A 288,358-nucleotide genomic window follows, 5' to 3' on the forward strand; every position below is an offset into this window, starting at 1 on the left:
GACCAGCAGGTCGAGGGGAGTTATCCTGCCCCTCTGCTCTGCCCTGCTGAGGCCGCATCTGGAATATTGGGTCCAGTTCTGGGCTCCACAGTTTAAGAAGGACAAGGAATCACTGGAGGCAGCCCAGCAATGTGCTGTGAAGATGATTAGGGGTCTGGAGCATCTTTCATATGAGGAGAGACTGAGAGAGCTGGGACTGTTCAGGCTGGAGAAGAGAAGGCTGAGAGGGGATCTCATGAATGTTTATAAATATCTCAAGGGTGGGTGTCAAGAGGATGGGACCAGACACCTTTCAGTGGTGCCCAACGATAGGATGAGGGGCAACAGGCACAGACTGAAGCAGAGGAGGTTCCATCTAAACATGAGGAGAAACTTCTGTACTTTGAGGGTGCCAGAGCCCTGGAACAGGCTGCCCAGAGAGAGAGTGGAGTCTCCTTCTCTGGGGACATTCGAAACCCACCTGGACACATTCCTGTGCCATCTGCTCTGGGTGAACCTGCTTTAGCAGGTGGGTTGGACCAGATGATCTCCAGAGATCCCTTCTAACCCCAACCATTCAGTGACAGGAACCAGTCCCCAGGCACAGCCGGGCCCCAGTGGACGTGGCCGTGAGGAGCCCAGGGACGTTCTGGGCGTTCCCCGAGTGGTGTTAAACCTGGGAGTGTGGGCTAACTCACACCTACACGTGAGGGTTTGGGCCCAGTTTTAAGTAGTGGCCTCAGGGCCACCTCAGCAAGCAGCATGTCACACAGCCTGGCCTGGGGCTCCAGCACTGCCCACCCTCAGGCTGGCTCCCTCATCCCCTGTGTCCTCAGATGCTGGGGAAGAAGGTTTGAGCAAATCCTGGCAGAAAGGGACTTGCTTTTTGCCGTGGCAGTTTGCACTAATCCAGAAATCACCTTTGAATTTGAGAAGTTGCACTTCTCCACTGCAGCGTGGAGTTTCCACCAGAATGAGGATCCCGAGTCTTGAAGAACTTGGGGTTTCTTTGGCCAGCTCTTCCTTGCCCACGAGTTTTAGTGGGATGTTGAGCCATTTCAGGCAACGCAATTGGAAATCTCTCTGACACACAAACACTCATGTTGGGGGCATTGAAATTAAGCATCTCCCAGGTACAAATCTAACAACAGATTGACTCTAAAACTGCTCTGGCCGAGTAGCACTTGGCTTCTAGTTTTGATAGTCACCCCCCAGTTATCCTTCTTTAATACCTACACGTAGCTATGCCTGTGCTGCTTATAACTGTGCTGCTTGGGGACCTGCAACGAGCTTGGTTTGTTTTACCATTTCTGCAACCACAGTTGCAGAAATAATGTGCTGTAAGTCCAGCATTACTATTATTATTGTTACCAGTATCTTGTGGCAAGCACTTTCACAACAGAAGTCTTTGAGGCATCTTGAATTTTACTGAACATCCAAGATTCATTTAAAAAAAAAAAATGAAACCCAACATTCATAGCACTAGAAATCTTCACAACTGATTGTTTTGGGCATCTTGGACCCAGGCAATAATTCAGGCCTACCGATTTAAAAGTCTCACCCCTCCTATATAGCCACCACTCCCCTATCACTAACACACTGAGTAATACAGCCTCATGCTTCTTTGCAAGTGCATTGTGGGGGCATTTATACTCTACAGACTTGGGTGGGTGTTTTTTTAATCATTCGTGACAATTTCCATCTGTTCAAATAATAACATCCCTCTACCAATTAGGACCCTCTTCCTTCTGTAGCATGGGCCAAATTAGCGCAGCCTAAGTGAGCAGTGGAATCAAAAATCCAACAGCTGCCTTACATCAGCTTCCTACGCAGAGACACGTTTGCCACCGTGCAAGTGCTTTTCTGTAGTTTAGTCCGAGCACCAAGAGACAGCAAGCCCATTTAGAACGAGCAGCTCAGCTGAAGCTGCAGCTATAAATAGAGCTGCAAGAAACTGCTTGCCAGAAATATAAACTAAGCTAGGCAAGAGCTCTGAAGTCAGATATGAAAGGTTTCTCTCCAGTTTTCTTTCTGCTGTTCACATGTAGTTCACTTTGATTAACATTTAAGATGGTATTAATTGAATTGCACGATCTGCATGCAATACAGATTGTCAAAAATACTGCCGAATGCTCTTTAGACAGTTGTCCTAAACCTTCCATTTGAAAGAATTTAAAATGATGCTTTTTCGGTTCATTTTTCCTGCCCAATGAACCTATATAAAACCCTTTAGAATTGTTAGAATTTTACAAAGGCATTTTCTTCCTGGTCACCTTTTGCAGGCTCTCCAGAAGCAGGATATGAATGCCCAAGGGTTTTTATTCTAGTTACAACCAGACAGATCATATGCTACTACAATGCTACTGTTAAGTGTATGTTCCTGCTATAGAATCTCACAGGAGGTCTGTCTGTTTCCTTAGTAACTTAATTATGAACATGTAAACAATTGTGAGAGGGCAATGGAGCAATTTTAATCTATATGGCCATAACTTTGCATTCAAAAGCAGCTGAGATCAGAGACCAAAGTGTTAAAAGTTGCTTTGAATTCTGTGTCTTAAGGAGGAGAAATACAATTGCCTACTTTTTTAGGGAATAGCCATGTCCCCCTCAGGTTCCACTGCTAAGGTTCCTGAATTTTGAATATGTTGATATGTCATAAAGGTGTCTCATGGCCAAGGTGACTGTTCAGAAATGTCTAACTGGACATTTCTAAAAGAAACTTAGGAAGCAAATGGTAATGGGTGGGGACATATAGGGACAGAGATGACAATGACAGGGGGACAGGGATGGTACGGACACAAGAGGACAGAAGACTTGTAACTGGACAGGTCATTGATGAGCAGAAAACCCACAGTATATGTTTTCTCACTACAAACTGATGCACCTGTTTCAAACTCGTCACTTAGAGCTGAGATCACAGAATCACAGAATGGTTGGGGTTGGAAGGGACCTCTGGAGATCATCTAGTCCAACCCATCTGCTAAAGCAGGTTCACCAGAGCAGATCACACAGGAATGTGTCCGGGCGGGTTTTGAATGTGTCCAGAGAAGGAGACTCCACACCTCTCTGGGCAGCCTGTTCCAGTGCTCTGGCACCCTCAAAGTAAAGAAGTTTCTCCTCATGTTTAGATGGAACCTCCTGTGCTTCAGTCTGTGCCCGTTGCCCCTCATCCTGTCATTGGGCACCACTGAAAGGAGTCTGGTCCCATCCTCTTGACACCCACCCTTCAGATATTTACAAGAGATGGCTGGCCTGCTGTCAAATTAAGGCTTAGCAATTCGCCTCCTGTCCTTGCTGTTTCACCTCAGCAGATACCAGATTGCCACATGTTCCTGATTCTCAGCTAAGCCACGAAGGAGAGACAGTCTTTGCCACAAATATTCCATTCAATGGACCTTGAAAAAGAGGCTGAAACAAAAATGGCTCAAAAACTCTGTCCCCTTTCCCCTACCACAGTTTTGGTCCAAGCCAGTTGTTTCACATGAGGGCTTGTTTCTTCTAGATCCCAATTAGTGACAGACTGCCCATCTCAAACAGGAAGGCTCTTCAGAAGTTTTCTGAAGGAGAGGGAGACAACTGTACATCATCTACAGAAGTCAGCACACCTTTTGCAGTCTTCAGGGTTTTTTGGTTTTGTGTTTGATTGGTTGGTTTGGTTTTGGTGGGGTTTTTTTTGGTGTGTGGTTTTTTTTTTTTCATGAGCTATTCAGGAAATTTTTTAACTTTTCTTGAATATATCTGTTGTTTCAAGTAATTCTTTACACAATTGCTATGACTGAGCCTCAGTCTGCAGATTACAAACATTTCCTCGTTGGCTTGTGACTAAAATTTCAACTACTTGAATGGAGAATTAGGCTTTTCAAATAATTATTTTTATTTTAATGAATTATAAAACGATTATAAAATGATAACTGATTAACTGATATAATTTAGAATGATCATGTCTATGCTGATTGATATCTGCTGAATGGATGCTCCAATTCAGATGAATATTCTGTTCAATCATCCTCTTGGCAAGTAATGTATAACTTTCTACATGAGGTGACACTACTTTCATAACAATTGTTATTTGTAACATTGTTTTGAAATGCAAACATGAAAATTTCTAGTCCAGGAATGTCAATCTTTCAAAATACCTCATGTACAATTTTTCATGTCAAAACTGAGATTTTCATGGCTACAAATATATTTGAAATATACTCCATCAAAAAAATTCAAACAATTCTTGGCAGAATCTTTGTTTTGAACACTGGCATCCTACAACATGAAGGGGATCAGATCTTCATAGTTGCAAAGAGGATCAAAATGTCCTTAATCTTGCATTTTGACATATTCAAAACTACATTGACCTAAATAATTCCTTTTCCTAAATTTGAAAACATGTAAAATTAATATGTAGCAAACTTCAGGGTGAACTGATTTATACACCAGTTTTGGCAAATCAACACAAATTTGAAGTACTTCAAGGAACAAATATACTCTCTTAATTGCATGTTTTATTTAAGGCACATATATCTCATTCTACATTTGTTTCTGCCCCAGAGTCACTCCACTCTTTTAGACAAGAAAGGAAGAATAAAACTGAAAATGTCTAATTTCAAAATTGTTTGGAGTCAATCTGTAAAAATGTTGAAGGGTAGTATGTAGGTCAGGTGAATGAGAATCTGCTATCTGAAAAATTAAAATATCTTCACACAGAAGTACAACTAAAAGGAAAACTACATATCAAAGGACAAGGTAATCATTGCTTTAATTGCAGTAAATCTGTTGCTCTATAAAGGATCCTGACAACACCGCTAATTATTTGTCCTGATATGAAGTTCTGAAAACAAAACAGGACAGTCTTTCAGCAGCTCTACCTTCAGGTGTGCACAGCTGTTGCTTTAGAAACAAGCAGACTGACTTCTGCCTGTGCCTCAGCAGAAAAAGGGAAGGTCTATAGATATTTTACAAAATAGAGAGCTCATAAAGGAATATAAAGAGAATGAAAAATGCTTTTAACGCAGCATAAGTAAGATGCTAATGTCTCTCTTTAGAAACGGGTAATCCAAACTACTTTTGTAGTTAACAGAAATATCTGCAGGTCTAATCTTCCTGTCCTTCTGTAGCCCTCCATAAGCTGGAGCAAAGCACTGACTTTGAAAAAGAAATCTAGCAGGCTTTCCAGGTGCTCCCATTTGGATATCATTTTCCCAGACCACAGTGAATCACTCTTACATTGATCTTCTGGCTGCTTCCTCATGGTGTGAAATACATTTGCCTTGTACTTCTGGAAATCATACTCCTTGTGGTTCGCTAGTGACATGTGAACTATGGCACCTACATGGAAGTTGTAGAACTTGAACCTTACTGTGATGTAGAATCTATGGCATGTCGAGTACAGGTTTGTATGGTTATCATGAAGCTTTCCAAGTTACACACTGATACGTGAGCAGTGCTATACCCAGCTACGGAGGCAGATGAAATTGCTGCAGGAGAGGAAGAAAGAGGATACAAGGACTCTGGGTCAATCTAGACAGGGGAAAAATAAAACAGTATGAACAGCAGATATAAAATGCATTGGAAGACAAAAAGTATTTATTGGATACAAATGGTTTCTCAGCACTAGAAAGATAATAATAATAATAGTCAGTAACTGAAGGCTGGAGAGAGGATGGTGTGCACCTTTCTTTGTCTGGGCATCACACTGCAAATGTAATCATCTTTTGCCCACTTTCTTGTTCTTTAGTGGGATTTGGCTGCAAGAATCTGAATGCAACTGCAAAATGAGAGAACACCAGAGAAATATGAGTTCTCCGAACAAGGGCATTTTCAACATGCTGTTGGAGGGCACATATATATCTTTATATATCATTGGACCAGTCAACTCACGGCCATTCGAATGTTGTAACATTTCATGGCTTACAGAAATACAATATTGTTTAACCTCTATAAAAATAATAGAAACGAGGCTATCAAGTTAGGTACAAGGTTTGCTACTGATGCATAAAGTGTGCAAGAATACAAATGAAAAGCAAAATCCTGAATGTACAGGTTATACCTGGAAGCTGCACATAGATACAACAGTACAATATAATCAACTTTACATAAAGAGTTTCCATCCACAGTAAGAAATGATTGTTTTCACCTGTGATAATACCAGAATGATTTTAAGGGCCCAGAGTACATTCAAAGTCTAAGAGATTTTACATTTTTTTTTAATTGTTCCTAGGACAACTTTATAGTAAGTGGAGAGGAGGGATTTAGGAGAAGTCTTAAGCATAGGTGAGTGATAGCTTGTTTTGGGCAATGACTGGCATATTGTTTCTGCTGCCATGTGAGCTATTTGGAAACCCTTTTGTTCCACTGGAAAATATTTATCTTATTAATTAAAAGGAAGAAATCATAAAGGCAATAAAACCTTTTAAAAGAGATTTTATTAGACTGACCACCTGTTTTGAGATTTACTGATCAAAAGTCCGCAGCTCTGGGTGAAACATCAAGTGTGTTATGTTGGACATCACTGAAATAACTTGCATTTTGCTTTTAGACTAACTTCAAGGGATCAAAATTCAGATTGTGTATTTTACTGCAAATGTAGGCATTTGAAATCTACTGCCATTCCAACTTGCTAGTGAGCAGATGGCTGCTGTGAGTAAACATGCCATGCTCAGTGAGACTGTGGCCTGATGCCATTTATTTGTGACCCACACTTTTGAGAACTCCTTCTGAAAGGACAACAAGGCAATACAAATGCCAATATATGTTTCATTAACGAGAAATCTGAACACTTTTTACATTTCAATAACATGCCAGAGGTAATAGTGCATAAGTTGACTTCTATATTCATACCATAGCAGTCAGAAAAAAACCTTGTAATTATATGCTATTTTTTAAATAGAAGGATTTTATTAATTTTGGTCTTGTTAGGCTGTTATGACTAAAAGAATATGTTAATTTCAAGTACTGATTATAGCAAAGCAAAAATTAATGTTTACTATCTATGCTTCAAAGGAGCATAGATAGTACAATCACCTGCTTTTTCAGTCTTTCACTTGGCTCATCTATGAAACTCTGCAAGTGTGATACTTTTTAATGCACTGGGATTTAAATTAATCTTGAATATCCACAAAATAGCATTTTTTGGTATCTTCTGCTCATATTCATGTCCTGATAAATTATTTTAAATACTCTGTGAAATTCAGCATTGTACAAGTGAAGTGACAGGCTCGCAAGAGCAAAAGAAGTTGCTTAAGTGCAAGACAAACAAAACATTTTTTCTCTGGTACAGCTTCTCCTAGTTATTGTTTAAGCATTGCGGGCCGGTTGCGAAGTAGCGACACTACTACTGTCTCCAGTATCTCCCGCTTTGCTTGTGTTTCTGGATTTGAGGTAAGTCTTCTGTATCACCTAGGGACTAAATGGCTGCCAAGTGCCCAGGATGCCACCCAAGACTGAAGACGATAGAGGTGATACAACTTCTGAAAGGCAACAGCAAGTCTAGCAGATATTATTGACAAAGGCTGTTGAGATAGCTGGACACAGCCTGTCCCAACATCTAACTGCTGAATAAAAAGCAGCAGCAGCAGAGGACATGCAGGTTTAGAGTGACAGAAGCAATGGAAGGAAGCAAAACTAAGAGGCAGCAACAGTAAGACAAAGTACATATAAACTTTTAATGAATTAACCTTACAAAAGACAATAGCTTCAAAACATTTGACACGTTTGTACAAAACTATTCCAGCATTGTTAGTCCTCTCTTCAGAAAGAATGCCAGCAAGGCACCCAACGTGTCCCTGGCTATGAGATGCAACTGGTGATCACATCCAAATCATGTGTGGACAGAGTAAAGTTATTTACAAATACCGTATACTTTAATACCAGATTAGTGGATGCTATTGGGGAGCGACTGTATTTTCCAGAAAACACCATGCATCAGAAAATAGTATGCACCCCTAGCTTTATTGCCTTTTTCCCCTGCATTTGTCACTAACATCTCTTTTTAGTCCTTTCAGGATGAATTATCTCCTTTAATTCCTATTCCTTCTTTTCTTGTCTTTGAATAACTGTGCAAGTTGCAGTACAATCTTCCAGTCCTATAGCGTACATCGCAACTGTCCTTGAACATAGGAATATCAAGGTGCAAAATGATGGCTCATGGGACTATTCTGCAGCCATATTAAAATAAGTGCCACATACCAGAAAATAGCACGCATGTTAAGGGCCAAAATGTAGTTAAAAAGTGCGTGATACTTTCCTGAAAATATGGTATTGATGACACGTACAAGCAATCTTCAAGATGCCACATTCCCTTGTGAAAGGGATCTTGTCATTTCAGTATGTACAAAGTATGTCTTCAGTTCTCCTTTTCCTTTTACATTTATTATTCCTCTGCAAGTGCTCATGTACCCCAATGTTTGCAAGACATTGTTCGTCTCCTCTGTAACCTGCAACATACAGTAGTAGAACCATTGTTGATAACAGAGCAAAGCAAAATCTTCTTCCAGTGTGTGAAGAGAATGTTCTGAGCAATTATGAGGGTTTTGCTATAATGCTTATAAGGCCTTTAAGGGTCTCAAGTGAGGTTTGAGCACCTGAGCTTTCAAATAGGCTGTTGCTGGATGCCCATTATGATTGCTTACATCAAGTATCGAATTGGGTATAACCATTTCCATACCTAGGCTTGAAAACAGAGGGCTTGTAGATACACAAGTGGCACTAGGGACAACACACTTCCTCAGAGAGCATTTTTCTCAACTTCAGGAGCTGTTTTTTTATTTCAGTAGACCCAAGCTTCCCCATCTTTTTGCAAATACTAAGGCTGTGTGAATGAAGTGGTAGTAAGACATTAGCATCATCTGTCAGAGCTGCTGTTGCCAGTTTCTGACATAACTGGCAGTAAACCAAATTTTAGGCAGTTCTGCCATTTGAGGTGAAAGCCCAGTAGGACAGAGGTCGTTTAACAGCATCAGTTGTTTCAGGCTGTCTGTGCTTCTTTGTGAAACAAGCAACCATTTGTAGATGTCATCGCTTTGACATCCCTGCTGTTTTCAGTTTTGACCAACAGATGGTAACTTTACTTTTCCATTATTTAGTTCTGAATAGTCTCAATCATAGATTTGGAGTGCTTTCAATCACATGGTGGGATCCCAAAGTGCTAGGCAGCATACTAGGCAGATACTGAAAATGTGATGCCTGACTATGGAATCACTGGAAAGTTAGTAAATTGAAGGTCTTTTCTATACATGTCTATCTATAATCTATACAGATAATAATCTATAAAGATTATTAATCAGCATGGTTCATTAAAAGGGAAGTTTCATGATTGCTTTATGGATTTAACTTGATCTACAGCAGTTATGGTAATTTCCTTTATTTAGAAATAATAAACATCAGGAATGCCCTTCAGAGATAAGACAGCTAGTATTTTACCAGTTTAGAAATTCACAGAATAGAAATGTGATTTCCCTCAAATCCTCTCTTAATCTAGGAATGCATTTCCAGGAAACCCATGACTTCTTCCACTGTAGGGTCAAGACAAAGTTTTGATTCTGCTTCCATTTTCCCTATAATTTTCAATTAGTTATTTACTTTCCTGCCCAATGTCTAATTATTTTGAAATTTTTAGGTACCACTGGTAGGTAATTTTTTTTCTGTAGGCATTCTTAGCTCCAAAACACAGACCTCTTTAATGTGCAAATATATGATGTTTTTTAAGCACCAAACTCAAAGGATTAAGATAAATACTAGCACAAAACCAAAACTTACCTGTATTTTATCTAAGACACCAGTGCTGTCCATCCTGCTGGCCACATTTACTGTATTGCCCCAGATATCATATTGTGGTTTTTGAGCTCCAATTACTCCAGCTATTACAGGTCCATGGTTGATACCTGGAAAACATCAGAACTTAACATTAAAAAAGAAGATCTGCCAAACAAGGACGCACAGTGCACCTGGTAACATATGAAGTCACTGAACATGGTATTTGGCCCATGCCGAATAATACAGCAATCAATAGCTTGTTCACAACTGTTTTATCCACCATTTACAGCAGGAGGATGTTAGTTATAAAAATGCAAAAGTTAATTAATCTAATTTTAGTTTTACAGCTCCCTCCAATCCTGAATAAATGTGATATTTTCAGCTATCAGCATCCTAATAATCTGCTACTGCCCTTATTACACAGCATGAGGAACACACTGTGGGAGAGAAGCAGCTTCTGGGAAAACAGATATAAAATAAATATTTAATTTATTATTTTCTCCTCTCTGCAATAGTTGATGGCCAAATCAAATTACTTTTACAGTATTCTTTGCTTCTTAAATGTAGAATAAACTAATATGAATGAGCTGGATGGATTTAGAGCCTTGTTCTGAAGGCTGGATTGCCCACAGAATGATCCAAAGAACTGCAATATAAATATGTGTTCAAAGAATTTGATTATGCATGGAGTAACAGTTACAAATTGCTAGCTCTGAAATGCACACTGTAAGAGTGAAGAACAATGTAGTACAGTCCCTCATTAGACTCTGACCATTTTTTATCTTGCAGTCAGTTTGTATCCTATGTTACGTTTGTCAAGGGAGTAAGTTGTACTCTGCTAGTAGGGAAGAAAATCAGGAGGCAAAATCAAAAGCACTATCATTAAGCAGCATCAAATATACTATAATTGTAACCTTACATACTGATGAGCAGGAAAGCCAAGTTATACCTAGTGAGAAATAAACCCTGAAAAAGTGAATAGTTTAGATTTCTAAACTTACCTCCACATCAGTGGATCATAACTGACTTCTATTAATTCCTTGACAGAAAGCATCACTAGGGATACATCTATGCAGCAAAATGAAAGTGTGATTGTAGCACAGAGAGGCATCTCAGTGCTGGCTCATCTAGTATGGATCATGGCAACATGGGCTAGCAACCACACTGTAACCCCACTTGGAAACCCTGGAAAAAGTGACTGTAGCAGTGAAATTTAGAATATTGGGGAAATATGCAAACTCTAAAGGATACCGGATAGAACCTTATAAATACTTGTCTAAGCATTTGGGATTAAATGCACAAAGGGACTTAGGCCTTGCAACACTTATGCATTAACAACCAAGCCATCTGTGCGCCTTTCTGCGTGATGACATCCAAAGCACTAGGGACCCAAGACTGGAATCCACAGAAGCCAACTGCTGACTAGCCCAAGCTGCTCATAGGAATACTGAGGAGATGTGTGTGGCATACGCTCTGCCATGGTCCAGAAATTAGGGGGGTGCAATGGGACTTTCCTACCAAATATAAGGGGCAGGAGGTGACTTTTATATTTTTACCTCCTTCCTGAATCACCACTGCTGATGGTTTGAATAATACCTCAGGGGCTGGAAAGCCAGATTCAGATCCCTCCTCCTTTGAGAAGACTTCTACCCGTATCTCTTAGGAATTATGTTTTTGATGACCCGGGCATTCTGAGATGTGCTGCTCTATGTCATTCCTGCTTGTGCAGGTCTTCTTCTCATGATACACGTGAATATTTGTTGGGGCAAGGCTGGAAGAGTCGTACTCTCAGTCCAAGTGACTGTTCTGACAGAGGGTGATACCATCTGTCTCTTTCCCTCACATCCAAAGCAACATTTAATTATTCCATGAAAAGGCAAATACTGTTCAGCAGGACAGAAAGAGAATATCTCATCCCAACGTATCCCACAGCCTGGCCTCATAGCATCCTCCAGGGAACAGGGATCCCCGTGCTTGAGCAGCCTCAGCCAAAAGCAGGAACCAAATTAAGTTCTCCTGCAACACAGACAAACATCCTAACCATGAATTTATATGGAAAATAACATCAGCTTCTACTCTGTTCTGAAAAATAGCAGTACCTGTGCAAAATTTGCTGCAAAAGCATATCTGAGCTTGTCTAATAAATCAAGCACCTTAGCTAACAGAAGGGGAGGAACGCCTGCAATACAATCTGGGTGCTTCCCCCCCTTACCTGACAATGTCAGAGTGGGCTGTGTACCTCCTAAGGTACAACTGGCATTTCAGGCACTCACAGAAAATGAAGGTTGAAAGCTGAGACCTCTAGTGAGTTGCAGTAATTCTGGGGTTAGGCGCTGGGTGAGGAAGGCTTTTACAAATGGCAGTTTGTGCTTAAAGCGTGGGTTATGTCAGAAGTAGACGCTCAAATGTTTCTGTGGCTCTAATTGCTATGGATATCAAATGCTTCCATGGTCAGGTGGTGGTGGGAAGTGGAAAAGAAGTAAAGATCTCAGTGGTGCCTATATTGGATTAAGGTGGCAAAAGTGCCAGTTTGGGGCCTGTGTCCCTTTGTAGATTGAATCATTCCTCATTTCATGAAGCAAGAGTCTGACTCCTCTGGAATCTATAGCTGCCTGGGTATTGGTGGCCCATACGGGGAAAAAGAGAAACCCTGACAATAGCAAACACTGTAAAAATCACAAGCAGGAATATTTTTTTTTCCCGTAGAAAGTTTGCTTCATGATCCTCATTTTAAAGGAGTCAGTATTGCTTTAGTCAGTTTGTGGATTTAGCCCCGACACTCAGCAGCTCTTTATCCGTACTGACGGAAATATGACGGAAATATGTTTGCAAGTATGTGGCATGTGTCATCTATGGCAAGAAGAGAACTTCTATTCTGTACAGATATATGGTATCTCTACACTATTTTTTCTGTCACACTTTGAGAAGGAAGCATACTTCAGATTTGCTTTGTCATTTTTTTAACTCTAGCAAGGAATACAAAACATACTGGCAAAGGAGCGCTTTCAGGAATACATATTTCAAGTCGGAAATAGCAAGTTTTGCCAGTGGGTGGCACTGTGAAATAAAGATGAGAGGAGCAGTCGAAAGGAAAAGCAAGCAGCACAGCAAGAAAAGACAAGAAAGGAGAATAACTGTTGGAAATCAAATGTTTCTGACATGTTTACAGGATTTATGTGTTTCCAATATTTATTTACTGCTTTCATTTCACACTTTCCAAGTTACATATTGCATTGTAAAACTGCAGTGTACTGCTATCAAGAAATAAATATTTTAGAACATATGGTTCTTGACCAGCTCTGAATTAATTTATTTCATCATCCTTTCCATGGCTTACTGCAGCTGCCTATTCTTTTTTTAAAATACCATGCTCCACAAGTAGAAGCAATTAGAAGCTGAAATGTAACAGATACCTCTTTCAAATATCAACAACCAGTCATCTTTGCTCTTATTTGTCAATAACCACAGAACAACAAAGAAGAGAAATATCCTCCTTTGTCTAACACAGGGAAGGATGGGGTGCATTTCTATATGCTTGCTTGACTTTAGTACATCTGAAATATATCAAACTCCAGCCTCACTGGCCCTTTATAGCTCTTGTCCTCCAAAGCCATTTATATGGTTTTATAAAGTCCTGTCTAGAGTCTTCTCATGTCCTTTGGTATTGAAAAGCTTAAAAAATTTATTCGGTTAAGAACCTCTAGAATAATTACTATAGAGTTACCATAAAACCATTCAGAGCCATGGGAATATATTTTTTGACCATTCTTTACTTAGGAATACTGCCCTTTCCTGAGTCCTGCCTTGGAACACTCCTGGCCGCAACAGCGGCTACAGTTAATGGGCAATACCATGTAGGCAGCCTTTAAACAAGGTAAAGATGGTGCTATTTACTTTCATGGTGCTTTTGGTCAGGTCTACTAACACTTTAAACAGCTGGTACTTCACATTGAATTGTCCCCCTCCTGCATGATATTCTCATAAAAATCCTGTGATACATACCTACTCGCAATTTGAAGTCATTGAATGAATGCTTGTTTATGACATCCAGTTTTGCCACCAAGGCAAACGCAAACTCCACCATGGTTCCTATGTGCATATACTGTCGTTCAGGTTCCTGAATTTAAACAGCCAAACAAACAGAATAAAATAATTTTCCTTAGCCTTAGTTGCTGTGAGAATACAACCAAAGTATGATGAACACTTTAAAGCACATAAACCCTTAAGGATGTCCTAATGCCAGCAGGCAGCAGAAGAAAACTAATGTAGAAGATGGTGCCCTGTACAGCATCAGTTAGATCAAACAATGGCCAATAGACCAGGATGCATTTTACTTACACAATCAGGCAGTCTAGAGATGATAGATCCAAAACATGTCTAATCTAATTTTTTGATTACCAAATAACTGATTAGCTGCTACCTGATCCCACAGGCACTCAATGTCTATGTGTGCCTAGGATTTGTTCATTAATTTTCTCTAAGTGTCTGCTTCTATTTTATGCCCTTTAATAATAAATAATGCTCATGGACAGCCCCACAGAGATACCTCTCTCTCACTGTTGCACAGCTCAGCACCCCAGTTAATGCTTAAGCTCCACTGAAATTCACACTTTTAAGAGATCCTCCACTAATCTGTTAGATAAGCACACACCTCTGAGAACATCTAAGAGACCTGAAAATGAATAAAATACAAGAGGAAGAGAGGAAGAAGGCAACCCATCCTCTGTCCCTCAATTTACTGTCTCAGAGCTTATCCACTTCTACAGGCTATAGACTTAACATCTGCTCGTACATCAACAGTGTAGCCTGATTTCTAAGTACTGGTTTGCATCCCCTCAGGCAGAGGAGAAAATTGATTTTCAGGCTCCCACAGCCTGGGGTAGGACCCTGACAAGAGAATGATTTCATAAGAGATGGACTCACTGATCTCTATGAGAAATGACTGAATCTTCCTCATTTCTTGATATAAAGTGACAGAAGATATGGACAGATGACAGCTTCAGGAGATGATTCATAGGGTAGATGCATCAGCCTAGGTGGGACAGTAGTGGTGCTTCCCAGAGCAGTTGTTTAGACAAATGAAGTCTGTTTCCTTTAGAGTTCATTCCTAGCTAAGACAGATGTTTTCCTGTTCAGTTGATGTATTCAGACCCCCTCCTCAGGCACTTAGTCTTTCTTGGGTGCTTGTTTGAGCTGGGGGCTGTTCCCAGCAGTGTGCCTACCAGTCAGTCACTGACACACTAGGTACCGCAGTATCTGTGGATCCTTGGGCATCTGGATTGAAGGCTGCTGAGCTTTGGTGGATTTCCTTTGAAAATGTGTGCTCAGTTACCGAAGGAACATTAAACCTTGGATCTCTTAATTCACAGTTTGTGTACATAATTCAAACGATAAATTTCTTCCTGTGCATACACTAGTTTTAGTTCTGAATGAGAGCTCCTCTATGTCTTCTCATCTACAGTTCTGCATTTTCTCCATCCCCTTCACCTCCCTGTATTAAATGTCAGAGCTAATTTTTTTTTTTTTTTTCTGTCATCAGGATCCGTAAGGTCTATAGTTCAGGTGTTAATTGCTTCTGTCCAGAAGGAACATGAGTTTGGCAAGAACACATTAATCCTTAGCAGAGAATGTGTTGATTCATAATTGCTGTCTCTCTGTTGCTAGCCTATAGTACCCTAAAGATCATGGCAAAAGCAAGGTTTTTGCTTCAAAGTTATGAATTGCTTCTCTGAACTTCGTGTCTACTGACTGCAGTCCTATCCTATTAAGTAAACTGGAAACAAAGAAGCATGTTCTCAATGCTGAGCCTGAGGGTTCCGTAAGTGTATGGTTAATACAGCTACTCAGCCCTCCCAGATTACAATGGAAAATACTCATTCTTGCAGTCTTTTGTACACACTATAAATCCAGTTCTGCTGCAGCATGTAGCAATAGAATGCTGTATTGTATTTAGAGTAGAAGGCCTGGTTTAGACTTAGGAAATACAGAGGTGGCATTTTCAAACCTCAATGTGAAGAACAATAATTCACAGAAACTACTAAACAAAAGTGTACAATTGTTCAGTACAGTACAACCTACGTTAATAAGAAAAAAAGTAGGCCACACCATTATACATAACCTGCATTTTAATGAACAGAATTTTAGCCGTCATTTGAACATGCTTTTTATTAAGCAGGAAGCTTTTCCTGTACCTGACACTGTTCTTGGTTGGGTGTAGCGCTCAGTCCTGTTGCTGCCATGTAAGTGCTTCCAATGGTCTTTATCTTTTCAACTCCACTGAACTTTGGCTTTGACAATAACTGTAAAACAAGGATGGTTATTAATTATTCAGATCAGTAGCATTGTTACTCTAACAGCATTGTTATTCTAACAGCATTCAGAGCATCAATTCTTAGAACAGTCTCTTAATGGACTACAAATTGCTTCACAAATATATACAGGATGAAGGACTTAAAGATGGATAAAACAATGGTTACAGCATCTAAGCAAAGGGAATTTCTGTCTGTTAAAATACATTTTTATTATAAAGGGACTAAACTTATAGTAATGAGAATAAATTCCACCTTATTGTACATCCAGCTCTTAAAAGTCAGTAGACTTTGCACTCATTTGCTATTGGAATTGAGTCACCATGCAAGACAACAGTTAAGCTTTAAGCAGTTTTCTGAAAGTAAGCATCTCTTCCATGCCAATGGGACAGTCCGTGCCAATGAAACTAAAAATCCAAGGATTTTAGTTCATATCCCAGGTTGATTTGGACATTCCAATGTTCTCCAAATGGGTTTGCTGCTAAAATACCCTCAACAGCTGCAGATCCACAAATCCAGACTGTGCTCTCTGATTCATGACGCAGTCTTAACACCTTTTTTCTGGTATTTTCATCACTAATAACTTTCTTTAAGACAAATACTGTTCTCAGTGAGACCTTTATAGCTGCCTTTTCACAATCCATCTGCAGTCATACTCTGTACTTGCTTGTAACTTCAGAGAATGGAATATTAAAACTTATAGAATCCTTTGAGTCACTTAAGTAGCAACTGATCAGCACTCTGTATAACGAGACCAACATGGATCAGATATAACACAAAGCTGTATCATTTTAGGGGACATAGATTCACATACCTGACTATAGGCACTAGTATTTAGAAACTGTAGTTCATGTATGGCATGTAATATGACTGCCTCATGAACTGCAGCTAAAGGGCAAAAATTTCTCCATCAGATATACACATAGAATTCTCATTATAGTGAATCAAAAGCAATTGAGTATGGTGTGAGATCAATATCTGATTTATTCCACATAAATCTCTTTTTCCTATAGTACTCCCTGTAACTCATTTCCACATGACTAGGCACAGAAAAGTTATTTTCTGAAGGCTCTTCCACTCTCCCTTTCAAGTGTGTTTGCTTACTGTTGTATACCCTGAGTTATTAAGATTGAAACCATACATTGATTATTGTCAGGAGTACATACATCATCGAAGTCAGCAATGATCTCATTTAGCAGCCTGAGACATTCCAAGCCTTCCTTATTTACATCAGATTCTGTGTAAAATTCCTTGAAATCTGGCACAGAAGCAAACATAACACAGACGCAGTCATATGACTGATGATATAGATCCTGTCCAAAAGAAAGCAGAACAGAGAAAAAACGCTGTCATACCCTGCTCTAAATAGAAGTTTCCTTATTAATATTCAGTGTCCTGGTTCTGAAAAGGGAGGCATTGCAGTGGTTGGAATGCCTTAAGATGGTAGTTGGGTATATTTTTGCATTTAGTTGCATTTATTAATTTTAAATGGTATGTAAACCTCTTTGTTAAAGAGACTCAACGTATGCAGCTGAAAATATGTTAGTGCTTAAAAGGTACCTTTTTTTCCTCCCAAACATTAATTCTGTGAACATAAAATGTTCACTAATTGGTTAGAATGGGCCTGTTTCTGAGGGTTCTCAAGAAGAGAATTCTGCCTGGCTTTCATGGCTGAAACTATATTTTGCAAAACAATATATCATTTATTAATAGCTGTTTGTGTTATTGTAGTAACTAGAAAACTGAACCAAAATCACAAACCCAATGCACTATAAATGCATAATGCAACACAATCCTGGTAGTTCCTAACCTAAAATGACAAGATGCCTAATAGGAAAAAATAATTGTCATTATTTTTCCATAACAAGGAGCTGAGTCAAAGGGAAAGAAGTCACCTGAACTAAAACTTATTTATATCGGATTCTTCACTGCCTTCTGTGACCAGTGAAATGAGAGCACCACTGATCCACAGGAAGATTCTCGTGCTAACATTGAGCACACTACACCACCCCCCACTTCGATTTCCTCTCCACTGCCCTTAAACAGAATATCTCTTCTATCAGGATAAATTCACATCCTAAAAAGCAGAAAGAAAAAATATTTGTTAAACTGATACTTTACACAAAGGTAACCACAGCAATAAAAGATGCTGTGAACTACTATAAAGTCGAATTCTGTTCAAGTTATTATTTGACTAAAACGAGGATTTCAATACTCATGTGAATAAGGTGAACAGAATTTGTTCTGTAATTTCAAGAAGCATCAGAATTTTTTTTTCCTTTTCAGTTAGCGAAGTTTTGTGGTTTTTTTTTTTCCACAGTTTCAGTGGCAGTACAGCTCTTTCTGGAGGAATGTGGTGTGTCTGTACACGTGTACAACCATAGTGAGTCTCTGTTGCTGGTGTATAACTGAAAAATAGCAGAACTGTGGGAAAACTGTTGACTCACACAGAACAGGTGTGAGGGAAGTTTCTGGGCAAACATGAAAATAATGTTGGACAGGGAGAAACACAGGCATCTGGAGGAGGTAGAAGATGTATTACTAGATATTTCCGCTCCTTTATTTTCTAATGATTTCATAACCAGAGCATCACTGACGCCCCACCATGCCTCTGTGCAGTGGGGGTGGGATATACCATTGCAATTCACCATTATTATTTATATTCTTAAAGCTGAGATTGTTAAAATTGCCAATCTGTACCTGACATCCAGCTTACAGCCATATATACAAAATCAGTATCACTTTAATGTGATCTGATTGTGCAAATCAAAAGCAACTAAAGGAAACATCCAAGCTGATGAGTTCACTGTCAGATCGCTACTAAACTTCAAAGGAGTCCTGGATCTCCTGTGTCCTCTTGCCAAGGGAGTTTCTCATGAAGAATCAATAATGTGATAATATTTTTCTGCTATCTATTTTATCCATCTCCATAACCGCCTGGTTAATAAATCTAATCCATGTAATAAAGTAATCAAACAGTGGGGAGAGGGAATCCCTCTGGCTGGATGTCGTCAACTGATTTTAGGCAATCTAAGCACCTGACTTGAAGTATTTAATTTGAGAGCACAGTCATCCTATGTGTCCTACATTGCCAGTGCAGCGGACGTACCTATCTGGAAGGTCATTTTAATGCCAGGTGGGCAGAATCACCTCAGATAGTTTCTCTCACTCAGTCATGGAAAAAAGGCTAAAGAGGTAATTTTTCCTAAGGTAGGCGCTCAGAAGGAGTGCCGGCAACTATACAGGATGGCTCCAACTCTCAGAAATTCAGCAGCTCAGGCCCCAAATGACCTCTCTTTGCTCCAGTCTTTCACACTTAAAACCAAGTCCACTCTGCAATCTGCAGTGACATACACTGGTGGCTGTCTTGAGTAGGTATGCACCCAGACTTGGTGCAGATATACTAAAATTAGCTTGAAATTAGTTAAGTGGAGTAGTAGAGGGAGATTAACAGGCTTACTCCTCAAATGTTTAGCTTTTGCCGTCTGCATTTTGCTTCCCCTCTATGTACTTCAAATTTACCTCAGGCATATCTACAGTGAAGCTACAGTAACACTTACATATAAATATACTAAAAAGTTAAGATCTGATGCACTGAGTGCTTTTCATAGGCAAGTTAGCACAATGGGTACAGAGATTACATTCTGTGGTTAACTCAGCTTTCCTTCTATTTCCTGAGTTCATCTCCCCTGTAACTTGATTTCAATTTTTGGTGAATCCGAGGGCCATGCACATGGTGCTTTTAATAACATTGAAAGAGGACTGCATCACAAATATAGGCCTTGGAAATACAGAAGAGGAAACCCACAGTGTTATATAAAAAACTGGAGGGCAACAGAAGAGATAGCAGAATGATAATTAATTTATAGCAGAGTGATAATTAATACTCAAAACATAGATTATTAAACAAACTTTTGAAACTTGATCTGGCAAAGTAAACAAGTTGTATAAAACTGTTACAAATATATATTTAAAAAATTCCTAATTTTACCAGATTGAAAAATCCAGTAAATTAAATCTAGCCAAATTAATAGTACAGTTATAATTAATATTAATACACAATTCTATTGCCCTAGAGATTCTATTAATTAGTAAAAAACCAAAAAAACCCTTGGTTTAATTTACCAGATAAACATTAGATAGCAGCTGTTTATTTGCTTTATTGAATCTTGCTGATTTTGCATCCTGAGAATGTAAAACATGCCAGAATTACAGTACTGATGAGATACTGGTTGCAAAGTTTGTGAAACAGATAAAATCTAGGCACAGAGGTCATACTAGGACAGTGCCATATCTGAAATAAAACATGGAAACTAACATCATGTAAAAGTTTTTTTGAGAATATTACTTCAAGTCATAAGAATACAGGTCTGTTAGGAGCTACAACTGAACCCTTACAGGAAAATGGGACCAACTGTGCAGTGCTGCAGGCATATGATATTACTGAGTAATATGAAGCAGAGATGGTAGAAAATGGTTTCATCTTACTACTTCGTAATTCAGGAACCAGAATATAAATAGGACACTTACAAGTAGAATAAGGAAAATTATTTTGCACAAGAGATATATAAATTGCTATTCAACAACATGAAAGACCAGAGCTTAGAGGGTTAAAAATTTGAATGCTTATATGAATACCAGAAAAATCGCATAACTAGGACGTGTATAAAAAGCATCTGCAGAAGCAAAAGATGCCCTTACATTTACACGTAAATCAGAAGGGTGAATAATACATTAATCTTCAGCTGTTCTTCGAACTTTTGCTGAAGTATCTAACACTTGATACTGCCCGGGCCCAGCAGTTGACTGGACTGCTGATGGGTGTCAACTCCTGTCTTGCTCTGATTGCCACTGAAAACAAATCTGTCTTACGGATGTTGAACGTGGAGCCCTAATTAGCTACTAGGAAGTGTCTCTGCTGTCTTCCCTGAAAGCAAAAGTGTTGCCCAGAATAAACCATAGCAACTTGCACAATGCACATTCATCAGGAAGAGAAATGTGACTGAGCAAAAGAGAGGAGCAAGGATTCAAATAAAAGTGCTGTTGTGGCACAGGAAGGTCAGTGTGCGTCATACTGTTGGCTGTGCACCCAGTATGGGGACAACCAACCTGTAAGAGAGGGTTGCATGCCTGACTGTTACAACTACAGACACGAATCTTCTTTTTCTATAACTGGAGTTATTACTCCTTTCTCTCTTCCACCTCGAAAAAAACCCCAAAAACCCCACATGGTCTGTGAGCGCTTGCCATATGCTGAAGCTCAGCAACAGTGTCCCATTTCCTTCCTCTCTAACACTGGGGCAATATCCATCCCTACTAATGCTCTACAGCATAGTACCAGCATGGAAACCACAACAAATGGCACTGTTTATAACCAGATGAGTAAGTAATTGTGGTTGTCACAATAAATGTCAGAGAATTTTAAGGAGGCATTCCCAGCTACTTTATTTTGATCATTCATAATAATAAAGGCTGTGGCAATTGGGTGTCTTAATTTTCCTATGAGCATTTCTCTTGAAATAGTACTCTCCAAACTGCTTAATCAGAAAATTAAATGCAACATAATTCCAGGAAGGAATGGCTCCACTTCTTTCAACAAAAATAAAATCATCCCGTCTTCTGCAGTCAATCTCTCTTTTTTTTTTTTTTTCTTTCCCCTTTCATAACATCTGAAATTTCTGCTGGTTGGCTTTCCTTACTGCCCCCTCTTTTTCTCCAGTGCCTGCAGACCTTCTCGGGATGGAGGAGGCAAAGTGGTCCCATGCTACCTCTTGTAAGGATATGGCAGTCAGCTTCTCTGGGGCAGAATTTGTGCTTTAAGTAGGTGCTGGCTCCATCCTGCAGCTAATGAAACAGGATTCCTCTTGCACAGTAATGTGCTTGCCAGCCAGCTCACAGCACAAAACCTTCTGAGCACTTTTTACTAATAGGGGATCTGGATGCTAACGGCATAAAGGAAAAGGCTGCACAAGCCAGGTGCAGATATATTTAATCCTGGCCCCATTTCCTGCTTTTCATTTTATATTTTATATCTTTCTCTCAACTGGAAAGTACCCTGTTTGGTATCCAGCTTGCAGGCTATAAGCAGAAACCTGGTTCCGGAGATTCTGGTAAAGCAAACAAACCTTTATTACAGTTTGCTTTGAAGTAACTTTGCTTTTACCATAGCAGCACTAGTCAATGTGCATCCTGTTACGAAAAGGCCTTTGTTGGTCATCTAAAAGTACAGTCCCACTACTCCTAGTTAGCATTCATCCACTATTTTTTTCCCCTTCCTTTGCTGCTGCCTGTCCCTCAGCAGCACACTTTGCATTCCCTTTTCTCCATACATCTTCATGCATAAAATTCTAAGAGAAGTAGTATTCTGAAACAGACTACTCATCCATTAGATTAATTTTCATCTCAAAATCTGGTTTAAACAGAAAAGAATATACATAAACCATATTAACATTAATGTCTGCAACTAAAGAAAACACAGAAAAATTTAAATTCAGTGTCTGTTGACCTAAATATCCACACAAAGAAAACAAAGGCTTGATCTGTCCTAACATATTCTTAGGTGTATACACATACACACATGCAGAATGTCCTTTAAGCATCAACACATCTGTGCTGACATTGAAACAAATCTGAAGACATGACAGATTATTATATTTCTGAACATTTCCAGAGATTTAAAAGGTTCTTCCCTCTTTGAAAACTGTATCTACAGATAAACAAAACAGGAAAAATCTCAAGTTTTTTTTTTTTTTTTAAATAAATGCCACTAAAATAATATCAAATCATTTTTACTTCAGCTGACATGATAGACTGGAGAGCTCAGCACATTACAATTTCTGTTCTTCGCTAAATTTACTGAAGCTTATTCCAACCTAAGAATCTTGAGGGGTGACAATATAAATCCAGTTGCTAATACAAAGGTGAGCAGATGGCGTTGCTCTGCTGGGGAGCTGAGATGGAATAGCACATAAATGAGAAAGCAATCTCATGATGGTTTGCTGTGTTTAATGCCCGAAATGAGCACTGGAGCTGAGCCAACTTGGCTTCCAGCCAGTGTCCTCACTGGATTCAAAGGAACCCCACGGCAGTTTTCATTAGCTACCAAATGAATATTTGCAGGTAGTACTAAAGTACTGCTATAAAGTACTGATTAGTACTGCCTAATGCAAACCACAGTGAAAGGGGAGACATTGTCCTTTTTGACTCAGGAGATCAAAAATGAATGCCTAGAGATGCCTCTCCCCTCTTTTGTCAGTTTTGGAACTATTGTTTGGTGTGCACAAGTAATTAAAACTATTGCATTGAAGATCCCTAGAACTGCTGCTCTCTAAATGTTTTGATTTTTTCATCCCTCTTTTTTTCACTTTATTCAAACTGTAAAGCAATATTAGAAGCAGATCTAATTTCCACCAAAGTCAACAGGGGTCTTTTGGTTGACTTCACTAGTGCTTGGGTTAGGTCCATAAGCAGTGAGTAAACAGGTAATTCAGTGTTCAGAACCTCTTTCCAGAATTAACATAATCACTGTTTCAGGGGACAGGTTAATTTTCACTCCACTAAGCAAGGCCTCCAGTCACCAGGAGAAAATTCAGAACCTGGATGCAGCTCTACTCTGATCACAAAGGAAAAAGTATCTGAATGCATATGATATAAATATAAATCCATGTTGATTCAACCATTCCCTTCTTCCTCCTCAATATTTTTTACCCTCCTTCGAAAGGCAAAGTGCATTGCCACTTAAGATAACTTCACATTTTTTACCTCAAGGTACTAAGCTGCATTCAGTGCTGTAAAGCAAGCCTTTTAGGTAGGTAAGGGGGAATGAATGTGACTGTGAATCTATAATCTCGCTGTATGGACCTACTGTTCAAATCAGCATTAAGTGGTATTTTTCAGGATATTCTCCTTTCTTACAGAGCAGAGGATTTACAGAGATGTCTGACCTCATTCTTCAGGTTTCTCGCCAAGAAGTGTTCAGCTACGTGGGCTGGAAGCACATTCTCCAGAAGCACCCGGTTCAGGTTCTCCATGGTTTCAATCTCCTCCCGCTCTTTTTTGAACTTGTTCTTCCACAGGAAGTCTAACCTACAGTAATATTCATTCTGTTACAAGAGGACACAGAGGTAAAGAAACAATAGGCATCTTGTCCTGCTGGAGTACAGGTTTAAGAGACAAAATAAGCACAGTACACCACCCCTACAAGGCTATTATTTGGCCACTTAAGTACAATTCCAGATCCTACAGAAATCAAACCCCAAGTACACAGTATATGATATACATTTCATCAAACTTACAAGGCCTCTCCAAAAAAAAAGGCCCATAAAAAGGTCCATGAAAAATTAAAGTTGCAAGGTGCATTAAACAATGGAAGATTTATTTAGTTGCTCTCAGACTTTAGTAGAAATTCATTCCAGAAATTAAACACTGTTATGGAAACAATTTACAGTTTTGCAACTTAATATGATGTCTTATTTATCTGAAGTGTAGAATTTCACAGAGATCATCAAAAATGGCCCGGTCAGTTGGACCAACTAAGTCTTGATTTTGTTGGGGTGTTGGTTTTTTTTATTTGTTTGCTTTTTACACTGCTTTGTATAATATTTTATAATTTTTTTTTCTTTTTGTCCCAGACCTTTCATAATTGCTTTTAACATCCCCAATGATAACTGGAAATATATGGAAATGTGTAACATCTTGGAATATCAGTATTTTTGGAGAACCAATTTCATTAAAAATATGTTGAAAAATGAATAAAAATGCTTTTTTGTGGAGTTCTCTACATCTTTTCAATATTGTAAATGTCATTTATTGTCATAAATTCTATGGCATTATTTCTACAGTAAAGCCTCCACTGGCCTGACTTTCTCATTTGACTTGATTTAGATCAAGAGCTATTTCAATGTAGTCCAATGGTTTAATGCTATCATGCAGCTTCAATGAAGACTATGTTAGTAACCAGAAAAACGTGATTATGATGACAATCTTATTACAGAAAAAACTAAAAATGCTAGCTAGTATTATTAGCATTGAATAAGCGTTCACATCAAAATGAGGGTAGTCTTTCTGATTGGACAGTGGCTGTCACAGATCAAAATTATTCATAGATACTTTGTTGAGATCACAGCCAAAGACAGAGTAAAAAGTTGAAATAAGATGGTATTAAAATGATTTGGCAAGCTTTTAAATATGTATATTATACATTTATAAATCTAAGTTCTCCACATAGATAACAAATTCAAATGCTGCCAACTGTATTCATGCAGAAAAAATCCAATTAAAACCTGAGATGTCAGTATTATTTACATAAATTGACAAATGTAAACTGGATGCCTGGCATAAAGCTGAAATTATGTATCCATACATTTTTCCAACTTTGTATTGGAAAGAAAAGGTGCTAGATAAGCTGAAGTCTTTAAGAGATAATATTAAATAGATAATGTAGTTACTGCTTTATTATTTATTGAATGAAATTTAAGCTGCCACAAAAAATGGCAAAGAGAACTGAGAAATCAGAAAAAAATAAAGCAGAATGTATTCTACAATTTTCTTTTAAATTAAAGAAGTCAGCATATCATATTTCAAAATGCCCATTCAGACTTCTAAAAACAAAAAAACTACTACCTTACCAAAACGTACTTTAAATTGTGGGGTTTTTTGTTTGCATGATCTAACCAATTTTGTATACATGCCATTAAAGATCCTGTTCAATATTTGCAGCCTTGCAGTCATATTCCTGCTTTACATGTTGCATCTAGCATCTCTTCAACGTATCAGAATGAAAATATCTCAGAGTGGCCCTTATACATCTGCAGGCACAATATCCTTGAGATACAAAATTTTCCTTCTTCACCTAATGCTGATGTACTTGACAGCATTTCCCAGTGGATGAGCATAGTGGAAAGCCGAGGGAGGCAGGAAAGACACTCCGTTCCTCCAGGCACCACGGAGCAATTGGTTTCCTCCAGGACAAGAGACTACCATGCATCCGTGCAAGGCAACGCAATGCAACCCCAGAGGTTCAAATCAGTGGTAACTTCTTGGGCAAAAGTAGTTAAGTGCAACAAGAACTGATTCATGTCTCATTGATTGCACAGAGGTGGGTTTATCTATATTTTTAAATTATAATGGGACACTCACAGAATCACAGAACGGTTTGGGTTGGAAGGGTCCTCTGGAGATCATCTAGTCCAACCCACCTGCTAAAGCAGGTTCACCCAGAGCAGATCACACAGGAATGTGTCCAGGAGGGTCTTGAATGTCTCCAGTGAAGGAGACTCCACTCTCTCTCTGGGCAGCCTGTTCCAGTGCTCTGGCACCCTCAAAGAAAAGCAGTTTCTCCTCATATTCAGATGGAACCTCCTGTGCTTCAGTCTGTGCCCATTGCCCCTCATCCTATCGTTGGGCACCACTGAAAAGAGTCTGGTCCCATCCTCTTGACATCCACCCTTGAGATATTTATAAACATTCATGAGATCCCCTCTCAGCCTTCTCTTCTCCACGCTGAACAGACCCAGCTCTCTCAGTCTCTCCTCATTAAAAAATATGCTCCAGGCCCCTCAACGTCACTCTGTGTCTATTTGCAATATTTGCCTGAGTGAGGCAATGAACTAATTCTCCTCACTGAGAGAATGTCACACAGAAAGTCAAGATAAGCAGCTCGAGAGTAGCTGTCTATGCCACAGATGTCTGCAGTCAAGAGAGATGAATGCTATCACCTTCAGCAAAGGAGCAGCAAAGGCAACACTAAAGCAGATAAGATCACTAGAAATTAAACGTGGGTTTTCATTCAGGCGAGGGAACTAAGGAGATTCCACCTCACAGCCATTACTTACAAACAGCAAATCTGAGAAACTGTCTCAATAGGGAATGTCAGCAGAAGATGTCTTAGAACACATTAATAAGTTGATCAACAAGAAGTCATCAGCTCTAAAGTAACCAAAATGAAAAGCTGCTGGTCTGAAACTTGTGGTAGACAGCCTGATCATCTGAAACAGCCACGGTGTCAGAGAACTGAGAAATGGTAAGGATATAATGAAAATCTTTGGAAAAGAACTGGGGTAACCCCAGGAACAATAGAGAAACAAACTTTTTTGAGAAAAAAAAAGCCAACATGGTGACAAAAATAGCTATTTAGACACATTAACTAAAGCTGATACAATGAGGAGGGGTCGACACCTCTTCTGTAAAGATGCCTCCTTCTGTTACAAAGAAGTGAATGGGCATGTGAATAGGAGTGAAGACCGAAATAAGTTTTCATTAAATGCTTTCAGAAGAGGCTCTTGAAAGACTACATTATCTGAGAAGGATCCTCTCACAGAATAAAAACTCACTAAAAACAGAACAGAGGCTACAAATAAACAGTTTTCCTGGCTGAGGAAAGTTGCCATAAATGTCTGGGCAGTAAAACAGCCAATGAAGTTCAGTGTGGACAAACATAATACAATCAATCATGGGAGAACAAAACTATTCACCTGTCCTACAGAGGAACAGGGTATGTTCAATTTTATGTACTGATGAGAAAGGAGTTCACAGGCTATGTCAATACTTGTAATTCAAACTAGGCCATAAGAGAGATTTAATGCTCAATAGTGTTTAAATGTGAGCACACTCCTTACACAGTCTGGCCCATACCAGTCTGCATTCTCCTGGGCAATGCCAGAGCTGGGTGCAAGAGTCGCCATTCTCAACTTATCATCTGCCTGCTGCCAGCCTGGTTTCAAATAACTCCAATGGTGTGCATACAGAATGAAATGTGCCACTTGACCTCAGTGTCAAGCAATGGTTGCAGCTTACACTGGCATGACCATCAAAAAAAAGCAGTTCTATTTTCTCCACCTCACTTCTGGCTGCTCACTCCTATCCTGTGCTCAATCTGTTGGCACAAGCATTGCTGCAGCCACACCATAAAACCACATCAGGAAGCAGATCTAGCTGAAAACCAACAATTTTTCCAGGGTTAATTTTTAAGCCAGACCATTTCTCTATTTTGGGCCACTATACAGCTCCACAGGCAGCTGTGCCAGTACAAATAGGGAGATACGAGGATAAGAATGAGCACCTGAGGGAAGACCTCCTTCTTTCTGTAGGGATGCTGGTTGTGCAGCTAAAAGTGTTAGCTGAACCTGAGAATTAAGTTGGGTCATGAGACGCGTAATGATATACTAGCTCTCCCTCTCTTCATCCCCATTCACCCAGAGACACACATTCCCACTCCTGCTTTTACATCAGGACAGGCATCTGTCTGACCAGTGGTGAGCAGGTTCACAGAGGTAAGCTTGTAGGAAATCATTCACTTTTTGTTTAGATGAACTTTCTCATTTCTCACTCTGGGGACAGAGAAGCACCAATGCCAGCCTAGGGAAATGGAGGAACCACCCTTTTCATCAGTGGCTATTATCTTTTTCATTGTTAACATAATCAGATATTACGAGAAAAGACATATGCAAAGTAGAAAAATGCAATAGCAGAGAAATTGTGTATTACTCTCTGTAGAAGAATGGTAAGGAAGAATTTTAATTTGCCTACACTTCTAAGGTGACTCAACTGTGTTCTGCAAGTGTCACTCAATCAAAGTAGTAAGCAGAAAGTTTAAAAACAAGCAGACAGATACTATCACATAACTTTTTATCATATTGTGGAATTCATTATCAGACAGTGTTGGGAAGATTAGGAAGTTAACATGGGTTAAAAAGAGATCAGGCAGTGCAAGAGAAAACAGATCAGCCAATAGCTATTAAACGTTGCCACAGAAATGCCAACTGGCAGAAGATGGGAAGCCTGCGTTCCTGGAAGGGTCACTCTACACGGGTTCATTTCCTCCCCTGTTCTTTTTGTAAGCATTTGCTATCAGTCAGTATCACTAACAGTAACTTAAAATGGTAGGTCTTACACCAAGTATGTATGAAAATTAGTTCATTACATTTTCTAGTTAACATTGCTAACATAGACTTTGCTTGAAAGTGTCCAAAAACATAGAGGGTTTTTTCTCCTTCTTCTTTAAGGGAGAATAAATTAGCAGAAAAATCAAAGACAACATACTGAAGAGCCACAAACAAGTGGTATCATGACAAGGATCCTGGACATGTCTGAAAACAGACCTTTTCCATTACAGGATCATTTTTCAGTTGGTGTGGCAGGGAACAACACACACACACTGTTATTGTATGCAAAACAAACTTTCTTGTTCACGTGACTGAACTCACAAAGAAATACTCTTTTTGCCCAATGAAGATGACGTTCCATCTCTCCTTTGCTCTTGGTGTTGCACCCACCACCTAAATATGATACTGTGGTTGACAGGGACTCAAGGTTCTCAAGGGGTGTGATGAAATATTTATCCCTCTTTCCCAGTGGAAGTAGCTGTGCTCCAGCCCCACTCTCTGCTACTGTCATCAAATAAGCAAACTCTAATACAGTGCTGGCAGCAAGGCAGATGAAGAATGTTATTTCTAACTCAGGAAGGATGTTCCCCACTACAGCAAATACTGGGGAGTCTGTCAGAGAAGAATTTTTTTGTCTAGTAACCTGCAAGGCCTGCTTGGCAATTTAAATGCCGGTCATTATGTTTCAGGGAATTGTAATGTAATTGAGTGATTTAAGTCTGGGGTAAGATCCCTCCCAGGCTGCAGGCTATGGGGGTAGGGGCTGTTCATGAGACCTCACATGGTTTGCCTGTTCCAGCCCAGAGCACTCTCTTGCACACTGCATCATTCTTGGCACACAGAGTCACAATCACAGAATCACAGAATGGTTAGGGCTTGAAGAGGCCTCTGGAGATCACCTAACGGCCTGGAATTGCAGCTTTTAGCCATGGATCATGGACAGACCCAAGCACTTAGAGAAAGAACTGCCCTTGCACCTGCCCTCAACTTTGTAGAGGGTAAGACCATTGACATCACACTTGTACTGAAAAAGCACAACTGGGTAATGAAAAGAGTGGTTTCCTGTTGGGTCATAGTTTTAGTGCAACTGTGGCCTTGGCATGTGGTACGCTTCTGTGTGTGTGCTACATTGTTTCTGTGTCTGCATCAAATAGTAATAACTGTGAAGAAAATAGCTTGTAATTAAGCAACCAGGGAGCCAGCAGATGGATGCAGACAGATGGGAGCACGCTAGGAAGCTATGAGACAATATTGGTCAGCATGACAAGCAATAGTCACAGCACACTATCAGTATAATGTCTACAGTCTCAATGACAGTTATTGGTGAGTTTTAGGGGCATATTGGAAAGTAATACAGAAAAATAGCTTTTTAGATGCTTCTGACACTCCTTTGCAAGGGTGTGGTGTAGAACGGAATAAAGGTGTTCACCAGAAAATCTAAAAAATGTTTGGGAAGGTGGCAGGCTGCATTGTGCCCACTGATAAAGTGTGCATCTTACCTGTCTACCCAAAACCAGTAATGTGACGAAGAATATAAACAAAGAAATTGAGCCCATTGTCTTCAGGTCTTTCAGTATTCCTGGCCTATAAAATAAAAACATAAGTAAAGCAGGCTGCTGAAAGTTAGAACAAAATTACTTTAGCACAAGAATAAGATTACAATTTATCTTTCTTTCTAGTATGTAAACTAAGACCATTTAAATATGATATGTTTTAATATTTGATGAAATATTATTATTTTCATTATGTAGCTTTAATTACTTCTACTACATTCTGTGCAAATGTGCCTACATTTTGAAGTCCAGTAATAAGATGAGGATTTAGGAAAAATAATACCCATGTTTGCTTTCAAATGGAGAGCATTTGGTGCTTATTCTACACAGGCAGATTAAAAAGAGATTAATAACACTACTTCCGTAATGGAGATCTTGCCTGTATCCAAGGAATGTGAAGAAACAGAAACTACTGCACCTAACTCCCAAAATGCCTTTTCACCTCAAAATCACAGGAGGCACAAACTAGATCTTGTACAGAGTTTATTAAAAACTCTGCTTTGGGAAAAGACACTAGAGGTAATGGGAAATAGTTCACACCAGCAATCTCCTACTGATGCCACTGAAAGAAGAACCTTGAGATTTAGGAAGGAGAACACCAACAGGCACACAACTTGACTGGCAAAATCAAGGCTGCCAGAAGCACATGCTCAATCTAACCTGTCCCATGGTTTTCCATCACACAGATATCCTTTCCACTAATGCAAAGGAAACAAAGACCTGTGTTTCTTCATTTAATCCTTAGATTTAAGTGCAAAGGAAGCATACGCTTTTTTTTTTTTTTTAATTTGGATCCTCTTGTACGTTTGTCTCTGTGTCCTAACAATATTAAGTAGTTTACAGTACAGGAATAATGATACTGAAACACTACTCTGTTCAGTTTTTCTGTTGTGGCATATACACTGCACACTCAGCTGACATAGAAGAGAATTGCCTCTTTGTTTTGAAAAGGAGGTGAAAATTCCAAGTGTCCAAAAATTGTTTTACACAGCAATACTAAGAGTCATAATTTTGGCCTCATATATTATCACCTATAACAAAGATTTCAGCAGTGTCACTGAAAATTTAATATACAAGTTTGCAAGCACAGCAAAAAAATTTCCAAACTGCTTCTCTCCTGATTTTTTAAATACCTAGGAATGCATTTATGAAGTTTAAAGACAATATACTAGTTCTGAAGAAGCTGATTTTCTTTGGCTTCCAGCAATTATGCTTCAGCAGCCTTAATTATGTTCAGCCTTAGGCCTTAACAAGCTTAATTATGACTTCTTCTTAATATTGTTTATTATAAAAATGCAAATTGAACCATATTCTATTTTCCATAGTATGTGATTTAAACACCTTGCCCAACCTTGTTTATTTTATTCTAATGCTCTGAGCTGTGACATTAAATCATATAACTGCAACATGACAATGATTTTAAGTTGTGACTTGTAGTTCATATAGCCAAAGACATAGAAAAAAAAAATCTGTTCCATGACGTAAGAACTGCCAAAGGTAGTATTTAATTTCTATTAATTTCAGAAGGACTGGAGTTATCCACCTACCTTCTAAGAGGTGCCATTGCATACATAAATTTGCTGTAGTCATCCAGCATGAGCCCATGGGTGTGCAGAAGAATAACATTGTAGCCCACCAATGCAATCAACATTATCACCATTTTCAACTCATAATTTATCCTCAGGAAAACAGAACAGGAAATGAGCCCTAATATGCAGCTGTATATAAAATACTGGCAAAGAAAAATCAAATAGAAAATATTTAGAATTTGGCTCTTGAGTAGGAAATCATACATAATAAAATGCTCAGGCTAGTTTAAAAAACAAATTGTTGACTGACCACTTAAGCATGGAATATATCACAACCTGGGACATTATGGTTTACAGATAGTCAATAACAACCAGATGTTTGTATTTCATAAAATAGAACATTTTTTTTACTAGGCTCCCATTCACTTTAAACTCAGTACAATCGAGATTATGCTCCTAATTTTTGCTTCCTAATATTCAACCTTTTTAACTTTTGATTTACTCATCTGCAGTAGGAAGGAGTACCTATTCATGGGACACCACTGTTGGTGTTGAAGTGTAATGCAAGAGCCTAGTGCCAGCAGACTGACAAAGATTTATTCCAGTGCCCCTGGACTGTTTTCACTCATGAGTTCAATAACTACCTTGTATGTATTATTGGAATAAGTGTCAAGGTAAAATGTCTAAGGATCTGGAAACAACGATTTCATTGCGTATATTTGCAGTATTCATAAATTGAGGCAATAAACAGTTGTTACAAACCTCATAGATAAGCAATTTTACAAATTCTAGAAATACAGCTAAGATATGAAAAATACAAAATTATTAACATGGTCTTTGCTTAATATAAATATAAAAAAATCCTTCTGTCAAATCTTCTTGAGTTATGACTATACAAGAACACACTCAATGTTAACAAACCCCTCTTCTTCTCTGTGTCATATATAACAACAAAAATACGTATGGTTGAAGTTAAATTCCTGGAAAAATATTTTCTCTGGATACTTTCTGGAAGTGGACTAGGGCATCAAAACCAATGCTAAAACAGGAACAATACATTCTCAGTAGAATCATTATCTTAGTCCGTAACATACAGCACCTTTGTGAAAGACGCTTCCTGAAAATTACAGTCCTGCACCTGGTAAGAAAGTTATCTTTTCTGAAACTACAAAGCATTCTATTTCTAGATATGCTATTTTCAGACTACTGTTGACTTGTTGATGGCAGTACTTTTGACAGAACCTGAATCACTGTATACTAAGCTTGGAGGATCACTAAGAAGAATAATTTTCACAGCACCCATCAGACAGAATTGATCTGCCATCTCAGTGTCTGCTGTTACTGTAATTTTCTTGCAGATCTACTTGAAATAAGAAATAGAAAGAACTACTGTTCAGAATCTCCAAAAATAAAACTTCTGATGGCTGCATTCCACAGGAGGTCACACTCCAGTGTTACATAAAAGCAGCATCCCTTTTTTACTCCACAAGGCATTCTACTTGTGAAATCAGTTTTCCAAAAAGAAACAAGCAAATAAAAGGAAGTCTTGAATCCACAACTGGATGCAGTTTGACAAAGACCAAGAAACTTTGAAGTGGAATAGACCGTTTCTGTTAGCGTTCCATAGGAATATGTAGACTAGATTGAAAATTTCAGCTAAAATTTCAGATATGGGTTGATGGATTAGAGAAGAGGGGCACAGCCACACATTTAAGAATGCAGACTCCAATACTGTGTATTGCAATGCCAGATTCCGTTAATCAACAAGCAGATCTGGAAATGAGTCTGTAAGCAATGCTGCTTGAACAGCCACACCAGGTTATGAAGTTTTTTCTTTTGAAAATGCCACCTTAAATAAACCTTTTTCCAACTGTAACTTCATGGCTATTCAAGGTTGTTGTTTCTGAGTGCTCAACACTGCAAATGAATTTTTCAATTCGTGTCAAAGGAACTGACATTTCAGCCTTTTAATAAAAGAATTAGTAAATTTTAGTATACACTTCAAGTGTTGTAGCTTAAACCTTCTCTTACTCTTTCACCTTTTCACACTAATCCAAAAGGGCTTTGAAAAAAAATCAGAGGAAGAACTTCAAGACAAAATGCTTCAAAAGATACACTGTAGAGGAATAAAGGTAACTGGCATTCTAGCTAGTGTCTCAGAAGGATGCATGCAGCTACAAAGCAGGCAAGACACTGGAAAAAAAGTAACAATCTGGTGAACAATAGTCAAAGTAGCCATACGGAAAATCAGGACTGGTGGAATTACTGCCACATGTATAGCATGAGAGCTCTGGTCTTTGTCAAAGCACAAATATTGCAAGCTGTCAGACAAATGGCAGCCTGCCTCCTGGGCCTAGCGGTCTGCTCTCAGTTCACCAAATGAACATGGACTTTCCTATAGAGGAAAAAATGCCCAGCTGGGAAAAATCACAGCTTTTGTGTGCAGGTATACTGGACTTGTTTTTTAGTAAAGACCCCTTTCAGGTTTGTTCATTCTACACCTCTGTACAACCTACTGAAGAATAAGAAGAGCTCAGACTACACAGGTACGGAGGCTTTTTCCAAGGCAGAGAGTTGCAGAGATACCAATCCTTTGTAGTGACCTTGATTGTGCCACTGTACTTCATGCTGGTGAGGCCCCACCTTGAATCCTGTGTTCAGTTTTGGGCGCCTCATCATAAGAAGGACATCGAGGTGCTGGAGAGAGTGCAGAGGAGGGTGATGAAGCTGGTGAGGGGCCTGGAGCACAAGTCTGATGAGGAGCAGCTGAGGGAGCTGGGGCTGTTTAGCCTGGAGAAAAGGAGGCTGAGGGGAGACCTTATCGCTGTCTACAGCTGCCTGAAAGGAGGTTGTAGCATGGAGGGTGTTGGTCTCTTCTCCCAAGTAGCAAGTTGCACCAGGGGAGGTTTAGATTGGATATTAGGACAAAATTCTTCACAGAAAGGGTTGTCGGGCATTGGAACAGGCTGCCCAGGGAAGTGGTGGAGTCACCATCCCTGGAGATGTTTAAAAGGCGTTTAGAAGCGGTTCTTAGGGACGTGGTTTAGTGCTAGAGTTGGGTTATGGTTGGACTCAATGATCCTGAGGGTCTTTTCCAACTGAAGTGATTCTATGATTCTGTGATCGAAATATCACGGCACACTGATGGGTTAGCAACCCACACGGCAGTGAAGCCAAGCAGCCGCAGGCCCGTGCTGTGCTCGGCGTGCCCCTTGGCTGTGAGACACCCTCAGCCAGCTCTGCCAGCCTCCTGCAACCGAGCAGCCTGCAGGCAGCTCCCGCTCGGCAGCACTGGTTTTGCCACGTGTGTGGCCCTGACTTCATCTAACGGTGCAGCAACAAGCTCTCATGGACACCGCTTTTGTCTGGCAGCAGAAACAATGAATAGGAATGTTTCTTTTTCAGAAAATCCTGTAAGGGCTCAAAAGAGGGAAATGCTGGCTAAGCTCTCCACAGATGCGATCTGCACCACGTGCTGTCCCTGACTGAAGGGCCACCCGATGCTGGATGATTCAGAGTTCCCAGCATCTGAAGGGATGTATGTAACTCCATCTACCCTCTTTTTTTCTTCCTGTGCTTGCTCTAATAAATGGTATTTTAAACGATACTTTACAGAGTCTGAGTGCCTCTCCTACAGGGATCATAGGCCCAGTGCCTTGCACCAGTGCACTAGACCCTTAGTATCTTATCTCCAGCCTGGTGCATTTGGTTGCTGCTCTTAACATTTAAGACTGACAGCTCTGTGGTTATACAGACCTTTACTAAAGTAAAAAGGGATTCTACTCCAACATGTCTATGGAGAAAAACTTGAGAAGAAAGTAATTTTGGAATTCCCTAGTCAAATAAAGTCTATTCCAAAACTGCATCTTTTACAAGTCTGTATTATGACTTTTATTTATTTAACATGTGGGGATGGCTGCACTGATACCACACTGTATTTTATCACAGGAAGAGGTATGCACGACTTGAAATCTCCCAGGCCTAATTTCTATTACAAAGAAACTACAGAAGCGTAATAGCAAAACTAAACAAATAAACACAAGCGAAGTCCTCAAAATTTACTGTGTAATCTTTCCTAAGTCTTTAAAAAGAGCAAGAAAGCAAGCAATACAACTCAGAAAAGTTATTTTTTGAGATGGAGGAGGGAGAGAATCAATCAGTATGCTTCAAAATGAACTAAATTCTCTTGAGGCTGAAATAATTCAAAAATCTCTTATTCATTCATTTTAGATGACATAGTCAATAGATATGTCAGGTCCACTATCACAAATCACAGGGAGTTTACCTATATTAATAAAGCTTAAAGCTAACACACAGATTCAAAAGACTGGATTTTTAATTTAAGAAAACAAAGATTTGTCAGTTTAAGTATTCAGTATCTCATTCAATAAAAAGAGAATAATTTTATTTGCAGATTAAAAAAAAAAACAAACCAAAAGTAGTAACTCAAAAGGGATTTGTAGCTTTTTCTAGCTAGAAGTTACACAGTGCCTGAGGATGAAAATGATGTGCATCTGAGAGCTGTTTAATAAAAAAATTAGGGAAAAAGTGTTTCAACACTTTAGCCAACCTGACCTTTTAATTTATTATTAGCAGAGGTGACATTTTACCATAATTCTTGTGCCAATTTATCAAAGTTTCTCTGATGAAAGAATGCATTTTAAAAGTTCAAAATCTCTAAACCGCTAACTGTTAGAAATGTACCAATCACATCAAGCGCTGACAAACATCTTAGTTATACACGGGAAAACAAAGGAAAACCCACACTTTTTCTTTTTTAAGAACAGCAGATTGAATCTTAGTAAGTATAATTTATGAAAGTTGTATCCTTCAGATGCTGGTTAGAGAGCTTACTGGTAAAAAGGAAAACAAAAAAACTTTTCAAGAAGTTCAAAACTATAACAAGAATTATGTTTTAAAAGATGACTAGAAAACCTGCTAACTAAAAGAGCAAACAAATATAAATAAGTATCGGAACAATTTATTTCTATGTGCTTGCGAGTGTGAAGATATGCAGAGCCTGGGAGAAGGACTGCATCACTTCTTTGACAGTGAGGATAACTTGATGTCAGATCCAAAAGAAGACATAGGCACCTGTCCATGACTGCTGGCATTTAGTCAGCTAAATTCAAAAATGAGAAACAGAAACCCATGCTCTGTTGTGACTTTTTCAGAGAGATGCTGAAAGTTCATAATTGCTGCAGCTACTGCAGCGTTGTTTTTTTTTTTTCCAGGAGACTTATATACATGATTAACATCTTGCTTTTGTGTGTGCCTAGGATTGTTTAGCTTGACATAGTGAATAGCTGTTTCATGTAAAACATATTGTGTGGAAATCAGCACACACTGTTTTGGTACTGCTCTCATCAATTCTGCATAGAGATAAAATAATCTCCCTTCTCCTCTCACTTCCTCCTGCTTATTCATCCAAAGACTATTTACCTATTTTGGCATAATATACAGCTTGTTATGTTCAACTGCAGTTCTTTTGTAGTCCCTTTAAGAATCACTCCTCTCTAGGATACAGATTCCCTTTTTGCAGGAATGTCCTTCCCACTCTTCTTGCATGTACCGCTGTGCTTTTGTTCACACTAAGACATCTTCAAATCACTTCAGATCTTTTAAACAGTTTCTACAGTGGAACACAAGTGTTGTATTTCCCCTCCCTCACCCCACCTCTTAAGCAAACATGTAATGACAGCAGTGTGAGAACCACAGTTTTCACATTTGCTGCCAGGTCAGTGATGGAAGTGGTGAATATTTTCAGGTCCACCACTGGTCCTTGTGAAACCCATCTGCAGACCAACCTGCATTTTTCACTGACAGTGATGTGCAGCTTTCAGTCCACAGTTTGCTTTGTAGTTGCTGTGTGTTCTCCTGATATCTCATAACACCAATTTGTTGGCATGGGAGAGCTAGGCTTCTTAGTTATCAGTCTGTTTCCTGCTTTTTAATCTGACATTCATTAAAATCTCTATTTTCAGAAGTACTAACCTCCTCTAACTTCCCACTTCCTTCAAATGCACTTGCAGGTGACTGGAAAAAAAAATCAAGCTTTTGCTGTAGTCTTAAAAAACTGGTGGGTGTTTAACTTTAAGCAGATCCAGCAACAGTCAATTTAGTGTAATTATTGAAAACAAACGAAGAAATGTAAAATGAACTTACCGGTAGGAAAAAACAGTTGTTTTGTATACACCACCGTGTCTGATTACTTGAATTAGGAAAACTTGCATTTGATGAATTAAGAACTGAGGGAAAAGGTTTCACAGCATTATCCAGGAAAAACTAGAGAAAAACAACATATAATCCATTAGCTTGTCAGATGTTTCAAGTCAAAATAGAGAAAAGGAATTGGAGAAGCAGAGAAAGCCTTGCCAGTAATAATTTAACTTCGGTATTTCACTGCAAATTGAAATAGAAGAGGGGAAATGACATCACTTGATTGCTTGTTCCTGCATGCTCAGACAAAACCAACTTTGTTAACCTCCATCTGACACTTTCCATTTGAATAAAAGAATAATGTCTCTTTGTTATGTTACTTTCATATATCAAAAGCTCACACACACAAGAGACAATGACGAAATAAATTCAATACGAATAATTCCTGGGTTTACCTCAACTGAACCTCCTATTTAAACACAGGAATAATTAAAGAAAGAATAAGAAGTCTTTACTGAAGTTGATTTACACAGATGTAATCCTTCTCATAATAGTAATGATGATAACATTGGTACTAATGTTATTGAAACAGAAGAGCGCAACCTGTATCTCCTGGGTCACCAAATTCAGCCAGTTGATGTCACGGGTAACCACCACCATACACTACCGTTTGCCATATTGATCTAGTGCTTTCTCAATGAGTTAGATTTGACTACATTAATTCCACTGCTTTGAATCTCACCACTTAAATTGTTTCTACGTTTAACCAGTATTCATGGCCAGTTCCCATGTATTTTTTTTTTTTAATTCTTGTGCTAATCTCTTTCTCTAGCTTTCAGATAGCTCCTTTCTCTCCCTAGTATTTACATTGCCAATATGTAATGCTATCTCAGCCTTCACTATGCTCAGCAATCTATGTTTTTCTAGTTTCTCCCCAGAAGCAGCTTTTCTTTCCCCTAATCATTCTAGTAGTCACCCTCTGTACATACTTTTTTCAGTTCAATCTTCTGGGTGACCAAAACTGAAACCATACTTCCCAGATTTTACCAGAGTTTTGCAATAGCATTAATATTAATTCTGCAGAAAATATGTTCTCATACATCCTGGAATGACAGCTCCCTTGCTCGCAGCTACAAAACCATACCTCATCGGACCTCATGCAAGTGGGGCTCAGGCAGATCAGGGAGTTATAGCAGCTCAACACGTTGCTGAACATTGACATAATCCCAACCACTAACATCATGCTCAGCAAACGTGAGGTAGTTTTCCTTCTTTGGGGCTCACTTAGCTAAATGTGGTTTATACCTACACTGTGAATTAAGAGCAGTCACATGGATGATTATTGTGATTCAGCTGAGTTGTCATTAAACCACATAAGTAATCAAAAACCTGAACTCATCTCATCTTTACCTGATGAGCTTCCAACTTGTATCAGAATTTCTTGTCACTGGTCTGTCAGACTAACCATAATCTTGCACTCTGTACTAAATTTGGGGATTGTACTAAATGGGGGATTGGACTAGATGATCTTTCGAGGTCCCTTCCAATCCCTAACATTCTGTGATTCTGTGAAATTTCATCCTAGTTCTTTCACTCAAATCCTCAGTTGACTTCTTCCTTTCTAAAATCCCAAGCCTTCCTTCACAGACATTGCCTGTCACCTTAATTTCATCAGCAAATTTCACAGTACCTCTCATACACAGGTTGCCTCTCTCTCACCTGCTCTTCTCTGCACCTAGCCAGTTTGTAACCCATCTCTAAATTATTTCCCCGTCCCCATCTTTACCTACTGCCCTAGAGGAAAACTGCTCAGTTCACTCAGACTAACCAAATCTGGTCTGGTCAGCCATAGCTCTGTGTAGCCAAGTGCTGAAAACTTCCCAGGGTGGGATCCCACAACATGTCCCAGTGCTGTACTATCTGCATAGTGACTCTTTTTTTTCTTTAAGACTATCCAACCTGCCAAGCTACCACTCGTGGCCATTGCCCCTTGATATGTTTTGTGGCTCTGCTGAGAACAGTTTGAAACTGTTATCAATGTAACACCCTTTCAGCAGAAGCAGGACTGGTTATGCACTTGTGAAGGGGATCGATACGCCATCTGTTAGCAAGACTGTTTCAAAAGAAGTTGGCACAGCCTCTGGAATAACATGCAGAATGGGCTCACCTTTGTTTGTACAGTTGCATTTTCAGGTTGTTTTCCTTTACAAACAGGCTTCTCTGACTCTTTATGTGCAACTACACATAATTAACCCACAATCAGTGAACGATACATTCAGGATCCGAATCAGTAATACGACATAAATCACAATACCAGACTCTACAAAATGTCAATAAAGACCTACACATTTCGAAACAACCTTCTGTAACTGATCCCAAAGAGCTCTAATGATGCACAGAGTTATACGCACATCCGTCCCTTCTCACAGGATGTGTGGGTTAAATACACACACTCTTTTGTAATTTTTTCCCCACACTATTGCCTTCTTTGCTTCAAATTCCCTTTGAAGTGCCTTGGTTTCTGTTTAACCCAGCTGATGCTGGACATCCTCTTTAACAGGAAGAGTTTGGGGAAAATGCCCTCCAGACAGCCCGAAGTATTTAATCTCCCTTCTCCTCAACTATTTACACTGACATTATCATGTTAACAGATGTTGTTAACCAGGTCATTTGCCAAGGGGTGAGCAAAGAGACTCCCGCATCTCACTAAGAGTGCATATACTTTTTTGCAAATATGAAATAACTGTATTTAGTTTCAGAATCCCATCCCACGCATGTCCACAGAGCAAAAGATTATATACCACGAAGAACTCAAACACAATTATATTATATATAGATACATGTGTATAGATATTTATATATGTTCATTTCTATTAAAGAATTTTAGGTTTGTTTTTGAGGTTTTATAGGGCATTTCTGACCTATAAATGTTGCCTGTATACACAGAATGCTATACGAAATGTGGCATACCTATGAATACATAAATAAACATAGAAAGAAAAAAAAAAGGGATATGGAAATGTTGTCATCTCCCATGAGCCAAACAACACTTACTTCTGAATGATGTGTTTGTACTTGTCTTTCTTGCCTCTCATCAGTTATCTACATCTGCTATCACGCTTTGAAGATATATATTGTTCTTCAACATAGTATTTTTTTGTAAGAGACAGCTCAGTCCTACTAAGCAGTCACACCTACTCAAATGACTCAAATGAAAGCAATATTTTTTATGAATACCCATGTTTGCCAGGGAACATCTGAGCACACTACCATTAAATTCTCATTTTAACTTCATATATTCGAACAGCTTTTTCTTCTCTTCTGTTCCTATAATCTGCAATCTTCAGTTGTGAGTTTTTTGCCTCACATGATGAAAATACCTGCTGTGCTGCTATAGGAACCATGTGGTGACAGACCCTCCCTCCAAAACATGGGATAAGCAAGTTAGTGCATCTCTCTTCTTATCTGGCCAAGAATTAGGACAAGACTACCTAATACACTGGTTTAGATTTTACTGAAAACAAAGCCAACTTTCTCACTGAGGTCCTTTCAACCCGTCTCTACAATCCACAAGGCACCAATTAACACGTTCCGATAGCCTGTAAATGCGGCCAAGTCAAATGGGTTGTGTCTCACTTTACTAAGCAAGTGGGCTTGCTGATTTCCATGTTAATGTGCATAAAATACCATCCTACTAAGAAGTAAAGGTGGCAGAATTTAATATTAAATGCAGTAATCAAATGCATACTGAATTAAACAATTATGGAATAAACAATAAAATTTAAGTAGTTATTATGTGAATGGGTTGACCCTGTGAAAGGTGGGCAGGAGGGAGAGAGCTGGGAAATACCCCTCCATTGAACTACTGAATGACAGAGCAAAAAGTAAAATTAATTGATTCAAGTGCCACAGATGGTTCAACTGTGGCCATCAACCCGTGGTAGCAGGAAGTCATGCAGTAGCCATCTGCAAAGACAAATGCTACTGTCACTTTCTGCGCAAAAAGGTGTAGGCTACCCTCAGAGCACTAACAAGTGTGCTTTCACATGCCAGCAAGAAATCTTGCAGCCCAGAGGAAAGCTCTTTAGGAAGTAGGTGCTCCAGGATCAGCAGTTCCAGAGCAGAGCTGTGCTTAATCAATGGAAATACACAAACAGCAAACCCAAAGGTCTGGCATGCTACCAATAAAAGCGGCACAACTCAATTTACAGCATACGTTTAATTTGATCCCATCACTGTTTTCCTTATTACAAAAAATTACACTGGAAATGGACATGTGAAGACTATCAAGAAAAGTATAAAAACCATCTTTGCCACCATCCCTCTCTCTCTCCACTACCTCCTTGCCTCATATGAACACACAATTATACTTGAAATTCATTTTCTGCCATTCAAGAAGAGCTATGCAATCTCCTCAAGTTACAATGCTCTACAGTTTTTATAGTGCTGTTGTAAACAAAGTTGTTTGTGCTCTACTCTTCTGTTCAGCAAAACATAGAAGGAGAAGAGTATACTTTTAAGTATGGCAAAAGCATGCAAGCCTGGTATCATTGGTTGAACCACAGAATTTACATTTTTCTTAACACAAAAAAAATGAAGCAATGATGCTTTTGTTCAGTATTGCTCTTTGGTTTGAACCTCTAAGGTAAACACACAGGACTCCTTTTTGAACAAAATTTTAAAAAAAATCTACCAACTCTTCATATATCCATGTGGCTTAGGAGAACTTTCTTCTCAAAATGCATATCACCACTTCCTTTGAAAAATGCCAGATGGTCTGGCAGCCAAGTCAGGAAATTATCCTCAGATCCCCACATGAATACCTCAAGAATAATATGGAGAATCCCAAATTCTGGTATAATTCCTCATCTTCACAAGCTCATAAACAGAAGTTTATGAGAGCTTGGAATGCAAAGTACCTAACCAGGCTGTTAAGCATTTTTGAGTAAACAAGAGGTGATGTTGAGACATTGGTAAGTTGGCAAATGAGGATGACGATCCAGAGCATACTGCACTGCATTGAATAGGATTTTAGAGCATTTTGTCTATGGGTTTGTACAAGACTTCTTAGCTTTGAAGTGCTCATGCATCTGTGTTATTAATATTTGCTGTCCTGTGGTGTGTCTCTTGTTAATAGTCAAACTTACCAAATTCAAGATGCTCAATAATTTAATTTCCTTTTTTATAAAAGTTTGTGTGCCAAATGAAAATGCATAACCATGTATCTGTCCTCATGTATCCAAGTCACAGCCTCCTTATAGAGGCAATGTGAAATGGCAGGCAACTGCCTTGTTCAAAGCTCCCATGACATGAGTGGACCTGTGCATTCCCCTTCCAATTCCTAGGCCAGGTCAAGCTCTAGGCAACGTCCATTTATAGTTCTCAAAAGAAATGTATTGGGCACTCTCCAAAATAGGGTCTTAGTGTGCTAGGCACTGCGGAGACAAATAATTCGATCATATCTGCCAAAGAGCTTGTCTATTAAAAATACAGCACTGAACAAGGTCAACAGCTGTATCAACACAGCTACACCAGAAGGAAGGTATACTAAAGAAACCAACTTTGTACTATGAGAATGGAAGTAGATTTGCTTAATTATTTGTCATTATTAAAATACAGGATATCAGCCATGACTAAAGGGAGAAAAATATGGGGCCAATACTTGCATAATTCAGTGTAGCTCATGCTCACAAATGTACATTAAGCAATGAAGCAAAAATATTCAAACCTGTCAGTCCTCACATTTCTAAGGACATGTGTTTCAAAGGAAATAGTCCAGTTGTTCAAAATTCACTGGATGAAAGACAGGAAAGCAAGTAACAACCTGATTCTGCAAGCTGGTAGTCAGGGCACGTTCCTGGGACAGTATAGCCCTGAGATCCTGTTGCTGTGCCAAGAACGATTCATGCATTTAATGCAGAAGTCACTGAAACAAGGAGCTCTTCCAAGGCTCTTTCATCATGCCATGTTCCCTGGGATGACATGAATCCCAGAGGGTGGTGAGACACAATCATTTACCGTATCATATACAATCATTCCTTCAGCTTCCAAGAGTCGACCCTTTGCAGTCATGCAGTCCTGCTGTCTATCTGAGATGTCTGGGTTGTTCCCTGCAAGATGCTTTCCCATGTTTGGCTTAATGCAGCTCGGCTTCACAAAAACATTTTTCCTCCGCCATGGATTGATGCCCTGCTCTACATATGGCACTAGACCTAATGCTCGATGGAAGGAGCATTAGTCACCCTGTCCTGTCAACTAAGTAGTATTTGATACTTATGTCACATTAGCTGTTTTTTAATTTCCCTCCACTGATCATGACTGTATACACGTCTCAAACATCAAGACCAGATTCAGATGTCTGCTGAAACAGCTAATTTGAAGTAAAATCGCACCCCCCACCCTTTTTTAATGTCCCTTGACCATAAAGACTGAGTTTTATTTGACATTGTGGTCTTAATTATGATTTATTAGGTGTGGGATGGTTAGACACTTTTTATCTCCATTAAATCTTAATGGCTACATTTTGCCTTTTTCTACTGAAAGAGTTCATGGAAATAAATGCAGTTAATGGACTCTGCTATTAAGTACATGTTGCTTGGAGATATAATAATGATACTTCAGAGTCTCTCCCACAATTTGCTATTAATATTAAGGAAATGTAAATTTCACAATCACATTTAAAGTCATTTTTGCTAGTCAAACTATTAAGGTTTAGTTTCAAGGTGGGAATTGTACTTAAAATTATCATCTCATGAATATCATGGAACATGATTATTTGTATTACTGCAGTCATTACTGATAAAGCAAAAAAACTACAAATACAGCCTGTTAATTCAGTCCACAAAAAAAATGGACTTGAACAAATAAAATTTAAAACTTTTTTCTAAAAATGATGTACTGAACAACTCATTTTTTGCTAAAATGTCTTTTAGTAGTTGAAGGCCAAATTTGAAGTGAGCTGTACACAGTAGTAGAACTTCAGTTTAAGGAAAAAACAATTGCTTACCATATCTTCTTTTGCACTGTTTAATTTAATATATAAGTATATGGTTGCACGACCTCTAACTCAAAGTATACTTTAAACCCAAGTAGGTTATTTGATTTCTTTTTATATACTTATAGAGTTAAGAGAAAGTCTAATTTGACCTACATTTTACAAGCGACTCCACCTCAGGGTTTTGTTCTGTAGTATGCCAAATAACTTTTGCTTGGCTAAAGTTTATCTTTCATAAAGGCATATAGTCTCTAGCTGAGGACAAAAAGTGATGGAGAATCCACAGCTTTTGAGAATAATTTGTTCCTTTTGCTACCTGCCTTCACCATTAAAAAGTGAACTTATTTTCTCATTTTCCAGTCACTGCTTCTTTGAGTTTTTCCTCTGCCAGCATTAAACATCAAACTGAATTAGCCGAATTTTAAATTCTTGAACATGAAATTAGTTTTGAGTCTATCCTTTCTCCTTAAAAAAAAAAAAAAATCTACTTTCCTGGAAAGAAAACAAACAAAAATACATGACTAGGATCATTTAATAGAAAAAATGGAGGGAAGGTTCTACCAGAAATGTCAAGTGTTCACAGTTAAAAGCCCACATTACACCATTACATCATTCTGACAAGTTTAGTACTTACTGTAACAAATGATTGACTAAGGGTCCCCTGAAATGTTGTGGGAAAACAAAATAAAACAGTGTGGGTCTTATCAATCCTTAAGCCCTTTATAAATCTCAAGCAACAAAAGTATCAGTAACTTGAGGAAGCACTAGAGTTGCAAATTCAAAAGCGCTGAGGTGAAAATCTCACTCATTTGAAATGTGACTAATATCTATGCATTAATGTAATGAAAACATTACCTAAACATTACAGTTCCCATGTTGCTGGTGCAGAACTGAGCTGGACCACTTTCACAGGTTTATAAATCAAGCTCAGCCCACGAGGAAAGAAGAAGCAAGGTTTTTGATCCCAAAGATTGCACATTCCATAAGAAAACATATATTTCAGAATAAACGAGGACATTAAGATTCAGGCTTTATGCAGACTAATGACAGATCTGCTCTATATTTGCTATAGTTACAAAAAGAATACTAGAATCACTTAGATTTTCCCTATTATGAGAGCAAAGAAGAGGCTGGAGAGCCTAAAGTAGAGGTAAACCCTCTGTAGTTCAGTACTTTTGAAGTAACTTTGAATTTTTTTTCTTTTTCAAAAAAAAAAAAGACAAGCAAATGAAATTCAATAACATATAAATTATGATCATTTTGTCATCAGCAGAGGAGTGTCAAAAATCTGAATAAAGTTTAGTGTGTTTTGCATAAAGTCTTCCACACACTGTGTGAAGAGGTACTTCATTGTTTGAGCAATACTCTCGTTTTCTAAGCAATTAATAAATGAGTAAGGGAATTAAACAATTCAAACATGGGATTTAACTATCTCCTGTTGCTTATAAATTACATTTTTCTTTAATAAACTTAGCCAGGATCTGAGCTGTTGTTGAGCATCCTGTTTGCAGAGGTCCCCATAATGCTTCAAGTTTTCTGTTGCTCTGCTTTATGTTTCTGTCTGGCAATCATTATCATGTAATCATTATCATGGCAACCATTATCATGTTCCTGGCATAGTCATGGGCCATAAATTCAACATCTAAGCAAATACTGAACAACAACAAAATCTCAAAAGAACAAAAAACAAGAAAAAATACCCTTTTCCTCCTTACCATGTTGAATACAGCCATAGTTAATATTATAGCAGTGGTTGTCAATGTGAGAGTGATCCGTGGCCAAGGACGGTTTGCAATTATTCCAGATGATTTCAGGATCCACAACAATGAAGCTGATGCTTTCTTGCTACATTGCTAAGTGCAAAGAGTTTAAAAAGGAAAAAAATGAAAACAGTTTTAGTATATATAATTACAATTAACAATGGTAGAATTAAGAAGGCTTAAGACTGAGGGCAGCATTAATCTTGAAATATTGTATAGAAGTATTCAACTATTATATTCTCATAAGAGTTACAGATCATGATTATACATGAAGCTAAATGCAAATTTAGTTACAATACCTGCCGTAATATCAATTCTGTTAAATAATCTTAATTCACATCTACCTTATTAAACATTGAATATATGTTACTAATAATAGCAAATACAGAGTTGACAGCAGCGTCATTACCTCTAATATCAGTAAATAACAAGCAAACAAACTGACCTCCTCCACCACAATTGAAAGACCAATATTTAGTAGGCTCTGGAAACTTCAAAATGTAAATAATGACTCTTCAAAGTCTTTGACAGAGAGACAGAGATCTCCTCACACAGGACAAAGGCTGTATAAATATATATATATATATATATCTCCCTGCCTGTCTACAAAATAACAGGGTTTCTGTGCTTTTCTTTCATTTGGAGACTGATAATTCATTTTAAGTGAAAGGTAACTCAGCGAAGAAAATCAACCTACCCTAAACCAATCTAGAAAACAAAAAGGCATCTCATACAAGAATTGGACTTACAATTTGACACAGAGTATCTAGTGAACAGAAAATATTGCTTATATATTGGCAAAAATTAACAATAAAAAACTCTGACTCACTGAACGTGCTTCCAAGAACACATTGCAATAGCCTCCATTCATACACATATAGTTCCTAGAGGCACAAGATGCTCACACAGAATAAACAACAATTTGTGGCACATCCAATCAATACTAATTTTCCCAAAACTTTAGCAATGAGTAGATAATGCTGCCTAGAAGCATCTTGTGCCCTTTCCAAAAGTCAAATCCAGCTATACTGAAACCTCTGTAAAAAAGGCAATGAAAAGTTAAGGAACATGACAATCCCACAAATGTATTCACTTTTTATCAGCTCATTTTCTCTATTTACTAAAATTGTTCAGAGATCACTTTACACATTTTTTCACACCAGCCACAGCAATCAGCAGACACACAAGCGCAGGAAGTCTCTGAAGCGAGAACTCAAGCACTAAAAACTACCAAATATAGGACTTAATTTACAGCACTTATCTATTAGTTCAGGTTCAATAACTACTGCACATTATGCTAAATTATACTATTACCCAACATATGCAATGTGGTTTAGATGAAGGTCTTTGTCTTGCTGCACATAACTATTTCTCTCCCAATTACACACCATTTGGACAAGTCCACTGTATATCTAATACTCTTTTTATGTATTGCTTCCTCTTATGACAGAAAATTTTGCGTACTGTATTGGACAGATTCTGAGTGAATGAAGTCAGTTTGAGGAAGGTCAAAAAAATATCAAAATCTCAAGGATGGACAAAGGAAAAAACCAGAGAATTTATATACACATTACTCCTCCGTCACATAATAAAAACCCACATAAACCCATTTTTGAGCAAGAGACTCCTGCTCAAATGCCTTTTTGAAATTCCAAACCTTGTTCTGGACCCCTAAGTACAAAGCAAATTTTAAGATAATTTGAACCCATGTGTAGATTTTAGAAATTTTTTGTCATCCTTCCTACTTCAATAAAGTAAAAAGAACTAAGCCTAGATTGCTGCTGTTGCTCCAGAAGGGGAGTGTTCAACTGGATGCAGGGAAGGGATCTGTGTGAAAATGAATCACTCAGTTATCTGTCTAGTCTGCCTAAAACCTCATGAGTCAGGGAGCATGGATTTATGGCAAATTAAAACAGTCATGAAACCATGCCTTAAATTACACTTTGCCTTTGTTACAGCACGCCTGGAGCTCTACTACAACTTCACCTACATTATTCTGTAATTTTCATGGAAGTTTAGAGGAGCTGGAATAGTTTAAGTTGCATTAGGGACAAAAGTAGGCAGGAACTCTGAGAACGTATGAGGAATTTAAAATGGATAAAAAATTATACTGATAAACCAATACAGTATGTTCTCCTTTCTGAATTATGTTACAGGGAGCTAGACTGTCCAAGCAGAGCCTTTAGGATGAGAAATTCCAAGACGAGAAGCTAATGATGAAAATAAATTATCTGGCCTAAAGCAGATACATTTTATTATGATTTTTACTGGTTTCAGGTTATCTGACTAAAGGCTAATCAAACACAAAGACTTAGTGATGATCGAAAGGACAATGATAGATGGTGGAACGAAAGTAACTTAATCAGTGAAGAACAGAAGCCACTGAATCTGCTTCTCCTAAGACTCTTGAAGGAGAATGCTTCAGACTTGGTTTCTGATGGGAAACCTACCAAGAAGCCTCAAAAAAATGAAGTCCCTTTCCAGGATGCCCTGCAGACTAAGGGCAATTGCTACCTAAAAGGATAGTATGCTGGCACAGGGCAGAAAATTTTGCAATAAGAGAAACTTCGGGATTTTGCAGAAAGAAACTTGGGATTTTGTAAAACATTGTGGGTATGTGGAAAACTTACATGATGTTTAGGGGATGTGACACAGGAGAGGGATTAATGCGGATCAGGGAGGAGCAAGCATAAGTAAATGGAGAACAGAGTGGATGAAAGGAAATGGATGCATGTAAACACTTTCTTAAATAAGTCTATTGCATATTCTTATTAAATCCTCACTCTAACTGCCCTCTCTGTAAGTACAGTCCTTATACTGAGCCTGTATGTGTGCAAATGCTAGCAAACTTCATGCTGGGCTAGATGGCAAGTAGCACAGGATGGGTGCAAGCCACTAGAGAGAACTGAGGCAACTGAGGGCCTGGGGGCCAGCAACTGAAGTGTCTCAGACCAGTCCCTGGAGAGACCCATGGGGTGTGTGGGGGAGCGTGTGTGGCCAGGAAGGCCAATGGCATCCTGGGGTGTATTAGAAGGGGGGTGGTTAGTAGGTCGAGAGAGGTTCTCCTCCCCCTCTACTCTGCCCTGGTGAGACCTCATCTGGAATATTGTGTCCAGTTCTGGGCCCCTCAGTTCAAGAAGGACAGGTGGAGAGAGTCCAGCGCAGGGCAACGAAGATGATTAAGGGAGTGGAGCATCTCCCTTATGAGGAAAGGCTGAGGGAGCTGGGTCTCTAGCTTGGAGAAGAGGAGACTGAGGGGTGACCCCATTCATGTTTATAAATACATGAAGAGTGAGTGTCACAAGGATGGACCCAGGCTCTTCTCGGTGATAACCAATGATAGGACAAGGGGCAATGGGTGCAAACTGGAATACAGGAGGTTCCACTTAAATATGAGAAGAAACTTCTTCACAGTGAGGGTGCCAGAGCACTGGAACGGGCTGCCCAGGGTGGTTGTGGAGTCTCCTTCTCTGGAGACATTCAAAACCCGCCTGGACGCCTCCCTGTGTAGCCTCATCTAGGTGTTCCTGCTCCGGCAGGGGGATTGGACTAGATGGTCTTTCGAGGTGCCTTCAATCCCTAACATTCTGTGATTCTGTGAAACTTCAGGTTGGACTGTCTGGTAAGTAGGAGATGTGCATTTGGAGAGACCCAAGGTTTGAGCCGGTCACTCCGTAAGGGGGGCAAAGTCTGGGCAAGGATGTTGTATTGACTTAAAGTCCACGCTGAGCAACCCACAAACGCGAGCGTGCCTGTGGATGATGGCAGTCAGGCTGTGTGTGAACTCCACCAGCAAACTGCAGTCCTGGTCAGCCACAAAGGAGGATCTAGACCATCAGTGTTGATCACACTGACGTTGACTGCTGCTTGTTGTCATGTGGGTGCTGCAAGAGAGCTGCTCTCTCTGTGGATCTGTGTGGGGTGTCCTCTGTGTACGGTATCTGCCTGTGGGCCTATTGGGAATACACACTCAGCCTCACTCCTGGTTGTACCTGGGACATGGTACTGACAGCCTCTCATTGATTGGAGTGGGACAGGATGATCCCTTTGTTTTTTAATTCTATCAAATTGGGCTCTAGTGGACCAAGAAGGAGCATCCCCCTGGCTCCTCTACTCCACTGGAGCCAACATGCTCTAGCAGCTCTTATTTTCAATCTCAAAACTTTAAAAAACATGGCTCAGTAACATATGCAAAACAGCATCATAAAAACGATGGTGTCATGTTTTTGTAGTGCTAAGTGATGTAAATTGATGTTTTTCTCTGCACAAAGAGCTTGTGTTATGTTAATTCTGAAGATAAAATTAAGTTTCACCCAGAAAATCTCCATTGAATCTCAAAATCTAGATGCATGAATGTCGATGTCAAATGATGGAGACTTCTTGGACTTTTCTGCTTTAACATCATTGCTTCCAGTTGTTCAATGTGAGCTTTCTTCACATTTTTAAAGTAAAGATTGAAAAAATTACAGTACAAAATTGCAGAAGTTACTTAACAATGTCCATGCTGAGAATTGCATTTATTGCTGGGGACTGCTTTATTGCTTTCCAAGTACAATTTGAACAGACTTCTGTAACTTCTGTACCAAAATTCCCTGCAATAATTACAAATTTCCTTTGTTTACAAGATTTTTGATCAATGTCACCTGACTTTGCTAATGTATTTTAGCAAGGAGCAACTAATTGGGCTGATTTTCTACATTTCTTTAAAAAGCTGTTTTTCTGCTTCCATTAAAAAATTATTTTCTCTGGGCAAGTTTATCACTAAGAAAAGTTCTGAAGAATAAAATGAATTTCAGGAAACAATATAGCATACAGCCAGTGTGATTCATCAGTAAAGAGATTCCATTATTCCAGCTGCTATTGCCAAAATTACAGATATTGCCAGCTCTGACCTGAAGAAAAACGTGAGTGTTAGACTGCAACTTCAAAAACTAAGTTGTAAATAGTTATTTCCAGTCATAAAACAGAAACCAACCAGAACTCTGTGATGCATTTCTTGAGAGGCTGTTTAATGCAGAGCTCTGAGCTCTGGAGGGGACGGACCACTGTTTATTTGGTACATTCATCATGCCTACCTGGTTTGTTAAATAGCTGACAGGTCTCTCTGATAGCAGAGAGAGCAGCCTACATAGGTTAAGCCAATGAGGCTCCTGAAAGGAAAATTTGTGACAAAACCCTGATTCACTCTAAAAGACTTGAAGCCATTGAGTAGAAATTCCTTTGAAAACATGGAAAATACACTGTTGATCAGTAATTCTCCATGTGAATTAACGTATCTGCTGAACTTCATTTCATCCAGTCCATATCTAGTGCAACGGCAGCAGTTCAGTACTGCTGAAAATTTAGGGAACTCCTGGACGCAGAACTGGAGTGGTGGGGTGACCATTAAATTCAGACTCCTAATGGCACTGGTAGAACTGTGCAGGTTTATTTTGCCGATTCTTTAGCTTACGTCAGACACTTTTTCCTGGAAATGTTATGTCTCATTTGCAATTTTCTTAAGAAAATGGAGAATGAGATGAAAGGAAGAAAGTAATAATTTCTAGAAAGCATGCAAGAAGGGTAAGACATCAGATGTCAGTAGCTTTAGCTTCTCTGTTAATTCTAAGTGGAGCTGGAAGAATATGGTTCAGTGTTTATCGTTTACCAACTAGAAATAAAAGGCATTTGTAGTTTGAAAGGTGACTAATGTATTACCTTTTCATCTGAACATGTTAAATCTGATATGACAGCTCAGCATGATAGTGAGTAATAAATTATTTTGAATATTCAGGTTATTAAAATGTATCCTGTGTTGTCTTTCCACACACAAAACCCTACTTCAGCATTTAACAAAACGAATGCTGTCTTTCTGAGTGAGATCGAGGAACTGGTGCGAGAATTAATTGTGACAGCTGTGTTGTAGATGAAAGACAGTGTCGCAAGAGCTGTCACACTTCTCCTTCACATGCTAGCAGAGGTTTGAACAACTTGACTGAAGACCTCTTATTTACAGAAAGCCAGTGAATCACATTTTCTACAGTTCTATTATTCTTTTCATTTTGCATTCAAATACAACTTAATATTTTACTAATACTGATGCTTCAAAGAAAGAAATCAAGATTTTAAAAAAGCCGCAAAATTTATATTTTTTTTCTCATGCTCGTTTTCACTCAGACTTGAAGATGACATCAAAATTCAAATCCAAAGAACTGGTAGACTGGCTGACAGAGGTTATGTTGACCTAACCTTGGAGAAAGGTGTTTTGTATAGAGACACAAGCTTATACTTTAAATACTTTGTAATGTTCCTATTGTTGATAAAAAGGACCAAAGTACTTCTAAAATGAACACTGTAACACCAAGTTTTTGAACTCCATGGTAGCATCTGTAAATCTAATCCAGGGATTTTGAATCATGCAAAATGCATCCAGATGAAGAGTCTACTCAACTTATATTAGATACAACTGGTTTGACAAAAGCTAGAATAAAGAAATAACAGTAAAAACTAAAGTCAGTATCACATTTTTAATTTTGCCGCAATTTACAGTGTTTTTTATCCTTCACAATGGTCATGTGAAAATGGCGATGTGCTTCACTTCAACTCTCATTCAAAGGAAAGAACATGGCAGTGAGATACATAAATATGCCCTTAGACACTCAGAGTTCAGTCCTAGTGCTTTCCCCATTCGAGAAAAAAGCACAATCATTGTGTTATATGCTGTTTTAAGGGAAGACATCCCAGTCCCTCTCATCAAAATTTTCCTATTTCACACTGAATATTTAAAGACCCACTGGTTTTGAGAAAGAGTAAACCTGAATGACTTTTTAAGGTAGTGCTCAGGGCACTGAACTAGAGGAAGGAATTCTAAATGCTATGCTCTGTGTTGACCAAGTCTTGGTCTCCATGTAAGAAGTTACCACCCAAAAACTGCCTCACACAACAGGAGCCTTCATCTGTGACCATATTGTGGTACTTACATGTCAAGGATATCACCTCTCAGGCTATACATGTAAAAGAACCTCCAAAACAATCTGGATACTCTCTGCTTTCATCCTTCGTATTAATTAACTGTAGGGAAATTTATTTGCATACCAGACTGTTGGTATTAGGAAGCACACATGGATATCTCTTTACTTGGAGGTAACTTTCAATCTCATCTTGGGCAAAGACACTAAAAGGCAGGATTGGCACATTTTAAAAAAATCAAGATAGTCTCACTTATCAAAAAATATTAAAAGAGAAGTTATTGGCACAACAGACAGAAGAAACTTGTGTTTTTCACCAGGCTAGGCAACTTGTTCAGTTGGTCACAATCACAGAGCGTCATACACATATAATTCAAGAGGAGTAAGGAGTAGGATTTTTGTTCCTGAAATCAGTACATTTCTAACAGTTCCTGAAATCTGAATATAGTACCTAACTTAGTGATGATGGATTTGCCATTGCAGTGCCTGTGCTAGAGACTCATTCGAATGACTTTTAGGTTTGGTGAACTTCCCTCATGGATCCTGCTGTAAGCGCCGAAGTGCCTCTCTGGGTTCTTCCTTTTCCGATCCTTGTTTTAATCTGAATTTACAAGCAAAGCCTTACGGTTGAAGAAACTGAAGGGCCTCAATCTTTCATTCTTATCAGCATTAAGAGAGACGCTCATATCAGAGGTAAGATTCCAGGTCAAAAATAATTTCCAAGTAGTGCTGGTGCTGATATTCCTGTTCTTATGGAACTTCAAAGTATCTTAATTGTACAAAGTCTTTCTGATTGTTAAGTACCAATACCAATTGCTGTAGAGTAAGATACAAATCCTTGCAAACAAAGGTAAAGATTGTGTCTCACTCTTCATACAGTGGGGTGGTGTAATGCAACTAATACACTAATAATATGCATTCTTCTAGCAGGGACAGGACTGCTCATGTAGTGGCTGCACTTTGTTAGGTGGTCTGATGACCTCAAATCAGAACATCTTTCTCAACTATGGAGACAATTATTTTCTGATGCTTGTTTTTTTGGCATTGTGTTCTGCTAATTCTATGGTTCAATTGGGTATTTAAGAGAGACTATAAACATGTTCAGATGAGATGATAGGAAAGAAATGTTATTACTTCTAATCTTCCTTGTTAGCTGAAGTAGCTAAATAGGTTTACAAGGTATAAACATATGCAACAAAAAAAATTTCATATTAATGGAAAATAATTGGCACAAAGAGTAAGTTGTATCAATTAAGTGCACACATGTCCCGGGTAACGGAAGGAAATTTTTGAGACAGTATTTGAATCAGTGCACCAGGAACATCTGCTTGAGACTAATACTTCTTTGGCAAGCTACCTCAGCTACCACAGGGATCTTTCCTTTACGTGCTTACTGTGGGTTTTTTTCCTATTGATTGCATTACATTTTCCAATGTATCATTTAGGTAACCAGATCTCTGCTTCCTTGCATTCATATCAGGAGGTAAAATACATCTAACAGTTGCCAGGTCTGAGGCATTTCACACTTGTTCTATGAACTCATGTATACTTCAGTAAGATAAAAATATATGAGCTAAAGGACAATCACTGTCCTCTTATCTGAATGTAATTTGGGAAAGAAACCTCTCAAGGAAAATTTAAAGAAAATATTCAAAATTAATAAAAAAGAACAGCTAACATGTAAAATATGAAAATATAAGCCAAAAAGGATCTTTAAGACCAAAAATACTCATAATCTTAAGATATAAGTCTGAATACTGTGACTATCTAAAAAAAAAAAAAAGCATGGGCACAAGGAAATAATTAGAATAGGAAAGATATAAATCCATTTCAAGTTTCACGACATACGCTGATTTTAGTTAGGACTGATGAAGGTTTAACGCCTACAGGCAAATGACTGTTTCTCTTGGAGCTGTCAGCCCTCCCTGCCCTCGGCCTGTCTGCCCAAGGCCGGCAGGGGATCACAGGCCGCAAAGGCAGATTCGAGAATTCTGTAACCTCATTATTTGTGCTACTGCTCTGATGCATCATTTGATGGAAACATTCCTGTTCTTATTTAATGGCTGATATTATCACTCCACAACAGATTGAGTTGGACCACGCTGTGGGGCTGCTGCACAGTAAGATCAACTAATAATAACTTCAGAGTGAAAGAGTGAGCATAAATCTCTTCTTACAATATTGTAATTAAATTCCATAAGCACTGGTAATATTAGCATTGCAGTCTGGATTTTTTTTTTTTTTTTCATTTACCAAGGAAATGAAAATCATACAGAGAAACTTGTTCAAAGTTGGTTTTTGTGTGACTTAGTCTGCAGTGGTGACAGCCATTTATAATCAGTGGACACTGAGCGGGCCAAGTCTCAAGGTATTGAGAAAAGCACATAATGCAGTGACAGCTGAGCCTCTCAGCCATGGGCAGGCACCTTGGGGAAAGCCTGGGGAAGAAAGGGCAGAAAATGTTGGGCAGAGAGAGAAGCGAGGAACAAAAAGAGTGAGAAACAGCAGGGGTGGTACTCCATGCTGGAGCAGATGTCCACACTGCAGTGCATGGAGGACTTGTGCCGGAGCAGGTGGATGTTCCTGAAGGAACTGCAGCCTGTGGAGACCCCACGCTGGAGCAGTGGGAAAGTGTGAAGGGAAGAAGGAGCAGCACAGAGAAATGTCTATGTACTGAGCACCCTCCACCCTTGTGCTGCCTGGAGGGAGGTAGAGGAGTCTAGAGAGAAGGTGTAAAGCTGAGTTTGGGAGAGCGGAGAGGAATTGCATGGCTTTAATGTTTGTTTTTGTTTCTTGCTACCCAAGTCTATTTAAATTGGCAATAAATTAAATTAATTGTCACAGAATCACAGAATGTTAGGGATTGGAAGGGACCTCCAAAGATCATCTAGTCCAATCCCCCTGCCGGAGCAGGAACACCCAGATGAGGTTACACAGGAAGGTGTCCAGGCGGGTTTTGAATGTCTCCAGAGAAGGAGACTCCACAACCTCCCTGGGCAGCCTGTTCCAGTGTTCTGTCACTCTCAAGTGATGCCTGCTTTGTCAATGACAGTAATTAGTGAGCGATCTCCTTGCCTTTATCTCAACCCACAAGCTTCCTCCTGTTTTCCTCCCCCATCCCTCCGAGGAGGCAGTGAGTGAGCAGCTGGGTGGGTGTCTGGCCCATAACTGAGGTTGACCCACCACAGTTCATCTGTCAGGGTCAGTCAGGCCCCAACACTTCTCTTTTTTTTTAAGTGCATTTTTAGAAGAGAGGTATTTGGTGATTTTAAACTCTGTAAATACGTGCCGGTGTGTGTACACAAGCACAGTCCAAAATGTACCCTTAAGAAAAAGAGATGGGAAAAACCCACACTGGCCAAAAATACCCCAAACTCAAGCGGGATTAGGACAATAAAGCTTGATTTCTGTTAACATTGACACTACAGTGAAAAAACCTGGATATTGATAATTATTTGCTTGAGAATTTGAGGCTTTTTCTTCTAGAAAGAAATCATGTAGAGTTATGGGTCACATACTGCAATGGACATGCTTCTGAAATATAACATAGGATGTCAATGTGGTTAAAGCTGCAAAACAATACTTGGACTTTGACGTGAAGGAAGAAATATTAGGCAGAGGACAGGGGAAAGATAAACCTATTGCCTCTTTCGGTAGCTGCCTCTCATCTATCACCTTATAGAACTATGTCCATGCTTGTGAAGGAAAGATGGCGCTGCATCAACTGTGGTCAACTTACTTGCTGAAAGGCTCATTAGCAGCATAGCTTCTGCATTAGAGCAGCTGAACTCATAAAGACATAGATATAAATAGCTCCTCTTCAAGCTATTTAGGTTAAAACATGACATCTTGCAAGTCAACAGAAATGCAATCATAGGTCTCTATTTCTGGGAAGTATTTACAGTACATACAAGACACAGGAAAAATGGCATTGAAAGTAGGTGCTAGAAATTACTCAAGTGGCATGACTCCTCAACTCTGACTTGAGATTTTTGCTTAAGCATTGTTTTAAGTGCAGAATAATGTTTGTATTCCTCCTGAAAATGAAAACCCCAGGAGAGTGCATGTCTCAGCACTTTCTGCTACTATTTCATTGGCACCTCTTTTTCCTATAGGAAGAAGTCTAGCTTTTCCTTGAAGATTTTTTTAAAAAATTTCCTTATTCAACAGCAGCATTCTGACTCCATCATTTTACTCCTATGTCAATAACAAACAGTAATCAAGTATGACATGATAGAAGAACTAATTTTTGCTGTCAAGTAATAGGAATACCTCTACGACCTCACTTCAAGGATTTAAAATATTCTAAAATACTGTTGCATTATATCTCAGATTAATTTCTGAGCAGTGGCAGCATCCCTGACTTATCTGAAAGACAACTGAAGTGTACATTCATCACATTTTCTTAAATACGTCCTGGTTAATTACAAGCCTCACAAGGGAAGAGAGAGAAATTATAAAAACCTGCTTCCTCTATTTCTTGCTTTAACTACCAGGCCACCTTTCCTTACAGTTTTACTGCATAGTAATGTAATTGTCTTTCCCATGTGCATGTTTTGCTTTTTTTTTTAAAGATCTTTCAGCTTTCTCCATGGGAGCCTGTGGAAAGATGTAAAGATAGAAAAGGAGAAGTGGGGCTTAAGTGACAAGTATACAGATAGTTTTACTCCTGATTACCTGCCAAAGTCAAATTCCATTCACTTTTTTACAAACCCTGAAATGTCTTGCTGAAGACAGAGTTATATGTTGGATGTATTTCAGAATAACTGCAAGACAATAATTCTTGTAAATTATACTGTTAAATATTGAAGAGTTTACCCAAATCTTCGTGAAATTCTCAAATTCAGCATAGTATTAGGTACACTAATAGGCATTACAATAACACTCGGACCACTCAATGGCAAAATTAGAATTTTACTATAAAATTTGTATATATCAAATTAAATTCTAACTGTGAAATATTCTCTAAACTCAGAAAATGGTCTTATACAATACTTAAACAAATACATAGTCCCCCAAATTAAAGGACTCATAAGATAAATCACCTCTTGTAAGCACAATAGCAAAAATTTTCGAAAAGACAACCTATCAAACAATAATGCAAACCTCTCAGAGGATCCAGCTTCACAAGGGGAAGAAAATATCAGTGTAGGTACAGACAGTCACTCCACTGGCATTTTCTGTTTTTCAGATAAATGAGGACATTTTACACTACGTTAAGAAGGACAAAACAATGTCCTCAGAAGCCTGAGTGTGCCAGCTTTTCTCATTTAACTGGTACTCTGCAAAGGCAGAGTGACTTGGCAAAATAAGAACATGTTATTTAAAAGAAACTGTTAACTACTGGATTACATTTCCTTGAATACCTACCAAAAGCTGTCCAGCAAAGCAGATAAACAAAATGAAGGAAAGCAAGAGAAACGCAGCCCCAAATGAAATTCCAAGAATAGATGTTCTACAAGAAAAGAAAAATGTGTTAATTTCTCTGTTACACATTTGTAGCATGACCTTTCTTTGTGTACAGTACTGATGACAGGAAAAATTACTGCGTGCAAGTTGCAATTTCCAAACATCAACACCATGGAAAAACAATTCCAATCCTTACCAGAAATACAGGTCTTTTCCCAGCCATTTTCTCAACTCAGGAATGCTTAAATTTGCTTTACCTCCCACTTTGCAAAACTATGACCATGAGAAGGTAATAACTTCCACACAAATAATTTAAATGAAAGAGTGCATTAACAGCAGCAATGCTTTGTTTTGTTTTGTTATTACTTCAGAAAACCTGTTTTAAAGATCCTTCTAATTTTATTTTTATGCTGTTGATTATATCATAATTTAAGAGTCTATTACACTTGCAAAATAAATTGGTTGGTAGTGTACATTCCTCCCAAGTTAGGAAAAGCAATAGCATTGGACAACGATGTCCAGTTTTCAGTGTCTAACGTCTAGAACCTGTGTATCTGTGGTGCTCCAGTCTCTCAGTCAGCAAAAGCCCTAATATAGTGACTGCTATTTCATGAATGGAAAGGGAGTCTATACATCTGAAAACTCCATTGTGTACCAAATTTGACTGGACAGCCAGAAGTCTGAAGTATCAGAGGACAGGAGAGGGACGGAAGCTAAACACCATGAAGAAAAGAAAAAACAACAACAGTCTTTAAACGAAAAAATTGAGTAATCTATACTCTTCCTGAAATCATCCTTACTCAGTGTTCTCGCTCATCTGTTTCTCGTGTGTTATAAATAGGAAAGTCTGGCAAAAATAGCATCACCAGATACTCAGTAAACAGAAACAGGGATGCAGAAGAAATCTGTGCATGCATTTGTTCTGCAAATGTGGAAATCTCTCTATGTGAACACCACAGTAGAGCATAATTGCTCCATCAGGCACCATACAAGAGCTACTTAACAAGGCTGCCCAGGGAAAGATGCAATGAGACCTAATTACATTTAATGAATACCAAGAGGAGATCAGAAGCTCTGGACCAACTTGAATTGTTTAAGCAAGGGAACTAGATGTCATCATGAATTATGATTCACTCACCTGAGTGTCTGCTTTCAGTTTTCACCACAGATTTGACGTTTTTACAGAATTAAAAAATATCTCTCAAATCCTTTGAGCACCAGCAAATATTTTATAAAATCTTATATCCTAGAAATATTGCCATATTATGCTAGAAATAAGTTTTATATCCCTTGTTTTTTCCACAAAACTGTAATAAATGTTCCATTTTAAGTTAGCTCCTCCATAAACCGATTCAGAATTAAAATACATTATTAATAAAAGCATACATCTCTGTTCTTCCGAGATGCCATGTGTATTCAAATATATGCATTTTAGAAACTAGAATACTAAAAATATAGGAGTAGAACTCTATGGATCAATTTCCTTAGATTATGTACAAATATTGCAAAACATTTTGATCTGTTTTAACAACAGTGTTATAGAAGCTATTTTCAGGAAAGAACAAAAAAGCATTAACTTCACAAACCAATTTGATGCCGTATAGCTGCCATTAAAAGCATTTTGGAGAGTAATTTATGAGCTTCCCTGTCAATCATTCACAAAACCTCTTATGCTAAAAGTTCATCAGATTTTGGGTTGATGTGAAAAGCTGATGAAAACCAAACAACTGGCAATTCACAACGTGCATTAATGTTATAATAATACTTCTTTTAGAAGTTATTTGAAAATCATTATTGCTTACGAATACATGTTCTCCAAGAATTTCTCATCGAGACCGAGACAGTAAGCTGTATATCATAATATGTAAAACTACAGTCTCTACTCTTAGGAATTTAAAATCTAGTAAGCAACAGAAGAGATGAAAGAAAAGGAATATAATTAGCAGACTTATTTTCTGTATATGCATAAACACTTCCAATCATGTACGTCCTTCGACACTATTCAAGTAACCATTTCTGTGTTTCAAACTATTGTTATCCTTTTTCTGATACAAAAGATAGAGAAAAGGAGCCTGCACACCTTAAGAAATGATTCAACAGAAGAATAGCCTTACAAGTCAAGTTTGGAGTGCATCCTTATAGAAGAAGAAATTAAGATGTTTGTGAGAGAAACTGGAGAGCAAAGGAAATAAAGTTAACATGGCATAAGGAGAGCGTATGCAAAGAGTCCTTAATTACGTGGGCAACAGGCAAGAACAAAAGGGCTTTGTTGCCCATGATCAATGATGTTATTGAGGCAACACAAGAAGAAGAATTACATAGCAAGGAGAACAAGATTCTGATTATCAGGACAATGAGAAAAGGACTGAGGATAAGCAAAAGGAAAAGTCATCTCTTAGAGTCCCCTTTTGAGTGGTATACACAGAGAAAAGTTGCAAGGTCTTTGCTCCACACACCCACTTCTTTCCTGGGAACAGCACGACTTCTGTTTCAGTTAGGCTAAGCCAAAACAGTTTGCTGCTGCTCCTAGAAGGAAAGAAGTGGGCTGAAAATGCTATATTGGGAAGCAAAATACTAAAAATTGCCACCATAAACAAACCTCATTTGGGGCAATGACCACTGGAAAGCCATAACATGCATTTATTTTTTTTTATCACTGGAACATTACGAAACAGTACAGGTCTTTATACTAAACTAACCTCGCCTTTATTGTGTAGAGTCACGCATTGCACAAGTCACCAAATTCATGGCATTGACAGATTCGGGCAAACCATTTTGTCAAAAGAGCACCTGGCATCCCATAATCCAGCCAAATTTTTACTTGCCTCTTCCTATGCTTCAAGGAACGATCTCATTTCTGAAAGCTCTGCTCCCTGCTACGGTGCCCCACCAGGAACCCTGACAGGACAACCCTTGACAATAACCTACAGAGGGACAGAGTTTAAAATTGAGGAAGCAATATGAGAACTTCTCTGGCTTCAGATAGTTCCAGGTCTAAATAATTTATGATCTTGGCTATCCTTCTCATATTTTTCTTGTTTCATCAGTAAATATCTGTTTTGAATAATTCATTTTCATCAGGTGGTAAGAGATTGGGGAAAAAAAAAAAGTATTTATATACACTTATGTCTTGTTGGTAATATTTTAACAGAAAAATTAAAATTATTACAAAGATGAAGAGACCGAAAAGGGGAGAAGAGAACATATTCTTTCTACATTTTTGTAGCTTTTAGGAAAATGTGTGACTTATGGCACATGCCCCTTAATGGGACACAGAGAATTTCCTTAGCTTGCCAGGTAATTAACATTCATGTTTGAACTATTTGTTTGCAAATTCTCTTGAGGTGATAAAATCATCATGAAGCAATTACAAATGATAATTATACAAGGCAATACTGAATTCAGACTTTTTTGGTATCTAATAGTAGCTATTGCTTTCTTAATTCAACTGATGCTTTCACCAAGCCATCAATGGATTCAATGGCTGTGTAGACTAATTGTATGACAGTTTTAGTGTAAGGAAAAATCATTTCAGTATTCTAACTTGAGTTTTCTTTTCTTTTTTTCTTCTTTTTTTCCTTTTTTTTTTAATCAGATACAGCAAAAAATAGCTAGAAATGATGGTTTTCTTTTGTTTATACTTATATTTTACACACCTGCTTTCAGACTAAATTTTTAAGTACTAGCATTTCTATGAAGAAATCCAGCTGTGCCTGACTGAAAATACTATGTTAAGGCCTCCTAACCACCTTTCATGGGTAGAACAAGACGATTGTTAATTTGGCATGACTCAGGACAAAAGGACACAACTTCTTGAACATAGCAGCCTCAGAAAGTGAAGACTTGGGAAGAATCTTAAACGTAGCCCCAAACAACTACCTCATTTGAATAGCACAAGAAGTAACTCCTGTTCAGTAGGAATATACTCTCATCAGTTCACCAGTTTGCATTTCAAAAAACAACACTACCGATTCCATGTCAGTTGACTGTTTCCCCAAATGAAGAATGTAGGGTGTTGTGAATTACTAGAGATAGTTCTGGCACTTGGTAAAACAAGAATGACAGAGAGCCAGTGAAGGCCTCTTCCGAAGAAATGTATTGATCAAGCTTCCCTGTCATTTTAATGTCACAACACTTTTCATGATAAATTTCATGCCAATATTTTGCTTAAGTGATTAAATTTATATTTACCACTTTGTGTAAAGTTTATTGTGAAAACATCACATCCGTTTATTGATGCCGGAGAAAATTAAAACATTAATAAATTATTTCAGCCTTGAAATAAATGTCTCATGATCTTGGAGATAGTACTTATTGCTTGCAACTTGCTGGATGTTACTCACCATCAAATATCTCCAAACCTACTTTAAAGCAGCAGGTGTGTGCCTGCACAGAAATCGATGATATTACACTGCTGCAAAACCAGATTAATGGAATAGTGAATCAATAAAACCCAATGACAGATATAGTTTATCTCCTTGTCTTCATTAGATCACCATTTAAAAATCCTGTATAACATATGGAAGAAAACAAAAAGGCTAGACAGAATTTTATACTAAACTATGAGTATTTATTTATCCATCTTCTGGAAGGAAATAACAGTTGAAGCACTGGAGTATGTTCATTTTAACCTACACTTGTGATATATAGGTGATTTTTTATCTTTTAACTTTTTTTTTTTTTTTTTTAATTTGCAGTGCTCCCAGTTTTCTAGCAAAGATGCAGATGCCTGTATAATACCTTGCCTTTCTGTCTTCCATTTTTGCATTTCTTAAGTTAATCCACACACCCCTTGAAGCTGAATAGCATTCGTGTTGGCAATACTTGATTTTACACTATTGCTTTTTCAATTTAATACGCAGCCTTATAAAAGGACAAAAAGATAATTTACATTTTGGTAATGAAAATGATAAATCATATGTATCTTTTGCTCTGATATTAGAAAAAGACCATGTAATATCAGCATGTGCTTTTACAAGTGGGAGGACACTTTCCTAGTTGAATACAGATCCCCAGGATTTCACTGATGTCACGTATCTGATATATTTGAATGAACTACACAATTGGTTTAAGAGACATAATAAGGACAGAGCAAAATGAGCATCTTACTACATGCATGACAGGTGATAAATCTAGATTCATTTTTATGACTGAAATCAAAACATAAAACCAGATTCATAAATCATACTGCTGGAAGGGACTAGTTAGATCTAAGTTTGGTTTTTGGTGTTTCACAAACCACGAATTTCCCAGAATTAATTCCTGTACTATTCAAAATACAGTATGAGCTTGTAAAATATACTCATTATGCAAAATGACAAATAAAATTAGTCATGAGTCTTAGCTATATATTTTGCAATAGTAATGCCTCATGTGCAGGATCCCACTGAACTCTTGGAAAAGTGTCCCTTGGCAGCTTGTGTCTCCATGTTAGAAGCTAGCTGGAAAACCCTTTGTAAAGAAAATGCTGTAACATCTGAATAGAACTCCATAAAACTTTATACATGTTATAAAACAAATCTGCCATAAGGAAAGTCAATTTATAATGACCTAAACATTCCTTCTGGCTTTGAATTAAAATGTAAGTACTACAGCACAAGACTGATCAATCAACAGAGTTTACAAATACCACTGAAAGCGCTGCACAGGAGAAAAGACAATAAGTAAAGAAATACTGTATCACAGGGAGTATACAGTGTTGGCTTTGGAAACAATTGCTATAAAATAAATATCAGCTTTTCACTATGTAAACGATCAACAGTGAAATTCCATTTTAAGAATTCTAGTAAAATAGTCTTTACTGGAACTGTCTTCCAGTTTTCTCAACCTTTTTAGAATATACACAGATAGAAAGAGAGCTGATTTATATGCACAAATATAAATTAGCTCACAATATAAAAATTCTGATAAAAATAATTATTCCAGCAACTGATTATAATATTATAAAATTAGTTTTAAAAAGAGACATTTTATGAACAGTAATGCTTTATCTGCAAGTTGATAAAGCAGTATTATCACAGTAATATGTTAAATACATTTATCTAATCACAGTCCCAATTCAGCAATCCATTTAATCTCACTTCAACATCCAATTGTCACACTTACTTCACGGGTAATTTCAGTTGCACAAACCTATAGCTTGTATTACTTTTTTCTACACATATTAATTTCATTCCTGTCATCATAACACATTTTTAAATGCAAAGAGAAAAACTAAAATGAATGAAGGATTGATACTAATGCTTGGCACCATGTTATTGACAGCTTTTAAAATTAGAAACAAGCTTGAAAATGGGCTGAAACCCACAATCTTCGCAGTTCAGTTTCATTTCCACGAATTTACCTCTGTGAGGATTCAGAGATTTTTTTTTACTTATACATTTTTATTTTTCACATTAATGGGCAAATGTACATAGGAATGAGTACATCTTAAAAACCACTTACTTTGGCAATACCAGGATCTGCACAACAAAAATGCAGAAGAATATGAGACAGGCACAAGTCACATAATACTTAAATGCAGGCAGAGTAGTTGCTCGATACTAGAAGGAAAAAAAACCAACAAATATTAAAAACAGAATTTCCAAAGCAGATAAATATCACCCAACTGAAATTTCAGCTTAAAGATGCACATATATATATATAGGCAGTATTTAGCAAAAGTAAATTTCTTGTTGTTCGATATGTTCCACATCCACTCAGTTAGGGCTAGGGCATGTCAGACATAGTATTGAATCTTTTTACTTATTGAAAAACAGCTTAATCAGCCATGTCAAATGGTTTTGTCTTGTTCTTCCACAGAACAGGACTATCTCAAATTCACTGCAAATAGTTTAATTAAAAAAAAAAAAGGTGAAATAATATTTTAAAATATCTTTAGGAACCAACCATTCTTAGCCATTTCCAAGTTTCTTAGTCATTAATTCCTCAAACTGATTTTCAATTATTAATAAATACTGAGTGGGCTCAAAAAGTTATAAAAAAATGTAACAGTCATTTGGATAGGAAACTTCGGAGCGCACAAAGCAGAAAAGTGTAAACTGTGCCACAGATGTGTATAAGCATTCTATTTCCAACAGCATAGCTAGCCATCACACTGATATTTACCGGGACTATATTATTACTTCAATTAAAATATTTTTTGTCTGTGTTAAAAGGTCTCATATGTCCACTGATACTACTAAACACTTGATATTCTTAGGAGATAGTCAATTTGATCTGTTCTGTCATTAAAAAAATCTATTTATGAATCTCTAAGTAGCCTGTCTAGAGACATAAGAATTAAGTAATGAAATATTTATCAGAGTTGTTCTGCTATTTGAGATAGATATGTCTTGATTGAAACCAATTAAGTACTCAAAGGGAAATGAACTAAGCATTGGGTCTATTAAAGTTACTTACACTATCAAAGTTTTTTTCAAAGGGCAAGAGTTTAAGATTTGATTATGAAAAGAAAATGTACCAAAGATTATTTTCTCAAAGTGCTCAGAGTGCCAACTTCGTAAAATAGAAAGCGCTTGAGCTGTGCTTTCTCGCTGCAGGCACGCAGCTGTGTCTTTGTGCTTAGTGCCACATTCTGCCCTTGAAACTGGTGCGCCAAACTTTACATGAACACATAGAAATTGAATTTAGCAAACCAACAGTGTTTTTTCACGTTTGAATTATATGACAAATTAAAAGCAATCCTTGTCACATATCTAACTGAATTTTGAGGTACAAATATGACTTTGCTTGATGGGTACAATTGCAGTAAGTTTTGTTTTTCCATCTGTTGAATGTTTGTTGTTTCTTAATGGTCTTATCCAACAAATTTGGACCTTGAGCCGATGTTAAAATCTCAAAAAATTCCAACCAACTTGTAAATTCATTTCAGTGTTTCATACTTCCCCAGACACTTCCCAGTAAGGTCAGGCAACTCAGTCTTTAGATTAAGTAATTATTTTGCTTTATTACCTTGCTGTAATTCCAGGTCTTGAAAAGCTCCTGTTTAAATCAAAAGCAGGCGTCTGACTGAGTTCTTTAAAGTCAAGACTGGACTGGTGACTCATTAAAAGGCGGTGAAGAAAGATATTAAAAAGTCGATCCAGAAAGAACAATTTGTTCTTTGCCATTCCTTAGCATTCTGTAGTCTAAAAGAGATTAGACTCCTACACGGAACATCTACACAGCTGAATAACTTAGCGTTCTGATTTTCTCACAAGTGCTGATGCCCCGATGGTCCAAAGTACACATATGATGGTTTTCTCACAAGTTTTCTTTCAGAATTTATCTGTTAGCACCACCCACACTAAAGGTACACCTTTGATCCACCCAGTGTACCCTTTAAACACCATGAATGAGACCACACCAGGTCTAGCTTCTTCTCTCTTACGCCATCTTCTACACAGTGTCAACGAGCCTTGAAAGTTTTTGCACCCTAATGTATTGCCAAGGGCCTACAACACATGCCTTTGGCAGACGGCCATCAGAACACTATTCTGCTGAGCTGTGAAAGAATCTGAGAATTATTTCAGGTGCTTTGAACTGAAAGATATCTACAAAAATAACGAAATATGTATTCGACAACCACATGGGACCCAGAGGACACTTGGATCTATGCTGTACAGTGTGAACGCAGTATGGTAATACTTTCTGTACCCCCTTCTCATCAGGTTTGCTCATTTATGCAGCCAGTTGTGGTCAATCCTACCTCTTACTTCCCCGAAGGACAGTGTAACTGTTCAGCTCTCAGCTGCTCTAGGCTTAGGAGAGAGCAGAAAGAGGCAACTCTCCAACCTTTCTGCTGAGGCTATGTCAGTATGTAGAAATACAATCAAGCTCTACAAGGCCACAAATAAAGAAAAGGCCTGACTTTCTAGGCTAGTGGTCATGATAGTCACATAAGGGGAAGAATCTTTCATTCTGATCGTTATTCTAGAAACTAGACTAGACTAGAAACAATATCATTTACTCCATTTGCACATACATGTCTCAAACAAGTTTTATCACACATATCTAGTTGAAGATGTCCCTGCTCATTGCAGAGGAGTTGGACTAGATGACTTTTTAAGGTCCCTTCCAACCCAAACTATTCTGTGATTCTATGATATTAGTCAGAAGAAATTTGAGTGTGTTGAATCCAATACAGCTAGGCATTTTTCTTGAAATACATTTATAGTATTGTTTCCCCGGAATGATTGTGAGCATCAAGTGCATATGGAGAAAACTAATGAGCAACCGATATCATTACAAGGCAATCATTACTACAGGTGGAGTCTTTGAGACATGACAAAGAAAAAAAAAATTAAAACATTGGAGTTTGATAAATGCCTTTTGAGGATGTAGGTGATGCAACTTAGGAGTTCTTTGCTCCAGTTACATCAAATTTGAGCTATCAAACCTCCTCGCACTTCTGCGAGACCATGAAAATTTTAAGAAATTCAAGTGAACTGCAGAGCCCTACAAAGAAGAAGGTAGTCTCGGACATCATATTCGTAACATTTAATTGATAAATGAGCTAAAACATTATTGTAAGGTTTGAGCACTTCTCCCTGCAGGAGAGGTGCTGTGGCCATGGCTCCATGTTACAAAATCAAGGGATACAAGTTTCACTTAGGATGAGGCAAAGACGGAATCACCCATGACTCTGAAGTGAAAATAACTTACTTCTTTTTCCAGAGTCTTATTGTAGAAAAGAAGTGATATTCTTTGAATGTCTTCAGATTTAAGCCACTGCCTAGAAGAGAAAAGGAACATTATAATTGACATAAGAATAAAGTAGTCCTGTAGCAGAAACTACAAATCCCCTCTCCCTTTTGACTTCTATTGCTAACATACACATGAAACAAAAGCTTCATTCCTAAAGATAATAAAAGGAGAGATTTTATGTGATGTAATTCTGACACTGATATTCCACTCATGTTCAAAATAACGGAGTATATCCACTGCACAGAAGAGAACCCAAGATAAAAAAAGTCCTTCACAAGGTACCTTTAAGAAGTACACTGTTACAATATGCAACAGTGGCAGGTAAATTACACTTTACAAACTCCTATTCCAAACAAAAATGTAAAAAAACATTATTAAAAGAGGAGGTTGTCCTTGAGCTGTATTCCTCTCTTGACCATGACTCTGTACTCCAGAGGTAGAATTTGATCTTTTTACTGATTATAAAAAAATATTCCCTGCTTAAAGATGAGCAATACAAAATAGATTAAGTACTTGCACTGAAATGACAAATCTATTTTAAAAGAAGTGAATCTTGACAAAAGCTTGACAGAACTTCTACAAAATGAAATGCTCTAATATGAAAGTCCATATTTATTTTAATGGACACTTGAAAAGAAACAGAATATTTACATTTCAAGAGGGTTAGGTTGCTTGCAAGGGGATTTGACAAATTTGAAAAAAATATTTAAGCAGATTGCTTCTGTGAACATGAAGTATTTGAGCTTGAACAATAATAGCAGGGCTCAAGATTTTTTTGCAACCTTCCCAGCAATAACTTTAAATGAGGCTTTAAGTTAGTAGTGTAGCTACTGCTTTCCAAATAAAAGGGAATGTCTGAACTGACAGGCTGCAAAGGCAAATAACTAGCAGCAATGAACCACAGTGGAATATGTCCTGAATTAAGGTCCTGGGAGAACAGGAGTGAACAGAGTGGAGTATAAGCTATTAACTCTGATTTGTGAAATTTAAAATATTTGTTTCCTTGCCTGGGAGACTGTCCTTGTTCCTGTGCAATGTTTCACTATAAAAAGAGGCTGAAAACATACTCAGTTCTAGGTATGCTTAATGCAAAAATATATATATTCAGTTTGTGGAACATTTTTGGTAAACAGTGAAAATTAAGTGCAAGTTTTCTTCCACCTAGTTATAAAAATCAAACAAAAAGTAACCCTCTTCTCTGAGTTGATAACTAACTTCCCTTTTTTTTCCTTATGGTATCTGACAGGTGGATTGATTTAATTACCGTTACTACACAGATAAAAAGCTCCGTTTGTAGATCTACTCCCAAAGGCCTAATTTGGTCTGTACACACTTGATCACATGTGAAGTCAGTAGTGCCATTTAGAGCAAATGCCACCTCACACTCCACATTATGACCTCATATTTTCAGGAGCTTTTAGTTCTACTTTAAAGCTGAGAAAAAACTGTACTGGTTTTAGATAGCAGGTGCTGAGGGACCTGAGGTGAGGGAAACAGGATAACACACACAAACGGAAGTGGAGAGTAAGTACAAAAGAGGGAGCGCAAAATCACATATATTTGGCACAGAGATAAGGACTGAAAAATTCTGCCTACAGACTGACTCCCCGATGAGCCTAAAAATTAGCAAAGTATCTGCAAGTACGTGGGGATACGCCTCCTGGGAAGCTAGGTACCTAATTTCTGTTTAAATTCTTTTGCAATTCAAGGAATAACACAGACAGACAGTGAATTGTGCCTGTATCTGCAGAGGTGTGTGGTTTGATAGGGCTTGTACCGATTGACAATGTACAGCAAGGAATTACACACAGAACATAGCAGCCACCATCATGACTTAAAGAAAAAACAGAGGAAGGAGAGTGTGTCTCATTAACATAGTAACCTACTTATCAAAGAGCAAATAACATCATTTTAGGTCCCTCTGTAGGTATGTATTTAGTTAGTAGATTGCTATCGATCCATCACATGTCGTACAGAAGGCCCATAAACACCAAGGTTCAGGGTGGAATAGCTGGGGCTACTCATCCCCATCCTGTGCAGGATGAGTGTTTTGACTCCTTACTATAGCAAAGACATTGAGGTACTAGAGAGAGTGCAGAGAAGGGCAACAATGCTGGTGAGGGGCCTGGAGCACAAGTCTGATGAGGAGCGGCTGAGGGAGCTGGGGCTGTTTAGCCTGGAGAAAAGGAGGCTGAGGGGAGACCTGATCGCTGTCTACAACTACCTGAAAGGAGGTTGTAGCTTGGAGGGTGTTGGTCTGTTCTCCCAAGTAGCAAGTGATAGGATGAGAGCAAATGGCCTCAAGTTGCGCCAGGGAAGGTTCAGATGGGATATTAGGAAAATCTTCCCTGAAAGGGCTGTCAAGCATTTGAACAGGCTGTCCAAGGATGTGTTTGAGTCACCATCCCTGGAGCTGTTTAAAAGATGCATAGATGAGATGCTTGCGGGCATGGTTTAGTGGTGGACTTGGCAGTGTTAGTTTAATGGTTGGACTCAATGATCTTAAAGGCCTTTTCCAACCAAAATGATTCTATGAACACTCTGTTAAAGGTACGGGCAAAAGAAACATGTAGAGAATGTATGATGTTACACCCTAATGGCTAAGGCACTCAGCTGAGAGACAGAAGCTCTCTGTTCCTCACTCACTCTTTTAAATCTGTATTTTACGTATCTTTAATGCAGTGCTCTAACAGAATAATAATGAATAAACAAATCATAACTTCCCTCATGCAACTTTGCAAAGATCACTGCCAACTAAATCTACTCTGAATCATGCTATAAGGCCAGGGAGGTGCTTTTTAGATGCTACAGTTTCACTCACATTCCAGCAGACAGAATTGAACCCAGATGCCCTGAGTTACTGACAGGGTGTTCATGTGGCACTTTGCAGTTTTGTGGAAAGACAGCAAGTTTGTGAACGAGCAGGAGAGCAGTGAGGGAGGGAGGCCAGAGAAAATGCTGCACCACTTTAAAAACCTGAGGTACCATTTCAATATGTACCACGCTATTTCACACTGTGTAAAAACAGTGATTCAATTGGACTGCAGCTTTGTCTTGGCCTAAGAAGATCAAGACTCTACATTCCTTTATTTTCCAGTTACAAGCTGTTAAACACCTGGGCATGTAATGTCAAAGACCCACATATTATGACTGCTTGCAAGCAGTTACTTTTTTCATAGAATGACACGTGGCAAAGAACCATGATGTGGATGAAAAAGTCAGACTGTACTGACAGCTCAGAGTAGAAGAAACAATAGCTCTGTACAATGAATGTTCACTTTTGAATTATTTTCATGCAATTTCCTAACTAAAAAGGCTAAAATAATGGTAATTTTGATACTACATTTTATATGCAATAATGTTTTTTTTAAATTTTCTTCATTCAGTCATAGTCCTATTCTCTATACAATCCAAACTACACTTAAAAACATTTAGAAATACCACTTTTCCCATAGATTTTCTTAAAAGTTTTCTTCTTGATTCACAAAAGAAAAAGATTTAGCTTCACGACCACTCCATGGGATTAGTTGATAGTGTTATTTTCATTTTATGGCCAAAAAACTGAGGCACAAAACCCCCACACAATTATAAGAAAAATGTGATTAGCTTTGTGTCCTAAATGTAGGAAATCTTTCATCTCTTTTTTCTGAGTGACCATCCACTTAGTTAAAACCTTGTTGCATTAACTTGCCATTTGGGGAATCAGCACTTTTGACAACTTATTCTCAGGTACCCAATTGAATAATATTAAGTAACTCATTCAGCAAACCAACACAGGAATACGTAGAGAATCTAGATTTGGAAGGTGGCATTCAGCCTCTCTGATACACAAGATCATTTCTTACCTTTCTGCAATTCCCCATGTAATTCAAAAAATGTACTGAAACTTTTTCAGAAACCTATTTTATCACACAACGTTTTTATCCCCAAGCTTCTCTGAATTTTATGCACTTATAAGATAAGACAGGGATTCTCTGAGTTAAAGCAACGTGCAGTATTATCATACCAATGCTTCCATGCATTTATACAGGTGCTTTACTTTTGACATCAAGCCATCATTTGTACAATCCACTTATCAGAACAGTAAACTTGAAGACATATAAAAACTCCTCAAATTTATATACCTGTTTCAGGCAAGTCTAGTATCATCAAAAGACTTTGCCTATCATGACCTACCCACTTTCACTGTATTCTTTGTATGACCTATAACTATCAACAATCTTTTCTATAAATAATAACAGAAAAAATATTTTCCTAAAGCCAAGTACCTTTTAATAGGACTATTAGATGCAAAAAAACCAAATGTGACATATGAACATTTAATAATTAGGTGTAATACTCAGCTGATTAAGATTCTGAGTAACAGAAGTAGGGGGGGAAACATGTAATTTATCACAATTACTGTCCACATTTTTGAAGGGCAATTCTCTTATTTCATCAGATAAATTTAAGAAACCTGAACGCTTACTTTGGACTTGTAATGATTTTTCACTCGGTCTTATCTATTCAACAGCAAATGGAGAACATCAATACTGCCTCCAGCTCTTGCTAAGACACAGAAAAAATACATGCACATTGCTTCCCTCAATAATTTCAATATGCCATCAAGCTTAGCCTTCTCTAAGAATCAAAACACCAGTTGAAACAAAGAGATATTAAACCATGATTTTAAGGAAAGTTTCTAATTTTGAGGAGATGTTTCTGTGACAATTGTGAAGCATCAATCTTCACATCATTCTGATTCCCGAGCCAGCTATTACTTGTGTCTTACTTCTCTCCTCTCAGATAAGATAATTCTGATAGTTACAGCTGTGAATGTACAGACATGAACAGTTACAGAGCAAAAATCCTTCTGCCATGAAGATCAAGACAAGCCAAAACCTCTGTCACACCATGATTCACAGGCACTGTCTTATCCCATATAGCTGTAAACGTTACTATACTTCACAATGTGCAGAGCTTCCTATGCCAGTATTAGTGACACCTTTACTGTTTTCAGACTTCTGGGTACCTGTGGGAAAGTGAAAGAGTAAACACTACCCTCTGTTGCAGTTTTACATCAAAGTTGAAGGAAGGAGACAACAGAAGATAAAAACATACTTTTGAGCATTGATTCCATCAATGGCCTGGATCATCCTCTCATTCAGTTCCTCCTCAAACCTCCTTTTCTGTGATTTTGTTCTGGAACGAAAAATGTGGGAAGTTACTTTGGAAAATCATTACATTGTTAATAAACATTAACTTTAAGCAATGGGGTGATAGATGGCATAAACTTGTGAGGATAATAACAATTCTTTACCATTTATGATTCAATAGCAGCTATAGGCTTCAGGCACGCTGAGCCTCATAATAAACTCTTAACAAAACCAGCATAAGCTACAGAGTCTGACACACACACAAATCTAGAGCTTAGCTATTAGGGAGCACTTAAAAAACAAACACAAGAGGACATTTAATAAAAACAAACAAACAAATAAAAACACCAAGAAAGTTCAAGAAATTCTGGCTGAAGGAAGGTCTTCCACAGTTTTATGAATTCATGAAAAAGAAAGGCAATATGCTCAAATTCACAAAGCATTCCTGTTTCTTGTAATTATTTTTAAAAATCCATGTCAGAATTGTATGATGAGCAAGAATGTGCTAGTGCACTGAGGCATAAGTATTACCTACCGAAAGCCTGCTAACTCTTCTTTTCTTGGAAATATTTGATTATTTCTGATCAGAAAACTGAGCATTAAGTCTGAAATTAGTTTCAAACCTATGTCATGTTTCTTTATTTATAACTTTTAACACAACTGCAATGGAAAAAAGAAAGGATCTTTTCATTGGGCTCAGCATGAACCCAACAGAGGATCATCAGAATGGGTTTGTCTTCACTAACATGTTATTGCAAACATCATCAGTTCTTTCTGCAGTTGCACTCTCCTTAAGAATGAAATATTTCAAATATTGCCAGATTATGTCTCTGCCTCTTGAAAACTTAAATCCAAGGTGTCTTAATGGCAGTGTTTTGTAAGAAGTCAACAGTCAGATCTGAAAATTTACTATTTGCTTGCAAAAATTTTGTTAACCTACAAATTGAACCCTGCCGAAGGTAACATGGATTTTCTTTGACATCATGGTTGTGGGTTATTTCCCCCAAACTGATAACCTGTTGCAGGATTCAAATTCATTCAGAAATTATATTAGTGTACTTACACTAACTTTAAACAACTGAACTGATTTCATGCCTATTCAATGCAACAGAATTTAGGTAAGAAAGTATTTACACCTTATTTTTCACAGACAAAATAATCTGCCCAGGAGAAATAACTAGACAGATGGGGAGAGACACTATCTAATCACACTTAATCCTCTTGGCAGATCTCTAACAACGTAAGACTATCATGTAACTAGATACGAGCTAACACTGCCACAAACAGAAGCCTACGGTCAGGCTTCAAATCCCACATTTTCATATTCTAATAAAATACTGATTTTCAAAGTGCTTACTATCATTTCAGCTCTGTCCTGTGGGAATGACTGACTAGCTTACCTAGAATCCTAGTTATATGCCTCACTATGGACATCAGACTCCACCAAGGGTTTCCAGAAACTCCTTCCATAAGATGGTATCAAGACACAGGGTAAGATTTGTACCTTTTGGATCTATTTTAGAGAGAAATTTGGAAACACATAGGCAAGAACATCTCAGAATCTTACAGAACTGCATTATTTGCAAATACCACAGTCCAATGATCTTTCTTTTTCCCATATGTCTGATAGAAGTCCTTTTGACATACTGTCCAAACGTAAATGCTCAGTTTTAAAATCAGGTACTGTTTTTATTAATACCATGCATATTCAGTCAAAGCTTGTTCATCTTCTGGAATTTAGCTATATTTTAGGTAATTACATAGCTCTCCAGTAGCCTGTGATTTGTTGAGGAGACATTTACCAAGCAGAGAGATGGAGAAGGAACAGAGAGATGACATGTTTGCATAACCGAAGACAATAAAAATACAAATTTTAAACAGTTCTTTCAAGCTATTTTATGGTATTGGTGATGTTACTTATAATTTTGAAAGAAATAAATTATCTTAAGTGTTATCAGGTCATTAAAATAAAAATTAACCAATCCAGGTTTCTGACAGTCCTAAGCTTGTTTTTTAAACAGATGTCTTTATTTCCTTGATTTACAAATTCCTGGTGTTTTTAAAGAAGTGATCAGTTGAACCCTGTTTCCATTTCTCACCATCTTGCCCAGTCATTGAAGTACCAAGCAGCAGAACAAAAACTTAAAGCTATTCCGATTTTGCAAACATTTTATGTAGCGCGAGCTTTGTGGAAGACTACAAAATACATTTTGAATGTTTACTACTGCAAACATACTACAGACTTTGAAATAATAAAACACAATGCAAATTAAAAGCAATTAATAAAATATATAAAAAGTCTCTTTTAGTACGTATTATTAGTGGTTGTAACACAAATTATTAACAGCCCTTATCATTTTTCCTTTTCCTAACCCTCTGTGCCTCTTCTCAGTTTTCATGTCTATAATTTTCTCCCCACTGACAGAGTAATTAGGTTGTTAGGAGAAATGAATAGTAGCCCATCAACACACTTATACTAATTCAGAATAATGCTGTTTGTTAGCAGGAAGTGTATTCGCAATTCATAAGTGACATGTCTGTGAAGTCTGTTTCACAGAACCATAGAATCATTTTGGTTGAAAGAGACCCTCTGGATCAAGTCCAACTGTTAACCAAACACTGGCACTAAACCATGTCCTTAAGAACCTCATCTATGCATCTTTAACACCTTCAGGGATGGTGACTCAACCACTTCCCTGGCCAGCCTCTTCCAGTGCCTGACAATCCTTTCTGGGAAGATTTTCCTAATATCCAATCTAAACCTCCCCTGGCACAACTTGAGGCCATTTTCTCTTGTCCTATCACTTGCTACTTGGGAGAAGAGACCAACACTCTCCATGCTACAACCTCCTTTCAGGTAGTTGTAGACAGCAATAAGGTCTCCTCTCAGCCTCCTTTTCTCCAGGCTAAACAGCCTTCTCTATGTAAGAAGATTGGGTGAGAAATGGCCCTCAGTATTTTGAAAGCATGCCTTACATATCTATGTATATATAAGAATGCATATAAATGTGTATGTATTTATGTGGACTTTATATGAATAAGTGATTTTTAAAAATTATTTTACCTCTCTCTGCAACGCTGAAAATGATACTGCCCCATGGGAACATCCTAAAAAACAAAAGAAAATACCTATGAACTATAATAGGCTTTTACAACATTAAGTTGCTTTAAAAATAGTACTGTAAACAGAGCCAAGTAAGAAGAAAAGTTTCCAATACAAATGCTTTTAGCATTAGATTAAAACTGTCTAAAAGAAAAATACAGCCAAGAGGGAAGATGGAGTAACCTAGAGACAAACTGATCTATCATTATAAACACTAAATAACTAATACAACAGTCTGAATCCAAGAATGTTTTGCTCTACTATAAAGTCAATGCTTCAAAGTCACCACTGTTTTAATGTTGCCCAAAGTCCTGCCAGCTTGATAAAAAACAGTATTAAGTGTTTTTGAAAAAACAGACTTGAGTGGGCAAATACAGGCAATGGTCATTATTTTTTATTGATAAGCAACAACAGCCATCACAACCACATTTATTTTGCGATGAATAGTGATGGCTGGGTACTTTCTGTAATGAACACATCACAATCCACATTCTGATGCACTGCGTTTATTGAACAAGATGGGTCAGGTGCCTCAATCCTATGTTCTCATATACAACAGGAACAAAATGAATGCCAGTGTTGAAAACTATTAGAATTTACCTTCGTGTTTTCACTTTTCAGAAGTAGAAGCTAATGCAATGTACAAGCTGTGGACTGATAGCATCTGACAGCAGTAAAATAGTGTTAGCAAAATTAAAAAGAAATCTTTTCTGTTCAGTGTAAGAGATGTAACATTGCACTATAGCATTGGGAAACTCAGGGAATCAGCCATAGCAGATGACTGGTTAACGCAGCTTCAAAAGCTAAATGTTACATGAGTATGGGTTTGGTTCCCAGAGAACTCTTCTAATGAAGTCTACTCCGGATACCACAGGGATATCCTAACTTCACAGCCTTTGCTCCCTGTTTCACCATGTTCCAAATGGACAATGTGGCTAAATAGCCAATAAGTCTCAGGGAATGTCTCTGTATCAAAGCTGTGCCTTCCCAAAGGTGCTGCAGTCTGGCTTTATGTTCAAAATATTTTTCCACAAGGTGAACAGAAGACACTCCACGTGCTCTGCCTGGGGCTCAGGTTCAGAGGGTCAAATTGTGTATTTTAGTGAGTATGTTGGACTCCTTATAATTTAGAGATAAACGTATAGCAAGACATGGCTCCTTAGAGTCTAATCCAAAGATCATATGCAAATGGAAAAGCTCCCAGCAACTTCACTAGCTTTATGTACAAATACATGTATATCCTTCCGTCAGAAATAACCAGGTATTTAGCAGTGAGCACCTTTTTCCTTTCAAATATTGACAAATTGTATGAAATGACATAAGTAGGCCCCTACTGTTGTGCTAATCTTGCCGTTTTCAGTGGTCATGCTGTCCCTGTGGTGCAAATGTGCAAACGGCTTGGCTGCTCCCCAAGATTCCAGGTACCGGGTCATGCGGACAGAAGCTCTCATTTTGGCTCCATCAAGAGTATGTCGAGGTCTAATATGGTGCTGAGGGCTTCGCTTCTCTCCCTGGTTGATAGAGAAAAAAAGGTGGTATCAGCCTTGGTGTTCACAAACCTTTTGAAGCAGTAATGCATCATCTGGTACCGCATACCTGTGTGCTTAGGAACTTAAAAATGGAGAGATGCTAAGAACCTGAAATTCTTAATGATACTGCTGGGAAATATCAGAGGCTTATTTCTGAAGAGCGGGAAATATTTGCAATGCTAACATTATGTATTTGTAGGCATCAGTAATAACTCTGATCAATACCTTATGGTAGTGAATTATTCACTAAAGAGATTAGTGCTCCTGCTCAAAAATAACTGTGACTGGCCACAAAATAAAAGTACTACTAACCTTAGGATTGATTACAAAGTAAGTCTTAACATTATGCTCTTTCAGATATGGGTCTCTCACATCTCCATCCCCATCTTCCACTTTGTAAGCTCCATTCAAATGTGCCAAGGTGACTGAGGTGATGTGAACACGGCTGAAATTATATTTTAGAAAATGACAGAATCACAAATACTGATCAAAAGCATACTTTGAATCTGATCAACCTTTTCTACTAGCTTTTGGATATACTTTTCATACACTGATCACTTCATTTACATACCCTCTAGTCTCACTTTAGAAGTTCTAACGGACATAAATCTAAGGTTTTCCATTCACAAAAAAAAATGCTCCTTAAATCACAGGAAATACCAAGTGCCCATGTTCTTTTTTTTTTTCTAAAGACAGCACTAAGAATTAATTCAGGCTTCTCCATGAAGGCAGATGGCTGAAGACACAGTACCAATGCATTTCTCCACGATACAAAAATCCACATGTCCGAAGGTTAACAGAGAAGCCTCTTACCCCGGGACTCCTCCAGCTTCCATGTGGTTTGCCAGAGTAACATCATGCGACCACACATCGTACTGCCACTTCTGCAGCCCAATAACACCACAAAGCACGTTCCCAGAGTGCACTCCTACGCGCATGTTGATATCAACCCCAGTTGCATCTCTCACTTTCCTGCAGTTGAGAAGAAAACCTGTGTTGGTATACTTAACAAGGCTTTTGTTTTCTTTTAATTGACCAGTCAAATTATTAGTAACAACAGTGACAACATTTATTTCTTTTTAACATTGCCTCCATTCTTTTAATGCCAAGACTATTTTCATATATTACCTTTCCTATTATCTATATTTGCAACTTTGTAGTAAATATTACTTCTCAAGTCCATTTATGAGTTCTCATTTTTTACTCATCTGAAACTATTTGGGAGGGCTGAACTAAGAAGAAGAAATGTTCAGTCTCATGGTAGAACCTAGGGACTCTTAGTTCTGTGGGCAGCCTTTGATACGGCTTTTAATGCAGCAACAGTCCAACAAACATATTTTGGAGGTGTGGAACTAGTTACATGCCCTTCTGTCTGAAGAGCCTATTATCTATGTTTGAGATCTTCACATATCTGGCTTCTGTCAGGTCCCATCACTCTTGCACGCCTGTTCGCAAATGGTTCTGCTCTGAGTGGAAGGACGAAAAGCACAGCACCTCAGAATATTCTACAGGCTGGTGGCTTGTACACTTTTTGGGGTTATGGGCTCAGTGCCATTCAAGCTGTGGAGAAAACAAGCTCAACAGCCTTCCACATGGTTGGTGAATGCTGTACCTACTAGATCATTACACAAGAATGAGAGGCCACCCTCACTTTCCAGACCACATCTAAACCTTTATCCTTTCCAGTGACTTAAGCCAGAGTTGAAGTATCTGTTCACCTCAACCCAAATCTCAGAAAAGCCCTACACATACGATAGGCATTAATCTTTCCAGAAGAGGCTGTTCTGAATCACGGGTGGGTGACTAAAGTCAAACAACCAGAACATTTCCAGATGTATGTCATATGGGTACCTAATGACATATGTAAAGAGTTATAAAATGAATTCAGATGTCTACAGGTTTACGCAGTTCTAAGAGATGGGAAGATCATAACTGGACATATGTATTTAAGCCCCAACTCATGTGGACCAAAACCTAATCAGTAATACGGAACATGTACATACATTTTTCTTGGAGGAATTCAGGATATTAATGGAAGGAACAACTACAGAAAATAAGAAACCTAAATGGCTCCTGTCTGTGAGTCAGGTTCATAATTCTAGCAAAATCTTCAGTCTCAATGATGAGAATTATCAGCTTTGTACCTTCTGAATTACAGAATTAAACTGTCCTGTTTCTCCTTTTTGTTGTTGTTGTTGTTCTGTTTTGTTTTTTTTTTTAAAGGGGACATAGAGCTTAACAGGCTCAATTTGATATGCTAAATCCTACATTTAATGAAATGAAAATAACAGAAGCATGACTGAAAGTAATTTGTTAAACTGTGTTTTGAAGTTAGCAAAAAGAACAGAGAAGTTTTTTAATTCCTTTAGTCTCTATCAAGTGTTCATCGGTATGTCTTTTCACTCTGACATTTTACACTGCTCTTATGTAGCTGACACACTTGAAAATGAACTGCTTGCAAATGGTCTTTGTAAGCAGTTGGCAAATGACAAACACCACTTTGGTCTGCACAAGGAATATGACACGAGTTTAATAATTTGGAAAATAGAAGTGTTTTACAAAACTGGTTCAAAGTGGAAGAGGAACATCTGTCCTCTAGAAGTGCTTGTCGAAAGGCTGCCCTGCCATATTCTGCAGAGCAAGCCATAAATACTCCTTTATAATAAGCTCTCAGGAGTTAAGTGGAGAGCAAGTAGAATATGTGCCAGAACTGAATCTTCTCTTCTGTCTCACAAATTAAAGAAATCACAGAAGATTTTAAATTAGAAGTGTTACTCTGGACCAAATTAGGGTTTACTACTTCTCTCCTGTGTTCCCTGACCACTGATGATGCAGGCAATGAATGCGTCTAAGAACATAGTCACTCACATGCCCATAGGACACTTGCCGTGCCTACTCAAGGGTATCTGAAACTTCCCACAATTATTTCATTTTCTGCTCCCACAGTCTCTCCAGTTTCCCTCAGCACACCACAGTGTGTGTGCCCATCCTGGCTGGGCAGTCAAAATACTCATCAAGACTGCATTTTTCCTATTGCAGCCTGGATTTTGGGTTTATAAGGATTCTGTTTTTCGCAGGCATGGTTAGCTTGCAGGTAGTTGTAGCAACTTTACTCCAAGCAAGCAAGAGTTCAGGTCATTAGGAAAGCATCTACTCTGTTTACCACAGCTTTATTCATTGGTTATTCTGGGCTAATGTATCTAAGACTCACCTAGACCTGTCTTACTCACTTTAACACATTCAGTTAGCCTTGAGCATTTAGTTCCCTGAAAATTCCCAGCTTTAAAAGCATAGTTCCATTTTGGTTCAGACCTACAGAAATTAAATAATACCTAAAAATATATATATTTTTTATTTTGTATCTAGCTTTCAAATTGGTACAACCATCTCATCCAACAGTTTCTTTCACTTTCCTCTGAAACGGAACTCATTTCATGCTACAAATCAAAGACAGCCTTTGAGAATGTGTGGCTCAGAAACATGTAAATTAGGAAATCACCAGACAGAAAAGGGTTTTTTTCCTTAACAGATAAGCTCTAGCCTTAAAGCACCCAGTTAAGGTGGCCAGCTCTCAACCTCACAGGCAGCAGTGGCATCTATGGCTTGATAAGGTGAGCATTCTACTCCTGGTCCAGCAGGCTGCAGACTATAAGAAACATTGGATTTGTTCTGACATAGAGCAGAGAAGCAAAGCAATTAATCAATGGGACTACTAACATGTTTAAATGGAAACAATCCATAGTGTAGGGAGGCTCAATTGCTCAAAATGAAGCTACACATCATCAGGAAACAACACTGAATGAGGCTTTGTACTACAGATCTCCTGGCAATTTGGTAGAATTCCCCCTTTTTTCTTCAAAGAGAACTGGAACTGAAACCATATTCAGGTGGTAAAATCTATACAGAAGCATTAATTTAAACAGCAAACCGCTTTATTCCAGTACCTTATGCACTGAGGGGTCAGTTTGCACCTCAGTGACTGAATATAACAAAAACTTATATATGACAAAAAAAGATATTTTAGACAGAGCGAGTCAAACTTATATTGAGTGACACATGTCCAAAAGCAAAAGTATTACTACTTCCGGTTATAAAGGCCACGGAAGTATTTCAGGAGATGTTTCCACAAAAAGATGCAGCAATCACACAAGAAAATATGGCGTTGATTAATGATCAGCATTTTTTATTCACTTGCAGGCTGCAACACTTGACATAATACTTTGAAAGCATTTGAAAACACAGGGTACAGATTTCTCACTTCTTATAGAGATGTAAACAGGTTGTGACAATCAGGCATCTGTCTACAGAAGTGCTGTGGATTCTGACTACAGTAAGTCAGATCAGAATGTGCTGCACAATTAAAAGATAATTTTCTAGTCTATAAGGCTGCTCTTACCAAGGATGATCTTATCATCCAGCATTAACAATGAATATACTTCATAGCAGCTTGAGAAGAAAGTTATTTCAAAGAACATTGAGAAATTCTGAAGTATGAGGAACTACAGATTGCTCTCTGAGCTCAAGTAAAGCATTGCAATGTGATGTGTAAAATTAGACTTTAAGTTCTTCATGAAGGGCAATTTATGGCTTGAGCTTAGCATTGTTTTTCCACCAGCCTATGACCTTCTATACTTTTTTCTCTTAAGTAAAAAAGCAACAGGTCCACCAAAAACTCTGTGCAAATGCTTTTAACTCACATTTATCATACAGCACACAGATCTCTAGAAATGTCAACCAGAAAGCTCTTGTTCTCACTGAAAGGCTGTGGAAAAAATTCAACATTTTTAAGCCAACCAAGGTGGGGAGTCAGGACTTAGGGACAGACATTGTTTCACCTACTGCTCTACCAAAGGGATGTTAGCTTTAGCTCCTAACCTGCTAGAGAAGAAATTGGTTTGATTACTGTCATGTTCTAGTATATCTAAAAGAAAAAGAGAAAGCATCCAGTGAAAGCAACTGAGGAAATAAGCAAATCTGTAAATTTTAATGCTTGGCAAGGAGAAGTACTCTAAGAACCATTTAAGAAATAGATTTATTTGGACACATTGTAAGGTACAACCATATCTGGATGAAGCAAAAACATTTTAGAAAATGCAGGAACCTGATTACTTCACCGAGTTCAGTTCTACTAAAGAACCCTAAAGCAAGGAGATCAAAATCCTAGTTTCCACAAATATTACACCTTTTCCATGAATACCTCAAAAGGAAAGGTGCAAATTTGCATTTATCAGTATACCCATATACTAATTATCCAGGATCGCATCACAAGACCAAGCAAGTGAAAGCCAAAACCCTCCTATGACAACAGTTACACACATATGAGGGTACTATTTAAGGATTTGAGGAATCACTTTTGTATGCCTGTTTAGTTAATCATTGAAACAATGTGACTGTTCAACATAACTATCCATTTCATTATAAGGTTCACGCCACACATATACCTCACAAGATTGAGGTAATTTCTTACTTTGCTACCTGGACAGTGGTAAATGTGATTCAGGCAAAAACATCAAACTTGGAACTGAAACTTGCAGAAGAAAGAGCATACCAAGGTTTAAAACCAAAGTCCAATTAAAAAAAAAAAACCACACAGGTGACTACCAAATATCCAGACCTGCACATGATATATACTTTTGAAAAATATAGCTCACCTTGATGTATGCAATTTTACTCAAAGGAAACTTAGCTTTTCTATGGAAAAGATATTTGTCCCATTAACAGTAACTGCTATAAGTAACCATTTACAGTATTTTAACTCTTAAAAGCTAAAAAGAACTTCAGGTATGAATTACAGATAATGAATTATCTGGCTTTGGTTAAAAAAAAAAAAAAGTGGAAGTTTTTTTAATTGACTTTCCTTACAAAATGTTTTCTAAATAAGCTAACAGAATCAGACCCTTGCTTTACAAATAAACTGCAATACTGAGCTGAAATTTCTCAATACGCAGGTTTAAGACCCTTCAGCATTACGTGCAGACATCCAAACTAGGTTTAAGTATCCTCATACTGAAATATGTCCAGCTTTAGTGGCAGAACTCATTCGGGGCAGGTACCTTATAGAAGAGTTACTTCTATTCTTCACTGAGAGTTCAGACAGCAGTCAGGTGAAGAGATGAGACAGAGTAAAGCCGCCCTTTCGCAAGACTTCTTTGAAGCCCCATCATCTTCAGAACTGCTCAAGTTGCCTATAATCTGTTTCCAATCTACTCTTCAGTAATAAGCTAGAGGATTCCTCAAGTATGTCCATAGTTGTATGCTCAGGTGCCTACAAGTATTAATCCATCAGATACAACCATCTTTTTCCTCCTTCACAATCATATCAAGTCTCCTGTTATTACGTGAGTTACTTGAAATAAGTTACAACTGCTATTTCAAAAGCAATCCCATTAGGATTCTCAAATACCTTGTTCAGTTTTCTGCCTCAAAGACAGCACAAGCACAATGATTATGGGAAAGAAATAAGGGACAAATACAGTAACCCACAAATCCAAAATACTGCTGTTAAGCACAGAATTCTGAATAATGCCTTAATGTGTTAACTGACAAAACTTTTCAGAAAGTCCTGACCTAAAAAATTAATTACATAAAAGTTGAAACTAAACCTAAATCTGGGGTCTAGTAAGAGAGGCATATTTAATTACTTATTTAACAACATGGGAAGTAGGCCTCTCAGCCTCATGATCTATAAGTCATTAGAAATGTCTTTGGTAGACAGGCTCAGTATCAGGGCCTGAGGCATCTTAATTGTGGAGGAGCAGCTGTTTCTGACCACAATTGAACTCCAAACCCAGCAGGAGCCAGGAGCTCCAGCCTCTCACAGAGCCATTTGACTAACAAGTGGGTGGCAGCATCATGACTCTGCAAAAAGCAAAGCTTCCAAGACCTAAGTAGTATCTGTTGGAATAGTCACCTCATAATCACAGATTCACAGAATAGTTGAGGTCAGAAGGGATACCTGGAGACTGTCTAGTCCAACTCCTGCTCAAAACAGGGCCGGCAGGTTGCCTATGGCCATACCAATTGGATTTTGAGTATCTCCAAGGCTGATAACTCCACAATCTCTCTGGACAACCTGTGCCAGTGCTCAGTCACCCTCACAGTGAAAAGTGTTTCATGATGTTCAGAGGGAACCTCCTGTATTTGAGTTTGTACCTATCATCTCTTGTCCTATCACTGGGCACCACCAAAGAGACTGGCTCCATTTTCTTTTCACTCTCCCTTCAGGTATTTAAATGCATTGATGAGATTTTTTCCCATCAGCTTTCTCTTATCCAAGTTGAACAGTCCCAGCTCTCTCAGCCTTTTCTCAATTGAGCAATGCTCCAGGTCCTTAATCATCTTTATGATGTAGGGATGAGATAGACTGGAAAAGTCAACATCTTAAAATATTTCTTTGCTGAGTCTGAGATTAAGATTACCATGCTCGACCTTGTAGTGAAACACACCAACTACTGCAGGTCTGAATGTTTCAACCAGTAGCACAGCTACAGACAGAAAAGAGGCAGAATTTGTATTGTTCAATATTTAACAAAAAGTTCGGCACTTACTTAATGGCTTCACACATGTCCAGTCCCATTTTTACACAATTCTTGGCATGATTTTGAAGAGAAATAGGTAGTCCAGAAACGCAGTAATAGCAGTCACCTAGGATTTTAATTCTCATACATTCATTTTCCTGGAAGAAAAAGCAAGGTGAGATGGTCATGTTTGACTTAAATTACATAAAAGAAGATTAATGTTACAAAGACTGACTTAAATGATATTAGCAAAATCATTCTACTTAAGGTTATTTCAGCAGAGGAGGATTTTGCTTGCTAAAAAAGAAGTGCTGTCAGAGAGCTTTGTTCAGATGATTCCTCCATCTGTTATGGTCCTTAATGGGCAAAACTCGGAAGTAAGTTCACTGCAAAACATCCGCAGTGTTGCTCACACCTTAGATTAAAGAAATGAGCCCAAGTATCAGGTACTCAATCTAAATAAAGTACTTTTGTTTGAAATATGAAATCAAAATTCCACATTCACATCTTTGAAGAGGTACTATGCAATACTTCATGAAACAAGCAATCATAATCTTATTTCTGTCTTTTGTACTCTAAGGCAATCTAAAGTTTTGGGGTTTTTTAACCGATACTGGACAATAGTTTTTGAACTCATAAAAAACACAGAAAATTTTTATCTGTTTTAGTGTTTCTATTTCACCTTTACATACAGTATGAAGTTTGATGTAATTTTTATAAAAATGACATCTAAATCTGACTGTATTTCAATCTTTTCTTGAGTAATCAAGAGACTCTGGTCAGTAATTAAAATTGCTTTGATCAATATTGCCTCTCTTGTCCTCCAGTCTCTTAAATGCTTTTTCATAGATCAGATAACTGACTGCCTCAGTGTTCTATCTTGAGTTTCTTAATCCTTGTTATTGTAAAAAATCTATTTAAAGAGCTGTTCATCTGCCATTAAGCTTTATCGGGCTCCATAAACTGTCTCTATTGGTCCTATTACAATGAGCTATCTTGGTTTTCACAGATTTTAACACTGGCAGAAACACACTGTTGCACTCAGACCAGAGCCAGATTTTTTTCTTCACACATTTCAAGTCTAATCTTCTTGCCAAAGCCTCAGAAATGCTGCCTGGAGGTAGAAGAGTCCTCAAGAAGAAATAGTATTTTAAAGATGACTTACTTATTTAAATTCACAGTAGCAGCCCAGTAGAAACCCACCTTTGCAATCTGATCAAACTTGCCAAACAGCTCATTTAGCATGTGCACCAGTTCCCCTGGTGAGCAGTCACTGGCCAGGCGAGTGAATCCCACGATATCGGCATACAAGATGCTACAACAAGAATGAACAGTTGCCTTCTGCAGAACTCAGATTTATCAGTCAACAGTAAAACCTGAAAGTAAGCACTCTGGACTTCACAGAGGTGTGCCTGTACCCAAATCCGCCACTGCTAAATATAGAGCAACAAATTTAACTATACTTATAGGTAAACCTACATTTATCTTTGTAAGCATTACCTTTCTAGCTAATATATACCCATATTTACCTTTATAGGTATTACCTTCACAGGTATTACCTTTTTAGGTATACCTATATTTATAGGTATTTATAGGCATTCTACACCTATATTTGTTATAGTGTATTCAAAAAATAGAAATATTTTTTCTACTCACAAATTGGCAATAATGGGAATTATTTCAATAAACATGTTTATTATCAGAAATTGTTTAATAATTTTTTATCATTGTAGGTATTTTCTGTCTGGATTTACCTGTCAGTGATACGCAGCATGGAAGTATTTGTTCAATTGTTACTCAGACTATTAAATTCAAGTTTAGTTGCTAAGATATTCAAGCCATACACTATGTTTCTATTCACCACGACAACTTGACCAACTGATAGAATCAGGCTAAGGGAAGAGTATTTGTGTTCGCGAGTGAAAATGAACTTCCTCAAAAGTCCTGCAATACTTGCTTAAAAATAATAATTTCTAAGAATGTAATTCAAATTAACTTGTCCAATCAGAAAAACAGGCAAAGCAACTGGTAAAGATGAAAGAATATTTGAAATAAATAATGAATTATTTTTCAAACTTCCAGAAATTTATAATTAATAAATAATTAGATTTGTCAGCAGAATATTTTATCTCAGGTACTGTGTAAATATGTATGTGATACAGCTGCCTCTACTTACATTATATAAAGCCCAAGAAATTTCTCCAGTTAAGAAAATTACAAATTCAAAATAATATAACTGACACGAATTACAATTTTGACTAGTATACATGAAAGCAGGATTTGGTACTTGAACCTGAAAAATTAAGACATTATGAAGAAAGCCTGTTAATGCATGGCTTTTTCTAAACAACAAATTTTCACCTTTGTTGCTCTTCTAGAACAAGGAATTTTTAGCATTTGGTCAAATTAATGGATAATAAACATTACATTGTTAAAAAGCATATTAAAAAAAATTCTTAATTGCTCTCTTAATACTTTCTTTTCAAAATTTTTCTGAATGTTGTTCATACATTTTATTACAGTGCAATACCTGACATTGGTGTGCCTTTTGACATACAGATTGTGGAAGTTGTTGGTGTTTTCCAGCTGGCCTGCCTTGGGACCTTGCAACCTCTGAATGATCTCTGCTTTCATTTCCATGGCAATGTGAGCAGGCAGTAAAGAAAGTAGAAGACGCTCCTAAAATGTGAAATGAGATGTCCACAATTTCTTTAAGAAGAAAAAAATTAGCATGGAAGCAAGGCATATGCTACTGTCTATTCCCTAGAACATTTCAATAAGACTCGCACTCAGGCATTTGCCTGGTATGGCCTCCAAAATTAATGAGTTCCTCGAAGAACTTGGCAAAGATATACATACATGTCCAAGTAATATCTAACTTCCTCAAGGTTTTGTGTATATTAGAAAAAGCTTAAGCTAAACTTAACATCTGAAAAAGTTAGGTACAGTAATCTATTCAATATCTGAGTATGATGCAGGAAATACAGATTAGCAAATAAAGCAAGAGCTGCAAGGACTGTTCAGAGGATTTCAAGGAAATGCAGTCCAACTCAGGCAAGAATAGGCTGAATCATTTTTAAATGTATTTTAAATGGTTAGTGATAATGTTAGCAGTTGTGGGACTGCAAATGAAAAGATAAAATCAAGACACAGAATATATTGAAAATGTTGGACTTCTGCAGACTATTTTGATATGTACTCTCCTCTTACTTTAATATGGCATTTGACAAACTAAAGTTTTTTGAAAATATTAACCTAAAAGCAAATGGAACTTTTTTTAAACCCTATATATTTTTCCTTATCTTTTGTTCATATTATAATCATGGTCTTCTCCTTGTGAAGCTCTCTTACATCGGTAAATTTTAATTTTGCAATTCCACCTGTGTCAGCTTTTCATTTTGTTCCTACTTCTCTGGAAAACTGGATCTACAAGGGAATAGGTAGAACTCTGCAAAAAAACCCTTCCTGCTTTGATCATACTCCACCTCAAAACTGAACAGGAATTTTCTTGTAGACAGAGCAGAGACGATAATCCTGGCTGAGCACAAAACCCAGAACCCTGAATCAGAGAGGAGGGGAAAGACAACTGTAAAAGCCCACGATGGAGTCAGAGATAGAAACAGCTATGCCAGAAAAGATGACAACCTCAAAATGTGCACGGTCTGCAGGTGTTACTCACAGTGATGCATTTTCTTTGCTTCACAATGTGTGTATTTGCAGAGTTTGCTGTTCTGTTCATGAAGGTACCAGAAGTGTAACTACTATTCCAATGCTCTGCCTGGGATAATTATTCCTGTTGAGCTCTAATAACCTTGAGCAGAGCACGGCAATAACAGCGCTATGGACTCTCTGATACTTGCAGCTACCTCAGTTACCTACCTCTGTCACATATCATGAAGACTTCCCATTCCTTACAGCATTTGTGTACCTTTAAGTATAGAATTAACTTGCATGAGGCCCTGTGAAACTGATCCTGCACACTTTGTAAAAAAACTCTATTTCAGTGAATCAAGACAGAATCTTGCTTTGTTGCTAAGTAATACTGAACTAATAATGTTCATTCTTTCTTTTTTCTTTCCTTTTTTTTCACTTTGGTGAGATCTAAAAATAATTTTGATTCACATATGCATGGACTGCTCTTTATCTTGCATACAAAGGCATAAAACATAAACAGTAAGACAAGTTGTGAAGTAAATGTTAAAGGCAAAGCATACCTGTCTCCAGCCTGACTAAAGGAGGCAAGAACAAAAAAGATGTATTGTTTTCCTACTGCTAGGATCTCACATTTGACACATTGTAACTGGGAAGAATATATACAACTGACTTTTCCCCAAAATGTTAGTGTGGCTTTATTTCTTAAATATAAAATTAATTTAGTATGTTTAGGCATTTTAGCAAGTACACATCCAAGAGGACGATGTATTTTCATTTCTAATGTAGTCCACTCACCCTTGGTGGAGGTATTTTGCTAACTTATAAAGAATGCCTGCAAAACCAATGGATTTTTTTTCTATAATGAAAGCTTACTCTTGCAAGTTGCTCTTTATCCAACAGAAAGTCACTGTTTTGTGATGTACAGACCAGTCAACTTTTTTTAAAAAAATATCATTAAATAGATAACAAAGAGGTGAGTTCTCTTAGCTCCAATTTTACGTTACTGTGCTCCCAGAAACCCAGAGAGACTGGGAAAAGATCAAAGAGAAAAGGAACAAAAGTTTTCAAGAAAGCGGCAGAAAAAGGAATAGAAAGCATTTTCATAGGAAGCAGCATGAAGTCAACTACAAGCTAAAGAATCATAAGAAGAAAGGGAAAAGAGAATGTCCTCATTTTGTAGGTGCTTTTTGTCATAAGGCCAGACCACTATTCCATTCTGCCTAAACATCCTGGTAAAGCTTTTCACCACACCAGAACCTCCCTCCAAATGTTTTCCTTCCTCCATTTCCACTGTGCAGAAGAGAAGGTTACAAGCAGAGGTGGCTTTAGAGAACCGCAATTGGTGAAGCACACTGACAAACATCCTCCTGTGCCCAGCTCCACCTAAATAACTCAGCCACCCTCTCCATCACACAGGCTGCGAGTGCTCACCCTTCAATCCCGAAGTGACCACTTGTGTGATAACGCGTCATCAAGTCACATATTACATTTCACACAGATTGTTAATTTTAGTTTCTTTCACTAAAAGACAACTGTGAAAGAAGCAGAGTCTCAACTGTTATTTATGAACACCATGGCTCTGCTGGTCATGTCAGCTAAATACAAGATGGTGACTAATACACTGTTCCCTTTCTTTCTGCTAAAGATCCTAAGAAACGCAAAGCATTTAAGAATACCTCTTTCTTCATGTTTTGTCATCTCTGGTGGCTAAAAAGAGCGTAGTGGAAGGAACAAAATCAATTACTAATCAGATTGTAGTGCCTGATGATGTGCACTGAAATTTCTGCAGACTGGAGCAGTGTGAGGAACAAAGCAAATCAAGCCTGCTGCTTATGGTGGCTTTTTATTTGAGAATATATTCTGTACTATTCTCTCAAAAAGACATCAAATCTACACATCAAAACCTAGATGAACTGACATACAAGGCATGGACTTTGAGACAAAACACTTGTCTATCTGTAGCAGGCAGAGAAGCAACTCTACAAGAACAGTCTATAAAGAAAAAAAGCCAAAGAAATTCTGAACGCAGGTCAAGTTGCAGCATTTAAAAGTCTTCAGACTAAAAATAACAGTACCCGCTTCTAGTAAAAGTGAAACTGCTGTGCTGTGGAAATAACGAAAATCACCTGAGAAATGTCTTTCATTGAATATCACCAACATGAGCTCACAGCCAGTATGTGTGATTCATGCACATGCACACCAGACTGCTTCCTGACCATCCTGACTGTTCTCTGGGGCTGTGCTTTCCCCTCACCACTCAGATCACTTGTAGCTGAGACCTTTATGTCCTGGGGCTAAAAGACAGAGCACACAATCCACACTGAATACAATATTATAGTGTCTTTCAATACTGTAGTTTAAGCACTCATTTCTTCTCAGAAGTTGTCCATCTGGATCCCAGTATAGGTCTAGCAAGTAGTCATCCTCCTTGGATTCTCTGAGGATTTTCAGTGGTGTCTGTCAAACTGTTACCCAAGTTTCTGCTCTCTCAAACTCTCACATCCACGTTGATTTCCTTGTCAGAAGTTTTTCTGAATTCCACAGATGACCTTAGCAGTCATACCCAGTTACTCAGCACTCCCCTTAAAGCTTGATAAACTCTAGATGTTTGTTTAGCTAGGGTAAGTTAGCATATCTCAGTTAAAGATCATATCATTGCGCCAGTTTTTGCAAGGTGGCAATTGCATTTGCAGTATCTTGCACAGTGGAGGTCATGCTGTTGTTATGCAGCAAGCAAGCAAAATACCTTGAAATGCTTGGTACAGTACATTTTCTTAAGTACATATTTCACAAATCAAAGTCTTCTGGGCCTGAGGCAATAATGCTTTATTTATTTGCTCATTCCTGTTTTGTTATGTAAACTACCAATTGTGATTCACTCATTTGTACAAGACTACATGACTATCAACTCTTTTCTTTACCAAAGCATAAATAATGCAAATAATTTATAGATCTAAAGGCCAAATATTCCTCCATCTAGTCTGATCACTTGAATAATACAGACAACAGAATGTCACCATGAAGAAACAAAGGTATTCTGGTAGGGCTCACTACATTAAAATTCGTTTAGTGCCTTACTCTCAATGGAGAAAAGCTGTCCTTTGAGGCAATTCGTAGAATCTGATACTGAATTACTATAGGGGGCAAGTCTCCCTCTTTTTCTCTCCCTCTTCCCCCCTACACCTCCCACTTTGTCTATGGAGAGAAATGCAGGTCCAGATTTTGGTCTTACTGGAAGAGACGTCTGTCTTCCTTGTTGAGCTTCTGACACTGAAGAAGTCCCTTATAATGTCATTTAGGGCACTGAATAATGAATTCTACTTTTCTGTGGTTGGTTTTGTTTTCAGATTGCTGTGGCATATATTTAATCAACTATTTAGCAAGTTTGACAAATCAGGTTAATAAGTCAGCAGTAAGAGCTCTAGAAGCAATTAGCCTATACACACATCCACCTTAACAATGAAGTTTACAAATAAACATGGATAAAATAAAATTTTCAGCTCCCCTTGAAATGTATCAAGAAATAACCTACAAGAAAGAAATCTTAGGATTCCTGATCACGCAATGATGACTCAGCCATGTGGCTGACAGAGATGGTGATCAACAGGGTACTTGCTTTGCAAATTATGGTACTGTTTACCCAGATCTCGAGTATATTCTCTTAAATACACCTACGAGGATAAGCAGCTGTAGACTGTTTTTTCTTAAAGCTAACTTGGACGCCTTACTGGGAGGGGAGATGATTTTTAACAATTAAGCACTATTATCCCCTTAATTTTAGCCTACGTTAGTATTCTCCACCAACCTGATTACTTGTACTGAGACTAATAATTTGCATTTTACTCATACACACCAAGAAAGGTATTTAGTCTTGATTACAGAGACATCAAGAGATGGAGAATTCATCAACTCCTAAGCTGTTTGTTCTAGTGGTTAATCAGATGAACTGTTAAAAACTGTTAAAAATGTATTCTGTATTTCTTACTTGAAGTCTTGGTTCTATTATATCTTTCTCAGCACAAGATTAATGCCCACACTCTTTTCCCTGTAAAGTTAAATACCGATCAGATAACTTAATTTTCTTTTCCATCAGGTAAACAGACTTAGCTCCATAAATTTCCTGCAGCCAAGTATTTTCTACACTCTCTTCTCTAAACCCTCAACAACCTTCAATCATTTTTTCAACATTCATTTGACACAGATCTTGACACCGTGCTCCGGTACGCAAAGACACACATAGCTTCCTGCTCTGTTCACCTCAATACGCTGTTGCAGTGTCTCCGGAGTTCCCTGTCTGCTATTCCTCCAAAATATTTTTCAAAGTTGCAGCCTTCCAATGTTCTAGCTATGACCCTTACTCTTTGCTTTCAGAATTACGACTTTCCAGACAGTTATTATAAAGGCGCACCTTGATGAATATAGTTTATCAAGCATTCTGTGTTTCTGTATTTACTATCAGACTATTATTTGGCTTTTCTGCAAAAATGATTGTCTGTAATTATCTTCATGTATCTCCTAGATCATTACTAAAGAACACACGACACCATAAAGAATGAGAACTGGTTCTTGCAGAATATGACACACATGTCATTTCATCGAACATCCCCACTGACAATTTGCAGATACCTTACTCAAAATCCATCACACTGTGCTATTTTGATGGGGAACAGTGTCAGTATTTTAATGAGGATGTCCAGCAACATTGCACCAAATATCATACTGTAATCTACCGCTTTTGGAAAATTACTTAACCTAAACCTGTTCCCTGATAGAAACTGAAAAAAAAAATTATATGACTTGATTGCTTAAAAAGTTGTTGAGTACATCACTCTATTTCTTTTCAAATACAAAACCACCATTGCAGCATCTTTTATTTCATATTGATTGTTTATACTCTTTCTATGTGGTGGCAGCCCTTTCCTTTGTTAGGAAGCATTTTTCCTGGACTACTTCCAAAATGCTTCCATCAGCCTTGACAAAAAAATGGATAAGGATTCTTTCTGACATTTAGAAGTCTCCTACATATCACCACTTTTGTAATTTTTTTACATATCTTACCGCTGCTTTTGCTTTCACTTGTGGCTAGTACAGGCTTTAAGCCACAGCTGAGATCTTTTCTCATCTTGCCTGTTCATTAACAGCCTCCTAAAGGGCTCCCTGTTGCTAGCAACGTTCATCTAGGCCTTTTTTTTTTCCTTGCAGAAATTTTTTTTTTTTTCAAATCCCCAAGCACAGCACCATAAGGCTTTTTATCTTCATGATCCTATAGGTGAAATTTCAAGGCTGGTGATACCAGAATCAAAACCAGAAAAACCAAACCACCCAAGTGGAATGAGAGCACCATCCACTCAGTCCCTGCTGCTTCACCAGCCACGGGACACGAACTCCCTCATTAAGATGTTTTACAGAAGACAAGCTGTAGGTGTCAGAGAGCTGCTCCAGCAAGAAAGGGACCCTCAGGTTGGGGTTGCCAGCAGGGCAGGGCCCATCCCCGTGGCCAGGCAAGCAGGGCAGGCCTGGGGTGGCCATCAAGGGCCCAGGTCACCAGCCCAGCCCATGGTGCTGAGACATGTCCATGAGGGAGCTGGGCCAGGGCCAGGGCCAGGGTGAGGCCCAGGGAGGCCTGAGACGCCAGGCGAAGGTGAAAGGCTGAGGCCAGGTCAGACCATGGGCCCACGGCCAGGCACAGCCATGGCGGCTGTTTCACAGGAGCTGTAGCCATCAGCGTACCCAGCTCATTTGCTGGTAAATATGCATACGAACAGTTAATGTCCAGCTGATCACCTTCATCTCCAAATAACACTAAAGCTACCTATTAATAAAAGCACAGCTTTGCTCCAATGGTTTCAGTGCATGGTTCTGAAGCCTCATTTAAATGCACAGGCTCATCACGTATTTGGCAAAGACAAATTCCTTCAAGGAACTTAGGAGGTGCTTAATGTTTATGCATAGATTACAGTTTGCATATGCAGGCTGTCTATGACTAATTTTGTAAATGAGGTTCACTACACCTTCAGAATGCGTGCCTATCTTGCAGCTGCTCAAGAGACTAGTCATCAAATAGAAAAACAATAGAGTAAAAGCAGAACATAACGACATACACAGCCAGAGCTGCTTAATTAATTGACACAATTTTAAGGTTTGTTTCTGTCTGATCCTGTTAACTCTTGCTTTAAGTTTTATATATCTCAAGATCACCACTGAATAAACACAAGCACCATTTTGCAAAGAATCTATTTGATTAGATTAACGCGGTTATTACTAGATCAGCCTTTAATAATGGTGAAGTATTACAATGCTGGCATTTGCTCAATACAGTTCTTTTAAACAATAAACCCTTTAGCTTCAGTATGTCTCATTTCACATTTTGCTGAGAAGAGTTTTATGTTATTTTTTCACTAGAAGTGAACAAAACCACATGCAGCTCTCTCTTCACGTCTTTTCCTTCTTCCAAACCATCCATGGGACATGTCGGAAGATATTCAAGAGTACCACTTGAAAGGTATCTATGCAGCCTTTTCCCCAAAGACAGAGTTTCCCTATTCAGCTGCCCAGTTTAGAGTCAAACTTTGTGGTTGAAAGCATCAAATGGAAAGCAAAGCCAAAAGTATTTCTAAGGCACAGCGTCGTACTTAAGTTAGAGGATCATGTTTGAAGGACACTGACATCATAGCTCCTCCGTGCTCTTCTAGTTAATGTGAAACTGGTTGGTTTTACTTCAGACATTGCCTACTGATGTTTTAGCCATCTGCTTACAGAATACCAGCTCAGTATACAAGAATGGATTTCTTTCTGTATTTCGCTTGTAATTCTCCAATATTTTATCGGCTACCATACAGATACCACACATTTGTGTGATCAACTACTAGTCACAAAACCAAGGGTCAGCCACCCAGCTACACCTGTCAGAAGCTCAAAAACACTGTAAAGTGGGTCAGACAGAGTGGTCAGAAGCAGTGCCAGACAGGAATAAAAATGAATCAAAACTCTCAGTCTCTGTTAGATTAGTCAGGAGTAGAGGTAGATAACCATCAGCTTGGCCCATACAACAGCCTACTAAAATGGAGGGAGAAATTTATTCAAGCAGAAGCTAATTCGAGAAATTTATTTCATTCAAATACAAATGAAAAGTAAATGTACAGTAAGAATCTGTCCTACTTCCTGTGAAACAGCAATGATAAATTTTAGTGACGCAAGTTATATATTTTAACACCTTTTTTCTGAGCAGCAGTAAGCATCACCATTCATTCAACAGCTCACTTCCTAGCCTTGGAGACAGAGGAAGCTGACTCACCCAAGGTAGAAATCAAAGAACAGGCAGATGTCTGGAAGGTATACACTGTTACCACATTCATAAAGCAGACCTGTTTTTTCCTTACAATGTTCTATAATAAACAAAAGGGAACGAGAATGATTTGCGTTATATATCTGTCTCAGGAATGAAAGTTTCTTTTGCTTATTCACAGAAAATGTATCTTGCAGAAATCTCCCAACTGCTCTTTAATGATTATATTCACTAGCTACTAAATATAGAAAGTTTTAAACTAAAAACTTTGCTCCCACAGAAAAATGAACAAGAAAAAAAATGTTTTGAAAACCATTTATCTTTATTTTGAGGAACCAGATCAGGAAAAAAACCCACTAACTTACTGTACAGCAGATACACGCTAAACTATTCATGAACACTTATTGGTAGGCCTAATGGCAAAAAAAAAATAGCAGAAATCATTGCATGGGTTAAAGCTTTCAGAATTATCTTGGTTTTATTTTCTAAAACTCATAAACAATATTTTCCATGTTACTGTGTTTATGATTTCGGAATTGTTTTCTATAGTTGGTTCCAGAGGTACTCAGGCTTAATCCACAGAAAGACTGAGATGGTAAACACCGGTCTTTCAAGTGCCTTGTCACCTAGGGAAAGCCAGTCCCAAGAGGACAGGCACTAAGTCAGAGAAAATCAGAATCCTAAAAATGTGACTGAGAAAAATTAGAGCTGAAATGGAAGGCCACATAAGTAGAAAATGCCCAGAAAAGGGTGATGCTTAGCTCTGGACTGCAAGGCAACAATCTTACTTGCCTGGGATTCTGTTGTGGGCAAAATAGTCTACAGTAAAGCAATTTTAATTGACATAATTTATTGCAAACAAAACTAAACCTCTTGTTGCTGATTGCGGTTTTGGAAAAGAAAAAATAAAGAAGAAAATAAATATTCAGAAAAAAGCACACAACCGTCTATCCTCTGCATTTTCTGGTCCCAATTTTCCTTTTTTTTTTTTTTGTGCATCACACTCAGTCCATCAAAATTCCTGTGATGAGGTGACAGGCAGTACAGGAAGTTGAGGTGGCTTCTGTGACAGTTTCTTTCCGCTACTGTGTATTTAACCACTTCTGCTTCTCTATGCTTAATGGTTTCTGCTGCCCTGTTCCTCAGTGTCCCTGCTCCTGCCTGGGACATTGATGGGCTGCAGTGCCCTCAGGTGTGTCCCTGCTCCAGCATGGGTTGTAGGTACCCTCTTTTGATGCAGACAGAGACTCCTCTACACAACAACTTATCTTCAGCCTCCAGCAGCTGCCTGTTTCTTTCTGAACTGTGTTTGGACAAGGGCACTGTGGCCCTATGATTAGGTAAAATTTTGGTGCTCAGGGGGCAAGTTTTTGTACACAAAGAGTTTTTTTCCATGGTCGTTTCCATGCACCCCATGGTAGGCCAGAGGCAGCTTTGACTGGCATGTGGCAATTCACAACCCCCTCCTCACAGCTCATCACTGCAGCCTCCTGCAACCCGCAGCCTCTAACACAGGCTCAGTTCCAAGCCATAGATACCAGTGCCACAGAAACAGGGGGTCAGCTCCAGAAGTTTTCATGTTTTAACAGGAGATCCAGGGGTTAGACAATGTGGTCCATGAACAACCCATGTTCAAAACAGTCCTCTGACAAAAGAGACCTCCTCTCCCTGTCCCCAAGGAAAAAAGCTTATCAGTCAGCATGAGGATATTTTGGAGGTGGAGCCCTAGCAGCCTTTTCAGGTGAAGCTAATCTGCTCCAAAATGAAATGATTTAAAAATCACTGAAGCATGTACTAGATTTTCTGTCTCCGCAGCGCTCCGGGTGAATTCCCTAATCCCCAGGGCTCCTGCGCAAGGGCTGCTGCACTCTCTCTTTCTCTCTCATGGGAGTACAACCCTGTGCAGACGTTTGGCAAATGTCCTTCAGCATGGGGAAAGCTGGGTCCCAGCTTGTCCTCTTGTGGGATCAGGTCCAGACTCACAGCTATCTAAAAGTCTCACATGTTAGGGGTTTTAAATGGGTCTAATTCTTACCATTCTACATTTTATGTCTATTGTTTTGGAATCCTAGTTTACGCACGGATGCCAGCACATTTGTACATGTGAATATTAATTAAATACACTATAAAAATACCAAAGCTGCAGGTGATTGATTTTGGCAGCATTATTTCTAATGGAAAATATGACATGGATGAACTAAATCTATTCTGTGATTACTGCACTTAAATATCTTCCAAGCTTTTGAGAAATTTGGAAATGGTTTGTGACTTGTTTATCTAAAATCCTTTTTGATGATTTCCAGCATGCATTGTCAATATACTCCATGCCTTTATTCAATTTTATGCATTTTGAAACTCCACATTTTAAACAGGGATTAACACATCTATCCATCAGAAAAACATCTTGACAATGAAGATTGTATTGTTGTTTGAGCAGATAAAATTAAGGGAAACCAGAAGGTAATTTTGAAGACATACCCTTTTCTGAGTATATATAATAACTTATACAATTCCACCATGTAATTCACAGATCATGATTTATTATTTATCACTGAGACATCAGCAATACAGGCACATAATGCTGACTATTTAGCATACAGGAACCCTAATTCCCAGAAAGGGAAGCAGAACTTAAAATTTACATCTTTAGTGTAACAGGATTCTTATTTTCATATTTGGCTCCTGCTCCAGTCCTCTTGATGAAATTTTTTTTACTGCTTAAAAACTCTTTCTGCATTATGTTAGCAGAAATTACAGAATATGTGCCTCTTTTCCAGGCTAGTATTGCTGTTCCCACCAGTTACACTACATAACTTTGAAGAAAATGGAAAAATTGACTCTCCATGTTTTCAGCCACTTGTAATACGAAATGCTATAAAATGTAATTTTGGATTTTTAAAGCACACTATTGTTATTAATAAGCCAAAGGGAGCCAATTTCCTTTTGAATCCTGGTTTGGTAAAGCCTCAAGGGCACACCTTAAAATTGGTTGTTCTCTCCGCGACAGTCTCATAGTTGTATTCAGCAGCACTTGCATTGCCACATCCAGCACAGCTTAGCAACATGCAAATGCTAAAACCTGCCAAGAATCCACAGAACACGTGCTAAGTACACAGTTGTGCTCTGATGAAACAGTGCCTTCCTACAGAAAAGCGCCCTATATATTCAGTTTGGGTCATCGCAGAACTTGCTTGTTTGCAGTTTACAAACTCAGGTGTTTGTTTGTTTGTTTCCAAGGAGTGTGACTGGAAGGGAAGAAAGGAAAACTAAAAGTTATTCTCCAAATGCTGCGCTCTGAGCCAAGTGGATCCATCTAAACAAGAAAGATCCATCCAAACAACTGAGAGGTGCAGCAGAAGGAACCTTTCAGAAGATGGAATGGAGCAAGCAGGGAGAGAGCACGAAGAAATGGGACATTGCTGCAGTGCAACTGACTTCTGTGGACAGAGGAGACTGTCGACCAAGCGTGAAGGTGACAGGAAGATTTCCTAGAGGCACAGAAGGGCTTGCTGAGGTTGTTTCAATGCTGGAAGCCACTGGAAACTGTTGAACTAGAAGGGTTTTCCAGAAGAAGGCTGGAAGAAAGTCTGCCCTGCAAGGGCTCAATGAAAGATTTCTTTTCAGGTCTTGGTATTTCCTCTGTTTCATCAGCAATTCCGAGTTCTCCTTGGTTGAAGAGTTAAGTTATTCTAAATAAGTTAACTGTGCAGTAAATAAAATTCAATTTATTTCAAGACTGGCAGCTATTCCACCCAAGGACCCATATGAGTCATGCTCCATCATACCAAGTGTGGTTTAGAGTTTGAATAAACTCTCTCAGTGATCCAGCAAGGTTAAGTCTTTGCAGCTACGCCTACTCCTGTATGGATTGCAGGCCATGTAATGAGTAAATTCTATAAATTATTTGGGGCAAAAGGTTGTTTCATATTCGGCCAAGTCAAAAGAAACTTCCGTTGCAAAAGCTCATCCCTTAGCCTATAACAGCTACTGTTCAAAGGACACTGCATATACACAAGGCAATTCTTAGTTAATGCTTGGCAGATAAACGTCTGTATCTTATCTGTGTGGTGTGATACCAGTTCCTCTGCTATTCCCTCATATCCTTTTCCTTATGTAATCTCCCAAGAAACTAGTGCATTGGTCTGAGACTGTATGCTGAAATACTGACAGCTGTTTCAGTGCAACCGTCCCATCTTTCTTTGGAAAACCTACAGCTCTTCCAGCATGGCAAAGTTCATTGCATTCAGGAAAGTAACAGCCACTCAGACCAGTCACCTCACATATTCCATAGAATCACAGAATCATTTCGGATGGGAGAGACCTCAGCATCACCAAGTCCAGCCATAACCTAACCTAACTCTAGCAGTAAACCATGTCCCTAAGCACCACATCTACATGTCTTTTAAACACCTCCAGGGATGGTGACTCAACCACTTCCCTGGTCAGCCTGTTCCAATGCCTGACAACCCTTTCTATGAAGAATTTTTTCCTAATATCCCATCTAAACCTCCCCTGGCACAACTTGAGGCCATTTCCTCTTGTCCTCTCACTTGCTACTTGGGAGAAGAGACCAACACCCTCCATGCTACAATCTCCTTTCAGGTAGTTGTAGACAGCAATAAGGTCTCCCCAGAACAACTTCTTCAAAGTTTGTTTTTCTCGTAACACTAAGGGGAAGGTGACATGTTGATAACAACTTCCCCTGCTGGTGTCAGCTAACTTCCCCCGTCTATAGGTTCACATTTTTGTTCTTCAGATGTTTGTTTCTAGTATCTAACATCAGCACATTGAAAGGATGATTCTCCAGGTGTACTTTTTCCATTCAAGCGGTACAGAAATCCAGCAGTGTATTCAACATGGTATTTTCACATTTCTGCTTCCAGTGCAGAAGAAGGGAATAAACAAAAAGGAAGAAAATATGTCCCAGAAGGAACTGAAAGACCAACAAGAAATCATGTTTCTTCAGTGTGATATAGGAGACAGAAAGGAAAAATGGCTGTGCCAGCTGAACAGATTTAAAATACCTTCAATCACTGAAATCTGGTGGGTTTGCTTTTTTTTTTTTTTTTTCTTTCAAAAAAGCTCAACAAGAAAGCTGGGACCCAAGCTACGTTACCGGATGTGGCAGTAAACATAATTGCTCTTTTCAAACATTAGCCAGAAACATTTTTATGAAGAAGCAAGGAAAATGCCTGCTGTTAATTTTACAGTAACAATTGGCCCTACTCTCAATATCTATGTTATTTCATAAACAAATATATCTGGCTGCAGTACAGTGAGGAAAAAAAAAAACCAGCAAACCTGCACTTTACGAATTCCAGTAAAATTATGCTTTCAGTATTCTTTTCATCTTCTAGCAATGTATATAAACTACCTTCTGTATACTTGCATACTCGGGCTTTATTCTATACATAAATAGAGATCTAAAAATATGTTCCATAACAAATCAAATTTATTTACAGATTTACTTTTGGTAGCATAAAGCTCATCATGAAAGCTTACAGATCTCCACATTATGCTATACTATACAACACTAAAGCACTTCTGTGAATAACACTCTGCAGACTGGTGGAACATGGTCTGACAACAAATAATTATTTCTGGGACTTGTGCATATTTTATGGTTGAGAAGCAACTTTCACTCAAATCTTTACTTTTTGGAGCAATGCAGAAAGCTACTTTAAAACTAAACTAAGCATAAAAGAAAATTAAAGGGATGTAAGAAGGATTTTTTAAAAAAAATTCTCAATGGGGAAAACTAATCAAATTAAAATTATTTGATCAGGTAAAGACATTTGTCTTGTCCCATGACTGCTTACTTTCTTCAAGACCCTTTTGTGATGGATCTTGCCTGCCAGAAATCCAGGCAGTCCATATCAAGTGGATCATTCTCGCCCACAGGATCACTGAAACCTTCAGAGAATTCTTAGTTTTTTCTCTACAAAAGCTATCTTGACTCTTCTTGCATACCTCACCCTCACCCAAATGTACACTGATCTTCCAATTCTACCTCCACGAATATGCCCAAAGCAGAAATGGGGTTTCTAAGTCTGTAGTCCCCTGGTCACTACTGGGGCTCTGCCAAAATTTCCATCACAGTTGCCTCCCTCCTGTCCCGCAGCACCAGCACAACTCTCGGTACGAGACTGCACACGAGAGGCAGCAGCAGCATTTCAGCTGTTTCATTCTTGAGTTTATGTAGATCTTGCTGCTGAATACACAGATATGAGGATTTAATACTGCTTATCTTATTTGGTCTATCTATTCCTTGACCTCTCCTCCTCATGCTTCACCTTGGGATAAATGCTGTAATGAGCATCAACGTGGGAAACTCCTTTCTTCTGCAATGACTGCAGAAGCATTTTAAAAAAAAAAAAAAAAAAGATTTACCAGATTTACTATAGGGAATCACATGGCATAGTTCCTGAATATTAACTTACTCTGAAAAAGACAAATCAGTTCATTTCTATACAGTTAAAAAAAATTATTCTTGCTTCTTTCTAATAATTGTTAAACTTACAGTAACATTTCTCTTTTCAATGCTAATTTAATTTGCAAAAAGATATATTTTTTAATTTTTTACTTTTTTCAGTATCTCCTTTCATCTAAGCAAACTTTCAGATGCTCTTGCAGCTATTTAAAATTACTCTATTACCAATTTGCTTTCATGATAACAAAGTATTAAACATTAAAAATGGATTAAACTGAATGCCTTTCTATTACTTTCTTTTTTCCTTTTTTTTTCTTGTGATTGAGAACAACAAGCTGGTCTATAATCAACTAAATTAATATTTTACTTTCATTTGTGAAAGTAGCTTTCTTATGACTGATTTTTAATATTTTAATAGACTTCCACGAAGACAAAGCAGGCAAGCTACACAACACAGCCTAGTCCTTTAAAACTTTTACTATTTCTTTTTATACGCACTTATGTTCTTTATCAACAGGCATTTGAATTCACCCAATAGAACTTACAAGAGTGGGTAACTTAAGTGCGTTTAAGGCATGACTAGAGATACCTTTCTGAACAAGTGCCTAACTTCATTCTATTTGCGATTTACAAAATTAAGTATTGTATACCAGCTGACAAGTTCAAAGGGCACAGATACGACAAAATGCCTTACATTTGTATTTTTCAAACTTCTTAACACTGAGACTTGCATCATGAAATTAAAACTAAATCAAAACACAAATTAAAGAAACCCTACCATGCCATCTTCTTATTCTGCTGTAATTCATTGCAACGATACTCATATATAAAATCCTTTCACTTCAATAATACAGGGTATTGAACAATGGATGCTACATAACATTCAAATATAAGTTATCCTACCTCATGTCTAGTCCCTCTGAAAAAAGCAATTAACCAAACACCACAGCTCTACAGTTGAAAGGCTAAAATCATCCTTTTCTGAATGAAGAAAACTTACGAGCATATTCTCCTGCAGAAGTTCCGCTCTGCATAGAGGTATCAGGCATAAGACAGATGGGAACTCATGGCAAGGGGGACAGAATGGCAACACTGCACCAGTTAGAGTTACCACAAAGCAATGGGTACGGTGGGGTTACAGAAGCCCTTGCAGTGCCGTTTGTTATTTTATTTGCTCAGCAGAGTATCTTTCATTGAGCAGTAAACAACCCCGAGTCTGTGTTGACACAGGCAGTGACTCAGAAGTAGCTGTCGCTGCACTCACCCTGCAGCTGATGCCAGAATGTTCCCAATGCCAAATCTACCTCATGAAATAAAACCTCTTCAGAGGGCATTTTTTTTTTTAATATGTGGGCTTTTTAGATTAAGAAACTGATTCATTCATTACGACTAGGCTAAGCACCTGACCAACTCAAGCACACATTTCCATGGAATGAAAACCTCGCATCATACCATACTAGTAATTTTATTTTCTTTCCTATTCCTTAAAAATGTCTTATTACCTACCCATATTAACAGGTTGAAATTCCAGCATTATTTAAGATGAGCCACTGTACTGCAGAACTGCAAGTGACTTTGAGCATTTCAGAAATAATAAAGTTGACTTGTCAACTAATGTTGGATTTTGGTAGTTACACTACCCACTGTTTCTTCCTCTCAGTGAAAATGTGTCTCATTGCAGATAAATGACACTTGTGATATTTTTGGGGAAAGAGTTTAATTTATGAAGGAAAGTTTCAGATATTACATCTGGAAAGGGAGGAAGGCAGTGGGTCACTTAAAAGACAACAATGGTATGTAGAAGTCTATGCTTATGCTCAAGAAGAGACAGAAGAATTTTGGCAACGGTTCTCTCTTTGAATCCAGCAGCAATGCAACTCTTCTCTAACTGTAAGAAATGTGATATACTAGTCAAAGACAGTGACTGAATCATATGCTGATCTCGTATCGGATTTTTGATGAGTGTTAAAGAAACCAAACTTGCTTGAAAATAACTGTTCTGTGGTAAATCTCTTAATGAACTGAGCTCCCAGAGGAGGAAGTGGAAGAACACCCCTTGAAGTGGGGATATGAGGACAGAGAAGCCACACAAGCTGTCAGGAGGAGGATGCAGAAATGAGTACCAGTAGCTAGTTAGGAGAAATCTGGTCAAATATTTTCATGGACTAAATGGTCGTCACTCCCCACACACACCAAAGGTAGCCAGGCTATACCAGCAACAGCACCTCCAGATCTGAAACCACAGCATAAGTAAGGAGGTTTTGAAGTCTGCTGTGTGCACACCTCGTCTTTTTCCACTATGCCCCTGCACCACAGCAATTTATTGTGATTTAAAGAGAGTTTTCTAAATGTCTCAATAATTTTCAGTAAGCATTTAATATATTAACATGTTTTTAAATCTGAGAAGTACCACTGAACTAGTTCAATTCATGATCAGCTTGAAGCTTTCCGAAACAAGGTTTGAGGGATCCCCTATAATGTGCTGTCAGGATCAGTCACTTTCAGGTGGTGGTACCTATAGAGGATATAAATCCTTTGGTGCATGCTGTTAGGGCTTTCTTGATTTTAACAGTGATGTCAATGAACGGAACCACATTTTAATACGATTTTTGGGGTTAAATGGGTATTTTGAAAATTTTCAATTTACATTCAGTAGTGGCACACATTGAAGCCACTCCTTCAGCTCCCTCTGTCCCTTAAAAATTCACCCCGTCTCTCACGGCTCTCCATAGTCCATAGCTTAATTGTCTAATTGTCCTGCCTCATTGCTTATGTAAGGTCCCAAAACGTTTGAAGTCTAGAGTGCTGGATTTTTTTATCTTGTCACTGAGACTCTGATCACTTAGTTTACTCATCCTAGTATGGAAAACAATAGCATGCCTTTTCTAGAAAACTCTGTAAATCACCACTAGGATTAACAGATACTTATCACATGGCTTCTACGTTTTTATCATAATCTAGAAAAGTCAATCTCTTCCTCAAAATGGATGGCTGTTTTCCTGCACATATTCATAACATACAAGCATCAAGCTGACTTGGTTCCTTTTTTAAGTATGTCCCTGACAGTGTATAATAAATTTTGCAGATCTTGCAACCGCCTGCATTTTAAGGCACACCAAATATGTGCAGTTCTATTTAGCTGTCATCAGAGTTTCTTGAAATTCACCTACTGCATCCGTATCTGCATTCCAGATGTGCTACACTATGGCACTGCCACTTCCTTTTCTCTTATGTGCATCTTCATTCATACTTTTCACATCTGTCAACCAATTCACCTTCAGCCAGTCATATCTTTAAAATGCTAATGTATGCTATGCTATGCAACAATGTACTTATGTCTTTGACAGGCTGGATAACGGTTTTCACTGACTGAAAAAATTTAGGAAGAAACTGTGCTACAATGATTTATGTGAGTAAGTTATAGTACGTCTATTTATAGCACTACACAGCCTTTTAATGATAGTCTGTTGGAATTATTGAGAATCCTTGCACAGAGTTTGGACAAAAACACTGACAACAACAATAATATTTAATTGCATTTCATATGCAAAAATTAATGGGGCATCAGCTAATAGCAATATGTTATTCATATGCTACTGATTCTAAATTGGGTTATGACATATTTGTTCCTCAAACTCATTGAGGATGCATGCATTAATTTACAAGAACTCTAGAAAATGCATATGGGGAAGAAAAATTAGCTCTACAGTTTACATAAAATGAGGAAAATGCAGAGAAAGTTTATCACAGGACACCCACAAGTTAACCAGTCAGCTCTCATTAGAAAGGCATGCATTAATAGAGCAACAAAAGATTACATATAAAAGAATGATTTAACATAAAAAGCTGGTATAAAAAGAAAAACAAAAGCTTGTGATTTTGTTTAAATTATCTTTTTAGAGCAATAAAAAAACCCCAGATGTCCTCGGACATATTTGCAGAGTATTTGCATGTCACAATTAGAGTCCCAGGCACATTAACACTTCCATCTACTATTTTTATAACTACTATCACAAGCTGAACAGGTTTTTTTCTCTATGGTACCAGAAAACAAATGTACATTCATAACATATGGTGACCATGAAGGGTGCATTTTAAAATAACCTGGAAGAATATCTTAAAACGAAGGAAGACTACTGGTAGCAATATTGCTTGTAAATATGGAGAGAAAATTGAGTTGTTATTTCTTTGACATTCCATTCTTCACAGACAGATTTCATCCAGCAACCTCTACATTGCAAAATGAGAGATGAGGAGTTACTCGTCTGGAGTTAACCTCTTTAATGTAATTGTGCTTTTAAGGAGTGTTGTCAGTGTGGATTGTATTACAGCTGCACATAATCCCTATGAGCACCAGGCCTTTTTTAAAATTAATTAAAAAAAGAAATGTAGCCCCAGTTGTTGCCGCATATCAGCCCTGGGCTGCCTGAGGGTTCCCTTCAATGCTGTAAAGGGCATTATTAAAGGTACCTATGACGGACTGACTCATGCACAAAACCAGATGTGACCTATAAAGCAAAGGGAATTTAGCAAAGCCAAGTTACAGCCTAATTTTCCCTCAGTCCTCTCGCGTTTGAATGATCACAGCAGCCAATATAGCCTGGAGTTAGGATGGGAGGCAGGTGTCAGGATCTACTCTGGCTAGAGCATTTCCAAATGATCACACATGCGACTGGAGAAAGGCAGCCTTCCAAAACTGACATTCTTTCCAAACATAAGAAATAGAGAAGAGCATAAAATCATTAAAAGGCATGCAAAAAAGTTCTGGAGAAGCAACTTTCTCTGAGCAATAGAAATAAAGTATTTTTGTTATCAGGGAGTTCAACCAGAATTGGTGGGGCCAAAGGAAGATTAAGAAGCACTGCAGAAAGGCTGCCAAAAGGCCAGGTAACTTCTTCCATTTGTACCAACAAGAGGAGACTGGGAAGATGCAAAGCTATTAATGAATCAAAGAGGGTATGAAACAAAGAAGTTGATACAAATTAGTGTCGCAGTAGAACAGGTTTTAGAGCACAGTGAAAAAATGAACAGGAACAATTATCAGGGCCATTTATTTTTTCTGATGATACAAAGTTATTCATAATAACTAGGTGAAATACGGACCGTGAAAAGTGGTAGAAAGGTCTCAGAACACCGAGGCCATGGTTTCACAGGACCCACTGGCTGTCACCGAGAGCTCCCCTCCAGCCTCCCCCACCACTGTCCGTCATTACAGTCCTCACCTCTCTTCCGCGATCCCAGTGTTGGCATTGGGCATGGGTGGCAGCGTTTTGACAGCAGAGGAGCTGCAGGGGTGGCCTCTGTGGGAAGAGGTCAGTGGTTCTACAACAGACCTACTGCAGAACACAGCTGAGCCCATCAGCAAAGCTGGTGGTGTCTCTGGGAACATATGTGTAAGGGAGGGAAGGAAATTCCAGACAGAGAACAGGGAACGAAAAGAGTGAGAAACAGCAGAGAGAACACCACTAGCCAAAGCTACATTAGTTGGCAAGATGTTAAATTAATTTTCCCAAAGTTGAGTCTGTTTTGCCCACAAAGGTACTGGTAAGTGATTTCCCTGTCTTGTATCTTGATGCATGAGCTTCCTCGTCCCTGTTTTTTTTCTTATTTTCTTTTTCCCTGCTGGGGTTGGGGGAAGTGAGTGAGTAGCTGGGTGGGAGTCTGGCTGTGGGCCATGACTAATCCACCACAACATTACACTGTTTTCTAAATACTACAGGAATCTTCCTTTTCAATGCTGCAAGAATGACTGGGCTTGTCAGCCATCATTAAAGCCTGAAAATTCATTATCCTGTGTAAAGTCATCAGCAGAGTAATTTTCCACTATCTGCTAAAAGCAGAAAATTTAAAAATGCTACACAGATTTGGTACTGTCTTACTGCTTGAGCAGTCACATCTGATGACCTATAATGAGAAAGGTGGTAACTACTTAATTTGAAAAATCCAATGACAGTAGCAAGGAAGAAGAAACTTTAAAATAGGCACACAGAAATCTGGGCTTTAGACTATTTGAGACTGACTTAAGTTGGCATCAAATAAAACGATGCAGGCAATGACTAAAACAAAGAAAATGCAGTTGAGCTGAAAAAGTGTGCAACAATACTTGTGGATGTCAAAAATTTACAATGTCTCAAAAAAACGTAGATAAATTCACAGGTGGAAAATTTGTCAAGTATTTTTAAACACAACAACATCAATTTTAGTTCATTAAGTAACCGAGACAGATTATCTTTTCCACTTTTTCATGGGCATAAGCTACTGGCTAGCAACAAGATTGAGAACAAGATGGTCATTTCCTTTGTCTCAGAGTGTCTGTTCTTATGAGCTTTACTGATAGCAATCTTTTTTACTCTGCTTTTCAACAACTTTTCTCTTTTTGTCTATTTAGTATATTTTAAATAAATATACTTTATCCTCTGAGCCTCTCGTGTGGTGGTTTAAATAGCCTTCATGTCTCCTTCCTGCCTTTTCAGATTTCAAGTTATCTCCTAAATTCTGTTTTCAATCAGTTCCCTGATTTGTGTAGTCCCCTCCGACATTACTTTGTTCTTTTGTTTTGGTTCGTTTTGTGTGTGTGTGTTTTGTTTGCTTGTTTGTTTATTTTCTGGTTGGTTGGTTGGGTTTGGTTTGGTTTTTTTTTCCTTTCAACCATGCAGGGATGCTCACATACAATTTTTAGTACTAAATCAAGGCTTACTTCCCTTATAAGATTTCTCTGATTAGCTTAGTTGAAGAACTGAGAAGGAACTTGGCTTAGCAAACTTATGTCTGCACACCTATTTGTGCTGTATCATAGGCCACAACAGACCATGGCCCACGACACTTACCCAGCCCATATGGAAGTGACTGAAGCCTCCTGCTGCTGTTGTGTTTGCCACAGGCAAAGATATTCTCATCTCCCCAAGCAGTTCCTTGGCCTCAGTGAGAGGCTGAGAATAAAGAGTAGCTGGGACCTGACTAGCTTTTGCAGTTCAGTGTTTACCCTTCTTTGCACAGACTATTTAGGGGAGAGTAGCAGGCAGGTTGGTTTACATTTTGAGGTTTTTACTGAATGGCCATTAATGGCCATCTAAAAAAAATGGGAAGTGGGGATAAGGAAGGTGAATAAAGTTTGAATAGGACCAGCGTATCAGACGCTCACAAATATTTACAAGTACTAATCTGACCAATCACAGAAAAGGAATACAGTACTTAGGTGTTAAACTAATACGTTCCCAAAGAGTAAACCGGTTCTGGTTTTTGTAGAGTGGAAGATCTCACTGAAAGATTGTACAGAAATTTAAAAAAAAAAAAAAAAGTACTTTAAAAGAAGAAAGATATATATGAGGAATGTAAGAGATGTCCCAAGAGATGAAAAGAGAATACACCAGTTCATTGGCAGAGAGAGACATGAAAGAAGGAAATTGAATGCTATTTAAGAGTAGAAAATGCATTTAGAGATTTTTTTTAACAAAAGTACCTGACAAAGACTAAGGATGTCACAAATGCAAATGACAGAGGAAAAGGAATGCTGCTTGATGAAGTTATTTACAGGATGGTTGTGGGTATTCAAAGTGGTGAATCTGGGAAAAATCAGCTGCAAATCTTTGCTCCGTCAGATTTCATTACTTCATTAGTAATAAGGAAATCCAAAGCACTGGATATAAATAACAGCATGGAAGAGAGGCAACAGTTTATTAAAATATGGAGCAGCCACAAATGCATGTTAGCTGGAAGCAGAAGATTCTTACACAGTCGAAAGAATAAGACTATGGAAAAGCCTTCAAATACAAGCAGTTGCAACAAGAGCCCTACCTGGTGTTAAGAGAGAGGCATCTGAAGTTACAAAAAGGCTGAGATAATATATGTCCTTGCATTTCCAGGGTACAAGATTTCAGGGATCTTGCAGACTTCCCAGTAGCTGACTAAAGGACATCAGTGTTGCAATATTTTTTTTTTCTTAGAAGAGGGTAAAATCCTACACAGGCACCCAAATTGTATTAAAAATATTTAGAACATGAAAGCATTTTAAATTACAGTAAAGTCCCAGAGGTGATTTTCTCACTTTAGGAAGAAAACCATAAATACTACACATTTCGATTAGACTGGTTACAGCAAACAAGCAAAAATGACTTATTCTTGAATGATGTATTTCAGTTAAGTGCATGGTGGTTTATGTAGCTACATTCTGAAAGCAGGAAAACTACTGTGTAGAATGGAGTGGAAAGAAATCATTTAAACAGCGAAGACAGTCCCAGTCCAGCACTGGTACACAGAATGGATTTAATTGCTGATTCTACCTGACCTCCAGTAATTTGTTTTTTAAACTCACTTTGGGAAATGCAAAGGTGAAAGGACAATAGCACATTATATTCCAAGGTCCTCTGAAATGTTAAATTGAACTTAACAGGAAACATAATGCTGCCAAAGCGCTGTAACATTACAGAAAACCACCTCGACCAACTGGACAAAGTATAACACAAAATATGACAGGTCAGGAAAAAATGGCCTACAAGCCACAATGGAAGAAACTGGGCTTGTTTCCCTATTAAAGGGATAACTGAGGTGAGAGAGGGCAATAGTCTTCAGGTGCACAGAAGGCATAAACGTTATTTACAAAGGAATAAACCTTATTTACAACCACTGTGAATTGCATTCACAAGACTAGATGGCATTGTGGGATATTTAAGTTGGGCAAGAGGGAACATATTCCCCAAAGATAAAAACTGAGTGGAACAGATCATCTGGAAAAGGTGTAAAAGCTCCATATTTTGAAGAGCTGGTTACACAGACATCTATTGAGGGGGGTTCAAGTATACTCGGCCCTGCCACTGAGCAATGAGAAGGATTAAATAACCTCTTCACATTTGAGACTTCTTTTTCTACATTCTGAAGTAGGAATAAAGGCTTCTGCAAATTACGTTTTGAAAACAGGTCTAGTAGGGTCTACTCTACAATTCTACTTCTGCTAAAGAAAATTGGTTGGACATCTTGGTTATACATAAATCCCTCTTTTTAAAAGGAACAAACTAAGTTCACAAGATGGGTTTCAGTAGATATATGAGAGGTGAATGTAAAAGTGGTAAGCAGTTACATTTGTGGACATTTTCTTTCTCTCACACTTCTCTTTTTTTCTCCTTATCCCTTTTTGAATCTCTGTCATCAGAAAACACATTAAAACTGGAGGAGGCCAGAAATAATTCATTAGGGGCTCTGGTAAGGGTTTAGAAGCAAAGTGTCAGGTTTCAGTGAAATAAGGAAATACAGAGAGAGGAAGTTCAAGGAGGGTGTTTATTTTCACCAATACAGTATTTTAAAAAGGTTAAGCAGATTTTTATCAAGATGTAAAATTTAAGTTCAGCCATGATCATACACAAAGCTCCATTTCGACCAGAGCTACCTCAAGAACTAAAGCAGCTGTAGTTTTTGTTTCCTTTACTACTACATTCAGATCTTTTTTTTTTTTTGTAATGACAAGACATTTGTTGTCAATAAGGACAGCTGTTCATGTGATAGTTTAGATTTATACAAACATACAGTTTAGTGTTATTCAACATTCTGCTTTAAAAATTAGTAGAGTACCACAGATTGAATGGCTTGCAATTCAATTTCCTGGCAGATTTTAAAGTACAATTTACTGAGAAACATGTATTTATGTTGAGCATTTTGAGTAGCATGTCTGAGACACCAGAGGTTTCCTTAAAGCTAGTTGATCATCTGGAAGAATAAAGAAATTTAATACTTTTAACAAAAACCTATTTGCCTCAATGTTCACATACTTTGAAAGTTGTTGTACATAACCGTGCTGTAGGTACATATATACCCAAGCATCTGAGGTTGGACATGCACCTTTTAGCTCTAACAGTAACAGTATCGGCATGCCCATATCACCTCCTTTTCTTCCCCATATAAATTTAGTACATTCCTCTCAATCTGAAAGGATATTAAAAAAACCGAAACCAAACCAAACAAAAAACAAACCCAACAACAACAAAAAAACACAAAACAAAACCAAACACAAACAAACAAAAAACCCCCAATGAAACAAACAAAAAACCATGGCGCTCAGAATCAGCAAGGCACACAGGCTGTGAACATCTTTCAGGGCAAACTAGTTCACAGAACCTCTACTTAGCAGTAAGTATTTTTTCTTTCTCATTTCAGCAAGCATCCACATGCACAGTTCTTACGAATATCTCAAATATAATGTGGTTGCCTGGAGAGAAGCCCAGTGACCTATGGGAAAAGACTGTCATATTCCTAATACTCTCTTTGAGTACAAACTGCTGAAACCAGTGAATACTCCAAAAGGAAGGAAAGGGATTTTCTTTAGAAAGGAAAACCCAAGAGATCTTTCTGAGAAATCTCACTGTATTTCAGAAGACAAAGACATTTCGATACCCACGATGAAGAGCTGCCTCTGCTGAAGATGAATGCCATCTGTAAAATAAAACCAACTAAGAATGGAACACTAGGCAAAACTTCAGCTGTGCTCAGTGTCTGACCCTGCCCTGAAATCCTAGTGTAATTGGGACTGGTTATGCCAACATCCACCTCTTCTATACTTTCAGTTGAGTCATCACTAAAAGCACAGCTTCATTAAAAGGTAGAGGAAACAAGAAGCTATTGCTCAAATTATTTTCCTTTTTATGCTAATCAAATCCAAGTTCAGCTGCCACCACAAATATCAGATTTTTGCCCAGTAGAAAAACTCAAATGAGTGAGCTAAGAAAACATCCTGCAGGCAGATGAGAAAAATCTGAACTCCATAGTTTTTGCAAGTGTAAGCTCAAAATAACTGTAAATGAAGTTTTCCTGATTAAAGAAAGAATGAATATCTTAATTATCAAAGATATTTTGGAATCAAAAGCACAGGGACTTCCTCAAGAATTACTGAATAGTTAACACGTCAATCCAAAAACAGAAACTTCATGGACTCTTGTTCTTCTAGCCACGAGGATCTTCTTCATTCACAACATTTATAACCCCAAAACTGTCAGGTTCAAGATGATGAGAAGCAGAGTTTCCTCCAGTTCTTTCAAAAGCAGATCTAGCCAAATGCCAAGTTTCAGAACAGTGTGCAGAAACAGACGAAGAAAGTCCTGAAATCAGTTGCCTTGTCTGTGCTAGGACAATTAAAATTATCTTAGAAGTGTCTTGCACAATACCCTTGGGGTGAGAGCATAAGCAAAAAAGTAAATATCAGATAGTCCATCAGGATTGGCTTTGGAGCAAAGAACAACCAGGAGATGTGAGTTGTGTGTCCAGCATGACAACATTATCCTGTAGATCTACGATAGCCACGGTTTGATAGGTATTAAGGTATTTTCATGTCTCCCCCTGTCTTTGGCTTTCCTTCAGTGACCTGTGACCAGCCCAAGTTGGAGTAGACTCTCCAAAGCTAGGAGGGAGCCCTTTGTGGCTGGAATTTGGCAAGGCCAAGAGGAGTGAATAGTGATGGAGGAACACCTTCTCTGTTAATTTCACAGGAGACTGAACCCTTGCCTGACATCCACAAAACAGTTTTGAAGATGTTTGTTTCTTCTGTCTAGAAGATGGGTTTAGATAAAACATCCAAGAAACAGTCAAAGTACAATTCATTAGAAGATGAGCTGAAGAAGCACCCTAAAAGAAACATTAGTCTCCCTAACTGTCACTGAGCAGCAAGGGCAGACTGTTCCGCAAAGGAGGGCAAGTTGGGGGCCAAGAGTCACAGGACTCCCCAAGAGTTGGGAGCCAAGAGGCAGGACTCAAGATCCCACCAACAAAGAAGTATGAAATAATTTCAGCAAGTCAGGGTGAGGATCATCTCTGGAGATGGTTACAAGGATAAGCTACAGCCTGGTCATCTCCAGTCAAGTACATTGTCACATGCAGGTCTGAGGTCAAGCCATAAAGTCAAGTCCGTGGGTCAGGGTCCAGATGAACAAATTAGATGGCACAGGCGTGACTGCAGTTCAGCTGCAGTGTAGCGCAGGTAGGGACCAAGGGTGACAGCCTCAGCAGAAAAGCAGCTCCGAAGGGAAGGAGTGAGAAGACCGTACTATATCTTCTTACAGCTTTCTCCATAACAGCTCTTATTAGCAAGCTGCCCTTGCACACAACCAGCTCAGCTCCTAGATGGTAGCGGAGTGGGCTTCTAAACTTGGCATCTACCATTCGGTATGGGCTTTTTGTTGAAAGCACCTGGGAATAGTGTATTTTTCAGAGTTACCTTTTTTTTTCCTGGGAGTCTTTGCTGCAGTCTGAAGCCCTTAAGATTCAGGGAGCTGCTAAATGGAGGTAAGGGTTTGGAGGGAAGAGGAAGGAAAGAGAACATTACAGGAAGAGAAAGATAACTGATTTACAGTGTGAAAAGTGTTAGAAGTGATATCTAGCTAGGCCATTGACAAGGATATGAACTTCCAAAAAAGTCCAAATTTAGCCAGATTGCTGAGAAGACCTTCAAATAGTGAGCACATCTCTCCCCTTATAACCTGTGCTCAACAGAGCACAGAGGAAGAATACAGTGGCACATCAGGTTAAAATGTCCCCAACTTAAGTTGTTTAGCGTATGTGCACTGCCAGTATAAATGTTCACACAGACAATCTTTTGAAGAACCCAAAATACTACAAGTGACATAAAGAAGATATTTAGAAGTGACAGGATTATTAACAATGCTAGAAAAATAAAGAACTATTTGTGAGAAGCAATATAGAAGATATTTAAAATACCCAAAGGAAATTAATTCAGAATTGAAACACCTATTTACAATATGGAAGTATGTATGTTGGAATAACTCTGGAAATAATATAGAGTTCATGGGTAGTTAACCCAATGAGCAAGATCTCCCAGCATGATGCTGCTGCTAACAAGGTCAATGTGACTTCTATATTTGTAAAAAGACTTTTTAATGGATCTTTACGTCTTTATAGGATATTCACTGTGAACATTATTGACAACAGTGTGTTCAGATATGCTTGTTATAAAAATGAAATCATGAATGAGTTCAGTAAATGGGCACAAGAATGATCAGATGCCTGGAAAATCCTCATTACAGAGAATCATTTAAGATGTTCAAGCTATTTACAATATTATGAGGATGTTTATGATGTGACTGAGCAATTTTGTATGTAAAAAAAAAAGAGATTGGAAGAGGCCTCTGGGTCATCAAAATCTATGTGTAGATTCTGTAGCCACAAAATCCTGTAATCCCTTCTTGTAGAGAATATTTTGAATGTAGACAGCTGAAAAAGGCATAGCAATGATAGTAAGGACAAGGGGAGCTAGTTGGATTTAAATAATTTTTAACTGAAAATAAAACTGAAATTTAAAAGCAAGGCAATTAATTCTGGGAATAATTAACAAGTGAAAACTTTGGACTTGCTGTCAAAAGACATTAACTTTCTAAAAAGAACTACTTTTTCGCTATTAATTTTAGGTTTTTTTGATGTGGCTGACAAAATTGCAGGTGGCATAACAAAAATTAACATTTGTCTGCCAGCTATATATTTCATCAGAATTATCAGGATATCTGTGAAAACGCGGCAATTAGTATCTCCTTAAAGTACATATTTTGCTCTTAAAACAGCATGACTCATTGGTTTATCTGAGAATGTTAGGTGTAATAAATTACTGCAGATCAACACACAGAGAAGTAGCTGAAATCTCATCTGGCTTGCTGCAAAACGGTAAATGACCTGTTCTGTCTATGAAGTCCTGAGGCAGGAAAAGACATTACATGCAAGAACTGCCGTGTTTCTATTGATCCGTGCAGTAGGTACTTGCACAAGGCATTTGCTAAGGCACTCATTTCAAAACAGTGGACAATATAAGTGTCTTCATGTAGATAATTAGACTTCTAATAATGGTATCTTTCCCACTAACAATGAAATATACATTCCCTGGGGTGAAAGGCATAGTTTATAACATTTTCAAACATGACAAGCCTTATTTCTACACAAGGGGTACGTCATAGCTCCTAACAAACAATTTAGCAGAGCAAAAATTGGAAAATAGCTTAAGAAAAGTAGCCTTATGTCATTAGTGTTTCTCTACATATTTCAAGGTTATTCCTCAGATCCTTGGAAAAGCACTGAAAGGGGGTATCTAATGGACCTCTGGAGTGTTCCAAAGGGGTGAAATGAAAAGCTGCATATGACGGGGTTAACCATCCACCTTTCTTCACTACTCCATCTCCACAGGGCAGAAACTCCTAAACAACTTTTGAAATAGTGAAGTCTGATGAAAGAATACCTCCAGAACTTTAAACAAGATGCAGGTTGCTAATGTAGTACATGACCCATTTGCAGGCAAGGAACTGAATATCTTTTCTCCCGTACAAAAGCTCTGGTCAGTCAGCAAGGCATATACAAAGGCTCTGTACCTCCCGTCACTACCCTTGCTACTGTTTCTTAATCCACAGGCCTTGGTCATGACATAAAAGTAAAACACAGTAACTGACTTGGATAATAAAATCCTGGAGTATCCGCTCTGTCAACATGTGCTATGCAAAGAATGTTCCACAGTCACTTTTTGAGGCTCACAAGTCACAGGGAGCAGGAAATTGTTTTGCCAGTAGCTATTACATTTTTTGGCTAGTCATTTGTCTCAGACCTTTTTTCAGAAAACACAGTGGTGTGTTTAGCACTATGAAAGCATCAACTGAACCAATGAGCAGCACGAAAAGGAATTAAGAGAAGAAAAACACGCAATTGCAGCTACGCAAACTGAAAACTGCCTATGAGTTTATTGAAATGTTTGCAGCACTAAAAAAGAAGGTCCAAGAATTATAATCCAATGTGGATGTAGAAAAAGTTAAAATGCAAACATCTAGGAAATATATTTTTATGGTATATACAAAGTAATCATAGAATCACAGAATGTCCTGAGTTGAAAGGGACCCATAAGGATCATCAAGTCCAACTCCAATTTCTATGAAATATCAGAAATACATTTATAGCACATGTAATGATGCTACTAAGAGAACTGGACTGTTTAAAGAAGGGGAAGAATATTTGGGGTAATCCAGTAGTGAGTGCAGGATGATATCACTAGGAATGATAGTTAAAGTTTCGCTTGTTTTACTAATATTGCTGGGAAAGCCCTAATTATTCTCTATGATATTCAAAGATTAAACATATGGTTCCAGAGAGTGGAAAGAAACTGTTCCATTGTAGCTACCACTTTTATGACAAACTAATCCTTAAGAATATATTTAGATAACACAAAAATTTGCTATAAAGAGATGAACAACAGATAGTCTAGCCTTGGTGAACTAGGCTTTGTAAATATACTTCTAGTAGGAAAATGGTGGTGAACTGGGACAAGCCCACAATTCCATTCTGAATACAACACATTATCAGAACTTGTCCAATTAACAGCAGCTTCTTCTGAAAAAAAAGTTTCAAAGACCATTCTTGTTAAGAATCATGAAGGTATAGACATCTTAGTAGAAGAGGCAGCAGAATACCACATCCCAACATCAGTGCAAAAAGCTAAATACATTAGTGAGAGTGAACAAAGACTATGAGCACAGATACTGAAACCCCTTTGTTTTACTAGCCTCTGAAGTGTTAATATATGAGGCCAAAAATAACGGTCTTTGAACCACCAACATTGATAGAACAATATAGAAAGAATAATTATGATTTTAAAATTATTCACCTGAGGAGCTGTTATGTACTTATCCATTTTTATGATAAAGTAAAGGTGTACGTGACACGGTGATTTTTGAATGAAATCTTTTAAAAACACTCTTCCACATTGGATTAGAAAAAAATAATAGAGAAGCATACAACTGAAAGTATTCCACTAAAAGCTATTATTCCTAGTTCTTCTTCTGCTAAACCAGGCTTCCTACTTTGTTATAGAATGCTAATGCTAAATTTCTTATGTATTTTACCACTTTCACACATACTATTACCACATAATCACCAGTAATGCTCATTGAAAACATTATAAGGGGTCATAAATAGACGTAACAGTACTAAGCAGCTACTGTATGATGAGAAGGATAAACTAGACTGAAAAAGCAGAAAGGTATCATAAATATTATATTGTCTATTTTCACCAGTAAATGACTGATGTATGATGTAAAATTATTATGTTATTAGCCATGTGAAATTTATCAGTGAAATGTCCTTTCTAAAATATGACATAGCTCAAACCATAAACTAAGACAGCTGGTCTATCAAACATTAGTGCCTAAAGCAGGTTCTTAAATTCACATTTTGGATTCTTAACAAGTAGCCTACTTTTTGTCAACAGTCTACACTAAATGCTTCTGTATCCAGAAGATTTTTGTACAATACCGTTAGTTTTAAATCTACCGATATGTACCTATTTGCTATTTAAAAATATCATTTATGTGAAATGACTCAGAATGGAAATAATAAAGAAGCAATTCTAAAATGTATGATCAAGAGAAGTACTTGTAAGCCTCCAGGTAGGAACCAGGAACATATTTAGTTGTTACTTGAAATCAAAGTTTCAGATTTTTATTGAAATATTGAACTTTGGGGGAAAATCAATTGCAGACTTTTAAACAGATATCAGAAAATATTCTTCTTATTGTAGTATTATCACGCTTATGTAATCCATTTCGACTTTGTCAATGACTGGGCAACCTGAACATAATGAATCAACAATGGGTACCCACATGATTTTCAACTTCTGATAAAAAATACACACTCGCATTGCAAAATTACTATTATTCTCATCAATAAGTTGGAGCAAAAATGGCTGCGTTGTTTCTGGTGTTACATTTCTGTAAACAAAGAGTCAGTATTAGAAACTTGGAAGAATTTCAGTAGTACTGATAGGATTTTTTTGTTGATATAAAACACATTCATTTGCCATTACAGGATATGATTAAAGGGGACACATACCTTTTCATTTCTCTCTATCTGAAATCACAGTATTTCTGTATTTCACAGCACTCTGCTATAGGAAATACATTAAAGAAAACTGCAAACTCACTGAAATATTCAGGTTGGAAGGGACCTCTGGAGATCTATAGTCCAATATCTTGTTCCAAACAGGGCTGACTTCAAAACTAGATGAAGTCGCTCGGGGCCTTTCTAGCTCAGAAAATATGATTTTTACTGTAACACCACAAGCTCTATATTCAACACAGGATGTCCAGACTTCTCTGAGCTTGCACTGGCCTGATTTTTAGCCGGGGCAGCAATGGCCTGGTGGCCACGTGTCTGTGCCCTCCCTGTGCTGGTTCCTCTCTGGGAGCGCCCAGGGCAGGGGGCTGGCACCCCTACGTAGTCTCTGTGGGACAAACAGCCTCTTTGGGGTAACTGGGCTGGGTGAGGACAGCCTGCAGCTGCCAGGCTTTGCCTGGGGAGCAGGGAGAAGGTAGGCTGTGACGGAAAAACGTATTAATATAGTCTCAAGTGGAATAAATGTCAGTCATCGAGGGGAGCTGCTGCGGAGCCGATCAGATCCAATCTGCAGCCAAACCAGAGCGGGACGAGGCAGTTTGCGTGGCAGTGGAGGCTCACCAAGCTACTTTCAATTATTTATCAGCAGTCTTCACAAACAGGGAGGTCCAAGTTGACTGGAAGCTGGCAAATGTGACACCCATCTACAAGAAGGGACAAGAAGGAGGATCTGGGGAATTACAGGCTTCTCATCCTGACCTCCGTGGCAACGAAAGTCATGGAACAGATCATCCTGAGTCCCATCATGTGGCAGATTCAAGACAACCAAGCAATCAGGCCCAGTCAGCATGGGTTTACAAAAGGCAGGTCCCACTTGACTAACCTGACCTCCATCTATGACAAGGTGACCGACTTAGTGGATGAGTGAAAGGCTGTGGATGTTGTGTACTTAAACTTCAGTAAAGCCTTTGACACTGTTTCCCACAGCATTCTCCTGGAGAAACTGGCAGCTCATGGCCTGGATGGGTGTACTCTGTGATGGACAAAGAATTGGCTAGAGGGCTGGGCCCAAGGAGTTGTGGTGAACAAGACAAATCCAGTTGGTGGCTGGTTACAAGTGGTGTTCCCCAGGGCTCAGTATTGGGGCCAGTTCTGTTTCATCTCTTTATCAATGATCTGGATGAGGGAATTCACAGAATCACAGAACGTTAGGGATTGGAAGGGACCTCAAAAGATCATCTAGTCCAATCCCCTTGCCAGGGCAGGAACATATAGATGAAGCTACACAGGAAGGCATCCAGGTGGGTTTTGAATGTCTCCAGAGAAGGAGAATCCACAACCTCCCTGGGCAGCCTGTTCCAGTGTTCCGTTACCCTCACTGAGAAGAAGTTTCCTCTCAAATTTAAGTGCAACCACTTGTGTTCCAGTTTGAACCCATTACCCCTTGTCCTATCATTGGTTGTCACCGAGGAGAGCTTGGCTCCATCCTCGTGACACTCACCCTTCATATATTTAGAAACATTAATGAGGTCACCCCTCAGTCTCCTCTTCCCCAAACCAAGGAGACCCAGCTCCCTCAGCCTTTCCTCATAAGGGAGATGCTCTGCTCCCTTAATCATCTTTGTGGCCCTGCACTGGACTCTCTCCAGCAGTTCCCTGTCCTTCTTGAACTGAGGGGCCCAGAACTGGACACAATATTCCAGATGAGGTCTCACCAGGGCAGAGTAGAGGGGAAGGAGAACCTCTCTCGACCTACTAACCACCTCCCTTCTAATACACCCCAGGATGCCATTGGCCTTCTTGGCCACAAGGGCACAGTGCTGGCTCATGGTCATCCTGCTGTCCACCAGGACCCCCAGGTCCCTTTCCCCTACACTGCTCTCTAATAGGTCATTCCCCAACCTATACTGGAACCTGGGGTTGTTTCTGCCCAGATGCAAGACTCTACATTTTCCCTTGTTATATTTCATTAAAATTTTCCCTGCCCAACTCTCCAGCCTGTCCAGGTCTCGCTGGATGGCAGCACAGCCTTCTGGCGTGTCAGCCACTCCTCCCAGCTTGGTGTCATTAGCAAACTTGCTGATAGTACACTCAGTTCCCTCATCCAAGTCATTGATGAATATATTGAACAATACTGGCCCCAGTACTGACTCTTGAGGGACTCCACTAGATACAGGCCTCCAAACAGACTCCGCCCCATTGACCATGACTCTCTGGCTTCTTTCCTTCAGCCAGTTTGCAGTCCACCTCACTACCTGATCGTCCAGACCACAGTTCCTCAGTTTAGCTGTGAGGATGCTGTGGGAGACTGTGTCAAATACTTTACTGAAGTCAAGGTAGACCACATCCACCGCTCTGCCTTCATCTATCCATCTCGTTATGTCCTCATAAAAGTCTATGAGGTTGGTCAAGGACGACTTCCCCCTGGTGAAGCCATGTTGACTGCCCCTAATGACCCTCTTATCCTTGATATGCCTTGAGATGGCACCAAGGATAAGGTGTTCCATCACTTTCCCAGGGATGGAGGTGAGGCTGACTGGTCTATAGTTGCCCAGGTCCTCCTTCTCGCCCTTTTTGAAGACTGGAGTGACATTTGCTTTCCTCCAGTCCTCAGACACCTCTCTCATTTCCCAAGACTTGGCAAAGATCATGGAGAGTGGTCCAGCAATGACTTCAGCCAGCTCCCTCAGCACCCACGGGTGCATCCCATCTGGACCCATGGATTTATGGATGTCCAGATTGCTTAATTGCTCCCTAACCCAATCCTCATCAACTAAGGCAAACTCCTCCATTGTCCTGACTTCCTCTGGGGCCTCAGGGGTACGGGGCTCCTCAGGACAGCCTCCGGCAGAGTACACAGAGACAAAGAAGGCATTCAGTAACTCTACCTTCTCTGTATCTTCTGTCACCAGGGCACCCACTCCATTCATCAGTGGGCCTACATTGCCTCTGGTGTTAGTTTTATCTGCCAATGAATTGAATTGAGTGCACCCTTAGTAAGTTTGCAGATGACACCAAATTGGGTGGGAGTGTTGATCTGCTGGAGGGTAGGAAGGTCATACAGAGGCATCTGGACCAGCTGGGTCGTTGGGCTGAGGCCAATTGTATGAGGTTTAACAAGGCCAAATGCCGGGTCCTGCACTTGGGTCACAACAACCCCGGGCAGCACTACAGGCTCAGGGAAGAGTGGCTGGAAAGCTGCCTGGCAGAGAGGGATCTGGGAGTGCTGATTGAAAGTGGCTGAATATGAGCCAGCAGTGTGCCCAGGTGGCCAAAAAGGCCAACAGCATCCTGGCTTGTATCAGGAATAGTGTGGCCAGCAGGACTAGGGAAGTGATTGTGCCACTGTACTCAGCACTGGTGAGGCCCCATCTTGAATCCTGTGTTCAGTTTTGGGCGTCTCACCACAGGAAAGACATGGAGGTGCTGGAGAGAGGGCAGAGAAGGGCAATGAAGCTGGTGAGGGGTCTGGAGCACAAGTCTGATGACGAGCGGTTGAGGGAACTGGGGCTATTTAGCCTGGAGAAAAGGCTACACATACACTTCCTAGTTTTTAACCCTTTTTCTGGTAAAAGGCTCATGGTTTAACTGTTTGTGTGAGTCCTAAGGTTAATAGCTTCAGCCTGGCAGTAGTGCTCAGAGAGGCTTTCAGCACGTCATCAGCATCTGGAGGAGGAGTATGATGCTGATGTTGATGATGATGGCTACTTCTTCCTCAATCTAGGATCTCCTTGGGGTAACTTTTATATATATGATAACATACATTTATCTTGCTCCTTCTTTGTTGGTTTGCAAGTTCATGCTATATCCAAATTTAATATATATGGTGTTTTATATCTGTTAGAACTTGTTCTTTGTTCCCCTGAAAAAGCACTTTTGCCCAGGTCCAGGTCTGCATTTCTTTAACTGATCAGTGGTGACTAGTGGTGACCTGAGGTCTCCACTGCCAAGCCTGTGTCCCATCTCTAATTATCACATGCCTGTATTCCTCCGCACTGCATTCTGTATGTCCACTTCTTAAGGCTTCCACTATTATGCCAGGTCTGTATTTTTCCACATTATGTAATAGTTGTAAATATCTCATTCTTCACAGAATAGTTTTTCACTAATATTATCTAAATAATAACTACGGTTGTACCATGCCACGAGAAAAGTAAAATTATTTAGCTATAGCCACCTCGTTATTAGAAAAATTGTTCTTAAAGACAAATCAAGTGAAAACAAAGCTCCAGGAAGGTTTAAAAAAAAAAAAAGTAGACAGCCTTAACCTGAGGCCTTGCAAACTCAGTACAAAGCACATGGCAATGGCAGAACTGTATTGTGGGGCTACGTGATAACAGAACACTGATGATAATACCAGAGAAAAAGGGGATATACTAGATTTTCTGCATAACAGTTTTAGCTGTGTTTACAGTTTTCTGTGCTAATTAGATAATGTAGACTGTGACTGTTATTATTATTGTAACTGAAATATTACTAATAATTGTTTGTTGTATTTTTATTATTGTTCAGACTTTAATTAGACAAACAATAGATTCTGAGCCCTGTATTTATCGTGTGTTCCCTTTTGCCCACAACCAGAGTTGAAGCATAACAATTTCTCCAGCTAAGTCTTGAAAATCTCCCCGCACACAGATTCCACCACCTCTCCAGGCAGCATTTCCCAGTGCTTAAACCCTCTCATGGAAAATAACTGCTTACTTCCTTCCAGCCAGGATTTGCCCTGCCGCAGCTCATGCCTATTGCCCCTCATACTTTCACTGTCTGCCTTTAAGAAAAATCTGACCACATCTTCTCTGCAAGCTCCTTCAGGCAGCAGGTAGATATTAGTTATTCCTCCTGCAGCCTTTTCTTCTGCAGACTAAACATCCAAAGTCCCCTAAGTCTCACCATCTGTCATGAGCTCCAGTTCCCTAATTATCCCTGCAGCCCTTTGGTGGACTATTTCCAGGTTCTACTTGCATACTCTATCCATCTTGCATGCCATCTACTATGCTGAACTTGGGATTTAAGTTTTTCCTCAGAACAGGCTTTAATTCTGGTAATGACATGTAGATTAATATAAAGGATCGGCACCTCAGCCATGTATATGTGTACAAACACACCTGGAGTAGAAAATGGCTTCAAAAATTAAAGAAACAAGGTTTGTTTTTCATGCTTACTAGCCTTGAAGCTATGTGGGGGGTAAAAAAAAAAAAAGAAAAAAAATTAATTTCCATGAAAATATTAGTAGCTGATATTTTAAAATGCATTAATTGAACTTACAGGAATCCACATTTTATATATTAGCTCCAAATAATACATTTCAAATGTTTCTGTTCTTTACCAACAGCCTTGAGTCTCAGAAATGTATGAGGTTTCTCTGTTTTCAATTAATTTAAAAACAATTTTGAAATCTTTCAGTTCCTGTAATGAATGGTATTGCTTCACCACATTTCGGTGAAAAAATTAAAATCCCACTCAATGATGTGAAACCTCATTCATTTTCATCTGCTACCTGAGTGTTGTTTCTAAAACCATCATTATACTGCCTCCTTTTCAAAGACAGCATTTGAGAGAACCCACTGAACACCAACACCTTACAAACACCTCCCTGTGATGTTGTAAGAACTTCTCAGTGTATATTCCTGTGTCTCATGATGCAAAGCACCAGAAGAGAGAGAGAAGAGCAATTATCCTAACTGCTTGTCAGCATTAAGATCTTGCACTGTGTGTTAGTGAGTCATTACCCCTACAAACTGTCAGCCAGGCTGCATCAGTGAGACAAATAATGTTATGAGAGACTATTTTAAATGTAGAATCATAGAACCATTTCGGTTGAAAGAGACCCTCAGGACCATCAAGTCCAACCATAATCTAACTCTAGCACTAAACCACATCCCTAAGAACTTCGTCTAAACACCTTTTGAACACCTCCAGGGATGGTGACTCAACCACTTCCCTGGGCAGCCTGTTCCAATGCTTCACAACCCCTTCTGTGAAGAATTTTTTCCTAATATCAAATCTAAACCTCCTCTGGCACAACTTGAGGCCATTTCCTCTTGTCCTATCACTTGTTATTTGGGAGAAGAGACCATATATATATATCTTGAAATAAGGCTGCAAATTAATAGATGTCAGAATAGTTTCACGCTTCTTTTTTGTATACACTGAAAAGATAGAAAAGTTGTGTGAGAAACACCAAAGTGGGCCTTGAAAATACTGCCTTTTACTACGGGAGTTTAAAAAAGTGACTCTCACAACAAAGTATACTAATGGAAATAAAATCCAGAGTGTCCACTGTTATCAAGCACAGACCTATGAAACCACAGTTCACAAGAGCGTGGTTTGTAATACGCATAAACTTCTACACATCTACAACTGCAGGCAAACACACATTATATTGTGCAAACCCAAGCCAAGCCTAAGTATGATTCCTGTGCACTGCCCTGGGGGCACTAACTGGCCTTACTGGCCCTGACCAACCTCACCTGGGCCTCCACCCTCAGCCTCTGCCCAGAGCTTAGGGGCCCCATTTCAGGCTTTCCATCCCTTTGGAAGCCTTTGCTGTGCCCCCCCAAAAATAGACAGTGGTGTGGGTACAATATGTCTCATCTGTATCTCGGTATATATATGTTAATCCCTGTTTCACCAGATACTGATGTATGCTGGTCTCACTTGAAAACAAATAATTTGGTGTTTCTCTTGAGTTCTTTGGCATAACTGTTGAGTGGTAATTCAATACACTTATCTATTGATACAATCAAAATGGTATTCTCAAAAAGGCTATTCAAAGACACACAAAAAAACCCAACCAAAAATAATAGTTGGCTACTTCTGTATGAGCCTACTCTCAAACAAAATAAAAGGAAATCCATGGAACAATTTGGAGTATAAATTGTACATCTTTCAAAAACAATTATAAAAGACACAATGTCCATGATCTGGACAAATTTTCAAATTTGATCTGGAGCCCTAAGCATTTAGGAGCACAACGTGTGCTCTGCACTTGTATAAAATGAGTTTGTGTTACTTCTCACTGACGTAAATTAAACTTTTCTTGTTGAAGAGACACAGAGTAAAGGGTCATGCTACAGTCTTTCAAAGGCTAATGAAGGCTTTGATCGAACTCATGGTTTTTAAAATGCACCTGCTTCTACTTTTTCAGTGTATCTCAATCCTCTAAAAATAGTCAGCAATATGATTGACTTGCTCCCTGAATACTAACAATGTGGATGATCTTCTATACCTGCTTGGCAAAACAAGCAGCATCAAAAGACTAACATATATCTGCTTCTGGACTAAAGTTTGAAGACAAAGAAGTCTGCAAAATGGAAGAAAGAAAAAATAAAAACAAACACCTTATCAAATTAATTCTTATTTACCTTTTCATGTTTAAATATCTGGCATTCCTAGGTGTGATAGTAAGGATGTGTAGCTCCTTGTCTTTTTGTTTGGAAAAAAGTGTGACAGGAGATAAAGAACATATTATGGGGTTGAGAGCATAAAGGCTAAAGAAATCTTTATAAGAAGATCTGATGATTTAATGGTCCATCAGAGGTCAAAATATCATTAATATTTACAAAATACTTCACTTACTTTAGTTTAATGTCATTGATCCATCTATTAATAATCCAGACCTGCAATACACTACATAGAGGTGTCTTAAATAATTCTATATATGTCTATCAAAACACAAATATGATGACACATACTTTTATATTTATATATAACAAATTACATACAATGTCCTTCATTATTCTATAACAATAGTAAAATTTATCCATGAAAGATGGCTGTTGCTGCTTTACATCTTGCTGTGCTCCAGCATATTAGAAACACAACTCCTACCAACCATAAAGAGGAAGAAGCATCTGCACAGAATTCTAGATATTTTTGCTCCTCTCCATTGTCAAGTTCTCAATGATTTTTGCAAGACCGTCAGAGGTGCTAGGAAACCAAAACTATTTACATATGTTTTCCCATAGATAATTAGTAGTGTCCAGCAAATAGTACACATTCACAGAAGCCACCAGCTAGCACTATGTCTGTTCTAACTACTGGCTTCTACAAGCATCATCCTTACCCCTTTGAGTTCACCTGGTGAGTGTGTCCAGTAACATACCCTCCTGATTCTGGCAGATACGCCAATGCATTTCCTATGCCTGTAGGAAAAAACAACCAATAATAGAAACCTGAGCCCTTACAACTGTGCTCAGGAAGCTAAGAGCTCAGGTCTCCCCTGAGTAAGAGAGACCTTGATGACTGCTATAAATTATGCTGTTTAATTATGGTCTGCATGTGTCCTTCTGGCAGCTGAGGCCTGAGCAGAGGGAACAGTGTTAACCATCTTCTACAATGTCACCATGAGCCTAGAAGCTATCACGTCGACCTCATGTCACTGGAGAGTCCTCAATCTGGAGTGGTATCGCTTCCAGATACCTGGCATTGGTTGCCCTGTGCTTACAAGCTGTCTCACTGGAACTAATTTGGAGATACTCTGGCCTATATTCACAAGAAATAGTAAAATATGCATTGTGTACTATAAATTATAAAGCCTACTGATCCACTGAATACAGCTCATGGAGGCAGAGGTGGAAACTTACAAATGACTGCTTTTACACAATCTCTCCTGCAATAGTACCTTATGCAGATTTCGCATCTAATCATCAAAGCCTGCCTTTACTGTAAAGTCTTCTCCTTAAGACTACCTTAAATGTTTTGCAGTGACTGCAGCCAGTATGCAACCCAAGTGCCCAGCAGAATAAAGGTAGTCCTCTGAACACACACACACACACACACACACACACACACACACAAAAACACACACCACCTCTTTAAGTCTTAGTATGGACTCTCCATTTGCTTTTGCTGCAAAAAAGTGCTGGTGATGAATATTGAAAACATTCATTTAAAATGGCTACAGGTATTTGTGAGACAGATATGACAGTTAAGGTCAGCTGGGACATACAAGGTGAATATCCGCACTTTTGTGAAAACAGAAATGTGTCAATGAAGGCTCTATTCCCTGACCCTCAACAGTTCATAGAAGCTTAAGTCTGGTGACCTTCAAAGCAAAACACACCTATCTTCTTTACTACTTGATGAACTAATTTGTATTTCAAATTCTCTTAAATGAAGCACCTATCTGTCAGGATGATAGGCACTGTACAGAACTTGCAAAGAGAAAAAGAACTATATAAAGCAATCAGAGAAGCCTTTTATTCAGCTGCTACAATAAATGACAGATAGTCTCATTATGCAATTCCCCTAGCTCCTCTTAACATACCTGACCCCTAGAACTATATCACATGATTCATCAGTATTGTAGTTTCAAATATTTTTCAAAAACAGTGCAGTAATATCTTCTCGCACTGATTTTGCAGTATTAGTATTGGTCTTGGGCATAAAGAACTGAAGATTTCCAAAACAGACACAGCTCATTCAATGAGGACAACAAAAGCGATAGTGTGCAAACAGAATCTATATAGCATCTCCAACTTTCGTTAATATAAAATAGTTTCATAGAACAAATGAAAGAAAACATGTATTTGACAACACAAATAAATATAATACCTTCTTATATTCAGATGGAAATTGAGCACAACCCTATTCAAAAGATTTTGCATATTTTGTTAAGTAACTTTAAGTAATGCATTAAGTGTTCTTGCATTAGCGAACTGAATTGTATAGTGATGAATGGAGGGATAGTGTGAAATGAGCAAAACAGATCCAGACATGGCTGTGACTTTACCTGTTGCCTCTTCTCAAATTCTAACTTGATACGGGACTTGATGCAGTTGCACGTGTCCTGATACGTCTGCTGCAGTGCAAGTTCCATGAGGTGTTTGTGGTATGCTCCTGCCAAGTTTCCGCAGATAAAAATGATTACATTTGCCAGTATCTAGGGAGGTTAAATAAAAAAAAAAGAAGTGTCAGAGTATTTATATTCATTAAGAGAATATAATCCTAACCTGCAATGAAAGATTGTTGCAGTTATGTATTTTGGTTTTGTTTGATTTCTAGCAAAGGTTCACTTTTCCAAAAGCCTTCACAATTAGTGGAAATACCCCAAGCAATAATACCGTTTTAATTCAGGACTAAATAAGAACGATAATGAACATGTCTGCCCACTCAATGAGGTATACATTTTCTGAAAAAGAAATTCAGCTCATGTTCTACATTCACTACTGAGTTTCAAAGAGGTGGGATCATGATCGACTGATGTAAAACAATAGCTATGTCTTCTAGAAACAACATCGAAAGCCATGTTATTGCCACACTCTTTTGGCAAGAGATTTTCTTTGCAGTGCCATACGGTTAAGGGGTGAAAACATTCTCCTACATCAACAGCCTGCTCTTCATTTTACCCTAGTCTGACCCACTACTATCTGTCAGTTGCTATAAATATTAACCTCGGTTAACAGCAAGTAGTGTTTCAGTAGTGAGATCTGACATTTCTCTATGAGAATATACTTTTCACCACTACCAGCAAACTGCATTTGCCTAAAATACAAAACTTACAAGATTTAGGGTCAAACTTACAGCGTTAGATGCTTAGTGTACACAACAACACATGAACACAAGAAATAAGTTCACTTAAAGAACTCCGTTTTATTTATTAATTGTCTGGCATATTTCAGAGAAAGTGAAGAGAGAAGAAAGGCAGGTCTTTCCTGTGCTTAAACTTTGAAAAGGACAGAATACTGTGTGGTGATGCTAGCACTTTCAGCTGTTCCCAATTTAGTGCTGTAAGAAAAAGAGACACTTTTACCTGCCCCAGCTCCTTCAGAGCAGAAGAAACACGGGAATGAAACCAAGTCTTAATTCAATAAAAAAAGATAATATAAAAAGGGAACTGAAGTTGAAATATAGCTGGCATCTGGTCAGGTGGGGTCTCTATCTATAAGGCCCGAGTGTATCACATCGCCTGGATTACGCGTGCTACATGGTGCCATAGTACTCTCGGTCTGGAAGGGAAGGAGGAAGAAAAGGGACTAAAATTTCATTAATTTTCCACAGTTAATCCAATCATGAGGTTTATGATAGATTTCCCCAGTGATCAGTCATTGGTTGGTTTTGGTGTACCTATGTACCAGGCAATCTTTTGTGAACTGCTACTAGTGGAAGAACCAGAGATGTCAGAAAAGAAGTCGAACAGTATGCTACAGTGGTTCAGAGAAATGAGATTAATTGTCCTGTTAACAGAAATCCTTCCCCTTGAGGAATACATTTTATTCACAAAAAATGCATGAAGTTTTAATGTTCCTTTTATAAATACGAACTTTAAAATGAAAATTTTAAAGAAATGCTTTTATTTTCCTCACAAATTATAACATCACTACAGGCAATACCTGTTCCTCCCTCTGTGACATGTGTGACATCTCACCTCTCATGGTTCCACAAAGCTACAAGTGGGAACTATACACCTTTGCCACAAAAAGGATTGATGTTTTCAATTTGATAACTTTTTTATTTCTTTCCCTAGAACTTTATAATGTTTCTAAAAGCAACCTCTGAGTTCTCAAAATTTTCTAAAATAAATAAATGTAAAAGCAAGGAGAAAAATATACATAACTCGCTTTCTCCAAAGAACCTCTGTTAGGAAGTAGAGGGATAAGAAACAGTTTAAATTAAACATTTCACAACAGCCAATGTGCTGTCATAATCTCTGTGTATGGATCATTGTTGAAAAGCCAGACACAAACTTACTAAACATATTGTCCAGGTTCATAAAGCTTTAGATTATTTAAAGCAAAACTTCAGGAATACAACCAATCAAAATTTAAAAAAAATGTTGTGATGGGTAGATGAAGGACTAAATTATGAGTATCATCTTCACAGACAGAGAAAAACAGATTACAGTTTTATGACTGAACTAGCTGAAGTGAGAAAATAGATGGAAACAAGTGACTGACAGGCAAGGAAGCTAATTAGCCAGGCTTTTCAGATTCTCAATGGGGTAATTCAGCCCACATGAAGCTTTGCACTGGCTTACAGTACCTGAATCAGGCTGCTCAAAGATAACTAAGATACCACAGCCACATAAGTGTATAAGTGAATATGTAGATAGAAACTGTGTTCAAAACATCGATAATTCTTTTGGCTAGTATGGAATTCATTCAGAAATGTGTCACTGGGGTCTTAACTTAGAAAACAAAATCCAAGAAATGGATGAACTGGTTTCTAACTCAGACCAACAGAATTTTTTGCCTGTATGCAGTCTGGCTTGTGTGAATATTTCTGTATTTGTCACTGAGAGTTATTAAGTGAAATACATATTGTCAAGAGACTGTTCAATGGAAAATGCAATTAACATTACTAAACAAAATAAACAACATATATATTTCTTGTTGAGTATCTTCTCCTATGTTTTGCATTTTGTTTTGAATTGCAGTCTAGTTTCAAAGTATGAGCTGGAGAAGAGATTCATCCCAGGTTTTCTTTAAAGTCTCATAGGCATTCTCCCAGATGGAACAGGTTCAAAGTTTTCCTCAGTCCAAAAAAATTAACTGAGTTCTCCACTTCCTAAGCAAGTATTCTAATCAGTATGAAACTGTAGAAAAAGCTCTCCCTGTTCAGGCACCTGCTCTGAGAAGACTCCATGCTGTGACTGCCACCTGGACTAACACACTTGGAATGAAATCCTGAGTGGCGCCAGTCTTCTACCTTGTCATTTCTCTAGGCTAGGACTCTGCAGCTCTTTCTCTTTTCCTCTTTTTTTTTTTTTAATTTAATTTAATTTTTTTATTTCTCTTCATCCCTGCCTCCCTCCCCTCTAGATAAATACTGGATAATAAGAGAAGATGTGGTGGATCTTCTGGTAAGAAACTGCATCTTGCTGTGAGAGCGCTCATCAACTGTGTGAACGAAACTGTAGCAAAGAACCTCCGTAAGAGAATTAAGGAGCATCTGAATGGACCACACAACATGGTTCAGGCTTCTGTCAAGGAGGACAAGCCTGAGCTGTGGGGAAAGGTCTAACTAACGATGGTAACTCAACAGCAGAAAAAGAGCAGGGTGACCTCAAAGAGAGCATTGCATGATCCTAGTTCATCTCCTTTACAAACAGACATCGAATGAAAAAAAAAACCAAACCCACCACAATATACATAAATTCTAGTAAGCTCCCACTCAATTCACCTTATGGAAAAACTGAGTCATGCAGCAGAAGTCCTGATCTCTCTGTACCGTCAGTGGAGAGGCAAGTCCATCTCCTAGGACATCTGCATCCTTTCAGATATATCCATTAAGTGTACACTGTGGTGAAGTTTCTGCTTAATCAATGAATAAATTCTATGTCTACAGAAGACGATCTAAATATGAGTCAAAAATTAATGCAAGAAGGAGCAGGATACCACCAGGAAGTATCTATAGGTACTCCACCTACCAGCTTGTACCTCTAATCACTTAAGGAACATTACCATGCCTGATCTCCCTCCCATCTCTTTCAACCTACAGAAAACTATATGTGCTTCCAGGCAATGGGGTGTTTTCTAAACTGTATTTTTACATTCAAGCACATGTGTTTTTCAGTATCAGTGAATATAAAGCAACCTGATTTCTAGTGCTTAACTACCAAAATAGACTATTTAAAAGCAAATGAAGACAAAGTTAAGAAGCTATGACTAATTTCTCAAGAGAGTACTAAAGTTCACTGAGTTGCTGAAAAAAATGCAGTGCATTATACAGAAGTTCAACTGATGAAATCTGCCTACAAAAAACTGTCCTTTTCTTGTATTTGTCTTAGGGAGATCACTAAGTTGGGGGTCTTTATCATGAAAGCTTCTGTCTTTCATAAAGGAATGTAGCAATCTTTGGGATTTCTATTTTTGTTTCCTAGCTGATGGTAAAAGTTAATGAATTAAAGTTATTTGGGTACAGGACATGACAGGTTGAAGGACAGACAGAGTATGGACAACCACAGACTTACTTCCTCAGGAATTAAGAGTAAAAATCAATTTCTTTAATGACTGCAACATTATATTTAATACTCTGAAAGGTAAAAGGTATTTAAATCCTTAAATACTCATGAAGGCCACAGTGAGAACACACTACAGATAAAAAGAAGACACAGGAGGCTCCAGGATCCTCAGACCCTTTGTCTATATCAAGGAGAATCTCAAGTGTTTTTCAGAAATATAAGTAGAAAAACAAATTGCAATTTTGCAAGAAACAACACAATTAAAAAAAAAAGAAAATAAAATGCCAACAAAATCCCAATCACCTAAGATTTCTAAAAATAACTGAGAACCAACAGAAAAATAACAGTTTTATTTACTCATTATTCCAGATATCAGCAAACTGTTCCATATTTTCAGTGCTAAAATAAACTTGGTCAAAAGTCCCTTTGTGGAAGAGGAATTGGTGTCATTTACAATCCAGGAAGTTGTGACGCTGTCTTCTAATTTGTGTGTATAATTCTCTTTGCAGCTTTTGCAATCAGAGCATTGTGGACACCAGCAGGATATTCCTTTTCTGTAATATCTATGTTATTTGATGTGATTTTCTTTTTATCATTAATACAGATTGAAGTTTCTCGTAGCTTCAGGCTGTTCTGTGGAATGACTGGATTTATTTTGTTCAGCTCTGTGCATACACAGAGCCTCTCTATGTGCTACTGCAGATGAAAACACATCATAAACTGTAAGCTCTTGAATCAAAACCAGGAAAAATAAACTAGAAGCAAGAATTAGTTATGGTCGCTCTAGATCAATTCTGTATAATACACGTAATCAATATCATTGTCTCTAATTAATGACTCTTCATATTTTGAATCTAATTTTTCTTTTTTTTCCAGAGGGGAACTTATACCCTGTTCATTCAGAAGGAACCAGCCAGATACTGCACTCTCCTTTCCACCTGCAGAGGTCTTTTTGTGTTTATATGCACTTCTGGGGTCATTTTACCTCTTTACTAGCAAAATTGCTCAAACACATCTGAATACACAATTAATTGAAACAAACAAACAAAAATTCAAACCTATTCAGATACATATTTAGGTAAAACTAACAGGAATTTGGGGTTTGGCTTGAATTTTGGAAGCAAAATCTGTAAACAACTAATACTCTCATCCATCTTAAAAACTCAAATGTTATCCCAGACAGAGATTCATTTTTAGATCCTGGATCTGATATAGGAATGAGTACTAGTGTGCTATATAAAAAATGACATTTAATACCATAAAATTTAAACAGTTTACTTAAAAAAAAGATTTATGAGGTAATACATCAATCTTTGATATATTATAGAGACAAAGTCCCATGTCTGATTTTTGAGATACCCTCAGTCTTTTCCAATATATTAATCTGCTTCACTCTTAAAAAAAATCTGTAATATAAATATGTTTACTTACAGGACCAGGGATACGCTGCCAAGTTAAACGTGTAACAGTAGATTTCCCCTTCTTTCCCTCAGTAGGAGTATTACTAAGCTATCTCTCCTGTACTATCTACCAATCTTCATAAAGTTTATTTTATATTATTATCTACCCAGTCTTTCTGAAATTTATTTATTACATAAATATATATTTTAGAGAATATATACATGAGATATGTATGTATATCTAGATATCTCCCCTTCTGGCAAGTTTTACAGAAATTAATCAATAGGTTCAAAAGCTACCCAGGAGAGCTCAGGACAGACAGAAAAATGAACTGATAATCACACACATGCTCTTTATTAATGTAATAACTTCTGGCATGCCTAACTGGAAATGAGATTACCCTCAAAACCATAATGATGATTTCAGTTTTCTTCCCCAATCACTGTAGTTTATATTGTGTGTAACTGCATTGCATATTACATATGCTACTTACTCTCAGTTATCAATATATAATGAAATCCAAATCAATAGACAGCTTAGTATTACATTAATAAATTACAGTAAGAACATATACTCAATTTTTCTATTGCATTGCAAACTGCTGGCAATTAATGTGTTTTAATCTAATTGATAGACAACAGTAATTAGACTTTTTGAAATAGTATTTTTTATGATCTCTAATTAAATGAAATTATGATTTATGTAAGAATATTTTCCTTAGGTGATATTTTTCTCTCAGTATTCATCATGAAGTGGATAAGCTTTTTAATAGGAAATATTCCTCAAGTATTTGTTCTGCTTGTCTGATGACTATGACAAACTTTTGTCAAGTTCACTTTTTATAATTGGGCAGCCTGTGCTAGGAAACAGTGGTCTTTGACTATGTACTTAGCAAAGAATGATATGGAGCAGAAGGGAGAATAATGATAGTGGTGTATAACTGAGGAAAGTGATGACCTACAGAACTGGATTAAACTGATTCCAGAATGTCCTGAGAGCTAAATTTTTCAGTGATGACACTCTTACATGTGTTTGTAATGTTTTTAAGACCTTGGTTACCATTTTGAAATATATTGAGTTCTCCAATCAGCATTTGGGTTAATTCTTAATTGGACAGCATCTAACAGGAAAATATTTCTCAGAAAACCTTAAAGTTCAATTTTCTGGTCTCAGGCAAATGCTATCAAGAGTCAGAAAGTCAGGACAAAGAAAGCACTTAATTTGGTTTACATTCAGGAAGAAATGAAGTAAATATTTAAACTTCTTCATGCTGCTGCTTTATTTTATATTATCTTTACACAAATACGTCATTTTCTCTCCATGCCTCAAAACTACCAAGATGTCATTAGTCAGGTCAGGCTTCCTATTACAATGCCTTAGTATGAGGCACTTTGGACACCCTGAAACAGTTTTTTTCTAAATCACATCATTTATGAGGCTACATTCTGGCTAACACCTCAAAAGTTAGCACAGTACTTCACATTCATGCCAGTATTCGTGACAAGCCTTATATAGCAGCATGTGGTTATAGAATGCAATATAGACACCCAAAACAATAAACAGCATTATTAGGAATAGGCTCTTCCTCTTAAACTAGCTGAGTGCAGTGATTAAACAAATAGAGGTACTTGTCCAGGGAAGAGACATTTTCCATGCTTTCACACTTGTTCTGTTCTTTAAGTCTGAATGTAAGAACCTACTATTCACTCCTACCTTCTGTTCCTCGTCTTTTAAAGAACTATTTTTCCATGCATGGATCTTCCCTCCCAGCTACTCAGTTCCTGAAAAGGCTTGGGCAAAGGACTATTTCAAAGGCCTTCTGGAAATCCAAGTAGAGCTATCAATTAAACCGGATGCATCCATGTGTTTGTCGATGCCTTCAGACAACTTCAAGACATTTTTAAGGAAAGGCTTCCCTTTAGTTCTTTCAAAATAGGATGTGTTTATGGTACTTTATATTCCTACAGCTTCAGTTTTCGTCTCATGAACACATTGATTTTATAGATCTACAGTTTCCCTGACCCATTATAGAACCTTTTTTTAAAACGTTTATTTTCACATTTGCTACCTTATGGTCTTCAGGAGCAAATATCTATTTCAGACCAATCTATATATGCCCTGAAGCATCCACATGTTGAGAAGTAATGTGCTATCTCAGGGAAGCAGTTCTCAGGACCAATTACAAAGGCAGGTTTAGTTTGCTTTTCAGTTATGTAAGTCAATCTTTTAAATACAGTTTCCCAAACCTGTACATCCACATACACATTGTTAATTTTTCCTTCCCTATTTTTTCTCACTGAACATTTATCTCAGATGAATTTAGGTGTATGGACACTAGCTATGCTCACCACTGGGGCTGGAGAACAGTCCCTGCTCTGTTTTACTCACCAGTTAAACATATTCACACAAGTGTTTTTCTCAGCTCTCTACAATGAGCACTCATTATCTCTACTTGGAAAATCCCAGTCTGATCAGAAAACTGTGCTGACTCATTATTCACCACCTTCTGCAGAAAAAGGTTTTCAATCTGCTCTCCTCTTTGAGGAAACAGCAAAATCACAGCTAGGAACCAGCAGTTATCCAGTGGCTCTAAAAGCGCACACAGACTGACTCCTTTCCTTCAGCGCTCCCATTGAATATGCTTGTTAGACATATCTACAAGCTGCAGGATGCTCACAGACTAACCTAAGCTCTTCCATCTCTCCCAAACTCATCCCAGTATAAGTTTTTCAGTCTGCACAGAACTTCTCCCCAAGCAGCTTTCTGAGGCAGTCTGGAAATAAACGCAGTTCAGATATCCATGCACAAAGTTGAAGAACTTAGTATTTAGGTAGTGGTGTCATAGAAGGCTGGTGCAGTGGCTAATTCACTGCATTATGTCTTGCCAGATCCTAACAAAAACTGGCATGCTTTCTCCCTTTTATGCTACACATGAATTCTATTATGATATTTCAAGACTGTGTTGAGACTCCAAAGAACAAACTTCATGGCAAATAACTATTGATGCCATAACAGAAGACTTCAAAATGACCAGGCAGGATTTACTAGGTAAACTACAGAAGTAATCTCCGAATGGCTAGCTAGATGGGTAACACCAGTAGGTTTGGTTTTTGCAAGACCACAAAGACAGGTCTGGCACCCACTGTCACCACATTCTTGAAGTAAAAGGATGAGAAAGAATATGAGCAGCAGCTCACAGGAGAGCTCTCAAAATGCTGGCCCCCAGCCACCATGGGGGGCCTCATGTAAGGGTCACACAATAGAAAATACCCCAACACTTTATTGCTTAAAATGCTAGAAGAGGGACAAAATGAGTAATGGCTTAAAGTGCCCGAGAAGAATTGCACTAAGTATGGAAATTTGCTTCCTCTGGTCAAGGCTTAAAAATCCCTTCACTGGGTTTTGTTAGTGCTCCTTAATTCAGTCACTTTGTTTAGACTTTTTAGCTGGTTGCTCCAGGGTTTCTTTGGTTTGCTGTTGTGCATTCATTCAACATTGTGACTTTCTTTTATCTTCCTACAGATTTCTTCATCTTCCTCAATCTCCCATTTGTCCACTTCTGTAGTACAAGATATCTGAGTTTGCACTGTGCGGACAGTGTAGATAGTATTCATGGAGGTAACACAAAAGTGGACAGTGAATTGCTTCAAAATGGCCATTTACAAGGCACTTTTCACTACAAGCAAGCAGCAGCAAGACTAATGGCTGTAAGAGACAGCTAGCTTGGCAGTGCTGAAAGTTTGAGAGGTTGAATCAGTCCTGGAATCCTGAATCCGTGCTAAAAGAGGCACAGGTTGTGCATGAGGCAACGGTCTTGAGCAAGGCACACACCAACCCACAAGCAAAGTAAAATATCAAATAATAAAAAAAAATTATGCTTGACAGAAAATAGTTACTCTTGTTCTGGTCCTACTCTGAAAAAATCTTCATAAGTCTACTTCATAGGCAGACCAAAAAAAAAAAACCTTCTATGCCTTTTTTTTGGTGTTTTGTGGAGCTGCCAACATTACCTGTGTGGCTGAGGGTAGATGTATCCCCAGTACAGTTAGAAATGTGTATAGATGTTTCCATAGTTAGCATTGTGCTGAATATACTTATTGCCTGCCAAATAACAGAAGAATGTTTGCAGGAAACACACTAAGGTAGTGCACACTAACTGTACAAGCACTGCTACAGACCCTCAGAGATTACTTCCCGGAAAAAGTATTTTTTCCTCCAACAAAATCTCAACGTTCTTTCATCCCATTCAGGTTTGGGAAGCTACAGCCTGTCAGATAATATGAAGATGTCTTTTAGTGTCTGACTTTATCCTAAAGAGAGAAGGTAGCAAGAGTCAACCACAGGAAAGGAATTTCATTAGTTCTGAAACTGGAGAAGCATTCTGGGCCAACGTCTTAGCTATAACATCACCACAAAAATCAGCAATGTTGTATCAGGTATGAATGTGGTTCTCTTGTTAGCAAAATTGTGTTTTTTACAAAAGCACTCTGTCATTCCCACATCAAAAAATTTATTTTGATTTATATTCTCTCCATATTTGCATACCATACAATCCAGATGAATAGATTTTTCCTTGTCTTTTTTAAATCAGAATGCCTGGAGACGTTCTCAGATGTAAAAGATCCTACATACTATTTTCTCATTAGTTTGTTAAGAGACCTCAGTAAAGATCCAGTTGAAAGTCTAATTCAAGGACATGATGGGATGTAACCACAAGAACTGAGATAGCTTCCAAATATCACTACAAGGCCACTCGCAATTACCATGGTGATCAGGGGAGGTTTTTGAGATCTGGAAGAAAGCAAATGTCGCTCCTATCTTCAAGAAAGATAAGTTCACCTTGATTCCTGGGAAGGCAATAGTGTAAATCCTCCTACGAGCCCTTTCCAACCCTATGAAGGACAAGAAGGTGACTGGGATTAGCCAGGATGGAGTTATGAAGGGGTAATCATGCCTGAAAAACCTGACAGCCGTATGTGATAAAACGACAGGCTCTGTGGATGAGGAGAGCGCAGTGGATGTGCCAGGGGCCTGCGCGCATTCACAAACCCTAGCAGCCCTTACCTGACTCACCTGGGGCTTCCATTTACACTCACAGGCCTAGAAGTTCTATTTAAGCACAGCCCAGGGCTTTTAGTTCCCTAATGTGTCAGAGGAATGATGGCCTCCACCTCAGTTCTGACTGACCATAGACGCCCTTGATCTGGCCCTCAACCTGTGGACTGATTTGACCTCAGCCCTGCCTTGTTACTGTGGATGTGGCCGGAAATTGCTGGATGTGATCCTGACCTACAGATTGACTTCCTGGCTTGATGTTACACATGCCTCCTTGCCATGATTTTGCCTTATGATCTTGACTCTTGGTTGAACTCGGTTACTACATCTGGGCTTGCCTTGCTCAGGTGCTCTGGCACTGGGATCTGGGCAATGAGTCCCTTATCTGCTCCCTTTCAAAGAGCTCAGGCCTTCCTGAGCCCTAAGCTGAGCACCACGGAGCTTCTGAAGAAAGCCATGAGCCACCATGACAAGGACAAATTATGTTGACTGTCTATAAGAAAAAAGTTGAATAATGAGCTTTCAATGATATTTTTCAGAGTTGCACCTTCTTCTTGTACCATTCTGTACTAAGATTCTGACGCAGCATTGCACTGGTGGTGTGGTTTAATGTGGCATGCAGCTAAACACCACGCAGACATTCGCTCACTCCCCACCCCAGAGTGGGAAGTGGGAGAGAAAAAAAGGTAAACCTCATGGGTTAAGATAAAGACAATTAAAGACAGGAAGGAAAAAAACCTAAAACAATATATAAAACAAGTGGTGCACAATGCAATTGCTCACCGTGTGGTGATTAATGCTCAGCCTGTCCCCAGCAGCGGTTCCCCCAGCCAGCTTCCCCCAAAATATATACTGAACATGACATCTGTTATGGTGTGTGAGCCACCACAGGTAGGTCACAAGAAGAACAACAAATCACAGATGAAATGCAAAGAGTAAATTTATTTTCATTATCTTACTAAGGGATCTTCAAAAAAGCACCTAAGCACCCAGGCAGAGGTACACAAGCAGAACCACAGGCACTGCAGAGCCCAGTCCTTGCTAGAAGATCAGCAAGCCTGCTGATTTCACCTGTATTTCAGGGATTCACACAGGTGCTGTTCACCACACTGCTTTGATCTCTGCCTTCAGTAAAGCAGGAATTTCAAGGATGTTTGGTAAGGTGCCTTTAAGACTTTCACAGGCCTATGTTATCTATACACAGAGGTTCTACTTGTGAGGCACACAAGGCTAAACAGCAATTAGTGTGATATATGTGTTTTTCTACACCCCAGTTGCAGTCGCTTGAGCGTATTTACAATTCTTCTCCTTGCCAATCTTCCGTTATATTCCCACAGATGGTTTGACTAAAATAGAGTTAATTTACTTCATGCCGTTAGAAACTTTCCTTTTTCATAGCTAGCACCGTTATTGTTTGGATTTAGTTCAAGAATAAAAAATAGCACCCTAGGATAGAGTTAATGTTTTCTTCAAGTAACTTTCCAGTGGTTTTGAGTTGGTATGAAGAGAATGTAAGAACTTACTGATGTCTTAACCATTGTCTGGGAGACCAAGGTCTGTCTAGGCTTTCTATCTGCAGATGGGAGGCAGCTAGAGAAGGGAGGCACAGATGGGACAGACCTTGAATGACATCCAGACTGATCAATGAAAATATTCCATACCACTAGTGACATGCTTCGTATATAACTGGAGTTGGTTTTACTGGCTCGTTAGATCTGTTCTGGTTCAGCTCCTTTCCAGTTCAATTCCATTCAGGAGTGTTGTCAGTTCTACCTGCTGCCATTCTGCCATTTTGCAGTTGGCCTTTGAGCCTTTCTGCCTTCTTGCTCTCTTCCTCCAGGATCGGCTGTTCAAGACCAGGGTGCTCTCCCTCTTCCCGGGACCGGCTGCTTGGTGCGGACAGAGTTCATGAGGAATTGCATTGAGAATCACTTATTTTATATTTTACTTGTATTTTATATCTTAGTAGTAGTATTAGTATACTACTATTACTTTGTTATTTTATCAAACTGTTTTTATCTCAACCCGTGAGTTTCTTCCTTCTACTTGAATTCTCCCCCCTTCTTGGGGTGGGGAGTGAGCGAGTGGCTATCGTGCTTTTGATTGCTATCTGGGGTTAAACTGTGACAATGTTATATGGTATCAAATATCTCTTTGGCCAGTCTGGGTCAGCTGTCCTGGCTGTGCCCCCTCTCAGCTTCTTGTGCACTTGGCACAGTGTGAAAAGCTGAAAAGTCCTTGAGTACTTAGCAACAACTAAAGCATCAGCATATTATCAACATTATTCTCATTCTGAATCAAAACCAGAACACTATACCAGCTACAAGGAAGAAAATTAACTCTATCACAGCCAAAATGAGGACAGCTGGCAGTATGGCCGTTTCACATGTTACTCTGAAAAGAAATGCGATTCAATTCACTCAATTTTCATTAAAAGAATAGTATTCACCTAAGAATTTCAGTTCACTGCCTTCAAGGTTTTCAAGCAATTTTATTGGATTCAGTATTGAAAACATAATCAGTACTTCATAAACAAACAATTACAGGGAAGCCTGAATTCATGAAATATATTTCTATTTGCTACACATTAAAATAGCATACTAACTCAGGAATGGGATGTAATGTGAACAGTATCTATTCATCTTCTATAGCACAGATACTTCAGCAGGAACATTCTGGCCAGTTAACACACCAAGTTTCATCGATGTTCCATGCAAGTATCTTTTATTTACTGAATAAAAATGCATTGAAGCATTAATGGTTTTTAAAAACCATTCAGTCACTGTAATTATACACCAGGAGCATTTCATATGGACTAATGCTTAAGAGTTGCCTTTATACCATCATTTCTAGAATTCACCAGTGTCCCCAAACTTAGGCTTCAACCATTGCTTTCATATATGCTTTAAAGAATAACAAGTTATACCTGTGCATCAAGTTGTACAATAAATTATTTTACTGTACTAAAATATAAGCATAAATATGAGCTTCAGCATATGTAAACAAAATACATTTCATTACACAACCATATCTTGGTAAAAATCCAAAAGTTTATAAACTGTCATATGAAGTACTACTAAGTATAGGCTCACCTTCTAAACTGCACAGATTATATAAGATTGGGAACTTCAGCAAACTGGAGTTTTGACTAACATCAGTGCTACCTACTAGGAAAGTAGATTTTTGTACCTTCAGACTTATTTCCCTAGGAAGGCCAAATTACAAAATTTGTTGAAACTTTTTTTTTTTAATGTGACATAAAATGACTAATACTGTCATAAAATCTTTCACTAATTTCCATATAACTGCAGTAACTTATGGTATGTTTGCAAACAATAGAGATAATGTTACTATATACAAAAATATATTCAGACATTATAAATGCTACATTTAGTTCAGGAAAACAAATAACTTACCTGAATTAGAAAACATAAAATTCTAAAGCTATAAAAAAATAAAGTACTTATCTAATCCTAAATATTTCTTAATGTCGAATAGTTAATACTGCTGTGAAGAAACCCTAAAATCCTAAGCAAATCACATATAAAGTACTCCTTTACGAATAATGCTTGTTTCATCTTAATCGAAACATATCCTGCTTAAAAAATTGTATTAGTTTAGTAAAAGCTTAAACAAAACATCATTTTAGTAAACAATGAGTTGCACTGCCATACACTAAAAGACAGAAACTACAAATTAGTTGCACAGTCTGCAACTAGTGAGCATGGACTGATAGGTGAGAGACACTGCCGTGTTACAAACTGTACTGCATTTCCTTTAAAGGTGGATCTGTATGGCAAATGGTTAACCACAAAACTGCAAGACCAAAACACAAAGTTTAATGCATTAGAAAATACAGTCTTTTGACCAAGGACACAAAACCGAACAGCAAAGCAGTGGTCATTTATCACTGCCAGCACACTACAACATTAAGTGTCCTAGCAACCCTTCCTAAATTATATCACATGCTCCAGTGCAGGTAACTCTCAATCCTATTACCACTCCTCTCCCCTTAATTCTCCTCTCAGATATCCTTTGGGATGTCATAGAGAACATGCTGGGATGCTGTTATCCTCTCGTGGACATAGCTGTAGCAGTACACCATGGTCGGCTTCTTTTGTTTTCAGGTAATGTAGTTTGGGGTGTACAAAACAGTCTCTTACAGAAAAGTTATTCCGGGATCATGAGTGTAGTTTAGCCTGAATCCCACTACTGCCATACTGGAAACTACCCAGGCTTGGAAGTGCTTTATGTAGCTGGTGGCATTCAACCAAACATGCCACTGTGTACAAGCACAGCATGATCACACCTCGAGCATTACACACAAAGGTGGTCTATTCCTCTTTGGTTATTTTTAGATGTGTTTTTAACCATATGAAATTATAATTTGTTGGACTGGGAACTGGATTATTATTATTTTTTAAAAAAATTTTGTTTGAATTGACTACTGGTGGTGGTTGGCTTTATCCAAGAGCAAAAAAAAAAGGTGTGGAGAGAAGAGCCATGAGGAACAACCTTCAGCTTGTAAAAAAGGACAATATTGTGGGAACATTATGAAGTATCAGCACACTCCTGGATGGACAGAGCACGGAGTCCACAGGGACTGACTGTTCACTGGTCTCACAGTAAAAGATCTAGAGGACATCAATGAAACAGGCATATAGGCACTGTGCAGTTCCATGGCCTATGATGCTGAGGAACCTGAAGTTTATATTAACCTTAAGTCAATTAGAAAACTCATCAAAGAATAATTGACCAACAAAGATACCACCTCTCACCCAGGAATTGTTGGGAGCTGGGGGAGTAGGCCTGGAAAGGATTATAATATTCTTATATTGTTGTTTCACACTTGTTTTTCCCTAGCCAACCACCTACAGGCCGATGGCACCTGCAGCACCTTCAACCAAAGAACTAGAGATACAGTCTCACATACACATGTGAGTGCAGTAACAGTGAGGATATGACAATGTACCCCGCCAGGCTAATGAAAACGTACAGATCCAAAGTGTGAACCAATTTCTACAGAGGTACAGCAGGGCAAATGGCACTCCTTCCAGTTTTGTGCCACATGCTGCTCTCTCCACTGTTGGACAGCAAAACGGTGCTGAGCAATGAGAGACATTCAAAACTGGCCTCTGTATTTTGACTCCTCTTCCCCACCAAACGTAGTGTTCTGACAGAATAGTTGCAGTGGTTCTGCGCCTGGTATGTTAAAAGTGTACCAAACTCATATGCTACAAAGTTAAATGTTTTTTCTTTGGAATTTCTTGTATTTAAAGCTCAAAAGAATCTCTCATAGAGTAATGTGAAATGCTACAAAAGGCTGCAAAATTACTTTTGTCTCCTTTTCACTGTAATACCTGAAAGCTCATAATCTTTGAAGTGCTTATGTCCAGAATTTTTTTGGAGGTAAAAAATGCTAATTGCTGTCTTCTAAATGGATGCAGAACTGAAGTAGCAAAACCACATTTGAAATCTACGTAGACACCATGCAATCACTTTTCCCATGCAGGTCACTTCAACTCTGTGTTACCTTCCCACTCTACAAAAATAACTTTGGAAAGTAAGCCCGAAGTAAAATTCTCTCTGTTTACAGATTATCCAAGCTGTACTGCTACTAAATGAAGTACCTTTATGTTTTGCTTTCTTTACGGGTAATTTGGGCATTCAATGAGTAAAAAATAAAGGATGGCAGGTATGTTTTAAAGGGAGTTACTATGCTAGCTGTGTTCCAAGAGCAATTCTAGCTGCAGATAATAGGCAGGGAAATTACACTATCCAGTGTTAGTGATGGCACACACCTATTAAATATTGGAAGAGAGGGGGGCAAATATTGGCCTATTCCAATTTTAGCTGAAAATACATACAGGGTTCCTCCATACTTTTAAAATACTGTAAGTTTTACTAGCACTTCTTCAACATTTCTTGCTAGTGAACAATTTCCAAATGAATGGAGCTTAATAATAGGATTTTTTTTTCTAAACAAATGCCACAATAATCAAAAAATAATCAAACAAACAACTAAGCAGGAATTAAGCTAGTAAGAAATAAACACAGAGTTAGAACAGTTCATTAATATATGTAATGACTATGCATTAAAAGCAAATTAAAATTGATTTTAAAAGCATCTCAGAAAAGATCTAGCTGGGTTTAATGAACTTTTATTCAGCAGTCTCTTTTTTCATAAGTTGTTTGTATGCTTGCCTGCTATTTTATATTGTAGGCAATATTAATCTGGTATTTAAATTATCCTCTACCAGTCTTTCAACATTAATTTAATATCCAATACAGAGCTCCTCACAAGCAACATGCTCATAGTCAGTTTGAAAATGCTCAGTGGATAAAGCCAACCACCACCAGTAGTCAATTCAAACAAAAATTTTTTAAAAAATAATAATAATCCAGTTCCCAGTCCAACAAATTATAATTTCATATGGTTAAAAACACATCTAAAAATAACCAAACTACAGCAGAGTGGCTGGAAGTCCATTGAAAATGTCTATTATGGATGAAAGAAAGGATTAGTCTCTTACCACAACTAGAGACTAATATCAGATACGTAATAAAGGACTGAAGTACAAAGGGAATACAAAGATTAGTGCAACTAAATATACAGAACGAAGACAGTGAAAAAACTTGTTAGAATTGTTGAGAAATTACCTCACAGTAGAAGAAAATGTGAGAAATTTTAAAATACCAAAATTATTTTGTTCATTATATTAGCTTCTATATTACTCATACTTGGGATAGATATTGAAAGCAAATCAACTGCCTTGAAAACAGTGCTCAGATTGAAATATGATGCTGAACAAGGTGGCTATAAAGACACCAAGACCGCCAAAGACATGTTTAAGAAAATGCCTTACAGTTACAGACATAGGTCTGTATCTAGTGGAGTGCCTCAAGGGTCAGTTCTGGGACCAATACTGTTCAATATATTCATCAATGACTTGGATGAGGGAATTGAGTGTACTATCAGTAAGTTTGCTGATGACACCAAGCTGGGAGGAGTGGCTGACACGCCAGAAGGCTGTGCTGCCATCCAGCGAGATCTGGACAGGCTAGAGAGTTGGGCGGGGAAAAATTTAATGAAATATAACAAGGGGAAATGTAGAGTCTTGCATCTGGGCAGGAACAACCCCAGGTTCCAGTATAGGTTGGGGAATGACCTATTAGAGAGCAGTGTAGGGGAAAGGGACCTGGGGGTCCTGGTGGACAGCAGGATGACCATGAGCCAGCACTGTGCCCTTGTGGCCAAGAAGGCCAATGGCATCCTGGGGTGTATTAGAAGGGGGGTGGTTAGTAGGTCCAGAGAGGTTCTCCTTCCCCTCTACTCCGCCCTGGTGAGACCTCATCTGGAATATTGTGTCCAGTTCTGGGCCCCTCAGTTCAAGAAGGACAGGGAACTGCTGGAGAGAGTCCAGCGCAGGGCCACAAAGATGATGAAGGGAGTGGAGCATCTCCCTTATGAGGAAAGGCTGAGGGAGCTGGGTCTCTTTAGCTTGGAGAAGAGGAGACTGAGGGGTGACCTCATTAATGTTTATAAATATATAAAGGGTGGGTGTCACGAGGATGGAGCCAGGCTCTTCTCGGTGACAACCAACAGTAAGACAAGGGGTAATGGGTTCAAGCTGGAACACAAGAGGTTCCACTTAAATGTGAGAAGAAACTTCTTCTCAGTGAGGGTGACAGAACACTGGAACAGGCTGCCCAGGGGGGTTGTGGATTCTCCTTCTCTGGAGACATTCAAAACCCGCCTGGACGCCTTCCTGTGTAACCTCACCTAGGTGTTCCTGCTCTGGCAGGGGGATTGGACTAGATGATCTTTCGAGGTCCCTTCCAATCCCTAACATTCTGTGATTCTGTGATTCTGTGATAGGTCTAAGATGAATTCTGGATTCTAAACGTCTCCCAAAAGTAATGTACATTTTATATGATCAGCTTGCTTTAACAGCTTGATATTTGAAATACCAAAAATATATCATCTTACTCCGCATCAAACAACCTCTTTTTCTCCACAGGTCCTTGCTTTTCAAAGAAAATTCATGACCTTACACCCACAAGAGGAAAAGTGGAATACGATTAGCCAATTACAGGGTTGTCAATCATCTTGCTCTACTTCATGCAAGGGGGCACAGCAGTGCCTGCTGGCTCACAGGGGAAGGGAGCTGGAGAAGGTGGTGCCTACAAAGGACACTGCCCCTTCCTTGGCCATAAGAGCACAGCACCTTCCCTCTGTCCGCCTGTGGCCCCAGGCAGTCTGTCCAGACCCTGTGCCAGAACGTGTCCCCAGGCAAGGAAGAAATTACAGGCTGCACAAAATAGCAAGCAATACAGGAACTCAGGAACTGCAGGGGAAGGAAAAAAAAAAAACAAAAAACCAACAAACAAAATAAAACCCACACCACACAAGAAAAAAAACACAAGAAGAAGAGTAGGTGGTAAATGACTAAGTTTCACGTGCTGCCTTTTAGACAAGACATGCCTGCTATTTCTGTTAAAAAACCCAAACAAACAAATACTCCAGATTTGTCTCCCATCTAGTGTGTTTACGGTAGTTACAGGAACTTCTATCATATCATGGGAAATGTTTCCATAACTGAGGAAATTTAAATCACATTTGAATAAAGATGTTTTGGAAACAAATCAATTGCATGCCTTTTAGCTTGCCTATGCTGTGCTCAGTTGCTAGTTTTTGTTGAGAAACTACTGCAGCAGGGGACTAACAAAACAGTGTGTGACATTACCTGACACGTGGTGATTTGGCCTTGAATTAGGGTCAGCAGGACCTAGGTCACAGCTAACATCTCCAAGCCTTAATTCTGACAGGCAGATCCATTCACAAGATAGAATCAAGTTTCCTCTATGTTAAGAGAAACAAATCAATCTGGATTTTAAAGCACAGGTATAGCGGTGCCAGAGTAGATACAGAAAGGCTCTTTAGAAGCTCCAGGACAGACAAGCAGAAAGAAAGATTTTGCTTTTCTTCTTTTTGCATTGCTTTAAAGGTCAAAGTCAATCACCATCAACACTTACTGCATGAGGGGGTAGCGAGAAACCTTTACGAGAATTGTCAGGTGAGGAACACAATATTGATCTGAGCAACACTCACAGGCAGCTGCCAAAGATTACTTCTTACTTTTTTTTCCCCTTGTTGTCAATCATTTCTATGTAAGGCTCTATTCAGAGCCCAAATAGACCTTCTTGTGTCAGTCTTCAGACCAAAAGGCCCACTCAGCACTGCTACCTGTTGGTTGTGTGCCCCACACTAGAAGTACTAGGTCCTAAAACTTCGCAGTTCCTTGCAAGGCAGGAGGAAACCTGTTTTTAACATATCTAGGTACCTAACTCACATGGAAATCAAAGTACTTCATAAAATATTCATAAGTGGTTTTTAAGCACACAAATATCTTTGACAATTTGGTCACAGTTCACTTGCATTGAAATAGCCTGTTTATTAATACACGGCAGTCACGTCTGACAGCGAGCAACTCAGGAGACTGTTTTGTTCTGACTCCTCTCATCCTGTTTCTGCCAATCTCTTCCCCTTCCTTGAGTTTGTATGCATCTCATGAAGCAGCCCCGACCATCTGGACCCCATGCCTTGCCTTTGCGTAAGTCAGTAAAGCGACTCCTCCTCTTCAAATTAAGGCTCCTGAGATGCAGCTCACAGAGCAGAAAAGACCCAGCAGGTTTTCTAAGACCCACCACTGGTTGGTCTCTTATCAATCCAGCCCTGGCTCAGTGACTACAAGTCAGTTTGTGTCACTAGCAGACAGCAAGACAGACTTCCTAGGATGTTTTGTGTGGGAACTGCTCGTCTTCACAGCTGTGGCAAGAGAACTATTTGTTACGCAGGTCTTGCAAAGTTATAGTAAGATGTTCAGACTTAGTCTGTGCAATGAGATTTTATGTTATTTTAAACCAGAAGTTTGATAACAAAGATGGATGGTGGTCCACAGGAGCTATTGTGGGCCCGTGGTGTGCCAAGGTTCAGAGTGAGGGAGCTACTGATAGAGCGCAAATGGAAACTGATTCAGTTAAGCTACACATGATAACCTATTGAACCAGATGATCCTCACAACTCCTTCTGGCTTGGTAATCTATATAACTAGCCTTTACTTCTCCTTGATCTGCACCCTTAAGACCCTAAGGCACTTTCTGGCCCTGGACGAGTAAGGGTTATAATCATTTCCAGGCTCATACTGATGATACAATGCACCTTCTGTTCCAAGTGAGAAGTAATTGAATTCCCCACAATGCAGAAAGAGACAACAACAGCAACAAAAAAAATAATGATAAGGAAACCCATTAAGTAATATTGATTTTTAGAAAACTTTGAGAAAGCAGGATTTTTTTATGTACCATATGAAGCATCCTAAAATACTACACAATAATTCTATTAATCAGATCTGTTAAGAGTAGACAAGAATACAGCCAAATACAAGGTGTTCTTTTCCACTCCAGATCTGAGCTTTTGCTTTGCAGTAATCTTCCTCAAAATAAAATATTATAGCATGTTACAAATACTATATAGCATGTTTGAGGTCAAACTGTATGAAGGTAAATATTAAAATCAGCATTTAGCCAATATGTTGATGGAAGAAATGGAAGCATATAGCAGAAAGATGATACCTCAAAGGACTTTAAATAAATCAACAGGACTTCAAGAGACAAAGCCAGAGATACAGGTCATCTCTTCTGAATCCCAAAGCAATGTACCATGGCACTTTAGCACTGATGAAATGTTATCACTGGTCCATCTTAAAATAGTTATGTAACTGAATACAGCTTTGGAATTTTAAATTTTTTTTAAAAAAATTATTTTATTTTTTTTTTTTTAGCCAGCTCAACAAACTTGTTAAAAAGTTGAAGAGAATTAACTCCTATTGAATATCTTTTAATTTGATTGTCTACAACACTATAAGGACAGGGGGAAACAAAACCACACAAAACAATAGAACAGGCAAAGCTGACTGCCACGATAGAGTACTAATCACATTTGCTGTTCTCTTTCCAAAAGCTTACTTATGTAAATGTAAGAGCGCAGGAGACTTACCAACTATTTAAAATATCTAGGGTTGTAAAGAGAAAGGATTATTTTTCCGTGTGCACTAGAGTTTAGCACTGTCCATTACCTCCGCTATGTCCCCGGTGCTAAAACGCTGTAAATAGCAGTAAAATAAAATTGAACATCAACACTCTCAATCTATGTAGGAGGTATATACACTACTTGCTCTTCTCAGCCTATCCTGCGCCTCCCAACATTGTGTTTTAAGCTATGAGTAATCAAACCTGATGGTCTGTTTCTTACCTTATGGCAAAGTGAATTAATTTGACGAACAAACACAATGTGCAGAAAGACAACTTCTATACTTGGGTTCAGACTTCTAAAAAGGTCCTGTGATATTCAGATGCATTTAATTCCCACTGGGCTCACTGAACTAAAATGGAAGGTATTTACACACAAATCTAACAAATAACCTCTCTAACCACAGCTGAAACACAACTGTATAGTCCAGAAGCCTTTGATTTGCTACTAAAGTTACATGTACAGGAAGAGGGAAAAATACATATATTTATCTATATTATATATATTTTATAGATATAATTTTGCATATTATATCTATATACACACACATTAATACTGTCAAGACTTCATATAATGGAAAACATTTCATCATTGCTAAAATGTTGAATTCCACAGAACATACCACAATTTTTAGCTGAAAGATACTGTCAACTGTCTGGTATCTATAATATGAACAGATATGCAAGCCTGAGTTCAAGGAAATATGTATGAAGTTCAAGCCATACATCCTGAAGTTCTACTTTGATCCATGTCTTAGACGCTTCTTAAGGGAACACACTAATATCTGAAAGGTAATACCCTTTGAGATCCTGTTTATTGCTCTTTTGTGAGCACATTTACTTTTCTTAGTTCACTCTAATAAATGCATAACAATTCTTTTGATCCTCCTTCACAAACCACAGAATCACATGCATTTTGTTAAGCAAAATACTCTAAGTCTTCACCTCAAAACTGGATGGGTCAGGTCATATGTTTTTCATTCCCTTCACTAGTAACTTTTCAACTAACTTGTGCTTGCCTTGAGGATCAGGCTCTTAATTTTTTTTTCTTTTTATTTGGGGTCATCAGAATTTACCTACTTCCTTACTAAACAAGCATGCTATGAAGTATTAATTGATTTTCTGTCTTACAGACTGTGCTTTCATGTTGTGTAAGGGAAAACTCCTTTCAGATCAGAGAAAGGCAATAAAGATCAAGGGTGTAGAATGGCTTTTAAATAAGGAAAGATAAATAATTTCCAATTCTTTAGCCTGTCAAAGAGATGATAGCAGAGGTGTGACAGAGGTTTATAAAAACATAAATGGCCTGGATAGGGTGAACTGAGATCAACTGTTCGGCCTTTTCCAGTGCAAGAATTTGGGGGACTCCGATGACAGGTTTGAAACAAGCAAAAGATGGTTCATCTTACAATGAAGTTAAGCTGCTGAACTGTTTTTCACAAGATGCTGTTAAGCAAGATGCAGTATACTGAAGGATTTTTAAAAAAAGAAAATCTTAAATCCATAAAATGGTCCAGCAAGATCAGAAAAATAGTAAGAAGCAGGTTTATAAGAAATAGGAAATTACAAGAAATAAACAAAAATGGACTAAAAACTAGGGCGTGAGGAAAGCAGAAAGAAGAAAAAAGAAATGGGAGAAAACTTTAAGCAATTTACAAGGAAAACATTGAATTCAGAAGGCAAAAGTAAAACGGTAGACTTCCGACTTTTGTGAGTTCACAGCCAATATGAACCGAAGGGTGCCACTTTCAAAGCTATCAACATGAAGGTCAACAGTTACAGTTTTAAGAAGAGGAGGATTTATTTTCTTTCTATAGTGCAAAAGAAGCCAATTTAACTGCATGCACTTTGAGTAGGAAAAAGCATTGCAGAGACAGAGGCGCATCACGCTGAAGCAGTTAGGTGCAAAGGCAAACAACCGTAGATTTTCCAGCTCTTACTTCACCTCTCAGCTCCTCAGTTCCCAACAATACTCCATTATGTCTCACACCAAATCATCCAAATTGTGCCTTGCACTAAGGAGAATCTGGACACTGCTATCTTCCTGGTACTGTTGTCACAGACTAACTAACAGGTAATACTGATTTTTAATGAGAATGGAAGGAACTGTGTCAGTCATTTTAGGAATGGAAAAAGCATTCATTGTTGTAGGTCCCTTTTCAGAAGCTCTTATTAATTCAGTTCATTTCTTAAAAAATTATAATGACCTTCCTGGCTTTACTCTAGCACTCTGGGATCACCTCTGCTCTTGATGCTTACATTTCTTTCAGTGCCTGTGAAGGGGGAAAAAAAAACATACAGCACCACCTGAATGGATGCTCAATGTCTCTCTAGGGACAGCATTTTCCTCTCTGGCAGTTTGCATAAGGAAAGCCTTTCCCTCACATACACAGTCCCTGCCCTCTGCACCCCGACAAAGGCTGCCTGCGGCAGTCTTGGCTGTCAAGTGTCGTATCAGTCTAGTAATTATGGAGCAGAGTTTTCACACTTATTCTCATACTTCTTAACTCTGCTACTATTGGGGTTGCCTGCAACTCTGACATTGATCAGCAAATGAAAAATCAATTACCTCATCTTGCTGTAATACGTATGCCTGCAACCCCCAGAAGGGGATATGAAAGTTTAATGTTTTCATGATGACCATGGCTTATGGACTCAGGGCTTAGCACAACCCGCATGTGAATACAGAGGGAAGGGATGCCCAGAGAAGAAACCACCCCCACGTGACATGAGCATTTGTCACCTCAAGTAGTGACAAAGAGCAGAATCCCTCCTCTGAAGATTTCTGCAGATGTAAAAAGACTACATCAAAACTAAAAGCCCAACCACACTAATAAAAGAGACGCATGCAATTTTCAAGGAGAAGTATATGGTTTTATTTACAAAGCACACAAGCTTATGCTGATTATTTAGGAAGAAAATGGTTCTGTGACCTAGTTTTGTTAAGAATGATCAAAAGAGTGCAAGACATCTAAATCATTCATTTGTAAAGACATTAAAGTTAAATCTTCATCAAGATCACCAAGAAACCCACTTCCTACACAAAATCCATAATGCTGTTCAAAAATACATTAAATGCTATTTGAAAATACATGGCTCTGTTTTATGTTGGAGGTTGCTGAATCTGATAGACTGGCAAAGGTAAAGCTGTTGCAGCACCGCATCTCCACGTCCATCCAGTTGTGAGGCATATAGGCACACATACATACAATACATATACACATATATCCATGGCCAGTCATACAGATCAACATAGGCTGCAAACAAAACACTCAAGCAAACACAAGCTGCACCAATGTCCTGACCCCACCCCCCTCTCTGGCTCACCAGGATGAAAGAAATTTAGCACAAAATACATAAGTAGATACATCAGATATCATCCCTCCAGTAACTGGCTGTAGATATCCAGTCTGTTCAGCAGCTGGCCCCTGGATCACCCACCCACACCCAAAAATAGGTCTCTCTGGTCCAGCTCGGACTCCTTCTTCCCCCAGTAGCCAAGCCATGCAGCCTCCGGCCTTTTGGGTAGGTGATCTCTTCAGGAAGATGTGCCAGGGGAGGTTTAGGTTGGACATTAGGGAAAGGTTCTTCCCCCAGAGTGTGGTGGAGCACTGGAACAGGCTCCCCAGGGAGGTGTCCCGGCCCCAAGCCTGACAGTGTTCAAGAAGAGACTGGACAAGGCCTCAGACACATGGTGTGACCTGTGGGGTTGTCCTGTGCAGGGACAGGAGCTGGGCTCGATGCTCCTTGTGGGTCCCTTCCAACTCAGGACATTCTATGATTCTGTGATTCTCTCTAGTAACCAACCTGGGCTGATGGCCTCATCTCACACCTACCACCTAGTCTGGCCCGACAAGTGATCACATACACTGAGATGCACACCCACAACATACACATGCAGTCCAGTCTCTCCAGCTGCCCCCACTCTCTGACCTCTCTAACCCACAGCCCCTCGCCCTGTAGCTGGTACTTAGACGTCTGACGCACTCCAGTCTCTCCAGCTGCTGCACCACAGACACACAGGCCCCTGTGAACCATGGTCTCCGCTCCAGCTGCTGCATGCCGACCTCCATACGTAGGCACGGAATACGAAGGCCCTTCATCTAGTTAGAAATGGAGGCTGAGAAGGCGACAGGACAGGCAGCATGGGTCAGGCACAGAGCATGGCCACACAACTGTACTGACCAGCAGCCTGTTAAACCCTTTTATTGCCTTACCCCTCTATTTTCTCACACTTGTTCCTCCCCCAAACCACGCTGATCTCTTCCTTCCCTCGTCTAAACTTCCCATAGCGAGTCTTGCACAATCCAAAAATGCTCTATCCCTGTATCCTAAAACAAGACTCACAGCTTGTGGGCAGCAATTCCCTCCATCTGTAAGGCACGCTTGGGTCCCACCGTCATTGACTCACCTGGTTGGAGTCCCTGCTGGGGCAGCTCCAGCAGCACTGAACGTGGCTCTCCAGCACACCTGTGGCTGCCTGTGGTCCCTCCCACGAGAGGATGACCTTGCCACCTGTGACCCATCAGCATCAGCCACACACCCGGGCAATGCATCAGGCAATTCAGATGCAGAGCTGGGTTTAACACTGACTCTGCTGAGAAAAGGGGTGTCACAAAGTGGGATCTTTATTTGCACTATAGCTGAACAGGAGTTAAAGGTGATTGACAAAGTCCAGGACTACCAGCATAGGTAGGTCCAGGGAGGTTTTAAAACACGTTTACAAAGGTTGCTGTCCTGGGCAGGTCAGGTCTGTTTGCGTAACCCCAGGATCTGACTTGGGAATATTTTTAGCTAATGAAGCTCAATGGAAGCTGAAATGATGTAGCAGAGAGAAAATAGCTAGATAATGATTTAGGGAACTACATGTGTAGCATGTACAAGAGGATGAATTGATATGGTCAATACCAATAACAGTAGAAAGGGAATCATCTCTGTCCTCAGAGGTTGTCAGTGAAGTACCAATAAACTAAACTGAGGTGAGAAAGTCAGCTAAAAACCCAAGGAAAACCTTTACCACCTAAAATGCTGGATAGCAGGAAAAAAGAAGTGTCATCACTGATAACTGAACAGTAAATGAAGCAAAATGTTAGAGCAAACAATGCAGAGCATCCCTTAGTGCTCTACTTAGAGCATTATCAAAGGTGCCTTATTATCTACTTTTAATTTTTCAGCATTCCACTTCTTTTATTAGCATTTATGCCTTTGTCACCCTTTTTGCCTGGATAATTTCCACCTGTTTCTTCTTCTTTCTCTTGTCCTTTTTGCTGCATCTTCTTTTTTTACATCGTGACCGTTTTTACTCTTTTAAGACTTTCAAAGTGTTATCCTATGCTTATTATTGGGGGTGGAAGGAATTTCAAGACAAGCTCTAAGGCTCTTAAGCAACCTCAGTGGATTTGATGTTAGCAAATTAATTAAATATGATAAATAAGTGGACCTAAATACCACGTTAGCACAAAAGAACCAGCATTGAAATGCCACTGTTTCACTGCCCAATTAAGCTCAGGTGACACCATCACTACAGCAACATCCTCTCCGGTTGTCATACAGGGAGCATGCTATCTCCCCTCTCCATGCGTGCCCGCCTTTATCGTTGTCACTATGGGCCATTCTTTCCACAGGCCAGATTTTAACAACTGTTTCCACGGGCCAAACAGTGTATAATCATCCAAAATATCTCCCTCAGAGAGTGTGTGTATATGCAAAGGTCAGCAACAGTCAGCACTCAGAAACCATCAGCAAAGCCCCAAGAGACCTCTGGCACAAGCTGAAACTTCATCCCATCACTTACATTCTAGAGGAAACGATTATTGCACACCTCATATTTGCATTCAGAGCGTGAAGCTCTCTCATGTAAACTGCTGCAAACCTCCTTGAATAATCCAAATAGTTTCACCAGAAGTATGTGAGTAAATGCTGATCAAGACACAGTCTCTTCCTATCTGCAAAATATCTGGGCAAGATCTCATCTTAGCACGGCAAATAATGCTAGTAAATAAGACAGCTAAATCCTGCTGTAGTTAGCCTGAACAAATGTTGCTGTGATAGAGCCATTGCTGAACTAAGACCATACAGAGTGAGACAGCATTCAAGACAAAGAAGATTATTCAGAGGTGGCCTGTAGAAATCTTTTAAACAAACAGAGCAAACCTCTTCAAAGGAAAACTTGATTTATCTCTTCAGAGCAAAACTCAGTTTTGGCTTCTCAAAGATAAGAGTGTGTCTGTGTTGAGGAACTCAAAATGTCATACTTCAGAGTTTGAGCTACTCACTTGCATGGGAACTCTTTGAAATAATTTCCTCCCATTTAAAACTGGTCAGATAAACTTTGAAGTTCCTGTTTTCATCCTTCTCTAAAGTAGCAGATACTGACAACAACTGTAGAAAGGACAGGCACTAGGATCTTGAATAGCTAGTCTTTCGCATGCATGCAATTCCTACTTCTAGGATCAGTGCAACTAATTATTCTTGCTTAGTAATCAAGGAGGAAATTTTCTCTGAGTCAGATGGATGTGGAGGACACCTGCTTCCTTCTTCAGCACTGAGAACAAACACCTGCTGGGAATCATTTAAGGGGATTTTGCTCAGGTGTTTGTTTCTTGACCTGCTGAGACCTCAGTTACTGACCACCAGTCTTAGATCTGTGCGTCTGTAGGCAGTTTAATCTTCTGGAAACCTACAGTTTTGACATCGATGAATCTAAATTATTTGTTATAACAGTGTAGAGGGCTGTGGATTAACTGTCCAAAGACATGGGAGCTGGCCCAAGGTTCAGGTTCAGGCATACCTCTGCATAGCCCTGTGTTTCCAGAGCAGCATAAGTGCTTTTATACAGCCTGAACTCCCAAAGTCTGTGGAGCTGAGCCGGCTCAGTGCACAGCCAGCTTGCTTACTTCAAGCCTGTGTTCTTGTGGCTTCTGAGCTGATAGACTGCTACACATCTGTGAGAAAATACAACCTCAAAGGGACAAAGAAAATAAAACTGCAAATAGAATCATGAATGCAACTTCATGTCTGATGAACCACAGCCTGTTTTCAGACTGCTGTTACTGAAGTTAAAACATATAGAACAAAACCTGTAACAGTGGAGGAGCCAAACATCAGCTGTAACTAATACTGTCCCACAGAACATAAATATGATTTAATATAGATAACTAATGAGAGGCATGGAAGAGACATGATTCCTTTTACTCAGGCCCACACAGAACAGATACTGATGCCATTCACTGGATGTGCTGTAATAGGTGCACCTTGAGAAGGGAAATAATACGATGTGTAATAACAAAAGGCACAATCCCTGGAAGAATTAAGAATTACTTCAGGGTTTGCAGATGATGCCCTCCAGCTGTGTCTCTGCTGGTAAACCGAACAAGACTGGAAAGCAGTTTTGAGCTCTGCGACCACCACTGCTGTATAGCTGTTATCCTGTTCACTTGCACCATTTTGATCCGGGCCAACCAAAATTTTCCCAGAGCCCTGACGTATCTTAGGGGACAGAACACATCAGGATTTATTTGAGAAAGTTGACACCCTGGCCACCGTGTTTGGTGAAGGGAGAAGGGGTGGGCATTTAGGCAGGTAACCATGAGCTGTGCTGATCAGCTGTGCTCTGCCACCCAGCTCCAGGGCCAGAGAACGGTTCCCCTTCTATCAGCAATCTAGCTGTAGCTAAGAAAAAACAAAACAAAACAAACAAAACAAAAAAAAAAAAAAACAAACCCACACGTGGTAGAAGTTTGTGTTACCTCATTTGCTTCTGGCCTCCGCTTGCTTTTTTGGGAGCATTAACCGATTCTATGACATCCTTCCACAGCGCCAACATCATTGGCACTTGGAGACTGTAGATAATAATGAAAAGCCAGGCATCTCTGTATCCAGCACCTGACTGAAACAGAGTGAGGACCAATGTATGGTAGAAGTGGACTGAGGGAAACAAGGGCTGTCCAAGGACTCACATGAGTGGGCACTGGCAGGAATGCACAGGAGGAGTGCAAATTTTGGACAATGACTGGAAGAGGAATGATTTGTCCTGCCTGAGCAGTAGCTCAGCATCAGGAGATGGCAGGGACTCAAAGGACAAACAAAAAGATCACATCCTATTGCAGGTATCTCCAAACAGATGGGGGCTTGAACCACCGCAACTTTGGGAAGTCAGTAATTTGGGAAGGGTAGCATCTCAGCTGGACTCTGACTCACCAAAGGCTTCTCTACACAACAAGAGGTGTTTGTGCTCCTGGTCCCTCTTAGTTTATACTGCACTAAAAGTGGCTTATAGGATGGGGAAATGTGTCCACATCTTGATAGTGAAAGGTATTTTTCTTCTACTGAATTCTTGAAAATAACACATAGGGATAGATGATAACTCTACGAGTACATAAAATGACAAAGCATTGTGTCTAGAGTGAGTATCTCACCCAGAATTTTATGCTTCAGCTAGAATAAGAAGTAATTCACAACAAATTTAACAAATATTACCAAACTGTAAAGGTACTATGTAAAGGAAAAGGCTAGGCAATGTCTGTGAAAATGGAAAGAAAACAGCAAAACCGACTCAACTGAAAGAATTAAAGATTCTTTACTCTAAAAAAATTACCTGGAAGGACAGTATTACAAAATTCTGAATGCGTAGATTTAGCCTTTCACTGGCAAGTTATGTTAGTGTCATCCTTAAAAGGATATGGAACACAATTCCTTTGCAAGAGGTATTCTGGACAGTGAGAAATTAGTTGCTGCTCCAGCAATGTTTTGCAAGAGAAGAAGGTACAGTTGGTACAGCACACTGCTTTCTGTTTCAGTTTAGAAGTACTGGAATTTCCAATCACCTGTTTAAGCATTTTGCATTTTTGGAGGCAGAGCAGCCATAGGATTGAGTATTCTAACACAGACATTTTATAATTAAAATAATATACTAAAGGACTGTGGAGTTGTTTGTCAAATAAATTTAGATTTTTGAAAATTCAAACTGCTAAAATAAAATTTAAATTTTTAGGATGAGAAATGAAAGCTAAAGTAGTATAAGAGTGATAAATAAATACATAGGTGAAATTTGTTGCTGATAATCATATTAATTTAACTGGAGTGGACACAAAAGGCAATCTGACCCTTCAAGTAAAGCTTAAGTATCAATGTTAACTGGAGATATTTCCATGATTTTTTTTTAAAAAAGAGGCATTTATTATTTAACTTCTGTGCCTTGATGATTTCCTACACATCTCACTAGAACTCTTTTCTGTCCCTTTTTTAGATGCTGATTTTGGGTTGCTGGTAAATGCTGCTTTTAAAAAAACACATGGCTGCCTGCACACATGATTTCATTTCACCATAGCATTGCAATTCTCAGCCTTTACTGAAATTTCCATCCTTTTAAGTACTGTAGGTCTTCTCTTTATAGCCTTAGGGACTTTCTGGAAGATGTTCACATTCTCCACATTAATGCTTGATTACTATGAAGTGCCTTCTCCTATATATCTATACTCTTGTAGGCAAGCAGGCTCCTCATAAGCATATCCAAACTCTGCAGATTGTCTTGAAGAACAAGTGAAACCCAAAGTAGGCCTACAGATTGTAAAAATTAGTTTAAAAAAGCAGAGCAGCTGGCATTTCAATACCTGCCTAGATTTAAGCATAAAATCAAAAGTAAAGAAACATTCGCAATAATAAAAAATATGCCTACTGTATTGTGCTATGGAGGGTACAGCATTCCATTCTCAAACTGTTTTGCAGCTGGTGCACAACGTGGTGAGTCAGACTGCTCCTGGGGTGGGGAGAGCAAAACGAAAATGGAGCAAGGGATGGGGCAGCAATAGCTGCTGCTGCTACAAGAAATAATCTCCCTCCTTCGACAGCAGTCGCTGCCCTCCACCCCTTCAGCAGGGACAACAGCAACTCATTTCATGTAAGTGTGCAGGAGAAAAGTAAGAGTTGTTTAAGCTGCATTACTTTCATGAATAACTGTTCCCTATCAGCTTCAAAAAAAAGGTATTCAAGAAAGATACATTCTGCCCACAGAAACAGCTTTCAGCCATTCAGCCTACTAAAATTCCTCTGTGCTTTAAGCTTTCACTGTGTAGCTGTGCACCCTCAGGGGTTATACAATAATAAATGTAGTTAAAGACACAGTCTTTCTTTCTGCCCTTTTTAAAATAAATATTATTTTTTTCTCGTACTGCATGATAGCAGCATAAACCAACTTCTAGTCTGTTTCTGAGCCCTAGGAGTGTACATTTGTTTCTTTTATTAGTGGCTGAATACTGATGCTTTTTATTTATATTTTGCTGTTATACCACTCTATTATATATAACTTTTTTTTTGTAAATATCATCACCTATTAAAGATGTTCAGTTAAAAGATGAGTTTAAATTAGTGGTCTAAACAGAACATCTATGCTTATGTGCTGCATGTTGATTAGACCAGCTAAATGTGTATTATAGATGCTACACAGAAGTCATCCATCTTCGAAAATCCAGTCAACCATCTGATACTGTCAATTATCTCCTTTTTTAGGAGATGATGAGATTTAAAAGCATTAGCACTATTAACTCTGAAAAAGCTAACTAGATCTATGGAAATATTTGTAATTTAGATTCAAACTAGTAGCAAGAAAGTTAGAGATTCAAATGGGCAGGAAGATTTGCCTGATTGCTAAGTTAAAAATCAATAGCTATGGCCTATTCAGAAAACAAAACAAAACAGTGGGTTGAAAAGGGAAGATCATTTTATTAAAAAAAAACACAAAAAAACCAAACCAAACCAAAACAACAACAAGAACAACAATTTGTTAATCACTACAGATCTTGAAACAAATCATACCAAAACCTCATGAATCAGAAGTCAAGCAGAAACCACAATCTGGATGTACACTAACACTAGTTGGTGCATATACACCAGAAGATCACATAAGACTAAGGTAACAGCTTCATCTTTAGTCATGCATAAAACACAGGATAAAATTTGTACTGTAATAGGAGACTTCAGCCTAGCTGGCGGTAAATGCACAAGGTCTTGCGGATGTAGCCTCAGATTTTCTTCCATTCAAACATTCTTGAAAATTAACAAAATTTTCATTTAGCATTTGTTTTTGTCCATCAGGACTGAGTATTATCTTAGGATTTATCCTGGCTACCAGTCTACCAAAGGAACTCCTCACATAAGCAGAGACCAAACAGTAGTTACATAAAAGTTGTTAGAATTTGTTTATTTTTGCTACATGCATTATTGAACAGAGTCCAATCAAACAAACAAACAATATATATGTAAACATGCAGGCTGCTCAGTTGCAATTTTGTGCCTCTAAAAGGGATCCCTTTTACAGTGCTACAAGGAGCTGCCAAAAAATCAAAACAAATAAAGAATACTAGCTTAAAGAAAAAAAAAAAATAATGACAGTTTGTAGAGATTTAGTCAAGGTTTAGAAAACATCTAGCCACATATAATGAAAAAAATATTACAAGAGCATCAAATTTGCTTGTTGAGAGAGTAAACTAACAATTTTGTTTAAAGACTAAAACAAAAAATCACATCCCCCATATATAACATAGGGAAAAAGAAAAATGGAAGCTTATAAGCTGTTTAAAGTTTTTGGTTTGCTCTTTTTTAACAAATTAAGAACAAAATGACCTCTAATGACAGTATCAACCCATTAAAAGATCAGAATGGTTGAGCAGTTGATAACAGAGCACGAAAACTACAAGTATTTGGTTAGTATCTGTTCTGGTTTGGGGAGAAAAAGGTGATGTGTTTACAGCAAGGAATGGCAGTGAAATAGCTTCCATTTCAGCAACAGTTAAAAGGGATGTTAAGTCGCTAAAGTCTTCCAAGCCAAATGCCTTAATGTCATAATTAGAGTTGTGTTCTCTTGCAGCAGCCCTAACCACCAGGCTACCAGAAGCAGACAGGAGAACATCCTCTATTTGGCAGTAGAATGCTCATCGGGGGGGCAGGCCACGTGCCTTGTAAGAGTTAGGATTAAAATTTTCAACAGAAAGCTACTTTTTTATAAAGTGAGGCTGGAACACAGGATTCTTTTTCCTCCTCCCTGTCACAGATCCCATAGCTGTGCATTAAACTCCCCACAGAACTGCAAGGGGAGACTAACCGGGTATTTTACTGTGGAGTCTGTGTCTCCATGCCGAACCCTGCAGCACACTAACCCCTTTGTCGACTTAGCCCGCTATTAGCATTTGGCGCCGCTGCAGCTGCTCCTGGCATGTTCCTCTAAGGCTTATGCCCACATTGCAAGAAAGGTGTTGATGAAGCACAAGTGAGGCCTCAAAGAAGAACTGTGAAAGTGATGCAAGGCTTAGCTAGTGCAAAAGCAGGCATCACATTTATTTTACTGACAAAAAGGTTATGAGGCAAATTCATGATAGTCTAAAAGTACTCTCATAGGAGACACAGAAACTATCGAGTCTGTCAGTCTACCGGCCAAAAAAATCAGATTGAGAAGCTGGATGGCAAGGCTTGACAAATTCCTACTAGGAAAGAGGAACAAAATTTTAACACTAACAGTCAACAACCATAGCAAAAATATGAAGGCTTGTGGAAGACCATCTCCATCACTGCCAATTTTTAAACCAAGGTGGATTCCCTCCCCTTTAAAGACATGCATAGGTCAAATAGAAACCAGTTCACGTAACCAGCAGAGACTGTTGAAGGATTCCTTATCCCCACAGTAGGCTTTTATCTCAGTGTCTCTGACTGCAACCAACACTGGATAATCAAAAGCAGGCTAAGCCTTTCAACTTTAAGTCAATTTTGGGTGTAAAACTTTACAGAGGACAAGAAAAGGGATGACAAAACCAATAAGATAGGCTCTGCCAAATCTCAAGCACATGCTTTCGAATATCAATTTTTCTCTACTGATAGACTGAAGGTATGATTAACTTCCAGATTGCTATGAGATACCAACCAGAGTCACTGGAAGATGCTGAAAAACTGGATAGGGTCTAGCAGAGGGCTACCAAAAGCATTAAAAGGCAGAACAACTTGACATAAGAAGAAAGACCAAAGGAATGTGGTTTGTTCAGCCAAGAGAACAGAAAGGTCAGAGAAGATTTAATCAAAGACTTCCAATACATAGGAAGTAGTTATAAAGGAGATGCAGGTACTCTCTACAGAAGCATACTTGCTATATATACAGGAAACATACTATAATACCTGATGTTTATTTATAGGTAGATTTGTTATACGCCTGTCCTTCTGCTTCTTAAGTGCATACTAATGGCTCTTTATCTGTCCTCTAGATAAAAAAATCCATGCCAGAAGGAAAATGCACTGTTCATTGCTAACATGGTAATGTATTTGTTTCTGTTCTGTTCAGACACATCAGTAGACCTGATATCAAAATATTTATAACATATTTTTGTTAAAGCTAAGGGTAGTTCTGCAAGCCACAATTTACTTAGTCCTGAATGTGTTTCTCTAAGCTTCTGAATTTCGGTGTACTGGTAGTTCCTCATCTCTGGGCCTTAGTGACCAAATTCTGCAAAGCAGTTTGAGTCCAGGTCTCACTATTTAAAAAATAAACAAAAAACCCCACCACCACAACAACATCAACAACAAAAACAACAACAACCACCATTCAACTGCACGGTCCTTTTAAACAATTATACCATAGTTCGTTTTTTGGTTTTTTTTTTTTTTTTTTTGTTAATTACACATATCCTATACCAACTTGAGGTACATCATTGACAAATGTTATTTCTCTTTTTAGTGTAATTGGTATCTCTAATCTAATCCTTTATTTGTGGTCTCGATTTTCAAAAGGAAAGAATCCAAACCAAACGTATTTTTGCTTACACTCTGAAGTATAAACAGTAGTAACCTAAAAGTGTACAGAGGGCAGAGTGCACTGCAATAGTGGCATTTAGTCCCTTCCACACTTTTGTAAGAATGCAGTGCACTCAGTACTTTCAGCAACTGCCAAACTATTCAGAACATTTAATATGTTTTGCAAAGAAATAATAGAAAATTAAGAACATCCTGGAAATTAAATATCTTAACAAATTTACAAATTGCTCAAAGACTTCCACTCTCTCTGAATGAAATAGGAAATTATAGCAAGAGATGAAAGACACTAATTGTACATCAGAGCCCATGGTTTATTTCTATTGATTCTGGAGACACGATGTGTCTAAAATATAACATCTTCTGAAAGTACTGGTTTAGATATACCAAATTTTAATGGTCTAGAAAGATAGGAAAAACAAATAAATTTTGCAAAGAGCAACTTTAACCCAAAACGCTTTTAGGAAAGGAGTGGCAAACATTAATACTGTTTTAGCAGCATATGTGTGCCCAGAATAAAAGCCATAGGTTGACATAAACCCAAGAATAACATTCTCCCTGATTTATTCCACTACAATTATCAATAATTGTATTACTGATTTATTAAAATACTATATTGACTGTAGATGACCACGGTCTTTGCTTAGCATACCGCATGACTTGGCAACCTCCTCATAAAACACACAGCTAATCCAAATTAGCAGGAGAAAAGCAAACCTGTTTATTTCACCATTTAAAATTTCTACAGAGAACTACATTTTCAAACATATTTTGTTTATGGGACTTCAGTTTCAGTATTCCATGTAACACAGATCTGCAGCCATATCTTGAAACAAAATGTATTTTCCTGAAAAACAACTTACAAGGCACAACTTTGTACAATCATTGCAATTTTGAAGCTATTCTTTGAGGCACAATGTTTTTCAAAATAAGGCTCAAGTAACTTAAAAGGTAAGCAGAAACTATTTGCTTCATTCTTCATGCTATTCACAATAAATAGCATTATGTCTATCTATCTTGTTCTACTGGTATGTTTATAAAAGCATACTTTTAAGCTTCAGTGTCATTTTGATGCAAAAGTTCAAATCTGTTTCCCTAAAATGACAAAACTATAATAAAAAAAATATTCTATTAATGACAGCTGGGATGCTTACGGTACTACAAGAAGAAATATAGCATTTCACCATTTAAAAGATCTGCAAAACGGTAAGGCAAAAAACCTCCTAATATTTGGATTTTTAAAAATTATTAATCTGTAGTATGTCATGTAGTAAAGTGTCAGAGTTGAGTTACAAGCCAACTGCAAACACAAACACAATTCAGTTCGCTAAATGTCATGGAGTCTGGAGCCAGCCAGTCCCCTTCAATCAGAGGCCCAACCAGGAGGAGGCTGTAAAACTCCTGTAAATGGCTGAGAATTACAAAAGGAGGACAATCCCTACAGCAGACTTGGCAGCAGGCCTTGGGGTATTCAGAGAACACTGCATTTTTTGATTCAGAGGTGACACTGATATCTGGAAAATATCCTTAGTCTTCAAAGTTAGGCTTTAATGAGGTGAGCAGCAATGTGTTTTACATGCCAAAATGATAACGCGTCCACCAGAATACGGCTGCATCACATAATTTTTCTGCAAAGTTAGTTTTTAAATTGGTAAGTGCTCCGTGGCTGTAGATTCTACCAATTAAGTGTGCGATTCGGCAAGACACAACATTACTGACACCCTCGTTATTAGAAAGCGAATACCTGGGAATTAAGTCTGCAGCAATACAGCAATACAACTGGGGCTCTCCTGGCTCATTTACCGGGCTATTCAGTGTGCAATTAATCATTCATTCCACAAAGAACCTACCTGCCAAACCAAGTGTTCCTTTACAACAGCTGTACCTGATAGACAGACGCTCAGCACAATCGTATGAGATGCAGAGGTCAAGACGCTGGCAACTATAGCGTCCCTCATGTTGAAGGGCAGCATGGTATACACCACAAAAATAATGAACAAGAAAAATGATACCTGTACAAGACAGCAAGACAAAAAAGAAGCATGTCAAATTCATTTTGGAATAACATTCAAAAAGTAGCATTTAATTTTGAACTGTCTTCAGCATAAAGTTACACATCAGGTTTTTTACAGGAAAGTTACTGCTAATCACTGCAGAAAATTGATTTAGAAAGTATTAATTTAAGGAAGTGTTGGAAAATGTACATTATATTTGATTTAAGAAGTGCAGTTTCAATATACTACTTCGTGGTTCAACGACTACGCAATACTCCAATTTATTTAACTTTTCAAATTCAACTACGAATTTATCTTTTCAAATTTTAATTTTATTAACACTCTGTTTATAGTTAGAGCGTAGTTCTCCTGGGACTGGTGACTTCTAACTGTGAACTGCACTACAAAACAATTTTTCAAACCCCTCCACAAAGCCTAAAGAATTTAGATTCAGAGAAATTTCATTCATCTTGATGTACTAAAAATTCATGATGTAATATAACATGACATTATTGAAAAAATCCCAAGTTTAGCCAAGCATTTTGGTTTAATAAGATTATACTTCATGTGTATCTACATGACGGATGTCAAATTGCCTTAAAATACTACATTTTAAGCTAACACATTTATTTGGACGTGAAAACTATCTTCAGACAACCACAGCCTACAAGCAGAATTTACTGATTGCTTCTTACAAAAGGCTACGAGCACCCACACTAACTTTATGGAACAAACTCTCCAAATGCACAAGCCAATCTGTAACAGCAAAAGGGATTCCTTCGCTATACATACAAAACATTATATATTTGATGGTATGCATGTGTTTTAAACTCCACCACATACTTGTGAAAGCGTAGCAACATTTGGGACACAGATTTGGCACGCATAAGTACACAAGTCTGAAAATGTGCCAACCTCCCTATAATTATATCCCAGCCTAAGCCCTTCCACCAGTTTTAGTTAACTTGCAAGCTTATTCACCATCTAACAGTTGTATACATACAGTATTTAACTCAGAAAGCTCCCAAGCAGGCACCAGCAATAATAATTTGCTGTTCGCTTCTCCTATTGACAGTTTGTTTTTTTCACATCTGCACATATGATTCCACAGTCAAAACTGAACCCTAATGTATGTGTTCCTACAAGATAGTGGAGGCATTCTTCTCCACCATGGAGAAAGAATTGGATGGAAAAGGAAGTCCGCTTCTGTTCTCCAGTCATCTTTCTCCAATTCCTTCATTAAGATTAATCCAACTCCTTCCTGGTCACTCATTCTCTTTTTTGATACTGCCCAACCATCCCATATGCTCCGAAGTCAAAAAGTTCAATAGCATGGAACACAACAGAAGTGCAAGGACATGAAGGATAGTAAGAAAACAGCTAACAAGCAAAGCGAAAACTTTGCTTCTCTGCTCTTCCAATCTACCAGCTGATAGCACAGGGAAACAGAAGTGTTTGATATCTCTTTAGTTTCAGTCCTCCCTGAAAGTTTTAACTGTGATCAGATGCTAGTAAAACCAACAGCAAAGGGTGTACAAACTTGGTGTAGATAAGAGAAGGGTTATGTAAGTGTGATGTTTTCAATTGGTCCAGACCTGGGAAAAATCACCCGTGATACTGAGAGAACTAACTGATAGTCTCAAAACTTGGGAAAGATGTAGAAAGTTCTGGCAGAACATGTCTTTGAAAGGCTGGGAAAAAGGCTAAGGAATTAAGAACTAGTCAGCTTAGCTTCAATTCCTACAGCAATAACAGACAAAATAATAAAACAATTCACAATGAAGAATTCTGAAAGTTAAGAAGAATGTAAGTAACAGCCAGTGTAATTTTGCTAGAACAAATCATGTTAAAGCATTCTCATCTTCTTCTGTCATGATAGCAGGCATCAGGGTAGGGGGAAAACCTGAATAATAAGTTCAGCAGCAAGAAGGGATGTGAAAAATCCTCTAATATGAGTGTAAGATGAACAGATGCCAGAGGCAAAATACCTTACCCACATGTAAAACCAGATGCCTAAGACATGTTCCAATTAAAAAAAGGTTTGAAGAAGAATCCTGGACCCTAGTACTGGAAGAAGGATTTCAAATGCCTCCAATCCCAGCAACTTTGCATGAAAGTAAGGTTTTGTTGTTTCTAAGTTTAGCTTTTTAATTGACTAGGGGGAAGATGTGATTTACATATTTGTGAGAATTTTATGATTAGAAAATAAAAAAAATTATCCTTCTCTAACTGTATTGTCTCAAAAAAGTAGGACTTGAAAATTTCCTGTGCTTGAATATGGTTTGACTTTATAGCCAGTCTAAACGATTCATCCCACTTGTGAGCTATATGCTAGGTACTTACTGAAACTCATTAGTGGATATAAGGTATAATAGGATGCTGTTGCTTTTCAACTTCAACATAAAACAGACTACTAAGCACATTAAAAAGATTTTGTATTTGCAGTTTTTCTAGTGGTATGCAGCTCTATCAGCACCAAATCTATTATACTACTGTAAAAAGTATCCTCTCATTAAGTTTCTCCACTATTTTCCTTGGTCAAAATAAATTGAGAATTTCAACCTTCAACAACTACGAATAGAGTTTTTATAAGTTCCAACCCCTCTCGACACTACATATCCATACCTCGAATTCTCAGTTACTCAACATCAAACAGGCTGAGTTGGACTGGAACTGGGTTAAAGAACACTCACTGACAAATTGACCTGTCAATTCTTATGTTTGCATACAGACAAACACCAGATGCTTCATGGGCATCAGAAGGTAGCTGGTGCACACTCTTGAAATTTGGGTCTGAGAATGCTGTTGCGAAGCAGGAGAGGTATCAGTTATCTCTGGATTGCTAAAACAGAAACTCTCATCCAAAAAGCAAGTGGAAATGGCTCCCGTCAATAGTTCTTGATTCTTGGCCATGCCCCCTTTCTCTATTTCTAGTAATGGAAATTGTTGAGAACTCTGTTTATTACAGAAGTTCCTTTTTTTATTTCACCGTGGCTCAAGAATATTCCCCAAGTATCCTGAAATAAGATGCTTCTACCCTTCATCTTGATAGCAGCCATACATAGTATTTAAGGCTTAGGACCTTTCAACATATTTCAAAATGTGGCCGTATTTAAGTTTGGTACTGTAGAATTCATTACTCAAAGGCTTCGGGATAGAGCAGTTCTTCAGGTAGAAAGAGGAGACAGGCTTTCTGGACTGGGTCACAGTCTGCAGAATGGACAGCAGCCCTCGACCTTGTTCATGATCTTCTCATAAGAATTAGCAGAATATTGCTGTTACAAACATTAAAAAGCAGTGACGCCGAGCCCTGAAGGATCCCATTATCCCATTGCAAGAGTTGCTAATGCATGTCACTGTATGTCTGCACTTGGCAGGTGTACCCATCAGTAAATATGGTATTCATTTACAGTGTACTATTTTTGACACTATGAAAAGGAGTTTGTTCCACCAAAGCGTGCCATAACCACAAAACCTGTCACTGTTTAGAAACATCTTTAGGAATTTGATTCTTTTTCAATGAGCTTATATTACCCATACCTTGGAGATGAGAAGCATGGATGGTATGCATCATAGCACATAGCATTCGCTTTTAGTTAACACTGGTATAACATCGTACAGAGAAGTATGTGGCTTTCCTGTTTCGATAGATGGGTATCCAGGACTCTTGCCCATCATTCTTTACTGTCAGAGCTTAGCAAATTCTGAATGTGTTTGCTGCTCTAGATATCTCTTCTCCCACACTTCAGTAGTGCCGCATTTTCATCTACTATGTAAGCAGTTCTTTTCCACAGTGATTTAAAGAATGAAGAGCTGCCATAGTGTGCTTGTCTAGATGGGTAACAGACTGTTTTTCTGCAGATTTTGTGCAGCTGCCTTCAGAAGGGCAGCTGAAGTTCTCATACGGATTGCTGTAGTGATGTAATTAGAGACGTGGATACCAAATGGTATAATGACAGTGGGATACCACTGATCATCACCACCACTCATAAACACTCATTCTTGTCACAGACAACATAAAGCGATAGGTAAGCATCTTTATGAATCTTGCAAAACAGAAAGATTTTGACTGTACAGGATAGAGTTCCTTCTTTAAATCAAGCCCATTCTGAATATTTTTAATGATGCCATTTTTGTCCCAGCACCTCCAGATGTATGTTGGCCACTTCAGCCTCTGACCTATACTGGTGACTGTGATCTAGGAGCCGTGGTATGAAGCTGATAATACTTGGTGGTTCACACGCATTACTGTTGGAAAGGTCACTGGTTTGGACTGTGATGGCACAAACTTCAGTGGACCCAACCCATTTTTGCAGCCCACGGACCCAACTCATTATCAGGAACTTTGTCTCCCTGGTGTCGCCAGTTTCTACTCTGAGTGGTTTTGTCTTTGGAGGGCATCTGGAGCAGAAAGTTTAAAATGTTTTACACAATTAAAATTGTCTTTCTTAGCGTATAGGGTACCACAGGGGAAGTTGCTTTTGACACTGAGAACAACTGTACAAAAAGATACTAATCATTCATTTTAAACAAATTATGTTCCAACAATGACTCACAATTTCCCAGCTAGACATGCTTTTTAAGATGGTGTTAAATGGTTAATCATAACTGGGTCTGGCATATGAAAAAACACTCAACTTAATGTTACTCTGACCAGAATCTTCCCTGGAGGAGTATGACATCTTGGCACTGAACCAGGCTTGCAAATCTAAATGTGCTATTTCAGGACGAGTTCAGGGAAAACACTGCCTTAGACACAGACAGCAGTAATGAGGCAACAGCTAATAAAATATCTGTAATTCTTTGGGACAACTTCTTACATACAAGTGTAATGACAGCAAAACTCTTGGGAAAATAGTGCTAGCTTTTCACTGTGTAACCAGAAAAGACTCTGTTCCCATAATTAAACAATTAGACTACAAATATTCACACTAAGTGGGCCAACCCACTCCGGGATCACTTTCAGAGGTTTTTCAAGATCTGTTTCCTCCTTCATGTGTAAACGGAGTAAAAATTGAGCAGGTAATTCAAGAATTTTCCCTTGGAAAGACGTTTGGTTTACAGCTACTGATTTCAGTTGTTGTCTATACATATAATAGCACAAAAGAAGATACCCTATTTTTTTCAAAATAAATAACTGAGTTTCACAACATAACTGGCAGGACCTACTAATCTTAAAAAAACAGTTGCAAATACTATATTCATGATTTAATAAAATGTATATGTTAAGCTGTCAGAAGGGTATTTATGCAAGCTATAAACTGAATGTTAAAACTTTGTGTAGGCAGAGTAAAGGCTGCAAATACATAAAGGCCTTTGCCATTCTACTTCTGAATTCCAGACCTCAAATCTTCAGACTCAGACTTCTAAAAGCCAGGCCATGTTTGAAGGACAAAATATGCTACCCACACAAACCAAAAAATTCATTGAGTGCTAAAACCAACTTCTGTTCTGAGTCATCTATGAAAAGGCTTAAATTATGAGAGCATAGAATAAGGTGAAGTTGGAAAATGTTGTTCAGCAAACCCTGCAACACTAGAACAAAAGGGCATTCAATGAAACTAGTAGATTGATTTAAAACAGATGAAAAGAAGGTATGTCTTTACCTAGCAGATAGTGACTTTTGTGAACTTGCTGCCAAAGGAGGTCATAATGTACCAGCGGGTTCAAAAAGAGATTTAACAAATTCACGGACACCTTGTCCATAAACCAATAATAAAAAGACAGGGCAGGGATGTACCCTCTGACATTACTAACACAGCTGTGGAGGCTGGCAAGGTGTGAAGGGAACAGACCACAAAAAGTGATCAAGTGTGTTTGCTGCCTTTTGATGGCAGCTTCTGCTGCCATTCTCGGTGACAGAACACTGTGCTGGATGGACCATGGTCTGATCTTGCACGAAGTGTCTTGTGTTCTTGGGGTAAGAGTCAAACATACTTTGAAAAGGGAAGAGGAATTGGAAGGGAAAGTGGCAGTTATGACACAGCACCCGCCCTGACTTTAAAATAAAGCAAGGTAATTCAGAACAAGGACTGAAAGTCTAAGAAGACTATGAACACAAAGCCTTGTAGAACCATTCACTAGTTGGAAGGGAATTATGAAATGAAAGCTCAACTTTCAGCAACAACAGGGTAAAATCTGTAAGATGCTAACTTTTAATTCATATAAAACCGATGTTTCTCAAGTGTCAGGTATATCATAGACCCCAAGAATAAAATCAAAAAGGAAGACTTTGCTTGTGATTTACTCCACAAACTTATGTCCACAATAAATTATTAATTCATACATTTTTGCCAAACATAAACTTTTCCAATTATTATCATAGAGGTAGTAAACAACCCTGTAAATTATGCCTTTTTTTGATCATGGAGAACTCTCAAATGAATAATCCTTTTCTTTTGTACAGAGGTCTGCATTTAAATGTTGTCAGGAAACATCAGTCATTGCAACCTCTGCCAAAAAATTAACCACAATCATTAGCAAAATAGGATAGAATAAAAGCAAGCTGACTGCAGGAAAATGGATATTTCAAAATAAGTGCATCAAGGGACCTGCAAATGTGCTGCTAAAGTCACAGACTAACATGACAATAAGATGAAAGACTCCAGAAAAGGAAGGAAGGAAGAATCACATTTTAAATAATCAAGATATAACCTGATTGTGTGCTGTCTACTGTATGATTGCTTTCTGTGTCACAGAAGCTTTTCTTTCACTGAAGAGGATCAGTAAGAAGGAAATGGGATCTGGAAGAAGTGACCCAAGGACCATCAGCAGTGATCCAATGATCCATAACATTTTTTGGTCCTTGCTGCTACAGAAAGAGGAGACTGAGCTACCATCATCTCTACCAACTTTGAGATTATTCCTGAGCACACTTAAAAAGAAAGAATTTAGTTCACTCTGTAACACCTGTTTGTGCTATAATTCTCATACTCACTTAATTCTCATCTTTCTGCTGTATCTCATCACCCTTGTTTCAACCACAGTATAGTCTAATCAGTCAAGAAGACAGAATCGTTCTGTTACAATGCTGATGGTCCCTGCACGCAGAAAGGCAACTTGATGAAGCACTATGTAGCCCAACAATGGCATGTGGTTGCAGTGATTTGAGTCTCTAATTGGATCAGATGACAATAAGCTATGCCTTTGTATTTTTCCGTGGTAAGACAAGTAAAAAGCATCAGAGATAGAGAATACATTGTTCATCCTTGTTATTCTTCCCTTTTGTGTTTTGCCCTTAAATATTAAGGTCGGGCTTCACCTTAGTTACTACAACTTCAGAAAATTATACAGGACTCACTGTGAGCAGCTCTTTAAAAAAACGCATGATAGCAGTGGTTGAAAAGGCAAATGAAAGGGCAGCAATTATTAGGAAAAGAATAGACAATCATGCATCAAAATGACATCACGTGAATCCATGTTGTGCATATTTCCTGAATAGTTCATGCAACTCTTTTCTCCCCATCTTAAAAAAAAAAAAATCCAAAGAACAAAGCCCCATGTTGATAACATTCCCCTAAGCCCTGAAAATTTTCTATGTTTGTGGTTAGGAGAGAACCCAAAGGGAGCAGTGCTTGAAAGTGAAGAAGGGAAAAGGAGGGTTCATGATGAGACGCAAAAACATAGTGCAGCTCAGCAGAGTAACTGCATCTCTTTGTGCTGAAGGGCACAAGATGTTTCTGAGAGTAAAAAGTACCCAGGGTACAGTACCCAGTAGCCCAGCAACTGCCCAGAGAAGGAGGGCATGTGTCTTCCTGACCTTATCTACTATCAAGCAGCACTATGTAGATAATAACACTGAGTAGTCACTCCCTCTAAAGAGCAGGAGCCTCCTTTCCTTGAGACATGCAAGGGTCAACCAAGGACAACACCCCAGTGAGCTGACATTTGCTGTGGCAGGTGTCAGAATAAGGGAAAAATAACCGGAAATGTGGTAAAGGGTCACGGCTGGGACACATCTGGTAGAAAAAAGGAAAATGGTAATGAGCTTGAACAAAGGAAACTTGGATTTCTTTTGCACAGATCAACAGTGCACAGCTCAGTAGTGTCATTTTAACAGCTCAAGACAGCATCTGCTGCAAACAAAAGACGTGGTAAACTGAAACAACTGAGCAGCATGATTCCACTTACAGAAACCTGACAACCCGAACGCATGTTTTTTTGCAAATTATGTTTTTTCCTAAGCATATATTCTTGGGAAAATCAGAGAAGAAACAAAGAAAGAAAAAAAAATTGCCAAAGAAAGGAGCCTCTCAAGGACTGCCATGAAATACTGTGACTGTACAGGGCGGTAATAGCATAATGTTAATAGAAAGGGAGGAAATAGATTTCTTCTTTAGGACAGCTGCCAAAATAGGACATAACACCTTCTTGAAACACTTTATTAATCACAGAAACAACATGTCTAAAAGTGCATGATGTCAGAAAAGTTGACAAAACCATGTTAAGATAATCTAAACTTCAAGGAGGAAAAAAAAAAAGGAAAATTCATAGCATTTAGTTGTCATAAGACTAAGATGGGTTTTGTAGCACTTACTCAAAAATCTGTGTTATCCCTGTGCAACACCTGTCTTTCCCAATGGTTTTCAAATAATCTGCTAATACATTCCCAAAGGCTTAAATACAGGGTGAAATTATTATATTACAGGGAGAACCAGCCGGTGCACTAGACAGGACAAAGATGCTCATCTGAGGTCCCCCTGATGCTTTTCCTCCCAGCTGGCCACTGAGGAGAGTTTGTCCTTTCCCTTTTCTCTCTCCTACTTTTTGTTTCTTCACCAATGCATGCCTTGGGCTACAAACGCTGCCAATATCTTTTTTGTGCATGTGAACTTGTCCCAACAGCCTTTATGGAACATTGTCTTTCAACTTTTGAAAACCACGAAGTGATTTTCAACTTCAGAAAGGGGTCGGGTTTTGGTAGCCACTAAGACTACAACCTTTACACGAACCCTGGGGAGCAACAGGGCTCGCAACCTGGATGGCGCCTCTTTACAAAGAAAGTGCTGCTGTTGTAAGCGAGGCAGCCCACGTTTCCTTTCCTTTTTCACTTCAGACAAACCTTTTGGCAGGGCAAAAGGCATAGGTGTGAGATACAAAGGTTGGACATTAATGTAGTAATGGACATGTGTTAAACCTAGTAATTATAATAATAATCACCATCATCATATCTTATCCAGTTTTGACATGTAGAACTTATTTTACTCGTAACACTTCCCCAAGCAAAACAGAGAGAGAGGGTATTCATACATTTATTTCCCACTGCTCCATTTTCCAGCCTTTTTTTAGGAACACTAATCTCTACTAGATTCATGGATACAGATCAAAGCTGTTCATTCTCTTACAGGGATTTAATTTTAATTGCAATTTAATAAAAATATGTGGGTAAAATAATCTCATGATAATTCATAGAAATTTGTTTTGATAACATACATAGGTTTTCACTTGAGAAGGTCTGTCATAGGTTTGGCCTTTTTTAGGTAAAGACTGAAAGAAGATTAAACTGGAGAGAAGTTACACAGAAATTGTATTAAGGCTTGAATTTAACCTGACAGCCAAGCAGATTCACCATTAGCACAGTCATCCCAAACTTCTCTCATTGCCTGTCAGTGTACTGTTCAAGGTCAAACACTTTTCTCAGCCCAGGTTTTTCACAATGAGCTTCTTTTCCACCTAAATCCAAGACTTCTTGTGATAATGCAGCTGGGGTTTGTTCTCTTTTGGAATTGTGAGTATAGCGATGGCAAAATCAATCAAAAATGATATAATGTCTTTGTTACTGAGAAATTCTGAGATGCATTTCAAACACACACAGACACACACTTTGTTATAGAAATGAAAAGTATAACCTTTGTCATTTTAGTATGTAAGAAATCATAAATTGATATTACTTTGATGTAACATCTGTGTTTAAAACAATATTATATAAAACTCAAAGCAATTCTGCAATAGAGAGCAGCAGTGGAGCATATCCTTAGGCTGGGTGATTTTAATAATCTTAATAATCCTGATTTTAAATACAGAGTCCTTCACTTTCTAAATATTGTAATTATTTTTATAAAGAGTTTATTGATTTAATGAATAATGTAGGCCCAGATACTCATGGACTAGTGATCTGATTTCATATGCAACTCTTAACTGTAGCTATCTTCTAATTACAAAGAGATTCATTATGTAGCTATAGGATTAGTTAAATGTGGTAGACTAAATTAATCCCAGCAGGATGAATATAGAGAAAAAGTTATTCCAGTCTGTTTTAACAAGGCTTGGGTTTCATGTATCACTGCATTGAAAATATTAAAATTACTCAACAACTAATTTACATGCTGTTTTGCAGAAGGTTCCAGCCATTGCTTGCTGAAAAGATTGTGTTACTTTGTTTCACACCTCCTCTTTCACACCTTTCACACCACAAAGCTTTTTCTCTTCAAAAGTTTTCAGTGGAACAGTTTGTATGGAAGTTTGGGCCCCCAAAGGAAATAACAGCTTACTCAACATACCAGAAAACATGTTACAACTTTCCAGGAATCAAAATAGTATCTTTATACCATGAAATGTGTCTAGGCAGCGTATACCACACACATCACAGAAAAATTCATGTGAATTAAACAACGAAATGTTTGGCATGTTTCTCCACTTAATAGAATCATAGAGTAATTTAGGTTGGAAAGGACCTCTGAAGGCCATCCAGTCCAATCTCCTGGGTGGTTTCAAAGACAGATAAAATTCAGATTACTTCATATAACGGGCACGAGTCTTGAATTACTTTATTGTTGTCTACCAAAACTGTATGTGCTTTTATACAGTGATGAGTTAATTAAAGAAAAGCTTTCAACAGAGAAATATAACATAAAAACCTGAACTGTTCTTTATTTTTTTCTTTCTTATCGTAGGAAATAACATTTGTGTTAACAAGAATGATGTTCAATTTTGCAAGTGAATAGAACAAGGCAATTACCCCAAAATGAAAGGAAAATTTTTCATCTCTTTTTGACATACCCAACCCCAAATTGCTGTTGAAGACAGACCCCCAAATCCAGTCAAGTTCCTGATCTTAGTAGATATGACTGGAAGAAAATAACTGCCAAAATTAGAAGAGTCACAAAGTGTTAAAAAAATAAATGTTCACATTCTGCCTCACTCAACAGAAACACACAACTTTGCCCATGAAAAAATAGCTGGAAAATATAGGCAATATTTTCCAGATACTTCTGGGAGAACAATGGCAAAAGAGATACTCCAACAGAAGAGTGAAATTGTCAGGTTGTTTACATGCACAGAAATAGATGGAAACACACAGATTAACAGATATGACTACCTCCTAATAAATGTTTGTGGATCATACTATAGAAATCAGTGGAAACTATGCATGGTTTGTAGGAGGATACAGTCATGAGATTAGATTCTCAATGTATTTCTGAGGAGACTGGCCAACTACATATGTGTGCTCTATATGAAATCCAAAGTCACTGCTGACCTGATTTAGTGCTAACAAAAGAAATGAAAAAAATATGGCATGCACTTCAGAAGCAGTTGGACTTCACACTACCTCCATGACAGTTGAAGTGAAAAAAATCTATTATTGCAGTTAATTCAAAGGTCCAAGCAATTAAACATGCCAGAGAAACAGACTGAAGTGTAAAGTAAACATAAGTCCTGCATCTTGCATTTATTTCCCAGGCAGCCAATCCAGAGGACTAAGACTCTACCACCACCAACAAATCTGTGCCAACGTATATTCTTATACAAACTGAGCTGCCACATTTCTTCGCCCTGAAAGGATTCACACATGGTGTGAACTGTGGGGCAGTCCTATGCAGGGACAAGAGTTGGACTCGATGATCCTTGTGGGTCCCTTCCAACTCAGGACATGCTATGATTTTGTGATTCTATGATTCAGCTGCCCGATCAGCAGTATAGAGGAATCTTACAACATACAGCAAGAAGAAAGCTCCATTCAGGACAAGGAGAAATGTTTTCTCTGTGTCTTCTCAGATAGGAAAAAAAAAAAAAAAAAAAAAGGTGGGGGGAACAGGTTGGGAGCAACAGGATATATTTTTGCTTCTGTCCATTAGCATCATGTCTCCCACTGTTGCAGTGGTAGGTTAAAGGTCAGTCATAGCAAAGTGCCAGGTTACCACTGCATCTAATCTAAACCAGTAAGCCATAGGTATCAATTCCAACTAAATGACTGGTTGAAGCAAGATAGACAAGCTACAGCTGTAACATACAATATAAGGTTCAAAGACTGAAAAGACTGTATATGGAGCATGAACACTGCCCTGATGGGGGAAGGAGAGTGTTTCACATCACACTAGGCTGGCAATTTATAGGTTAATAATTCAACACAGCACTGGGTCTTTCAGCAGTCCAGTGAGAGGAGACTTAAAACCCATCTCTGCCATCAGGTAGGAGTGGCTTTATCCCAGCAAGAAAGGAGAAAAGGATGATGATGTGAATCTGAACAGAACCATAGACCAGATTGGGTGTAAAGGAAACATACACGTCCAGATCAAATTTCGGTTCCATTAATAAAAACGTAGAGTTTGTGTAAGAACAGGCTTCCTGCACATGAGAACATGATGCCCAGACACATGATAGGATGGATGCTGCAGACAACCAGGCAGAATGAAAGAAGCTTTGGAGTTGATCTAAGGATAACTAAACCTAAGCATGATCTTTCTTTACTTGTTGTATCACATCTCAAAAACATGTTTTGTAAATAAATTACTTATTTTTCAACTATTCTAATCTGGATTGTGTTACAGGTGACTGGTAAGTAACTGGCAAATACTATCCCTGCCGAAATGGTAATCCTTAAAAATGAGATACTGAATCACACTCTCACAGTGCTCAGTACAAGTCCAGAGAATGTAAAAATAAGTGTCAAGCTAGATAAAATTCTTGGAAACTGGGTCAGCAGGAGTTTGTATGGAAGAGATGTTTTCTAATGATAAGCATAGACCAATGACTTTAGAAACACATAAGCAATAGTTTTACCTCCGAGAGTCTTCCAGCAAGCTTGGAGAGCCTCTGAAGATAATTCAGTTTATTTAATCTATTCCCTTGCACCAGGAATCATAATTCACATCTGGTTTGTTTTTGTTTTTTCCATTCATGCTAAGGATGTCAATTAAAGCAATATAGCTGCATCAAAATGCCAAGTGGGTGACACAGAACTAATTCTAATATACTGCATGTTCAAATCCGTTGATAGTTATCTATCTCCAAATTATACAGATGCTATTATTTTAAGGTGCAACACAACTACATCAGGAACATGATTTAGCAATTGGTAAGCACTGAGGAGGCACAGAAAGGTTAGATAAATATCATTTTCATTATCCTTGGTGCTCGAAATAAGCCAGTGTATGGCAGTATATCCTAACAGCATCTGAAAGAGATGTGTCAGTTCTTACCAAGCAGAGAGAAAATCAGGTATCACAAGACTTCAGCGTTCCCATACTCATACTTCTAAACATTCATAAAAGTACTTCTGAACTCCCATTACAACATCTAATTTTACACATCTTACAGACACTGTAATTATTTCACCAATATGACAGGAGAAGTCTGAAACAGAACTACACAGTTCTGAGATGCGATTTTCTACACTTTGAGGTACTAATGGACTAATCTTAGCATTATTCTGCATCGAGTCCACCTCTGCAAGCAGCTTTTCCCTAAAGGAATAGTTTAGTGAAGGTTTTAGCTACAAATGGAAATATGAATTAAAGATGACAGGATTAAAAACTTTAAAACAGACCACAATAAAAAGTGGGGCTTCCAGTGACACCTTTAACAATCATTGCTTCTCTAAAAAACAGCTCTCACAAGAGACAGCTAACCACATTTGCAAGGCAGGTAATATTTGTCATCACTGTACTGAAGTTGAATAAAAAGATCATTTTTGTATCCTCTCATCTATTTCTAGGTGAAATTATCATTATTCCAATTTTAATTTTCTGTTTACCACAGACATTATAATTTTTATTCCTGAGACATTTTTAGTGTATATAACAGCCATGCAAATACTTCTTTTCTAGATCTACATCTTCACATGAGAAAATATGTTCTGTACTAAACCCAAACACACACATACTTAAGAGCAGGAAAACCCTCCTGGTCCCTCAAGCCAAAGTCTAACAATACAATGTCCAGTGATATTACTGCGCATGTGTGCAAGGATCTTCCCTCAGATACCATCCTGGAGACTCATGGCCTAAAGAATTAAATTTGCCAATTCTTTTCACTCCTATCAATGTTACTGGAACACATCAGCTTTCCCCTGTTGTCATGTAAAATTATAGAAATGATACACTTCCTTCTCAGTAGTTTCCTTCCTCTCTTTAAGTCTAAGAGCTAACTAAAGAGCTTTTTTTTTTTTTTTCTGTAAACATACAAAAACTATGCCCTCCAGAGTCAGTATATCTTTATTAAATATTAAAAAACAGAGTAAAGTAACTTGACTCCTATCACAGCACACATCCCACAGAAACGGAAAAAAAAGGCACTGTTCTTCTGTTGCTGCCACACTCTGACAGGTGCTTCTATACTACATAATAGAGGAAAAAAGATACAATTTAATGCAGGTGAGATTGAATAGGACTAGGAGATGTTGAGAATGTAAGAGTTCAAAGTCGCCATCCATGCTCACACATTAAAAGCCAAATCTCACATGCCCTTTGAAGCTTTATTGTCAAGCTGTTTTACAAGCTTGACTACCTTAAAATGATAGTCAGACCTTTTAGATATCATAATTGCCACTGTTCATGAAATAGTAATTCCATTATTTACTTTTACACAAACAACAGAAAAGAAAATCTTGTTGGGGAGGGAAAAAGTACAGGCTGAATTATGTTCTCGCTTAACTGGTTATATTAAGTTGGTAGCAAGGAAGTTATTTTTGATATACAACAGTATGAGACCAGAATCAAGTTTGATAAGTTAGGAACAGATTTGGATTTAGGCAGTCAGACTAAAATTTCTGAACTTGTTCATTTTTATATTTTATTGACTTTGCATATTTTAATATGGACATTTAACTCATCTCGGTAGCTGGGCAATAGCTAAAAAACCCCCCAGAACTTAAGAATGCAAATAAATAGAGGAGGAGAGGTCAAAACATTTAAGTTAAAATGTTATCAGATGGGAGAGAATTATATGATGTCTGAAATGAATGAGAAATCACAGCATGCATTAGCTAAAGTGAAATTTTATCAACAATGCTTTTCTTTTTCAGTATAGTGTGGCATTTTTTTCTCAACTCCACTTTCTCCCATGCTTTTATCTTAGGCCCACAGACTTATACGTAGCATTAGGCACTGAAATAAATGAACCGGTACATCTGCTTCTGCAGAACCAATAATTTTCAGTATGCTTTATTTTCTGTCTTCTCACACTTCTTTCCATTTCAGTTTGGAAACAGTTCTTGAATGAAACATTCAAATTCTACCTAACCAAAAGAAGCCCTGATGATCTGCCAAGAGACTGAGAGGCATCAGGACCATTTATAACGTGGAGCTGGACGGGTTAAAAGTTCTTGAGCTCTTTCCCATGCAAACCTATCAGAGTTACACAGCTGTCAGCACTAGGCAGAAGAACCGTTTCTCACACAAAAAACACGTGGTCTTCTAAATGTGCTACAACACAGATACCTCTGCATGCACTAGTGGAGCGCAAAAGAAAGCTGAACAGGACACAAAGCTTTCCATTAAAGCCAGAAATCAAAACCAAAAGTGATAATAATTTAATTATGAGGCTACAAAAAGGTAATAAGTATCATCACATATTCATAGTGCTACTTAATTAACTAAAAATTATTAAAAACCAGTATTTTGGAACGTTCCGCTTCTCCACTTCTCTGTGATTTGTACTGCAGAAAAGCTTAAAAATGAACAAGTGTTGGGCAGGCAGAAGTTTGCACCCAAACTGAGCTCCACTGAGGTTCCCAACCTCCTGATGTGTTTTTCATTTGTAACAAAAAGCTCCTCCTGCTGGATCCTGTGAGCTTGTCTTACTCCCAGATGAGTAGTTCCATACCAGAAACCTCATACTACAGTTTTTACAGAGCAGAAATATAAACAACTAGCACATCAATGTTAAGAAAAGACTAAGTAAAGCTAAGCTAAGCTTTGCAAAGCCAAGCAAATCACAGCTGAGTATATATTGCACAGTGGTAAAGCCACAGGTCTCGTTCATTTAGCCCAGTAATTATGACAAGTGCCCACTAATGCTGCAGAAACAAATTTAAAATAAATCTGTTTGACTTTTCAAGGTGAAATACTCTATCAATGTGACCTTGTTTGTCCAGAAACTCTGAAATGAGCCATTAAAACAAGTAACAGTCAAGCTGACTTTCAAATTTTCCTTTTGATCTTAATAAATAAGGAAATGTAAGTCCAAATAAAAATTCCATTGTTTACAAAACTGATCACTTTGATTAGATTAATAATAAACTAAGAAAATAAATTAAAGGATTGGGGTTTTTTAATGGCATTGTTCCTTTAAAGGCTTCCCTTGGAGAAACTAAAATCTGCTGCTTTAAGCACTCCTCTTACACAAATAAGTAGGTCCACTGACCTTAGAAATAAAACACTTCACACCTCTTGATGTGTCATTAATTCCATCCTCTCGGGAGGTTATGGAAAAATAATAATTAATGTACTGCCAGAAAATGGCCTCAGATTTAAGGCCGTTTCCTTAGCTACCAATTGATGTGTTAGTTATTTTCCTTTTATTAAATGTGTAAATCAATGGTCACTATTTTTTAATGGGGCTTTAAACTGCCAACTTTAAATCTGGACCCACATCTCCGCTCAATAATAATATTCTCTTGAAATGCTAGCTTATATGTCAAACAAAAGCCTCAAACATAGATTCTGCTTTCATTAAAACGATTCTTCTTTTAATTTTCCTCTATGAAATCTAACTTTTTTACAAGGACTTTCAAACCACATAAGATTTGCACTTTAATCAGTGAATTTTCACTTTATACTCCAAGCCTTGAAATCTTGAAGAGAAATTTGCTTTCATCTCTGAAGAATTAATGTACAGCAGTAATGTTTGGAAAGGTAGCTAAAATTCCCTAGGAACAGTAATATAGCTCTTCAGCATTCTCTCCCTTACATCTTTCTCAATGCTTTTCACATTTTTTTCCTTTTTTAATTTTTAGATTTGTGTAGCAAGGATAAACAAAGACACTGTTCTCAGAATGCCAGGTTATTTGGCACAATTAAAAGTACTTCCAGAGAAATGTCACATCATGGTAAGATTAGTTACCAGCAGCACATAATATGGTTTCTTTCCTGTTCTCATCTGAATCATTTCATGGTAATTTACTTTGAAGAAAGGCTTATTTAAGACAGGTGTTATAGTATCTTGGCAGTCAAAAATTTAGCCTTGACTTACTGGTTTTACCTCTTAACAAAATCTAAACATCTTCCTCTCTTTCCTGACTTTCTCTAGGACCCCATTTGCCAGTTGTTCCTTGACAAAAATGACAACAGTGACAGGAAGACACTGCTACAGCATTTCTAATCTATTTTGTCTTCTCTCTGAGACACTTCCCTGTTCAAAAAAGGTAGCAAGCCTAAATACAGAAGTACTATTAAAAACCTGTGGTTGGAGTTGTGCAGAAAAAATAAACCCCTCCATAAAAACTGTAAGACTAGATGCCTGGAGAGAAAAAGAGCTTTGAAGAGTGAACAGAGAAGGAGCCAGGAGGAGGGGAGCAAAGGGTCTTGAGGGTCACCACTCCACCTTCTTGAATGTCACCATCTTCATTCCTCAGGGTACATCAGAGCAGGAGCTTTGCAAATGCTGCCAGTTCAGCAGCATATTCACATTTTGGCAGCAGCGGTACGAAATTCACATCTTTGAGCCCTCAGTCCTCTTCCATAGCACGACCCCATACTAACATATGCATGGAAAGCTAGTAGGCAACCTCCCAAAAATGGCCTTTTCAGGGAAATCCTCTTGTGAAGGCAGCCTTGTATTGTTGAAAGAAGACACAGTGCTCACCAGAGTGAAAGGGAACCTCCGGATAATACGATTCTTTTCCTTATTTACACTGACTCTCTGAATGCTTGCATTATTGATGCTAGCACAGCTGCCTGCTACCACTGATATGCAAGAAGAATCAAGTTGTGCTAGACTGGTGAAATGCTTTCTTAACATAGTTATCAAGGTATTGCAGTAGCCCTGTACTAAAATATGCTTCCATTTACTATTCCAGCACAAAGGTTCTTCTGTAACAGCAATTTTAACTCATGATGAACACATTAATGAAATGTTACTGTAATTTTCATTTTTAAAAGAGTGCTTCATTTTCAGATTGCTGTCTTCCATATATGTTTTTGAAGAATAAGGAACTAAGATGCAGCATCTAGAGTTACTCATTCTGCCAGCAAGCTCTCCATTCATCTCTGTCAAGAACTAATTCATTCCAACTCAGACATCCTCTTACTTCCATTCCTGAGACAATATTTTACCTACGGCTTATGGCAATCAAGAAAAATCGTGTGTTGATTTACTTGTGAAGACAACTAACTACTGCGGAGACCAGTTAAACATGCTGCATGCATGCTTTTTTTTTGCTGCCATGCTTTATGCTTTGTACTGTTTTACGAAAGGTGGGAAAAGGATGAACAATGCAGTGGCATAGTATGGTTGCTCATTTGCAGGGTAGGGAATTAAACAGGGCCTTTTATCTATGCAACTAACAATTTTCCTTGTGTGGCAGTACTGTTGTATTAGTATGCTTGGTAAGCCTGTCCTTTGTAAAAAGACTTCTGGAAGAGGATGAAACTTGATTTAGCGGTGAAAAAGATCCCAGTTGTTGCAGTTTTCTGGTGGGTGTTTTTTCTTATGAACAGACCAGTCTCTTTTTGCACATTCTGATTACTTCCCAAACTGTCTTCTCCCAAGCATGTTATTGAACTGTCCTTGCATCTTCAGGCTCAGCACTGTTCATACATCTTTTTCTGCTGCCAAACCAAAGACAATCTTTATCTCTCTCTTGCTGTACTTCTTCCCAAGCAAAGAAACCCACTCAGAAAACAAAACAAACCAAACAAAATCATCAGACTGGCTTTGCTTCGGACAAACCCAAAAGGACTACTTTCCCCCTGATTTCTGCTTTACTCACATGCAGATTATACTGTTTTGTTCTAGCTCCTCTGTTCGTAATCATCAAGGCAAGAAATTTTTTCTTCTTCGGTGAAAGATAGGATTGCCTGGTGCTAGAGTCTGTAGCTGCTTTACTGAGAATCCTAAGACACAAAGATTAAAAATACTTACATTCTCTCCTCTTCCTAAATTTGCCTTTTATTTCATTTATTTATTTAGCTTTTAAAAACAAAGAAACAAACAACAACAAAAAACCCAACACACACATATGTTTTTTCAGGTCATCTCTCACCTTTCCTCCCAACATTGTGAATGTTCCCAAACATGAGAGTTTTCCCCTCCTTCCAGTGCTTCCCTCTATGGAAGGAAATCAGTATTTCCTACCTCTGAAAGTGACCTCTCAATTTATAATATGAACTCCAAAGACAGAGAGCTCAGCAGCTGTTGGGCACGGACAATGTACACCTGTGTGAAAGTCGCCGTGCTGGGCGTGCACCCAGAGCCTTCACACCCTACCTGGGAAGATAAACCCATTGCTCCTGGTAGAGCGCACCGCAGCTCTTTCCTTCCCCGTGTGTCTGGGTTTCGTTCCAAAGGAAACGGCAATGCGGAAAGAACGGTATGCACCCAGGTCTTGTCAAAACATGCCATTCCGCCAGGATTCAGCTCTGGCTATTAGGTCCACAAGGCGGACCACGGATTAAATCAGGTACAGTCTCTCAGGTCTAAACCATATAAAGGCTGGCTTGCTTCCTCTGTCTTTCTCTCTTTCTCTAAGGCTTTCTTCCTGCTCAAGAACAGCAACAACAAAGACCATTTAAGAAACCGTTAGGCAACGTCGCAATGAGAGTAGCTTCAAAAGAGCTTTCAACAATCTGAACTAGATAACACCGCTAACCAGTCGGCAGACTCAACCGGGTGTCAAAATGAAAATCCGACTCCTCAAGGACAAGACTAAAGAGCTTATGAAATGATTCTAATACAGGATGACCCAAGAGGCCACCCAGGAGGGGAAGACTTCGAGGAAACATAGAGGGAGAGAGATGATGGCTCATCTCCAAGGCAGATGACCAAACACATAACATACCTGCAGCCAGCTGTACCATATCAGCTGGCCAGGAACAACTTCAGACCATCAGCCTACAGGGGTGTACAAAATAGGGAACAAACATTCTCAACTGTCACCAATCATACCACAATAAGCTTCAGAAACAGAAATTTCTACCCATTCAGGACTCAGAAAAACTTTTTTCAGAGAAAAAAGGCTGCCAAAATGTCAAAAAAACCCTCACATGGTTATACTATGTAGACACCTAAGACATACTGAACATTTAAGCAATGGAAATTTTTCACCTATTAATTAGAGTTATAAAAACCAGGAGTATTATGCGGCACATTATTTTTAAGTATTCTGCAGACCGTACAGAAAATATCACATCAACTTGCCTAGGTTTAATCATATGAAACCTCCTACTTAAGTTCTCATCGGCAACAAAAGCATCAGTTATAAACCAGTCCTCCCCTCACATATGAAAGACAGCTGTCCATTGAGAGTACCCATTTATTCCAGCAAAACCTGGAAAAAAATTAATTCCACATCTACTGAAAATATTAAAAATTCTGCTATCAACACAATTCAGGCAATGATAACCATAAGATCAATACTGTACTGCCATGTGCATTCCTTCCATTACTAACGCCAGTTGTGAGCACAGCATTCTCAGTAGGACTGATGCCCTACAGCGTTTATTTTTCAACACTGACAAAAAATAGGTGGCAAAAATCTGTAAGTTATAGATCAATTTTCTTTTAAGAAAAGCTCAATTCTTTGCCTGATCCACGTTTACACAATCAGACAAAAAGGATTGTTTTCTGTTAAATAATCAATGCAACCTTGAGATGATCTGCTCAATAGGAGGGAAAACCAGGTTTTCTCTTATCCCTTATGCTAGCCTGCAAATGAATCAATAAACTATTAAGTTATATATCAAATTTCATAAGGATATTCTCTTTAGAAGCCATATTTTGCAAGTTAATAATTGTTTTGAAATGCAAAACTTCTTTTACAGGCTTTCCTAAGAGAACAGGAAGATCTAGTGCTTTGCAGAAGGCTCCCAGGCGTCTTTAAAGTATGGGCAACACATTTATAGGGATGGTTTATCTCACACAGCCATTACTCACCTATTGGCAATTGCAGATGCCAAACTCCTTCCCAACTGTGAAATATCCACTAGCAACTTCAGGAGCTGTTTACATATGGGAAAATAATATTGAGATAATACATAAAAATTTTAAACTCCGCTCAGCCTGGTTTTGGTTTTTGAAAAGATTTATGCACAAGGCATCTTCTACTCTTTATACAGGGATTAAAAGCTATGCTGATTACACATAAACCTGAACAAGCTGAGAAATGCTAATATTTGTCCAGAAGAAGAGCATACACATAATATGTCTGCATACTGACAGTAGGAGAGTTTTGGGGAAAAAATAGCAATTATCAGTCACTCAGAAATAAAATTATGTTACTGATTTATTCATAATGAGTTCTAAAATAGTTTTCTCATCAGTCTTGGTTGTCTTTTTCCTCCCTCAGCATCCTCTAGATTTAAATCAATATATAGCAACAGGGTCAGCCTTATCCAGGAACATACCAAGCACCAACAGAGTCCTCTCTGTTTCTTTTGCTGTCTGGATTGCAGCTGCCCATGGTCAATGAAAAGACGCCTGTCTCTCATAAATATTTGCTGTTGGTGTAACTTCTTTCATTGACCCTGTTTTCATGACTAATGACTTTCATTTCTTGTATAGCATCTTTCAGTGTGGTATCCACTCAATAAAGCTACAGCAGCATATCAGTCTAAACAGACTCACTCTCTTGCCTTCAGTGCTCAAGAAACATGATTTTCAATACAAGGTAAAATATCTACTTCAAAGTCAGTCATATTTTACACTAGGCCTTTGTTACAGAGGGATTCAGTCCTTAGTGGTTTGGGGTTTAAGAGAGAGGGAGGCTACCGTCTTAGGAGAGATTTAGTCCCTCAGTTTTATGAAAGAGTGTACATAAATTCAGGCAAAGCAATGACCCATACGATTCCTCTAAACAATTCAAGTTTCTGAATGCACAAAAAGCCTTGCAGAAGTGCCTGGGAACAACTCTATTTTAAGGCTGCATTCTAAAATCAGCTTCAAATGATATCTGTAGTCCTGCTTTCCTCTAAAAGCTGATGTTTAAAGTCAGTCAGAAATTTCAGACAGAATAATTGTTTAACGTTCAGACTTCTTGGCAGTTTTTGCTTGCTTTCTCTGTGCACTTTTTAAGATAAAATGTGGTTCTCAAAGAAATTATTCCTTGGCAGTCCTGTTTTTCATTACTGACCAGTTATCGGCAAGAAAATGTCACATATTCTGCTAAAGTAGGAATCTCAAATAGAACACATTACATAATATAAAGGATTTTTTGAATGGTTGGATTTAGTATTTTATATCGATAGGTACAATAATTAAATGGATGTGTACATAAAAGTTATCATACATAAAACATGTTACATTATAATAAAGTGTATGTGCTGCTCACACAAACATAACTGGGCTATTGAAGTGGGCAGCTAGAGAAGACAAACCTAGAAACAGTCGAAGAAGAAACCAGCCACACCTGATCCTCATTCAAAGTCATATTTTCTGTCTGTTTTGTTTTGTTTGCCCAAAATAAACACATATTTGTGTTGATTTCCTAGCATCTAATGGCTCATTTGTGATGATCTTTAGAACCTACGTATGACCTAGGAATTCTGATCTATTCTATGACGTCAGGATGCAGCTTTTACTTAAAAACTGTAAGCCAAAAAGGTCTCTTGTCATGAGAGGTTTCCAATAGCATCCACTAGCTAAAGGGCAATTGCAAAGCCTCGACTTTCAACATTGCTTCAAGCAACAGTGGTTATGATAAGGAGAAACAGGAATTTTTTCCTATCTCCTAAGAGGAGAATGCAGAATGGAGTTTCCCACCAAGGCAGAGAAAAAAGCCTGGGAATTTGAAAGATACCTGGCATTAGACAGAGGATATCTTTGGCTCTTTTTGACAACTCTTCAGATTCATATATCTAGAAACTATCTAGACATTATGTATCTATATAGATAGATATTCTGAATTTAAAAATATGCGGTTGCACCTGACAGAGGCTGTAAGGAACAGGGACAAGAAGATGGGAGGATTTGATGCTAACCCATCGTGCTTGTACTGGCAGAGGGAGCAGCAATCGCAACTGGGAAATGTGGGAAAAGCAATATCTCGCACTGTAAATGACACGGGACTTATGAGCACACAGTGGAATATTCTGTGTTACACAGAATACAGCTACCTGATGTTTCAGGTAGCTAGTTATTTTAGAATTGCTAAAAGTTATGATGGGTTTCTTTTCCCTGATATTATTTTTAAATATTTTTTTCAAAACAGATGCAATATATATTTTTAAGTAGCGGAGAACAAAGGCCAGGTGTATTCTCCTAACGAAAATGTGACTATGAAATCAAAGCATGAAAGTTCAATCTTAATTTTTCATCTGCTGAACTCCTGACAAATCCAGAACAAGGGCTCCCAAACAGCGGATGGCACATAAACACTCCCAGGCTCCTAGAGCTGCTGCTGCTGTTGCCAGACGAAGCATTCAAACAGGAGTACTTTAAAAAGCACATATAGAGCTCTAGGAACATTGTTCTACAAAATTAAAATATACACTCATATTGGCATCTGGAACATGACCTGCTTTTCTGTTGCATCAGACACTGTCCCTTCTGCAGCAATTCAGCCGGTGTTACATAAGGCAGCACAAATAGCAAGACTTTCTCCTAAGCATTAGTTCTTTCACATGGGTAAATCAACTAACCAAACATAACTGAAAGACATGCAAAACATTATTCTAGTCTCCATTACATTGATTTCACAGTAGCATAACTATTAGGATGTTTCTAGATTGATTTCTGACGTGTTATTTTGCTGATAGTTCCTGGATTGGATTTAGATTTGTTCAATGATGAAAATGACAATTCAGAAGTACTCGAACATTTAAAAACACTAAAGCGGGGGACAGTGGGTGGAGGAAGATCTGAATATGTGCCCGCTTCTTCCCATTTATTCTGCAGAGCTGGTGTTTCACTTTGAAGTTACGGGGGAAAAATCTGCATTACCCAAATAGCATTTACATAATCAGTTTTTCCACATTTAAAGAAGACATTTCTCTCTGTCTTACTTTAATTTGTTCCTTGTATTCACACACCTGTGACAATAAACGTAAAATATGCATTTATTTCCTCCATCCTTTCTACTTCAAAAAAAGCAGGTCACCACTAGCAAAGTAAATATTCTCTTTATTGACTGGCAATTCATTCTTTTGCTTCTGTCTGAATCCCTTCCCTATTTCTGAAAGGAAAGAAACCTCTAGCTACTATTTACCATTCTGAAGCTCCAATCAAGTAGAGAGAGCTAGATATATCTAAATCATGTATCCATGCCTATGTTCTAGGGACCACCTAACACAAAATAGTGTATCTACTTGAAGATTGCATTCATAAAATATGCTTGAAGTTAAGGCTCTGATGCATTTGACAGGAGTAGTGGGTCAGGACTGTGAGGGAAATACGTATGTATTATTCCATGCATGTGGTTACTTTTGTGTTTGTTATCATCACTGCCCAGTATTGCGGGAAGGCAGTTAAATAAATTCAGTGTTTTCATACTGTGTCAGTGATCTGATATAAACCTTATACTCACCAAGACTACACTGGAAGCATTCATTTGTTGTCGTTTTCAAGGCATCCATGTCCTAGCCTGGATCCTGTGAGGGAAACCTTTACTTCAATGAAAACTAAGTGGAATTACCTGTTCTGGGTTGCTACACATGTTAATTCCCACCTTCAGAGCACTTCACCACCCCTTCATAGCCTGGTGCTCTCTCCACCAGGAGTGAGAACTCATCAGTGCTGGTAACACTTACAGAGAGGCAGAGATAACAGCTCCAGAAATGTGTGCTCCTCTCCCACTGTAAAGTCAGACTGAGCACCTGCTGCTGTAAATCCTACTCAAGATTTCCTCTGCCAGGAAATACAAACACCAGGTTCCCCATCACCCCCCTGCTGTACCGCTCTCTGCCGTGCCCCACGGCCCGTTCCCCACTGTGTCCCCAGGTCACCTGGCAGAGCCAGCAGCCCCCAGCACTCCTGCAAGCCCAACACCGAGCAAACCAGGACCATGCAATGCTCCTTCGTGCCACTCGGGGCTGCTGCAGAAGAACACCTGCCTTCTGCACAGGGGGGCACAGAAGAAAACAGGTCTGTGTGCAGCCAGACCCCACACGTACCTATCCTGATTCAGCAAAAGGTACCCCCATTTCTTCATCCAGATAACAATTCAAGTACCACTGAGGATAAAACATGCTCTTCCTTTTCTGGTACTGATGGCACAGCAGCTCATTATCACCATCCTTTTACCTAAAACATACTGCCTTCTCCATACCCACTTTGTCTCACGTACATATGTTAAGCACTGGAACAGGCTGCCCAGGGAAGTGGTTGAGTCACCATCCCTGGAGGTGTTTAAATGATGTGTAGACATGGTGCTTAGGGACATGGTCTAGTGGCGGACTTGGCAGTGTTAGGTTCATGGTTGGACTCCGTGATCTTAAGCGTATTTTCCAACCTAAATGATTCTATGATTCTATGATTTTGGATGTCATCTGGATAACCAGATACATAGGCGCGCATCAGACCAGCCACTCTGTTCCCCAGTTCATCAGTTTATACATCTTGCTACTGGCAAAACTATGCTGCAGGTAAGCAATCACGCTTTCGATAACCCCGGTCAAAAGGTAATGTTCTAATTTCTTTCTCCTCTGTTTTCCTACACTATTTAATTATTTCAGCCAACACCACGAACACGTCTCTGACGCAGCCACAAAGGCTCGTCCAGCTGGAAGAGCTGCCAGAGCCAGCTCCTGATCAGCAGACTGGCAGGCAAATGGTGGCAGCACTGGTTGCACAACATTGCCACCAGTTCACCAGCCGTGCCCAAGCTCCAACAGCATCACGCAGCCCTTCCTCAGCCTGCCCTGCAAAGGCTTTGCATGCTGTTCGCCACTTCTGCCTTTGTCTACCCTTGCCACCTTGTACATGTCCCAAATTTACACTTAACAGGAACGCTCCCTCTACAGCATTACCTTGATCCACCTCAAAGCAGTCCTTGGAGGTCTTAACACCACTATGGAACCTCACCAAAGCAGTACATTGCCAAAACACTGCTGTTACAAGCCATCGATTCTGCTTCGCAAGGGCTGCCTGAAAAACCTGGGAGGTAAATGCTCATGACGGCCACTATTGCACCAATATGATCCAATGAGGAATTTCCAGTACTTGTATCAAAATTATAGCTGTTGTTACAAGTAGCCGAATTTATTCTCCTACAGGTAAAACCTTCCCTTTTGACTATAAATATAGATAAAACAGTAGTTTTTAGTCATAAAAGCTGCTTCTTTTACAGAAGCATACAAAAGGTGCCAGATAAAGTAATTCGCTATTCCATGTTACTTCAAAAAAGGACACTATTCTAGGGGAGAAGGAAGATATTTTATTAAACACTATATTCTGCAAGCTGTAAATTGATTCTTTCTTTATCAAAGCACATCAAGTGGGAAGCCGAGACACTAAGCACAGAATTCAACAGTTCTTGGCTTCCGAGACCAAGGTTTTTCTGTGTACCTCACTGTTTTTAAAGGATTGAAATAAAAATAAAAATAAATAAAACATTTTCAAAAATAATTGCAGTATGTCATGCAATTTGGCCAAATATGTTATGTCTTGAAAATCCAGTGTAATCGGAGCCGAGCAAACATTACTGTTGATATATTTAATAACCTGTCATTTTTTTATTCCTCTGAAAGCAATCTATTGAAGGCTTCATCACAAATCTGAATGAAGTTCGTAACAGACGAAATCTGTATCTCATCTGAAATGTAAATGAGTCATTCTTGTCTTTTGGGGGACTAGGATAGAAGAGATTGCTCTTCAGTCTTGTGGTTAAAAATAACTTTCCACTCGTCACACACAATATCCCCTTTAATGATCCCTGCTTAGTATTACTTTCATTATGACCTATTAAACAAATGGGGACATGACGCATCCTCCAAAATTCAAGGAAAGTCAGATATTTAAAATAAAAATAAGCACGTGCAATGCAAGACTGGGTATTGCATTACATCTAAAAATATCATACAAGATTCAGGAAATTTTAAAAGGACAAAACAGGGGTATGAGATGCTGCACAGAAGGGCTTCGAACTATTACCATTCCTAAATGTTCAGAAGAGATGCCACTCCAGCAAAAATCTCCTAGTCGGCTTCAGACCCTGCTGAACATTGGAATTATTCCAGCTGGTTCCTCAGCTGTTCTCCCTTCCCTTAGAGTAAGCTGAAAAGCCATTACCCCTGAATTTGAAGAGGCTAGATCATATGTCACCTTTGCCTGTATTCATGCAAATATTTTCTGATAATCATGATAAAACGCTTGCCCAAGCACAATGGATTAATGATTGCAACATACTCTCAGCTGAGCTCTTATACGGTAGTTTGTCAACATTATAACTATGTAAATGTCAAAGTGGACAACAGCAATACATCACCTGGGAATTTCTAACTGCAGTAATCTAATTACAATCTTTATAACATTGTTTTCTCACTGCAAGAGGTTTAAACTGTAATGAAGAAGAACTCGAGAACAATCTTACAGGAGGCTTCTTTGTAACTTTTAAGCCAGTTTTCTGTGCTGGAGACGGAACAAAGACTTTTGCTAGGAGGATGGATGGACAGATTGGATCAGAGATGCTATTCTGGGAAAGATTCCACTCTGAATACATCAGTGGAAAGAATCACTGTCCCACACCACACTTGCCCCATTTTAGGGGTCCTGCATACTAAGAGGCATGTAGAAACAGACAGTCACTTCAACTCTATCTTCAGCTATATCCGAGTTAAGTGCCAGAGGCTGCATCAGTGTGTTAACTACAGTATTAGAACAGGGTTAATTTACTGTGTTAAGGAGGTCCACTGTCAGCGATTCCCAAAGCTTCGGGATCAGATAGAACTGCCCACCATAAAATTACTGGGCAGCAAGGTGGGGAAGAAGCCCTCACAAAACAGGATTGATGACGTCTCAATGCTGCATAATGATTTCTGATGTTTTTATGCATTCACAGAAATTACGTAATTCATTCATTAAGGTTTTTTTTTAATTCCCCACATTTTTTGTAATATTATTTTTTCTCTAATAGCAGAAACCTCCTATTTTTAACAAAATCTAAGAGATATAAACTATCATATTCTGAAAGTTGCCTAAATACTTCAGGTGCGCACTACTGTACAAGTTTAAATGAAAATTAGTGAGAGAGGAATTTGAAAATCAGAATTAGTAATTTGAAATATTTCAGAAATTATAAACAAGTTTAGCTGCATCATGAACAGACCTGCTGTGTCCCACTGCTTTTCCTGCCTCACGATTCTTGTAGAAAATTATTTGATAAATCACACTCATATGAAATATTTAAACCAGAGCAGAAGTTGTGGCTGTGCTTCTTTGAAGATCAACCTGATAAATCAGGCACAACTATTTTTAAAGACCAACTAAAGACTGCTAATCTGCTGGCAAGCAGTGAAATATCATGCCACAGTGGAGTGAGAAACTACAGCAGCATTGATGCTTGAACAGACAGAAGTGTGGCAAAAACTGAGGATGGGAAACTGAAGAAGTAAGGGATAGAGCCATGGCCCAAGGTGGGGAGCAGGGCACCTTGACTATGGGGTTTCCAGCTAGGAGGACTTCAAAGGGAAGAATGGAAGGAGCAGAAGGAATTACTGAGAAGTTTGGCAATAATTTAGGAGATCCTTTGGAACACAAGGGGTTGGGTATAGGAGTTGAGGTGTGTCAGAGGAGTGAGAGACTTGAGCTTTCAAGGAAAAGAGGTGGGAGCCCACGAGCAGAAGACAATTCTGGATAACAAGGACCAGGGGGCAGCTTGGCCGCTCTGCTGGCGAAGACACCAGTGCTACCACAATTTCCCACCCCACCAGCTGCCTTGTGCTGCCTCTTCCTTAACTCATAGCTTTAGCTGTGAAAAATGTACAGACTTACGTATTAAAGTGCCGTAAAATTAATTCAACACTAAAAATACTACAATATCTCTAGTCAGGAAAACAATGACACTAAGAAAATGTCACTAGTTTGAGAACTGAAAAAATGGGATCTTCAAGTAATAATTTACTTAATAGTAAGAAGAAACCAAACTAGGGCAACATTTTAATTGCATAGACATAGCTATGGCTCTTCTACTGTGCAGTTATTGTTTAGCTGACAGCTTCTTTTGGAGGATCTCAAGGTTAAGACTGCTCAGGATGAAGAAAGGTTAGAGCACTGCAGTTTTAAATTAGTGTTGGGAGATAATTTGTCTACTCTACAGATCAATAATGATGAGACAACACTTTGCCAGGTAAGGGGATACTGAACAACTTCACTAAAAAACTTTACATTGGGTTTGTATTCTTTTTTTTTTTTTTTCTTATTCCAAGTATAACAAAACGTAGAAAAGTTGACCAAGGGAAAATTAAAAACTTCACTTTTTTTACTGCTAAGTCACTGAAACCATCACATTTTCAATAAAACTTCATAGGAAGAATATTTTTAGGTAATTTTTTTGGCCCAGAAATTTATTTGCTTTAAAAAATATTCTAAAATTGTGACAAGTTTAATGCATTACTTCATATTGCATGACTTCAACAACAGACATTGCCTAAAAAGAATTACTTCCTTAAAATATTCTGCATTAAAATTAATCTATCCAAAAGAGATACTCCCTCTTGCTAGCATTGGGTTTTTTTCCAAACATTTGGAGAATCATATTAATATTAGTGTGCGAAGTGTTAAATTGTATTTAGAAATATATAAGATAAATTTCAGTATGTAAAATACTTGATGATGTGGCGTATTTAAGAAGCAATTTCCTTAACAGCAAGAAACCTTACTATAGCCACATGACACAGCAGCATGAAATACACAATATTGTTGACCTTCTGTACTTCAAAACTGTTCCAGTTTTTACAGCTCCTGTAGTACTTTTGCAGATTGTTGTTTGCCATCCCATTTCTATCCATTGCCACTGAGACTACAAATAACCAGAGTTGAAAGTCTATTTCCTGTACACACAAAACTCACGCTGCTCCTTGCCTACTCAACCAGGGATGTTATTTACCATCAGGTTACACTAAGTTATGCCTAACTAAGGATTATATTTATTTTACAGTTTTAACTCCACCATTCTTATTCCTTCACCTTTCCTTTCAGCTGTTCTCCCTCCAGGCTTCCACCCAGGAACCATCTATTTCCAGGACTGTGTGACTAACTTTCACAGCTCCCAGAAAGAAAGAAAACACAGGAGTTGCAGGGAAAACTGATTAAAAAAAATCAATAGGCACCATTTTCACACAAGCCATTACTTCGTCTGCATGCCCAGATCTCCACGCAGCAGGAGCGGAGCTGCACAGCTTTCACCGCATTTCTAGGCGGCTTCTTCCAAGTAGAATAGAATCATAGAATCATTTTGGTTGGAAGAGACCCTCAGGATCATCGAGTCCAACCATAACCTAACCTAGCTCTAGCACTAAACCACGTCCCTAAGAACCTCATCTAAACACCTTTTAAACACCTCCAGGGATGGTGACTCCACCACTTCCCTGGGCAGCCTGTTCCAATGTCTGACAACCCTTTCTGTGAAGAATTTTTTCCTAATATCCAATCTAAACCTCCCCGGTGCAACTTGAGGCCATTTGCTCTCATCCTATCACTTGCTACTTGGGAGAAGAGACCAACACCCTCCAAGCTACAACCTCCTTTCAGGTAGTTGTAGACAGCGATCAGGTCTCCCCTCAGCCTCCTTTTCTCCAGGCCAAACAGCCCCAGCTCCCTCAGCCGCTCCTCATCAGACTTGTGCTCCAGAAACCCCGGGACATGGGATCAACTCCCAAGGGTCGTGGCCAGGCTAACTTGCTTCCTTCATCCTCCCTAACAACCTTACACAGCGATTCCAATGTTTCTCCAGCATCTGGTGCTCAGCCCGTGCACATCAAGTGGCAGCCACCTGCCCATGGGCACAGATCTCACCTCACGGAAACGGGGGCGGCAGAAGCCAGACACGGCAGTGGTGGACTTTCGTCCTGACTTCAGTCCTCTCCCACTGTCCCTGAGACTGCAGCCATCCTCAAAAAAGGGATCCATCTAGCCTGGAAAACTCACTCGGTTTTGATAAAATTGTTTTTTTAAACAAAAAGAAAGACGATACAAACCTTACAACACCACAAGAGGAAAAGTTGCTTTGTTCTTCATTTCTACATTATGTGATATCACTAATCTGTGATTGTTACCACTGGTTAAATAATGAATTGCAGAAACAATTGCAGAAACAATGTGAATTCTATGGATCCAGAAAGATTTTCCTTTTGTAGCTGACTTCAGTGGCCACTACATGTCCCTGCAATATTGTAAAATGCCATTTGCAGAATGTTCACATGGCTTGAGAAAAGTAGTGTTTACTGAAATGTGATTAAAAATAAATAAGGAGAGGTGAGAGGAAAAGAAATTCAGAGCTATTAAAGTACATATTTTTTTGCTAGCCCCTCCGAAGAAATATATCCTGTAAGCATCTGCCTACATCATCAATGAGTATGGAACTGTTGTGCTTGTTTAAAGCAAATTATGTGGTAGTATAGAAATAAACATGATTAATATACAATAATGTGTATTTATTGCACTTTTCTCCATTTGGGACTTTCTTATTAATCAGGATTTCACTTTCCAGTCTGCATCTGACCAAAGAAACGTGATCTTTCCCAATTTTTCTTGTGCAACTACCTGACCTTTTAACGGAATTTAATATACAAATTAATGTTATGCAGACAACACACTTTCCTTCCCTTGTCAATACCCTGAGTCACCCAGTAGACCTGGCAGTTTATCTGCATTGGACCTGACAAAGACTCAAAATCATATTTCATATCCTTAAATCTTAAATAAGTTTCTAAATGCTGAGTAAATTCAGATTATTGCAAGAAGAAAATAAAAAGCATCCATGTGTATCTAAGTAAAAATGTAATCTCCTCTATGTGAAAATCATTTAAAACACCATATTATGCTTGTTTATATATATGTGTAAGTAATATATACACACTGACAGGAATTGTCATTAGATAACATATGCAGTCATAATGGGTAATCAGAGCGTGACATGAGATAAAAAGACTTACTTAAATCTCTACCTCATTTAATTGCAATAAAATATTTCAGTTCTTTATGGAAAGTAGAAGTTTTCAGGCATATGTATGTTTAATATTATTTATTTAGATATTCACCTTCTTTATACAAGAGACTGTTTAATCCATATCCTTCATCACTGTAGATTATTTGGAAAAAAACTCCATGATCAAGACTAACAACTGTGTAATAAAGAAAAATATAGACAATACTATCACATAAGAAATACAATCCTATTTACTTAAGAAAAATTTTACCCCAAATTAAGAAAACAAAATTACAGAATCTGGAAGATAAAGCCATAATTTTTTTCTTACGTGTATTAACAACAAGTAGCAAGTGATAAGACAAGAAGAAATGGCCTCAAGTTGCGCCAGGGGAGGTTTAGATTGAATATTAGGAAAAAACTATTCACAGAAAGGGTTGTCAGGCATTGGAACAGGCTGCCCAGGGAAGTGGTGGAGTCACCATCCCTGGAGGTGTTTAAAAGGCGTTTAGACGAGGTTCTTAGGGACATGTTTTAGTGCTAGAGCTGGGTTATGGTTGGACTCGAGGATCCTGAGGGTCTCTTCCAACTGAAATGATTCTATGATTCTAAAAAAACCTGGCCACACAGCTTTTTTCTTTTATTTTTTTTTGTGAGCCAGAACTACAAGTGTGGTCAAGGGGAACGTGACAGAACTCTAATTGAGCCCTCAGATATTTGAACTTGCAACACTATCATTGTCACTAATCACACAAAAAAAATTGTTATTTACATAAACTCGTCCATATTGAATGACGCAAAAAACACTTTTATGAAAACTACAGCTGGCTGCAAGAAAAAAAAATACAGGGTGATGAAAAATAATGATGTATTACGTTGAAGAAAGGCTGTCTTCATGAGTGAGTTGGAGAGGAGACAACTGTCACGGTAAATATAAGAAGGTGAAACAAACTTAAGAGGAAATGTATGAAAGGGAGAGCTGAAAAAGAAATACCAAGGAATTGTGAAATAACCAAAACAAGCAGAAAATAGTCAAAGGACATTCATACTACAAATGTGAGAACTGATAAATTACAGAAACCATCTCAAAATGGGATATTACAATAAGGAAGAAAACTAGAAGGCACTAATGTGGAAAGAGATGGCGCAGATTACAAAATCCAAATTACTTTGCAATGCCACATAAAGATGACACAGGGAGATTGTAGTTACTGTCTAAGATATCACTCCACCTTCCATCTTGAATATGATTCTTGCGAAACAAAGATATTTGCAAATCAAGCAAATGTTACAGAAGTCAGAACACTTAAGAAGAGATTCATGTTTGCCAATTTAAGCAAAGATAATGCCTTGAAACGTAAGATACAGAATTTTTATATATATATAACTTAGCTAAAATGGTACGTACCAGAAGCAATGGAGAAAAATGCAATCCAACATGATTAATATGTAGTGAAATTTTAAACTGTTCAAACTAAGTCTGCAGAATGATATAATTCAAGATTACACAAAATTGACACTGGTGATAAATGTGTTGTTTCACAGGAAGTATATTTTAAGTTATAAAATCAATATGCAGCCTTGTAGCAGTAACAGAAAGAAAACCTTTTTTCCTAACTGGCACAACAGCGCATGCTGCACTGCATGAAAACATTATTTATTTTTTTAAGCCTTGTGAATGCATGTATGCAGGTGGCAAAGGTTACTTCTTTTTTCCCTGATAGACTGAAAAGGTTTTTCGCCCACTGCCACAGATACTGGGCTGTGTGCAATTCTCCTGGCTTTGTGGTTGCTCTGAATGGAACCTCTAGCATTTCAGTTTGTTGGTTTTTTGAGGTTTTTTGGGATTTTTTTTTTTTTTTAACATATCCCTGACCCAGATTCCCCAAACCAATGAAGCCGAGCCTGGGCTTTTACTTAACGCTACTCAATATTTGCTGTTCTCGCCCTGAGAGGTAACAACCACTGTGGTGAGACCAAGACAGTCTGATCAATGCTGCTTCTTGGCACTCAAGAACTTTTTATTTTTGCAAAATAAACAAAGCTTTTAAAAGACAAACACAGTCTTAACTGGTATCTAAGATTCTGTGACAGTGATTCAGAAGGCTTAGCTTTTCCACAATAATGAAGCTGGGACATGTTGTGTCCTTCTCCCCAACTTGGATCTCCCAAGTCGTTCCTGGTTGCCTTTTGAAAGACTGCTCCTTTTCACAGAATCACTGCCAAAGTCCTCTTGCCTTTCCTGTTCTCAGCCCTTCTCATATCAACGTGTAAATCAGTCTCATACATTACCTAAAGAGGTAGCAAAATCATAAAAGGTAAATACTCCTGGGATTGTCCCTCTGCAACACTGAAAGGTTTTCCGAGAGTTGACTATTATCCTGGTCCATTATTTTTCTCCTTCTTGTTTTTCTAGACAACCTATTGCTGAATTAAGCCAAAATAAACATAAAAGCTATGTCCCAATAAACAAGCAACACACAGTACTTTGCATACACAAAAATTATTTTGTCACATAGTAAAATAAAAGAAAAAAAAAATCACTAAATGAACGAGTGATCTCTTGAAAGCACATCGGTTTTCTAGTTCTCAATAAATCTAAAATTAATAATTTATCTACTATTTATAGAACTAACACTAATTATGCATTATTCTTAAAAAGCTGAACATTAACACATTTGAAATCATACAATAATATGATTCTATGGCAATTGTATTAGTGCATTTAAGATATCTATACAAATTTATTCATATAGATTTGACAAATTATATTTTTTCACGTGAATATTTAAAACTTAAACATACATCTTCTACAACTCATATTGAGTGAGCCTTGCTACATCAAATGTATTTCTACCTCTTTACCTCTTACTTTTGTAAAACTCTATAAATGGTTTAGAGGGTTTAACCACACTGACAAACCAGTTGTAAATGCTACCAAAAAATTTAAGATATCTTCTGTGCTACAAAACCTCCTTCTGACATCTACCAGAATTAAGATATGCTAAAGCCACAAAATTGGTTTAAATTAAGTTCTAAGATCAAGGGGTTTTTTTTTATTTTAGTAGCCAGAAACAGAAGAACACTACAGTACAAATATTTGTGACTACTTAATGTAAGAGATACATTTCTCTCATATATTTTATTTCCATTTCATTACTGAACCTGCCCGTTCTTATTCATGGAGTTACCAGGATGAAAAGTATGCTTAGCACCTTGCTTGTCAACAAATTTGTAATCAGCAGACCATAGAGCTTTCTTTCAAATATTAGTTAATTTAATGTAAGCAATATTTCCTAATATCTGCATAGCATTATAGATTGGTATACTGGCAAGTGAAACTGAAACATCTTTCACAGCCAGCATATCACAAACAGCAAGCACATGGGGGGAAATTCTGTCACCTGCTTCCTAGACTAAAACAGAACTGATCCTATGACAATTGAGATACTAAGATTCATTTATTTAGCACCACAGTTGTGCCTAAAATTTCATAAAGGCTACAGAAACAAGGAACATCCTTAAATAGTCAAACTGAAGTCTTCTTATGCAGCTTGTAGGAAACATTTTCACCATCTATTTTATATTTTACTTTGTGTAACATCTCGCTAGTTGAATTATTACAGCACTAGAAACCTGCAAACAAACAGATTTGAGACAAATGGTAAAAAATGACCAAAGGTCAGGATCTATGATGATACAACCCTTCATTATCTAAGCAAAGTCAAAGAGCTTAAATCAAGGGACTCATGCAGCGTCATGGCAAAAACCTTTCCTCCTGGAAGCTGGGTAAATTGTCACATTCTGAGTGGAAAACAATTCCAATGAAAGGTAAAGACTTGAATGGCTGCCCTAAATTATAGCTGCTAACAAGAAATTCTGGATAGCTTTTTTAATGGTTCTCTGGTGGCTCCATCATACAAGTAATCGTTAACCAATATGTACTATGAAATTGTTAAAATGTTTATTTCCTAATGTCAAATCAATTATTAAGAACAGAAGAAGACTTATGAATTGCTTAAATTATTAATTTCCATTTGTCATCTCGTCTCTTGACTTCAGTGATATCTGAACAGTATGGTGATATTTGAAATTAGTATGGCTTAGTTTCAGTACTCTCAGAAACATTAATATTGATAAGTGTTATTTCCCATCGGAGAGAAAAATCTTGCCACATTTGGTTTTGCTTATTTACCTGAGACATTTCTATTGTACTTCAATGGCATTATGTTAATGCTTTCCTTAGCAGAATTCATTCACATGACTTGCACAGCAAATATCACACTGCACACAAACCATGCAGTAATCTTGATGAAATCTACAATCAGCTCAGCTTTTGTACTTAATTGTACACTCTGAGATGGAAAAATCACTACAGGAAATGGAGTAAAGAAAAATAAACTACAAGGGAAACAAGGGTTTCATCAGGTTCTTCTGATAAAGGTACAGGATACATTCAGTCTCTTCTACTTTATATTACATTAAACCTCTCTCATACACCTTATAATGAATGCCTGAAGAGATCAGAAATATAGCAAGATTATTATCCCCCAATGTCATAATTTTTGAGACTACTGCTCCAGAAGAACACTGGAAGGATAAGAGACACTTAAATAGCAAAAAGCTGTGAACTTTTATGATTCAGAAAATCCATCTCTTCATTTTTTAGATGAACTTCAGGCACAGGTCAAAGTAAATTGTCATTTGAACTTGTTCAGTAGTCCCCAAATGTAAGTAGTGCATTGGAATAAGGAACTAAAAGGATGCTCCTGGATCACTGATGTCCATGTCCCTGCTATGGAAGACACTGAATCACTCTCAGTTAAGGTCAGCATTCCAAGGTAAAACTAATCCATTATTTTAATCCTCATCATCCTGAGAATGTTAGCTACTCCACAAACCCAGTGCCCTAATGGCTAAGGGATTTATTCTAATTTCTAGTGTAAATTTCATTAATGGCTGTCTGATTTGTGTGTGTGTGTGTGTATATGTTTCAATAATCCATTATCTTCTGTAGCTTCTCCTCAAATCTGATGTTTGCAACCACAAATTATCTGTAGATGGCAGTCATAACACTCTCAGTGTTCTTCCCTTCTGTTGATCTATACCCAAGTCAAGCTCTTCCCATCTCCTTTCACGAAACTCTCCTTCCTCCTGGTGATCCCACTTGGTGCTTTCTGCATTTATTCCAGTATCAGTTTATCTTTTGAAATGCAGGTGACTAGAAGTGATCCAGGTGAGGTTTCATCCTTAGCTTGATGCTTTGCCATTATAACTGAGTCTTTTCTGGACACGTATACTAATAAGCCAGTGACCAACTAATGCTTGTCCTCTTCATTCTGCTTGTCCCTGCTCATTTTCTACTGATGAACTCCCAGCCTATAGCTGAAATTTCTGCTGTTAGTTCTCAAATGCGGCTACCTCACATTTCCTATTATTAAATTTCATCTAGTTGCCATTACTGCAGTCCTCAAGGTCACGCTTTTCTTCCCCATAATATTCTGATCTTTTGCTGTATTAGGAATCTTTTAACTGGGTCATCAACAAATTTCATTATAGCAGTGACATTCTGTCACCCCACCCTAGTAAAAAGCACTAATAAAGGCAAACAGTCCCCAGAGAGCTCTCTGAGAAATTCAGCCAGCGACTTTCCTCTTGCTTGATGCTCTCTGAAGCCACACCAGCTGCCATCAACCCTCGCCTATTTGTACAGTTACTTTAATACTCATCTCCTCTAGCAGTGCTTCCAGTACTCCATTTGGCACTAATTTTTTTTTTTTTTTTTTTTTTTTTTTACAAACCTGTTCTCCCTATTTAAAAAAAGAAATTGGTTCTCTTTCCACGAACAGATATCACAATGCATTGCCATGACGTACCAAAGGTTAACAACGGCACATTAGCGCTAACAGGGTGTTCCAAGGCTCCACACACTATTTTACTATATTAATCTACCATATTACTGATTTTAATGACTAACTGGCAGGTCTCTAATAGCTCAGCTTTTTCCTGTCTTCTATACAGATATAGCCATACCAACTTGATAAACACATTTAAATGTCTTGCTATTAAGCCTGTGACTTCGTATGTCTATAAAAAACTGAATATTAAGATAAAAATCATCCGTTCTTCTCCTTTCTCGAATATAAATGCAAGTATGGCTTATACTTCTGGATATGGGTTTCTTCCTTTTGTATCACATTTACTCCTAAAGTACAGTATCATCTGCTGAGCAGTATCTTCCCCTTTCGTCCAGTTCTCCTGGTTTTCCTTATGTTCTTTTTCAGATGACTATTTACCTACAAGGTACTGAACCATGCTCCTACAAGATTTAGTTCCTTGCTTGGGATGCTCATTCCTGATAGTCTGATTCATCTTGAACTTGAAAAAAAATGTCAAGTCTCCCCCACACTCCAGATGCTGAGCCAGTGGTACAGCTGACAGCAACTCATCCTTGCTTTCCTGCGTTTCAGGGAGTTCACCAACACCTGCCCTGCTCTCCTTTCAAAGGTCTAATTCCTTTTTTTTGCACTGCTTGACCAATACAACATAATTTATGGCAGGGCTGACTTCAGATAAGGCAAGCCCCAAGCAAGGTGCAGAAATGGGACCCAATTTAATTCTTTACAAAGAAAATTCTTCCCTTTCTGCAGACCCATCAGCTCACCCCACTGCTTAGTACAGGAGCTAATTATCACAACCACAGAAACTCTGTGCAAGCCCTCACTCCTCAGCACATGATAGACAGATATCCTCAGGTAGCAAAAAAATGAGAATGATAAATACCAACACAGAAAATTTTGCCCACACTTTGTAAACCAGGGCTGCTCTAAGGCCCCCAAATTGAACCACTCCAAACCAACACATTAAAACAAAAAAAGTCTTTTAGATTCAGCTCAAAATGTAGCATTTAGGCTAAAATAGCTAAACGTATACTCTAAACACATCACTCTGTGGTTAATGTTTTTTGGAAACCAGAAGTGTCAAATCCTGCTTGAAGTAATTTTTGTGCTGTAACTGAATATAGACAAGGAGGAACACATCTGGTGCCTGGGCTGTGCAAACGTATTTATAATTAAGTACAATTGAATACCAAAATCCAGCAATGATAGAATTCATTAGACTAGTATAATGCTGTATAATTACTCTCCTTTTTTTATCATCCACTGTATGCTTTAAGAGCTCTTTTTACCCATTGATATCAATGTGCTGTGACATATTTACATACACCCCGTATAAAAGGCTGAGGAAGTATTAGACATGTCAGAGGATGACATGGAAAGGCGACTGTTGTACAAAACTACACTGTCAGCGAAACAAGAGGAAGTTAATTTAAATTCATTCTCTGACATGTAACTCTACAGATAGGTACTAGATTTACATTTTGTAAGGAAAGGCGCTCCTTTCTATAGTACAGAAAAGTCCTAACATGACAAAATCAATGTCACCTTTTTCCAGCAGCACTACTTCCCCAGCTTGCCTGCCTTGGGTTGCTGGCCCTCCACCAAACACACCACCCACTGATTTCCGCACAGACCTTTCTGAGCATCGCCCTTGGGCCTTTTCTCACCGAAACCATCTCCACACATTATTGCTCACACCTTAGATTTGGAAACAACTGCCAGCAGGTAATTGCTCTCTCTGAGCCTCTGCATGACTTCCTTTGCTCTATACTGCTTTCCTACCAAATCTGGCCAGGTGTCCTGCAACTCCTACCAGGCAGCCCAGGAGGGCTGCCACACAGTGTAGTGCATGTAGGTCCTATCAAAGCATCCAAGTTCCCTGGGCCACCAGGGAAAACCAGGTGCTCCACTGCCAAGTTCGACACTGACAGAAACATGGGCTGACGCCAAGGAGAAAGGGTTGCCACACTTCTTTTAAGAAGTTTGTCAGGTACCAAAGACATTTGCCATCACTGTCCCAATTTTTTTCATGTAAAGCCACCCACTGTCTCACTAAGGCACCCTCCATCTCTCTCTGACAGAATCACAGAATGGTTGGGGTTGGAAGTGACCTCAAAAGATCATCTAGTCCAACCCACCTGCTAAAGCAGGTTCACCCAGAGCAGATGGCACAGGAATGTGTCCAGGTGGGTTTTGAATGTCTCCAGAGAAGGAGACTCCACAGCCTCTGTGGGCAGCCTGTTCCAGTGCTCTGGCACCCTCAAAGCAAAGAAGTTTCTCCTCGTGTTCAGATGGAACCTCCTGTGCTTCAGTCTGTGCCCGTCGTCCCTCTTCCTGTCTTTGGGCACCACTGAAAAGAGTCTAATGCTAATACCCTGGCTCCTCTCATTGGTGGGTTCATGACTGTCTCCACACAGCGTAGTGACAATCACAACCTTTGGATCAGGCTTAGCAAGTGACTACGGAGCCAGCACAGGGCTTACAGAAAAGCTCAAGGGATGGAGTAACCATCTACAGCTGTGCTGCCTTTCCCTTCAAACTGCAGCCAGACATCCACCTGGTAACAGTGTTCTATCCAAAGCTGTAGCTGCAGCCCAACAAGAGACAAGGAAACGCGGACAGATAAAAGCAGTCTGCAGGGACAGCAAAAAGGTAGCTGAAACCAATTATGGTTTGCACTTACTTCACATCAGCCCACAGGTTTCTAACAAAAAACCAAAAAACGGCCCTGACCAGCCACTTCATTTCCAGCCCTCCACTGTTTGTGAAAGTTATTTGAGCTATGTGCCTGCAGGCTCAGGAGGAACTGCTCTGCATTAAATATATATTGAGTTCATAACCAAAATAGTCTCTCCGACATGGTATTTTTATTGTAAACAAAAGCTGCAAAAGTTCACACCTAAGGTTCCTTCAGACAAGAGAAAAACTGCATTTAGCAGTTGTAAGCAGCCAAAAGGAACATTAAAATCACTAAGCCAAACTTTAAAGAATGAGAGGTTGCCCTTTAAAGGGAGAAGACTTGTGCACAAATGAGAGAATAACATGTTCTTTCTATAAAGTATGGTATGCAGAAAATTTACTTTCAGTAGTTACTGTTAAAATTAAGAAATGCCGTATTTTTAACAAGCTTAGGATTCAGAGACATGAAAGGTAGGATGAAAAGAGTATTTGTAAACTATGCTGGACCAGAACAAAAATTAGGCTGTAATTTGAACAAAATTAAAATAAAGCACGTGGTTAGTAAATAAGAGTGCATGAACTGGCTCTTATCATTAAAAAAAAAAATTAATTAGCTATGTTGACAAAGACACATTTGAAACAGAACTAATTTAAATTTTATTTCATATTTCTTTTCTTTCATAAAAAGGATAAAGGAGCAACAAAAACACCCTAATAAGCCAAGCAAAATGTTTCTAAAATTCACAAAATGTAACACTTCAACAAAGAAACTGTCAGTGATCACTGAGGAAGGATTTTTCAGATTCGCTTTCATGTATAATTATAGGAAAGAACACTGAGTATTGACCTACGTATTCTTGATGCAGAGCAATCAAAACACCAGCATCACAGGAATACACGGCAGTATTTTACTGCTCACTGCTTTTCTACAAACGTTCAAACACATTCAAACCTGCGATTAGTCTGTTGTGTAAGGTGTCAAATTCCCTGAAAGTTTCCCATATTCCCATAGTTTACTCTTAACTGACACTAGGCAGAAGTACACCTACAAAAGTGATCACCAAAACAGCGCTGCTATTCAAAGTGGGAAGGAAAAAATGGGTTTGTGGAAGCAAAGGTTCCCACTGTGGGGAGCAACACGATGTCCAACTCCCGGCAGCGGCCAAGGGCCACCCTGGCATCGCCCCTCTCCTGCCAGATGCTTAAGGCACCTGCACGCCGGAGTTAAGCCCCACATCTGCAGCTGGGTGCAGGCTTTTTGGAAAAGCCCTGCCCGCTCTGGGCTGGAGCCTCTGCAGCGCTGGGCAAGGCAGCAGCTGCCCGGAGCCGGCTGCTGCTGGCAGAGCGGTCCTGCAGCTCCCTCCCAAATATCCACTTCTCCAAGCGACACCCACACACAAAGCGAGGAGCAGACTGAAACAGCAGAGGAATTGTGTCCTGGCAACCTGCGGGAAGACGATGCCTTTTCCCTGGAGCTCTGCAGCCCTCCCTGCCGCACACCGCCAGCCACATCCCTCAGATGCCAGGGAATGCCTGCATCTTTCCTAAGAGGGAAGCAAACTGACTTCACAGGCTAAATGCAACCCTGGGATGGAGACATCAGAACCCTCTTAGATCTCTTTCATGCTTTTGAAAATCATTGTCGGATCTTTCAAATATCAAAATTAAACTCAATAGAATTGGCAATGAACAAATAATATTTCTAACTGAATATTTGCATCTAAGCTTGAAAGCCTGAAGTATTCTAGCATGACATCCCACAACTGGCAATGAAAAGGAATACATCGAAATAGTAAAACCATGTGAATTATCTAGACTTGACATCACAAAGATACAGGGACTCCTATGGTGAAATCTGTATGTGAAGAAAAATGTTCTGATTTGCATTTTATTACATACAAGTGTGGCCTGGTTCAGTAGTTTCAAATACTTTAGAAAAAAAAAGGCAAGAAGGCGGTTTCATAGCTAATTAATCTCTGAACCTTCCAAGAAAATGAGAATATAAAAGTCACCCACAAAAGTAAGGGCTCGAAAACTAATATTACCAACAGACACCAGTAATTTAAATCATTTGAATTAAAGATTTCAAAGGAACTACTTGCATACTTAAAGTTCAGTATTTGCATAAGTCTTTGCAGGATCTGAATAACAAGTCAGAGAATTTGTTTCAAGTTTATCTTAAAGACCTAGAAGGCACCTCAGGTACAGCACTACCATTTAAAGGTTGTAACAAACTCATGGAATCAGCATGAAATTTTCAGAAGACATATTTACATATTTTAAAGCCTTTTTCTATCCTTTGAAGGGTTTTACAATTATTATATCAGGAGTATTTCCACGTAGGGAGGCTTGGGAAAAGGAAAAGTTTATGGCAGAACACAGAAGAGTTGATCAGGCACAGCGCTCGATATTGCACATCATTTATTGATATTTCAAAGTGCTGCATTAAAATGCAATTATATTTTTCCTTTGTCTTCATGACAAAATTTTAAAAACGTTTGTATGCTTATTTATTTCCCTATAAATTTAAGGAAACTCCCAATACTTTTTTCTCACACAATGCTGATACAGGGAATTAACTAATTAACACTTAACTAATTAATACTTAGAGAACTAACACTTAAGGAGCTAATGCTTAGAGAGCAAACCCTTAACCCACAACACTTAGAACCCTTAACCCACATTACAATTGCCTAGCTTTGCTTAGCCTTGTGTAAGAGAAACAAAAGTTTATTGACGACTTTACAGGCCTTGCAGGGAGACAAAATCCTGGATGCATCTTTGGTGCATCCTTGGGTGGATTAGATAACCGAAACTTGGGCACAGGACAGGAGATACACCAGTTCTAACCAACCCAGCAGTCTGAGTCCCAGCCAACTCATCACACCAGGCCAGAGGTGAACGTGTACAGAGAAGATGACCCCAGTTCACGACCACTGCGCAGGCACAACCAGGAGGGGCCAAAGGTGGAGACTGTGGAAATGATTTCCTAGGACTCATTATAATAAGAACCGCCTTCTCGGGACAGGTTATGAATATGTATAGGCGTTCCTAGAACTTTCATGAATATGTAACACTTTACAGTATTTAACTAAGCTCACAGCTACTGGAAATTTTCACACGTCTTAGGTGGAAATTATTCCCCTGTGCGTCCAGTGCTGAAATAAACATACCTTCTTTACAAGCTCACAGGTTGTAAGGTCATTTTCCGCGCCTCAATGCTAGAGAACATCTTGAACACAGAAAGCCTACACTGAGAGCTTGAACGTTTGAAGTTGAAGAAGATAGAAACAGCAGGCTCAAACAAAACTAGCATTTATGCCATGTTAATTGGTCACTATAATCAAACACTCACTATACAAAGAAGTTGGTGACTGGAATCAAATGTTCTTTATGCAAAGGAGCTTAAAATATAAAAGCAAAATCCTTCAAATTCCTTCAAATATTTCCATATCCTCAGCATGCACATCTCTTTGCTATTTATATAATAGAGGCAGGGAGTTTCAGCATGCAAACACTTAGTCACAAAAACATTTTATGACATGTCCCACAAAAATGAATACGAATATTTTTGCATGGAACGGTTCTTGAAAATGTACCCAATGAAGTAAAATTACTAATAATGACACTCTTACCTGGTCCCAGGGGCAGATGATTCCTCCAAAACACATAAAGAGATATCCCATGGCAACAAGACATACCCAGACCACCAGAGAAAATATACGAAGCAGCTTCTTAAACACAGGTTCTATGCAGACAAGAATAAATATGGCCAAAAAGATTGCTAGGGCCGTTGGAACAGTAATTAAAAATGCCACATGGTCTTCAATTTCCTGGAAACAGAGGAAAATGAAAAGGAAGTTAAAAACTAATGTACTTAAAGGTCAGACCACTGATTGCACACAGAGATCTCAGAAAGACATGGCTGAATATTAAAAGTGAGATGAATCAAAATAGGATTTCTTTCACAGTAAGAAGCTGTCATTTGGAGTTTTAACTTCATAAACAACTGTGAACCACACTACTGTACAGTACTTCTTTTACTAAATTGAGGAACTGAAGCAGATTGAGAAAACTGTAAATTACAGTACAGTAATGCACCAGGCCTGTAGTACTGAGCAAATAAAAGGCAAACCCAACCTGCGGAAGCGGCATAGCCTTTCTGCTCCAGAATCTAAAAGATTTCTCTGATTGGTATCATTTGCAGGAGAAATTCAAGCATCCTCATTGAGGACTGCAGCTGTCAGAATGCCTCCCAAATCAACTGTGTGTTCATAACTCTATAAAAGCCTTTTTGACAGTGACATTTGCTGTGTACTATACATTTTGCTCCTATTAAAAATATTTATCTGGAAGGATGGGCTCTAGATTACACATATACATTTTCTCTTAGCAACTGCTTCCTTCAAAATGTGCAAAAAACACCCAGAGCAAGGACCGGAATCTAACCTGAAGTGAGATTCAGAATAGAGAGTATTTAAATTTATTTACAGAACTTACATAGAAGTCACTATACTAATATATTTAAATCACCTAGAAATAGATGCACTAATAAAAATAATAAATATTTGATTTTATATCCTGTATGTGTTCAAAAGTATCTCTGGTTGAAATATAACAGTGTCGCATCAAAGTCTGGTCATAGGATCTCTGCTCATTCCTTCAGCTGTTATGAATTCCAACAGCCTCATTTGTAGCAGCAAGGATTGCAAAAGCAGGCCCCAAAGGTTACTGTTGCCACAGTATAAAATCCTCCACTAATGGCACACCTCATGCAGAAAAGCCTCGTATCCATTTTTTCACGCTGGTGAAATCTTGGGACAATCTGAAAATATGTATTTGATGATCTGTAAGATATCTAAGCAGAAAGAAATTATTTTTCCCTTCTTTAGTAGTTGCTTCGTCCTGATAAATCCTGCTTACTGGTGGTTTTCAACTTAAGTACTTAACATTTTACTTAAAAGCCTTTTGATGTCCTTTTTTTTTTTTTTTTTCCATTCTTATGCATGTAAGAATTGCTATAGTTGGAGCAAAACTGTTGCGACCCCAGCACCACCTTGCCTGCAGCGAGCAGCACCCCAGCACCGGGCAGCCCCACGCTGGGAGCCACTCGCGCACACAAACCCACAGCCCAACCTCAACCAAAAACCTCCGCATTTCAGCAGAAGGAGAGAGGAGCAGATCACCCCTCTGCAGAGCGCGTCAGCCAAAGCTCCACTCCATGCAGACACTGGCAGGTTCAAACCAAGGGGAAACACCATGATGAAAGTCCACATCTGATCCGGCAGGCTGCAGATTAGCTTTCCCGTACCCTACCCTGCCTGACAATTAAAAAGTATATGAGAAAATAATTATTACAACTTCTGTCCTTTCCAGAAAGCCTTAGTGTGTACAGGGGGATTTTTCACAATCCTCCCTGTAAAATACATGTCAAGTCAAAAAAAGCAGTCCATGAGAGGTAAGGGTTTATTTTGGAAATCACTTTTAAAAATATTTTCCTATTACTTCAGAGGAACCAAATGTTTATGAAATTGTAACTTGGAGAGCAGGACGTTTAAAACTTGTAACTTCCTGACCAATATTTGCAAACATCAGTGCGTTCAGCCGGTTAAAAGATGATGACGGATGGAAAGACAAATGCTGAAGGCTAACTGACCTGTTTCCATAACCATTTCCCAAGGAGATGGGGAAAAACAGAAAAAAAAAATCCTTTTTATTTGATTGCTAGTCAAAGAAATTAAAATACACCAGAGGTAATGGAATTAAAATATCAGCGTGACACTTTTGAACATAATGGCTAAGCCTGCAATACATGGATCTTGCCTGACAGCTCTGTCTTTCTGAGTATTTTCTATCTTGCTGTCTTTTAATTACTGAAGAAATTAAGAAGTCTACCGTTAGAAATTTTTCCAACACCTATAAATTCTTCAGAAGTGTGTGATAATCTTGTTATCACTACTCAAAACTGAAGAATCACTTTCACTCATCTCTCCAAAACCCACAACCTTCTCTCATTCTACATCCTGTTATTTCCTTTTCCAGATAATGCCATGCCCTCAGTTTAATTTTAAACAGCAAAGCTGCTGTAGAGCACTTCACTGTTTTACGTAAAACCATACAGCTTGATGAAGTACTCTATAAAAATGAACAAACAAGCATTTAAAATACCAGTTTTAGCATAAAAACTTTTACCATTGTCTCTCATTCTTTTAGTACTTTTCCCTTTATTCTTTTCACCTACTGGAATTTGACAGCAGTCTATATACAGAAGACTCCTGCTGGGATCTGAAATACCACACACTTTGAATTAACTCGAACCATTTACTATATGAAACTCCTACTAAAATCAGTTTTTGCTGAGATCAGAGAAACACTCTCTAAAAGCAAATATGAAAACAAGTGAATAATGTTCTTCAGACATTAAAACTATTTTCAAAAACGTTGAGTGTTAAAAAAAAAAAAAAAGGTTAACGGATTACTACCTCAATTAATCAAAACAGGACAACATCTTCCATTAACCAGACTGACTGAAAGAATCTCTTTAATCATCTCTATAGCAAAAATTGCCCAGTTTTTCCTGTAAAGCCTTTTCCAGGACACGAAAGAATTAGAACTACAGTGATTTTCAGCAGACATGTCATCACCCTTCCATTTGTTAGTGGACAGCATTTCAATTCTCTAACATCTCAAAAAATAGGTCTCTACAAAGCCAAAAAGCTGCAAAAGTCTCCTGGCTACTCGTGAATCTTATCCCATGGTTTTATATTTTAGTGAATTTGCTTATGGTTGACTGCACTATGTGCTAGCCAGCTGGAAAAAATTCCATTTTATGAGGAGCTGCCATGCCCTGCTCTTGGCCAAGTAGCTGTACAGCTTCATCTAGTACTTCATCATTTAGGACAACAACTGAAAAGTTTTGGCCAGCATTCTCAGATTTCTTTTCAATCAATTCCATCACTGTTAGTCCATCTTCAGTTCAGAAATGGTGCAGTGTCTTTAAGGCCAGATGCTATTTCCAAGCCCACATGGTATTTTCTGAATCCACAACCTAGAAAAACTCCTCTGCCTTTCATACCCATCATTTATCTTTCGTAACATCACAGAATCATCACAGAATCATAGAATACCAGTTTAGAGGGGACATCAAGGATCCTCTGGTCCAGCCTTGGCAACAGCATGGTCTAGACAAGATGGCCCAGCACCCTGTCCAGCTGAATCTTAAAAGTGTTCAGTGCTGGGGAAGAATACAGAGCTTTGGTTGTGTTTGTTGCGTAGCTGCCTGTTAGAAGCTTTCTCATGTGTTTTTTAAATTATTATTATTCTTTTATTGAGCTTTGTGCAACATATTCAAGGACACTAGCAGAAAATTAATTGAACTGTGCCTTTTAATCAAACCGTCCTGAAGTCTGTGTCAATGAAGCTTTTGATTTTCACTACGGCCCTATGTAGTTGCACGCCTGAGATTTTTTGCCTCTGATCCAGCATTCCCTGTTTGGCTTAGCAGATCAATGATAACAGCATCAGGCTCAAATCCAGTTGTTTCACGAAGTCCGTTGTCTTGAGAAATTCGGTTGTCTCTGTTAATGAATCCGATGTGCAGTCTACAGTTGCTGTTAGCACACACTGATATTTGACTCCTCATTAATCCACAAGCAGTCCAGCAATTTGAACATCACATGGATTGGATAATTCTGATTGGCATTACAACTGCCAAGCTGCTGTGTGATGCCATATATAACGAGCAAGAAGCAGTTCTGCATTCATGGCCATATTCTAGACCATTTTGTATTTGTTAGCACATGGGGACATTATTAGAGTAGCAAGACTTCATTCAAATACTTCAGACAACATCCTGGTCACCTGAAGCCTTTGCTCAAACTTGAAAGTCATGAACAATGTGCGCTGTAAAATCCCCTCATGTAAAACGTGCGGCATTTTGCAACAGTGTAATAATGCTGCTGGAATCAAAAGGAACTATTCTTTGACTTGACAAGGTCTGTCCGAGTTAGTACACAGGCACTAATAGCGCCTGGAGGAGACTGGGGGGAGACCTCATGGCGACTACAGCTCCCTCACAAGGGGAGGAGGAGAAGCAGGCGCTGATCTCTTCTCTCTGGTGACCAATGACAGAACCCAAGGGAATGGCAGGAAGATGTGCCAGGGGAGGTTTAGGTTGGACATGAGGAAAAGGTTCTTCCCCCAGAGGGTGCTGGAGCACTGGAACAGGCTCCCCAGGGAGGTGTCCCGGCCCCAAGCCTGACAGTGTTCAAGAAGAGACTGGACAAGGCCCTCAGACACATGGTGTGACCTGTGGGGTTGGCCTGTGCAGGGACAGGAGTTGGACTCGATGATCCTTGTGGGTCCCTTCCAACTCAGGACATTCTATGACTCTATGATTCCGTGATAACATGGTGACCAGCCACGCAGGTGTTGTAAATACCCTTCTGATCACCCATGTGTTTGACTACAGAGCCAAGCACTTTTTGCCAGAGGATTCTTTTTAGTGAGTCCAACTAGATACAGACATTGTTCGTCTTCTCACTGAGTAGAAAACAATTTTCATGGCAATTTTTCCAAGTTTGCCTGACAGCTGCGAGTGAACCTTGCCTGCCTCAGTGTTGTAGCAATGATTATCAGGAACGCAAAGCCTGAAATACCAGAGATCACAGACTTCTCTGCTTAATGCAAAAGCATCAGACCTCATAGAGCGTTTGGAAAGGCTCCTTGGAGATAATGAGGAAGAGTCAAAGGCCATGGCTGCTCTGCAAATAACAGTAACATCGCAAAGGTTAAGAGAAAAGTTCCGGAGGCAAAATATTGTTGCTAGTGAAGAAGCAGAGAAGTATGGTAGCATTCTGAGAAATACTTCCAAAACAAGACAGGTTGACAAGCAAAGGTTCGATAGGCAGCCAAGAAAATGTGTTTAAAAGGGAATTCAAAAGAACAGGCAATCTTTGGGAGTAGGGAGGGAGCCTCTAGAAGGTAGTTGAGCTTAATCTAAACCAGAATAATGAGTCTGCTGGCACTTCAAAGGTCACAGGAAAACACTCAAACTGAAGAGGTTATAGAAATATACTATAAGGTTTGAGAGAAGCAGTAATGTCATGGAGACCTGTAATTCTCAACTAAAGGAAAGGACAGATGTTGATAAAACTCAAGCAGGAAGAAAATGGCAAATAAAAGGCAGGACAGACTTTTTAAAAAATTTGCAGAGAAATAAAACACACACATGAAAGTATACACTCTTCCATATGAACACTAAAAGCCTAAGAAGCTAGGTGGAAAACAACATTAATTACACGATAGTCTTATTGAAATCATGGTGGAAAAAAAAGACCATCAGCAGAATACTGGAAAGGCAGAAAAGACTTAAAGTCATACACTTCATCAGGGCTCAAGAAAAGCTTGTGTTAAAAATCTAGGAGAATCAACAAATAGCACCAAGGCCCCGCGAACCGAAAAAGCTAGAGTGAACAGCAAAAGCTTAACAAAATAAATGGCCAGAGGACTGGTCATCCAACCAGGATGGAAACACTTTGAGATTCTATGAAATGCAGAGATAAGAAAGGCTGTGAAAGAAAAAAACACGAGAGGTCAAGGGGTACTTCAGTGACTCCCAGCTAGCCTGGCAACAGCAGATGGAAGCTGAGACCACTGTCTATGTCTCATGCAGAGCTGAAAAACAAAAAGCTCTCATACAGAGAAAACACTCAATCTGATCCCAAGAAGTGGAAAGAACCTGTCTCATAAAATATTACTGGTAACAAGCTGCTTTATAACAATTACAAAGCTTGCTAAGCAAACAAATGAAAAACAAAACCCAAACACTAAAATTGAAAGGGGGAGCTAGAAGCTTACAGACTGAAATCTTTGTAGGTGGCCTGAAGACACTATAAAACTCAAAGGCACAGGCCAAATGCTAATCAGTTCCCAAAAACGACTTAAGAAAGACCAAAACACAACCAGAATGCCGAAACAGCCAAGCTGGGAAGCTTTTGAAAACTATCTTTTAAAAAACAAACAAACAAACAAAACTGAAAGGGGTTAATAAAAAAGATCATAAAATTTATCAGGATTAATATAAAAACTTGCTAATGCAGGCCAGGAAAAGAGCCTGAGAAATCTTTTTTAAGAGAACAAAAGTAACTAGTAAATTCTTTTTTGAAACTTAATCAGGAGATAGCAGCCTGCAAAAGGACTTCTAAGCAAACAGATAATGCAAGTATTAAAAAGAACAGTTAGAGAAGAGCAGACTGTAGCAAAAATGTGGGGGTTTTTTTAATCTGTGTTCAGTGTGGGGTAGTTATCATTCCAGAATAGTCTACACAGGGGGAACACATCAGAAGATGTGTCTCAAACTGAAGTATCAGTATAAGGCATTAAAGACAAAAGCAGGAACATGAGATGTAAAAATAATCACCAAAAGCGGATAGGGTTTGCCAGAAAGGGTCAATGGGACTCAAAGGAGAAAGAGCTAAAACTGTAGTAACATGTAACCTCCACCAAAAAGTGCTCCAGTATCCAAAGACAGGAATGTGATGTGACACAAGTCTCTCCTGGGATCCCTGTCAAGGACTAAGGGAAGTAGCAGTAGGTCTGGGAAAATTTTTTAAGACCAAAGGACCCGAAGTGCCCACGGAAGTCCTCAGAAATCATAGGGCATGTGTTGTTCAGCATATCCATAAACAATTTGGGAAAATGAGTGAATAGCAATCTGACAAAGGCGAGCAAAGGATCTCATAATAGTTACTACTGAGCAAGAAAATGGTAGATGAATTTCAGTGGAGAAGTCTGTGAACTGACACAGCTCAGACAAAATGATCCTAATTCTATACACATGACAACAGGCTCTTGGTTGACTATTAATACTTTGAAATGGAGATATTTGGTGTTTATCATAGGCAGACCCATCAAAACATCACTTTGGTACTCACTAGCAGTCAAAAACAATTAAAAATTAAGAACATACGAAAAGAATAAACAAGAGAAAACATCACGATGCCACTCCAATATATGATGAACACCGTAAACAATTATGGTCTTACCATCGCCACCACTTCCAAATTAATATAAAAGAACTAGAAAAGATAGGTTTCCAAGGATGATCAAATCTGCAACACAGTGGCTAGACACTGATGGAGTAACATTTAGTTTTAAGGTTCTTCTTCTCTGCATGGAGTGAGCATAACTGTTTTTCCATACAGCTCTTTTGATTTTTGAAAGTAGTGTCCATCTCAGATCAACAGGGAGCAACCACCACTTGAGCTGCCTACATGCAAACCTGTGTCCAGGGAACTGCATAAGCCTGTGACCATTCATACCGTATCATATGCCACGGGACAGAGGACAGACACTTATCCTTGCCAAAAACATAATTAGCAAAACCAGGGTATGTGTGTTGGTGTGTTTTATATATGTATATATCTAAATTTGCCCTGTGCAAACCCCATGCACCCCATCTGAATGGTGAGCAGCTTTTCCTATTTATACATCCTCGTTTGCCACATTGGCAGTTTTCTCTCTCTTGATTTATTCTCCATCGTTTTGTATCCTCTTATCTTGTTAACCACATGTCATATAAAATCTATCAGTGCATACAACCATTTATTTAATAAGCTGGGGTTCAGAGGACCCACAGGAGGTCAGGGAACATGAACGGGACTGTCATGCCTTTCGGTCATCCAGCACCATCTCAATCTTCTATCAAGCTGACAGTTATCAAAAGTAGCTTTACTTTAAGACATTTAACGGCCTAGGAAGAACAAGATGGTCCAACGCAGTTAACTAGTGGCTACAACACTCAGCTGGTGCACCTATAAAATTGTCCTACCCGATGACACTAGCTGGCAGCCACAGAACATAAACCATTTCCCAGAGAGCAATGACAGTTAATTACATTCTGCCCTCTGAAGTGTCCCCTTCCAAAGAGGGCTGAGATAATATGCAGCAAAGAGAGCAAAAGTTTGTACTTTGATGAAACTCATTATTTCAGGTTCCAGAGCTAATTAGCACCTACTCATATCATTTAGATCATTGTAAATGTAGTGATCAATATATCCTTCTTGCATGCTTTATTCTACAGGTATTAGTCCTGAATTCCTCTCCAGTGACTTAGTTTTGCTTGTTTTTCAGGTGTTGTCAAAATCCTTCCTCCTCTTAGTATCAAAATAATCTTAAAGAAACTCTCCAATAAATGCAACATTCCAAAATGTGGATACATGAAGATGAATTGAGTAAAACATTTCTGGAAAATGTATGCTTTGCAGTTAAATATATTCAAAATATGTCATTTTCAAAAGAGCTCCATCAGTTAAACATTATGGATAATACATTACTTCACAGGATTCAAAGACATTTCTGCACTCTAACCCATATTAAAAGTGAAGTTATGGCCTTCCCATATATGGCCATGGAAGTCAGAAATACTGAAGTACTCATTTGATTCTTTGAGCTATTTAATACTGACAGTTACATATTTTGGCTGACACTTTTAAAGAGAAGCTAAAAGGTGGCTTTCCCTTACCACTTTACTCCTGACATCATAACTTGAGAATGTGGCTGTAATCAAGAAAAAATGTCAAGACGGAACTTGCTTAAAAGTATGGATCACAACATTTGAACCAGGGAGCACGAGTTTCAGCAAATGAGGAAAAAGTGCTTGTTTTAGAAGTCTGTTTAATGAAGAAAAAGGTAAGCTTAGGCTTCTTTCTCTACCGCATCTTTTAAAAATACACTTTGCAAGAGTATTCCACAGATTTAACATATCAGCATGATAAGGTAACATGAAAAATAGTTTTAATATTGAAAAGTCAGTACTGTCATTGTGTAACTACTTTTCAAATTTTTCCAAAGGTTTTGCAATTACTTACTAAACACAGTTGTTATTATCTATCACAGAAAAGGTTCTTAAAGTTTACTTCCCCAAGGACACTTCCCACACTCTCATACATCTCTCAGTTCAACTGACTTCAAACCAAAGAGATTTCTTATTTCATTTTTGACTCCAGGATCAGGCCCACATTCTGGAATGGGTATTACTTCTATGATAATAATATTTCAAGTAAAGGTAACCAACCTGTTAACTTAGATTTGAAATATAACCGTACCAAATAACAGCTCTGTAAAGGAGCAAAACTTCAGACACATTCATAGGAAATAAAGCAAAAGAGATCCTACAAATCCAGGCATTTGTGTTTAGTGTTAGCTGCAGGCTTATTTACTGTTACCTCATTTCATTAAGGCACAGTTAAGAAAATATTAAAAATCAAAGAAACCAAAAACAATCTGGTAAATTGCTTTAGTGTTAAATAGATATTGCATCGCTAGAAGAAGTGTCTAAAATCCTGCCATCTCCCAGTCAGGTTTGGAAATCACCTGGAGTCACTGGGGCAGAAAACAAGCCCAAGTGAGAGACTATGGCCACTTTCTGGCACAAATTAGCAGAGTGCCAGCAGGGATTACAGGACCAGCTACCAGTCTGGACAACCTACCACATCCTGGGTCTTGACCAGAGTAGACTGTGCTCAGACCACTGTACCACTAGGAAGGACCAGAACAGTGGGCTGCATCAAAGAAAGGGAATTCATCCACCTGCCAAGGCATATAAAGCAAGAGGAGCAACTTATGAGGAGTGGCTGAATGGCGCTGTTGAGCCTGGAGAAAAGGAGACTGAGGGGAGACCTTATTGCTGTCTACAACTACCTGAAAGGAGGTTGTAGCATGGAGGGTGTTGGTCTCTTCTCCCAAATAGCAAGTGATAGGACAAGAGGAAATGGCCTCAAGTTGCGCCAGGGAAGGTTCAGATTCAATATTAGGAAAAAATTCTTCGCAGAAAGGGTTGTCAGGCATTGGAACAGGCTGCCCAGGGAAGTGGTTGAGCCACCATCCCTGGAGGTGTTTAAAAGACATGTAGATATGGCACTTAGGGATATGGTTTAGTGGTGGACTTGGCGGCGTTAGGTTCATGGTTGTATTCAATGATCTTAAGCGTCTTTTCCAACATAAATGATTCTGTTATTCTATAAGAGTGGGAGTGTTAGCAAGCAGGTGCTGAGCCAAGTTCAAAGAGCATCTTTTCCTAACACACCTCTCAAGAGAAATAAGGTGTCTGAGTCTTCAGCCTGAATTCAGTCTTGCTGGAAAAGGAGCTGGGGGAATCTAGTGTTCCTATGATTTTTCTGCAAGGCTGACCAAAGTACTGGCAAATTGGAGACATAGATGGGGAAATTTTGCCTGGAATGGAATGCAATTCTGCTTATCCAGTCAGTGGGCAGGTTCACTGTGCACGCCATAGCATCTGAGATCCCACAACACACGGTTCAGCTGCCTGAGGAGGTAGGTGGAAAAAGCAACCTCTAACTACCTCTGCAAACCCAAGTGAGTGGCTCTGAAAAGCCAACAGTCCACACTGGATCTCATGGGACTATCCAATGACCAAACACCAGACTGGTTGCACCTGCAGCTCTGAGGGAAACACGTCCAGACCAGAGCACATCTTACCCCAGCTGCCCTCTAGAGCACACTCTGAGCATGCAACCAGAAGCCATTGCTCCTGGAGTACATCTCCTAGGTTAGAGAAACTTCAAAACTAGAACCACAGATGGTGAAAGAAGTGGATGCTCAGACAACAGACATGAGGACAAGGCTGAGAGACCAGTTGTGATGGGTCCTGCTTCCTTTGCGTCTCCCAGACACAAGCCTGGAATAAGTTCCCATCAGGAACAGTAACGGACTTTTGTATCATGTAGGCACCACTAAGAACAAGAGTTCTGTTAAGAGACAAGAGATTAAAAGTCTCTATACAGGTTGGAGAAACAGGCAACTGGGAGGATAAGTGTAGAGAAGGCCTCACACTCCTCTGCACAGATGGTGCAGTAGTCTCTTGAATTTTCAGCATAATCTGAAAAAGTTTAGTGTCCAGAAGTTGTTTATTTAAGATACAGAAATAAAGGATCTTGGGGGGGGGAAAAAAAAAAGTGTAGAGCTGTTGGGTTTTGTTTTGTGGGGTTTTTTTCAACAGGATCAGGAGTGATGCTGAAAGAAAAAAGAAAAGGCAAAGAAAAGGAGCAGAACTGTGCTAATTCACTTATTTTGCGGTCTAGATCCCCAAACCAGAAATTTTATTTGTTGTCAGCTTCTCATCATCACATATCAATAAGGACTGAGCTGACTCAGATCTTTCTGAAATATGCAGAAGCCACTGTGGCAGCACTTAGCTTGTGTGGGATCACAGCTTGGCTGTGACTGGGAATGTAGGCACAGGATGAAACACCACGGGTGTTCAGCCGCACTTTGCTCCCATGATGCTCGCATGCCCAGCCGCTCAAGAGATTTGCAGATCACTTCTACCTATGTTAAATGTCTATATCAGCATCGGCATAGAATGATGCAGAGTGAAGTCTGGAAGATTCCAGTGACTGCTACCATTATGATAAGGAGGAGTTTTCTTATTCAGAACAAAAACCTAGAGATTGTCCTTAATCTAGGAGACCTCTTGAAGGCCCAACCAATGAAACCTATTCACCATTTTCATAAGAGCTTGAAGATGTCCATAAATGCATCATACTTCCTTGTCCACAGCAAGGAACTTGAAACCAATTTAAAAATTGTTAAGCAAGATAAGCAGACAGGTATTCACTGGTTCATGGCAGATCCACTATGAAGTTGCTGATAGATGATTTGTGAATCCACGTACCCGGCTTGATGCTGATAAAGACAGCAGACAATTGTAGCCCAGTTCATCATCTGTCTTATTCCCATTGCACCTCAGTAAACAACAGCTCTAGTCAGTATGTTATTTGTCATTTTTGTCAGCTGCAGTAATGATTAGGAGTTGTGGATCCACTGCTTTGAGTCACAATTTGTGACATTAAATTAACTTTCCACTGCCAGGGCATCCACAAAACTTTAATTTATTAAGATTACAGTTCAAAGCTAAGTATTTTTCCAAAATAGCCATACCTATGGTTTTATCCAGTTCTTGTTCAGCATTCAGTTTATTCATCATGAAGGACGAAACAGAGGTATGCAAAGTGAAGTTGCCACTGGCACCTCATTATCTTGATGGCTTTATGTTTCCAGGCTTGTTAGGGACTGGTAAATGAGACCAGCTCTTAGCAGCATTAAAGGCAACCACAGATGTACTGGGAGTTTCATTAGCAAATCAAACAAGAAAAGGCTCAGGCTGATGTAGTAGGGAGGAATGAAACCAGACACAAAGCTTGGCAACTCCTGTTTCAGGCAGGAAGATGCAGTAATCTTTACAGGCCCGACTAAAGAGATAATAATGGCTACAGAAGATATTGTTAGACAACCAAAGATGCTATTGGAAGGAACATTTGGCACAGACAGCAATATCCTAAGACTGTATCAAATAGCCAGCAACTATATCTGGAAGAATATATTGTAATATTATGGTGTCTAGAGACCAGAAAAAAAATTGAAACACAGGATTTCCTCATGGAACATTTTAATAGGGGCCTTGAAAGTAGAACTGCATGCTCAATTATAGCTGGAATTATAGAAAGAAAATACTCTAATGTTTGTTTTTATTTCTTCCTCATCTTGGTAGTAGCAATAATCTGGCAGAATGAGTTTAAGAAGAGGTAGAACACCTCCTGGGCACAACAATCACAGCATCAGGCTTGCAAACAACCCTGTCACTGCTTGTCCTTCAATTAGTGAGGATTTTCCTGGTTCGTTACCTTTGCTGTGACTTAGCTTCGTTTTTTTTTGAGGAATAGATATGTCAGAGTTTAAAAACAGTATAGCAGATGCTTTGGCTTACTTTCAGTCTGCAAGGATTCCAAGGAATGCTTTCAGACCTTGGGTACTCTTGGACTTTGGGAAAGGCAGTTGGTGCTCTTGAACAAAAAAATGCTTTAAATTACACAGGGCTGATCTCAAAACATTTCCTAAAATTGAGAGTACAAGTGAACTTACAATACAGCTGTATTATTCTATGGAATTAGGTCGTAACAGAGCACCTCAGGAATAGGAATATAACATTGCTACAACATCTGTGTGGTGACCCTTTGGTATGGACGGATGAACTTTTCAGATCCAGAGTACTGATGAGAACATTACCAGAGGCATGCAGCAGATGCCCTTCTGCAGACACCTAGTCACTTGAGATACTGCCATGAGAATGGTGGAACATGTCTTCCAAAGCTACTTTTTCTACATGGATTTGAAGACTTTTCCCCTCCATTTGCAGGATGAGATTCTGATCATGGTAATCTTGAAGGGTTTGGCTGATGTCCAGTTTTTACCAGAAGCAGCAAATATTTCTTTTGGACAGAGTAAGATCAATTAGAGGACGGGAGGATTTGCTGTCATTCTGACCAAGGGCCCCAAACATGGCACTCCCCAGTTCAAGCCCCAGGAAGCTTACAGGGCTCTTCTCATCCTTTTCTTTTTGCACAGAGGCAGTTCCCTGCCAGCCACGTTGCTGGGAAAAAGTTATAATGTGCTCCTTCAGAATAAGGCAGCTACCTCGACTTCCATTGCAGGATCAGCTGAAGGTAAATTCGGTTTGATGCCAGAAAACCAGTTGCTGCATGAGCATGTTCCTGCAGTTCCTACATCTGCCATGCTGCAGGTACACCTCCCTAGTTAATTGTACTCCCCCTTTAAGGAAGATTGCCTATTCCCACTCTTGCTACAGAAGGTATTTGGGCAGGTCAGTGACGTAACGTAGGTACACAGCCAAACTTCAATTTCTTGGATTTATAAATCAGTGAGAGGTTCAGGAATCATAACTGGGCCTACCAGCATGATCATGAACTTTTCAGGAACTTCAAAGAAGTGGCTGGGGGGATCATCACACAGTCATTAGGCAGCTAAAGCAAAATCATCTCATGGCACTTTAGAAGGGAGAAGGCTTCAGAATGCCACATTGTAGAAGCACTTTTCACTCAACACATGCTCCACTTGGCCAATGATACCATCAAGAAGCATGCAGCTCCACATCAACAAAGGTCAACACATAGACAAACACATCTTAAAAGCTTTACAAGGTCACATGTAGCAGCAATGATTCTAGAGACAGATTAGTGTTAAAAGCACAAGCACCTCATAGCAGGCTTGCAGTCTTTGAGCAAGGGGCACAGGCAAGCCTAAAGGAAAACAAGCACATCTGGCAGCAGACTGGAGGACCTCGAGTTTTGGGAAAAGGGACAGAAATAAGATCTTGGCAAGACTATAACCAGACCGAAAATGAACCTGACCTCTGGCATTTCTAAGCATTGGAAGGCTTTCACAGGCTTGGGAAAATAATTTACTCTCTATCAATTAAGGCAGGAGCTAAACATGGATGACTGATCTCATTTTGACAGTTTTCAGTTCATACCAGGTACAGAGAAATACAGATGATAATTTGACATGGGAAATTCAAAGGTTGATACTATCACTACATTATTTAAAACTTCAAGCTGTGAATGGTCATCTTTCAAGTAGACTCTGGGAGTCTTCCATCTAGTGTTTGAGGAGATAGAGTGCTTAATCCCAAAGGTCAAAATCACATTATTTTTCTGAAACAAACAAAAGTAAAATCTCCCAAGAAACCTCTCTCAATAACAACAGCAGTACATTGTCTGAAAGAAAAGTAATCAGATTTCCAGGCACACTTTGTAAGTAATCTTATTTACTGTAATTTTGCAACAGCTTTTATAAATTTTTCATCTGAATTCAGGAAGGCTACAGCCCATATTCTGACAGGTTGAAATAGCTGAGTAAGTGGAATACATCCCTGTGTGGTTGGCTGTGTTTGGGAACGCTTAAGAATACATTGCCAAAAAAAAAAAAAGGCATCACAGTGGTATATTTTAACAATGAAATAAAAAATTAAAATAGAAAGAAAGCCTCTCACTTCCATTGGTTTCGTTTCTTTTTAAGAAATCCTAGAACATAAAAATGGTCCGTGCTTCAAAAATATCCATTTTTTCTGAACCATGTCCGATCCCACATTCCATGTTCTAAGCTGTTCTTCAAAGTACAAGCAAGAAATCCAAATCAAGTGTTATGGTGAGTCACTCTGGAGTTTTGTTTCCACAACAGGCTTAAGTAATTTTCAGTAAAATCTTAAGTGCTTTGTACAAAATGTAAAGGAAACAACTGTTAAAAAATATTTCCTTTAACTTCAAACGCACAGCACAGACCTACACAGAACTATCCCGCTTCCCTTTCACCTCCTTTACGAAATCACATCTTCTGTCAAAACAATTGCACATATACTAGATGTGCAAAATGAAGACAAGGATATTAATATTGGTTCTTGTGGCTCAGACACTCATAACTGCTTGTCCCTTCTATATATTCAGCCACAAAAAAAAAAAATTACTAAGATTCCATAGCTATATAAAAAGTGTATTCTTTATTCAGGTGCAGGAGAAACAGATCCAAACCTTCAGGAATATTTTAATCATAAATGCAACCAGAGCTAGACTATAATAAAATGCTTTTAGGTGAAACTCTGGGCAGGGCTCCAAAGGATTTTGCCCAACATCCTGTGGCTGGAAGTCCGTATAGGCAAGCTTTCTTCTCCGCCTGAAGTTACTTTCGTCCATTGACTGGAAACTTTAAAGATGAACCCCACCTCTTTCTCCACTCACCCATCCAGTTGTTAGCCACAGGAAGATAAAGGCTCAGGAAAAAGGTTTTAAAAGCATTTTTCTTCTTCTGGTATGTCTGGAATTCCAAATGCAGACTGAACTATAAAATTCACTCTTTCTGAAGTAGTAATGTCTGGCAAGATTCAGCCAGCTCATAGTTTTGTTTCCATACTTTCAGTAGTCCTTTGATCTAGGCCCAGTGTTATGCCACCATTGTTATTGTGAACAATTTAAAAAAATAAGCACATGCAACTCGTAAATTGCTCTAGATCGTACCATGACTGAAAGGTATGAAACTTAATGCTAAACACTGTCCAGCCCAAGTTCTGCCACCTTGGCTGTAGGTGATGATTGTGTACATCTCCACATTTAACTACGCCTCAGCCTCAATCTCTGACAGACACAGATTTCCATCATGAGTCCCTTCATCCCTGATGGATAAGCATCCGAGTTGACACACCAGAGTTAGATAAGATGTTGAACCCATATTTTGTACATAGAGCTCAAAAATTCAGACATTTAGGCAGTAAACGACTGAATTATGAGGCATCAGCATTACTGGCGTCACATTAGCTCTTTTACAACTGCTTTGTATTTAGTAGGAATGGCACTTAAACACAAAGCTCAAAAAATAATTAAAGCAAATACCAAAAGGAAAGAAAATTAACTCTAAGTTAAACTAACCTTGCAAGGGGTACCTACAGTTTTTAAGGCAAAAGTTTGGTCATAACAAGCAAGAAAACAAGATTCTCTGTTTAAGCAAACAGTTAGATACAGTGTCTCTAGAAGAGAATCCATTAGATTATACTAATCTACTATCCACACTCTTGGAGGTCATTAGCTCTATTCAATAAACATTAAGCTTTCCAGAAGACCATCAGATGATTAAAAAAAAAAAGAAAAAAAAGAAAAAAAAGGGGAAAAAAAGAGAAAAAACCACAAAAAATATGAGACCGTCTCAAATCCCCATTCTTCACTTCAGAAGTATACAGTAATGCAAACAGCCTGCCTCTAATCACTAACAGCAGGAAAACTCTGTAAGGAGCAAGAATTTTACTGCCCTCTGCAGCTTTTCCTTTGCGTTCAACGCAAGGGCAAAACGCCACAGATTTCTGTGTGAGATGAACTGATGCCGACTGTCATCTGCCGCTGTGGCATATTTTCCCTGCCAAAGGCTGGAAGCCCCGCACTGGACACGCAGAAAAGGCACCTGACCGACCAAACTTCATCTCCCTTAAAAACGAAGGCTGCGCTGCTCCAAAAGCTTTCTTCAGAAAATGGGTCGAACGCTGGAAGACGGTGTAATGAGGGGGGGAAACAAGGAGGGAACGGCCCCTGCCTACTTGCCATAAAAAAAATGTTACTTCAGATGCTGGTACGGACTGCATTTCTGTGCGGCGATTTAAAGCCTGCCACCAAAAAGGCCAATACGGCTAAACTGCCAGTTGGAAAGGAGCAGAGTCAATGAATTAAGTGAATTAAACTCGATGCGCTTGTTGACTCAGTTTTCGCCCCAGCAGCCGCGCTGCCGCTGTTCCAGCGCCGCCTCAAAACATCGGGCAGCAAAGTTTGGGAGGGGGGGTCCCCGGGGCCCGCAGCCGCTGCCCGCCGCCACACCGGCGCCTCCCGCCACCAACTTTCCTCCGCAAGAGCAGCAGCACCGGCTTCTCTCCCGCCCCGTCCCGTCCCGCCCCACCCGCCTCGGCTCAGCGGAGGGCGCCGGGTGCGGAGCTGCCAGCCGGGCGGTGGGAGCGGGGATGCCCGGCGGTGGGAGCGGGGATGCCGGGCGGCGTGGGGTCCCGGACCGGGAGGGCGTCTCTTACCAGCCCGGAGGCGAAGAAGACGGCGAGCAAGGCCAGGCAGGCGCCCATCACGATGAGGAGCAAGAAGACGATGAGCGGGTGCTGCTGGCTCATGCAGTAGTAGGACTCGTAGAGCCAGTCCCGGGAGCGGGACTGCTCGCCGCTCGCCCCGCAGCCGCCGCCGCCCGCCTGTTCTGCCCGCTCCAGCAGGTAGCGGCGTCTCCTCCTCATCATCATCGCTTCTTGCCACATCGGGCAGAGCCCGCGCAACTCCCTCAGCGCCGCCGCCGCCGCTGCTGCAGGAGGCAGCCGGGGAGTGGAGCGGGGCGCGCTCCCGCGCGGGAGGCGGAGAGGAGGAGCCGCGGCCGCGGCGGCAGCGGCATGGTACGGCGGGCGGCCGCCGCGCAGCCAGCCCGGGGCTCCGTGCCCCTCCGGAAAGCCCCACCTCGCACGCACATGCCTCGCCCGGCTCCTCCGGAGGTGGGGGCGGGAGGCTCGCTCCTCCTCGCCGAGGAGGGGAGCGGGCGGCCGCCCAGAGCAAGCACCCAAGGGGCGGCGGCGGGAGCGGGAGGCGCCTCCTCGGGCGACCTTGAAAGCAGCCGCTGCCCGGCGCCCCACCGGAGATGCCCAAGGGGCAGGGCCACCTGCCGCGGCCACCGCGCCCCACCACCCGACTCCGCACAGCCTCCGCCTGCGTGCGGCCGGGACACCCCGGCGCTCCCGGAGGAGTCCGGTGCTTCCTCAGGTGCCTCTCCGGACGGCGACAGCGCGGCAGCAGCTGGCCGGGCGCTGCGACGGGGGCGCGCCGGGGTGCCGCTCCCGCGGGGGCGCGCCGGGGTGCCGCTCCCGCTCCCGCCTGCCGCGGCCCCGGCCCCCCGAGGGGACGCCGCGGTGGGGCAGCTGCGGGGCGCGCCGCGCCTTCCCGCGGGTGCGTGGCAGCACCTCCCGACGCAAGAGGGAGATAGGATTGAAAAATCTTTTCGAAGTTACTCCTGTAGGTGAGGAGGGTACCTTTCCCGGAGGCTGAATCTCCTTTTTAAAAATCACACCGCATCCTTTGTCAAAAGCAGGCATTCACGTTAGGAAGCAGCATAACATAGATTTCCCCCTGCTTTCCTGGTTCTGAAGGAGTTGGTTATGCCCAACAAAGCAGGTACTTGAAACAAACTGGAATATTAGTTAGTTTTCCTAACAAAGCAGACACTTGAAATAAACTGGACATGTAACTCACTTAAGTTACATATCCATCACACACAGAGTTTACCAGCTAAAGTTGTGTAAACACATGCACACGGTTCTCCTTCCCCAGCCCACTGCCTCACTGAATGTCCATCCACGCAGCACAAATCTCTGCCCTCTCTGACCCACTCTCCAGCCTCTGCTGTTGCTTTGCCACATCCTTTATCTCCCAGAGGATGCAGGGATGCCTGAGGTCTCCAGGGAAAATAAGAGACTAAAGTGACATGGATGTTACTGGGACTAAATGTCCATGGGTGGCTTCTGGTGACTGGAGTAATGCCAGGAGCAAGAGGGGCTTGGGTGTGTACTGCAATAATACAGAAAGTGAAAATTTGGGCTACTATAAGTGGTCGGTCATGAGAGATTTAGAGCAGAAGGCTAATAGCCAGGTGGAAGAGAAGGAAGGTAACTAGGATGATACGAACCAAAACTGCCCCTTTAACCCCTAATGCTTCCTCTGCCAACGTTCATGGTTTTATCCAGAAGACCAACCACCAGTCTGACAAAGCAGAGAAACCAGCAGTATGTGTAGCTCAGAAAGCCTTATCCATACACATACACTTCTTAGATTCCTTGGGTTTGAAACAAGGATGAAGCCTGATCTTCCCTGCGCTCTGTTCCTCTCAGCTGGCTGGCAGAAAGAAAAGCTCCTTGACTTTCACTCTTCCTTCCCCTGAAGTGTTTGCTGGGGCAGAAGGAACAGATGAGGAAGAAGTGGAAAGTTACAACTGTGCCCACTGTTCTGGGAGAGAAAGGGCGAAAGACTCTCAGAAGCAGCAGTGGTAAGATTGAAGGATGAACACGAATCTATGTGGGGAGAACATTCTGGCAGAATTAATCGCTGAGAAGGAGTTAGTAGAGGTGGGTGTGAGAATTTTTTGCAACATGAAAAGGCTTTACTTGCAGTCACTTTGAAAATTGTGGAGTTGGCCACCCTCACTGTCACACACACTTATCTAGCGGCATAAGCAAGAGAGGTTTAAAAAAATCAAAAGACAAACCAGAACTACAACATAAAAAAACTTTTAAAAGCACATTGCAATATTTGGAATTTTGAGGCATGTGAGGTTTGATCTCTCAAGGATGGGAAGGCTAATATCCCCCCTAGTATTTATTTAAGATACAAGAATAATTACATTATTCTGTATAGACTCACAAAAATGTAAACGACAAGAACAGGCAAAATGAAGCATGTTCTCTCTTCCATGTATACAACAACCATCTCCCCCAAAGTAATTGAAACTTACACAGTATGTTAATAGTGACAGTACTGGTTGTCTTTCTTCCCCCGGGTAATTGTACTTGAAGAGCTTTCCACTACTTTCCCCCTCTCTGAACTTGAACAGAAAAGGCTGTTCCAAAGAGTTTACTAAACTGATCATGTCATTTGTTTGTTATTTCAGTAAGATCTTATGCCTGTAACAGCTAATTCCTCATTATATTCATCTCATGCAATTTCTCAGGAAATAAAATTATAATTCCGTAGCAAAAACTTAATTAGCCCAAAGGTTGCCCAGTGGTATCTTGTGCCTTTTCAGAATTATGAGTTCAGCATAACTCCTTTCTGAAAGATCAGACATAAGGTGCTTCAACAGTTGAGCAAGAGGAAGTGCCAGGTTATGTTTCCATTTGACTTTGTGTTTTCTTGCCCACCTGATGGACTCACTCCCTTTACGTTCCTTCCCCAAACTAGAAACCTGCATCTTTCAATTTATTCTTCAAACTCTAACTAGGAATGTCCCATACCTTAATGTCTACAACCCCCATCAATGCTTAGTGCAGTCAGAGGCAAAAGTCCAGTGAAAAAAACCCCATACTGTCATATAATTAATGACTGCAACATTCTATGTTTGGACAAGGTAATTAAAGCTGCACAATACCTAAATCTGAATTTGACCTTCTGATTTGAATGCTCTAGTTTTTAACTAACATGTTAACACTTTTTTTTTCCCCCCCAGGATGCATTTAATTAAATGAATAGTATTACAGTCAAATGACAACTATGTCATTGCTGGAGTTGAAATGCCATATGTTTTTAGAGACCAATTTCCCTAGGTAGCCTGAAATATACATCCTTACTTGGCTCAACCTCTAAGTTTTCTGTGCCTCAGGGAGAAGGAAGGTATAGAGAATTTTATAATCTAGGGTTGAAAAGCAAAGGGCTTTCAGAAGAAAAGCTCTCTATTTATTCCACTTTATTTCCCTAAAAGAGGAAAAAAAGCACTTAAGATTGTCAGAAGCTATCCACTGTGTACCCTTGGGACTCCAACAGCGTCAAAGAATTTGTTTCATGAGCAGCTGGTGTCTAAGCATCTGCTGTACCCCTCTGGAGAAGCAAAACAACACAGAACAAAAGGTTGAGCTCCACAGCCGCTTGTCAAAGCAACCACGTGCCAGAGGCATTACACCTTCTAGTAGCGGATTGATTAACTTAGAGAACTTCTATCTGGACCATCTCCAGAGGTCCCTTCCAGCCTGAACTGTTCTGTGATTCTGCTATATCACAGCTTATTACTAGTGTCAAGGGATCTGTGATGGGTCCTAGGGAGAGCGCTAAATAGGAACGGGAGATACACGAGAACCTCCTGTTCCCTACATTGCAATCTTTACCACTCAGGCTCAATCAATCTCCATCATTTTTTTCCTTCATTTTCTTTTCCCTGTTGCCTTCTTCTGCATGGATGTTCTGGTCAGGGATCCAGACTAGCTCTCAGCAGAGGGAGAAGAGAGACAGATCCTTTGCTCTCAGCTACTCTTCTTAGGTCTAGGACATCCATAGCCAGAGGAAATAAATCGCAAGGAAGAGATGCTGAATCCCACCACCCTGCAACACAGCAAGCATTCAGAAGAGCCAGAGCGCTTGGCCTGAGCAAAATACACTGCTCACAAGTCCACTGATGGCTAGATTCCCCTACTCAGCAGCTGGCCACCAATGTTGCCCAGAAAAGCAAACCCATCGCTACAGTCTTGAGACTTTACTGCCACTGCCCATGCCCATCAGGCTGCCTCACACCGAGCTGCAATTGAAGGGCAGGTTGTCCTGCCAGTAAGATTAACACATGGCTGCTGGCTGAACTGCACTTCTAGAGCTTGGCTGTGGCTGCATGTGAACAGTCCTGCTTAGTGCTGCTCTCGGGGGACACTAACCCATGAGCCATCCCTGCATTAAAAGCAATACTTCTGGCTTGTTCACAACTGTAGAAGGGGGGATTAAATTTTGTACAGGAGGACTGGCACTCCCTGTGACCTTGAAACATATGGGCTGAGAAATACTAAATCTGCATGGAAAATTACTTAACAACAGTAACTTCTCCATCAGGGATACACAACTTCTTCATGGAATTTTTCTGGATACATTTTACTGAGTTCAGTTATCAGGACTTGCTCTCTCAAGCCTTATACCTGCAGCTATGTCCTACTGCTTTTCTTCAAAACATGATGACAGAATTTCCTACAGAAATATATTTGATTTCACACAGCTGTAACCTGGTGAAATTCACTTTTGATTTAGATACAGGCTTGCCTGAGGTGTTCAACATTATTATTTAAGGTGCTAAATTACAGTCTGACTGATCTATAATTCCTTGTGTTCTTTTACTTTTCTTCCTTTTCATTTTGAAGGTAATATATCTAACTTTGGGCCTCACTCAGCCTCCATAAACTTTTAAGAGTAATTACTAATGAGTCCTGAAGTTATTGAAGGAACTACTTGAGATCCAGATGATCTGAAAATACCTCAGTAGTATCCCTTCTTCCCCGTTTTCATCACAGATGGTAACTACATTGGTCACCTAACCAAGATAAACTTTTCATTAAAGATCAAAGCAAAGCATAGATCAGTACTTTAGAAGGTTTGGTACCATCTGTTATAGCTGAATAGTGGGTCAGTTATTCCTACTGGGTCAATAATTCCTACTGTCTCCTTCTTTCAAAAAGCATCGTATGACTGGAAAATTATCCAGAAGATCAAGATCTCGAAAACTAAAGTGCCAGAGACATTTCACAGGGGCTTTCTGTCTCATTAGGACTGAAAGAAAAATTACAGAATCACGGAACAGTTTATTGTCCCAAAACCAGGGTTCTGTCACCCAATGTGCCAAAAAGAAATGCCAAATTTTAGCGCACAGAGATGAGATATTGTTTATTGCAGAGTTGCGCAAGTCTGGATGCCGGAATAAAGCCAGCATGCCAGAAAGAAAAGTAACAGCCATTATATACAAAATCTTATCACTGCATTTACACCCTGAAGAGCCAATAGTTTACACATTTACATATTGGTTTTAGTGCGTATTCATTTTAGTGTATAATGAGCAACATTCAGCTAAAGGACACTTCATCTGACACTTTCAAGATATATTTTAGAGCAAGACTCAACTAATTGTGTGGGCTTCAAAATGTCTAAAGCTACAATGTCAGTAGTCTCTGTAGCTTGTGATTAGGTGTTTTGCAAGTCACTCTTATCTTTCTCAGAGGAGTAGACTGCAATTGCTAGCAGGATTCATTATCTTAAGTGGTAAATGACAACAAGTTGAGGCTGGAAGGGACCTCTGGAGATTGTCTGGTCTAAGCCCTGTGCTCAAAGCAAGGTCAATTAGAGCAGGTTGCTCAGGACCATGTCCAGCTGAGCTTTGAATGTCTCCAAGGATGGAGACTCCACAACTGTTTTGGGCAACCTGTTCCAATGTTCAATCACCCTTACAGTAAAAAAGCTTTTTCTAAAGAGACTTTGTTGTCTTAACGTTTCGTGCCCGTTGCATCTTGTCCTTTCACTGAGCAGCACTGAGAAGAGTCTGTCTTCACCTCCTTCGCTCCCTGCCCCCATCAGGTATTTATACACACTGGTAGGATCCCCCTTGAACCTTTTCTTCTCCAACCTAAACAGTCTCAACCTTTCCTCATAAGACAGATTCCCCCAATTGCTTAATCAACTTCATGACCCTACATTGGGCTCACTTCAGTGTGCCCATGTCCTTATTGTATTTAGAAGCCCAGAAATTAATCTAGCACTCCTAAGTGTCTCACCAGTGCTGAGAAGAGGGGAAGAATCATCTCCCTCAACCTGCTGGCAACACTCTTCCTAATGCAGCCCAGTACACTGTTGGCTTGCTTCGCCAAAAGGGCACATTGATATCTTATATTGTATTAAATTGTATTGCACCATCATATGTATCCTCATTGATCACTGGTGTTATGGTGGGATTAAAAAGAATTGGTTTCCCAGTCCAAATATTCCCAATGTATTCTTTTTCTTTTAGTTCCTGAGCCTTCATTAGGTATGTTTACTAAATTTCATATATGTCTTATGTCAAAAAGCTATGAAAAAATTACCAAGTTTCTAAAGTACTTTGCGATCTCTAGGAAAGAAAAGTAGCACAAAAATAAAGACATTCTTTCCTGCTTATATAAGGTCGAAACATTTTCCATGGGATTTTTCAGCAAACGCTTAGAATAATATAGTGTTTTTCTGTTCCTTGTCAGTATCCAGTACATAAATGGCACAAGACTCATCTGACCAGCATGAAATTGTTTTTTTAAAGACACGTGTACTGATCAATTACTAATTGATCTTGATATCTTGCATATTTTTATTTTATTTAGGTCTCAGTTATAATGATCAAAGATTCTTGTTTTAATAGGCAACCGTGTAGAACTTATGTGACTGTACTGCTTTTTATGATATGTTAAAATACAGCGGTCAATCTCACAGCCATAAGAAAGCATCCAGTAAATGAGTGGTTTAGGTTAAAAACAGAAATAAGCTTGATCATGCATTTTTTACCAATGCTGTCAATCTCATGCTTCTCGGATGCATGCTTATTGGACATATGAGTTATTTACATTGTTACTGGGAAACTAGTCATGCCAGTTTGAAACAACCACTTAATGAACTGCTCTTCAAGCCATGCTAATCACCTGAACATTAGACCATTATGATTATATTATGCTTACTACAGTAAACTATATGTAATAACTGTCACTATACTGATATGATAGAATACTTCTACACCACCTCATTTTCACTTTTAGAGCACAACCAGTGATTCTTGCCTCCTACAATTACACAATCCTAAAATTACATTCGGCCCTTTGAAGGCAACCGCGAGGCTGATGTGGGCCCCGGTGAAAATGAGTTTGACACCCCTGCTCTAGGTCAAGGGAAGACCCAAACAGGTTGGTCCATGGAAACTAAGCAGTTAAACCACAGGAAATATTATCCTACACATCCTGTTATGTGCCTTCTCTAAGTCTTCACTATCAATAGGCAGGAACTTGTTCAAGACGATATGGAGAGTCTTATGATTTTTATCCTTGTGGGAAAGAGGTAAGAATTAGTCATAACTAATTATGGCATAACTAATTATTCTCATCAAAATTATGGAATTCTTGTATTTTATTGTAAAGTCCTGTTTCATTATAAGCCCCTAACATCACACCTGCTATATGGAATCAAATTAAATTTCCATGTAGGTCTCTGACTGCAAGAAAAATAACTTTTCTTTTTATCATGAAAGAGTAAATTCTTTGTTATGCCAGTAATTTAGTTATTAACATGGTTTTTCACTAGCAATGTGTTTTCTTATATGTGCATTCATAAGTGTGTGATCATCCAGTAGTGGAGTTGTGTATGGTCAGACTGGCCATATACTTACTGATTCAAAACAATGTAACATCTAAAATTCATATGCAGCTAAAGTCAGCAAAATAAACCGAACAAATGTGATAGAGAATTTTTTAAGGTGTAAAATAAAGACAAGACTACATCAAGTACTAGTTAAAAACAGATTTGAGGCTTTGGAAAGGAAATAAAATTTATAAAGCAAGTCACTACTTTTAAAGATAGGGTAGAAAGAGTCACAGAATAAAGAAATAAGTAGACTCAATAATAAAGAACAAGAAAGAGCTCGATGACATCTGCAGGAAACAAAGATCAATATGAAACTTGGAACATTTGTCCAAAGTTCAGCATCAGTCTCCTGCTGAGTGGTAAAGTCAAATGAGGGCAATAGATGCATGAGGAAATACAAGAGAATGCTTACATGACTTGGTAGACAATGCTCAAAGACAGCTGTGACAGTGGTGTAGGAGTATTTTGGAAAGTTATCAACACATAGAGTAAAGGATGAGAATTATAAAGTAATCTAATAAAGAATAAAATTAGGATAAAATATTCCAGTTACAAAAGAATATCCAATTATAAAACAATTAAGAAAGTATTTTAAAGAGGTCCTTCATAGTGAAGCAGATAAAAAAATCTCAAACAAAACCCCAAAATTGGCCATTTTCTAGGCAGCTGAGGCATTAAGAAAATAATAAAATTTGTAAGTGTAAGTACAAGTACAAATTTCAAAAAGCAATCAGAATTCCCAGGAGTAAGGCATGAAGTGTTCATAATTGTCATGCTGCAATGCTAAAAGTAAGAGGAAAAAAAATCTAATGGGATCTTATTTAATTCATAAACTGATTGTTTTACTGTGCAAATTTGAAAATATCCAAAGGAACAGAGAACAATAACTTGCTCATTTTAAAAAAATGCAATGATTCCTAGCTTATAGGCTATGACATATTGGTTTTGCTATTGCACTTTAGTTTTATATTTTAAACAGAAGAGAAATACAGTAGTTTTCTGGGTCTGTGAAAAACTGATGTTTTTAAAATTAATCATATTCATTGACTGCTTGGAAAAATAAATTCTGTAAAAGCTGCACAAGTATTTTGATTAAGAAAGGTCACAGTAATACATTATGAAGTTATAGGGAGATCAGTACTTGTTTTGTCTGCCATCAATACTTAATTAAGCTACAGAACTGTTTTTCTGCCATTCTCCCTGAAGTAGCCATGCATGCATCCCTTTCATGAAATTCATGGGACTGGCAGGAAACAATGACTTGCATTAGAGATTTTTTTTTTTTAAGGCTGATGACCCTTGGTGCTACAGAAAAGCACAGAGGTTATGATATAACAGAAATCATGATTTATATTATTCTTCCACAGACCTTATTTGATCTTAATCTCACTTACTTTTATTAGACTAACAGAATTTAGTAGGGAGAACTGGAAAACTTTTCAGGCACATGTGTTTCATTTACATCAGTTTTCAGGTATGAATCAAAAGCTGTAGAATTTCTGTTAAATATAGATTGGAGAAATTGTCCTAATTTAAATGAGCTTTTCCTCATATTGTTCATAAGCAAAGTGTGGAACTCTTTGCTGAATGATGCTGTGAATGCTAAATCTTTCCAAGGGTTCAAATAGCAAATGAGAAAGTTATGGGCCAGTGGGGGGAATCTGCTGGTGGCTATTAGGCTCAGAAACAACTTTCACTTAAGAAATTTTCTGAACAATTGTTTCTCCCAGCCACAAATTACTGAAGGCCGAAAGGTGAGTCAGAGGAGGCATCACTACACATTTTGTCCAATTTTTATACACCTTCCTGCTGGAGCCTTTTGGCCTAGCCAATCTGGCATTTTAAGTTCGTTTTAATTGTAGTAACAAAAAAAAAAAAAAGCGACAAGTTTATTTTGCTCTGTGATCAGATGACTGTTGTCTAGGTTGCCACAGCTGTAACAGCAAAACTACTCAGCTTCCAGTGTCTGCTGCCTGTCCTGTAATTTTAAGCTTGTTTCACATATGAACTTACCTAACTTGCTTTAGCTTAAGTTTTGCTTAGCTTTGTTCAGCTGTGTAGTTCTTCTGCTTCTAAAGGATTCATGGCAATAAGATGTACCAAACCTAAGTAACCATAGTATAACTAAGCCTGGTGAAATCAAGAAACATGAAAAAATAACTCTGAGCAGACCCACAGAATGAACATTCAACACTGTATTCCTCTCTGAAAAAACACGGTACACTGACAACTTCTTGTAGCAATCACACTGAAGGAGTGAGACCTTAAAGGGCAGATGTTGTTGATTTTATTTTATTAATAATAACCTTTATTAGAATTAAGAAATGGAGGTATAAGTGGTAGCATTGTTGTAACTGGACTAAAAAAACCCAAAAAGTGGTTGTTATATTTGATTAGATGTTACAGCATTAGACTACCAGTAAAGTCCAGTCATGGATCTTCATGTGAGATGTTGTCTCTTTGTTAGTCATCATGAACTTCTGTGCATAATACTAAGCATCTACTACTGGCCAATGCTGGTGAGCAGTTCCCAGGATGGATGGACCTCTCAGTAGGACCTTTGTTAAGAAGAGGCTTTGAGAGAATTACCTCAATGGAGTGCCTAAACTGTTCACCTAGAACCATTACAAAGATTTCCCATCTTGGGCAGCAGCAACCTGCACACATTGTAATGCTCTTGCTATTACAATTTGAGTTTCTGGAAAGTTTCGGAAATCTTGAAGGATAGTCATTAAGGCTGGTAATAGAAAGCAGATACCTTTTCAACAAAGAGATCATGGGATGCAATTTAAGTTCTCACCCACACTGCACTCTCATCCAAAACCCCAACTGTGTAAAAACAGTAGTGAAATTCAACACTACATAAGCATCATCCAAAAGTGGGCTGCAAAGACATTCCCTTTCTCTCTTTTCGTTTTCATAGAGAATTATCAGTAACTTAACAGGAGAATAAAAAAATCGCAACCCTTATTCAGTGAAGGTGGATACATACAGAGTCTGAAAAAGATCTGCCTTCAAAACTGACCAGATGACTTCTGGCCAGTGGAGAAGGGCCCATGCTGCCCAAGAAAATTTTAGATCAGAAATGCATTTCATCCTTCTCTCTGATTCCTGCGTAGAAATGGCATATGCACAGTGACAACACAACAGGAACAGTCTTTCTTCTCTAAAAAAGACAGACATCCGTAACACTGATAAAAAAGCACAAAGAATATTAGTCTTAGCATTATGCCAACAACTTTTAAATGTGAAACACTAGTTAAAGGCAAAACAATTTAAATTACACAATTACTGCTAGAAACCATAATTTAAAAATAAGGTCATTCTTTTATTATTGTTGGGCCAGTTCCTGATGCTGTCTAAATACTGATAAATCCCATTGAAATAAGTCTCACAGTCCTCAATGGTGCCAAACATCAGCACCTTGATACGAACTGTTTCTGCAGGGATGCTCAGCATTCCTAGGGGTGTGATTTATAGAACTCCACCAATCAAAAGAAAAGTGACTCTGCTTTGGCTCTATGTTTTCTTTCAGCCATTTCAATTTCCAAAAACATAAAAAGCCTTCTGTATGAACATTACAAATGAACTTAAGTCACTTCTACATTAAGTATCACTCAATTTATAAACCCTTAAAGCATTCCTTGGCAAACAGCTTCACTCATTAGAATTACTGAAAATATTGGAACATTTTACATGCACAGATGATGCATAATGCTGTTCTGGTGAACATCTGAGAATCTGGTCTTGCTGATCACAGCCATTCATTACAGAGTGAAAATCTGGAATTTCCAATGGCAAGGGCATAGTTTGAGAGTTTTTCTAAAGGTGGAGTGATATTTCAAAAGAGAATTGCAAAAAAAGAACATTTATGAAATGCAAATGCCATATAAATGTCAGGAATACAGAAATTAAAGTGGAAGAGGAAAATAAATCCATTCTTCTGTTCATGTCAAAGTTCTTTAAATAGATTAATTAAAAATGCATGAAATTTCTGGGGGAAAAAAAATCACCATTTTATAGACAGAAAAACAGAAACCCAGAGCAAGCAATATAATCACTCCTTGATAACACTCTGATACTCCTCACACACTCTCTCTCTCTTTCTGATAAAGGCAAGTTTTGAGAAAAGTGTTTGTGACTTTAAAAACATTAGTTGTGACAGATCATAAAGAATTTGCATTAACTCGCCACCCCCTCCCCGGAACTTACTGATAATATTAATTACACTTTATCATTTAGCTAGTATTGTAATAGAAAATGCGCCAAGTATCTATTAGCTTAAGTAGCTCCTAAGTGAGTCTGGAACCTATGAGAATGCCAAAAAAATGTTTTCATTAACACTGCATGCTTTCTGATGTTGCGAACTAAGGTGAAGGATCAGTAGCAGAGGATCTATAAGAGTGAGTAAATGCGTAATTAATATGTATGAAACAATGTCAATGGATAAAGAATAAAGGGCTTCCTGTAACACAGAGGGCGTCCTTGTTGTCAGAGGAAATCAGGCACAGGAAGGCAGGAACTGCAACAAGTATGGTTTGAGTTTGAAGGTCTTCAGATCCTTTGGTTTCGATTGGATATTAGGAAAAACTTCTTCACAGAAAGGGTTGTCAGGCATTGGAACAGGCTGCCCAGGGAAGTGGTGGAGTCACCATCACTGGAGGTGTTTAAAAGGTGTTTAGACAAGGTTCTTAGGGACATGGTTCAGTGGTGGACTTGGCAGTGCTGGGTTAACCGTTGGACTCGATGATCTTAAAGGTCTTTTCCAACAAAAATGATTCTATGATTCTATGACTGTTGACCCTGAGTCCTGGCTTTTCATGGACATAAATTAAAAATAAAGTATGTGAAGTCTTCAGTCTGAGAATAAAACTTACTTCACTTTTCCAGGATATGTGAGGATTGAAACCAGAGTTTACCTCAGAACAAGTATTTATCCTAACTGAAATCCTATTTAGGTAAATAAAATTTCCAGATAAGACAGTCATTCCTAATATAAAATATGCGCTGCCGTATTTGCTAGAGGTAGCCTTTTCTTCTTCCCTCATCTATAAATAACTGCTTTACTTTGTTTTATTACCGAAAATATTGCTTCACTTTGCTTAAATAGGGGATATGATTATCATAACATTGTTACTGTTATTATAAGGAAGACAATAGCATTAATGCAATCATGAAGATGAAAAATCAAGTGCTGAAAATGCCAGAGCAAAGGCTGAAAGCCTTAACGATGCCTCAAGTATTTATTTGTATCCCCAAGAAACAGTAACATAAAATAAAACTATGTGGAGTATCTTATCTAGCATAACAAACCTGTATGTGGAGAATACAATATTCCTCAATGTGTTTGCTTTATAGATTTGTGTGATCTACAAAGTATGCCATGTTAAAGAAAAATTGGAGATTAGCATAATAGGGAAGGAATAGCTAAATTTAAATTAAAATTTTAGAAGAGAAACTTCTTATGCTTGGAGCTTTTAAGCTGTCTAAAAAAAAAAAAAAAAGAGAGAAAGATCTATTATGTGAATGGGTTGCTAACTTGGAATGGAAAAAAATGAAGTTGTAGACTAGTGCCAGATAGTTACGTAAGAAGGCATGCAACAAAATTGTGCCAAGTATCAGGAAAAAATAAAATTTGTATCAAAATACACAGCAGTGTGAATTATAGATCAAGTGTCATACAGCCAACTGGACTGTGAAAGAGTAAAGCCCGCAACTTCGTTCTTTGTTGTAAACATGCTGGCAGAAAGAGTCAATTAATTTTGCAACAAAGGCAGGTTCACAAGTGTCGAGAACTGCATATTGCATTGCTCATAGATAATGCAAAGATTCTGTTTTCCCAGTGTCTGTCACTTATAGGAAAACACAGCAAGTCTGAGCATTCTTGGTATCAGTACAGATCATCTCAGCAGAAAAAAAAAAAAAGACACACGACATTTTTCAGAAGAAGAATTATACTGTTTGCGGTTAAAAGCTTTAGCCAGAGCCCAAGACAAACTGGTGCAATTCTGGATTTGCACCAGATATCTGGAATTGTATCATTTCAGGGAAGTGATTTCCCAGCTCCCCAAAACCCTCCTGAAAATACAGAGATTAATTTAATATTGGAGTATCTCTTGTGTACCGATGGCCCTATTACTAAGAATGGTATAAAAAGCAATAGCTTTATAATATTTAAATAGTGTCAAGAAAAGTTATACACACCTTTGTGGTCTGGAAGCAAGCAAGCAAGCAAGCAAGATCACCTGTGCAGAGCTGGGTGTCAGCATAACAGACGTTCAGGAGTGGCAGCACATTGCCAGGTGTCCATCTCAGTGACCTGTTCTTGGAAAGGTAGTCCTAGTTTCTCATTCCTGGGTTAGTACATTTCTGGTTTTTTCCATAATTTTGCTTTAGCACTGTATCTGTCTTGCAGAACATCCATTGCACTCTCTTTCCACACCTGTCTCCATATCACATGCGTAAGAGCCCTCCAAATAAAATTCTCAAAAGTGCTACATTTTTCCGCAGGATTTATTTAACGGGTTTAAGAGTGGGCAAACAAGCTAATCATAAGCCTCCTTCTATGCTCCCACTTTTCTTGTTTTCTGTTTGTTTTCACTTTTTGGTTTGGTTGGGTTTTGCTTCCTGGGTTTTTTCCATTGAGGTTGTTGTTGTTCTAGCTATGCTATATTAGAAATGTTTATGTCCACAGAAGTGACCGGGAAGTCTAACACTAATAATATTATTTATACTTTCTCTGTTGAACAATCTTGATTAATTCTTAGAAAATGTACTTTCCCCTTAAAAAAAAAAATATATATATATATATATATATATGTATATGCAGAAGAAAAATCTGGACCAGATTAAAAAGATGAGTAGAAAAACTAATATGAAGGAACAAATTAGAAAGACTATGGCATTAAATGATTCATAAGAAATGTAATAGTAAGACCCATATTGAGAAATTATTTTTTAATGACTTGAATTGTGAAATCAAATCCAAAGACGTACTGAATATGAGAGGATGCTACGACAGGCCTTGTGGAGAGGCCTGATGATTAGGCATAATTTTTTTTCAGGGTTCATTGCAATCAGATGGCTATCATTGCAAATATAATTAAGACAAAATTAAGAGTCCATCCTCTAATAGACAGAAAATATCTGGGTAGAACAGATGCTTTCAGATCAGCTAGACATGATTTGATTTCATCCTAAGCACTGGTCGATAATATTCAGAGAAATAAGGTGGTTGGGCAAGGTTTTTAAAACCATCTCAGATGGTATTCTCAGATGCAAATGAAGGAAACAATACATAGATTAAATTATTGCAGAGTGGGTGCAGAGTTGCTAGAAATCAGAAAATCTGCACCAAGAGAGCAGCTATTTCTGACTCAGTGTCTGAATGAATGGAGCGATTTAGGAAGATGCTGTGCAAGTCTGTTCTAAGCCTGGTTCTGTATCATATTTTCATGCTTAGCCTGGGGATGAGATAAGAGAACGGTTTATTAAATCTGCAAGTGAGATCAAGCTGGAAGAGGACTCAAGTATATTTGGAGTGAAAACGAAGCTTGAGAAGCTGGGAATATGATATAAAAAAGTAGGATTTTGCAGTGCAGGAGCAAACACATGGTGCCATGTGCAGGCAGGAGAAATCCACTTCATACAAAAACCAAAAAACAACTGATCTAGTACAGAACTGCAAAAAGGGGTCTAAAGTTTGCTGTAGAACAGGAATCATGATATGTTCCTTCAAAAGAGCTGCATGTCTGGAGTTTATGAGCAGAAATACAGCCTCTAATTCATACTGGGTGATTCTGCTGCTCCACTCGACACTGGGAAGTCAGCAGCTAGAGCGTTATGTGCAGGGCCTGGCACTGCTGTTCAGGAGGGAGCTAGACCAGAGTAAAGATAATCTATAAAAGAAAAAGGAGAGTGAGTAAATGACTGGAAAACACTCAGGGCACCTGGTGGAAAGAGAAGGAAAAAAAGGGAATAGTTGGTTCGTATGATAAATGGGGAAAGAAGTAATGGATTGCAGGTTTATCAGGTAAGATTTTAGCAAGTCTGTGGGATTTTGGTTTTTTTTGTCTAGGAAAGTTCTTACATGACTGCAACAAGTTAGAGAGCAGCTGGCAGGATGTATATAATGGTAAATGATCCTGTTCTGGACCAGGGGATGGATGAAATGACCTCTTGAGGCTCCTCTTCCAGTCTTATGATGGCTGCTGCAATGGTGTGACCATGAAATTCAGGTAATTGCAAGTTCTATGCTAAATGACTGGTTTTATTACTTGAGATCTTCAAAGCAACTCTGAAATATGCAATGAATTAGAAAAGCTGTCTTGGGAAAAGCTTGATTCAGCGTTGTCTTGATCTCCACACAATACTGCTTCTCTACCAGTACTGCCTTATGTAGACTTTGAAAATATTTCACAAGGTGGTGCTGTTACACATAACCATCCAATTCTTACCCTACCACCTGAGCACATAGTAGTCTTGGGAAAACATCTGTGGGTTATGCAAAGGTGCCTGTATAGGCAGAGTTACTTTTAACTATCAGTCTTTGGTATAAATGTAAGAGTCATGGAAAGAGGAACTGTCTAGAAGGCTGCTTGGCAGACCTAATTCCAGACTGCATTAAGTGATATGTATAAATATAAAGTGTGAGTACAAGTACCCATATAATTTGTATATTTCTATGTGTATGGACATGTATTTTATGACTATATCTGCTTTACTGATTTCTCCTTCCTTCACAGTCCTCAATATGACTTGGCAGAGGGACCACACAGCCTCAGAGCAGAACTCTGCTGCCCATGATCAATGCATACACAGCTGTAACATGTAAATACATGCTCTGCAAATGTATTATGAAAAGCACAATTAAGATTAATTCATTTAGGGACTATTTTAATTGTACATCATAACAAAACAAACCTTCCATTGTATGTGGATAGCAAAGATAAGCCTTATATTTACATTAACCCAAACAAAATTTGGCAGACCATATAATTCTGCATTCTAAATATAGAAAATGTTTATAATGTCTTCTCAATGTTCCCTTTTATAAAATGAGAAAGTTAAAATATATTAATTCAATCAATATTTTTATATTAAATTTTAAAATACAGAATACATACAAACTTTCATTAAAACTATGAAAAAAGGAATCATAGCATCCATAAATCTAGGCTAGAAGCAACTTCTGACAGACTGCTAATCCAAGCAGGTTCCTGCCCCAAATAGGTTCAACAAGATCAGGTTACTCAGGGCCTTGTCCAGCTGAATGGACAGTGATTCTACAGCCTCTCTGGCCAACTTGTTCAAGTGCTCAGCAGCCTTCAAATAAAGTTGCCTTCCTTGAACCTGATCAGAATTTTCTGTGTTGCAACTTAGGTCCATTGTCCCCTGTGCAATGCATTCTGCACCTCTGAGAGGAGACTGGCTCCACTTTCTCTGTGCTATTCTGTTAAGGACTTCATAAAAGCAGCAAGAAATCCTCTTGACTTCTCACCTCAAGGCTAAACAAAACAAGTTCTCTCAGTCTCTTCTAATACTTTGTGTGCTCCAGCAACTGATGGGCTCCACTGGACTCACTCCTGTATGGCAACATCATTCAGATGCAATTTGTGCTGCTGCTGCTTGTCCCGTCCCCATCTATTTCTGAAAAGAATCTGGCTCTGCTTTCTCTACACCCTCTTATTAGACAGTTCAAAACAATGTCTCCTCAGCCTTCTCAGAAGGGTGAACAAACCCAGTTGTCCAGTCTCTCCTTATATCCCATGTATTGCAGTCCCCTGAGCATTTCGATGACCCTCCATCGGACTGGCACAAGGATGGCAATGTCTTTCTTGTACTGAGAAGCCCACAAGCAGGCACAGCAGCCCATCTGTGAATAGCCCAGAGGGGAACTATCACCTCCCTTCACTTACTGGCTACTCTCCTGCTAAGTCAACCTGATATGTTTTTGGCCACCCTTGCTGTAGGTGCACATTGCTGACCTGTGTTTATTTTATATCATTCTTGTATACCAGGTTTTCCCGCCCCTTTCCTGCAAAGCTGCTTTCTAGCCAGTTGGTGCCAAACCTGTATTGCTGTACAGTGTTATTCTGCATAAAAATGTAAGACCATAAATCTGTGCTCGTTGAACTCCATGAGCCTCCCATCAACTTATTTGGTCAGCTCATTGAGGACTTTCTGAATAGCAAACCTGTCCTTCAGTGTATTGATCCCCATCTCGAACTTGGTGTCATTCATTAACTTGCTGAAGGTGCTTTCTGTCCCATCAAACTGCTAGCAAAGACACTAAAAATATCATCCTCATATCAGTCTCTAAGGGATGCTGCTAGTAATGACTACCATTTTGACTTTGTACTGCTGATGACCACCCTTTGGAGTCTGAAAGTCTACTCAAGTTTTCGTCCCTCTTACAGTCCACTTTTCTAGTCTGTGTCTTTTCAAATTGACTCCAAGAATACTATGTGAGACCGTGTCAAACATTTTGCTGAAGTCAAGGTAAATGTCATGTACTGTTATCCTCTTCCCATAGAGCCTAGCATTGTACTACAATAGGCAGGCAGGATTTCCCCGTGGTAAACCTATGCTGACTTTTCCCTATCATCTTCTTGTCATACATGTGCCTAGATAGGACTTCCAGGAGGGTTTCCTGCTCAGTCTTCTGTGGACAGAAGTTAGGCTGGCGGGACTGTTGTTACTTGGGTTTGCCTTCTTGATCTTCCTGACGATAGGTGTGATATTTGTCTTTTTCTGCTCATTAGGAACCTCCCTCAGCTGTCATGACCTTCCAAGGATGACTATGGCCAGCTCTCTCAGCAACCTCAAGTAAAACCCATCTGATGCCATGGGTTTGTGTATACCTAACTGACTTGATTACTTCCTAGGTGTCCTCTTGTACAATGGGTAATGCTATATTCCCAGAGACCCTGCCAGTAGGCTCAGTGACCTGGGAAGCCAGATAGCAGATGTTGCCAGTGAAAACTGAGAGAATAAAAAGGCATTGGCTGCTTGGGCCCTTTGAATGTCTTTGTTGAGGTACACATGGAAGTTCACATTGCCATTCTTTCCATCTCTTATTGGTTTCAACTACAGCTGAGCTTTGACTTTCCTAACTCCAACACTGCATGCTTAGGTAACATCTCCATATTCCTTCTGGATAGTCTGTCTACACTTTGGCCTGCCATGGGGTTCCTTTTGGAGGCTGAGCTTGGTCAGGAGGTCCTTGGTCATGCTGACCTTCTGTCTGTGCATTAGAATGGCCTGTTGGTTTTTTTTGAGGAGGATATTCTTGAAGACCTACCAGCTCTCCTGGGTTCTCTTGCCCTTTAGAGCAGTTTTCCGTGGGATTTCACCAAACAGACCCCTGAACAAGCTGAATTATATCTCCTGGAAGTCCATGGTTCTGATCTATCTGTTGTTTTGCTCAGTTTTCTCAGGATTTTAAAGGCCAGAATCTCACCATCGATGCAGACAAAGCTGACCTTAACCTTCCCCCCACCCCTCCCCTAGGAAATTCTTCCTTGTTTGTGAGTAACAAGTTACACAGAGCATCTTCCCTGCTTGAATCATTGATCACCTGAGTTAGATGTATGTTCTAACCTCTGTCAAGGATGGAGCCACTTTTTTTTTTTCTTTTCTTTAATTCCTCTGTTAAAAACATATTAACCTTTAAATTACAGACAGTAAATAAACAGGCAGCTCAATAAATATTGAATCTGTTTCTCTGTTCAAGATTGAAACAAAAAGGATCATAGGATAATAGGATAATTCAGGTTGGAGAGCACCTCAGGAGGTTATCTCCTACAGGGTCAGAACCTGTGGACCTTGAAACAGGGTGACCTGTGAGGTCAGACCATGTTACTGAGGGCTTTATTCAGTCTGGTCTTGAAAACTTGTAATGATGGCAACTGCACACAACTTCTTCAGGTGATCAGATCCACTGCTTGACTGTCTTCATAGTGAAAAAGTTTTTCCTTATATCTAGCCTGAACCTATCACGTTTTAACTAGTCCCTGTTGTTTCTCACCCCTGTGAAAAGCTTGGTTCCACCTTCTTGATAACTTCCTTATGGGTACCAGCAAATTGCTGTTAGGTTCCCCAGAGCTTCTCTTCTCAGGCTGGAGTCCCATTCCCTCAGCCTCTCCTCATAAGGCATATGATTCCTCAAAATTTTATGCCAGCAAGTTTACGATTTCCAAGTCAGTTTGTGGCATTCTGTGATATCAAGACCAAGTTCTCCTCACATGTAATTCAGGGAACCTTTAGGACCTACTTAGAGACTGAAAATCCCACTTTGGTAGCAGATTTCCTGGAACTCTGACATTGTACTGCTGAAAGGGACAATGTCTCAAAACCCTGTGGGAACCTAAGATGATGTATTTAATCTTTGGAATGGAAGGGGAAAAAAAAAAAAGGGGCAAAGAAGCAGAGTACTCTAGAAAGACTTCTAAAGACAAAGACCTAAGAACATTAGGAAGGGCATCCTCATAAAATAGTAAATACAGTAACATTTTTAAAGGTTTTGTATCTTTTATCAATTTAAACTGTGTAGACAAGCTTTTTAATTTTTTTAAGATATAAAGTAGACCTTTAAAGGTATTAATAGTATCAGAGGTATCATCTCACTGTAAAGAAAACTCCCATGCGGAGATAACTGTGTCCTGCTACCACGTACCATATTTTTTAATTTCTGAATAGCTCAAGCAATTCCAGCTGTTTACAGTTTGGCCATAGGATAAATTTAGGATTTTCTTAGTATAAATTCATGTGTGCTTTTTCATTAGCCCCTCCTCCCCGCCAGGAATTTTTTCCCATACTGTATCTAACTATGTCAAAAGTAATATACCTGGTGGCATTATATCTTTCTGATATTGTATTTTATCACAATAAAGAAATGTTATCTTATTCCTTTGGATACAAGGAAAGTAAAATAAGGTATATATTGCATTTAAATGACCATGATTGTAGTTCATGACTGGAGTTCATGACTGCAGTGATTGAAGGCTACCAAATGGTTTAAAAACCAATTTCTCATGATATTGCTCAAGTGGGACATAAGTAATACAGATTTTGAGCCATCTTTTAGCTCAGGGATGAGTTTCGCAGATTTGTTAATTTATGTGAGCTGTATGACTAAGGACTTCTAGATGTCTCCAGACACTTTTAGCAACACTAGAAATGAGTGGAACTCTTTTCTTGCATGGATTAGGTTTGGTGGATTTTTTTGTTGTTTGTTTTGTTTTCTAATTGGTAACTTTTGCGAATTGTTCAATTATTTTTGATTGAACATGATTGTGTATTACAATCTGTCTTTTGTTTGAAGTCTTGTATGTTTACCTCTAAAATATACATATATGTAGATAAAGAAGTATTTGGGGATATGCAACAAGTCAAGTTTGTATTCACATGCAAAGCAGGCTGGAAAAACAATTGATCAGGTAGTGCAAGCTGTCAGAGAGGTTTCAAGAATTCAGTAGGTTGAATCAGTTAAGGATCAGTTGATGGAGAGAAGAGGGAGAATATATCCTCATATTAAAAAAAAAAAAAAAGGAGATCTTGAAATTTCAGGCTTGGAATTAAAAGGCTAAGTAAGTAAGTTGCACAAAACCTGTTATTGCTTTTAGTAGACCTACTTTTGTAGATTATTGTTAATCAGAATAAGTGAGGAATCCACAATCTAGCCCTGATATTGAACATTCCATAGAATAGAAACAGTAGATATGAACTATCTACTCTCTTTCAATAATTTGAGTAAGACAAATCTCGTAATTTAAACTGAAAGAATTTCAAAAATATGTAAGTCTTTAGCATCAAATCTAGAGCTGTTAGACTGAAGTATAACATCAAAGGAATACGTGAAGCAATTCTCCCCTTTTTTAGAGCTGACTTTGCCATAGGACCTAGATCCAGCAATAAACATGTGGGAATAGTTATCCAGCTGTGCATTTGGGAAATACTTGCAAACTTCCAGGCAGATGGATCTTGCTCTAAAAAACACACTGCTCTTAATGTGTTTGTCTACTTTTGTTATCACATTGTTTGTGAAAGGCAGTCATGCTTCAAATTATGACAACTGTTTTGTTCGTCCTTGACCTCTCTTGATCTAACTATAACTGCAACTTCCAAGATCCCAACACTGTGTCATCAAGCTGCTCATTTCCACTTTCAGATTGGTTCAAGATGGACACGGTGCTTTCCTGGGTAGGCAACACTCTGTAATTTAAATACATTCCACTGATTACAATACTTTTCCCAAGTGCACTTTCTGAAAGAGGAAGAGATAATTTCCATGCTTGAAACTGAATCTCGAAATTATCTACATCTACTGAGCTTGTAAATGCTCTCTAACAAGTATCACTTTGTTAATGCCTCAAATACTGTTTTTAAAATAGTTGTGCTTCTCTTTCAGAAGTAATATTATTTACTCCTTTCAGAAATAAAAATAGTATGAAGAAATTGGTATAAGCCAAATAAAAATGTAAGGCTATGAAAGAACAAAAAGACACAACAGTGTCAGCATCTAGTGCTCCTACATTACAGATGTAGTTGTCTTAATACTTATTACATAAATGCAAAATACCATTTGAAAGAACTTTTTTTCCATTTTCTAGTGTCCTTTTTTTCTGGTAAATATGTGGAACTTCCTGCTTTTAAATAGTTGACCAGCTCAGAGGTCCTTAAATCAACAACTTCATGTACTTAAGAAAAACTGAAAATTGCAGTTTAATAATTAAAAAATGTTGTATCAGACTTGTAGACATGTTCTTTTATTTATTCACATGAGCTACTCCACTTAATTTATCAGGATTACTCACAGCAATGATATTAAGCATGCAGATGAGGATGAATGGTATGATCTCTCTAGACTCCTTCCAGTTCTGTTTTCTAAGGTTTCTTTCAGATCTCTGATCCTTTTAGTATCCTCGTTCAGCAGCTTGCTCTTCTGGGAAAAAATATAAGGAGACAAATCTTACTTGCTGAGAATTATGTCATTGCTTTAAAATGAAAAAGGACCTACATGGACATTTTGTTATTACAATGTTTATCTTCAATTAGCAAAACCTTTAGTTAGCCATTATTAACTCAAATACGAAAATTAATTGCTGAAATCAAGCCTTAATGCGTCTTCATGGTGTATCTTCTACAAAATTAAGGATTTTTTTTCCTTATATCAGTTGCAACTGCTCTAGAAAGAATGTAATAATATAAAGAACAAGTAACTGTAACTAATTAAGAAATGCTAAGTATAAAACTGAATTTCGAACTGATAAAAAGGGCTTTTTTCTCCAACAACATGCTATGCACAAAGAATGAAAGAATATCATATCCCAGGTCCCACACATAAGATATTTTGTTGAGAGCGTGCAATGTAGTTGATATAAACCTCATCATAATTTGACACTGTAGAAAGTCTCAAGGAGTTTATCAATATTAATTCCAAACAAATTGATTTTAATTTATCTTCAGACACTTGTGTAGTTACTCCTAGTATTTCAATGATCAGCATATATTCCGAACACTGTGATTTTCATAGTAATGGAGTGAGAATGCACACGTACTTTGCTTGTTTGTGTTGAAGCTGATGAAGCTCTATTTGGTCTTGAGTGTCGTTAAAAGCTGTTCAGCTTCAGCTATCACATCTTCTGAGAGCAAGAAACTATGTACACAAGAAGTCAACAAATAATGTCATGTCAATATGATCCAGTCAACAACCCGATGCCACTGAGAACAACCTACTCAAGAATCCTGGTTTCGGAATTCAGGGAAGATCATGGGAAATGCATGGGGGCACAAGGGAACCAAGTTTGTGAATGCTCAAGTGAAGATGGACTCACACAAGTCTCACTGACTCTGAGGGCACCCTTAAAGCAGGTCAATGAACAGGTCAAAGATGGCAAGTCAACTGTGTCCTGACACTCTTGACATGTGACCAACTCCTGAAAAACCCTTTTGTGATTACAGACTGATGCAAAATATGCTAGAAAAATATAAGAGAACAACTGCAAGCTCCTCAAATTATCAAATAATACTTTTCTCCTTGGGACTGTTTCACCTATATGATGAAGGCTATCACCTTCCTCTTAAGCATTCTCTTCTTTAAGCTAGGAAGTCCCAACTCATTCAGCCTTTTCAGATCATATATACTACACTTTATCTTCTTTCCATTTTTATCATCTGAGCTTCCATTAATTGCTTTACTTCTTTCTTGAAAATGAAGGTTTCCTAATAGGATACAATACTCCAGCCTTACCATATTTTGTACTACATAGCAGAGTTACTTAATACATCTGTTTATATTTTCCGGAGTGATATTTATTTCTTTTCATAGTATACCGATATTATTGTGTCACAGTCATCATCCTCCATAGTCTCTTATATTTTTTACTGCATAAGTGCTAGAGAGCCACATCCACTGATCCCCTCCAATATTCATGCTGATTATTATTCCTATATAGGATTACTTTTCATCTTCTTCTGCTGAATTTCATTTCTTTCATATCTTTCTCTAAGTAATTCTGTAATTTTTTTTCATTTCAGAAGCTTCACTGAAGTCAAAGTAAGCAAAATTTGTAGCTTTTCCCTGTCCAAATAGAGAGAGAAAGAGTGGACTTCTGCAGAGGAGATTCTGATTAGATATTCAGGAAAGATTTCAACTGCTAAGAACAGAAGAAGAGTGGGATAGAGTGGGTGTGAAATCTTCATTGCTAAAGGTCTTTCAGATCAGGATCGACAGGCATCTGTCAGGAGCGACATAAGTACAAGTACAAAAGTACTTTATTCCAGTAATGGAACAGATGAGGCTTCTTCCAATGATTCCTTGCACAGATGAAACCAAGAATTGTCTTTAACCACATGAAGCTGCAGAGTATTTTTACCACAGAGCAAGTGAAAGAAGTCTTGATTAAAAAACAAAAGCTCCGTTTTAATGGTATTTGTCTACATAGGGCCTTCAAAAGTAATTCCTAAGAATTTTGAAGGAATCTGAGGCATGAGGTGTTTATAAACGTACATGTATGTAGACAGAACCTATTGTTTTAATTGCTTTGAAATGTTATTATACAAAGGCAAGGCATCAAAAATGATTTTTCATTAAAGGTGATTTTTTTTCCACAAGAGATGCTGTTGACTAGGTTTAATTTGATATTCAAAATAATTCAAGTGATGTTCAAAAGCTTACTTCTGCTTATGGGGAAAGGTGTTACACACTTCTTTGTGTGTGTTTTCTCTTTCAAACTTCAGTTTAGTGTCTTAGATTGCATTTGAGCAGAAGTGGTAGAAAGTTTCAAGACCTTTTGATGCAGCCGTAAGTTTTCATAGTAATATTCTCTGGGGAACAAGAGTAAAAGAAACTTAACACTTCACATGGTAAGTACCATGCAGCAACTAAGATGTGACTCAAATTCAGCAGGCTGGGTGCACAGGGAGAGCAGAATGTCTTCTACAGTTGGTAATGCTTCAAGTGCTGCACTTCATTATTATTCTCTGGCTTCTGAAAAATAAACTTGTGCTTTTGAAAACAATAATTCAGAACGTAAAACTAATGCAAGCAAAGTTCCTCAAAGGAATTAAGAAGTCAACCTGTATTTCACAATCACTCATTTCTCCTGTAGTCCTCGTTTTATTCTGGCAAAAAAAATTTCCTTTTACAAGGTTAGTTCTTGCAGCAATATGAATTCTGCAACTGCAAGCAAGAAATGTCATAAGAGTAACAGTAAGTAAAAAAAAATAAATTTTATTTTGCTGTTTTGGTCATGATACAATAACAGATAATACTATACTGAAATTATTGTAAATACCTATGCAGAAATAAGCTGCACTCTTTGCTTATTTTTTCTGTGACTTAATATGTACAGAGATTCTTCCCTTTAAGCTCTGGAGCAAAGAAAGCATACCATTGACCAAAGGAATATTGGATGCAAATTCATAAATCTTTGGGGAAGTATGTTCATTTCAAATCTGCAGCTTTCTTTAGCAACTACTGTAAGTGAAGTAAAATACTCAAGTCTGAAGTAGTAGGTACAAAATGGGATCTTTTACATCTTAACATTTCTATTTAGAGATAGTTTCCTTTTGCTTAAAAATAATTGATTCCCAAATATATGATTGAGATCAACCAGAAGAACTGCTTGCAGTGTTGCTATAGAAGAGCCAAACTGCAAGACTGTAAAACTGGACTGGAAATAGATTAACATGCAGAGGAACACAAGTTTCTAAAATGAACCTAGCGGTTTTGAAATTAGTTTCTCCTCAGGTTACTGGGGATCTCAGTGCAACTGCCTTAGCTGTATTTAAATACTTAGGCCATTTTCCTAATAATGGCGTAATGTTGTTGCATAACATGCATTAAAGATACATGTAAATTTATAATAGCAATTTAGTATACAACCCAAGAATGCTTATTTTAGTTCTGAAGCTAAACTCTATAAACAATTTTGAATGCTGTTTTTTTCCGATTACAGATAGTATTTTGTAAATTGTGCCATAAAAGCCACTCTTTACAATCAAATGGAGCACTGCCATATATGTGGTCTGCTGTGGCAAGTCTTTGGATCTGCTGTTAAGCTGAACTGAACAAATGGTTTTACGTACTAGCAACAACAACAAAAAAATCACGCTCCTTCTCCCGTCCCACCAAGATTCTGCTTACAAAAGAGGGTCGGACAGCCTCACAGAGATAGTCTCAGTTCAGCTGTTATCTTGCATCTGAGAGGTTAACTTAAAAACAAGAAGATAAAACTATCACAAGGAGATCTAACAGAAGAGCAACAGCGTACAACAAATGACATATTAGACATGGACAAGGAAACATAAGTAAGCAACATGACTTTGCAGCAGAGGAGTGCCTGCTGAGTAAAAGAGTGATGGGAAGTACAAGAAATGCAATAAGGCAGATGTAAGAAATACCTTGAATTTGTGACTTGAGTGAGTGGCAAATACATTAAAACTTCTTCCCACAACTTTAATTTCTAAATCCTACAAATACCTATGTCATTACACGACATCAAGAGATTAGCAGCTGGCATGTGATAACTGTTAGTAAAAGTACCATACTGGAGCATGAATCAAAAAAAAAAAAAAAGCTCACTTATCCTACAATAATAAAGTATCTGGATTTGTAAGAAAACATTAATCCAGCAAAAGAAAAGGAATTAAAACTCCAGCAAATAAATAGGTTAGGTTTGAAAAACAACCAAGGTTAGAACTAAGGTCATATCACTGTTAAATTCGTTTCGTAATTGGTGCCCACTCTGAAAGCTGCATAAAGTAAAAGAAAATGAGTAATGATTAGAAAATTTTATTTAATTAGATCTAGTTTGTTTGACTAGAGAAACAAGCTTAAGAGTACATAGTCATAACTCAATTATACCATTAAGGACAAATGAGAACTAGGGTCTGTGTTTCAGGGGAGTTTTGCCATTTGTAGTTTCTTCTGTTCCACAACAGAAAGGAAACAAACAAACAAAAATGAAGTTACTCTGAAGACTGCATGCAGTTCTGGAACCTCTTTGCATTTATCTACTTACTGGCATTCGGGAGAAGAGGGCTTCACAGGTGCAGCACTTTATTGTTGGTAGATGGTGTTGGGTGGAACACAACAGCTCTAATGCTATCTCATCTGTACCATGCACACAGAGCACTCTTCCCTTCCAAACCAATTCCCTGTCTCTTTTCAAAGGGAGCCAGATGTGGTGCTTGAAAACAGAACCAAGGAGCAACTTCTCATTTTAACAGCAAGAATCATCACAGAATTTGTTGCCATGTAACACTTCCGGGCACTATTTTGTTTTGACATGATCTATTTCTCCCCTTGCATTTCCTTCACATTAGATGTTGCCTGTGAATCAGTCAGGCTCCTTCAATACATATTTCCTATGTTGTATCTGTCAAGAAGGCTAAAGTTTCCCTTTTAATTAATACCACTTTTCTTCTGGCTCCAGCGTCACATAGAGTCAGATGTTTAACTTACACTGAACTTTCAAGAGTATGGTGTGTGCATGACATTGCACTTGTCCTTGTGGCTATCTTGCATTCCAGTATGTTCACAGGCTTCCTGCTGCTTGGTTCTTCTTTTGAACACCCACCCTTGGGATCCCAGGGATTCCCATCCCTGCTCAAAAAATGTATTTGCCCAAAAGTTGTTGATGTAGCAGGACTTCAGTAAATTCAGTCTTTAATCGAGCTGTGCTGTACTGCTGGAAAAAAATATGGCAAACATCAGTGCTCAGTTACTAAACACTATGGGTATGAAATCTCAATATTTTGCTGGAGGAGTATGTGAGACTGTCACACATGGACTGAACAGCATATATTAGAAAACATATTAGTCTACTATTTAGAGGTTCCTTTAGTCTGTAGGTTCCTCTTTTTGTTTTGGATTTTACCGGCTAGTATGTTTTGCTATAAAGTACTGTCTTTTTTACATTGTTTCTGAAGATGTGCTCATGCCCAGACTAATTTTCAAATGCCGCTGAAGAATCTTAGCAGCAAGGGTTGGTGGAACCTTTTTTAATACATTCATTTTACTGATTTTTAGAGGAGAAATATACCTATCTATTATTATGAATGTTCATTAACTCGCTGGGATGAATTAAACTGTGAAACACTGCTAAATTAAATGTATTCAAGTAAAAGGAAGCATTACTCACAGGGTCCAAGCATCTGCCTTAAATGAAATAGGCATCAGATACTGGATACAGCAGACCCTTGTTCCACTGTGAAAATAAATTATCTTAAGACTTCACATTCAAGAGGTGAAATCAGTTTACTGGACTGGCTACAGTTAAATAAGTGACATCCCATAGGAAATACAGATGGGATAATGCTGAACAAATAGGGACAGCCTAATAAATGACTGAATTATATGCAGCAGCATGAAGGAGTTGTTTTAATGGATTTGGAAAAGGGTTTTATTTAGGGCAGTGAATGATGAAGATCTATTAGAACCATGAAGAGACATCATAACATAGAGCAAGTATTTTCTTCACCTTTAGAGAAACTATTGCTATGTTCAGTTAGGAATAAATAAGAAATTGGGAAAACACATACCTCTTTAAAAATGTACTGAGTTGGAACAAATGCAGAAACTGAAGTCAAGAAATGCAGAAATGCTACAAATATTAAATACCAAAATACTGCACAAAGCTGTTCTACACCTTTTCTCAAATGTCAAAAAAAGGTACTTAAGGAAAATACGCAGTAAAAATCTTTAAGTAAGAGGTTCTTACTAATCACAAACCAAAAGCCTGTATTGCCACTGGGCACAGCCCCATCTCTGCATTATGTTCTGTGGAGTGGTATATCACAGATTCTTATTCAAAGAACCACATTCTGCACCCAGATTTCTCCCAGTGTCCTAGCTTTGTGGTAAAACATCACTTTTCTACTTGTTCCTCTTTAAATATTTTCAGAAAAGAGAGAAATATTTACACATATAAGAAATCATCAGTTTCTGCTTCAACCACTGATAAACTTCTTCATACTAATAAAAGGTTAGGTAGGTGTTCTGGATAAGATTCAAACCAAACCAAACTTTCTCTGCCATTAGAGGTTTCTAAAGGACATGATGTTTGTCACAGCTTCGTCAGATGAGAAGTTCCATGTTTTCAGGCATGATAAAATTATTTTGTAGAGCTGTAGAGCTTTACAGAGACAGAAAACCTTAGAAGCTACAAGACATGATTTCAGAAGGGCCCAGGGGAGAGCGAAAAACAAAACAAACACTTTTGTGTCTTCTCTTCTTATTCTATCAGAATTTTAAATTCAGGAAAAAAGATTTTCCCTATTCCAGTCCCTTCCAGCCCTCCCATTTTTTTCACCCTCTCCAAGTACCTAAAAATGTCACACATGAAATATAAAGATGTTCATACACTATTATTGCCTAGTTAATCTTTGAAGCATGATGAGGCAGGGGGAAGAAAGTAATATTTCTTTTTCTGTATATATTTCAGAAGTTTATTTCTTTAATTCATTATTTTCTGCCATATGTAGAGGTTGAGTGAACATGGGAATACTTTCAAATAGAAATTAAGGACTTTTGCCAATTAATTTCACCACACTGGGAAACAACATGACATATTGATTTTTGTATATAATATTTGAATTTCATGTTTCATAGGTGGGAGCATTTAAAAGGAATAACATATATTTATTTTCTGAAAATTTTAAGAAAGTTTTCCTAAAATGTCTCAAAGGCTACTAGGATGACTGACAACATTTTCTGATTTTTCATTTGTGTTTTCCTCTTCTCTAGGAGAGGAAGCATTTCTTCCTTTGTCACATATGCTAAAATAGCATAACTTCTTCAGGTAATCTGCAGAACACCATATAATATTTTGATCTGAATATTAAAGCTTCCAAAAAGCTATTTCCTTTTCCTTTTTCCTTATAAATGAATTTTATCAGCATGAAAATTAAAAACAGTGTGTTTACTTAGAATCTGAATGTGTGTACTGTGGTTACAAATGTGTTTTCAAAAAAGATCTTAATCCAAGTTAAGCTTTCAGTCATAAATTCACAGAATCACAGAATCACAGAATGTTAGGGATTGGAAGGGACCTCAAAAGATCATCCAGTCCAATCCACCTGCCAAAGCAGGAACACCTAGGTGAGGTTACACAGGAAGGTGTCCAGGCGGGTTTTGAATGTCTCCAGAGAAGGAGAATCCACAACCTCCCTGGGCAGCCTGTTCCAGTGTTCCGTCACCCTCACTGAGAAGAAGTTTCTTCTCAAATTTAAGTGGAACCTCTTGTGTTCCAGCTTGAACCCATTACCCCTTGTCTTACTGTTGGTTGTCACCGAGAAGAGCCTCGCTCCATCCTTTTGACACTCACCCTTTACATATTTATAAACATGAATGAGGTCACCCCTCAGTCTCCTCTTCTCCAAGCTGAAGAGCCCCAGCTCCCTCAGCCTTTCCTCATAAGGGAGATGCTCCACTCCCTTAATCATCTTTGTGGCCCTGCGCTGGACTCTCTCCAGCAGTTCCCTGTCCTACTTGAACTGAGGAGCCCAGAACTGGACACAATATTCCAGATGAGGTCTCACCTGTTAGTGCCCGCAGTCTTTATACAAGGCATACTAACTGAGTATTCTGCTTTTGTTTGCTCCACATTTTGGGGATGTAGCTATATGACTGAGTTATCAAAGACTATATTAAACCATTATTTTTTTTTCAATTTTCTCTATTTCGAGATAAAAATATTTAACATCACATGCACTATAGCATTAAGACTTCTGTATATAGATACCATTGTGTAATTCTTCAGAAACTTCACTACGCAGGAAGCAAACTATACGAAGAAGAAGAGGAAATAATATGAGCTGTGCCATTCCAACTTTCCAAAAGCTTCAGTTCTTCTATAGCTTTTTATCTCATCTAGAACTGATTTGCAATGAACAGAACTCAAGTGCTGTAAGGAGTAAGGAACATGTTCCCTTTCCTACCATGGCACTCTGGAAAAACAGAAGCAAAACATCCCATGATTAGTGAATCGGAACAGTAAAAGCACATTGTCTGCAAACTGTGAGAAAGGAGATGACCGAAATGGGGCTGCTCTGGGATTTCACACCCATGGCTATTTTCACTCATTTACTTCTGCTGGTTTGGAAAGAATCAAACCCTTCCCTAAGCTTCCCATAAATATATTCAAGATGTATTCAAGACTAAGAAAGAGTCAATAATCAAATGGGCTTGGATGGACTCACAGAGCTGAACAATTCAGACTCCTATTGTTTTCACAAGGAGCTCTGGGAACACATGCTGTCCATTTCCCAAATATTACTAACATTTTGCAGAAAAATGCTGAAACCATGGGCAACTCTTGCTGCTGACACCAACTCCAGCAGACACAGTTTATGTGATATATGGGCAGCTGCAAAACTGATGCTTGTTTAAGCTGACTGCCCCAAAAGAAAATTGTGAAGCAAGGATGAAACAGGAATGGAAAGCGGTACAGGCTTATGAAAAAAAGTGTGCAACCTTCAGCTTGGAATAAATCTGCCACACAGATAGGTCCCTACCAATGTGCAGCCTGTGTTGAATTACAAACTCAGAGCTTCTTATTGCATATAAGTTCATTACTGACTGGATTTTTCTGTTATATGCTTCAAATGCTCAAAAAAATGCTCAGAGAAAAATATATCTATCTTCTGTTCCTCTTGTTCTAAGACATAATAAAATATTTCCGCATTTTAAACTGCCTTTTCTTATGGTTTTTTTCTGTCTTTCCAATGCTGGTGCCCCTTCATTCATGCAACAGCAGCCTGTGTTTCACATTAGTCTTTTCACAGTCTGGCTCTCACTCCAAAATTTTCAGATGTCTGTGGAAAATGTACAAAAACGTTTGCAGTAAGTTGTCGATGTCTTCCTTTAACTTTTATTTTTCCAAAGGACTCCTTAACTGCTTCACTATCTAATCATTCACTAATTTTGTCTCAGTGGCCACTTTTCTGGGAACAGAAATGTAGGCATCTACATTTTGTACCTTATGATTTGACTCTGGTTTCTTTTAAAAATGCTCTGCATGTTCCTCATGCCACTCTGGTTCAGGCTGCTTTGAGTCATGTTCTGCCACTGGCAGTTCAAGTCTTCATGCTAGCCATCCCAGTCTCCCACTCTGGCATTTCATACCATTAATAAGAAAGTTTGAAATAATAACTATGTATGAAATATTGTTGACACAGATACAATATATTAATTGAGTAACAACAGTATTATTTTTAATTATAATAACATTAGAGCTGTAGTATAATTGTAAAATTCATAATCATTATATTACAGTTAAAATATAAACTTATAACTGTAATAAAATAATGTTAATAGTAATAGTAAAGACTATATTCATTACACAAGCAATTAAATGGTGATGTAACTAATGAACTAATGCTTATGACAGCAATATTACTTATAATACTTCTTGGGTTTGCTGTGGTAATGTTCCCTGGTTAAATATTGTTTGATTCCACATTTTTTATCTTCATACGTTCTATTGAAGCTGCTGCAGCTATGAAGCATATGTATTTTGACTGTTTCCTCTGTATATGTCATCCTACTTTCAAATGTCCACTCAGTGACAGGCCAATCTTTTTTTCAAGCCCTGTGACAGACAATAATTGCCCATAACCAGCGAGATAGGTTTATACAAATTGCCTCTTCCACCTAAGAGGAGTGATATGTTATTCCAGAATTGTCTTCATTAGGGTACAGAAATGGTTCTGAACTAGACAGCTCATATAGCATTATTTTTGTCTTCTTCCCAGGGACATTTTCACTGTGAGGCAGACAACACTGTATGGAATTTAATACTTTTCTCTCCGCACCTTTTCCTTAGTTATTAAAAGCTTCATGCTGAGTGGTGGAGGTAATAGAACAACAATACCCCAGCCTTAGGTCTATGTAAGACCTAAGAATATGTTTTTTGCTATATTTCTCTCTCAGTGACATTCTGCCAGTTTAATTACAATTATTCACCAAGTCATGGCTTATATTCTAAAATACAGGTAACCAAATGTATTACCTCAGTAGTCTCCATTTGTTGGCCAAGATCCAAAAGACTACTTCCAACCTCTGCAGCCTCAAGCACAAGCTGTCTGCTGTCACCTGTCTCCTTAACTTCTCTCTCTGTCAGTCAAAATTTCTCTTTAGGTATTGAACAACCAACAGAGCTGAGCGCCATCTCAAGCAAGCTATGCCTTTGGTGTGTTTGTTAAAGACTAATTTATAGCCAAAAACTATGCACACTTCAGGAATCAGGCATCACTCAACCTTAGAAGGTCCTTCGGAAAAACAGGGAAATATTTTTCTCAGCTAGAGGAACAGATGTTATTGTGTGACTATGACAGAGAAAGGCCAAGTTCAGGGAAGAAAAAGGAAGGAGCAATTAGAAAACAGGCTAGTTCACCCAACAAATCAAGTAAACCAATTTCTCACTCACTGTAAGCCTTATCTCTTTTTAAACAGAGTGCAGTAATTAATTGTCTTTACTAACTACTTCTCATTCTCCAGAAACCACTAAGCCTGTACCTAGAGTTTTCCATTAAGGAACACCGTAATAAGTCCACGGGCATAGTTGTCTGGATTACCGTATTAAAAAAAAATTCTCATTTAAAAAATAAATGGTTCCAGATTCAATCACTGCATTTCTTTTCAGTCATCCTGTATTTCTGCACCACCTTTGCTTTTTCTCCCTCTTGTCATGTTTTCAATATCCAAATTAGTTCAGGAAGGTTCAGAATCTAGAAGTACCTTCGCTGTTGTCTGGATCAGCTTTTTATCATTCTAATTTTTTGTTGTTGTTTTTTTCTCTGTTTTCTGTCCTTACCCAGGGTTCTGAGTTTCTTTTCTTTTCCCTAATCCTTAGAAAACCAAGCATTGTATTATTGATTTTTTTTTTACTTTCTTCCTGTGAATTACAAATATCAAGGCAAGCTTTCTCTTCTTTCTCTCCATCAAAATTTATGGCTTCAGGTCCCTCCCAAGTAGCTATTAAAGTATTTAAACATCCCAGTCAACTAATCTGGAATTCTATGCTCTCCTCAGCAGCCTGTCTCAATGCCTTGAGTACAGGTTGCCCATACAATAGTGTCCTCAAAGCCCTCATTTTTTTTTTTTCTTTCTCTCTACCTCTACCTTCACATATCTAAAGGCACAGGAAGCTCTACATTCTAGCTATTTTCATGAGCAGGGCTTATTCATAACCCATCACCACAGCCAATTTTGTTAAAAATCTGTGCTTATAGTTTAAATTTGAAGGAAATAGCAATGAAAGGTCATTGACAGTATCACAATTTGGATAAACAATCTTAGGTGACATAAAATAAAGCTCTTGTTACCTTGCTAAAGATGAAAGAAGACTTCATCTCCTTCGAAAATGCTGCTTTCCATCATGGACTATTATTTTGGTTTTGATACACTACCCTGCCCACTTCATTCCACTAAATTACCACATTGTCCCATCTGTGGAGGCATTAAATTACTACCTGTGAATCAGCCAAAACTCAAGCAACCATCCTTTAGATAGAACTGAGCAAATACAATAAAAAATAGTCTAGTTTCCTTATCTCATATTCATCAATATTGGAAGTTAACTTAAATCTTCATGAGACTGAGGGGAAAAAAAAAAGAATGTTAGAAAAAACCACATTTATTCAGGAGTGGTGATGCAGCTGGCTTAATAACTGCAAGAAGGTGCTCTGTCATCATTAAAAGTTCATGGAAATTGGAGAGGAGGGAATGAGAAGATACTTCTTGATGAATGGTGAAAGCTTCACACCCGTCTTCAGGCAGGGCAAGAAGTTTCTCATCATATGCCATGTGCTGCAGTCCACTAACCATTTTGATTACCTTCCATTTCACTGGTACCAGGGTAGCCATATATTTCTTATACTGGGAAGCACACAAGCAGGAACAGCAGTCCAGCTATAAGGTCCCTAGTCCTACACAGAGAGGAAACCTAAACCTCCCCTCTCTTGCTGTGACAGCTGGGTAAGCTCTTGGACACCTTTGCTGCAAATGCATGAAGCTTACACATGTTTACTGAAATTCCCTGTTGTATGTCAGGATTTCCTTCCCCTTTTCTGCAAAGCTGCTCTCTAGCCTGCTGGTGCCCAGCCTGTATTGCTCTATGGAGTTAATCAATCCCGTGTGTGAGAATTCTGGAGCAGGACAGTGCTAAGCACTGACTTTCTTACAAAAATCCTAGGAAAACAGTCAGAAAGCTTCACCATCTATTGAAACATTGCAAGTGACAAGCAGCTGACAGATTTTCACCACAGAAGAGAAGTAGCCCAACACCTTTAACAATGGCTGTTGGGTAAAGGAATCAGCAAGGAGCATGATGTCAATCTTCTGAAGCTTGACATATCCAGTCTGAGCAAAAGCCAAATTTTGAAGTCACTGATACAGGTAAATTATGTTCCTTGTTTTGCTGTCTTTCATGTTTGATTGTGGAAATGGCTGGTTAGTTTACATGTAAGAGAAATCTACACAATACTGATTGCTTTGCCATTGGTTGGTGACATAACTCTGGAAGATTTTTGATTATTTTTGATAGTAGGATAGCATGAAGCCTTATGTCGAGTTAGAGACTAGTTTACTATAGCAGAATAAATAAGAAAGAAATGCTACCTGCATAAGAGTTCTCCATCTTCCAAATCAATCCCCTTCTTCTTCCACCATTTTAAAGAAACTTGTACATAATTACTAATTTTATTGAGAAAGACTTGATAACATAATCAAGCATATAGGGATTTAACTCCAGCTATAGACACTCCAACAGACTTAGTATATCCAGTTACATATGAAGGTAATTCAAAACATATGGGCTGGGAGCTACAAGAGGATGAATGGCTAAAGTATACAATGTTATAAAATGTAAATTACAATTCCATAAGGAAGGCTAAAACTACAATTAACATAAGAGATAGTACAAACACAACAAAAGAGCATTGAGTAGGGTTCTAATGAGTAGGAAAAAGAGCAGTATAATCTCAGGCTAAGATCTCTCTGCCTTTGTTTCAGCCTCTGGTTTGCGCTGGAGTCTTGTTAATTAAATGTTCATAATCCAGTCCTTTTTTTTTTTTTTTTCCAATTAAATAATAATTATGTCTGTTCTAGGTTGAAAGGTCATTTATCTAAGGAACCTTGCTCCAGATTCACTCCTTTCGTCTCACATCTTTTATTCGAAACAGTTCTTCTTTCTGTGACAGCAAGTATTGAAAGGCAAAATTGACTGAAACTGCAACTTGTCAAGCTATTCAAGAGTATATGAGGCATTATATTATTATATCTAGGGTGTTTCGTGCCTGAAGAAGTTTGGCGAAATATTTTTTGTAGTTAATATATTTCTTCGCTATATCTTTAAACAAAACAAATTAATGCATTTCCCATAATTCATGTTTTTGCTGCCTAATATGACATCAATGTGGAACACTTTAAATTATACTAAGTTTTTAGTGTTTCAGCTGTGTTTCCACATCTGACACACATTTAAACTTTACAACAAATGAATCCTGCTTCCCAAAGGAAAGAAAATTGTCTTTTTATTTTTCTTTCATTTTTAGAGATGTTCTATAGCATTCATACAATCTTTGAATATTGGATGGCAAATTCTTAAAGAACTACCTTGTAGAAATTTAATTTGAACCTGTCTGCTCAGTTTAATATCAAAATGTAGAATTTGTATTTTATGACATTGACAAATTGGCCTGATGCAGAAGCCCAGTGGAAATATATTTTTTTTGTATGCATAAATACTACATATTTCATGTTTGAAACAGACACAATACAGAAATATTCTTGCTTATGTTCCCTAATGGACCCAGTGCAGATGATATTTTGAGAAACCTTGCTATGAGATAGTGAATGAACTGGTCAAAAAGGAACACATTAAAGGAAGATGGTCTTTGTGACATGGTACAGGGCTCTTCAAATACAGGACAGTCAGGTACAGTGAGGAGTTAAATACTTTTCTAAAAACTCTTCAGTCCATGTCCTGCTTCATTAATTCTTGAAGTTGTTCTTCATTTTACTGTAACAGTATTAAAAACTGATAGTAAATATCTGTAAACATCTGTAAATAGGCCTCCTTCAAGTAGGGATTTTGTTTTTTTCCAGTATCAGTGACCCTTTCCCTTTCCTCTTTTCCTTTTTGCCTTTCCCCTTTTCTCTTTCCTTTTCCCCTTTTCTTTCTCCCCTTTCCCCTTTTCCCTTTCCCTTTTCCCTTCCCTCCCCTTCCCTCCTCTCCCCTAATTTCTTTTTTTTTTTTTCCACTCTGAATTTAAGAAGAGATTTTAGGTGTGTTTTTCCAGGTCCCTCAGGCACATACTTGAGGATACTCTTTATGAGCAGGTCCTAATGTACCTACATATTTTCTTGAGCCAGTTCAGATGTAGAAACAGCTTGTGTCTGGTTGCTATACAGTCCTAATAAGATTGTGCTTACTTTAGTACCCCAGCCTAGAGCAATACCAACACAGAGCACTTTTTGATAACACACAGAGCAAGCTCAGGACTGCTTGCAGGCGGTCTTGCGAAGACACTGCTTAGCTTACCAGTGGGACATCAGCAAGGTGCTGCTGATGCTGTTGTCAGGAAGATGTGGGTTCTTGGTCTGTAGCAAGAATCAGCACTGGAAGTAGAACTTGATGCCCACAGAAGTACTGAGTCTTTATTAATTATTTAAAACGACCTTAAAAATGGAATAAACCACCTCCAGACTCAGATATAATTGTTTCTAAAGCAAGTAAATGGCATTCCTGCAAGAGGCAACTTGCCAGAAACTTACTGGCCATTACCACTAATGCCACTGAGGGAAGTAGAGGTGCTGTGTTTAAAAGCCTCAGGCCTTTCCTCATTATCTGATTGTTTCCTGAGCAGGAATAATTTCTCTGTCATCTCTGGCAAATTAAATTGAAAAAAAAAGAAAATCCAAGCAAGCTGCTCCCTGGGATTTATTTCCTCTGAACAGCAGTCTGTTTTCTTGCATGTCAGACCGGTGCCCATGAGCAAGCTGACCTCATACAGTATAGTTAAAATCGATTTTTAACTAACTTGAGAAAAAGAGATATGCAATGTATCATTTCCTTTGCAAATGTATGATATGTGAAAGTGGAAATGCCAAAGAATTTAAGGTTAACTCTTGATTCTAACTGGTTTTTATGACTCATTCAGTTGCTGAGTCAGCAATAGGATTATGCTAGAAAAGGAAAATATGAACAGTTTATTTAAATTAGCATATATTTACTCAGGAAACTGTTTCCTGTTCTGATTGCAGGTTGGGGTGAGCTAACTTTGTATTGCTGTAAGTTAGCTTAAAGGAAAGAAACTCAATGTGTTCATGAAGCAGTGTAAGTACCATAACACTTCTGCCTCGTAATACACGCCTAGAGCTCCTGCCAGGTAGTGCCACATCTACGTGCTACATGACATACTATGTTATGCATCATACTAAGGTTAAACAACCTGGTCTTCTGTGAGTAAAGCAGTTTTCACTACCCCAGTTAAATTTTTGACAGATGACAAATGTTGTTCTACTAAGCACTTACTGGTTTTCTTTACAGTGCTCGAAAGGCACGTGGTGTGAGGTTTCTTTTACTTAACTAGCCAAAAGGCAAAAATTGCTGTCGTAGATCTCTTAGGTGACAAAGCAGCAATGAGAGAGAGTTCAATGAAGAATGCGCTTCCTCAGGCTTCCCTTCGACAAATTCTGAATTACGCTCAACTGAGATAGATGTGACAAAACCAGCCATGCTAAACAGGGGTTTAATTTATTATTACTGCGGTGAGTTGACTTTGTCTGGCTGCCAGAGCCTCACTCAGCCACTCTCCTCATCTTCAACAGCACATGGTTTGAGATAAAAACAGAGCAACCACTGACCAGTTCCTGTCATGGGAAAAACAGACTCGACTTGGGCCTGAACTAAATGTAGTTTATTGCCAGTTAAAATAGAGTAGGATGGTGGGAAACAAAGACAAAACTAAAACACCTTCCTCCCACCCCTTGCCTTCTTCCCAGGCTCCGATTTGCCCGTTCACTCCTGACTCCTCAACTCCTCCTGCCTCGAGTGGCGCAGGGGATGGGGAATGGGGCCTGTGGTCAGGCCGAAACAGCTCCTCTCTGCCGCTCCTGCCTCCTGACACTTTTTCCTTCTCCACGGTGAGCTCTCCACAGTCTGCAGAGAAATACTTGCCTTCCCACAGCCTTTCACAGAACTGCCTTCTACATTCAAGTTTGAACTTTAAATACTGCAGCAGCCGATACATACTCGTGATGCAAACACTTGATAAACTGAGTAGTGCCGTCATGAGGTTAAAGCAAACAGAGATGACCAGTGAGGCGGAGTTCTTTTACAGAAGGTGGCTTCTCATACCCAGCGTGGGTCATGTGCGTGTCGGTGACGCGGCTGCCGGCAGCTGCTTGCACCACATTTCCATTGATGTCCGCGGCTTGGTCTGGTGTGGAGACTGGTCTGTGCAAAGCTGGGCATGCCGTTCCCACACTGGATCTAAACCAACACTTTCTGAACCCTGCTTTCCTCCGTACATGTTTGTTTAATGGCTCTTAAAAGGAAGAATTTCCCCCTTAGTCTTTCTCTGAGGACTGAGGTGCATACTTGGATGAAGCAGCTGTACTGAACTGACTAATGCTCAGTTTATACTTAATTTTCAGATATTACACTTAAAAATGGTAGAGCTGCTATGCTGTACCCCACTGTGTTTCAGATTGATGCTCTAATGCATATTTTCTCAACATCTGGCTGTTTAAGGCTTCTTTTCTCCATTCCCTATATTCTTCTTCATCATCAGTTTTTTTACTTGCATCCTTTTTCTTACTCAGAATTTTTTTTTACTTGTCTTTGATTTTTTTATACTTCTCTGCTTATAAAGTGCTCTTATTGACAGTTTCTATTTAACCAGAATGACTAATGTGACATCACTATGTAACATGAAAATGGCAGAGACTCTGGCTGATGAAATTTCCAGCTGCAAATGTACCCAGTGGAACTGTTTTGCTACAGAATTTGTATCGAGGTGTTGGGTTTTTACTTAAACATTGTGTGTGTGTGTGTACTACCTGAGGACAGTTTTTTTTAGCACAGAGAGGAGTACAGGGCTTTATTCTCCAACCCACATTCAGGTTACCTTTTTCTCATGTATTCAGGGAGTCAGGCTCCATTTGTGGATGAAAAGTAAAGCTATTTGAGCTCTTATCCTGTGCACATAAACCAATATATTTAAACCTTTCTGAGCTGGACAGTCTGCTAGTGTAGAGCAGCACAGCTGTTTATTGATCATTAATCATCTAAGACTGTCCTAAAATCAAGATAAGGACCATTTTTCTGGGTTTTCCTTGGGTTTTTTTGAGGGCTAAGCGATATATTTTGACACTACTTGTCACTGAAACTTACAACTCTCTTTTCCAGAGTCAATCTGTGTTCTTTATTGGTGGACTGGTGAGGGGAGACTGTAGACTGTAATGTTGTAAAGCTAAAGGCCAGAATACAGAAGCCTCAGGGTGATTATATTAATATTAATAAAACATTATAATGAGAAAACATGACCTTGCTGGGCTACACAGGGTGTAAATATAGAAAAGATACAGAAAAGTTACATGTTAAATATAGAAATGTTATTCTGGATTTGAGTACCATTGTATTTATCTGGTTGATGCCATGTTGCAAGAACTGAGTCAAAAATATCTATGCTTTAGAGCTGAAAACACTTGGGTTTTGCAAATTCTGAGAGAACTGATTCTTCCCAATGTGCTATATGCAGATCATGTTGCTAATATTAGTCTTCAACATCCATGCAATACGCATGCTAGCAATATTTTTCCTCTTGTATACCAGCTGTGTTGTAGATAACATATAATAGTAATCACTTTCACTCAGAAAACACGTAAAAGTGTGTTGAAGAATGGCTTAGAATCGCCTCCAGCTTCACCAGTACCACAGATGAAAATCCTAATGAAGCACTACTTACTGTCTTTACAACATTTCCAAGCCAAGTGAAAACATGCTGTGTTACCATATATACACAATAAAGTCTCTGACCTCAGTCATATAAATGCAGAGGATGCTACCTCATAAGCATATGAGAGAAGACCGGGCAATTGACTTTCCTTTGGCAGTGATTTAAGATCTTGCTTTTACATTGAAGAGCACTGTCATAAAATTTAAGCAATTACCAGTTTTCTGAACAAGTGGATTCCTACATCTTATTTGAGAGGCAAAATAAGAAGCTTTTTTTCAAATGAGCAGTCTTAATTGCAATTTATATCAAATACGAATTCATTATTTATATTATTCCATCTAGCTCTATGTAGCAAAAATAGTATGCATGTGAGGAAGAGTGAGAGAGCAACACAGTAAACACTCTTCTCTGTTATACTTCCTAGGACTGGTGAACTCCAGAGTGCAGTAACGTCTTGCTACCCAAACAGGACAGGAGGAAGAACTCAGTGATGTTACTATTGTAGAATGTATGAGAAATGGGCAAGTAATTCTTTGAAAATATTTCACAGAAGAAGAGAAAGAGGAGAGGAGTCTTCTGCAGGAGCCAGTAATTTCTAAGGATTTTAAGTGAAGGACACATTCTCCACTGGTTGAAAATGTGGTTAAGAGCAGCGAGTTTCACAAGTTTTGAAGTTGCTTAAAGGTAGTTGTCTTTTGACTTCAGTATGGAAACAAGTACTTTTGAGCTAAAGTGGTAAAATTCTGTCAGAGTTTAGGATTCAGCTGAGGGTAAATTGCCTGTTAATGATTGTGGAGTCATTTCCAGTTTGGAGCTACTGAGTAAAAGAAAGATAATGCCACTCTGATGCAAGTCTAGTGGAGGGCCAGCACTTGATTATGGAACTGGAGCTCATGATGTACAAGGAGAGGCAAAGAACTGGGTTTCTTTGTCTCTGAGAAGGTTAAGGTAATATCTTACTGGTGTTTGGACCATGTAATTGGAGATGATGTAGCCAGACTCTTCTTAAAAGTGCAGTTTGGAAACACAAAGGGCAACAAACTTAAGCTGAAAATGGAAAACTCAGACTAGATTAAAGGAAAGATTTTTTTACTTTTAAGGTTGATGAGAACTGAAACGAGTTGCCAAGAGATGTTGTGGAATCTCTGCCTTGGAGATATTAATATTTTGACTAGGTTAGGTCCTAACAAAACATATTTAAGGTAGCCATTATTTGAGTGGGAGGGCTAGACTGAAAGAGCTCCAGAGGTCCCTTCCCACATGAAGAACTATGGGCAGAATTATGCAAAATGACAGGTATATCTCACAGCACTAGTGGATATCTTCTCCACCTTATTGTGCAAGAAAAGTCATGCCCAGACTGCTAAGGCTGAACGTCTTTTTATGGCAATCCTGTTACTTACTGAGATACAAAAGAGGATAAGCACTGCTAGGGCAACATCATGTTGTTGGTGTCCTTACACTTCTTCTTTGACGCAGATCTTAGCAATTCCCCACCCTATCCAGTGTCCTGTGTCCTTCCAGCAGTCTTTCAAACCTATATGAAAAGTCATTTGTCTAACTCCTCCATGCCCACTTCACAATGTGAGCATTTTTCAGAGCTCACTCATGTGTGAGTCTACTTTGCTATGTGGCTTGAGACACTTAGAAACCTTTTTCCTGAATTTGTCTTATCATAAACTATGTTTTTGTTTTTGTTTTGTTTCTCTTAGGCTGCATAATAAAAACAAATGGCTATGTTTTTGAGACAGTGAGACAAAGGTGTCATATACACTCTAAATCTTCCTCTGTTGATACTACACTTACCTTTACAGCAAAGGGCAAGATAATTTGTGTAAATTTATGTGAATGGATTTATTTTTAATTAAATTTAATTATTTTAGAGTTATCAATTTTAAATGTATCAGTGCATTGGATCACTTGGTTCAGTTATCTAAAGAGCTCATTCTATTATAAATAATCCAAATTGCTCTTTTGCCTTCTCCTTCTTCCTCTTTCTGTACATCATATTGTTCACTGCTGCCTGAATAGCTTGTTCTATTTTTATGCTCTCCCCCCATAATACATTTCTGGCATCTGGTCTCTAATAATCTCCTCAAATGAGCTTGCCCCCTTTTTAAATGCTCATTTGATCTCCCACAGGGCATGGATGACTCAGCTGAAATAGGTGCAACATGGGAGCTTGCATTTCACTCAAAGAACGGAAAATGGACTTGTGATGATAAGGCTGGCAGTTCTCATCCTCACCTCTCTATAACACCCTCTCTTCTGTTTCCTCTGGGCAGAAACAGTTAAAGGAATCAAGTAACAAACATGCTGAACCAGTTCAGCCCTCTATGTGTTTATCTTGTGTTCCCAGTGAAATACAGGAACCCAAGAGAAGGAGCCAAAGCAAGTGCTACTTCTCAGTACAAAATATATGCTGATATGCTTTTCCAGACCTCAGATACTCCAAATAGCATGCGCTCTGGATAGAATTGAAATTCTTGATGTGAAACTTTGCAAATGTCTTTATACCTTTATACACATATTATTAATATTAAACTTCCAAATTTGTAGGTAAGAGTTTAAAAAAAAAAAAAAAAGTGTCTTCTGCATTCATCCTCCAGGTACTGCAGAACTGAAAGAAGCTAGGCAGAATCGTTTATGGGAAATGACATTTCCTTTTTTCGCCCCAGAGATTCAAAACAGTAAGTCCTTGTTCCATAGACAAATCCTGACAGCATAAATGACTCCTTAGTGTCAACCGGGGGTGCTAAGAACATTAGAACAATTGTATCGGGTCAGAGCAGACATCCGTCTAGCCCAGTATCCTGTCTGGCGGGGCCTTAGCGGATGCCTAGGGAAGTGTATGAGAACAGGGCAAGCATATAATGATGCTTCAGACGTCTGATGATTTGTAGCTCAGAGATTTTTATCATCGAAAAAAGTGTCTTGGAAGTAAGTAACGATGTGTTGGTAGACTTTTTCCCCCCCCTTTTTTTTTTCCATACCTTGTTTTCTTCTGAATACTTTTAAGCTTTCTGATTCCACAGCCAATTGGCAAGTATCTCAGTGACCCAGTGACATGTCGTGTCATGAACAATGCCCGTCAATTTCTTTTGAATCTGTCAGCATTATATTTATTTAAAGGTCTCTAGGTCATTCGCAGCTTGGAGTCTTGTTCCACGTCGGTCATCTCCTTTCCAAGCTGAAGAATCCTAGCATTTTTAGCTGTTTCTTATGTAGAAACTACTCCATTACTTTGATCACCTGTACAATTCTTTGCCAGTTTTCCTTTATTTTGAGATGAGAAGCAGAACTGATTTCACTCACTTTCATCTTCCAGTACCAAGAAACTAATGAAAAAATTTATCAATCCTAATACAAATCCCCATCCTCATTCTTAAGGAGCAGCAGAAGTGGGGCTGCTCCACAGAGGAAGGTGAGCCAGAAGCTGAGAGTGACAGCCAAGTGTAGCCACCTCACTTGCAAGACTTGGTGCACCCCCACGCCAACCAAAAGTGAACAGCGCATACAAAAGTGGTGACCAGGTTCAGCTGACAGACCGATGACTTCCACACAAGCTTGTAGCAACAAGACAGGCCCAAAGTCAAGCCAGGAAGTCACGTCATCAAGTCAGGGACAGCAAAGGTACATGGCCAGGCATAGGCACAGTTGCAATGTAGCTCAGGGCCTGAGCTTAGCCACAGCTCCTAAATGAAGAGATGGAGACCTCCAGCAAAGCTTCTCACAGCTCCTTGTCAAGTGCCCCTTGCGCAGTGCTGTGATCTCAGGTGCCACCGCAGCACCATGGCAGAGCCGGCTGTCAGCTCGGGCAGTCAAACCCTGACCTGGGTGCGAGAGGTGGCACAGTTTCTGCATCTTGTGCGCGGCCCAGACAGTCACTACGTAGACATGAGAAGCTGGAAGTGAAAAACAAATTGTCTCTGGTGAAAAATTAGAGAAAACCTCATGCTGCTGTTGTCTCAAACCCATTATGCATGTTCTAAATTCTAGATGCAGTTTTATCTTTCTGTCTCAAAAAAAGTAGTAATTGTCATTTGTCAGTTCATTTTTTTAAAATGTTTGAAATGTTCTGTATGTTCTCCAAATGAAGTGGAAAGATTTGGCTACATTTATTTCATGGTTTTCCTTGTTTGTCTGTTTTGAATTTTCTTTCCTCTCTGTTGCGTCCCAAAGCAAAATACATTTCCACTCCAGGCTGTGATTTATGCTTCTCTGGTTTCAACATATACAGGAAAAGATAATATAATATCTGGAACAGCAGAATGTAACAGACCATCTAACAGCTTTAAAATTGGGAAAACCTGTTTTAAATAAACTGTGAGGAAAGTATGTAATATTTCTTAAAAATAAACAAGTGAAGCAATGAGAATATTATTTTCAGATATTTGGATCATTACTCCCTCAAAGTGAGTGGCAAAATCCTGTTAACTTCATTAAGTTAGGATTTAACCCAAAAGAATGCCATGGCTGTACAAATCAAGCAAGACACCAGTTCTGGAGCCCCATATTAACTTGTGTATGTCGTTTGAGCTGACCAAGACACCAGATGCCTCTGCAGCTGTGTGGATATATAGGTATTCATGGACTTTGTGAACCCAGTTTAGGTCTTTTACCTTTTTTCGTCAGGTCATCTTAAAAAAGAAATTAGGCTTGCCTCAAAGTCATATTTATACAATAGCGCTGCTGTGGGTCAGTAAGGTCAGATCTCACGATTATCTACACTTCTCTGTGGGTCTTCAGCTGTGAGTCTGCAAGTTACACCTAATGCCACTTAGCATTAGTTGTTGAAACAAGAACTTTGTGAAAAGTTATCCCCAGGTCATGAAAGAGACCTTGTCACAGAAAAAGCCGCAGAAAGCAAATTTTCTGTTTGCAACACTTTTGAGGTAACAGTAGTTGGAATAAATGACAAAGGATGCCAAGCAATCAAAACTGCTGGACTACAGAATATACAACGATGCAACTTACCAGCTACACATACAGCTTCAGGAAATGACTCACTGCTGGTAGCAACAAAAAATCCAAAGAATGGCTAAGGCCAGGGTACAAAACTGGATATGTTTTGTTCTCTTTTATATAACATCTTCCTCCAAAAAAATTGAATAAATCAAAAATAAAATAAACCGAAAGATTGCACCATCCCCATGGTACACCAAAAAAACATTAAGTTGATTGAATCTGACTGGTACTATCAATTTTCATAGAACATCTTTCACAGAATGATAAACTAAAATGTTTCTTAGCTGGTGCTGCAAATTCACCACTTTTATTTATAATACAGATAGAAGAGAAAAATTTTCAACAGTCAAGTTTTCCATTTTCTCTTAGTCACCTTTGAAAAAATCCTGAACAGGAGATAGCCTGGCCCAAAGATAATTTTGAGCTTATTCTTCTCTCTCAGTCCTAAGCACCCATGCCCATGGTATTTCCAGAACTGTAAGACTTGAATTAAAATTATTCTTTCCCAAATGTACTTCAAATTATACTTTTTTTTTTAACAAAACCAACAACAAATCTCCTTGTTTACCTGTTAATATTTTTTCCCAAATGTTTTATTTAGAGGCTTATCCTCCAAAACCTGAGGATTAGGAATTTCAATTTAAAAAGTCATACGCCTGCAAAACTTAATATTCTCAGCCAATCATGTGACTCAGACATTAAGAAAAATACCAGATGTTATAAAGTTGGTAATAAACACACGAACACGAAAAAGTTTTAAATCCTTCATGTCAGCGATGAAGCAAGGCAATGTCAACATACAAATTTCTATGGTAAAATAATTGCAATATTGGCATTTTTAAAGCTAACACAATATGGAGCATAATACACAAGAGACAACAATCCTTGTGTATTAGTTTCTTTGGTGTTACACTTTTTTCCAATAAGAACAGAACTTTGTCTGAAAACTACCTTGGCTATTCCTATTTTAAGGTGTGATTGTTTGTATGTTAGTAAAGCTATATCTAAAGTGTAAAATGGTATTTATGGACCTGGTGTGCCTTGGTCATTAGTCCGAATGAAATTTGTATTTTATTGGGAAATACAGATTGCTAACTGGGGGGAGGGGAGAAGAAAAAAAAGTAAAATATTAATATATATTTGTTTGGGAGGCATAAATACATATATGCTGTAATAAAGAAGCTTATGACTGCCAGTGTGTTTACCACTCTCACTAGTCCATGATCCATTAATGGTGTCAACAGTGTGTATTTGCCCAGGAAACATTAGTTCCTGTCAGCATCTGCATGTTTTACTGGCAACAAAAGTGATGTGGTAAACAGCCATGTCTTGGAAATCTCAGGTCTGCTGAAATGCCGGTTTCTCCTCTTCTCTAGACAGTATTCTAGCATTCAGACCAAATGCAACCAAAGCACTCATTCCTGCCCAGTTAATGCTCAGCTTATTCTCTCTTCTGCTATTTATTTCTATTTCTGTCATTGCAAGGCCCTATTTTAGAAGCTGATACATTGTGATTTTTACAGTGCAGGATAACAGCCAGTGCCACTTCTGCACAGCTCTCTCTTCCTCCCATCATATCCCTCCTAGATCACTGCTCCTGTGGCTTTAGAAAAATTGCATACTATTTTTGCTAAATTAAAGTCTCTGTAGCCTTTAATTAAACTTTCAGTGCTTTTGTTAATAGTTGTTCTTATTTGGGTGTAACTTAATGATAATAGCTACCCTCTAAAAATACGCCGCTTTCAAGGATGAAATGTCACCGTCTAATCTTTTCTCCTTCATTTATTTTTTTCCTTTCCTTTACTGGAATGTTTCTTATCAGCTTGCCTTGTCAGAAGAAATAAACTCTTTCTAAAAACGAATTCTCCTTTTCTGAATACTAACAACCTAGCACTGGAGAGGGGCTCTACACAGAGCCACAGCTCTGCTTTGCTTCTGTTATGGCTGAATAAGAAAATGTACAGTTGAAATTTGATGCATTTTTTACTTGAAAAAGAGCAGAAGTGATAAATATAGCCTCAGTTACACATGAAAGAAGGCCTTGTGAGCGTATTGAATTTACGTTTGATGTATTCAGTTATTATTTCTAAATACCTCAGTCCAGTTGGATTGGATACAATTACTTTTGCTATATTAAAAACCGTTCTCTAAAAAAACCTTACAAAATAATGTGGCAAATTTACAAACTCTTCCTTTTGGTCTAGTTTTCATTTAAATAGTTTTAGTTGTGCTAATCATGAATTTGAACAGTCTACCATGGAACTTAAACTTTCCTTCTGGACAATACAAATATTTTTGTATCTGAAATTCTGATAATTCTACTATTTAGCACAACTATTCATCACATCCAGTTAATTCGCACACAGCTATATTAGATCACCACGGCTAAAAAATGCTAACTGTACTAAAAATGTATTTTGTTCATTAAAATAATCAGATACAATTGTAAAACCCTGCATTTTTGTAAAATTATCTCTTATTTCTACTCCATTTTCAAGAAGAGTTACGACAATGAAGCAAATAACACATAATTTTTAATAAATTTTCTATTGTATGTTATGACTCATTATTTTTTCAATTATGGAAATGTAACTTCGTCAGAAATGGGTGGTAGTAAACAATTGCTCACAGTGAAGAGAAAAACAAAGTGGGTTTTTTTAAGCAGGGACTCTTTGTGACCTACAGAAAAGAAAAAATTATAAACAACATTTTAATGAAATCCATGCCTGGAGCCTTAGTAAAAGCTACTGAATGTTCATCCAGCATGAACAGATAATTTGATTCTGCACTAATGTACCTAAATATAGAACAAACATTAACCTAAACATAGACCAAATGTTTAATCGCCATTCTTTGGCAATTTTTGCCATTATCAATGGCAGAAGTGTTTTCATTGGTCTTCCAGATCTCCTCCAAAATACCTACTCAGAGCGAGCAGTCCATCTCCTTATAAACAGTTGAGTTTGTGTTTCAGGAAAGCTAAGAAACTGTATGTAACAGATGTGATCAGAGCCAGCAAAGATATTCTGCTGAAATTATTTACTGATGTGACAAGCTGTTTGTAACAAGTGTAGTTCATCCTGGTAAATTTTTGAACTCCTGATTTTCCATCAGAAAGCTCAAAGCAAAATGCTTCATTTCAGCTTGATTTGATCCTAACCATGATGTTTTCTGTGTTGCCTTATGAGTCCTGTATTTCCACCTTCTGGTCTCTCCCTGGGGTCAGGTTACAGCTTCCATACAGGACTGTGAAGATTTCCAGAGCATCTCAGGACTGGTGGGATTCTTGGTTCACAGTAAGCACTGTTGTCTGGCCACAATGTCTGATCCACTGGGATTCTCTATTTTAATCCAGTTATCACCTACCTCCTCAAGGGTATCATTCCGTCAGGGAAGATACAGACTAACATAAAAATAGCTTGAAATTAAACACTTCAGGTCATTTCACCAAGCCAAGAGGAAGTAGTTCAATTTGAAGGATTTTTGAAAAGCTTTGAAATGAAATTGCCAACATTTTTTGCCTTACATTTTTCAGAAATTCACATTTTGGAAGGGAGGATAAATAAATATCAAGTACTTTAGACTTTCCCCCAGACATTTGTTGTATTTGTAGAAGGAGAATCCAATCTGAAATGTTCTCTTCCAAACCTTTATACTTCCCAAAGCGCTTTGGTAGAGCTATTGTAGAGAGCAACATACATCATCACTTTGAGAATACAGAAATATCTGAGCAGTGGAGGAGAAGGTAGAGCTGACCGTCTCCTGTGAATAATTCTCTCATTCAATCCATCTCTGTAGCACCAGGTCTGGGAGGAGAAAGAGTGAGACGAATCTTGGCAAAGGCTGGGAAAACAGATATTAACACTTGTGAGGGTAATTAACTACAGGAGGTGGCAACGACAGAAAATTTTGTGCACAGAATTTGGGAATTGGGAAAATGCAATAGCTGCCTGAATAAACAGGACTCTTCCAACAGGTTCTAAGTCATTTAATGCTTGAGGAACTTGGTTAGACTTTGAAAAAGAAAAATATTTTCTGCACAAAAAAAGGATTACAAATTCATAATCTATTTGATTTGTGTTGGTTTTTTTCTAATTTAAGGAAAATCTTCTGTAGGATTGGTTGAGGATTTTTTTTTCTTTTTTTCTTTTTTTCTAACTTTTCTTTTTACATTTTACACCTGATCTGTAGGGCTGAGCCATCCCATCTGGAGATAACACCTACAGATAAGTCATGTCTAAATTGGCACAACAGAATATGTAATGGAAAATTATGTAATATAGTCCCTTATTCTGCTGGAAAACCAGATTTAAATAAGCATTTCATAAAGCGAGTGGACTAATAGATTGATCTAAGATCAGAATTCAGCAGGCCAGCTGAGACCCCAAAGACAGTAGAGACTTTACCTCACATGCTGACTTTCATACTTTTATGCTTTGAGACCCAAGTGCCTAGCCAAAAAAAAAAAAAAAAAAAAAGCTCTAATTACAGCACACTAATTTGCAATCAGCAGCAATGGCTATATTTCAGTATTTGAAGTTCTAGGAAATATTTTTCTACAAGAACACTTCTACCCAATATGAGAGAAAAATCAAGACTGTATTATTATAGTAAGTGTCCACTTGCAACAGTACTGACTACAATCTCACTTTGTTCAAACATCAATGCCTGGTTTGAATTACAAGTCTGAAAATTTGCCTGGTTGTTAAAAGTGCCTCCAGTATACATATATGAAAAAAAAATATTTTGGGGGGGGGTTTTTTGGCAAAAGAAGGAAGGAAGGAAGGAAGGAAGGAAGGAAGGAAGGAAGGAAGGAAGGAAGGAAGGAAGGAAGGAAGGAAAGAAAAGAAAGAAAAGAAAGAGAGAGAAAGAGAGAAAGAGGAAGGCAGGAAGGAAGGAAGGAAGGAAGGAAGGAAGGAAGGAAAATATGAAAAAGAAAAAATAAAATGAAAAAAAAGAAAAAATAAAAGGGAGGCTTTATTTAAGTTATTTGTATTATCTTTTCAAAACTCCAATATTAGCATATCCAAATAAATACATGCAAAAACCTCACCATTATTACTGTAAAGATAGCATCTCTGTAGATCTGCCAGTATCATTACGGGTCATATCCAGGCTCTGGAACAATTTTCTTAAAGTTCCTCCAGCACCACATCAGGATCTTGGTGGAGGAAAGCTTCTGGTTGGGTAGCCCCTGCAGCATTGGAGGGACCATGGAGATATATGTACTGGTCAAAGCTATTTCTGTGCTGCAGATCTAATTTATGTGCTAAAGGCATATACTGTCATCAGTGGTCATTACTACTTGCCATCTTATTCCAGGTCAATGAAATGAAAGTGTTCTAAATTCAAAGGCTGGACCTAAACTTGCAAACTACTCAAGTTAGGAAGACTCTTGATGGAGCTAAGTAGGTGCAGTGAACACTGTCAAGATTTTTGCTCTGGTTTGAAGCCCTCAAGGATGAAAAAAAAATAATAATTAAAAAAAAAAGATAATTGTTTAATATATCAAACTGCCATCTTGATTAATCCAGAAACAAAACCATGTAATGGGGAAATTTGTGTCCTGGCTTCAAAATGAAAGAACACCACTCTTTTTTCCTGAAGCAAAATAAAAATTCATATTCAGATATGGTTTATAAAGATTCAGGAAAAGGGCCAAAAATTGTGATCTGGAAACTTGTGCATTTGCCTCTGTGCAGCAACAGAAGCAACCTCCTATGTCTGTGGAGAGGAACTGGTGCCAGCAAGACTCCCATTTTTTTTGCTTTTCGCAGCAAAGGAACTGGCAGGAATGCTCTATAACTGCTATGATGCACAAGTGACAGACATGGCCCGCCGTACATCTTATACCCTGAGCTGCAGAGTTGCTTTCTGACTGCTGTTTTTTCTCAAAAATGGTGTTTATCTTGTGAATCCCAGCTGTGAAGGGGCAGAATGAAGCAACAGCAGTTACTGAGAGGGTGGCAGCAACATTACATGGGATGCAAAAGTAACACTCCCTCTTACCACCTCCAAGTTCTCCAGAAGCCAAACTGAACAAATCCGGCACCCAGTTCCTCCAGCAGATTTTTTCCAGTTCCCAGAGCACTCACTCCAAGTTCTCTTCATCCCACAGCTAGCAAGCAAGCCTAGCAAAGATTCCCTCCCACACACATATACATCCCACACCTGTAGCAATGCATGATACCAGCCACCTACCGATCTACTTCCCATATGTCTGCTCAGTTTTCCAAGGAAGGCAGCTACCACTTTCCTGTTCCACACATATGGGCGTGCTCTGAATCCTACTCTAACACTGCACCTGCAGGCTGAGTTAATTAAAGGCTGACACTTGGCATATATCAATCACAATGTGCCTCTATGTGTTTGAGTAAGTATCCCATGTGGAGCCACACAAAACTTGGTAGCTCTGTTAGCAACAGAAAATAAATAGCAATATTTCATTCCAGAGGATCTTAAAGAAAAGCTCACGACATGGGAACAGGATTTCAGTCACTACAAATCCTGTAGGCTAGGATTTCAGATAAATTGTTGAAAAACATTCTAAAATCTTCAGCTATAAAAAAAAGTCTTGCCAGCTCAGATACCTGAAGTTCTACTCATAGCTTTTCCTGGGGATATTGGTAGCAATGCTTCTCTCTGCTTTCCATGGCCAGGTTGCTCTGCTAAGAGGACCTTGTGTCTTTGGTTCTCCTTGCCCTTTGGCTTTTGTTCAGCTTCCACAAATAGGTTGGGTAGAGAGAAGCCGGGTGCTTTCTGCCTTTGTTTCTGCTTCTGGTTCTGATGTTTAGAGACACTTGGGGGCCTTGCAGGCTGGGGAGTGGGCTTATTGAAGGGGATCCCAGAATATGCTCTTTCCAAGTGTTACCTGGGGATGATTTGACCTCACATGGGCCACCCCTTGGTGCTGTTGCTGCTGCCGAAGTTACCCCATTTGTCAGGCTTGGAGAACAGTCTGCATATGAATTGGTGCAAGAAAGGAGAAAGGGAACAAGCTACTAACTGAGCCAGGAGATGGATTATTCATGGCTTTGACAGTTTTTGGAGCTGGCCCAAAGTGCTGTCAATTGCCAGTGGTAAATAGCCAAAAAATGAAAAATGAGCTTTTTTTAGGCTGTGTCAGCAGAATCAATCAGAGCAGTATCCAAAAATCTTGAAATAAATAGAGCACATTTCTGACTGATGATGTTTAAGCAGAATATATTTTAAATGGACATAAAAAAAAGGATGTATCACCTTAAGTTTGTTTGCCTAACCACATTTTTTTCAGGGACTATTCATAAAGGGATTGGATTTTCGAGCATGTGTCTGTTTTTTCTTAATTGCTTCTTTTCCAATTAGAAATTCTTAGGTTGATTTTACTGTGAAGCTTTTTGGCGTGCTTATGTTTAATATTCAGGAAAAACAAAGATTTTTTATGATATGCAACATAAATCTGTTATGCTGCATGGCACTATGGGGAGACATGGCAAGGGGTATTAACTGATGTTAGCTTTGCCACAGACCTAAGGTCAAAAACACACTTTTCGCCTTCATTATTTTAATTTTTAAAAAAATGCACTAGAAAATCTCAGCATCTGTGAGGCACTTTAACAATTGCTGTTAAACTGTTTATTTCTGAAAAACAGAGGTGGAGCCCTTATAAACTTATGTGGAGGTCCACATAAGACACATAAACTATTATAGACAGAAAATGATGGAGAGCTGTGAATATTTGGGGCATGCTTTTTTGCAAGGTTATGAGGCACATCTTTTTAATTTCTAAGTAAAATGAGCACATTGGTGAGAGTCCAGATTCACATTTCTTAGGTTTACTGTTGTAAAAGAAACAGACAATAGTGATAATTCTGAGCATTTAAGGAAATGTTATTCCTCGATTCTTTGTTTAGGTCTTGGAGAAGCATGGAGAATACAGCACAGATAGAATGGGATCTATGTTAATACATAGTACATACTAAAAAACTCCTGTAAAGAACAGGACTTTTAGCATTTGTTTAATACATTTTGTGAGAAATTTTCACAAAATTCAAGTTGGACTCATTTAATTTCTTTCAGATTTTTTTTTCTTTTTCTGCTTAATAACCCATAGTACCAACAATATCACAATGTTTATTTTCATGCCTTCTAATTTTAGCACTTGTCTTTGAGGTGAAAACATAATTCAAACATCTCATTAATTTTTATGCAAGCCTTATAACTAGTCTCTTAATTGAACTTTAAAACAGCTTAACTGCATTTCCTTCAATACTTATCTTTTCTCTATCTTTCCAATAATCTTGAATTACTTTTTCCTTTAATTCATTGTAAATTATTCAGTTAGTAACTTTTTACTTCTTAGTTTGAGGATTGTTTAGATAAAATTCTATGGTCAGTAATGGAAGGCCTAATCCTCCAAAATTATTCTTGCATGAGCATTACTTACACAGTGAGTAAATTTATGTCATAGCTGGTTTTTCAGTAAGTTTTAGAAGCTCACATAGAAGAACCAAATCACATTCAGTTAGGTGACTTCGTGCTCACTGTATGGCATATAGTTTCTTATACTGATTTCTACAGCCCTTAGCACAAATATGTGCTAACATAAGTATATAAATGTATAATTAGACTGCTTTCTCCTTTTACTTGCAGCTATATTAATAAGCATATAATTAAATTATTTCAGTAAAAAAATTAGGTTCTTACAAGTCCTATGCTAATAAGAATTTTGAAACTTCTATGAAATTTCATATCTAAATGAATGCTAGTAATCAGTTTCATATTCTAGCCTCAGTTTAGTATTAAAATCCAATGAGCTTCTGTGGGAACCTTAGACATAGGACTGAAGCTGATCACAGTACTTGACAGATTAGTTACTCATTAATTATGCATAGAGTGTGCCTGTGAAACTAGGTTTTCATCCTAGGCCAAAGTTTGATCTTTTTTATGGTTTGTGAGTTTGCCTGGGGGCAACCTACTCTAGCACCGCAGCTCCCAGAGCAGCCCCCAGCCTGGGATCCTCCTCGACTCCCTCCTCTGCACAACTGGTCGTGCAGCTCCAGCCAGGCCCTGGACTTTATGCCATCCCATCTGCTTCCCTCTCATGCCCCCTCCCTCCTTTGCTGCAGAACCTGAGGGAATGTCAGGAAGATGTGCCAGGGGAGGTTTAGGTTGGACATGAGGAAAAGGTTCTTCCCCCAGAGGGTGGTGGAGCACTGGAACAGGCTCCCCAGGGAGGTGTCCCGGCCCCAAGCCTGACGGTGTTCAAGAAGAGACTGGACAAGGCCCTCAGACACATGGTGTGACCTGTGGGGTTGTCCTGTGCACGGACAGGAGCTGGGCTCGATGATCCTTGTGGGTCCCTTCCAACTCAGGACATTCTATGGTCCAGCATCTTCTCTTTCCTCACCACGCCAAGGGTGTGTTTGCTTCAGTAGGCGCTTTCCTCTCTTTTCCTCACCTCCCCTCTATTTTTTACTTCGCGCCTGGGGGCCAGTCATATAGAGCCAATGGGGCACAGAGCTGAGGCTGCAACTGAGCTCAAAAGTGTCACAAGGTCCCTGGAAACACAAATCGATCTACAAACAGTTGTGAAGAGCACATGGCTGTGCTAAACTCATGAGATAATTTATCACGTAATGTCCAGACACAAATTTAAACAGAGGAACATTGTCAAATTAGCAAGAAACACCCTCTGTTCCTTTCCTAATGGCTAATATTATGTATATAATAGGCTTTTGATACACTATATCATGTCTAATAATGATAATATTATAGTCTGCTTCTTCGAATTATTTTAAAAGGCTTTTGCAATCAGTAATTATGTCTTAGGAATCTCTTGTGGGTATCACCTTCAATTCATGGCTGAGGAAATTTAAAGTATTTAGCAGAAAACAGTATTTTTTATTTCCCTAATTTTAAAAGTGAGTGAAATCAAATTTTTCCTTTAAATGAATGGCACAAAGACATGTGTACCATTAGTGGACAAACGCTATGGAAACTAAAGGTATTACAGTGTATCTGAGATGACATATTTTAAACATAACCTAGTATTTGGATGATGAGCATAAGGAAGTCTCATAAAATGCTACATAGTTGTACAGATACTATTAGATACGTAAACAAATAATGAACAAATAATGTTTATTAGAATATGTCATTGCATTGTGGCATGTGGCGTATAACCAAATAATTCAAAAATATTTGAACTACATGCACCACATTGTCTCAAGATAAAATCAAATCTCTGTCTTTTCCGAAACAAATTACTGCAAAAAAGTGTTACAGGGGCTATCTTGGTCAGAGCAGTAATGTATGGTGACATTCTTCACCGCTGCAGAAAATCAGTACAATTTCATTACCCTGCCTTCCTGCAGGGCAGCTTGATGCACTTACATTAAAGTCTTCATCTCTTACCTGTTTCTTAAAATGCTTGCTGTTTATGTCTTTAGGGTTCTACTCTAATTTTAGGAACAAAGACCCCTCTAGCTTTATAAAACACCTCCTTTTAGAATTTTTATCTTGTATCTAAAAAATAAACCAACCCTGAAATAAAAATGTTGTTTGGTTTAACAACTTATGCAATGTGTTGCATATGCTAGAACATCTTTGCTTACAAATTATTTTTTTCTCTCAATTTGTTGCAATCTTAGATATAAACTGTTTTGTTCTGCTGCTTGTTTTACTGTTTTGTTAGGGTCATCATGTGATGAACGTTTAGAGAAGGATGATAATGAAATCATGCCATTAGCCCTGAGTTGCAGCAATGTAAACTGAGATAGGAAGCAAAAATGAGAAGCAATGTAGAATGCTGGAGGAAGGACAGGGCTCCTTAAACTGGCTCTACAGATAAGAGAAATAGTCTCAAGCTAATCTTCTAAATCACTAGCATTGCAGTAGTTCATACCACACAAGACTAATGACTATTATTTACAGGCAGTGGAGATGTGCTAATAGAAAAATACCTTTTCCCATATATACAGCCACATCACTTAGTAACCCACTTTTACAAGATCTTCAAGATGTCTTTGCTCTGAAAGTGTTTTAGTTAGATCTCTGTTTTAAAATAATGGTGTATCATCACATTCTAACTTCCATTTGTGTGTGTGTCAGATTTATTGCTCATGTCAATGTCAAATTGAAAACAGTGGGGACTAGACTCCTCTGTAGAAAGAGTATTTTATAGGACACAGCAGTGCAAAGTTCCACACGCTGCTCTGCATTATAATTCAGTTCTTAACAGGAAAGGCCACTTCTAAAAGTAAAATGTAGTTCAATTTTCACACTGTTTTCCATCTTTGGCCTGCTGACAACTTCACCAGTTAGCAGAACTGAAAGCACTTATTTTAACAAGAGTTGCCTGAGGGTTCAAATTCCTTCCCCTTGCACAAAATATAACAGTAGCAGTGATACCCATCCAGAATGTGATCAGATGGGTTTCCTGACTATATTTTAGAAGTTAGAGAACTTGTGGTGTTTTGAAGGGGAAAGATGGGGAGTGTAGCTGTAATGTTTTATATGTGCACTCACATCTTTGGACTTAATTTAAGGCTGCTTTTCAACTAACTAATAAACAGCTGTCAAAGTCAGTAAGTCTACTTATTCATGGAGGAGAAACCAGTAATATGAAGTCTAGTTCTTTTCTAAACGTAACTTGTTCCGTTTATACACATAAGACAAGTCTTAGCAAACGCTTTTTCCAGCTATTCCCTATATGCCTCAGGAAAGCTGCACCTCATGTACTTCAGAGTAGTAGTGTACACGGAGATCTAATTATCTGACGTGGTAAATAATCAACAATAGCCCAGAAAGGTTGCCCAGTATGCAGATTAATGCTTGTGAACAGCTATTGCTGTGTAAAGATTTTGCTTGAGATGAAGGGAACTGTGAGTGTCTATAGCTGTTATCTTCCAACCCAACCAGAACGATAACTGCAGTGGCTACAGCA

The 288,358-nt window shown here is 38.6% G+C and overlaps 1 protein-coding gene across 3 annotated transcripts; it reads right to left on the reverse strand.

Moving 5' to 3' along the window:
* Window positions 1-5,568: 5,568 nt before the first annotated feature.
* ADCY2 (adenylate cyclase 2) lies at window positions 5,569-230,433 on the reverse strand. 3 transcript variants are annotated; one of them, XM_065628874.1, is made up of 26 exons: window positions 230,151-230,433; window positions 212,353-212,550; window positions 167,543-167,704; window positions 130,188-130,337; window positions 88,765-88,913; window positions 87,438-87,549; window positions 86,265-86,392; window positions 79,531-79,689; window positions 79,030-79,162; window positions 78,523-78,699; window positions 77,150-77,193; window positions 74,051-74,131; window positions 68,909-68,978; window positions 65,708-65,805; window positions 59,225-59,309; window positions 46,848-47,000; window positions 38,160-38,279; window positions 32,013-32,197; window positions 30,412-30,496; window positions 23,975-24,133; window positions 17,198-17,344; window positions 15,915-16,022; window positions 13,726-13,840; window positions 9,727-9,851; window positions 8,244-8,405; window positions 5,569-5,737 (listed from the first exon to the last, which is right to left on the reverse strand). In XM_065628874.1, exons 1-25 carry the CDS (start codon window positions 230,379-230,381, stop codon window positions 8,253-8,255), a joined length of 3,327 nt encoding a protein of 1,108 aa, XP_065484946.1. In that variant the 5' UTR covers window positions 230,382-230,433; the 3' UTR covers window positions 5,569-5,737; window positions 8,244-8,252. The 3 variants fall into 3 exon arrangements, with proteins under 3 accessions (XP_065484946.1, XP_065484947.1, XP_065484945.1); XM_065628875.1 differs by having other exon boundaries at window positions 5,569-8,405; window positions 46,863-47,000; XM_065628873.1 differs by having other exon boundaries at window positions 5,569-8,405.
* Between the last annotated feature and the right edge of the window lie 57,925 nt (window positions 230,434-288,358).

Source organism: Caloenas nicobarica, chromosome 2 (assembly GCF_036013445.1).
Source record: "Caloenas nicobarica isolate bCalNic1 chromosome 2, bCalNic1.hap1, whole genome shotgun sequence".
NCBI classification, from domain to species: Eukaryota; Metazoa; Chordata; class Aves; order Columbiformes; family Columbidae; genus Caloenas; species Caloenas nicobarica.

What these genes read in the sequence shown, in the direction of transcription:
- ADCY2 (XM_065628874.1), bottom strand. Translation starts at nt 230,381, where the DNA reads ATGTGGCAAGAAGCGATGATGATGAGGAGGAGACGCCGCTACCTGCTG. An exon ending in ATAAGACTCTGGAAAAAGAA is followed by an intron (nt 65,806 to 68,908) that starts GTAAGTTATTTT and finishes TTTTCCTTCTAG; the next exon opens with TATCGAGCAACTACTCTGCC. An exon ending in CAGATCCTGGTATTGCCAAA is followed by an intron (nt 59,310 to 65,707) that starts GTAAGTGGTTTT and finishes CTTTTCTTGTAG; the next exon opens with AACATCTATTCTTGGAATTT.